Genomic DNA, 253,851 nt, shown 5'->3' with positions numbered 1-253,851 from the left:
GTCACAGGACTTCAGTGTTGAAGTGTTACAGAGATTCTGGGAAAACCTTATTTGTTAGGGGGTAGCTGCGGTGGGCTTAAGGGGGTCTGTGGATCCTCCTACAGTTGCTTTCAAAATGTGTGTGTGTCCAAATGCACATTTTGAGGGCAAGAGTCTATCGCTTTCAGTGGGCTCGTTCATTGGCTCATTCCACAGATACAGATATTCTCCCAGCCGTGGCTGCCTGGTTCTGCTACGTAGATGAGGAAAGGGAAAAAAAACAAAAACAGTAAAAGGCCTTTCTCTTAAGGGAGGGGGAAAGACACATGCTAATACTACTAACAATACATTGACAAACTCAAACTCAAGTTGGGATCTGAAGACCTAAAAAGGATAAAGGACCCTGGGAGGAGCAGCAGCTCAGCTTCCCCAGGGGAGCTTGTAAAATGCAGATTCCGGGGCATGACCCCCCTTCTGATTGGGGGGCCGTGTGCAGGAAGGGTCTCAGGAGTCTAAACTTTTAGCAAGTCCCCCTGGTGGTCCCTGGCCCCTCTATGAGAAACCAGGAGTGAGGGATATTGCCTGCAGCTCTCAGATAGGGAATCCTGTACAGACCTTCCAGCCACACCTAACCCTTCTCTCCTCTTTGAACTTAGCACTGCCCTGGCTTCTCTATCAGATGCCCCTTCTAGATGGGGAGTTCCCCACCAGGCAGCTTAGTGCTTGAGCAATTCCCTCCAACCTGAAGGGACTTCCCTCCCCTAGTCTGAGGTTAGCTCCGGGGGTGGGAGTGGGGTGGGACCTAGAGTCCCACTACAAGCATTGGGCTTCCCTGGTGGTTCAGATGGTAAAGAATCCACCTGCAATGCAGGAGACCTAGAGACTATAAGTCCAGACTACAAGTCCATTGGGAATAGGTGTCAGGGAGGAGCCCAAGGCTTCAGAACACACAGCTTGGTGGTGGTGGTGGTGGGGGTGACTTGGGGTCTAGACTTGGCCTGAAGTCAGGACAAAACTTGCTCAGCCTGGACCCCTTCCTGTGCCCCTAAGTGAGCCAAAGGGCTCAGGAGGGAATACTGTCCAACCCCCTGTTTTATGGCACAACTCTGCATGGAAACTCTTTTCCTTCCTTCTCCGGATTGCCTTTCCCTTGGAGAGTAAATTGGGGTCATTCACGGCAGCACCGTTGCTAGGGAGGAGATCCTGGAAACAGCCTGATGGCCACTGGGATGGGGATCAGGTGGTTAAATAACCCAGAGCGCATCTACTCTGGAAGACCGTGCAGCTGGAAATGAATGAGATGTGGAATTCGTTGTCAGGCGCCAGGAGCAAAGTGTGAGAGAGAAACAGAGAATATATATGCTCATATGTACAGAAAACTTCTGGAAGGATCCACAAGACTCTGTTAGCCATGAGTCCCCTCAGGAGACAAATCTGAATTTTCATTGTACGCTCTTTCATAGTGTTTGGATTTTGTCTTATTTTTTAAAAGTTCCTTTGGATATTGTTTTTATATGTGCTTGGATTAATTTTTCAATGTCTTTTTTCAATTACTTTCTATTTTTTAGCCATGTGGCATGTGGGATCTTAATTTCCCAATCAGGGATTGAATCTGTACCCCTTGCTTTGCAAATGCAGAGGTTTAACCAGTGAACCACCAGGGAAGTCCTTTAGTTACTTTTAAAAGACTCATTTCAAAATGACCCAAGCCTGGCATTCCTACTTCCCAGACCCTTCCCTGCCTCCACTCCCCACTTCATGCCCCTCTGTTAGGGTCCACTACACTCTATGGTGTTAACCTCCTTCCTTGCCAGTCTTCCTTACTGGACTGAAAGATACTGGTTGATAAGGATTATGGAAGATACAACATTTGGGCAAAATAGAACCCATGTTAAGGAAGGAAGCCTCCCTACCTTCAAGTTGCTGATAGTCTAAGGCTGGAGACAAAGAGACAGCAACTACAAAGCCAACTGGGCTGAGTCTAGGGAGATGAACCTTATCAGGGCTCCAAAGATGGGGTGGGGGCAGCAGCCAGGGAGCCCTGGAGTTCTCACTCAGTCCCTTTCAGCTGTTGCAGCTTGTACACAGGTCATTTTGTCCTTCTGAGCCTCAGTTTTCCCCGTCTGTGAAATGGACACAACTATAGTATCCACCTCCTAGGTGAGATCCCATGTGTTAAGCACTTGGCATGCCCCTAGGCCCTGAGTGAGGGTCCCACAAATGAGAGGGGTTGACCTCTGCAGGTGGAAGCTCCATGCTTGTGAGGCTGAGGGTTACAAGCAATTACAGGACAATTCAGAACTCCAGACTTCTCCCAACTTCCAAATCCTCCTTCCCTACACCTAGAAAAGTGAAGTTTGGCTTCTGGGAGGGAACCAGACTAGGGACCTCCAGGTGAGCAGGCTGATAGCTCAGCTGCTGTAACAGCCGTGACACTGATGATGTTATGTGACATTGATGATATTAATGCCATTTCTCCATTATTGAGGACCGACTCTATGCCAGGCAACACAGCATGTAGCCAATATACTTCAGCAGGTTGACACTCCCCAGAGACCCCCACTGACTCCCCGAGGACCCTCCCTCCCAAGAGGAAGCTCTCTTATCTTCCAGGGAAGCTCGCTGAGGCCCCGAGAGGCCCAGTGCCAGCTGGGCTGGTTCCTGGCTTAGCCTGCTCTGGCCCCGTGCTCTCGGACCCCCACCCGTCTCCACCCTCATGGGCTGACTCAGCTGGGCCCGGCCCAAGTGCTTTGGGGAGAATGAGTAGATTTTGGGAGGAACTGAGTTGTCCTTCACCATCCCTCTTCCCTCCAGCCTCTAGAATCTGGGTTTCTGAGCTGGTGCAGCATGTGTGTGTGTGTGTGAGTGTGTGCACATGTGTACACACGTGTGCAAGACGCTCAGTGGGTAGGCCGGATGGGGTGGGAGCTGGGATCTGGTCCCTGTGGATCCTCCTGTGGGCAGATGGGATTTGCTTGGTTTCGAGGAGCCCTCATATGCCAAGTGACTCATCTGCTCTGCCTGTGCCGTGGGGTGGGGGCTCGGGGAGCGTGTTTGCTTTCCCCGGGGGGTTGACTTGACGTTCACCCTGAAGGGATGGTACCTGCCCGGCTGTTCTGTTCCCTGGCAACTAGGCCACCTTTGGCCCCTGAACCCCGTCCCCTGCCTAGAGCTGGGCCAGGCGGCTGTCTCCCAGGAGGCCACCACATCTGAAGGGTCACCCACACCCTCCCTGTTTGCGATCATTGTTTCCCCAGCAGCTGGAGAGGTGCTCGCTCACTCCCTGGCTGGCTCAGGTGTTTCGGTGAACCAGTTTGAAACAAGAAGGGCAGCATTCCCGCAGAGAGAGGGGTGTGCAGGATGGAAGGCCAGTTCCTCACCATGGAGCCTCTCCTCCCAGGGCAGAGGCCCAGCCTTTCTGTGGACAGACAGCTGTTCTCCCATCTCCAGGGGTACAGCCTCACCCCCACCTAGAGGGCATTCAGAAATGCAGATTCCAGGGCCCCCGTCTGAGATTGCAGCTGGTGGGTCTGGCTAGAGCCTCAGCATCTGCATGTTAACAAGCACATACCCCCCCACCCCCCCCCACCCCAGGATGCTAAAGCTTGTGGGTCTCTGGATTGCCCTGAGAGACACAGCTGTGAGCAGAGAGATGCAGCACATGGGCAGGCCTGGTCTACACCCTCTGGGGAAGAACCCGCAGGCTGTAGCTTGAGGCCAATCTCAGTTTGAATCCTGCCCAGAGTGTGACCTTGGGTTGGTGGCTTAACCTCTCTGAACCTGGCGTCCCCATCTGTAAAATGTGGATGAGCCAGTGCTCCGTGATGGCGTGGCGTGGAGGGCCCTCTCCTCCCCGCCCTCCAAGGGGACAGGAGGGGGCTGGCCTGGCTTCACCCCGTGTTTTGTAACATGTATTTACTTTCCTCGCAGAACAATGCAATGGATGGAAAATCATGCTGGCCGTCCAGTCCAGATGGGCTGAGTCACACTCAGCCCTGGGCCGGTGAGCTCCCCACCACGGCCCCCCTGGGACCAGGGAGGAGGCTGGCCGCTGGCAGCAGAGACAAGAGAGGGTCCACGGTGAGTCACCCCTCTGCCTGCCCGAGTCATCCCCCAGGAATGTGCCTCTGGCCTGAACCCGCCTGGGGCCCCTGGCAGGCTGCCCCAACCTGGCCACCTCCCCACTGCCTGCCAGGAAGCCCCACCCTGATGCCCCCCAAGTGGGCATCTGCGGCTCAGATGACCTTCCTGCCAGCCCTCTCTGGAGGGCTGTGTACCTGCATGATGGTGTCTGCTGTCAAAACATCAGAACAGCTCCTGACCAGTGCCTGAATAGTGGCAGCACTGAGCCTCCACTGCCCCTGGCCACCCTGGCCCTTCTGCAGGACCCAGCCATGGAGGGGTTAACCCTCTGCTCAGCAGAGGCCTCTTGGACCTGGCTTCACCCACAGGCTGATGGCCCCTCTGGCCCAGCCATACTGCACCCTAATAGCATCTTGCAGATCTGAGCCTCATCGTGAACCCTGGATGGCTTGCCGGCACAACCTACTCTACATCTCTGGACGCCTCATTTCAAGCCCATCCCTGGGCCTCCCAGATGGAGCAGTGAGGGCCACCCAGTGAGGAGGTCATGCTGTCAGGGCAGAGAGTGGAGCTGGGTGGGGTCCTGGGGCCAGACTGGCTCTGCCAGGCCTGGGATCTCCACCGCAGGACAGGCTGCCCAACCCAACTCCAAAACTCCCCTCCCCACGACCAAGCCTACTTCCTCCCTGCCCTGCCGGGGCCCATGCTGCCCAGACCGGTGGGGCTACATTTCTGGAGCCAATGTGTGACAGTTCCTGGGGATGGCCCAGGTCAGGAGGTCAGGACCCCATTCCCTCCTGCACCTGGGGACCTGAGTGATGGACAGGCCAGGCCACAGGGGACAAAATACAAAATCAAATCAAGCTTTAGCTTGAAACCAAACTGGGTTTGAAATCTGCCTCAGCCATATCACCAGCTGTGTGACCTTAAGCAAGTGGCTTAACCTCTCTGAACCTCAATTTTTCCACCCGTAAAATTGGGAAGAGCCTGTGAGCGAAGATGTCAAATCCTCACTCCTCCATTTCCTAGCTGTGTGGCCCTGGGGAAATGTCTTCGACCTTCTGAACTTTGGTTTCTCCATCTGCAAAACTGTGGACACTCTGGCATTTGCTCCAGTTCAGTTCAGTTCAGTTCAGTCGCTCAGTCGTGTCCGACTCTTCGACCCCATGAATCGCAGCACGCCAGGCCTCCCTGTCCATCACCAACTCCCGGAGTTCACTCAGACTCACGTCCATCGAGTCAGTGATGCCATCCAGCCATCTCATCCTCTGTCATCCCCTTCTCCTCCTGCCCCCAATCCCTCCCAGGATCAGAGTCTTTTCCAATGAGTCAACTCTTCGCATGAGGTGGCCTAAGTACTGGAGTTTCAGCTTTAGCATCATTCCTTCCAGAGAAATCCCAGGGCTGATCTCCTTCAGAATGGACTGGTTGGATCTCCTTGCAGTCCAAGGGACTCTCAAGAGTCTTCTCCAACACCACAGTTCAAAAGCATCAATTCATCGGCGCTCAGCCTTCTTCACAGTCCAACTCTCACATCCATACATGACCACAGGAAAAACCATAGCCTTGACTAGACGGACCTTTGTTGGCAAAGTAATGTCTCTGCTTTTTAATATGCTATCTAGGTTGGTCATAACTTTCCTCCCAAGGAGTAAGAGTCTTTTAATTTCATGGCTGCAGTCACCGTCTGCAGTGATTTTGGAGCCCCCAAATATAAAGTCAGCCACTGTTTCCCCATCTATTTCCCATGAAGTGATGGGACCGGATGCCATGATCTTCATTTTCTGAATGTTGAGCTTTAAGCCAACTTTTTCACTCTCCACTTTCACTTTCATACAGGGCCTTAAAAGGATTAGGTGAAGTAAAACATGTAACAATGACAGAAAATAACGACTTTTGTTGAGCATTTACTGTGTGCCGGGCCTTGCGCTAAGTCCTTAGCTCAGGGAAGCATGCTAGCACTGTGATTTCTAGCTTCATCGAGATGTGATAGACATACAACAGAGTACATATATTTCAAGTGTATCATCTGTTAAGTTCTGACAAAAGCACACAGAAGTGGAACCACAACAAAGAGGGCAATCTGGCCTTTTTCCTCTCCCCACTTTTCAGATGTGGAAACTGAAGCTCCGAGGTATTCAGTGCATTCAACGCCTACTCAAAAAGGTCAGGAAGGGACTCAGGATTTAAACCCTGCAGTCTGAGCCAGCACCCTCGTCCCTACCTCAACCACCATTCAGCAGCAGGTGCCGGGCACAGAGTAGGTGCCCAGTGTCATGTTGAATGAAAGAATGGTGTGATCAAGAGGGTCACTGCACCGTGGTCCCAGGGAAGGTCCCCAGAGGAGGACCAAGCAGAGCTAGTAGGTCCTGAGTCAGAACTGGGGTGGAAGAGAAGGGAGTCATTTGTCCCTTCATTCAATATTTATTGAGTATCTACTATGTGACAAGTCCTGTTCTAGGTGCTCAGGGCGCAAATGGAACACAATGGACATAGGTTCCTCCTCTCTGGGAGCTAGTAGGGCAGGAATGAGGAGACAGTGTAAGCATGACATCCCTAGGGGGAGATCACGGCATCTCTCCAATATCCCCAAGGATGGAGCACTGCAGGCAGACAAAATCATGGACCAGGCCCCAACACACCATGAAGAAAGCAGCCAGACCCCAGGCTGAAGGTGGCTGGAGGCCCTCGCTGGAGGCAGGGACCCCCGGCTCCCTCATCATGGCCCTCCCTGCCAACCATCACTGATATTTCCTTGGGAACCAGGCTTCCCTGTCCTGAGGGGAGGATCTTGCCCCCAGAGTGCCTCCCATTTGTGGAGCACCTACCTAATGCCCCATCCTGGGGATATAGGAGCTAGCAAGATACAGCCTGAACAACCCAGTCTGGGAAGAGAAAGGGATAGAAGAGCAAGCTAATGACCACACATAAAGAAACAAAATGATCTGGGACTTCCCTGGTGATCCAGTGGCTTAAGACTGCGTTTTCAGGGGCTTCTCTGGAGGCTCAGTGGTAAAGAATCCGCCTGCCAGTGCAGGAGACATGGGTGCATCCCTGATCTGGGAAGATCCCACATGCTGCGGAGCGACTAAGTCCATGTGACACAACTGTTGTGCTCTAGGGCCCGGGAGCCACAACTGCTGAGCCCAAGTGCCCTAGAGTCGGTGCTCTGCAACGAGAGAAGCCACAGCGGTGAGAAGCCCAGGAATCGAAACTAGAGAGTGGCCTCCCCTTGCCGCAACTAGAGAAAAGCCTGAGCAGCGATGAAGACCCAGTACAGCCAAAAATAAATACATAAATAAAATTATATATTAAAAAAAGACTTTGTGCTTCCAATACAGGGGGCATGTGTTCCATCCCTGGTCAGGGAAATAAGATCCCAAGTGCCATGCAGCACGGCCAAAAAAAAAAATTTTTTTTTTAAAGAAATGAATGGAGAAGGAAATGGTAACCCACTCCAGCATACTTGCCTGGGAAATCCTATGGACAGAGGAGTCTGGTAGGCTATACAGTCCATGGGGTTGCAAAGAGTCAGACGTGACCTAGCATCTAAGCAACAACAACATGCATTTGTCAGTTTCTGTCATACGAGTACTGTAAGAAACTAAATAATTAAAAGCATGATTTGTGATTTAAAAAAAAAGAACTGAAATGACCTAACTGCTCATCCGTGGGGAGGTGGGCAGAGGAACAATGATACTGCCAGGCTCTGGACAGGCAGATGGGGTCGGAAAGACAGGGGTCCATAGCCTCGCGAGGAGGGAAGTCTAGGTGGTAACAAGTGAAGCAGCAGATGTTTTGACCATTTCTGATTTAAACTAGAGCTGCCCCTAACTCGGCAAGTTGGCCTATCTACCCGGTCTGGACCTGCCCAGGCTCTTTGTCTACTGTCTCTGCTGAGGTCAAACATTCCTGCCCTGGACCCAGGAGGCCCAGCCACAGCAGGCTAACCCCCTCCCCACCCCGGGCCAACCTCTGGTCACCGGCTCAGGCTTAATCCCCCATCCGGGCCTGGGCCTCGGAAGTGATGAGTCAACTCAAGCTGGCTTTGGACAAACACCCCCCTCCTCCCGGCCCTGGGGTCCCTGTTCCACGCCCACCCAGTCCATCCTGTTCCCGAGTCAGGGCCCAGCCTCTGCCGGCCCCTGGGGGGGTGACTTGGAGCAGCCCTTGCCAAAAGAACTTCCTGCAAGTGCTGGAATATTCTGTCCTTTCAGCACGAGCCACACGTAGCTGTTGAGCACTTAGAATGTGGCTCATGCAACTGCGTGTTTAATTTTGCTGTTTATATTTCTTATTTACATAAATATCTGACATGTTCCTATCTGTTTCATGAATTTAAATAGCTGCCTGTGGCTGGCGACTATCACATTGGGTGGCTCCAGGCAGGGGGTGGGGGAGAAGTCAACGTCCTGGAACCATAGCCTCTCCCGAAGGCAGGGGCAGTTAGGGCCTCCGGGATGGAGCTGGGGGTCCCTTGGGGTCTGTTGAAGAGGTCAAGCTTAACTTTCCGTACCTGTGGCTGTTCATTCCTAGCCCCTTAGTCTGACCCAGTGTGGTGGGCAGAATCATGACCTGAGCTGATCTCCTAGCGTTGGAGTGTGGGCTCCAGGATCCAGGGGCCAGCCTCCCTCATCCCTCCTAGACCTCTGACTGCCTGTATCGTAGTCCTGCCCTCCCTCAGCCGGTCCCTACACCCCTCCTCCGATGAGGGGGAAGAAGTCACATCTGATCTGCTGAACATCCTTGCCCAGGTCCCCCGGAAAGCAGAGCTTGGGTTCAGGGACTTCGCTTTTGGAAGGGACCCTGGGATACAGGAGCAGGGAAGTGGGTGGAGAGCATACCAGGGGCAATACATCGACAGGGTGGGGTGGGGGTCCTGCAGTGGGCTGATGGTGGTCCCTCTAGAGGAGACAGTCCGAGTTCTAACCCACTGCAACCTGGGAACGCGAGGTCATTTGAGAAAAGGGTCTTTACAGATGCAATTAAATTTAGGATCTCAAGGTGAGATCATTCTGGATTTAGGGTGGGAAATGGCAACCCACTCCAGTATTCTTGCCTGGAAAATCCCATGGACAGAGGAACCTGGTAGGCTACAGTCAATGGGGTTGCAAAGAGTCAGACACAACTGAGCAACTTCATTTCCACTTTCACTTTCACTGCAAAATCCCATGGACAGAGGAGTGTGGTAGGCTACCGTCCATGGGATCACAAAGAGTCAGAATTGACCAAGCGACTTCACTTTCACTGCATCCAGTGGGGCTTACCAGGTGGCGCTAGTGGTAAAGAACCCGCCTGCCAATGAAGGAGACATAAGAGACTTGGGTACGATCCCTGGGTCGGGAAGACCCCCTGGAGGAGGGAATGGCAACCCACTCCAGTGTTCTTGTCTGGAGAATCCCATGGACAGAGGATCCTGGTCGGGGGCAGGGGAGTAGTGGCTAAAGTCCAAAGGGTCACAAAGAGTCAGACACGACTGAGGCAACAGCCCACATGCACTGCGTCCGATGACAGATGTCTTTATAAGAGACAGGCAGAGGGAGGCTGGAGACAGAGACTCGCCTAAAGAGAAGGCCATGGGATGCCCGACTGAGGCAGAGATGGGAACGACGAGGTTTGAGGAAAGAGGAAGTGGCCCCCAGCCAAGGAACGTGGGCTCCAGAAGCTGGAAAAGACAAGTAAACAGATTCTCCTCTCAGACCATCCAGAAGGCATGAAGGTGGTCAACACCTTGACTGTAGCCCCAGGGTGACTGATTTCAGCTTCCGGCTTCCAGAAAGGTAAGATAATACATTTGTATGTGTTTAATATTTACTGATTTATTTGGCTGTTGTGGGTCTTAGTTGCAGCATGTGAGATCTTGTTCCCTGACCAGGGATGTAACCTGGGGCCCCCTGCATTGGGAGCTCATGGGTTTAGCTGCCCTGACGCATGTGCCATCTGGATTCTTCACCCCTGGGCCACCAAGGCATGTCCCCATTCGTGTGGTTTTTTTAAGCCACTAAGAGTGTGCTGATCCATGACAGTGGCTGTGGGGAATTCACACATGAGGCCCTTCTTCCCTGCCCTGCAGGGGGCTTTGTCTGCCCTACCATCCAGATGACTTTGGGCCAAAGGAAGGTCATGACGGAGGTGGGAGAGAAAGGGGCTGGGGAGTGGGTGTCTCCTTCCCCTTGCATCTCAACGCCACCCTCTCAACAGAGTCTCGAGGGAAATGGACCCTCTCTCCAAGCTGGCACTATTTAGCACTATTTTGTTTTATCGACTTCTCCAATGAGATTTTTTTTTAAATTATTGTGATCAAATACACATAGCATGAAATTTACCATTTTAATCATGTTTTTGTTTTAATGGGGCTTCCCTGATGGCTCAGCGGTTAAAGCGTCTGCCTGGAATGCGGGAGACCCGGGTTCAATCCCTGGGTCGGGAAGATCCCCTGGAGAAGAAAATGGCAACCCACTCCAGTACTCTTGCCTGGAGAATCCCATGGACAGAGGAGCCTGGTAGGCTACATTCCATGGGGTCGCAAAGAGTCAGACACGACTGAGCGACTTCACTTTCACCTTCAATCATGTTTTTAGAGGTTTTTTTGATGTGGACCATTTTTGAAGTCTTTAAAAATTTTTTAAAATTTATTTCTTATTTTTGGCTGCGCTGGGTCTTCGTTGCTGAGTGGGCTTTTCTCTAGTTGCAGTGAGCGGAAGTTACTCCCTAATTGTGGAGTGTGGGCTTCTCATCGTGATGGTTTCTTGTTGCGGAGCACCGGCTCCAGGGCACAAGGGCTTCAGTAGTTGCAACTCTGGGCTCTAGTGTGCAGGCTCAATAGGCGTGGTGCACGGCCTTAGTTGCTCTGAGGCATGTGGGATCTTCATGGATCCGGGACTGAACCCATGTCTCTTGCACTGGCAGGAGGATTCTTTACCACAGAGCCACCAGGGAAGCCCCGTTTTTATTTTGAAAGCCTTTGTTGAATTTGTCACAATACCGCTTCTGTTTTCTGATTTGGCTTTTTGGCCACTAGGCATATGGGATTCTAGCTCCCTGACCGGGGATTGAACCCACATCCCCTGCCCTGAAAGGATAAGTCTTAGATCTCCAAGGAAGTCCCTTAACCATTTTTAAGTACAAGTTCAGTGGCATTAAGTGCACTCAACACTGTTGTGCAACCGTCACCACTATCTACCTCCACAGCTTCCTCAAATTTCTCGTCTTGCAAAACTGAAACTCTGCATCCATTAAACATTAACTCCCCTTCCCCCTGCCCCTGCCTCCCCCCCGACCTCTGGCAGCCACCCCTCTACATTCCGTGCCTGTGAACCTGATGACATGTAAGTGGGATCACGCAATATTTGTCCTTCTCTGTCTGGCTTCTTCCACTGAGCATAATGTCTTCAAGGTTCATGCATGGACCTGTCCTTCCTTTTTGAAGGCTGAAACATTTCCACATTATCCCCACTTTAAAGGAGGGGACACTGCAGCCACATATACTGCAGGAACACTGGAAGGTGGCAGGGCCAGAACCTGCACACAGGCCTGTCTGGACTCCGGCACCCACCACTCACCCCCCTGCTACCCCGCCCCCTCTCAAGGGCGTCTGCTAGGGCATCCTACCTTCCCTTCCACTTCCTCTCCTCCTCGCTGAGAGCTCCTGGGCTCCGACACTTTTGCTCACCTTTGGACCCCGTTCCACATTCAGTGTCTGCTGGAATCCCAGAGCGTTTGTGTGGAAGTGACTGGACTTGGGGGTGGGCTGGGGGTTGAGGTCGGTGGGGTCTGGCTGTGCAGCCCTCTAGGTCAGGTTCCCCTCCCCTCGCTCCCCTCCTCCGACTCCTGCTGACCCCAGACTCAGCCTCTGCTCCATCGAAGCTGCCCAGCGACCAGTACAACCACACAGAGTTGTACAGGCTACAACCTGCACATCCGTACATGACCACCCTTGCCAATGACCCTGATGGCCCTGGAGGTTCCCCAGTCTGGGAGGTCTCTGAGCTCTGGGGAGGAGAAAGAAGGAACAGGATTAGAAGCAGCCCCAGGACAAATGAGATGTGATGCAGAAAGCAGACTGAGGATTGCCAGGACTGGGGAAAGGGGAGTAGGAAGGAGTGAGTGCTTTGATGGGTACCAGTTTTCTTTTGTGGTGATAAAAATGTTCTGAAACTAGATAGCAGTGATGGATGCACAGCCTTGTGAATACACGAAAAGCCACTGAATTGTACACTTGAAAATAACTAAGTCCTCCTGGGTTCCCTTACCCTCCTGCTCTCCATCCGGGTGCCACTTCTCAATAAAGTCTCTGGCTTTGTCAGCAAAAAAAAAAAAAAAAGAGAGAGAGAGAGAAAGAAAGAAAGTGGCTAAAACTTGTAATTTTCATGGTATTATTATAATTATTATTTTGCCATGGCATGTGGGATCACAGTTCTCTGACAAGGGGTCAAACCTTGAGCCCTGCAGTGAAAGCGCAGAGTCTTAACCACTGGATTACCCTGGAAGTCCTGTTTTGTGTACCTTATCTCACACACACACACACACGCACACATATGCACACACACTCACGCACACACACTCAGCTGCAGGGAGATATTCACAGATGGGAGGTAGTTCTTGGAGTCTTCAAAACCCACCACAACAATAGGCAGCTGTGGCTCGATCACTCTCGAGGGCCAGTAGGAAGCAGCAGGTGGAGGCTGAAGGCCCAGCCCCTGGGACTGACTTCATGCCCAGTGTTCCCATAGGATCAGCCCATCCTTTTGGTACCTCCTCAGTCCTGACCAGGATGCCTGGATATCTCCAAAGCTCGGGCTGGGAAAATCACACCTTTTGGGTACTTCCACTGCAGCTCTGGGGGAAGAAGTCCTGGGTTTGACTTCCTTGCTAGCTGTGTGACCTAGGGCAAGTTACTCAACCTTTCTGTGCCTTAGTTTCCTTGTTAAACTAAATGAGGATTTAGTTTAAATGAGGATTAACAGAGTTTTGACCTGAAAAGGCTGTTTGTTTTAATTGAGGTATAGTTGGTTGTTGTTGTTCAGTAGCTCCATGTGACTCCATGGACTGAAGCACTCCAGGCTCCTGTCCTCCACTATCTCCTGGAGTTTGCTCACATTCATGTCCATTGAGTCAGTGATGCTATCTAACCATCTTATCCTCTGCCACCCTCTTCTCCTTTTGCCTTCAGTCTTTCCCAACATCAGGGTCTTTTCCAATGAGTTGAGTCTTCGCATAGGTGGCCAAAGTATTGGAGCTTCAGTTTCAGTCCTTCTAATGAATATTCAGGGTAGGTGTAGTTCTAAAACATAAAATGAACCATTTCAATGTGTACAATTCAGTGGCATTCAGAGCATTCACACTATTGTGCAACCACCACCTCTGTGGAGTGCCAAAACGTTTCATCACTACAGGGGCTATTTTTGAGGATTAAGTGTTTGGATGTTTGTAAAGCCTTAGAACCATGCCTGGTATGTGCCTGCGTGAGTCCTAAGTTGCTTCAGTCTTGTCTGACTCTTTGAGATCCCCATGGACTGTAGCCCGCCAGGCTCCTCTGTCCATGGGATTTTCCAGGCAAGAAAACTGTAGTGGATTGCCATGCCCTCCTCCAGGGGATCTTTTCGACCCAGGGATGGAACCTGCGTCTCCTGCACTGCAGGCAGATTCTTAGCCACTGAGCAACCAGGGAAGCCCCTTGCCTGGTATACAGCACTGTGCCAAGTAAGTGCTCAATAAAAGGTAGGGATGACTGATAGGAAGTGCTGTGATAGAAGCAGGTGGCCGGTGGTGCTGTTACTGATTCTTTTGCCTTGGCTGGAGGAGGGGGGAGTTAGGCTCTCCCTCCCCTCTGGGTCCCATTTTCCACTCTGAGCTCCTGGGTCCACGCAGCTGTAGCACCTCTTTTCCCCCAACCCCCCTCCCCTCAGTGGTGTCCTCACGGGTTGTGGGCAGGGGCGGCGCTAACGGCAGCCAGGAGTCCCGGAGCCTTCCCGCAGTCTCAGGGCCTCTCCTCTGCTCCTTGAGGCTTTTCTTGCTCCCACTCGTTGCATCTCTCACGCCCGCTCCTGCTCCCCCAAGCCGGCACCTTCTGTGGCAAAGGAAACACGCGTGGAGGTGATCCGGCAGATTCGGTCTGGGCAGAACACGGTACTGGGAGCAGTGAGCACGCCCCTCATTTGGGAGGAGCTCTTGAGAGCTGACCTCCCCAACTTATGAGCGCGCCAACCGCTCCCCAGGGCCCGCAATGCCTCTGAGCGTCCCGGAATCCCCCAGAGCTGGGAATGACCTCCAGCACTGCCAGGCGTGTCCACTCTGAAGAACCACCTGGAGAGTTTGTTAAACAAGCAAATTCCTAGGCTCTCCCATTGGTGCCCGGGAATCTGCATTTCAGCCTTCGCCCCCCTGGGGAGTAGGGGGCGGTCTTCGGAGCTGGAGAGTTTGGAATCCATCGCTCAGCTTCCTTCCAGGGGTTAGCATTCCAATCTGGGCTTACTTTGTGCCAGCTAACGGCAATCGTGCTGTAATAACAGCCAACAGAGTGAATGCTCACTACGCGCCCTGCAAGACACCCAGGAGGAGTGTGGGGGTTTCCCTGATGAACCCTGGATACCTCGATGCACCTCCGGGCTCCCATCTCCCCCGACCGTTCCCCTTCGTGGCGACTCCAGGAGCCATGGACTGTGCTGCCATCTTGTGGCAGGCATGGGACCCGGGGCGCTCCTTTTCCATCCTTGATTAGCCGCTCAGTCGCGTCCCACTCTTCGCGACCCCATGGAAGACTCACTAGGATTCCTCGTTCTTCACCATTGACCACAGCTTGCTCAAACTCATGCCCATCGAGTCGGTGATGCCATCCAACCATCTCATCCTCTGTCGTCCCCTTCTCTTCCTCCTTTCAATGCTTCCCAGCATCAGAGTCTTTTCTAATTAGTCGGCTCTTTGCATCAAGTGGTGAATGTATTGGAGCTTCAGCTTCACCTTCCTTGAAAACCCTAATCAAGAAAACGCACTGGGCACCAGTGTGCCAGGTCCCCAGTAAGATCCGGTGGACGCTGGGCACATGAGTAAGATAGATAAGGTCTCTGCCCTTGTGGAGCTCATAATCTCCTGGGTCAGAGCTACAAAGAGATAAAATGAATAAGTAAATAAGATGATTACAGAGTGTGACACAAGCTAGGAAGGAAACTAGGGGCTGATTATCACAAAGGGCAACAATGCATTTGCTAAATAGAGCGCTGTCTCCCAGTACACCCTCTCCTTGCCTAGGACTCTGGGTCACGCAGGAGCAGGGGAGCCTGTCCGATTCCCTCTTGCAAATGGATAAAGTCACACAGTGCTGGCACATAGTAGGTGCCCAGTACATGGCAAATGAATGAATACACGGATGACAAAGCTGTCTAGAGCCAGCCTCTTGGCTCCTCCAAGCCAAACAGAGAGGGAGAGGAAGGGGGGAGCTATGGAAGGGATGCTGGGTCTCCTGGATACTGCAAAGGCCAGAAGGGTTTGTGTGTGAGCCAAAATGAGAATGAATGATGGGCGAAACTTCACTCTACCAGTCCACCGTGTATTAAATTGCACCCTCCCTCTGCTGGCTTCTTGAATCCCTTCCCTAGTTATTTTTTTTCACGTTGGCATTTCCCCGCATCACACACAGTATTGTATTTGTCTTATTTATTTAATGTCTCTCTCCCTCTCAGGTGGCAGTAGCAGTAAAGAACCTGCCTGCCAATGCAGGAGACATAAGAGACGCGGGTTCGACCCCTGGGTCAGAAAGATCCCCTGAAGGAGGAAAAACAGCAACCCACTCCAGTATTCTTGCCTGGAGAATCCCATGGACAGAGGAGCCTGGTGGGCTACAGTGCAGGGAGTGCAGAGTTGGACACGACTGAAGCGACTTAGCACGCACACGCACACACTCCCTCACTGAGAGGTAAATTCCACGAGGGCAAGGACTTTTTACCTGTTTTGTTCACTGAGAACTCTCCAGCGCCTGGCAAGTCCTGACACTCAGCAGGCGCTCTGTAAAGCGGGCAAAGTGAACGAAAGATCCCCGGCGGGGTCAGGAGGGCTCTGGGGTGTGGCCAGTGGAGGGACTGGACTCAGAGCCCAGGAGGAGGGGGTTGCCCATTAGGGAACTGGCCAAACGTGAACTGAACTGGGGCAAGCCGGGCTGGGAGGGGCAAGGGTTAGACTTGGGGCACGAGACTGGGGTTAGAGCCTTGGGGCGGGGTCTCCCTGGGGCCGAGCCACCCCCGAGGCTGGGTGCTTTAGGGGCGGGACCCGGTGGAGGCGGGCCCTGCATGAGGCGTGGCCAGTATGGAGGCAGGGCCGAGGTGGAGGCGCGGTTAAAGAAGGCTGTGTAAAATGAAGGGCGGAGCTAAGATGGGGTGGAGTCAGTTTGGGGCGGGGCCTGTCCGGAGGTAAATCTGGGCGGGGCCGGGGCAGAGTCGGGGGGGTGGGGCGGGGGTGGAGCCAGGCCAGGCAGGGATCTTCGCTGTCCTGGGTCCTGGAGCGCTCCCGCCCAGCAGGCCCCTCCCAGAACAACCCGGAGGGTGCAGGGTGTACAAGACCCGACAGCCCGGGATCAGCGATCGCTGGCTCGGACTTCAGGGTCTGGCGATCGCGGTTTCGCCCCGCCCTAGGGGCTGCGCTCTGGGCCAGGCGGCGGCGGAGGACTCCGGTGGGCTCACCTTGGCTCAGCTCCGGGTCTGCGTCACCGGAGACTCCGAGGGCGAGGGTGAATTGGGCTTTTGGGGGGCTTGGGTGTGCATGCGTGCGTGCGTTTGCGTTTGTGTGTGTGCATGTGTGTGAACGTCTGTGCACATCTAGGGAACTGTGCGTGTGGAGCTGGGTGTGTGTGCAAAGTTGAGTTCGTGTGCAAGGGCTCTCTAGTGTGGGAAGGGAGTCCTGCATGTGTGTGCTTGTGTGGTAGAGACAGTGCGTGCGAAATCTGGTGAAGACTGTGTATGTATGTTAGGGGATTTTGGAGGAAAATGGGAGCGCAAGTGCAATGATTCTTGTGGGGTGCATGGGCGAATGAATCGTGGGCATGTTTCCAGCTGGGTGGCTTTATGGGAGTTTACTGGGGCCCCCAGCATGACGGGACGAGAAGGGAGGAAAGTTTGGGGGATACTGATTGCTCCTGAGGATCGAGTGTGGTCTGGGGCATTGGGTAATGGGCAGGGCAAGTGTTGGGGGTCTGGCTGGAAGTAACTTGGGGCTCACATTGGCCCCCTTGCTTTGAGAGCTGGGGAGATGTGTGTGTGGGGGGGGTCCAGAGGGGTGGTGGGCATGCCCCTGGCCAGGGGGAGCTGAGGCCGGGGCTCCGGCTTCAGCTGGAGGGAGCTGCTCCCTCACCAGTCGCCCTCACCCAGGCTCAGTGCCCACTCCTGCCTGGCCGGCTCCTGCCTGGTCCTTCAAGAACATGGTGCAGAAGTACCAGTCTCCCATCCGAGTCTACAAGCACCCATTTGAGCTGGTCATGGTGGTGAGTGACCCCTGATCCCGGGGCCCCTTGTGTGACAGTTGGAGGGCCCCAAGAGGTCAGCCATGATGGGGAGGAGAAGGAAACCCTCAAACCCCTAGATCAGAAGGAATTAATGAGCTACTCCACTGACCGGATGGGTCCAGTTTCTAACCAGGACCCCTCTGCCATCCTATCTTTTGCCACAACTTCTAGGACCCTTGCGCACTGAGCAAGACATAAGGTCTTTATTTCCCTTGTTGAAGCTCTTCTGTTATCTCAGTCTCCTTTGACACAAAAGAGGGTATCAGGGCAAGCTGCTGCTGTCACTTTGTGTACTGATAATAATAATAATAATGGTACGTATACAATGAAGATGATGACAGCAGCCATTTGTTGAGGGTTTGCTAAGTCTTTACATACGTTGTTTGGTTTCATTCCCAATAGCTCTTATTATTCTCATTTTGCTGCATTAAACTGACGCTCGGACAAGGATGGTCTTAGATTTGGCAGTGGGAAGAGGTGCAGCTGGGCTGGGATCCATATGGGGGGGACTCCAGAGCCTTGAGTTTAACCACAGCACCCTCTGTGTCCCCCCTCTGCTCTCACACCCCCTGCCCTCCCTTTCCAGGAAGCTGAGACCAGGGGGAGAGGGGGCACATGTGGGCAGGAAGGGCCTGGGAGCAGTTGTTTATTGGGATTCAGAAGAGCTATGTGACGTAGACTTGGCTCCCGCGCCCTCGGCCTCCTGGATCAGAGGTCTGAGTCCCCGGGGCAGGTGCTGGGGTCGGGCCGCTGTGGGTTTCCTTCTTGATGTGGTCACTCTGTCTCTTGGAGCTTCCCTACTCCATGGAACAGGGGCGATGCTCTGGGGTTGTGATGAAACAGTGCCTGGTGCCTCTGGCTCAGTGCCTGGCACACAGTAGGTGCTCACTAAATGCAGCCATCCCTGTTATTACACCACATGGTGTTATCAGTGACAGTGTAAGAAACACCAGAATCCACCCCCATCCTCCTCATCCCACTCTTGGTTGCTCAATCCCAGCCTTCAATCCAACGGCTTTCATTGTTGGATAGAAGGCTCTGTGTGTGTCCTTCCCACATCTCTGCTGTGAATCTACCTACATATATGTTTATAGTCACGTAAAAGATTAAGAAGCACCATTGGAGTAATCATGCTGTGCTGTGCTGTGCGGATGATGCCAGGCCAGGGAAGTAGCAGGGGCAAGCCTGGGGTTTCATCGACAAGCTGGGTGACCTTGGGCAAGTTACTCAACCTCTCTGAACCTACGCCTTCCGTGTCTAAATTGAGGACTCCTATTGCTATTGTAGTCACTAAGTTGTGTCCGACTTTCCTGTAATCCTATGGACTAACCTGCCAGGCTCTCTGTCTGTGGGATTTTCCAAGCAAGAACACTGAAGTGGGCTGCCATTGCCTTCTTCAGGGGATTTTCTTGACCCAGGGATGGAATCTGCATCTGCTGCATTGGCAGGCAGATTCCTTATCACTGAGCCACCCTTAGTATGTTTCAGTTCAGTTCAGTTCAGTCACTCAGTCATGTCCAACTCTTTGCAACCCCATGAATTGCAGCACGCCAGGCCTCCCTGTCCATCACCAACTCCTGGAGTTCACTCAAGCTCATGTCCATCAAGTCGGTGATGCCATCCAGCCATCTCATCCTCTGTCATCCCCTTCTTCTCCTGCCCCCAATCCCTCCCAGCATCAGAGTCTTTTCCAATGAGTCAACTCTTTGCGTGAGGTGGCCAAAGTACTGGAGTTTCAGCTTTAGCATCAGTCCTTCCAATGAACACCCAGGACTGATCTCCTTCAGAATGGACTGGTTGGATCTCCTTGCAGTCCAAGGGACTCTCAAGAGTCTTCTCCAACACCACAGTTCAAAAGCATCAATTCTTCGGCGCTTAGCTTTCTTCACAGTCCAACTCTCACATCCATACATGACTACTGGAAAAACCATAGCCTTGACTAGATGGACCTTTGTTGGCAAAGTAATGTCTCTGCTTTTCAATATGGTATCTAGGTTGGTCATAACTTTCCTTCCAAGGAGTAAGCGTCTTTTAATTTAATGGCTGCAGTCATCATCTGCAGTGATTTTGGAGCCCAGAAAAATAAAGTCAGCCACTGTTTCCACTGTTTCCCCATCTATTTGCCATGAAGTGATGGGACAGGATGCCATGATCTTTGTTTTCTGAATGTTGAGCTTTAAGCCAACTTTTTCACTCTCACTTTCATCAAGAGGCTTTTGAGTTCCTCTTCACTTTCTGCCATAAGGGTGGTGTCATCTGCATATCTGAGGTTATTGATATTTCTCCCAGCAATCTTGATTCCAGCTTGTGCTTCTTCCAGCCCAGTGTTTCTCATGATGTACTCTGCATATAAGTTAAATAAGCAGGGTGACAATATACAGCTTTGACGTACTCCTTTTCCTATTTGGAACCAGTCTGTTGTTCCATGTCCAGTTCTAACTATTGCTTCCTGACCTGCATATAGGTTTCTCAAGAGGCCGGTCAGGTGGTCTGGTATTCCCATCTCTTTCAGAATTTTCCACAGTTTATTGTGATCCACACAGTCAAAGGCTTTGGCATAGTCAATAAAGCAGAAATAGATGTTTTTCTGGAACTCTCTTGCCTTTTTGATGATCCAGCGGATGTTAGCAATTTGATCTTTGGTTCCTCTGCCTTTTCTAAAACCAGCTTGAACATCTGGAAGTTCACAGTTCACGTATTGTTGAAGCCTGGCTTGGAGAATTTTGAGCATTATTTTACTAGCGTGTGAGATGAGTGCAATTGTGCGGTAGTTTGAGCATTCTTTGGCATTGCCTTTCTTTGGGATTGGAATGAAAACTGACCTTTTCCAGTCCTGTGGCCACTGCTGAGTTTTCCAAATATTCTCAAAAAAAAAATTGCAATCATTGCATTTTAAAATAAAAATGTCCCCTAAGGTAGCACTTAAGAATGTATTAATAGGATTATTAGAGGACTTCTCTGGTGGTCCAGTGGTTAAGACTCGGTGCTCCTAAGACAGGGGGCCTGGGTTTGATCCCCAGTTGGGGAACTATATCCTGCATGCCACAACTAAGATCCCGGCAACGAAGATCCTACGTGCCACAACTAAAACCCAGTACAGCCAAAAAAAAAAAAAAAAAAAAGACTAGTGGAATACATGAAGCATATTTCATTAGCTTTGAGTTCCACACGTGCAGGCCGAAGGGCTCCGTTTACTCCTATAGCTGTTAATAATCTTTAGGTGCTGATGGATAAATACTTGTGGGTACAACAGGAAATAGACATTTTCAGATATGTATTACCTGTATTGTGCCAGTTTGTCATTTGTATTTTTTCAAATACTGTGTTACCTTATCTCCATACAGTCCTTGTTCGGCAAAATGGCCCCAAACTACCCCAATGTCAGACAAAGCCACTTTGCCAACTGTTTTCAAAACATCATTGTCCCCAAAATAGCTGCATAACTCAACATAACTTGCTTGCTGTGTGGGCACAAAAGGGGTTTTCTGCACTTAATGTCAGTCTTTGTTTCTCAGCTAAACACTTGCCCTCAGTTTGGGTCAGATGCCGAGGAAGTTTCGGATGAACTCGGCTATTTTGACCACATCCGAGTGACCAGACGAGCTGGCCTTTTGGTTTTTCTGTTTAACAAAACTGACTTGAGAATCAAAACGTCCCTTTGCAGAAATTCCACCATACCACTGAAACTGTGTTCGTGGAATTGGTTATAAAATAATACTAAGGTAACCTTTCTAGACCCAGCATTATTTTTTTTCAGTTATTTTTCTCTTCCACTTCAAAACTGTAACTAATTCAATGAATGGGTGTCATTCCTTGACATGAATTCTGTTTCTGAAGCATGGAATTCCAGGGACCTTTGCTGTTTCCTTTCTTGATAGCCTTCTGTATTATTGGGTTCAGAACAATGAGCTTGTATTCTCTCAGTAAGTAGAGGAAAACAGTTAAGACAATGGAGGCAGCTGATATCCAAGGCTGGCAGAATCCCTGGTCCCTTTGAATGTGGGGTCCCTGGAGGTGGGGCAGGGTCTTTGTGGAGACCTTGGTATGGACAGAAAGACTGTGGTTTGGATGGTGGATTCTGGTTACCTGCTCTCTGAAGGTCACTTTCTGGTCAGCCTACAGCCCGTAGTGAATGATTTCCAGCTCCTCTGGGCTCTTCTCCTGAATGGGTGGAGGTTACGAGTCAGATTCTCCAGGCTGGCCCCTGGCTCTGGGTTCTGACCTGTGAAATGGAAGTAATGAAGTCCCCGCTCCTCAGAGGGGCTTCCCGGTGGCACTAGTGGTGAAGAGCCCACCTGCCAGTGCAGGAGACATGAGAGACCCCGGTTCAATCCCTGGGTGGGGAAAACCTCCTGGAGGAGGGCCCGGCAACCCATCCCAGTATTCTTGACCTGGAACATCCCATGGACAGAGGAGCCTGGCGGGCTGCAGTCCACAGGGCTGCCCAGAGTCGGACACAACTGAGGCGACCTAGCACGCATGCGTGCACGACCCCATAGCCTGGGCACACGGTCAGACATTCCAGGTTCTGACTCTGATGTTCAGTAAACATCTGTGCGCCCGTGGCTGAGGTGGCTTCAGAAGTGACCTGCATGCCTCTTGTGTGTCCACTGCCCCGGGGTCCCTGTGGGGTTCAAAGCACTGTGGCTTCAGGTCATCTCAGATTCTGCAAACCTTAAGAAGGAAGATGGCATGGAGTAGAATTTCCTGGACAATCGGCTGGCTGATCCTGAGGAGGAAGGGTTATAGAGGTGAGAGGCAGCAATTGTGTTAAAATATTTAAAGACCTGGACTTTTGTATTGATAAACAGCTTGTAATTTAGCACATGGGTTATTAATAAGGAGTAGCTATTGAAGGTAGATCCTTGCAGCCCAGGTCAACGACAGTTGCAGTTGGAATCATTGTTAGGGATGTAGTTTTAATAAAGCAGCAGGGGCCTTATTTAAATGTGTTTAAATTAGTTCCCTGGAGCCTGTCATCTGATCCCGTTGCTAACAGATTAAGGGAAGCAACATTTTCCACCCTGGATTGCTTCCAGGGCCCTGACCGGCTCCTACTGGGGCTGGGGGACCGGAGCTGATCCATTGCAAAGTCATCTTCTGATTTCAGGGGGTCCTGAGATCAGCTTTTGGCCCCCATTCATTTGTGAATGCATGCGTTAATGCACACATGAATACATTCCACAGATATTTATTGAGTTTGCACAGTATGCCAAGCATCGTACCAGGTGCCAGGGCTATAGAGCAGTGTCATTCTTAGCACTTTTTCTGAAATGCATCGTTATTCTGTTAATTTGCTCACCTTCTTGTTTACACGGAATTTGCTTGTTTGTTTATATGAGTCTTTTTCATTAGGCTTCAGAAAGACAGAGACCTTGTCTGTCTTGTTCTCATTGTCTTGACTTGGTTCTCCTGACATGATCCCTTCCTGCCCTCACAGAGCTTGCAGTGTGTGTGTGTGTGTATGAGAGAGAGTCATTCCAGGCAATACCATGTAGCAAGATTTGTAGCTGGGAAAGAAAGAATAGGGCATTGCAGGAACACACAGGGGCTTTCCTGGTGTAACGAATCCACCTGCAATGCAGGAGACGTGGGTTCTATCCCTGGGTCAGGAAGATCCCCTGGGGGAGGACATGGCAACCCAGTCCAGTATTCTTGCCTGGAGAATTCTGTGGACAGAGGAGCCTGGAGGGCTACGATCCAGAGGGTTGCAAAGAGTGGGACACAACTGACGTGACTAAGCACACATGCATGCGGGAACACAGAGAAGGGCCCATTGGTCAGCAGCCAGAGGCCTTTTAAGTCAGCCACACTTTGCAGTGAGGGGTGGAGAGAGGCAGCCTGCCTGCCTGTCTGTGCCAAGGCCCCTGGGGCAGAACTTGTCTCTCTGAAGAAATGAATGCAGCTTAGTTGGGCCTCTGTGAGCCCACAGGGCTCAGTTTGTTCCTTCAAGGATGTTGGGAGATTTGGGAAGGTGTGGAAAGTGGGTTGGAGGAGGGGTTTTCATCCAGGAGGTGAGAGAGCGGGCTGGGGGGTTGGTAGGGGATGGGGCAGGAAGGAGAAGTGACCAAGGCCAGGTGCGTTCGTGAAACACTTGGAAAATCTAAAACAGTGTTTCCCTCCCATCACCATCCTAAAAGTGAAAGTGAAAGTGAAAGTTAAGTCGCTCAGTTGTGTCCGACTCTTTGCGACCCCATAGACAGTAGCCGACCAGGTTTCTCTGTCCATGGGATTTTCCAGGCAAGAGTACTGGAGTGGGCTGATGTTTCCTTCTCCAGGGGATCTTCCCAATCCAGGGATCGAACCCGGGTTTCCTGCATTGCAGACAGACGCTTTACCATCCTAACCTAGTGCTAAATGTCAAGACCCCCTGGGCTGGCCTCGCTACCACCCTTCTTTCCCGGATCCACCAGGGGCACCAGCTGATCCTGGAAGTCAGTGGGCAGGGAGCATGGGGAGCATGTTCAGAGCAGGAGAGTCCCTGCCCCAATGCGACCTGTGAGTGGGTGAGAAGCTGCAGCAGGCTTGTGAGCAGTGCCCTGGGCAGGGCAGCTGGGCTGTGCGCTCCCCCAGGGCAGGAGAGGCCAGGCAAGAGGAGGCCCCACCCTTAGAGGAAGGGACAGAAGCAGGAAGGAATAGCCACCAGGCCCTGCTAAGGGTGCCTCACGCCGCAGCTTCAGGACTGGGAACCTGGGACAGACGGACCAAACTGCTCCCCCGCACCTTGTTGGGTGCTGATGCACTGGCCAATAGCTGTGGATGCACCGCTGTTGTGAACACAGCGGGGGAGCCACTCAGGCTTCCTCCCCTCCCTCCACCCCTTCCTCCCTCCTTCCTTCCTTCCCTCCTCCAGCAAATATTGGCTGTTTGTCTACAGTGTCCCAGGTGTGGTACGTACGAGGCCACTGGGAAATCCAGTGGGGAGGGAAGCAACCTAGAGACAGAGATGCTGACTACAGACAAATAAACACAGACCTGAAACCCTATTGCAAATCCCAATCTGCTGGGGCTAGAAACCATCCATCAGATGGCTTACTTTTCCTAAAAATTGTGGTAAAATATACATTACACAAAATTGATCATTTTTAGGGGTACAGTTCAGTGGCATTAAGTGCAGTTACATTGTTCTGCACGCATCGCCAACATCCACGGCCACAGCTTTTTCATCCTCCCAAACTGGAACTCTGTTCTCATTAGACGCTATCTCCCCATTTTCCCCTCCCCCAGTCCCTGCAAACACGGTTCTACTTTCTGTCTCCATGAATCTGATGACTCTAGGAATCTCACGTAAGTGCAATCATCTAGCGTGTGTTCTTTTGTGACTGGCGTCTTTCACTGAGCATTGTTTTCAAGCTGCATCCACGTCTTAGCCTGTGTCAGCATGTTGTTCTTTTTAACGGCTGCATAATACTCCCCTACGGGACTGTGGCTGGACCGTGGTTTGTTTCATCATTCATTCCTCAGCAGACATTTGGGTTGTTTCCACTTTCTGGCTTTTGTGAATAATGTTGTTGTGAACAAGGTTGTACAAATATCAAGTCAGGTCTCTGTTGGTTTACTGGTGCTCATTTAAGAAAAATGTGTCTGGCACTCTGCTACATGCCTTACATATCATGGCTCCCTTTAGTCTCCTCAGCAACTCTCACAAAGTTGATATCACTGTCATTATCATCATCATCCTCTTTTTTTTCTGAAGAAACTGATTCTTAGGTTAAGTTGAAGTCACCCTGCTGGCAGGGAGCATGGGCAGCCTCTAAACCCAGGGCTTTGTCCCCACCACTTCACCACATCCCACTCTTGCCCCCTACAGGGTCCTTCTGACCCTTTGTCTCCATCATTTTGTCTCCTGAGCTGACCTCAACCGGAATAGCAGCAGGTTGCTCAGCTACAGGGCCATCTGGACACAGCTGTTTCTATATATTGTATTCAGCAATCATTTCAAAAGACTCTAGGATGATCCCATGCCTGCTTCCCTTCATCAGCTGAGATGACCCTGCTGCCATTGAGTGTCTGATGGCTCCTTCAGCAACTCTGCCAAGAGCTGGGAGTCCCACACAATGGAATATTATGCAGCTGTGAAAAGGAATAAAGCACAGACACAGGCTACAACATGGATGAACCTCGAGAACCTGATGCTCAGTGAAAGAAGCCGGATACAAAATATCATGTATTTTATGATTCTGTTCACGTGAAATGTCCAGAAAACGCAAATCCAAAGAGACAGGAAGTAGATTTAGGGGACTTCCCTGGTGGTCCGGTGGTTAGGACTTTGCCTTCCAGTGCAGGTGGGTGAGGGTCCATCCCAGACGGAGGAGATGAGATCCCACCTGCCTCATGGCCAAAAAACCAAAATGTGAAACAGGAGCAATATTGTGACAAATTCAGAAAATGAAACGGTCTACATAAAAAATTATCTTAAAAAAAGTGGATTAGTGGTTGCCTGGGCAGGGAGTGACTGTGATGGGTGTAGGGTTTCTTGTTTTTAATTAATGAACCTAGTTTTCAGTGGTGCAGGGTCTTTGTTGCTGTGCACAGGCTCTCTCTAGTTGCAGCGAGCGGAGGCTACTCCTGGTGGTGACTTCTCTTGTTACGGAGCACAGGCTATCGGAGCACATGGGCACAGTAGTGTGGTGCACAGGCTTGGTTGCTCCACGGCATGCAAAATCTTCCCTGGCCAGGGATCAAACCCACGTCCCGTGCACTGGCAGGCAGACTTCTATCCACTGGACCACCAGGGTGGTCCAGGTGTGGGGTTTCTTTCACGGGTGATGAAATGTTCTTGTATTAGACAGTGGTGATGTTTGCACAACTTTGTGAATGTTCTAATAAAATCCATTGAACTGTACACTTTAAAGGGAGCATTTTATGGTATGAGCGTCATGGTATGGTATGAGTATTAAATGAGTATGGTGCATTTATGGTATGGTATCACAATTCTTAAAAAGTAGGGGGGCACTGAGAGGATTGATACCTTGGTCCTGGGGTCTCCCAGGCTTGCAGGGGAAGCTGGGGGTGGACGAGGAAGTCCCCTGAGGACTTTGTGCGATGGTCACATGCTCAGTGCGTGGGTCCAGCCTGCACAGGAAAGGAAAGGTGAGGCATGGGGCTAAAATACGTGGCTGCGGTTTGCATCTTCTTCCCCTACTCTGGAAGGTTTGGGGTAAGCAGCGTTCCAGCTTCCTTTGAATTTTCATGAGGAAGAGCAGGAAGGAAGGAGGGATGGGAGGAGGAAGCAGCTTGTCAAGTGATTAGCAGAAATACTTTCTCTGTCTTTTACAGACTCTCACTCTTTTTTAAAATTTAAATTTATTGAACAAATTCTTCTGTAGAATGAACCATGCGCCAGGCCCTGTTCTCAACAGTTTACCAAACCGGTTCCTTTATTCCCCTGTCCACTCAGGGAGCTATAACACTTTTCTCATTCTCCTTGTAACAGATGAAGGGAGGTAGGAACGGAGAGCATGTAGGCTTGTTCAAGGTCACAGAGCTGCTCAGGAGCAGAGTGGAGCTTCGGACCCAAGCCCGGAGTCCATGCCCTTCCTGGCTAAGCGACCCTGTCATTCACTCACTCATTGTGTGAGTCCATGCCCTTCCTGGCTAAGCGACCCTGTCATTCACTCACTCATTGTGTGATGTCTGCTGAGTGTCGACTGCGTGCTAGTCATTGTGATGAGCATTAGGGATTCAGGGCCGATGACTTTTTCCTTCAGCGGCTGTGAGACAGGAAAGAAGGAAAATGGTACAACCAAGCACTCACTGGGCAGTTTCACGACACTCCCCTTAATAGATGAGCCTCAGAAAGAAATGGGACTTTTCTGGTGGCTTAGGTGGTAAACAATCTGTCTGCAATGCAGGAGACCTGGGTTCGATCCCTGGGTAGGGAAGATCCTCTGGAGTAGGAAATGACTACCCACTCCAGTACTCTTGCCTGGAGAATCCCGTGGACAGAGGGACCTGGCGGGCCATAGTCCATGGGATCAGAGAGTCGGGTACTACGGAAGGACTGAGCACACAGGGAGAGACAGGAAATGCCATGCTCAAGGGTTACCCAGCCCTGGGACTTCGCTGGTGGTTCAGTGGTTAAGAATCTGCCTTCCAATGCAGGGGAAGCTGGTTTGATCCATGGTTGGGGAACTAAGATCCCTCATGTCCTGGGGAAATTAAGCCCACCCGCTGAAACTAAGACCTGATGCAGTCATACATATATATACTAAGTTTACCCAGCCCAGAGATGGATGAGTCCAGCTAGGAATCCAAGCTCCCATGTCCACGTGCTTAGTGTGTTGATGTAGATTTCAGCAGGATGGGCAGCCCGTGGGAGAGCTTCATTGGCAGTGTCCATTGGCCTCTGCCTGCCCCAGCTTCTGTCCCTGTCCTGGTGGGTTCTGGACCTTGGACCAGCTTCCTTTCTGAGTGGCCAGGTGTGATGTCCCTCTCCAGCCACTTGGCAGAAGAGCTGAAATCGAATGCTTCTGTTGCCCTGTGTCCCTCTGGCGGCCACCCCATGCATTCATCTGGCAGGGAGAAGCTCAGGCCTCACTGGTGGGGACAGCGGTCAGCGTCTGAGGCTCTCGGCAAGGATAAAACTAGCTGTGTGAACTGGTCTCCACACAGGGATGGTCCTGTAAGACCCTGCGAACTGCCAAAGGCAGAGGTCCAGCAGGACTCAGGATTCCCAAACCACTGATATTTGTGACGTAGCCAACATCCTCTGAGAGGCAGGACCAGGCATTCAGGACTGGGGTCTGGGTCAGTGGGGCCTGCACTCTAGCCCCTCCACTTACCGGTCCTGTGATGTCAGAGTTGGGTCACTCTGCCTTCTCAAGCCTCAACTTGCTCATCTGTAAAATGGGGGGATACTGGTCTCCATCCCAACAGGATCTCGTGAGGACACAGTGGTGCAGTCAGCCCTCCGTAACTGTCACCATAACAGTGGTGTCCAACGCCAGCCTTCACAACCCCAGGGGATCTGCGGCTGACAGCCTCAGACTCTGGGGAACTGGCACTGGGATAGACTCCTTATTTCAGGGTCCCCTGCCTTCCCTAGGTTCTGGGGTCCCCCCAGTGCGTGGGGGTGGCACCATTGTTGAAACAGAAGTGCCTTCCCCCTCACAGTCAAGGGGAGTTGTGGCTAAGGGCATGTCTCCTGCTTGGATCAGCCCCTGTGTTATCTGGGGGCTCCAGACAGGGCTCTTCCAACTAGAGGTCTGTTAAGACAGGAAGTCAGTGACGCTTGGCCGGCCCGTGTGCACTGAGCTCACAGCCTGTCGTTCCTCTCCCTGGTCCCCTTCCTTGGAGCTGTTTGGGCCATCGGCAAGTTTGCAACTCCTGGGCTGTTTCCCAACTGCTAAGCAAGAGGTTCCTGAGGGAGTAGGGGCTGGGCCAGCCGAGGATTCAAATCCAGGTTTACCATTTTGCACTGTGTGACCTTGGGTAAGTTACTTAGCCTCTCTGGGCTCCAGTTTCCTCATTTGTCAAACGAGGATGCCATTTAGAGGATTAAATGGAAGAAAGCACACAGCTGGAGGAGCAGAGCTGAGGCTCACTGTGAGCCTGAGAGGCAATCTAATGACATCCTTACCACCAGCCCATTTTACAGATGAGGAGACAGAGGCTCAGAGAGGGCAAATCACTTGCCCAACATCACCCAATGAGAAGGTAAAGAAGTGAAAGAAAGTGAAGTCGCTCAGTCGTGTCTGACTCTTTGAGATCCCATGGACTGTACCTACCAGGCTTCTCCATCCATGGAATTTTCCAGGCAAGAGTACTGGAGTGGGTTGCCATTCCCTTCTCCAGGGGATCTTCCCGACCCAGGGATCGAACCTGGGTCTTCTGCATTGCAGGCAGATGCTTTACCATCTGAGCCACCAGTGAAGCAGAAACCCAAACTGAGCCCGACCAGTTCTGACACATGCACTCCTTTCCCTCCATATAATTAAAAAAACAAAAGAGTCAGCACCCCTCTGCCCATCACAGAGGTGGGGCTGAGCCCAGTTCTTCTAGCACCCCCTGCTCAGAAGGGCCTGCGGGGGAGTTGTTTTCGGTTCTTGAAAACCTGTGCTATACCATTTGAGTCCTGTTGCCTGGAGAATAAAAATCCTGGGTGCCTACTATGTGCCAGGCTCTGCATGAGATACTCAATCTGGTCTGTGCCCAGTTTCCAGGTGACGAAACTGGCTTAGAGAAAAGACGGACCTGCCTCTCCTCTGGGAGAGGGTGGAGCTGGGCTTCAAACCAGGTGCTGGACCCCATGCCAAGTTCTACTTAAAGCAGCACCCTGCTTAGTGGAGAAATGCCTTCCTTTTTTGTTGCTGGCTAATTTTATTCTTTCTTTATTTTTGGCCGCGCTGGGTCTTTGCTGCTGTGCGTGGGCTTTCTCCAGTTGTGGCAAGTGAGGGATACTCTCCAGTCGTGGCTTCTCTTGTGGAGCACAGGCTTTAGGCGCGGGCTCAGTAGTTGTGGTACATGGGGCTTAGTTCCCCCACTGCCTGTGGGATCGCCCCGGACCAGGGATTGAACCCCCGTTCCCTGTATTGCAAGGCAGATTCTTTACCACTGGACCAGCAGGGAAGTCCAGAATGCCTTCCTCTGAGAGAGAGTTCAAGGTGGCCTGAGATGTGTAGCGGGGAGACCATTCTCAGGGGGCCTCCCTAGCAGCCCTCTGAGTCCAGACTCCCAGGAACCCCACTGTGCATTCTTCCCCGAGGAGAATTAGTCTGACCCTGGTGTGTTTGCACAAAGCAACCGGCCTCTACACATGGAGGCAGCCCTGACCTCCTGACCGTGGTGGAGGATGCGCTAGGCTGGCCTCGTGGGACCTTGAGTGACTCCAAGAGTTACTTCCCTGCCCCTCCCCCGCCTCTGCCCTTCTGAGCGGGGTGGTGCCCCCTCCCCGTAGGGACGGGGAGGAGGTGTGTGTCCTCAGATGCCGGCACTATTTTTGGAGCTCACACCTATTTTTGGAGCTCACTTTGATCCTGATTCCGTGACATGTGACTGTGACAGGCTCTTGGAGCAAACCCTGCTTGAATACTGTCAGCCACCGATGCTGGCATGCCCCCACCCCCCACACCCGCCCCTGATTCCCCCTTTGGCTCTGACCCTGGCATTTCGGGGAACTGGCCTCTCATCCTCCAATGTGGAGACTCTCTATTTCTTTCACTTGCCTAACCGCCCTGGTTAGAACCCCCAGGAGAGGGCTACATGTGGGCATCCAAAGTAGGCATCCCTGCCTAGTTCCTGATCTTAGGGGAAGTTCAGTTCAGTCGCTCAGTTGTGTCCGACTCTTTGTGACCCCATGCACTGCAGCACACCAGGCCTCTCTGTCCATCACCAACTCCTGGAGCTTGCTCAAACTCATGTCCATTGAGTCAGTGATGCCATCCAACCATCTCATCCTCTGTCGTCCCCTTCTCCTCCCACCATCAATCTTTCCCAGCATCAGGGTCTTTTCAAATGAGTCAGTTCTTTGCCTCAGGTGGCCAAAGTATTGGAGTTTCAGCTTCAGCATCAGTCCTTCCAATGAATATTCAGGACTGATTTCCTTTAGGATGGACTGGTTGGATCTCCTTGCTGTCCAAGGGACTCTCAAGAGTCTTCTCCAACAGCACAGTTCAAACTGATCTTCAGGGAAAGTGTCAGTCTTTTCCCACTGAGCGTGCTGTTAGCTGGGGTTCTTGTATGTGCCCTTTATCAGGCTGGGCAAGTTCCCTTCTATTCCTACTTTGTTGAGTCTTGTTTGTTTTTTGAATCGTGAAGGAGTGTTGGTTTTGTCATCTTTTTGTTTCCCCCGCCAAAACATGCCTTCTTTAATGCCCCAAACTAGCCCACTTCGGAGGTCAAAAACGAAAATGTATGTCAACTGGAAAAAAACAATACCTGCAACCTAAAAGCTGAGGGTTAGGTTTTATTCTGTGGGAATGTTAGGACTGGAGTCCCAGGGATAGCATCTCAGGTGACAAGGAGAGAGCTGACTCCCAGGAGGCAGGGGAGGAGCCAGGCTATATAGAAGTCTGCAGCAAGGGGCAGGTAATATGAATATTAAACTATTACTCTTAATTTAAGAAAAGCTAAATCTCTCACATGGAGAAATTTAGCGATATTCTATGTATAGGAAGATAGAAGAGTCCGGGCTTGCTGAAATAATTTCTTTCATATGCATCTAGCTATCTGGGACCAATCCTGCTTTCTTTATTGTTCACATACAAATTCCTTGATCCCTTGTTTACGGTAAGAGATGGCCAGTGTGGAGGAAGGTCTCCTCTCCTCTCCCCAGCTGCTCAATGGGGAGGAAGTACTCAATGTCTTCCAGAGAGCTGGCTTTGTTTCACCTGGGCTCAGATATTTGCATTTGGAAAAGGCTTGTTTCCCCCGTAGAGCTGTAGGGCAGAAAATATTTCATTTCACACATAGAGTCAAAATGTGATTTGCCAAGTCAGCGCTCAGGCACGCTTGTGTCCCTGCTCCAGAACAGAGGTTAAGACCACGGTTGCGGTAATACGGTCAGTGGTCACCGCTCTTTCCCCAGGGGAGACGCCCTTCTCCTCTCTGGATGACGGGTCCTGGAACTGAGACAAGGGCCCAGCCAGGTTTGGGGGGAGGGAGGAGGTGTTCTGGCCGCCCCCGGCCCCCTTGGCACTCACCTGGCCCCCGCCCCTCCGCCCCAGGCCTACGAGAAGCGCTTCCCCACCTGCCCGCAGATCCCAGTCTTCCTGGGCAGCGAGGTCCTGCGCGAGTCCCGCAGCGCCGACGGCGCGGTGCACGTGGTGGAGCGGAGCTGCCGGCTGCGCGTGGAGGCCCCGCGGCTGCTGCGCAAGGTGGGCGCGGAGGGGGCCCTGGAGAACCGGGGACCTCGCGGAGGAGGGGCCCTCACCGGGGTGGGGCGTGGCGGGCGGGGACCGGGGGGCGGGGTTCAGGCGTGGGGACACGCGTGTGTCGGTGCTTGGAGAGGGTTCTGGACTGGGGGCCTCCCGGATCCAGGGGAGAGGAGGGCCGGGGGGCTGGGCTGAGACTGGATATTGTCCAGAGAACTAGGGCCAACAGGGAGTCCCAGGGTCCCGGAGGTGGGGGAAAGGGGTTGGAGTCAGGGCTCCGGGCTCCGGCGGGTGGGCTGGCGTCGGGCAGGGGACCAAAGGTCCACAAGTCCGGGGATCCCCGAATTCAGAGATCCAGGGATCCGGACTGGGCTGGTGGTCAGGGCGGGACCCCGGGGTTTCCCGGGTCTGGGGGTGACAGTCCTCGGGACTCGCGCCCCGAGCCCCCACCTCACGTCTAGCCTGCACACCCCTGCTGTCTCTTTCCTGCAGATCGCAGGCGTGGAGCACGTGGTCTTCGTGCAAAGAAACGTCTTGAACTGGAAGGAGAGGACGCTCTTCATTGAAGCGCACAACGAGACCTTCGCCAGCCGCGTGGTGGTCAAGGAGAACTGCAGCTACAGGGTGAGCCAGGGGCTGGCTGCAGGGATTGGATCCCCCAAGCACCGGGCTGGGCCCTGAGGTCGGTGAAGTCCTGGCGGCTCCGGCCCTCCCAGGGAGATATCAGAGAGGATGCAGGAGCTCCTGACACCTGCAGTTCACAGACACAGCTGAAATAAATACATATATTGTTAATATGTGGGGCTTCCCTGGTGGCTCAGATGGTAAAGAATCCGCCTGCAATGCGGGAGACCCAGGTTCCATCCCTGGGTGGGAAAGATCCCCTGGAGAAGGGAATGGCTTACCCATTCCAGCATTCTTGGAGAATTCCATGGACTAGTCCATGGGGTCACAGAGTCGGCATGTTTGAGTGACTAACACTTTCACAACAAATACATTTTAAAATATAGTATTTATGCATACTTTATGATATATTAAATATTAATTTAAATATATCACATATGTATACTTTGTTAAAAGTTTGTTTTATTTTTGGTCATGCTGGGTCTTTGTCACTGCACGTGAGTTTTCGCTAGTTGCGGCTAGCAGGGGTCGCTCTCTAGTGCCCAGGCTTCTCCCTGCAGTGGCTTCTCTTGTTGCAGGGCATAAGCTCTAGGGTCCGTGGGCTCAGTAGTTGTGGTGCACAGGCTTCATTGCCCAATGGTGAGTAAAATCCTCCTGGACCAGGGATCGAACCCGTGTCCCCTGCATTGGCAGGTGGATTCCCAGCCACTGGACCACCAGGAAGCCCATCATTGTGTATGTATAATTTTTAAGGGACTGGAACTTTGGACTCACTTTCTTGGTCCTTCCTGAAAAGGCCGTCTTCTCTGAGGTTTAGACCTTGCGTTGTTCTCTGGACAGAGCCCCCTGGTACTGCTGTGACATGCTGCCCACTGTGTGCTCTGCCCGGGTCCAGGTCACCAAGAGAGCCCCCCGAGAGGGCATGTCATCCCCCACACTGAGACTGTTGCCGCCCCTGCCTGGCTTTTCAGGTCCACCCTGAGAATGAAGACTGGACGTGCTTTGAGCAGTCTGCCTCACTCGACATCCGGTCCTTCTTTGGCTTTGAAAGTGCCTTGGAGAAGATTGCCATGAGGCAGTACACGGCCAACGTCAAGAGGGTAAAAAGCGGGTTCCTTCGGTCATGGGGAGGAAGGTGCACAGACCTTGAAGCCTGCAGACTCTGATCTGCAACCCCGAGACCCTTAACCTTCCTCAACCTCAGTCTCCTCATCTGTAGAATGGGTATTCTAATCAAGACATATCATGTGAGATGATGCATGGAAAGCATCTGGTCCAGGATGGGGACTTTGTTGCGGTGCTTGGTTTAAAGATCTCAGACCATCACTGAGTAGAGACTTGTTAGAGGTGAAACAGGTGAACTTCATTTTAATTAAGTTATGTTTCTATCCATGTTTTTAATATAAAATTTGTTCAATTGCTAAGTCGTGTCCAACTTATTGTAACCCCATGGACTGCAATACACCAGGCTTCTCTGTCTTCCACTATCTCCTGGAGTTTGCTCATATTCATGAGTCAGTGATGCTATCTAACCATCACATCCTCTGCCACCCCCTTCTCCTCCTGCCCTCAGTCTATCTCAGCATCAAGTCTTTTCCAGTGAGTTGGCTCTTAGCATCAGGTAGCCAAAGAAAAATTTATATTATTTTATAATATTTTATTACAATATTTTATAATATATTTATAAATATATATTATTTAACATATACTTTAAAATATAAAATATACAAATACTTGTGGGCTATTTCACTTTCTTTGTTTGGGTTTAAGTCTTTGAAATCAGTGTGTATTTAGCGCACCCAGCACTTCTCCACTTGGATCTGCTGATTCCAACTGCCCTGTAGCCACGTGTTGGGCTGGGTAGGAGCCAGTGACGGGTGACTCCCGTGATGGCTGACTCCCTGGCCGGCCTCTGCAGTACCGATATGTCTCTGGCTTCCAGGGAAAGGAGGTGATCGAGCATTACCTGAATGAGCTCATCTCCCAGGGCACCTCTCACATTCCCCGGTGGACGCCTGCCCTCGCCCGAGAAGAGGACGCCCCCTCCCAGGCCGGGCAGAGGGAACCTGACTCACTGGAGGTCTGTGGGCCCAGCAGTGCCCAGGACCTGGCTCCCGAGTCAGTCAGTACTGATGGTAGGTCTCAGGCAGTGGCCAGGTCTGCCCTGGGGGGGCACAGTGGGCCTGCTTATTCCTGGGAGGGGCTGGGTGGGGAGGGTGGCCAGGGGTCCTCCTTGGGTCAGGCTAAGCTTCCTCCCTCCCTCAACTGCTGTACCCTCTCTCTGCTCCAGCCCAAGAGCCAGGACTGGCTCGTTCCTCCATCAGGAATGGGCTGATCCTCCCTTTCCTCAAGTTTTATTAGCATTCTAAATTAAATGAGGAATGCATGATTGTGGCAGAGAAGAATTCAAACTGCTCAGATGTGAAGTAGGAAGTAAGACTCCTTTCCTCTCTGTGGAAAGTTTTCCTGAAGCTATCTAGGCACATATGCATACATAATACACACACACACACACACACACACACACACACACACACTTTTTAGACTCATACACACGTGGAACTTACATTGATCAAATGAGAGCATATATACATTCCATTTGATAATTGGCTTTTTTAAAAAATTTACTAATGTTGCTGGAACTTTTTCTATCAGTGCATGTATCTTGGTATTTGCAGTATTTTGTGGCATGGTTGCACCATAATTTGTTAACAAACATTGTTTATTATTTTGATTAGTTTATTTAGCTAGTCTTGTATTGATGGGCATGTAGATTGTTTCCATTCCTTTTTATTTTAAAATTTTGTTTTTATTTGCACACCGCCCCTCCGGCCCCCCCACCCCGACCTCACCCTGGAAACGGGCAGCATGTATTCCCGACCAGGGATTGAACCCATGCATGAAGTCTTTTTATTTGATTTATTTGTTTTGGCTGTGCTGGGTCTTTGTCGCTGCCTGGGCCTTTCTCTAGTTGTAGCAAGTGGGGGCTACTCTCTGGCTGCGGTGCACGGGCTTCTCACTGCAGTGGCTTCTCTTGTTGTGGAGCACAGGCTCCAGAGAGCAGGCTCAGTAGTTGTGGCCTATGGACTCAGTTGCTTCGAGACATGTGGGATCTGTCCAGCCTGGGGATCGAACCTGTATCTTCTGCATCAGCAGGCGACTTTTTTTTTTTTTTTAATTAATTAATTTTAATTGGAGGCTAATTACTTCACAATACTGTAGTGATTTTTGCCATTCATTGACGTGAATCAGCCATGGGTGTACATGTGTTCCCCATCCTGAACCCCTCTCCCACATCCCTCCCCATCCCATCCCTCAGGGTCGTCCCAGCCCTGAGCACCCTGTCTCATGTATCAAACCTGGACTGGAGATCTATTTCCCATCAGTTCAGTTCAGTTCAGTTCAGTCGCTCAGTCATGTCCGACTGCTTGCGACCCCATGAATCGCAGCACGCCAGGCCTCCCTGTCCATCACCAACTCCTGGAGTTCACTCAAGCTCACGTCCATCAAGTTGGTGATGCCATCCAGCCATGTCATCCTCTGTCGTCCTCTTCTCCTCCTGCCCCCAATCCCTCCCAGCATCAGAGTCTTTTCCAATGAGTCAGCTCTTCGCATGAGGTGGCCAAAGGACTGGAGTTTCAGCTTTAGCATCATTCCTTCCAAAGAAATCCCAGGGCCAATCTTCAGAATGGACTGGTTGGATGTCCTTGCAGTCCAAGGGACTCTCAAGAGTCTTCTCCAACACCACAGTTCAAAAGCATCAGTTCTTCGGCGCTCAGCCTTCTTCACAGTCCAACTCTCACATCCATACATGACCACAGGAAAAACCATAGCCTTGACTAGACAAATCTTTGTTGGCAAAGTAATGTCTCTGCTTTTAAATATGCTATCTAGGTTGGTCATAACTTTCCTTCCAAGGAGTAAGTGTCTTTTAATTTAATGGCTGCAATCACCATCTGCAGTGATTTTGGAGCCCCCCAAAATAAAATCTGACACTGTTTCCACTGTTTCCCCATCTATTTCCCATGAAGTGATGGGACCGGATGCCATGATCTTCTCTCAAATCATCCCACCCTCGCCTTCTCCCACAGAGTCCAAAAGTCTGTTCTTTACATCTGTGTCTCTTTTGCTGTCTCACATATAGGGTCATCATTACCATCTTCCTAAATTCCATATATATGCGTTAGTATACTGTATTGGCGGAGAAGGCAATGGCAACCCACTCCAGTACTCTTGCCTGGAAAATCCCATGGATGGAGGAGCCTGGTAGGCTGCAGTTCATGGGGTTGCTAGGAGTTGGACATGACTGAGTGACTTTACTTTCACTTTTCACTTTCATACATTGGAGAAGGAAATGGCAACCCACTCCAGTGTTCTTGCCTGGAGAATCCCAGGGACAGGGGAGCCTGGTGAGCTGCCGTCTATGGGGTTGCACAGAATCGGACATGACTGAAGTGACTTAGCAGCAGCTTAGCAGCATACTGTATTGGTGTTTTTCTTTCTGACTTACTTCACTCTGTATAATAGGCTCCAGTTTCATCCACCTCATTAGAACTGATTCAAATGCATTCTTTTTAATAGCTGAGTAATACTCCATTGTATATATGTACCACAGTTTTCTTATCCATTCATCTGCTGATGGACATCTAGGTTGCTTCCATGTCCTGGCTATTATAAACAGTGCTGTGATGAACATTGGGGTACACTTGTCTCTTTCCATTCTGGTTTCCTTGGTGTGTATGCCCAGAAGTGGGATTGCTGGGTTGTATGGCAGTTCTATTTCCAGTTTTTTAAGGAATCTCCATGCTGTTCTCTATAGTGACTGTACTAGTTTGCATTCCCGCCAACAGTGTAAGAGGGTTCCCTTTTCTCCACACCCTCTCCAGCATTTATTGCTTGTAAACTTTTTGATAGCAGCCATTCTGACTGGCGTGAGATGGTACCTCATTGTGGTTTTGATTTGCATTTCTCTGATAATAAGTGATGTTGAGCATCTTTTCATGTGTTTGTTAGCCATCTGTATGTCTTCTTTGGAGAAATGTCTGTTTAGTTCTTTGGCCCATTTTTTTGATTGGGTCATTTATTTTTCTGAAATTGAGCTGCAGGAGCTGCTTGTATATTTTTGAGATTAATTCTTTGTCAGTTGCTTCGTTTGCTATTATTTTCTCCCATTCTGAAGGCTGTCTTTTCATCTTGCTTATAGTTCCCTTCATTGTGCAAAAGCTCTTAGGTTTAATTAGGTCCCACTTGCTAATTTTCGCTTTTATTTCCATTGATTCTTTGAACCTCTGAGCTACCAGGGAAGCCCCAAGCACAGAGTCGTAACTGAACTGCCAGGGAAGTCCCTCCATTCTCTTTTTAAATACAAATAATGTGGTACCTCTTTGTGCTTAAGGTTTTAAAAAAATTTTTTAAAAATATTTGCATGAAGCATGTATAATTTTAAAAGTTGATTTGCTGAGTCAAATGTTATAGGCAACTAAAATTTTTGTAGATTTACCAATTAGGCCTGTAAGAGGTTGTACTAATCAATGTTTCCACCAAAAATGAGTAGCTGTATCTATTCCTGACTTCACTCCAGCTACCCCAAGACTATTAGTAAATATTTTAAACTTCTGAAAGGCAAAGGCTGACCACTGGTGAATTAGTGACCAGTTCTTTATGAGTGAGGTCAAGTTTTATTTTTTCATGTTTGGTGACTATTTTTTCTTTCCTTTCTTCTTTTATTTTTGTGGGTGAATTCCTTTTTTTTTTTTTGGTCCTATATCCATTTTCCTATTTTCTCATCAATTTCTTATTGCTTTGTGAAAATTCTTTGCATGTTAAGGCAATTAGTCCTTTGTCATATTTCTGACTTTTATTGATCTGGGAAATGTTCACAATAATTTGTTAAAGGAAAATACCTGGGACACAAAATTGCACATGGCCCATGAATCCAGTTTTAACCGTATGCACTAATGCTCACAATGATTCTTTTCTCTTTGGGGCCATTGAAGTGTAAGGGTTTGCCTGATGCAGAGATATACCATGTAACCAAAAATACATCTAGGGGGCTGTGTTTAGGGACAACAAAATTCGTTCATTCAACCAGTATTTATTCTGCACCAGCTGTGTGCCCTAGCTGGCTGCTGCTGTACGTGTGCTTTTAAAATATTAAAAAAAAATTTATACAATACCTGCACTTCTTCTGCCCTTTCCTGTGTATACTCTGCAGGTCATGCCCCGTGTGCTCCCCCTTTTGCACCAGGCCTCCCCTTCCTTCTCTGCCTGTGCTGTCCACCAGCAGAGCTGGTTCTCAGGATGGCTGGTGGGAGGCAGGGTCCTGCCCCTTCCACGCTCTCTACCACTGGGGCTTTGTGCTCGGGAGAAAGGGCCTTACATCTTTCTAGAGGCCGGAAGGAAGCTGCTATCTCCTGCCTCCCTCGTGTTTCCGCCCTCATCCCCCCCTTGCCCTCTCCCCATCAGCAGCATCTCCACTTCTGACCACCCTGAGGGGTTGCAGAGTCTGGGTGGTTCCCCTTGCAGCATCCGTTTACCCAGGTGCCTACTGGCACGGTTGTCATGAGCACCAGCCCTGAGCTCTTTTTGTTCTGGGGGAAATGCTGGGTCCTGTTGCTGGGTGTGCAGTCATTCCGTTTGTTTTCTGATTGCGCCCTCCACACGTGGAGAAAGGGCTGTGCCCATGGAGCCGGCTCTTTGTGGACCATCTCCACCAAGTGCTGAGGGTCTAAGATGCCCATATGCCTCACCATGCCAGCATCTGCCACCCCAGCAGTTAAGAGCAGGTAACAGTGGGACTTCCCTGGTGGTCCAGTGGTTAAGAATCTGCCTTCCTGTGCAGGGGACATGGGTTCCATCCCTGTTCGGGGAACTAAGATCCCACATGAAGGTGAAAGTTGCTCAGTTATGTCTGACTCTTTGCAGCCTCATGGACTGTAGCCCGCCGGGCTCCTCTGTCTGTGGAATTTTCCAGACAAGAATACTGAAGTGGCGTAGCTGTTCCCTTCTCCAGGGGATCTTCCCAACCCTGGGGATGAACCCAGGTCTCCTGCATTGCAGGCAGATTCTTTACCAGCTGAGCTACCAGGGAGGCCCAATAGCCCACATGATATGGCCTAAATAAAATAAATACAAAAATAAATATTATAGTTCACATGTTAACCTCTAATTTCCAGTCCATCCGTCTTCCTCCCTCTCTCCTCCTTGGCAACCATAAGTCTGTTCTCTATGTCTCTGTTTTGTAGATAGGTTAATTTGTACCATATTTTAGATTCCACATATAAGTGATACTGTATTTTATTTGTATTTTTTTTTTTTTTACTAGAGTGGGTTACCATAATCCTCCTCCAGGGGATACCCCTGACACAGGGATCGAATCCTCGTCTCCTGCAGCTCCTGCATTGCAAGTGATTCTTTACCACTGAGCCACTGGGGAAGCCCTTGTCTTTCTCTTTCTGACTTATTTCACTTCGTATGATATTGTGTAGTTGCATCCCTGTTGCTGTAAATGGTATTATTTTGTTCCTTTTTGCGGCTGAGTAATACTCCATTGTATATATGTACCACATCTTCTTTATCCATTCATCTTGTCGATGGACATTTAGGTTTGTTTCCATGTCTTGGCTGTTGTGGATAGTGCTGCAGTGAACGCTGGGGTGCATGTATCTTCTTGCATTAGAGTTCTGTCTGTGTGTATGCCCAGAAACGGTGTTGCTGGATCATATGGTGAGTCTACGTTGAGTCTCCTGAGGAACCTCCACCCTGTTTTCCATAGTGGCAGCACCAACTGACATTCCCAGAGGGAGGAATGATCTTGATTTCCGAGAGTCAAAGGGGCATCTCACTCACCACGGTGAGATCCAGGCATGCCCTGGCCTGAGTTTTCAGATCGCCTTGCAAATGGGTTGCAAACTTTAGAAGATCTGAAGACCAGCCGCTCTTTGGTGAAAGGACTGCCCTACACGTGGAGCTACATTTCAGAATTGAAATCTGCCAGTGAGGCGAGGGCTCCAGAAAGGGTAGACAGTGCAGTGTCTCCTGCTTGTTCTGAACCCCCTCTTCTCCTCCAGGGGACAAGCTGGATGCGGACTACATTGAGAGGTGCCTGGGCCATCTCACGCCCATGCAGGAGAGCTGCCTGGTCCAGCTGAGACGCTGGCTGCAGGAGACCCACAAAGGCAAGGTGGGTGAGGGCCGGGGCTGCAGCCCCTCAGCCTCGGGCATGGGGTGATGGGCCAGGTACGCAAGGCTGGGTGATTAGCAATGCTGGACACTTCTCTCTCATCTTCTTTTTATTACATCCCATCTCGTGTGTTCTGTACATAGCACCGACAGCAGTGTTTCCCAGTCTCGGCACAGCTGACATTTGAGGCTGGGCAGCTCTCTATGGGGGGCTGTCCTGTGTACATAGGGTGTCGAGCAGCATTCCTGGCCCCCACCCACGAGAGGACAGGGGCTCTTCTCCCCAGGTTGTGGAAATGAAAAGTGGCTCCAGACCTTGCCAGTGTCCCCTGGGGAGCCCAGTCACTGCTCTGTAGCCCTACATTTACAAAACATGCATACTGTTCTTTTCTAAGAGATTTATATTTTTTTAATTTACCGTCTTAACTGTTTGTTTTAAAATTTTATTTTTGGCTGTGCTGGATCTTTGTTGCTGCGTGGGCTTTTCTCTAGTTGAGGCGAGCAGGGGCTACTCTCTAGCTGCAATGCGTGGGCCTCTCATTGTGGTGGCTGCTCTTGCTGCGGAGCATGGGCTCTAGGGCACGTGGACTTCAGTAGTTTCGGCTCATGGGCTCAGTAGTTGCGGCTCCTGGGCTCTGGAGCACAGGCTCAGTAGTTGTGGCACACTGGCTCAGTTGCTCCGTGCCACGTGAGATCTCCCCGGGCCTGGGATTGAACCCATGTCTCCTGCACTGGTAGGTGAATTCTTCACCACTGAGCCACCAGGGAAGCCCCCCCCACCAAGAGATTTAGTGACTTGGGAGGGTTGATTTTTGACTGCACGTGAACTTTGCCTTTAGACTCTAAGCCTCCAACATCATGGTCCACCATGTAGATCCTGATGTTCAGCTCTGTTGAATAAGAGCTTCAAGCTTCGTCATGAGTTGCTTGCCCTTCCTTCCCTCCCCCTACTAGGCAGGCCGACAAGTGAATTACTTTAGTGTTGGGTTGGGATATAACCTGTCTGCTGTTTCCTCATCTGTGAAATGGGCACAACATTAGTGCACATGTGCTTGCGTACACACACACACACACACACAACCAAATTACAAGTGACAATCTCAGTTTAGGGAACACCTTGCTAAGGGCTTTCTCCTCCTTCTTCCCTCAGATCCCCAAAGATGAACACATCCTTCGCTTCCTCCGGGCTCGAGACTTCCACCTGGACCGGGCCCGCGAGATGCTGTGTCAGTCCTTGAGCTGGCGGAAGCAGCACCAGGTGGACCTCCTCCTAGAGACCTGGCGACCCCCCGCCCTCCTGGAGGAGTTCTACGCTGGAGGCTGGCACTACCAGGACATAGGTACATGCATGACGGGGAGGGCACACTGGGGTCACCACTGAATGTGCTCTGAATGCCCCTCTTCCTTTAGCAGCTTGTTATTTTTCCTTTTGGTTCTTCTGGGCATCTGGAGATGCCTTTGAGATGACAGCTGATGTGAAGGCGGAGCTGGGGTAGACATATGGGCTTGAGGTGAGACAGATCTCCCAGGGGCAGGGTCAGCCCATCATTGCTTATTGTCTGCAGAATACTGTATTAGTGTCCTGGGGCTGCCATACCAAATGACCTCAAACTGGGTGGCTGAAAGCAACGGAAATCCATCCTCTCATAGTTCTGGGGGCAAGAAGTCTAAAAGCAAGGTGTGTGGTCCCTCTGAAAGCTCTAGGGAAGGATCCTTCCTGCCTCTTCTGGCTTCTGGTGGCTCCAGGTGTTCCTTGGCTTGGGGCCACATTCCCCTCCCCCCAGGTCTCTGCCTCTGTCTTCACCACCCTTCCCCCACTCAGTATCTCTCTGTTCTCTCTCCTGGGCCCAAGCTGATCCAGCATGGCTTCATCTTGAGATCCTTAACTAGTCATGTCAGCAAAGAACCTATTTCCACACAAGGACACATCCCGAAGTTGTGGATGGACATGAATTTGGGGGCAACCCACTACAAATATCATCTCTGGGTTTTTCAAAGTGAAAGTGCCATTGAAGCCAGCACCTGTTACACTTTTCAATGTCCTTGTTCAAAATTAAAATGTTAAAAATTCATATGTATTGATCAAGGCAAGTGCTCGAGTCTCCCGAAAAACCGGTTGGCACATTTGCTTTCAATATATAGTCGATCTTTGTTCTTCATGGATTCTGTATTTGTGAATTTGTCTGCTCATTAAAATTGACTTTTAACCCACAGATCAATGCTCAAGGTGCTTTCACTGTCCTTCATGGACAGAGTGACCAAAAGTGGGCGTCCCTTCCCACCTGAGGCCAAAGAGTGTCCTCCTGTCTCCCTGCCTCAGCCCCTACTATAAATGAGTCTCCTTTCTGCAGTCTATTTAGTGCCATTACTTTTTTGTGTGTTTTTGCATTTTGTGCTTTATGTGTGTGTTGATTTTAAGTCATGGGAAAGTGCTACGCTCCTAAGTGCAAGAAGGCTGTGATGTGCCTTATGGAGAAAATTCATGTTTGATAAGCTCCTTTCAGGCAGAGTTACTAATGAATCAACAACATAAATTAAACAAGATGTCCTCAAATAGAAACACATGCAAAACAAAGTTAATACTGGTCGGCTGACAAAAATGTCATGGTCAGAGGCTGGCAGGAACTTAACCTCCTGTCTCCCCCACCTTAGAAGTGGTTCTGTGTTTCCTGATTCAGTATTCGAGGTGACTTTATAGAAATTAACTACTGCAAATAATAAGAATTGATTGTATGTATATAATATGTATAAAGTATTAAACTTAATATATATATACAATATATATAGTATGTTATATATGGGCTTCCCTGGTGGCACAGAAGGACGGTAAAGAATCTGCCTGCAATGCAGGAGATCTGGGTTCGGTCCCTGGCTTGGGAACATCCCCTGGAGAAGGGAGTGGCTACCCCCTCCATTTTTATGGCCTGGAGAATTCCATGGACAGAGGAGCCTGGGGGCTACAGTCCATGGGGTAGTAAAGAGTCGGACACGACTGAGCGACTTTCATAATATACATCGTGTGTTATGAGCGACTGACCATGCACATAGAGCATAATGTGTCCTAAGCATTATGTAATTCTGTCTCCCTTTGTTCCCCTCCTCCCTCCCCCACCTCAAAGATGGCCGCCCACTGTACATCCTGCGTCTGGGCCACATGGACACCAAGGGCTTGATGAAGGCCGTGGGGGAGGAGGTGCTGCTGCGGCATGTGAGTCGGGGTCCCCGCTCCCAGGAGCCCCCACCCCGGGGTTGCCCGTGGCCGGAGCAGCCAAGAGAACGTTTGCCAGCCCCTTCTCTGCCTTCTAGATTCTTTCCGTCAACGAGGAAGGACAGAAGCGGTGTGAAGGGAACACGAAACAGTTTGGCCGTCCCATCAGGCAAGAACCCGGGCTGGGGGGGGCGGGGGCACTCCCCCCTAAATAGTAAAAACAGCCAAGGTTCACTGGGCATGGATGCCAGGCCGGGCAGCCTGCTAGACGCTTCATAGAGATGCCCTCCTCTAATTCTTACAGCGACCCTAATGAGGCAAGTTGTCCTTGTTCTTTACGGAGGGGGAAACCAAGGCTGAGAGTGGTGACGTCATCCAAGGCTGCTGAGTGGGGGAGGGGCGGAGCTGGGGTTGGAACTTGGTCCCGGCTGGCTCTGGCTCATGGGTTTTCTGCCTGTGCCACGCAGCCTCCTGGACTTGGCTTTTTGAGATGGGCTCTCCCACCCCCAAGATCCACCCTGGCCGTCTCCCAGGCATGTGAACTTCGCAGGTGTCAGGGTTCATCCATTGACCCACTGCCCCCTCTGGCTGCCCCAAACTCTCCTATTCCTGAGTGGAGTTTCCCACACCAGTCCTCACAGGGGTGTTACCGGCAAAGGCACTTAACCTTTCTGAGCTGGGGCTTCCTCTTCTGTAAACACTTCCAAGGGTTTCCTTGCATGCATGCTGAATCGCCTCTGTCAAGTCCAACTCTTCGTGACTCCATGGACTGTAGCCCACCAGGCTCCTCTGTCCGTGGAATTTTCCAGGCAAGAATACTGGAGTGGGTTGCCATGCCCTCCTCCAGGGGATTTTCCCAACCCAGGGATCGAACCCATGTCTGTTGCGTCTCCTGCATTGGTACTTTACTACTAGTGCCACCTGGGAGGCCCTAGGGTTTCCTTATGGCTTATCAAAAAGAATGACTTAAGAGGGGATACATACCAGGGATTCCCTCATAGCTAGTCAGTAAAGAATCTGCCTGCAATGTGGGAGACCCAGGATTGATTCCTGGGTGGGAAAGATCCCCTGGAAAAGGAAACGGCAACCCATTCCAGTATTCTTGCCTGGAGAATCCCATGGACAGAGGAGCCTGGTGGGCTACAGTCCATAGGGCATAAGAGTTGGACACGACTGAGCAACTAAACCAGCACCAGCACCAGAGGTGATACAGCTTCCCTGGTGGCTCAGACGGTGAAGAAACTGCCTGTAATGCGGGAGACCTGGGTTTGATCCCTGGGTTGGGAAGATCCCCTGGAGGAGGGCATGGCAACCCACTCCAGTTTTCTTGTCTGGAGAATCCCATGGACAGAGGAACCTGGTGGGTGACAGTCCATGGGGTCGCAAAGAGTAGGACAGGACTGAAGCGACTTAGCACGCAGGCACCTCTTTTCAACAGTTATTAGTAACACACTGCTGATGTCCTGATGAGGACTCTGCCCCATCACTCAGCTCTCAGGCACTTGAATCTGGGCACTCCGGCCTTGGTGTGTGCGCTGAGAACCCCCATGCCATGTGGCCTCCCCATGGGGGGAGGGTACACGAGAGTGTCCTGCGGTCCCTGCCCCAGAGCTGCCTCGCTGAGACTCTCTGTCTGTCCCTGTCTGTGGGCCCCTGGGTCCCCGTGGATGTTGCTGGGGGCTCTGAGGGGTGGGGGTGGCAGAACGAGGTGGAGTGAGGCGGGCATCTCTGCCGCAGCTCCTGGACCTGCCTGGTGGACCTGGAGGGTCTCAGCCTGCGGCATCTGTGGCGGCCCGGGGTGAAGGCCCTGCTGCGCATGATCGAGGTGGTGGAGGGCAATTACCCCGAGACCCTGGGCCGGCTGCTCATCGTGCGAGCCCCCCGCGTCTTCCCCGTGCTCTGGACGCTGGTGAGAAAGAGCAAGGAGCCTGAGATGGGAGAGGGTCCCTCTGGGATCTGCCTGTCCGATGATCCTGTGTCAGTTCTTCTCAGTAACGGCTTGACTGAGGTTTAATTCATTTCCCATAAAGTTCACCCCTTCTGGGACTGCCCTGGTGGCCAAGTGGTTAGGGTCCTGGGCTTTCATCACTGTGGCCCGGGTTCAATCCCTGGTCGGGGAACTGAGATTCCGCAAACCCCTGGTCAGAATCAGGACTCACCCAGCTGGCTCCGGTGGGGGTGTGACCCACTCTCAGGAGGGTGGGCAGGATGGAGTGGCCCCAGGGGCTGGCCACTGCTGCAGGCCCTGACCACCCCAGGGCTGGACAAACAAGAGGAAGGGATGTCCTTGTTACGAGAGCCCTGTGAGGACTGGCACAGGTGAGGGGGTGCTTCCAAGGGCACTGGAGCAGGGAGGGAGTGGGGAAAGCAGTACCCACCTCCCAGTGCCTACACCACGCCCTCACTGGCCACAGCAGATGACAGCCAGCTTGCTGAGGCCCACAGGGACCACCTCCCGGGGTGGGGTCTGAAGAAGTGTGACCCACCCAAAGTGGAATTTCTTGCCCCCCATTAATCTCCTGCCTGCGACATTGGCCTGTGCTCTGCTCTGCCAATTGCCTGGTTACCCACCTCCCTCCTCCCTCCCTCCCTTCCCCAACTGTTCACTGAGTCAGACACCACCCCAGAACTGGGATGGCATGAAAAACCAGACTGACAGGCAGCTTAGAGTTCAGTATTGAAATACATTCCATCCGGGATAAACAAAACATGTTATCCACACAATGGAATATTATTCTGCCATGAAAAGGGAGTTCTGGTTCACACTACAACATGGATGAGCCTGGAAAACATGAGGCTCAGTGAAAGAAGCCAACCACAGAAGGCCACACGTTGCGGCATTCCCTTTCTGTGAAATGTTCAGAACAGGCAAATCATAGAGATGGGAAGCATATTGGTGGTTTCCAGGGGCTGAAGGGGAAGGAGAGGGGAGTGACTGCTGGCAGATCTGGGATTTCCTTTTGGGGGAGTGAAAATGTCTTGGAATTAGAGGTGATGGCTGCACAGCATAGTGGATGAACTGAATACCAGAGGATTGTTCACTTTAAAATGGTTAATTCTGGGATTTCCCTGATAGTCCAGTGGTTTGGACTTGGAGTCTCCACTGTAGTGGGTACAGGTTCAATCCCTGGTCGGGGAACTAGGATCCTGCAAGCCTTGCAGGGCGGCCAAAAAATAATAATAATAGAATAAAATATTTTATTTTCTGTGTTCTGTAAATTACACCTCAATTAAAAAAAAAAAATCTTTCCATCTTGCCTTATCTCCCCATTTCAGATCAGCCCCTTCATCAATGAGAACACCAGACAGAAGTTCCTCATCTACAGTGGCAGCAATTACCAGGGCCCCGGAGGCCTTGTCGATTATCTGGACAAAGATGTGATTCCTGACTTCCTTGGGGGAGAGTGCCTGGTGAGGCCTCAGCGGACCATCTGCACCCATGGCGGGATGGTCTGTGGCCTCAGGGAGACACGGCCACAGATGGCAGGAGGCTGGGGGAGGGCAGACCCCTGTGCGTGCTCTGAGCTGGGGAGGACCCTGCTGGCTCTTTGGAGGCAGAGCTGGTCTTAGAAGCTGCCCCTACGAGAGGTGACTCCTCTTTGAAGGAGGGACCTTATGCTGGTGCTTTCAAGAGCAAAGCTGAAGTTTCCCAGAAGCTCAGAGACCAGGCCGTCAAGGGCTTACCCTTCTGAATCCCCATCTAGTAGGTTGCCAGGCAGAAGTTAGCATTTAGCTGCTGACTTTGCAGCCTCTACTGCAAGGGGAGGAGACTCAAATGTCCCAGCGGCCGGGACTCAGGAGCTAGTGTACCCAAAGGGATTTATTTATTCCCAACTTACAGCTGCACGGCAAGGGATGATCAGGCAACAGGTTCCAGGGGAGGTGCCCCAGACACCTTTTATCATTTCCCCTGGGGGTGAGGCAGGGGGTGACCCTTATCTCATCTGATGCGGGAGGGCAGGTCCTTTCCCTTCTCCAGCAGAAATCTCAAACGGGACTTCCCTTGTGGTCCACTGGTTAATAATCTGCCTGCTAACGCAGAGGACATGGGTTTGATCCCTGATCTGGGAAGATTCCACAAGCCTCGGAGCAACTAAGCTTGAGCTCCGCAGCAAGAGAAGCCACTGCAGCAAAGAGTAGCCCCTACTCGATGCAACTAGAGAAAGCCCACACACAGCAACAAAGACCCAGTGCAGCCAAAAATAAATAAAATCTCAAAGAGCAATCCTGCATGATTTCAGGGTTAAAAAAAGAGAGAGAGAGAGACATTTCCTAGGAATTTTGCCAAGCTTGCCAGGTCTCTCCGATTGTCAGGCTCTGTATGCATGTTGTAAGTGTGGTTTCAGGGGTCACAGAGCGCCTTCCTCTGGGTCAGCCAGGCCTGGCTGGGCCCTGACTGTCACCCGGTGTCTTTGTCCCCCAGTGTAATGTCCCTGAAGGAGGACTGGTCCCCAAGTCCCTGTATCTGACGGAAGAGGATCAGGAGAATGAAGACCAGCTGTGGCAGTGGAGAGAGACATACCACTCAGCCAGCGTGCTCCGCGGGGCCCCCCACGAGGTGCTGGGGTCCCGGGCTGGGAGGGCCCGCTGGGTTGGGTGTCATCTTAGGATCAGGGACCTTGAAGCAGAGACTGAGATGAGGGTTCTTGTGCCCATGACTTGTAGAGGATCAGCCTCAGGAGAAACCCTTAAGGAGGGCGGTGTGTGTGCTAAGTCTTTTCAGTCATGTCCGACTCTTTGCCACCCTATGGACTGTTGCCTGCCAGGTTCCTCTGTCCATGGGATTCTTCAGGCAAGAATACTGGAGTGGGTTGCCATTTCTTCCTCCAGAGAATCTTCCTGAACTCACATCCCTTACGTCTCCTGCATTGGCAGGCGGGTTCTTTACCACTAGGGACAGAAGCTAAACCACGAGCTGGCTGCAGCCATGGTCTAGCCCAGTCTGATCCGAGGGGAGAGCGGTGCAGGGGGCTGGCCTCACATCAGCTTGTCACTGGCTGTGGTCACCCTGGTGCAGGGAATCGTCCCAGATGATTCAGACAGAGGTGGATCTGTTTGTCCAGAGCAATTTTTGGACTTGGGGTGGGGAATAGAGACCAGGGTGGGCACCCACACACCTGCAGCTGACTTCTGCATCCCAGCCCCCTCCAGACCAGACATTCAGACCTCATCTGTCACCTGTCCCCTTGCAGGTCACCGTGGAGATTCTGGAGAGGGAGTCAGTAATCACCTGGGACTTCGACATCCTCCGCGGGGACGTGGTGTTCAGTCTGTACCATGCCAAGCAGGCGTCCATGCCGGGCCCCCGGGAGCCTGGGGCCAGGGCCAGTGGGCAGCTGATGGACAGAGGCTGGGCTCTGGGTGCAAATTTCAGCTGCGTGGAGGCCCCGCTCATCTGCCGGGAAGGGGAGAGCATCCAGGTCATCTCTTGGGTCATTTATTCATTCATCACGATCATGCAGGACCGAGTGTCTGCCGCGTGCCAGGGTTCCGGGGGAACAGCAGTGCACAGATTGGACCCGGTCCCTGGCCTCAGAGACCCCGCAGGACAGTAAGGGAGAAAGACAGATGTGGGCAGGTCCGAGACCTGGTACCCCAGGGCCCCATCTTCAGCATCCTCCCAAGACTCTTGTCAGAGATGCAGGTTGCTGGCCCCATGCTGCGTGGCGGGCTCAGAAGCCCTGGGTGTGGGGCCTGATGTCTGCCTCCTTCACGTCGGCCTGGTTTCCTGATACACGGTCACGTTTCAGCACCCACGCAGCAGGGAGACTGTAGGTCTGGAAACAGCACTTGGGGACATGCCACCAGAACTTGGGCCACCCTGCTGACCACCTCCCCCCCATACTCCATGGTGCTTGCAGGTCAAACATCACTGGCCCCAAACACACACACACTCACACACACACGCATGCACTGGTGAGCAGTGGAGATCTTGCTGGAGGTGACATAGGTGAATTGGGCAGATGGCTGTCACATCACACACCAGCATCTTCTGCCCCGGGGTCCCACTGAACATCAGCCCTTTTACAAAGTTGCTCTTCTTATAAAGACTGACACCCTCCTATCTGGCTGTCCCTCTGCTCTCGGCAAACTCTAAACACCTTTAAGCTCCCTCTCTGTGTGTGTAGGCTCAGTTGCTAAGTCATGTCTGACTCTTTGCGACCCTATGGACTGCAGCCTGCCAGGCTCCTCTGTTCATGGGATTCTCCAGGCAAGGCTAGAATCTCCAGGGGAATCTTTCCTGACCTGGGGATTGAACCTGCATTTCCTGCATTGGCAGGCAGGTTCTTTACTATCAGAACCAACTGGGAAGCCCATACACCCCTTTCTCCAGGTTTCCTCAATTTGCAAATCCCACTCAGCAGGACGAAAGCCCAAGAAAATCCAGGTTTTTAGCCAAACCACACATCTGTAGTTCCTGCACCCTCTAGGCCCTGACTTCCCCACCAGATTAAAAGGGAGGCTCTCAGTTGCCATGGATATGGGGTAACAGCAGAGGGGAAGCACAGGTGACTTTGGGACACCCCAAAAGGAAGGATTTGCTGGCGAGCTGGTTTAGAAAGGGGCCCCTCTCCCCAGGAGGACTGGGGCCTGAGGCTTGGCTTTTGTGTTTCAGGGCTCCCATGTGACCCGGTGGCCTGGCATCTACCTGCTGCAGTGGCAAATGCACAGCCCCCCTGCCCACGTGGCCTGCAGCCTCCCGGGTGTAGAGGATGTCCTGACGGCCCTGCACAGCCCCGGCCCCAGGTGCAAACTCCTCTACTACTACGAGGTGCTGGCGTCTGAGGACTTCAGGTATGGGGCCTCCCGACTCCCCACCCCTACTGCCGGGCCAGGCCTGCATCACGCCTGAGGTCCCTTCCTTCCAGGCTGGGGGCACTTCACTCACCTCCTCCACTTGCCCTTGAGCTTCTCTAGGGGTGGGGCCCTGACGTGGGCACCGATAAACTTTCCAGTGGCTCAGCCCCTTATCATGAGCGATCGTATCACTCTTCTGCTTCAGCCTCAGCTGCAGAAACTTCCCTTCAAATGAAACCCCAGACAGAGGCCCAACACACCAGACTGATTGGGTGGGTGGGAGAAGAGGGGCCTGAGCCCTCCTATTTGTACCTTTCCTCACTCCTAGAATTCCATCAAACTGGGTTTGGTTTGCTTCTAGAACATTCTAGAATTATGCCTCACAGGACAACTCTCCCCCAGTGTTGCTGACAGAGAGACAGGGAGGTTAAGACCTCCAAGCACTTCCAGCTTGCTCTGTGACATCAGGCAAGTCACTTTACCTCTCTGAGCCCCAGCTGTTAGACGGGGACTGCTGGATCCCCTACATCATGCAGTTGTCCTGAGGATAAGATGGGTGGGGAAAGTCTGTGCATACAGTAAGCACTCAATAGTGGTTTCTTCCAGGCCTTGGGTTTTATCTTTAAAAAAAAAATTTTTAAACTTATTTAATTGGAGAATAGTTACTCTAGAATATTGTGATGGTTTTTGCCAAACATCAACATGAAACGGCCACAGCTCGTGTTCTATCTTTTAAAAACAAATGTGATTTTGCATCCTGCCTCATGACATGGCTGTGTCAGTTTCCTTCTAAAAACAATGCTTCAAATTATTTTGTTGTTGTCCAGTCGCTCAGTCATGTCCGACTCTTTACCGTGGAGTAGATTTGAAGCTCCAAGAGGATGTCAGGTCTGGACCTACATCCCAGGTGGAGCTGTAGGGATTCTAGGGGCATGTGTAGCCGGCACAGGATATGTTGGGCTGGGAATTTCCTGAAGGTCCAATGGTTAGGACTCTGTGCTTTCACCGCCTAGGGCATGGGTTCAATCCTTGGTCAGGGAACCAAGATCCCACAAGCCACGAGGCAAAAGAAAAACAAAAGAAAGGTAATGCTGAACCAGCATCTTTACTCCAAAGGGAGACCCCACAGTGTGTCAAAGGGTGGTGATTCCCTCTTTGGGAGGTGGCCTGTTTTGGCCACTGGGCCTCAGTATGGGGGAGAGAGACTGAGGCCCAGAGGGACTCAGACCCATAGACCCATGTATCAGGGGCTTGCTGCCTCCAGGACAGCAGGCGGAGGCCAAGGGGTGGGCTGGAAGCTGCTTGCCAGCCTGTCTTGTCTGGTCAGTGTAGGGGAACCTGCTGCCCTGACCCTCAATAGCCTTGGGAGAGTTCCAGTTCAAGGCTGCCCTTGGTGGGCAACTGGTGGTCCTAGAGGGACCAGGCAGGCAGGGTCTGCCATCCTGAAGCAGGAGACCACGTAGCCACACACAAGCAGTGATGATGCCATGAAGGTCCTCGCCCCATGGTCATACTCCAGGAGGTGCTGGTGGCCTAACACAGAGTGCTGTCAGCCCAGGACCAGGGTGGGCACAGGGTGGGTGAGAGTGCAGGGGTTTGGGGGAGGCTCTGGGAAGTGACAGTGGAGTTGAGATCTAGGCCGTGTGCACATGATCACATGGCTGTGGGGGAGGGGCTTGTCAAAACGCAGACTCGGATTGCTTAGCTCTTGAGGCATCTCCAACAAGCTCCAGGAGACGCTGCTGCTGGTTCCCAGACCACGCTTTGAGTAGCTAGGCCCTAAGTCTGTACTCTCCAACCCGACAGCTACGAGCCAGAGAGGGCAATTTAAACATAGCGATTAGAACTAAGTAAAATTAAAAATTCAGTTCCTCGGTCACACTAGCCACATCTCGAGTGCCCAGCAGCCCCACATGGCCTGTGACAGCCGTGCTGGAAGGCGCAGTTATGGGACACGTCTGTCATCACAGGAATGTCCCCTGGATGGTGCTGCTCTGTGGTCCGGGTGGCATTTGACTGGATAAAGTAGGTGAGAGAGAAAGGCTTCCAGCAGCAGGCGCAGACACAAGGTCCCGAGACAGGGGAGGCAGGTGTTGGAGGAGCTGAAAGGAGGCGGAGGGGTGAGGCTGGAGATGACGGGGTGCCCTCTGGGCCATGCTGGGCCTCTGGGTCAGCAAAGCCCCTGAGAGGTGGGTGGCCGGCAGGGCTCGGCTGGGAAGGAAGGTCCTGCAAGGCGGTGGGCCAGGCTTCACGTCTCATCACAGTCTCGCCTGCTTTTCCCTCTGCACTTACCCTCTGCACCCAGGGAGGGTTAGCAGCCTTGTGGGAAGAGCCCTGGGGCTTCATTGGCATCATCCCCAGCTTTCCCGCAGCTCCCAGTGGCCCCAGGGCCATGTCACCACCAAAAGGCAACATGTGTGTCCTTCCTCCCCAGGGGCTCCATGTCCAGCCTGGAATCCTGCACCAGCCGCTTCTCCCAGCTCAGCGCCGCCACTTCCTCCTCCTCGGCGCCGTCCCACAGCAGCTCCCTGGTCTCCAGGTAGTAGGGACAGAGCCCCGTGGGGCAGCCTGCTCGCCTCCCACGTCCCCACGTGTCCATGAGGCTGTGTGGGCTGCAGCCCTGGGTCTGGACGCTGCCAAAGTTGGGCTATCTGGAGGCCCCTGTTGGCTCTTGGGGTGTTGAGGACAGAATCACCTCTATGACCGGGCTTTGAGTACAAAAAGCCAAGGGGTGGGCGGACCCCATTCAGGTCTGGGGGCTCAGGGAGGTCGTCGGACTCATTGCCCCCCCCAGCTTCCCTGGGGTGGCCTCCTCCTCAGGCGACCCCGGCACTGTTAGTTTCCCTCTTTCCCTTTCCTGCAGCTCAGCTGCAGAAGAGAATCTGTCTCCTGACCAAGTTCCATCCAGCCTCCCAGAATTGAGTCTTATCAGCCTGCTTGAGTCCCAGGCTAGTCCCTGAGCCAATCACGGTTTCCAGGCGGGAACAGAGAACACTGATTGGCCTGCAGGGTCTGTGTTCAGTCTGGACCAATCACTGTAAGGGGAGGAGGTACAGTGATGGGCCCGCCCAGACCACATGCTTGTTCCCACCACCTGGTCTGAAAAGCACAAGGTGGGTCCTCCCAAGACTCTTAGGGTTCCCCACCCTAAGAAGCAGAAATGACGGGTGTACATCCTAGCATCTAAGCCTACAATGAAGCCCTGGGTCCCAGGATATGCTGGTGAGCAGTTATATAAGTTACAGGCTCCACTTTTTGTGGGGAGCCACCCACCATGGACGTGAAATGCATTTTCACAGCATGTGGCTGGAAGGTCTAATCCTGACCACCCCTGACTTGAAGACAGTGGAAGGCCCAGTGTTTTTTCTGAATTCCAGGCAATGATGAAGCAGTTCTGGCTATCTTTATATTCTCTGAAGGTCCCTTTGTCTCCTGGGAATCTCCTGTTTTATTATGCCTTTTGGGTTGTAAGTCACCTCCCAGCAGCTTAAACAAAAAAGGGTAACCATTCATGGGCACTTGTAACTGACCAGTCTAAAAGGTCTTGCTTCAGCTAAGGCTGGATCCAGGCTCTCAACATGGCATCAGGACTCCCCTGTGGGATAGGGTCTATGACTTTGTCGCAGTTGCACTGGGGGCAAATCTGATCCTCAGTACCAGCTGCAATATTGAAAGACTCTCGTTAAGTTCCTTCATGGGAGGGGCATGGGTCTGAGGACATTTCTCCTTTCATTCCTTGGGCCTGCAAACAGGTAACAGGTCAGAGGTCATCACTGGCATCCCACAATCTGATCTGACCTGCCTTTAGTGTTTTTGGTTTTTGCCTTAACAGGAGCAATAAGGAGTCTTATGCCTCTCTTTTTGAGAGCCTGCTCTCCTCATCTCCCTCAGGAAAGCCCCAACTCAAACAGGCTTAAGCAACAAAGGGAATTCCCTGTCTGCAGTAACTGGGATGCCCAGGCTGGGCCTTGCTTCAGGTATGGCTGCATCCAGGAGCCCTCAGTGTCCTTAGGCTCCTGTGCCCATCCTCAGCCTCACGTAGGCCCCTTGGCTCTGTGTCAGTTTGCGTGCTGACCTTGTCCTCTCCTCCATGGAGGGAAAGGTGACTGCTGGCGGCCCCTAGCCTACAACCACAGGGCTCTCAGTTTCTAAGGCAGAAAGAGACTCTCCATCTCAAATCCCAGGGAAGGCTCTGACTGGCCCTGGGGAAGTCATGTGCTCACTCCTGTGGGCATATTAGCTAAGCAGCTGGGAGCCCTGTGATTGACATTTCTTCCAGAAGCAACAGATGGATGGGGGAGGGGCCAGTCACCCAACGGACAAAGAGAGGTGGGCCACAGGAGCAGCAGATGACCACACTGGCATCTGCTACGGTTTCCCTCCTGTGCTGGAGGTCGCTGGGGCCCACGCTGGAGCATCAGCAACCAACAGCTACTCTTCTTAACCCTTGAGAGGCTTGGGATTAAAAATGCAAGGAAGGAGATGCTGAGCTCCTGGCTTCTCAATTTCCACAAACCTCAGGGCTGGAAGCCCCCTGGGTATGGCTTCTTTCTCCATCTTGTTCATTAGCCTATTGTGGCCAGGACACAAATTACCCTTTAGCAATAGGACCTGCCCAGGCACTGAGTTTAAGAGCCCGAGTCTTAAAACTTCAACAAGGTGGGGTTTGAGCCCCAGCCATCCTTTCACACGAGCTGTGTGACCTTCAGCAGGTGACTTAACCTCTCTGTGCCTCAACATCCTCATCTGTAAAATGGGGATAGAATAGTGCCTACCTCATTCTCTGGGTTGCAGTGGGACAAATGAGAGTGGATGTGAAGTCCTGGGCCTGGCGCCCAGCACACGGAAAGCTCTTAATAAAAGTAGGTGGTTATTCTGATTGTTTAATACCTCTCATCCAAAGATCCCAGACTCCATCCTGTGAGGACACCCATCACTGTCATACTCACCATGCATCTGGGGAGAAGCATGGATGCTGTTTCCTTCTGACTTTCCCTTTGCAGAAACTGCATTCTCTGGGCACGTCCACTCATCTAGAAGGGCCTCATTCCGAGTGGTGTTTCCCTCAACTGGCTATACAGTGGTCTCCCCACAGGTTGAAATAAGGGGAATTTGAGACTCCCCCCAACCCCACCCAAGCCTGTGTCTGGAATTTCTCCCCCTGTAAAATGAATTGATCACACAGTCTGTTTCAGCCAGGAAAACACAGCATTTCTTGTTCACCCAATCGTTTGCTCCGACTGGAAGCATTAAATGCACCTAATTGTTTGCTCCGACCAGAAGCATTAAACGTTTTAGATTTGGATACCCCTCTGTTGTCTGTTGCCTAGGAGGTTTCCCTGGGTTTGTTCAAGAATAACTCAGCTGTTGTTTAAAAGACTCAAGAGCATGTTTAACAGGGACCACGCCACTCTCAAGGGGTTGCAGATTGGTTTTTGGAGAAATTATGGGGAACACAAAAAAATCCCATGTTTAATATCGAAGCACAGACACACTGTGTCAGTTTCCTAGTGCTGCCAAACCAAAATTACCACAAACTTGGTAGCTTAAAACAACAGAAATGGATTCTCTCTCAGTCTGGAGGCCAGAAGTCTGAGATAAATGTGTTGGCTCCCTCCCATGGCTGTAGAGAAGGATCCTTTCAGCTTCTGGGGGTGCCTGGTGTTCCTTGGCTCGTGGCCACATCACTCCTGTACCTGCTTCTGCAGTTTTTTAAAACAGTATTTATTTATTTAGTTTTTTGGCTGCTCCAGGTCTTAGTTTTGGTGTGGGATCTTTAGTTGCAGTGTGCAAACTCAGTTACAGCACGTGGGATCTAGATCCCTGACCAGGGACCAAACCCAGGTCCCCCTACGCTGGAAGCACAGTCTCAGCCAATGGGCCACCAGGGAAGTCCCTTTGCCTCTGTCTTTACGCAGCTTCTCCTCCGTGTATCTCTTTGATGAGGACCCCAGTCATTGGATTTAGGCCTCAGTCTAAATCCAGAATGATTTCCTCTTAAGATCCTGAAGCAAGCACACGGGCACGACTGACCAAGGACCCTGCTGCTGCTGCTGCTGCTGCTAAGTCGCTTCAGTCGTGTCCGTCTCTATGCAACCCCATAGACGGCAGCCCACCAGGCTCCCCCATCCCTGGGATTCTCCAGGCAAGAACACTGGAGTGGGTTGCCATTTCCTTCTCCAATGCGTGAAAGTGAAGTCGCTCAGTCGTGTCCGACTCTTAGCGACCCCATGGACTGCAGCCTACCAGCCTCCTCTGTCCATGGGATTTTCCAGGCAAGAGTACTGGAGTGGGGTGCCATTGCCTTCTCCGACCAAGGACCCTACTTCCACATAAAGTCACATTCTGAGGTCCTGAGTGGACACGGATTCTTGGGTGACACTGTTCAACCCACCGCATATACATACTGTGCAAGAACAGACATGTGCAGTTTATCAGAGTATTAAATCCAGGACTCAGGGCCCCACTTGACCCGGAGTTGTGGGGGTGGGCTGCCGGAGGCTCTTGGCCAGGTGTCCAGGTGAAGGAGAGGGCCCTGCTGTCTACTTTCCTGGGCCGCTCTCCCCTCTCCCTTGGGTTTTGCCCAAGTCCCAGAGATGCACCAGAGTCCTGATGTCAGGAGTGGGTGGGGCCTGTCTGGGGTGCTGCCCATCCTTCCTTCAAGCTCCCCTGGGACCCAGAGGTGGGTCCTGGTGGCCACCAGATGTCACGGGATTCTGGGAAGGGTCCCTTGTTTTAGGAGGAGGAGGCCAAGGAGGCCTGAGGGGTGCAGGGGAGGTGTGCTTCCTGTGGCCCTGACGGACCCCCGCCCACTTTGCCTTCGGTTACCAGCCGGGCCCACCGCACTCACCCCTCCCGCTTCTCCATGCTGTCCTGGTGCTGTGGGTGGGGGCTCTCTGAGGAACAGCCAGCCGCCCATGGGCCTGGTGGGTGATCAGAAAGAGCTCCCTGCGGCCGGCAAGCTGGGGTCAGGTCTGAGCCACAGGCCCTGATGACGTCAGTCTCCTCCCAGGAAGGCCCTTGGGGTTTGGGTCCGAAGACAGCAGAGAGCAACACAACCTGCCTCCCTGTGGCCTGAGGGCTGCCTCTGGGACCAATTCTTCCTCCAAGGCCAGGGGCCTCCACAGAGGAGGCAGGCTTTATGGTGCAAGGGGTTCCTGTGGGAGTTTGGGCAGAGCCTTGAAGGAGCTGGAAAGAGCTGGAAGGAAAGGCACTGGGTGGCTCTCTAACTTCTCCCCAGGCCATTTCCCTCCCCTCCCTTCAGTGCCCACCAAGACACTGCTGAGAAATGTGGCTCCCTGAAAAGCACCATTTGAAACCCCTAAGAATTCTGGAGGCAGGACACAGACCCCTCAAGAATCCGATGATAGCCGCTGCATCAGGGCCACAGAACCCACCCAGTGACTCCAGGATCGGAATCTTTTACTGAGGTCTCTCCAGATGCTCAGATTGTATACGGAGCAGCCCAGCGGCTGAGATACTTGTCACCATGGCAACTGCCCAGCACAGAGCACTCTCCAGGTTCCCAGTCAGACCCCCAGGACTTCTAGTCCACCCTCCACGTTCTGTGTCCAGGGGTCTTCCATCACCCCACTTCCATCACTTTGGCCTGCAGCACCTGCTGTAGGACCCAAGCATCCTGTTCCCTGTAGGGAACATCACAGGCTGTCCACCTGCTGTCTTCAGTGGGGGGACAAAGACACAGAGACCCACAGACACATCCCTGCAGGAACTCAGAGGTTGGGAGCTGGCCTTGACATTCCACCTCTCTGAACCAAATTCTCCCTTTCTGAAGTGAAACTAGGGAATTCCCTGGCAGTCCAATGGTTAAGACTGGGTGCTTTCACCGCTGTGGGCCCAGAGTTCGATCCCTGACTGGTGAACTAAGACCTTGCAAGCTACCCAGCATGGTCCCAAAACAAAACAGAACAACAACAACAACAACAAAATGAAACTAGACCCATATTACAGCAACTCGGCTGCAGCGATGGGCTCAGTTTTCCGCATTCATGTCCCTTTGCAGCTTTTCATCAAGGGGTGAAGCTTCAAGAAGCAGCTTCACATCTCTGCCTGGATCCCTGTCTCCGCCTTGACCCCAAGTCTGAACCTGATCCTGGAGGATGAGGTATCAGAGCTACATCTGCAGCTGTGGTCACTCCAGACCAGGCCCCCACTGGCCCATTATCAGATGGCAGAGACCTGAGTGAGCCCAGCTGGACTCACTGATTCTAGTCCAAGTCAAGAGAATCACCCAGGTGACCCTAGAAGCATGAAAAACTACTATTTTTCCTGAGAAGCAGTGACTGGTGGTTATTTTAAGCCACCAGTTTGGGGCTGGTTTGTTATGCAGCAGTAAATGCCACTACAGTTGATGGGGCTTCCTAGGTGGTAAAGAACCCACCTGCCAATGCAGGAGACATGAGACACAAGTTTGATCCCTGGGAAGATCCCCTGGAGGAGGGCATGGCAACCCACTCCAGTATCCTTGCCTGGAGAATCCCATGGACAGAGGAACATGGAGGGCTACAGTCCATATGGTTGCAAAGAGTTGGACATGACTGAAATGACAGCACATTTGGTGAGGGCCCGCTGCCTGGCTTGTCGATGGCCGCCCTCTACCGTGAGCTCGCGTGGCCTTGTTCTTGTGTGTGTCGCATTGCAGAGGGTGCTCTCATCTCTTCTTATAAGGTCACCACCCTCACGACCTCATCTAAACCTCATTTAATGAAACCAGACGCCCCACCTCCTAACACCATTGCACTGCAGGTCAGGGTCTCAACATACAAACTTCGGGGGATGCAAACATTCAATCCACCATGTGCCTGGATCTGCTTGAGAACCTGCTGGAAGCAGCAGCACCTCCCTCCAGGTACCCTCCGCATAAAGCTGCCAAGCACACAGTGGGGTGTTTTACGAGGCAGGGTGTCGCCAGGCACTTCCTAAAGACCCTTTGAGGCCACAAGTTACAAGCTCTAATCTCACAAGGATACAGGTCACAGTCAAGGGAAGCCAACCGCTGGGGCTGCGATGAGCTGGAGAGGACACAGATGGGGACCGGCCACTCTTGGCTTGGACAACTTATCTCATCACCTCCAAGGGCGTCCTCTGATGCTGGGACGTCAAGCGTTTTAAAAAATATTTACTTACTTGCTTATTTGGCTGCATGTGGTCTTAGTTGCGGCACAGGGGAAACTTCATTCCGTCAGGAGGGATTTTCGTCGTGGTGTGTGGGCTCGGTAGTTGTTCCTTGTGGGCTTAGTTGGTCCTTGACTTGTGGGGTCTTAGTTCCCTGACTGGGGACTGAGCCTGTGTCCCCTGCATTGCAAGGTGGATTCTTAACCACTGCAAGTCCTTCTCTCACTCCTTTCAAAGAAAAACCAGAAATCTGGAGTTGTTATCTCTTGACTTGTAACTGTTGGTAACTCAATTTTACTAAAACAGTGCAAACTCAGAGTGCTGTCCAGATGCTCACAGCCATCACCTGGGAGCTTGGGGAGACCTGTAGTCTGGAGTCCGCTCCAGGCCAGAGTCTACATGTTTAACAAGCTCTCCAGGTGATTCAGTGAAAGTCGCTCAGTCATGTCTGACTCTTTGCAACTCCTTTGGAACTCTCCAGGCCAGAATAGTGGAGTGGGTAGCTGTTTCCTTCTCCAGGGCATCTTCCCAACCCAGGGATGGAACCCAGGTCTCCCGCACTGCAGGCAGGTTCTGTACCAGCTGAGCCACCTGGTGATTCAAGTACACTTGAAAGTGAGAACCCCTGTGTGTGCGTGCTAAGTTGCGTCAGTCGTGTCTGATTCTACAGCCCTATGGACTGTAGCCCACCAGGCTCCTCCGTCCATGGGATTCTCCAGGCAAGAATACTGGAGTGGGTCGCCATGCCCTCCTCCAGGGGATCTTCCTGACCCAGGGACAGAACCCGCATCTGTCTCCTGCATTGACAGGTGGGTTCTTTACCACTAGCACCACCTGGGAAACCTCTGGATTAAACAAAGTCAATCAGGGAGCTGGACGTGCCACGGGCACATCCCGACTCTGACTCTGGTTAAGCAGTCCCCTACGTGTTAAGGCCTAGGGGCCCCTCAAGTCCATGACTGCTAATTCAGACAAGGTTCTTTTATTATATCAATTTATTTTATCAATTTATTCAAGTGGTAGAAAAACCCTCTCAGTGGCAGGGCAAAAGAGAGAGCCTGTAAACATGATTTCATCCTTCCTCCCTTCTAAGGAGCTTCCTGCGACAGGAAACACCATTCCAGTGGGCAAGTTTGATGATGAGGTCTGTTAAAAAAGGGTCCCATGATGTGGCTGTCGTCTCTTGAGTCCACCCCCGTCCGAGGGGAACAGCTGGACCCTCCCACTTGGCTGCGGCATGGTCATCACGAGTTCCGTTCACAGCGGCTCCGGCCCCGGGAGGCGGAGGCTCTTTGGCAGCAGCGGGCAGGCCCTGGGGGGGCAGGCCCTGCGAGCAGCAGACACAGGCAGGCGGGGACGGAGGCAGGCCCTCCGGGAGCGCTGGATTGCATGTGCCACGGCAGGCGGCCAGGCGCGGGGCTGAGGCACGTTGCTGTCGGAAACCTGGCTTGGCACCCAGGTCGCGACTACCCAGATGGGTCGGTGGCCTTGGGACTTCCTCTTGCAGAAGCCAGAGCTCCTGGAAATGAGCCTCGGGAATAGGACACAACCGGCAGCAGGAGACTTAGTCCTTGAAGGGGTTACAGGAGTCACCCAGCTGCTCCTTCTCGGCGGCCGGGTGCTCCCCGTTCACCTCCTGCAGCGGGTGGTAGACGTAGGCCCCGTCCAGGTGCCGCCTCCGTGCGGCCCTCGACCCCAGGAACAAGGACACATTTGCCGCTGTGCTGATCAGCAGGAGGAACGCCAGGGCCAAGGTGATGGCCAGCCAGGTGGTCCTGCGGGTGGGAGAGAACCCGGAACAGGGGTGCTGGATGCGGTTCGGGCTGGGGCAGCGCTGGAGGGGCTCCCCCTCCCACTTTACTCTTCCTCCCAGAACAGGAGCACAGATCAGGTGCCTCCAGGGACCACACAGGGGGAAGCAAATGGGCCTGCGGGGGTGAGGAGTGTACACACACATTCGGAAGCAGCGCGGAGTTATTATGTGGGACAAACCTTGCCTGATATCAGGCTCCCAGCTTGCCTGGTGTTTCAAGAGAAATAGGGAAAAACAAAGATTTTGATGTGCACCTCCCTGAGTTTCAGATGCTACTAACAAATGTTACATTATACAGGGCACAGAACACACAGCTGGGGACCTAATCCGCCCCAAGACGCAGCGGTTCGCATCTTGGGTTCCCGAGAATGTTGGCAACAGAAGCTGGGCTCTCTCCAGAATCCTCAAAGCAGACAGAGCAGCGGGGACCCGCACCCCTTCTTCCCAGGCAGGGAGCTGGTGGGGGGCGGGGCAAAGGGAAGCAGGGGGCGGTCCTTCAGTGATCCTTCTTCCTTCTTGTGACTCTTGGTCTGAAATCCTCACGCAGCAGCAGATGTAAGCTGACTGCCCGGGGCGGGGCCTGCAGCCTGTCTCTTAGCCACCCACAGCTCCCCACCCTTTGCTGTGGGACCCCGTGGTCTCATGCCTGAGACCCGAGCCTGGGGTGCAGGGCTCCTGGGCGCCCCCGTCCTTGCCAGTGCGTTTCCCAGCACACCTCCAGGGTTTTCCTCCCAGCCCTCACCCAAGCACCAGGTCAGGATCCCCAGGAAGGACCTGGGATCTGCGTTTTGTGATGAGCTCCCAGGCGCTGCCTCCAGGCCAAGGCCAAGGCCAAGGGGTTTTTCATTCACACCTGGCTTCCACCTCGAGGGGGCGGGCCAGGCACTGCCCTGGGCTATGGGAGGGACAACCATGAACAGAGGTTCTCCAAAGGGGGCTCCCAGACCCACAGCATCGGTTCTTGAGCCCAGCTCTGTCTTCTAATACACACCCCCTACCTGGACGTCAAGTTAGAGACCTGTGCTAGAAAATAAAGACCCCACATGAGGTGTGAACATCCCCAGGTGCGACAGAAATGACGTGAAATGCTCACAGCTTCTGAACTGAAAGCTGAGAAAACAAGCCCACACCCAGCCCCCTAGACTCCACTGTGGGGGTGGCCAGGGTCCTGCTCAGCGTCTCCCCGGAGGGCTCAGGTGGCTGCATCAGCTGGGACTCTCCCTGAGCTTACGCCGAAGAACCGTCACCTGGGTGCCTAGCAGCCACCTCCTAGCCCTGCCTGGGCCCTGAGCAGAGGCCACACCTCAAAGGTGGAGAGGTGGGGGGACTTCTTCTCGCCCCTGCCCCAGGTCCCACCGAAGCACCTACCTGGTGAGAAGGGAGAGTTCTTCTGCCTGCACAGTGACCTCGGGAGGTGGGAAACACTCCTTCACTGCAAGAGGTCAGGGAGAGGCTGAAGGCTGGGAGAAGAGGGGTCTGCCCGCTCCTGCTCCCAGGGGGGGCCCTGGGAGGGGCCGTACCTCGGGAGAAGAGGCTGCTCAGGGTGGGTGACCAGTTGACACTGCAGTTGCCGGTCTGGGGGTCGCAAGGACATTGGTGCTCACACTTGCAAGGGCTCTGGCAGCCTGGCCCGTACCAACCGAGCGGACACTCTGCGGGGAGGAGCCAGGAGGACAGCGGTGGGGCCCGGTGGCCAGGCCTCTCTCTGCACTGCCAGGATGCACCCGGGTGTGGGCAGAGCCGGGCTGACGCAGGAGCACCCCTTGGGTGGGGTTCCCTCCTGGCTGACTCAGGGGACATTCCCGCTTACCCTGCACACAGGTGTCTCCAGTGAAGCCAGGGGGACAGGCGCAGGTCCCCTGCACGGGGTCACAGGTGGCTCCATTATGACACTGACACTTCTGGGCGCAGTCTTCCCCGAAGAAGCCACTGGTGCAAGCTGCGGTGGGGGAAGGGAGGGGTCTCTGCCAAACCTGGCCCTGCCCTCCCATCCCAGGGCCCAGGGGATTGCAAACGCATCTTCATCACCCCAAGGGGCCCTGTTGCTTCACGTGTTCTCCCAAAAGGCAGTTCTGGAGAACATGCCATGTGGCAGGCCTGAGGCCACGCCCTCGTGGAGCCCTGCTCTGTTTGGGCAACAGCTTCTGGTCTAGGCAGCCAGTGAGCCAGAAGGCATGCATCCCAGGACGAGTGGGGACACGTGCACTGGAGGGAGGGGGCTGAGTGAGGCAGTAGCGGAGCACTGAGGCGGCGGGCTGGAGGGGCCGCAGAGGGCCTGATCTGGGGCAGGGAGGGGGATGTGGCCAGAGCACCCGGGGCCTGGCAGGCCATGCTGTGGAGTGCAGACTCTCCACTCAGTGCCAAAGAAAGCTGCTAAGGATTTAAGCCACGGGTGACAGCAGTCCTGTAGGTCACAGCTGAACTGTGTCCTCCCAGAGACAGCTTCAAATTCCAGAACCTGTGAGTGTGAGTTTATTTGGAAATACTGTCTCTGCACATGCAATTAAGGATCTCAAAATGGGGAGCCTCCTGCATTTAACACGGACTCAAATCCCAGGGGCCTGGGGTCCATGTAAGATAACGGAGAGGGAGACTGGACCTGGACAAGGGAGGAGGCTGTGCCTGTGAAGTCAGGGGCAGAGACTGGGCTGAGGCAGCCACAAGCCAAGGAACGCTGGGGCCACCAGGAGCTGGAAGAGGCAGGAAGGACCCTCCCCTAGACCTTTCAGAGCCAGCGCGGCCCTGCTGAGCCCTTGATTATGGAGTGCTGGCCTCCAGAACTGTGGGAGAATAAAGGACTGTGTCCATCCCGTTAGTGGACTCTTGCTGCAGCAGCCGCAGGACACTGACATGGTGATTTACACATGGGGCAAAAGGTGAGACAAGAGCGAAGAGACTAGCGGACCAGGAGGCGGGGATAAAGGCAGCTGAGGCTTGCGGGTCCCAGCATCACCCCTGCCCGAGAGCCCCAAGGGGTGCCAGGGGGGAGGCTGGCCTGGGGGCGCTTACCTTCACTGCAGTTGGACCCTGTCCATCCAGCTTCGCAGCGGCAGCCAGCTGCCAAGACAAGACCGAGAAAGCCAGGTGAGGGCCGGGCCGGGCTGGGGCCGTGAGAGCGGGGCACCCGGGCTGGAGCTGCTTCCCGCAGAGCCACCACTCACTCTCCGTGCAGAGCCCGTGCTGGCTACAGTTGGCGGGGCCACAGTCCAGCTCATCACAGGCAGCACCCTGCCAGAAGCGCCCCGTGCACTGGCAGCGCCCCTCCATACAGGTCCCGTGGCCGCTGCAGTCTGGTGGCTGGCAGCGGGGCTCATGCACACACACCACGGTGGACACGCGGCGGGGACAGCGCCACATGTTGTCCTGGCTGCAGGAGGACAGGGGTGTGAAGAGAGGCTGAGGTGCTGGCCACACCTCAGATCACCCACTGGGGGACAGGAGTGTGAAGAGAGGCTGAGGTGCTGGCCACGCCTCAGATCACCCACTGGGGGACAGGAGTGTGACGAGAGGCTGAGGTGCTGGCCACGCCTCAGATCACCCACTGGGGGACAGGAGTGTGAAGAGAGGCTGAGGTGCTGGCCATGCCTCAGATCACCCACTGGGGGACAGGAGTGTGAAGAGAGGCTGAGGTGCTGGCCACGCCTCTGATCACCCACTGCAGAGCCTGAGGGCTTCCCCGCTTCATCTCTTCTCCAGCCTTTTATAGGTGCTTCCCACCCCAGGGCCTTTGTACACGCTGTTCTGGGCCCAGTCACCTCTGCACCCTCCAGCTCTCAGCTCATGCTTCTCTATCCTCAGGTCTTTCCTGATCATCACCCGCCCCTTCCATTGGCCCTGGGCAGTGCTGGTACATTATGTATGCCACTCTGTGTAAGCAGCGGGAAGCTGGCATCTCGGCCTCTCTTGCTTCTCTACTGAACCCCCAGAGCCTGGCAAATGACAGGCGCTCAGTATCTGTTAAATGAGACAGCCGGGGACAGGCCTGGCCTTGGACCTCAGCAAGGGGGCTCTGGTGGGCTTACCAGTGATCAGAAGGGTAACTGGCCAAGGTGCCATTGAGCACGAAGGTGGCGGAGCCTCCTCCATCCAGGTTGATGGCGTTGACCACGTCCTGTTTCAGCAGGAACTCCGCCATCTCCCACAGGTTAATGCTGTGGCACAAGATGAGCGCTGCTGACCTTGCGGCATCTGCTTCCGGGTTAGTGCATTACTTTCCACAGTGGACAGTATCGCACACCCGCTACGGCAGGCAAATTTCTCAGTGCTCCCCCCGCTCAAAGTGTCCTGTCCAAATCCCTGGAAGCTACGACTGTAACCAGGCATCACCCTCATGATCGTGTTAGGATACACAGCACAACCGTCCACACATGGGGACCCTGTCCTGGATGATCTGGGGTGGTCCCAACGGAATCACAGGAGCTTTCTCAGGCTAAGGCAAAAGACGAAGTGAGGGAGACTGGAAATACGAGGGGGTTAGATGGATTTGACACAGCTCTGGACCCTGAAGATATACAACAGGAGGGTATACACATGACAAGGAACATGGGCGGCCTCATGAATGCAAAGGCCCCCAGACAGCAATGACGCAGAGACCTCAGTCCTACAACTCCAAGGACTGCATTCTGCCAACAACCTGAGTGAGCTGCCAAGACAATTCTTTCCCAGAAGCTCCAGATAAGCCCCCTATCTGGCCAAGAACTGGATGCTGTCTGTGGGACACCCTGAACAAGAGAACCTAGCTGAGCACCGCTACTCTCCGCTGACTCCCGACCTACAGAACCCCAAACTAACAAATCAGTGCTGCCTGTGCTAATCTGTTACACGGCAACAGCAGAGCACACTCACTTTACACAGGGGGAAATGAGCTCAGAGGGGCCAAGTAACTTGTCCACGGCCACAGAGCCAGCGCGTGGCAGAGCTAGAATGGGAACTGAGGTCTACTCCTGGATTTGTGAATAGACACTTTGTGATAATTTCCTTTCACCCCAACCAGAGCTCAGGAGAGACGAGGCTCTAAGTCAAGGAGACTGAGAGCAAATGTGTGGAAGGTGATGAGTTCGTGGAAGTGGGACAGACCTAGGGACCCTCTGCCGGTGGGAAGACGGGACGGGTGAGTGTGAAGATCCCCAGGGATCACCTGAGGGTCAGAAAGGCAGCTGATGGTGGGCTGAAGCTCCTCAGAGCAGGACTCACCCCCGCTGCTCCGTCTGCCCATCCACATGCAAGAGCACCAGCTGCCCCTTCCGGTCGTGGCCCACGGCTGTCCTGGCTGAGATCACGTTCACAAACCTGTTGAAGGAACCTGAAGGAGAGGCAGCCTGGCTGATCGCCTGGCCCTTCGGGAGGCCTTCTGGGCTCTGCCTGCCACTTCCTGCCAGTCTGACACCACTCTGCACCTCTAGGTCTGTGCACCCAGCTATCTGCCTGCCCCCGAGCCCTGCCCCAGTCTATCTCCACAGAGCAGGCAAAGGGCTGTTGTTCAGTGTAAATCAAGCAAGATCAACCTCCAGGTGAAAACACTCCAATGGCCTCCACTGTCCCAAGTCCAAACTCCAAATGCCTTACGGGTGCCTGGCATGACTTCCCTGCACTGCTTACTCTACCCCATCTCCTGGCAGTCTCCCCACAATTCCACGCAGACACCTTCTGTTTCTTCTGGCCGGACTGGGCTTCTCCCCAGCTCTTCCCATGGCTTACTCCTTCTGAGCTACATCTCCTCCTCCATGAGGTCTTCCCTGACCGTACAATCTAAAACAGCCCGTTTAAACACCTAGGCCACGGCAGACCTTCTTTGCCCCAGTATTTCACATCTCAGTGGTTCTCAAAATCCAATGTCAACCAGAATCACCCAGGGAGCTCCTTAGAACACACACTCTTGGGCCTCACCCCAGGGATTCTGATTCTGTAGCTTCAAGGCAGAGGGGGAGGGACTGAAGTTCGGTGTTTATACCAAGATCCTGGGTGACGCTGATGCTGCTGGTCCACAGACATTTTAGGAACACTCCTCTACTGCCTGGTTCATAGCTCCGTTCCTCCAACTTCTTCTGTCTTAACACTAACCACTTCTTTTTAGTATATTACATATCTATTTCCTTTCTATACATTTCATGAAGCAGGGATTCCCCACTGATTCCCAATACCTAGAATGGTACTTGTGGAAAGACTTCCCCTACCACCCTGGTTTTCAAAAGACTTATTGCCAACACCCCCACTCATCACCCACATCTTATGATACTCAGTGTCCCCTTCCCACCTGTCTCCTGGGTCTCCTCACACTCAGCCGCCTGACTCTCATTGATGTAGATGCTGCCATTGCGAATCAGCCACACGACCCCACTCAGCAGCTGCACAAACGGATTCTCAGTGTCCAGCACCTCCTCTTCAGACAGGTATCTGGCCACACGGAAGCAGTGAGATTCAGTCAACAGCAGCGGCAAACTGTGTGTAGTGGGGCTCCCCATCCCCACCCGCTGCCTGGCTACTGGATTCCTCCTGATGCCCAGGAACCTGCCTGGTCCTAGAAGCAAACAGTCCACATATCCCAGTCTACACTTCACTTAACAGAAACAACCAACCCCAATAGATCTCAAGTCCACCTATAGCTCTCAATCTCTCAGGCTGTCACCCCAGCCAAATTACCATCTGATGCCTGCAACAGCCTGTTAACTGGCCTCCTTGCTTCCACTATGGCTCAACCTGTTTAGTGTCCAGCAGGGTCAGAGCAAGCTCTTAAGTGACCTCCTCTGATACTTTCCTCCTTCCTTCCGTCCCTCACACACCAAGCCCCTCTTCACCTCTGAGCCTTAGCACCTGCTGTCCCTTCTGACAGCAATGCTCTTCCTCCAGTTTTGACCCTGGTTGACCTGTGATTAAATTTCACATTAATTTTCTCATGTGTTTAAGGTCACCTTCTCACACCAGTCTTTCCTGATTACCTTCCCTAAACTCAACTCTCTATTTACAGTCAGTTCATCCTGTTCATTGCTTCACTGCTTATATACAATTTAAATTAACTTAATTATTTCTCTGGATTTTGTTTAATTTTTCACTAGTAATGGGTGCTATGTGTGTCCTTTTTTGAAGGCAAAGACTGTTTGCTTGTTCACAGCCATACCCCCGGTGCACAGCACACAGACCGACACAAAGCAAGCAGCATACCAAACTGGAAGACGAATAAACTCTACATGGAAGGTACTACCTTCCCCTTCCTGGAGATGCGGAAACGGAGGCTCAGCGTGGTTAGGCGACTTGAACACAGCGGCACGGCTACATCTCGACTCTCAGGCCCTCTGCCCTAAACAGTTACCGGACACCCTGCCTCCTCACCCGGTGACCAGAGTCCCGTCGCGGCGGATCCCGAACTGCGCGTTCTGCAGCCCCCCGGCGCTGCTCACCCGCCGCCCGCCGCTCACCACGTTGCCCAGGCACTCGCCCGTCTCCATGCGGAAAAAGCCGCCGTTCTGGGCGACGGTGCAGCCGGACGGCCGCGCCGTCTCCTCCACAGTGGCGCGGCGCTTCGACGCGCAGCCGCCGGGTCCGCCGGGTTCCAAGACAGAGAAGGTGCGCAGGGGCTCGGGCGCTCGCGTCAGGTGACCGGGCACCGCGCGGTCTGCGAAGTACGAGACGAAGGTGCGCACGGAGGGGCGGTGGGCGCCGGCGGTCTGGGCTGCCGGCGGCCAGCTCTCGTGCTCCAGGCGGCCGGCGTGCACTCTTGTGCAGTCCCGGGCGAGGCGCGCGCGCGCGCGGGAGTAGGGCAGGAGCACGTCGTCGTCGCGGGAGGCCCTGCGGGGATTGGGGGGGGCAGACAAGAGTTCGGAGTGCTGTGCCCCGGGGTGCGGGACCGCCCCCGCCAACAACCGGACTTGCCCCCGCGAGAGCTGTACTCACCCCGAGCCGAAATCGCCGGATGCCTCCAGTAGGAAGCCGCGCAGCGCAATGAAGAAGAGAAGGAAGCGACCCATGGAGGACGCCATGTTGGATTCGGACCTCCGGTCACGTGAGCCTACCCCACGTGACCCAGGACCACGCACGGGTGGCAGCTCTTAGCTCTGAAGCATTTGTACTTCTTCGGATATCGCGAGATATCGTCCTGATAACTTGCTGTGTTAATTTTCTTTAGAGGGGGCGGGGTTCTGGAATGGCGGGAACGCTTTAAGTTGTTGAAGGAAAGTTATGTCCAACCTAGATAGCATATTCAAAAGCAGAGACATTACTTTGCCAACAAAGTCTAGTCAAGTAAAGTCTAGTCAAGGCTATGGTTTTTCCTGTGGTCATGTATGGATGTGAGAGTTGGACTGTGAAGAAGGCTGAGCGCCGATGAATTGATGCTTTTGAACTGTGGTGTTGGAGAAGACTCTTGAGAGTCCCTTGGACTGCAAGGAGATCCAACCTGTCCATTCTGAAGGAGATCAGCCCTGGGATTTCTTTGGAAGGAATGATGCTAAAGCTGAAACTCCAGTACTTAGGCCACCTCATTCGAAGAGTTGACTCATTGGAAAAGACTCTGATGCTGGGAGGGATTGGGGGCAGGAGGAGAAGGGGATGACAGAGGATGAGATGGCTGGATGGCATCACTGACTCGATGGACGTGAGTCTGGGTGAACTCCGGGAGTTGGTGATGGGCAGGGAGGCCTGACGTGCTGCGATTCATGGGGTCGCAAAGAGTCGGAGACAACTGAGCGACTGAACTGAACTGAATATTGAAGTCTACGGGAAAGTTGAGAAAATAGTATAAAGAACCTCTTTTGCCTGGAAAAATCCCATGGACCGAGGAGCCTGGTGGGCTGCAGCCCCTGGGGTCACTAAGAGTCCGGCACAACTGAGCGACTTCACTCTCACTTTTCACTTTCATACATTGGAGAAAGAAATGGCAACCCACTCCAGTGTTCTTGCCTGGAGAATCCCAGGGACGGGGGAGCCTGGTGGGCTGTCGTCTATGGGGTCTCACAGAGTTGGACACGACTGAAGCAACTTAGCAGCAGCAGCAGCATAAAGAACCTCTGTGTACTTTTTACTTGTCTTTACCAATTGTTAATGTTTGCGCTTCATTCATAATACACATTTTTGGAACCATTTCAGCCAAGCTGTGGACATCATGAAGCATCACCTAGACACTTTTATGTACCGCATCTTAACACTTTATGTAGCCTCTGTGAGGATTTTCTTACATAAGCACGGGTCAAGTAATATTAGGATGGTTCACACCGATAGAATTCTATTAACTAATCCACAGGTCACATAATGTCCTATATAGCTAGCCAAAGGCAGCGTCCTGGGTTAAGGTGGCCTTTTGGTGCCTCTGTAATGCACAAGCCACACAGGAGCCAGCACAAGTGTTCAGGTGCCAAAAACTCATCAGCAAACAAGTTGGTCTGCTGTCAACTTCCCGGAAATCCTCTGTTCTCAATCAACCAGGAGTTGCAGGTGGCAGGCAGTCTTTGGCAAGTTTCTGACTTTTACTTTTCTCCCCACTTAGGTGTTTGTCATTCCATTGCCAAGTTGTTATAAGTGTAATGCGCGTGTGTGCTAGTCACTTCAGTTGTGTCCGAATTGGAGCCCTAGAAGTCTGAAAGGCTGAGAACCAAGACCCAACACCCCACTCAGCTGCACTCTACGTTTATTCATCTGCTCCCACACCTGGGTCCATCCCGGCCCCACCTCCCTGGCCCAGATCCCCGGGGGTGAGGGGGACAGTGATGACCCTGGGTTCTTTGCTTCAGCTGCTTCCACCTCAGGATGCGACCTGCACCCCAGGACTTAAGAATATGATGGACTAAAGGTCTGGGCTTCATCTTCCTGGTGGTGGCAGGCGTGGAACTGTGTCAGTGGCCGTTGGGTGGTGTCATTGTGGGTGGCCGCAGCTTTCCCTCTGCTGGGGGGTATTCCGCCAGGATGTAGAGGAAGCCACCCAGGGCTGCAACAGCCATGGCTGTGTTGTGGGAGGAGCAGCCGTCTGGGGAGACAGACAGAGGTCCTGTTGTGAGTCCTGGGAGGGGGACGCAGCAGGCAGCCACTGCTCCACTGTGAGAACTTCTCAGATATTCTGCTGGCCAGCCTGGTGTCCCCAGATCCCCCTTGCAGGGCTGGGCACCCACCTGCCAATCTCCATAAATGTTGGCTGCTAAAGTCTCCCCTCTGGGAAGAAATGTCTTCAGCCAGTTGGAACCTCATCTGGGAGGTTATGTCTTATCTGAAAGACTTCCTTACATGGACAGGGGTGACTCTATGTTGTGATTCACGCTCCAGAGCCCCTTCCTGGAGGCCACATCCTGGTCCAGTTCTTTCCACCTTCCCCTATGCTCAGGACCTGCATGAGACCTTCTAGAACAGCACCCTATGGCTCCATTTCACAGATGCGGAAACAGAGAGTCTGGGAGCAGAGCTGAAATCTCAACCCTGGAGACTATAGCTCATTTCTTCTACTTGACAGCCTCCCTCAGTCCTGCCTGGGGCCTACCCATTCCCATGTTTGTCCAAACAGCAACCTGGGCCAGGAGCTCCTTTGACATTATTTATAATGGCCTCTTATTATGAGTCCTCTGAGCTCAAAATGAGCTGTCCACCTTTAGTCTCTGAGCAGGTTGAAGGCAGCCATGACTTTACTTTCCTCTGGAGAAGGGAAGGCCCCTCTGAGGGAGAGAGGATGCAGACTTCAGGGAGCCTAATTACTAAGCCTGGCAATCCATGCTTACTGACGACCTTCATAGGACAAATGTCGTGGGAAGCACGTTGCATGATGATCTGAAATTGACCCCCCAAGTCCCCTATGAATGAGGCACTGCTTGGTTCCCATTTTACAGATGAGGAAACTGAGGCTCAGAGAGATTGAGCAACTCCTACAGCAAAGAAAGGCAGAAGCTGATTTGAACCCACAGTCTGACTTCAAATCTGGTGCCCTTAGTCAACAGGTGTGCATGTCATAAATGAAAGAAGGAACACGCCTCTCCCAGCTTCCTGGGCTGCTGGTCAACCTTCAGGGGCCCCAGGAAGGACCTCAGGCTGTAGGATTTCTGCAGCTCCCTCTCCAGCCCTCAGGGCGGTCCTAGTGTCTAGCTGTCAGTCTCGAGGGAGCAACCAGCTCTCCAGAAGTGCACAGTGGGTCTTCTACCGCTGGCTACAGGCAGCCCCAGCCCCTGGGTCAGGCAGACCTTGCCAAGGCAGGGGGCCCTGGAGGTCTCCTGAGAACTCTTCCCCCTCCCCCTTCTCCCTGCCCAGCCTTTGGTGGCAGCTACAAAACAAACCCGTCGTCACTCTCCTCTCTTGTCACTTGCAGGTAGATGATGAAGCCGTGGTGGGGTTCCTGGTGAGACGTTTAGTTGTTGGAATCATTCCCCAGTGTGTGCTGGACATCTCTGTGCTGGCCAGCTCACCTCCCTTCCTGCTCTTGCCTTGTAATTATTTTAATTTTTATTAATAATTATAAAAGAAATCTTTTTTTGTGCTAAGTGGCTTCAGTCATGTCCGACTCTTGCAAGCCTATGGGCTGTAGTCCACAAGGCTCCTCTGTCCATGGGATTCTCCAGGCAAGCACACTAGAGTGGCTTGTCATGCCCTCATTCAGGGATCTTCCCAACCCAGGGATCGAACGTGCATCTCTTCTGTCTCCTGAATTGGCAGGCAGGTTCTTTACCACTAGCACCACCTGGAATGCATTAATAGTCATAGCGTGTTCTCTCTTTCTCTACATTGATGGACTGACTACATAGCGAACTCATCTCAACTAGGACACATTTGGCAGGGAAGGGGGCACTGTTCATAATGGCTCCAGGGAAATTCTCTGGAGGTCCAGTGGTTAGGACTCTAGGCTTTCAATGATAGGAACCCTGGTTAGATCCCTGGTCAGGAAACTAAGATCCCATAAGCCATGTGGCACAGCCAAAAAATAAATAAAAGGGCTCCAGGATGGCAGGTGTAAACTGGGAACACCAGGACACGTGGCCACCAGAACTGTGCTTGTCACCTGTCCACTGGGTCAAAGATCCCCCTTACGCCCTTCTTTGCTCCAAATCCCAGTGCACCAACCCCTCCAAACTATTCAATACGTTTACCAGACTGCCTTGCCCACCACAGGCAGGCACAGGTGGGATGAGGGGAGAAGCCAGGTGTCTCTCCCCCTGCCCCCCGCCCCATCTCCTCTGCATCCAGCCTCCACAGGCTTTGCTCCTCCCACGGTCCCTCCAGCTCTGCATCCAGGGAGGACGGGGGCGTCCTGCAGTGGCTAACCTCTGTGTTCTCTTACTTTTTCTGTTTTCAGCTCTTGCAGCACCTCTGAGATGAGTTTCCTGTATTCAATTCCCTCTGCTGAAGTTCCCAATTCAGGTTCTGTTTTCCTGATTAGACTTTGACCAAGAGGGGTTACCTCTGTGATGTTCAGTGTAAAATACACTTAAACATCTCTTTTACATTCCCATCACTGGAGACAGCATCTCTGGACTCCCCACTTTCAAAGAGGAGGGCATCATTGATTCCTACCCTTCCCTTCAGCTCCTAAACACAAAGACCCTCCAGTCCGGCCCCTCGGTGGTGCTGGGGGCCTGTTTTCCTGGAGTGTGAGCTGTGTGTATCTTTCCTAGGGCCTCTTGACAAGAAGGTCCCTTGGGTGTTTTCATTACCTGCAAACTGTTTCTCTCGCCTCTTCACTCTTCTCAAAAAATGCTGTTGGTACTGAATGGCTTTAGGTAATTCTTCATCTTCAGCAGCTGGGAGAAGAGTAGAAGGTGAATTTCTCAAGATGGATTTTTTTTTTTGTATTTCTGTTTTTCTTTTTTTCAATTGGGGTATAATTGCTTTCCAATGTTGTGTTAGTTTCTGGTGTACAACGAGTCAATGGATTTTTAAACGTTGCTGGCTAGGACTTTCCTGGTGGTCCAGTGGCTAAGACTCCGAGCTCCCAATGCAGGGGGCCTGGGTTCCATCCCTGGTCAGGGGACTAGGTCCCATCTGCCACAACTTAAAAAAAAGATCCTGGGTACTGCAACTTAAGATCCCATGTGTGGCAAATAAGACCAGGTGCAGCTAAATAAATAAACACTGAAATAACTACTGGCTAAGCCCCCTCCTCTTCACAACACCTCAAGCAACACAGGTCTCCTGAATCTGGAGGCACTACCGGAAGTTTCCGCAAGCACTGATCTGCTGCCACATCCCCAACACCTGTGTGTATCTGTGTGCACGTGTGTGTGTGGACACGCATGGTGCACGTCTCTCTCCACATCCCTAACACCACTGCATCCTTTCCCCACCTGGCCTAGAAGCCCAGCACCCCCCCGCCCCACCCCTGCTCCCAGACAGGGAGGAAGTGCAGCTCACCTGGCTCCCCAAAGCATCCTTCCTGCGGCTTCTGCCAGCTGAGAATGGCCTGCAGCCACCGGAGCTTGTAGAAGTCGGAGAAGCCACTCATCCCACAGAACACGACTGGAAGCAAAGACAGGGGACCCTCTGCAGGCCTGCCCCCCAGGCCCACCTATTCCCCCTCCCCAAGGCCACCATGGTACCATCTGCTAGAGAGAAGCAGCACCAGGAGGTGGGCAGTCAACACCGTGGCTGGGACTTCCCTGGTGGTGCAGTGGATTGGAGTCCGCCTGCCAATGCAGGGGACACCAGTTCGATCCCTGGTCCAGGAAGATTCCACGTGCCTCAGAGCAACCAAGCCCATGTGCCACAACTGCTGAGCCTGAGCTTGAGGGCCTGCAAGCTGCAACTACTGAAGCTCATCCCTAGAGCTTGTGCTCTGCAACAAGAGAAGCCACTGCAATAAGAAGCCTGCAAACTGCAATGAAGAGTATTCCTGCTGCTGCTGCTGCTGCTGCTAAGTCACTTCAGTCGTGTCCGACTCTGTGCGACCCCATAGACGGCAGGCAGCCCACCAGGCTCTGCCATCCCTGGGATTCTCCAGGCAAGAACACTGGAGTGGGTTGCCATTTCCTTCTCCATTGTGTGAAAGTGAAAAGTGAAAGTGAAGTCGCTCAGTCGTGTCCGACTCATAGCGACCCCATGGACTGCAGCCCACCAGGCTCCTCCATCCATGGGATTTTCTAGGCAAGAGTACTGGAGTGGCTTGCCATTGCCTTCTCCGGAAGAGTATCCCTAGCTGACTGCAATTAGAGAAAGCCCTTGCCAAAAAAAAAAAAAAAAAAAAAATCAATGAAGACCCAGTGCAGCCATAAAACAAAAACAAACAAACCCCACAGTGGCTGGAAGGAGGCAGCCCTGAGGGCCTGCCTTAGTGAGCAGGGGCCCCTAGACCCAAGTCCTGCTTCCACTTAGGGCCTCGGTCAGGGCTGCTCAAGAGTCAGGGTCAGTACGGGGGCCTGGACACCCAAGCAAAGGAGCAGCCACCAGGTATTCCTCTTTCAGTCTCCTCTCTCAGGCTTTAAGGGTCTGTTTGCCAGTCACCTAGTTGGTCAGTCTGTCCAGAGCTCCACCACTGGGTCAGCTTTTGGGGGCAGGAAGCAGTCAAAACAGTGGCAGAAAAAATACAGAATGTGCACTTAAATTTGAGTTTCAAAAAAATGATGAATTAAAAAAAAAGTTAAGGATAGCCCATGCAATGTTGGGGATATACTAAGAATACATTCATTGTTTATCTGAAGTTCAGATTTGCCCGCGTATCCTGTATTTTCATTTGCTAAGCCTGGCAGCCCTACTCTGTGTTGTGTGTGTGTGTGTTTGCCTGAAATCAGGGACACCCTGCAGCTCTGTTCCTAGAGTAGAATGTGGGGCCCACTGTTTTCCATGAAGATATCCCGGGTCGGGTAGGCATATCCGATGGCATCGGCTCTCCGGTTCAGGTCCATCATGTTGGCGCAGAAGACGTTCATGTAGCGCTGGCTCTGGCGGAACAGCCCTTTGGTGCACCCCCTCTGGGGGAACAAACAGAGAGACAAGTCAGAGAGTGGGCGGCAGATGCACTCTCTGTTACAGGGAAACACCTGCTATTCTGAAATGGTTTTGCAAGTGGCTGCCTTGACAGCTGGAGAAGGCAATGGCACCCCACTCCAGTACTCTTGCCTGGAAAATCCTCATGGATGGAGGAGCCTGGTGGGCTGCAGTCCATGGGGTCACTAAGAGTTGGATACGACTGAGTGACTTTACTTTCACTTTTCACTTTCATGCATTGGAGAAGGAAATGGAAACCCACTCCAGTGTTCTTGCCTGGAGAATCCCAGAGATGAGGGAGCCTGGTGAGCTGCCGTCTATGGGGTTGCACAGAGTCAGACACGACTGAAGCGACTTAGCAGCAGCCGCAGCAGCCTTTGACAGCAGATCTTTCTCCTTTTTCCCCAAATTTCTTCCCCATCCGTGCTCCCAGCCATGGGAGGCTTAGTCACTGGGGGACGGAGAGAGCTGGGTTCAAGTCCTGGCTCAGCCACTTAGGAACTGTGCGACCTCTACCACCTAAGTTAACCTATCATGAGCCTCAAGGGTCTTCATGGGGAGAAGAAAGTGATGCCTCTGGGTGCTGCACCAGAGGGGCGCCGGCGTGGGTGGGAGTGCCGGACACCAGGGGGCTCTCTAAAGCTGTTAGCCGCTGTCACTGCAAGCTGATTCCAGCCTAACCACGCTGTAGCAGGCAGCTACAGTGCTTCACAAAGGAAAAAACTACCATATGGCCCAGCAATCCCGCTACTTGGTCATACACCCTGAGAAACCCACAATCCAAAAAACGCACATGTGTCCCAGCATTCACTGTAGCACTATTTACAATAGCCAGGATATGGAAGCAACCTAGGCGTCCATTGACAGATGAATGGGTGAAGAAGGTGTGGTAAAAATATACAATGGAATATTACTCAGCCATAAAAAGGGAATGAACGTGAGTCAGTTGTAGTGAGGTGGATGAACCTAGAGCCTGTTATACAGAGTGAAGTAAGTCAGAGAAAAACAAATGTCATATATTAATGTATACATATGGAATCTAGAAAAATAACACTGATCAACCTGTTCGCAGGGCAGGAATAGAGATGCAGACATAGAGAACGGACTTGTGTACTCAGCTGGGGAAGGAGAGGGTGGGACAAACTGAGAAAGGAGCATTTACATATATATGCTATCGTGTGTAAAATAAATAGCTAGTAGGAAGCTGATATATGCCACAGGGAGCCCAGTCTGGTACTTTGTGATGACCGAGAGGGGTGGGATGGGGGAGGGGAGGAAGGCTCAAGAGGGAGGGGACATATATATATATATTTATGTTATTGTACAGCAGAAACCAACACAACATTGTAAAGCAATTATCCTCCAATTAAAAAAAAAAAAGAGCCTGGACTGCAGATTGGTCTCACCACATGGAGAAAAGGACAGGTGATGAGAACAGGCTTTAAAAACTGCTATAGCAATATGTCCGACTAATTTTCTATCTGCTGAATCTAATAATCACAACACTTTTCCTTGTAATTTGGCTTTTATTGTATTTACAAAAACACTGGGCTGTGACAATTTGCAAATAAATAATAATTAAAAAATCTATTAAAATCAACAAGTCCTTTCTTGATTAAGAATTTCTGGGCATTGAGTAACATTTTTGAATAGAGATAGCAAGCTCTGCTTTGTATATAAATAAATATATGTTTAAAATGAGTATTTAGCAAGAGTTTCCTGGCAGTCTAGTGGTTAGGATTCTGTGATTTCACTGCTGTGACCTTGGCTCAGTCCCTGGTCAGGGAACTGAGATCCTGCAAGTCATGTGATGAGGCCAAAATAAAATAAAATGAGTATTTAGAAAAAATCTGAGTGCTTGGGGTTGAAAGAGTGTTAGGCACAGGGAGGTGATGGTGGGTCTCTTTTGGTCTTGGCCTGGTTTTCTGGAAGCAGCTAGTGACTGACTTTGTTCTAAGACCTTTTCCATCTGTTGTTTACTGAGTTACTTCTGCCGCTCCTCTCCCAGCCCTTCTCTGGTTCGTTGATGCCCTGTGATCCAGTTCAGCAAGCAAAGCTCTTTGTCCAACAGAACCTCAACACTACCACCCCCAACCTCGCCACCAGTTTGGTTGGATTTCACGGCCGATGAGTGGCATGCAATTTCCCACTCCTGAGGTCTGAAGCACAGGTTTAAAACCCACTTATTTTCTTGGCGTGAATGTGCAAAACCACACTGTCGAGAGCGCCTTCTGGTCATTTTCTCCCCTTCTCCAGCTATGGCTGGGCCTACGCCGGGCACTTACCATTCTGGCTGAGAGGAAGAAGAGTAGCTGGTGGGACAGGCAGTAGCCAGAGCAGCCGGGCCTGGTCATGAGACTCCTGCAGAAATTGGAGAGCCGGCAGGGCTGGCTGCTGTTTGTCCTGCGGGAGAAGTGGTTCCAGGCTGTTAAGAGCGTCCTGAATCAAGCCTGGGGGTCTGGAGCCTTCCCAGGTCCTGATTCCCCCTCTAGTTACTACAGCCCCCAGCAGGGTCCAGGCTCGCAGCTGAGCCAGATAAAAACACGTGTCCTTTTCTGGACCAGCTGAATCAGTCTCTCTGGCACAGGGAGGTGACGCTGGAGCTGTTCTGGGTTGAGGGGAGCCACCAGGGGCTGTGACATCCCATTTCTCCGTGGGACTCCCCAGTACCATCTTTCCCAGAATTGCCCTAAACAGCAGATCTCTGGGACCGGCCTGTCCCCCACATCCCCTGTGCCAGGCCTGCGCCATAGAAGGGAAGGGGCAGGTCCCTCATTGTAGCAGAGCCACTCTGCAAGCCCAACCGTGTCCTGGCCCAAACACCTTTCTGAAGGATGCTGAGACAGCAGGGGCCCAGGCACCTGCTGCCTCTTCTGCTCATGGGTTCCATGGGTCCCTGCACCTAGGGCTAGCCCTGGAGGGTTTCCTCCAAGCCTTCTGCACAGCAGGACAAAATGGTGAGCTCAACAAGGCTGGGTCCTTCTTTCTGGGACTTACAGCCCTGTCCTGCTTTTTGGAACCTGTTCTGTTAGCCGGATGCAGTTCACATTTGTTCTGCAGAACCATAAAACAAGCGTAAACTGCACCTGGCTAGGAGAACTGGTCTGCCGTGGGAGGTCAGCTTCCTGCTATGGGGTCAGGGAAGATTCTGGAAGCAGGATGCTGGAGCTGGCCTAACGTGTGAGCAGTTACTTAAGCACAGGGGCTGGGGTGAGGCAGTGAGGAGGGGAAGAGATCCCACAGAGGCGACTTCTGGGCATGGGCAAAGGCCTGCAGTGGGAGGGAACAGGTGCATCTGAGGGTCTGAAAAGAGGCCCCAGGGGCTTGACCAGAGGACCCTGGGGACCTGGGAGGGCAGAGGAAGTGCTAGTTGCTCAGTCGTGTCCAATTCTCTGTGACCCCCATGGACTGTAGCCCACCAGGCTCCTCTGTCCGTGGGATTCTCCAGGCAAGAATACTGGAGTGGGTTGCCATTTCCTCCTCCAGGGGATCTTCCCAGCCTAGGGAGTGAACCTGGGTCTCCTGCATTGCAGGCAGATTCTTTACCATCTGAGCCACCAGGGGAGGGCAGAGGAGTTGAGGCTTTACCTGAGACCAAGGAAGCTTCACACTGGGGTGGGGTGATCAGATGTGCTTTTTGGAAAGATCCCTCTGGTATGGGGAGACTAGTCAGTTGGGAGGTGCAGGGCATGGAGATGGGTGTCTGGAAGCCTTGGATGGAGGTGGGGGCTGACTCAGAGATGAGGGTGGGACAAGGAACAGCTCTCAGGGGAGCTGGCACCTAGTTTTGCCCCAAACCCCTGGGGTTTTGGGGGCTTCCCAGGTGGCACTAATGGTAAAGAACCCGCCTGTTAATGCAAAAACATGAGATGCAAGTTTGATCCCTGGGTCAGGAAAATCCCCTGGAGCAGGGCATGGCAATCCACTCCAGTGTTCTTGCCTGGAGAATCCCATGGACAGAGGAGCCTGGTGGGCTATGGTCCATAGGGTCACAAAGAGTTGGACATGACTGAAGTGACTTGGCACAGCACAGCACTGGGACTTTGGGAAGCAAGTGGGACCAGAGGACTGGCGGAAGGCAGGCACTTTGGGGTCCTCAGGAAGTGAGGCAGGTCCAGGGGACCCACCCGGTTCCCAGCAGCTGCACCAGGCACAAGTCACTGAGCTCCTCTGAGAAGGAGTCCTCCTGCTCAAAAGTGGGGTAGACCATGGAGGACTCGGTGCGGGTCCAGGCATGTGGAAGCTTCCAAAACCCAGGTTCGATGGTCAGCTGGAACTCTGTAGAGAGGCGGGAGTGGGGGAAGACACAGGAGCAGTGAGCCATTCCATGATTAACCACCCCCCAGGCTCCTGTGGTTCTGAGCCCAGGAACTGGCTGTCCCTCTCCTGGCAGCCCTGACTGCACTTGGGTGCCTTCAGGGCTCTGAGCATTACCTGAGGGTTGAGCACTGCATTTGAAATATTCCAAAATCTTTTTATCTGAATTTTTTTTTTAATCACTAGGAACCATGTTGGGACAGGCTCTGAGTAAATCTACTGCACCCCATGGAAGCTTGAGATATCTAGGTAGGGTTAGTTGCCTCCTTTGGTTCTATTAGAACATGGAGCTCTTACAGAACCAACCTCAGGATGAGCCAGACTGGGATGGTCTTAGGGACCAGGCCTGGGAGAGGGTGTATGCTCAGTTGCTAAGTTGTGTCCGACTCTTTGAGACCCTATGGACTGTAGCCCGCCAGGCTCCTCATCCATGGGATCTCTCGGGCAAGAATACTGGGATGTGTTGCCATTTCCTCCTCCAGGGGAGAGGGTGGAGCACCCCACATACAGAGAAGCAGGCCGATGCTTGGGAGGGCCAGTTATCTCCCCACCTACCCTCCTGGACCTGGGAGAGGGAGCCTGGGAGGCAGGGCTGGACCACACAAGGAGCTGGCTTATACCCCCCACCGCCCCCGCCCAGGAACAACTCAGGCCAGGGCTTATAGGGAGGGGTCCCTTGGTAGGATGACTCCAGGCTGACAAGGAGACAGAGGCTCTGCATTCTAGGCCGAGAAGAAAGATACTGGCAAGATGTTAATGTTTGCCGTGCAAAGGGTCAGATTACCTCTTAGATCTCAACCCTCCCTCTCCTCTGTTCTGGGATGATCCTTTGCCCCCAAGCCTGGACATGAGCTGAAAAAATGAGGGAGAGTCGCTCCCTACCTTCCACCTGCCCTCTCAAGCTGAAGTCAAGGATGACGGAACACCCCCCAGGGCAGATGGTTACAGGTCCTCCCAGAGCCTCCCTGACACTGACTGAAGCTGCACCAGGCGTCTTCAGTGGATGCCCCCAGGAGCTGTGTGTGCTCCTGAAGAAATGGGACCCCACCCATGCTCTTACGTCTCAGGTACTCGGGGTCACTCAGGTTGAGGTAGAAGATGGAATCGTGGAGGAGAGGAGCCAACTTCTCCACCAGCTTGCCCACACGCAGGCTGAGCGGCTGCAGCTGGGAGTCCAGAGCCCACTTCTCCTGAACGCCTCTGAGCTGCACTGCAAGGGGGAAGCAGAGTTCATTTGTCCCAACATTGGACAAACCACATGGACAGGAAAATAAACTCCCGGTTATAATACATGCTGAGCCTCTCGGCTTCTTCCAGCTCTTGAGGGGACAATATTTGCTGAGTTTATTGGAAATTAGGCCTCTGTGGAGCTCAGCTGGGTACTGGCGGGGCGGGGAGTGGTGGTCAGAGTGAGGGAAGGTGGTGGCTAAGAGCTTGATTTCTGGAGAGGGGGGCCAGGGTTCAGATCCTGTCTCTAATGCTTTCTCATTGGGTGACCTGAGGAAGTCATTTGATTTCTCTCTGCTTCACTTTCTCCATCTGTAAAATGGGAGTAATGATATTCCTTACTTCTTGGAGATGGGGTTATAAAGATTAAATGAGCAAATGCACGGCATTAGTGCTAAAGAACCTGCCTGCCACTGCAGGACACGTTAAGAGATGCAGGTTCAATCCCTGAGTTGGGAAGATCTCCTGTAGAAGGGAATGGCAACACACTCTGGCACTCTTGCCTGGAAAATCCCATGGACAGAGGAGCTTGGTGGGCTGAGGTCCATGGGGTTAGACAAAGGGTTGGAAATGACTGAAGTAACTTAGCACTAATGCGTATAGAGGACTTAGCATTGTCCAGAGTGCAAAAAAAAAAAGCACTTAATAACGTTTAGCTATTACTATTTGTTAGAGACTTAGGCTTTGTGGTCCAGGAGGGAAAAAATGAGGGAGAGACTCAGATTGCAGAGTGGAGGGCCGCTGTGTACAGTTGAGCAGGTTGTACACTGCACAAGTGCAACACACATTCCTATCGTGGGTTTGTACATGTTTTAAGACAATTTTCCAGCAGATGTCTGTCAAGTGACTCGAGAAAGGTGGTATCCTTTTCTAATTCTCACAGAGGTGCCCTGTGGACTAGCAGTGGCCCAGAAGGGGTGGGAGAGGATGGGGTGGCTGGAAGAGAAGGTCATGGGGTAGCCAGAAAGAGAGGAGATGTGAGGGGGAGCTTCAGGGCAGAGCTGAGCAGTGAGATGAGGTAGGGCAGCTGCCGTCAGGTTGGGCACTGCATGGGGCAGAGTGGACAAGGTTTAAGGAGGGTGCTGAGCAAGTCTGGTGGGATGATGGGCTCTGTAACACCCCTCCCCCAATTCTGCTCCCTCTCTGAACTTGAACCAGGCAGTCTAGTTCTGAAGCCTTGTTCTAGACCGTTTGGCTGAACCTGTAGATGGAGAGTCCCAGGAGGGTTGCTGATCATCAGAGAGACCAGGTGAGCCCAACCTGACCTCATGGTGATCCTAGGTCCTTCGGCTTGTTCCTGTTTCTCCCTGCGTGTGTGGCAGCTGATGCCGCATTCTGGAACCCCCTTGAGGCAGCTGGAAGCAGCTGGAGGGACCCTTTGCTCTCCTAGGTCAGTGTCTGCCTGTCCAGCCCCAAGCAGAAAGGACCCAGGAGATCGATGGGCAATCTCTTATCACTGGACCCCTCCCAGAATGTGAACCCCCCTCTCTCTCCCAGGAAGGTTGAGAATGCAGGCAGGATCCTTAGAAGGTGGGCTGTGGTAGCCAGCTCATTTTCCCATCCTTTCGGCCCCCTCCTCCTTGGAATGGGGCCAGTCAGTGAAACCAACATGAAACTGGGGGAATGGCGACATGCGACTTCCAAGTGTGTGCTCAGTCACTCAGTCATCTTCGACTCTTCGCCAGGTTCCTCTGTCATGGGAATCTTCAGGCAAGAATACTGGAGTGGGTTGCCATGCCCTCCTCCAGGGGATCTTCCTGACCCAGGGATCAAACCTGCATCTCTGGCGTCTCCTGCATTGGCAGGTGGATTCTTTACCACTGAGCCACCTGGGAAGCCCCTGTGACTTCCAGCATTAGGTTGTAAGAGACACTGAGGCTTCCTCCCAGCTCTCTCTTGGGTCACTTGCTCTGGGTGAAGCAGCTGTTGAGCTATGAGGATGCTCAAGCAGTCCCTGGAGGAGCCCACGTGGTGGGGAACAGGGGCCTCTGGCCGCCAGCCAGCACCAACCCACCAGGCCTGTGTGTGAATGGGGCAGCTCTGCCAGCACTTGGGAAGCCTTCAGATGATCACAGTGCTGGCCACCATCTGGATGGGAACCTCACACGAGACCCCGAGCCAGAACCTCACAGCCAAGCTGCTCCTGGATTCCCGACGAACAAAAGCCAGGAGATAATTGTTGTTTCAAGCAGCTAAATCCTGGGGCAGTTTGTGCAGCAATAGGGCTTCCCAGGTGGTGCTAGTGGTAAAGAATCCACCTGCCAATGCAGGAGATGCAGGTTTGATCCCTGGGTTGGGAACATCCCCTGTAGTAGGAAATGGCAACCCATTTCAGTATTCCTGCCTGGAGAATCCCATGGACAGAGGAGCCTGGTGGGCTACAGTCCATAGGGTTGCAAAGAATTGGACACTGCAGGAGACACCAGAGATTCAGGTTTGATCCCTTGGTGGGGAAGATCCCCTGGAGAAGGAAATGGCAACCCACTCCAGTACTTTTACTTGGGAAACTCCATGGAGAGAGGAGACTGGTGGGCTGCAGTTCATAGGGTCACAAAGAGTCGGACAGGACTTAGTGACTAAACAACAACAGAGGCGTTATAAGACGGGACCAGGGTTACATGAAGGAGACCCACCCTGATCTGGAGGGGAGGGGACCAGGGTCTTGAGGGTCTCCAGGACGCAGCCTGGGGATGGAGGTCAGCGGCGTGGGGAGGCCGCAAGGACACAGTGCAGAAGGTCCCAGAGCCCCACCTCCTGCTGGGATCTAGAGTCTTGGTGTGTGGAAAGTTGCCGTGGCAACACAGATGGGGTGACACAGGAGTGGGGCCAGCCTGATCCCGGGATTTGTCGCTGGGGTCAGGGAGGGGCTCCCTGAAACCCTCGGTGAGTGTCGGGGGTGGCTACCTGTTTGCCTTGGCCTGTCTCCAGCCCCCTCCTCGGGGATCTTATATCCCTCAAAGCTGAACAAACAACTTGGCTCGTTTCTTGGAGCCTTCAGGCAGCTCTGGCTGGATGTAGGGGGAGCCAGGGCGGGCACACTCCCTCTGCTAGCCTTGGTCCTGGCATGTCTGGAGGGGGTGTGCTTAATAGCCCAGTTGTGACTCCAAATACTGTAGCCTACCAGAGTCCTATGTCTAGGGTATTTTCCAGACAAGAATACTGGAGTGGGTTGCCACTTCCTACCCTAGGGGATCTTCCCAACCCGGGGATTAAACCTGCATCTCCTGTGTCCCATGCATTGGCAGGTGGATTCTTTACCTGCTGAGCTATCGGGAAGCCCTGGCATGTCAGGAGGGAGGGATTGTCAAATGAATCATTTCCTCCCTGGAAAATAATAATTTCCAAATCTTTTCTTGAGAGGCCTCTGAATCCTTCCTGCTTCTGAAAAAAAAAATTAATTGATCACAGAGGGTCTCTAGACACCCTAAAAGGGGCCAGCCACCCTCTGCCCCTCTTTCCTTATAGTCAGAGCATTGTATTCGGGGACCAGAAGGTGGGCTGGTCCCGGGATGCAGAGCAGGCAGGTGACAGGCTGAGAACTGCTTTCTTGGTGGCCAGTCCAGGGCAACCACAGTGCACCCACCTTCCAGCATCCGGAACCCCACCACGCCATCCAGGTTGATTTCAGGCAGCCTCTTCTTCAGGAAGGACGTGGCTCTGTTCAGCGCAGAGAGGATGAAGCCCGTGATGGTGGCCTTGCCCTCCGGGGTGTCTGGCAGTGGCAGCCAGGAGGGCTGCAGTGGTGGGGCCGCCAGCAGCAAGAGCAGGAGCCGGAGCCCTGGGCTGGACATGGCTGGTCTTCTGAGAGAGGCTGCTGTAGCGCTTCAGCCCCGGGCCGGCCCGCCCCACACGCCAGCCTCCCGCCTCCTCCCCCTCCACCCGCGGAGAAGTAGAGGAGTGGCCAGGCGGGGCTGATCCTGTAGCCTGGAATGGCCTGGGCAGAGGGTTCGGAAAAGGGCAGCTGCCAGGGACTGATTGTGGGGATGGGGGTGGGGTGAGGTATGGTGGGGGAGGCAAGGGTTAGAGCCCCACAGTCAGGCCAGCCCTGCACATGGAGCCAGCTGGCTGCAGGCTTGGGAGAGGAACCATCCTTTCCTCTCACCCCTGACTCTCCAGGCCCACAGGCTACATCTCTGATTAAGCAACTGCAAAGTTGGTTTGGCTTTATTTTGCTTTGTTTGAAATAAGTTTGAAATGAAAAGAGGTTTGCTCTTTGGAAGGAAAGCCAATTCTTTGCAACCCCATGAACTGTAGCCCGCCAGGCTACCTGGGATTTTTCAGGGAAGAATACTGGGGTGTGTTACTGTTTTCTTCTGCAGGGAATCTTCCCCACCCAGGGATGGAACCCGGGTCTCTTATATCTTCTGCTTTGGCAGCCAGATTCTTTAACACTAGTGCCACCTGGGAATCCCTGACAAACCTAGACAGTGTATTAAAAAGCAGAGACGTCACTTTGCTGACAAAGTGACGGGTTCATATAGTCAAAACTATGGTTTTCCTGGTAGTCATGTATGGATGTGAGAGTTGGACCATAAAGAAAGCTGAGTGCCGAAGAATTGATGCTTTCCAATTATAGTGTTGAAGAAGACTCTTGAGAGTTCTTTGGACTGCAAGGAGATCAAACCAGTCAACCCTAAAGGAAATCAACCCTGAATATTTATGAGAAGCACTGATGCAGAAGCTGAAGCTCCAATACTTTGGCCACCTGAAGAGCCGACTCACTGGAGAGCCGACTTTCCCTGATGCTGGGAAAGACTGAAGGCAGGAGGAGAAGAGGGTGACAGAGGATGAGGTGGTTAGATGGCATCATCGACTCAAAGGACATGAGTTTGCACAAACTCTGGGAGATAATGAAGGACAGGGAGGCCTGAAGTGCTGCAGTCCATGGGGTTGCAAAGAGTCAGACACGACAGAGCCACTGAGCACGCGCACATCACATATTTATTGACTTCTTTGGCTGTTCCAGGTCTTAGTTGTGGCACGTGGGATCTTTAGTTGCTGCATGTGAACTCTCAGCTGCGGCATGGGGGGCTCTAGTTCTCTGACCAGGTATTGAACTTGGGCCCCCTGCATTGGGAACACAGAGTCTTAGCCACTGGACCATCAGGGAGGTCCCTGTACCTGTGCTTCATGCAAAAAAAAGCTTAAAAAAAAAAAGCATAAAGTCTTTTTTATTTCTCAAGAACCAGTATTTGCTCCCTTGGGTGTGCCACTGAGCACAACTGTTCCAGGAGAAGCTTGTCACCATCATCCCCTCTGTTAATCCTTGCAACAAACTCCTGACGTGGGTACTATACTTGTCCTCTTTTATACTGTAAAGTCTGAGGCTCTGGGGGGTAAATGACTTATTACAACCCACTGTCTCACAGCTAGGGTGGTACAGGGATTCACGCCGCAGTCCACGTAACCATTGGGAAATCCCGCCAGGGTCCAGCCTTGTATCTGGAAGGGAAACAATACCCTCTTGACCTACGGAAGGATTGAATTCCACGTGTGATGTCGGCCAAGTGGGCGAGCAGGACAAGCAGGTCTGGTAGGTGCGGCACCTTGTTCCTCTCTCCCTAGAGAAACGATCCCAACGCCTTCCCCAATCAGGGTTTCATCTTCCAGGACGAGGTGTTTGCTCCTGGTTTGTCACAGCTGGGGCCCCTGGTCCTTAACCTCTTAGATCATAAGAACAAGAGGGGGCCTCTCAGGTGTAAAGTGCCCCTCCCTTAGTTTACAGGTCAGGAAAGCCAGCTGACAGAGAGGGATGTGCTCAACATTAAGCCCCTGAGGCCGGGGTCTCTGGATCCCAGCCCGGTCCCACCAGAGAGGGGGCCTGGAGGGGCGGAGTCCGTGTTCCGGTCTCATGACCCCAGCAAGACAACTGAAGGCAGGGCCTCCCTGGAAACTGGGGCGTTGAGGCTGCCCACAGGTGACTGTCTGTCCACCCTTCCATCTATACATATTTACTCCTCCTCCCTCACCCTCTTCTGCTCGGGTTTTAAGCCTTGCCTCTGCCACACACTCACTAAGGATGTGACTTTCAGGAGTCACAGGGCTATTGTGAGAAGCAAATGACCTACATGCCACATCCTGAGCTGGGCTCTAGGGCCCCTGGTGCTGCTCTGTCTGGGTTCTCATTAATGGAGGAGGTGCTGTGTTGATTTTTTGTCCAACATGTGAGTGGGTGGGTGGGGGGAACCCTCTAGAGCAGGTGGTCGCTGTGCAGATTCTGGGGCAGCTCCCAAGGTGAGGGCAGTGGGGTGACTTCAAGGGGACCCCTTTTAAAGTAAAAACGCTGTCACAGAAACCCACACAAAATTCTTTAGTGTGGTTACCTTGGGAGGTGAGACAGGAGGGTTAGTGAAACTTTCCCTTACTACAGTGGATACTTAAAATCATTATGGTTTTTACTTCCTTCCTTGTCCTTTTTTCTCTATATATATATTTATTTTTCTTATTTTTTTTTTCTTTTTTGACTATGTTATGTTGCTTTTGGAATCTTAGTTCCCCCACTCAGCTCTCAGCAGTGAAAGGGCAAAGTCCCAACCATTGGACCTCCAGGGAATTCCCTTTTTCTATTTTAAACATTTTATTCAAGTACAACATGTGCTGAGCTGCCATTTCAGTCCTGTCTAACTCTTTGCGACCCTATGGACTGTGGCCCACCAGGCTCCTCTCTGTCCATGGGACTCTCCAGGCAAGCATCCTGGAGTGGGTTGCCTTGCCCTCGTCCATGGGATCTTCCTGACCCAGGGATAGAATCTGCATCTCTAAAGTCCCCTGCATTGGCAGGCAGGCTCTTTACCACTAGCGCTACCTCAAGTACAACATACATCCTGAAAAATGAGTAAGTTCGCTGCTTGATGAATTTTCCCAAACGGACCACACCCACCTTACGAGCACTCAGATCGAGAAACAGCCCACCACCCGCCTCCCCACCAGCTCACAACTGCCCCCACCCCAACTCACTCCCTAATCCTCCAAAGCAGATCACCCCTGACTTCGTACAATAGTCATTTTGATTTTTATATGCTAGAACCAGCAGGTATGCATTTTGGCATCTCGCCCCTTTTTTCAACATTATACAAGGTTCAAACGAACTGTTATTTCACTATATTGTGAATTATCTTAGAAATATGAAGGGAAAAAAATGTTCCTAGCTCCCTACATAATAACAACTTGACCCTAATACCACCAAAGCTCGGCTCCCAGGGGCTCCTCGGAGGTTCCGTGGACCCCAGCTTAGGGAACCAGGTTCCCGCCCCTCTTGTCTCCGCCCACCTCGGAGGCCCGGTCTGCGGCTGCGCACTGCGCGCCCGGCCGGCGGGAGCGCTGTCACGTGACGGACGCCGACCCGCCAAGATGGCGGCCTCTATCGTGGCCCTGCTGGCGCTGTCCCTCTTCCTGCCGCCGCTGCTGCTGGTGGCGTGGAAGCACTGGCGGTGGGGGCGCGCGGCCCGCCACGTTATTGTCGTGGTGCTGGGCGACGTGGGCCGCAGCCCCCGCATGCAGTACCACGCGTTGTCACTGGCCAAGAGCGGCTTCTCCGTGACCCTCCTGGGGTTCTGCAGTAAGTGTCCGGGGCTCCGGGAGGGAGGCTGCTCTGTCAGCCTTTGACCCTCGGCTTTGACCACCCCGGGGTCGGAGAGGGTGGCCGCACCGAGGGCGCCCGCTTTCTCTCTCTCCTCCCTCAGGCAGCCCTCTGAGACTGTTCTGGCCTGGACAGATGTTGCCAGGTTTCTGCACCCCCGCCCCCGCCCCAGCCTGGATGTTCTAGAGACCTAGGAACACATCAGCATTAACCGAGCGCCTGCCATATGCCAGGACTGTGCTAAGCTAAATGAACTCAGTGCATAGTCTTATTCTTCCTAGTAAGTGGAAAGATGGGACTGGAACCCAGATGGGTGTGACCCCAGGGCCAGTGCTGGTAAGCACATTTCTGAGGCTGTGTCTGAGCCGACGGGCAACTTGTCTCCATTCCTCACCCTCAGTGCAGAGTTCTGCAGGCAGGAGATGTTTCATTTTCTCAGCATGCCCTGCTTTTTCCCTTAGTGTTAGGGGGCAGCGGTGTTTGCTCCTCCATCTTACCCCACGTTGACATTTTCAGGAGGTAGCTCTAAACATACCCCATATCAGGGGAAAGCCAGAATAGCACTGGTTGCCTCAGGTCCTTGTTTAGAGTCTGCTACCCCAGGGTCAGGGGTGGGAGTGGGACTTCCTAGAGGTCTCCCTGGGATGTGATAATTCCATCATCCAGGAAACCTAGGTCAGCTTTAGTGCCTGCTGTGTACCTGGCATTGTGTTAAGTGAAAGTGGATAAGATTCTGGCCCTCCTTCTGTGGTTGGTCTAGAGAAGTCTGGACAAGAACTGGCCTCATTCTCTGTTTTGGCTACTGAGGAACAGAGAGGTTTGGGAAAGTCTTACTTTCCAAAATGGCTCTTCCTTATTCAGTCTGGGGAGGGGGTGAGGGGTGGGGCAGGGATCATCAGACTTTAAATTAGATTGTCTTGTCCAGCACATTAAAGAGGACATTCTTTTCAGACTCCAAACCCCACGATGAGCTCTTGCAGAGCGACAAAATTCAGATTGTGGGTCTGACAGACCTTCAGAGACTTGCAGGTAGGAAGCACTCAACTCTAGATTCTGTGTGTGTGTGTGTGTGTGTGTGTGTGTGTGTGTGTGTGTGTTTGGGGGGCATCTGCAAATTACCAAGAATTCCTTTACTAGCGGGGCTTCCCAGGTGGCTCACTGGTAGAGAATCTGCCAAGGCAGGAGACGCCTGTTCAGTCCCTGGTTGGGGAGGATCCCACAGAGAAGGAAATGGCAACCCACCCCAGTATTCTTGCCTGGGAAATCCCATGGGCAGAGGAGCCTGGTGGGCCACAGTCCATGGGATCACAAAGAGTCAGACACAACTTAGTGACTAAACACCAACAGCCTTCACTAGTGACAGCTGTTTTCTGTCTTGCAGTTGGGCCCCATGTCCTCCAGTACGGGGTCAAAGTTGTATTCCAGGCAGTACACTTGCTGTGGAAGTTGATGTGCACGGAGCCAGCAGCCTACATCTTTCTCCAGGTATGTGTCAGCCCCGCCTCCCACTGTGAGAACCACTGTAAATAATTTTCTTTACATTCTAGTCTTAAAAATGTACAAACTGGTAAATGAATTGCATATTCATGTGTGTGTATATAAACTTCTAAACACTTGACTAGGAGCCTGTGGTCTGTGTCCATCCTCTTTATGATACCCATCCTTTCTGTTTTTCAATGTCATTGCAGATAGTTTCTTACCACATATCTGAATGTTTTACATGCATTATCTCATTTAATTCCTCACAACAATCCTAAGAAATAGGTTCTTGTGTTATGTACACTTAGAGATGAGAAAACCTGAACCTAGGGAGGTTCTGTTGTCACACAGCTGGGAAGTGCTGGAGTCAGGATTTGAACTAGGTCTTCATTCTAGTTCTGAAGTTATGGTTTTAGCTTCTTATTGTCACTGCTTTTTAACAGAAAAGTTCCTTCTTTTAATTGACTGTATCGTATCCCAGTATGATATATACCCTGATGTATTTATTTAGTATCATCTTAATAAACACTCAGATTGTTCCTGTTTTTTTTTTTTTTTAAACATATCTGGCAAAGTGGCAAAGAGCATCAGTGAACATATGTCTTTTGCATGGGTCCACTTTCTCTTTTCGGAGAAGGCGATGGCACCCACTCCAGTACTCTTGCCTGGCAAATCCCATGGACGGAGGAGCCTGGTGGGCTGCAGTCCATGGGGTCGCTAAGAGTCGGAGACGACTGAGCGACTTCACTTTCCCTTTTCACTTTCATGCATTGGAGAAGGAAATGGCAACCCACTCCAGTGTTCCTGCCTGGAAAATCCCATGGAGGGAGGAACCTGGTAGGCTGCAGTCTGTGGGGTCGCGAAGAGTCAGACACGACTGAGCGAATTCACTTTCACTTTTCACTTTCATGCATTGCAGAGGGAAATGGCAACCCACTCCAGTGTTCTTGCCTGGAGAATCCCAGGGACGGGGGAGCCTGGTGGGCTGCCGTCTATGAGGTCGCACAGAGTCAGACACGACTGAAGTGACTTAGCAGCAGCAGCAGTTTCTCTTTTAGGATAAATTCCCAGTAAGGGAAGTGTTTGGTCAGAGTCCATATACTGTAAAATGTGGTTACTGGATAGTACTAGAGAAGGTTGGGTCATTTTATCCCCCTACCCAACAGAGAGGCCTTTCCCCCCTCATCCTCACCACCAGGGATCATAAGTGTTTTGAGTTTCCATTCTGACAGGTGAAAAATGGTACCTCCTTGTTCCATTTTTTGTCTCCTTGGGTATCAGTGCTCTTGGACTTTTTATGTTGATCACTTTTCTTTCTTTCTTTTTAATTATTTATTTGGCTGTGCTGAGCCTTATTTGTGGCGTGTAGGATCTAGTTCCATGACCAGGGATCAAACCAAGGCTGCCTGCATTGGAATGTAGAGTCTTGGCCACTGGACCGTCATGGACATCTGATCAGCTTTCTTTTTTATGACTTTTTATACTTTTTGGTGAAGAAGAGGGATCTTCTGCTTATCTGTTTTCAAGAGCTCTGTAAACAGAATTGACTCTTTGCCATGTACATTATTCTCGCTTGGTTTATTCTCAACCATGGTCTGGTTTCCTCCTCTTCATTCAAGTCTCTCTTTCCTAGAACCCTCCAGGCCTGCCCGCCATTGTGGTCTGCTGGTTCGCGGGCTGCCTCCGTGGGAGCAAGCTTGTCGTCGACTGGCACAACTACGGCTACTCCATTATGGGTCTGGTGCATGGCCCCAGCCACCCCCTTGTTCTGCTGGCCAAGTGGTGAGGGTCTGGAAGGAGGGTGCAGACACTGACTCCAAACTGCAGTGGGAAGAAGGGCCAGTGCAGAGACCTGGGGAAGCTGGTCCCCTGTGTGCCCTGTAGGGGCGAGGGCAAGGCTGGGTGTTGGCATGATGCTCGTGACCAGTGATAAAAACAGGCCTGAGCAAAGAAGGGCATTTGTTGGCCCATGAAACTGAGAAATCTTGAGTAAGGGCCAACTTTGAGCTCAGAAAGGGTGTCATCAGGACCTTTCTCTTCCCACACTTCCCTCTGGAGGTGTTTCTCAGGTCCTGGGAGCCCCTTGCTCTCATCTGCATCCCATCCGGCTCTGTGGAGAGAGCAAGCCTGCCTCCTGCTCACCTGGTGTCCTCTGACCCCCACTGAGCCTGGGGTGCTTCAATACCCTGTTGTCTCAGGCTTGGGACGAGTGCTCAGCTAGAGAGCTGGGGTCCCTGGTGCACACAGACCAGATCCCCAGATGCAAAGTGGGGGCCGCTGTTGGCAGCTGGGGGTGTGGGCCACAGTCTGTGAGCTGTGAGCTGGGGGGAGGGAAGAAGGGCCTCGGGAGCAGGCTCTGCTTGCAGGAGGAAGCAATGCCATGTTCCTTTCTTTAACAAATCCACACTTTTATTTATTTACTTTTCAATAAGTTTAAATCCTCCAAGGGTACAGTGTCACATGGATTCTGTGTCCAGTATTCTTAGCAGGAAGGTTGCTTCAGAATTTGGCAGAAACCATGCCACTCATGTTTCTATGAGCGTGAGTTGTCTTTCCCCAGATTACTCTGGTTTGTGAGGTGACGCCAGGCGTCACTTGTTCTTTGCTTTGTACACACAAGTACATCTCTTACCTGGATAGAGTTCAGCTTCATCTCGAGGACATACACCCTCAGTTTTCGGGAGAGCTGTGTGCTCCCTCTGGATCTGTAGACCCCACTTACGGCCAGCACAAATGGCCTTGGACCACCACCGCCTGCCAGACATATTGGTCGTGTTAGAAGTCCTGTTCCCAGCAGGCTTGCACAGGGTCCAGGGTGTCTGAAAGAGCCAGTGCCGGGTTCTGAGCCCGAGTTATACCGCCTGCCTCGGTGTGGACTTGTAGCCTCGAGCCATCGGCCGGCTGCGGCCTTTCCCCTGATGGGTCATTCGTGGGTAGTAGTCACGGCGGCTGTCAGCGTGCACTGGCTGCACGGCCTCAGCCCAAGCCTTTCTCCCATCCAGACTCCACTGCCACCCAGTGAGGGCGTCCCGTGATTGCTCTCCTTTTACAAACCAGGAAACTGGGGCTGGGGGCCCATATGTCACATGCCACACAGCTGATAAGTGTGAGCGCCAACCTTCCATGCCCGGGATGGACTTTCTCTGGAGCTTTCTCTGCATCTTGAGTGAGGGCCAGGCCTTGGTTCACACACACATTCAATAACCCTGTTCATTTCCAGTTCTTTTTCAGTTCTTCCGGTCGCCAGGGCTCATGTCTCAGTGTGGAACTAATCTCTTGATAATACCTTTCTAACATTTGATAGGGCTTCCCAGGTGGCGCTAGTGGTAAAGAACCCGCCTGCCAACGCAGGAGACGTAAGAGACGTGGGTTTGATCCCTGGGTCAGGAATATCCCCTGGAGGAGGGCATGGCAACCCACCCCAGTATTCTTGGCTGGAGAATCTCCATGGACAGAGGAGCCTGGCAGGCTACAGTCCATAGCATTGTGAAGAGTCAGACACAACTGAAGCGACTTAGCACCCCGCACGCACAACATTTGCCCAGCTCCCTTTGTAACACAGTGGGAGTGAGCCTCAGCCCCACAGCCTTTGCAGGGAACAGGGCAATGTGGCTGAGACTTGATGATGAGGACTTTATTGTGTTTCTCCTTCATTTTATGGCAGGAGAGACTGGATTTTCCCTTCCCTAGTGATAATATGATTTCTCCCGAAAGTAATTGTGTTTAAGCTGAAAAGCAATCTGATTTACAGAAAGGTGTGAAGGAAATATAGGTGGTGGAACTCAGTGCAAACACTGGGAAGGCACCTTGCCAGTGACCTGGTTTGAGAGACCCCAGCTCTGCAGCCTCTTCGATACCAGAAGGTGTCGAGTCCCATGCCGGTTGGTGGCGGGTGGTGGTGCTCGGCCCAGGGCTCCAGGTTGAACACTGATACTTCTCTTCAGGTATGAGAAGCTCTGTGGACGCCTGTCCCACCTGAACCTGTGTGTGACCAACGCGATGCGGGACGACCTGGCTGAGAACTGGGGCATCAAGTAGGGGTCCCTCCCAGCTGCTGTGTCGTGCTGGCAAGGCACTGGGAGTTCCTGGGGCTCCGGGGAGTGGTTGCTGGTTTGGGGGAGTGGAGCGGGCAGGAGGCTGGAGTTTTTTTTGCCAGCCAGCCAGGCGGTCCAGGCAGTTTTGGTGTTGAACCTTCTCTCTGTGCTTCTCCCAAGTAATTCTTTTTTTAATTGGACTCTTTTAAACTGTGTATCTGGGTTTTTTGTTTTGTCTGGTCACGCCATCTGGCAGGTGGGATGTTAGTTCCCCAACCAGGGATTGAACTCAGGACCCTTGTGTTGGAGGTGCAGAGCCCTCACCACTGGACTGCCAGGGAAGTCCCTCTCCAAGTCATTCTGAAGTTTACTGTTGAGACTTGGATCTCCAAGCACCCTTCTTCTGGATCCTCCTGGGTTTTTTCTTCTTTAGGCCTTTCTTTGCCCCTCCCTAGAGCCACCCCAACGATCTCATTGCAGAGCTGTGACTGTGTACGACAAGCCAGCATCATTCTTTAAAGAGACGCCCTTGGACCTGCAACATCAGCTCTTTGTGAAGCTGAGCCACACCTACCCTGTGTTCAGGGCCCGGTAAGTCTGCCGTCTTCAGCTTGCTTTCAGGTGCCTTGTTTCATGCTCGCTGCTGACTTGGGGATCCATCAGACCAGGGGTTGGCAACCTATGACTGCAGGCCTGCTCTCTTTATTTTTATATGTAAAGTTTTATTGGAATGCAGTGTGTGCGTTCATTTACATATCGTGCGTGGCTGGTTCCGCGCTACAAGAGCAGAGCTGAGCTCGGCAACAGAGACCATGTGGCCCCCAAAGCCTACAGGGCTTACTCCTTGGCCCTTTAGGGAGGTGTTTGCCCCGCACTAGGCTGTGGGTGTCCTTACCCTCCTGCCAGGGTTCCTGACCCTGTGGCAGGGTCTGTGCACCTGTTTGTTCTCTGGGCACCTCCTGGGGGGTGAGGAGAGCCTCTGTGAGCGGCTCTCCGCACACCTGGTCTTTGTTCAGTAATCTGGGGGCTGTTAGAGATGGTCACAGCATCCTCGTCTTAAGCCGACGGGGTGATTACAACAGTAAGCCCCCTGAAGGCACGGCTGAGTCAGTCTTGTCTGCTGTTGTGGGTTCGGTGCCTGGCGACACATCAGTAATAGGGATGATGAGAGAAAGCGGGGGCAGGCCAGCGCCCAGGCCCCGGGTGCTCGGGCCACCTGGTGGCTCGGCTGTGGCTGCACCCCGGCCACTGCCTGCAGCCTCGCCGGCAGGAGACGGCTGTTTCGGGGCCCCACAGCCTGCTCTGTGGCAGCTCACGGGCTCTCTCCGCTCCTTCAGCTCAGAATCCTCAGACCCGGGCACGGAGAGGTCAGCCTTCACGGAGCGGGATGCCTTGAGTGGAGCGGTGACCCATCTTTGCGGGCGACCGGCCCTGTTGGTCAGCAGCACGAGCTGGACAGGTCTCAGGACCCTCCCGGGCACTTGGGGCTCCTACGAGTGTCAGTCCTGTGCCCCCACGTACTTGGGGCCCCGATGAGAAAGGGGAGCGCACGAGCTGGTGGGGGAAGCACGGGAAACCGACCGATGACACTCAGTTCTCTTTTCTTGTAGAGGACGAAGACTTCTCCATCTTGCTGGCAGCATTAGAAAGTAGGTGTGTGGCTGTGATCAGGAGCTGGGCTTGCCGGGGTGTCCTTAGCTGCGGGATGCTCACCCGGCCTCACGTGATGTCCTCGGCAGAGTGTTCCAGGGCCACTGGGTGGGCCAGCCTGAGGACACAGGGTGGCAGTGGCGGGCCTGGGTCCCCATTTGGGTCAGTGAGTGACCCCCTGGCTTTGAAGCGTCCCCTCCAGGATTGTGTGGCTAGGAGCAGCACCCTGCCCTCCACCCCTCCCATTAGCCCCTTACTCACCCGACTCCCTGATCTTGGTTATCACGTATTTATTTTTTTTTAACGCAGAATTTGAACACTTGATCGACAGTGGAGAAAGCCTCCCTTCTCTGGTCTGTGTCATAACAGGTACCCACCCGGGAGCGTCCCTGTTCTGTATTAGATGGGTCACTAGAGGGGACAGAAGGCCCTCCCCACGTCAGGCCTGTGATGTTTGCTGTCTCGTTGATTGTCAGCCTAACTCTTTGATGCATGGTTCTCTCTGCCAGCTTAATAGAGGGGCAGGCTGAAGTTGACAGGGACTTCACGGCAGGGCACGGAGTCTAGATTTGAATCTCAGATAGGGCAACCTCAGAGATATAGTGGTTTTCAAGCCTCTTTTCTTAAAAAATGGTTTTACTTATTTCTTCCTGGCTGCAGTGGGTCTGCATTGCTGTGCAGGCTTTTCCCTGGTTGCGGGGGGTGAGGGCCGCGCTCCAGTTACAGCGGGTGGGCTTCCCATTGTGGCAGCTTCTCTCATTGCAGAGCACGGGCTCTGGGGCCTGGGGGCTTCGGTAGCTGCAGCGTGCGGGCTGAGTAGTTCTGGCCCCCTGGGCCCTAGGGCACAAGCTCAGTAGCCGTGGCACACCGGCTTAGTAGCTGTGCAGCACGTGGGAGCTTCCTGGACCAGGGATCTAACCTACGTCTCCTGTGTTGGCAGGCAGATTCTTGAGAGCCACCAGGAAAACCCTCTTTCTTTTTAAATGAGAGTCCACTGTCCAGTGTAAAACTGTTTCCTAGTGGAGAGAGAGAAGCAGAGGAGGTTTGGTTGGAGGAGGAGGGCCCTGGGCCAGCAGCCCTGCTTTGGACACCGCTCTCCTCCTGGCCCCCAGATCCCCAGGGGTGGCAGGGGCCCACCACTCAGGCTGTGCTGCCTGGGGGTCCTGGGCAGGGCGCCAGGGAAGCCTGTGTGAGAAGCTGTCTCGGAGGGCACGCTGGTGACTGGCCAGAGTTTATCCTAGACACGTTCCCAGCCTGAGGTTCCCTGGGCACAGGTTGCTGGGGGAAGGGCTGTGGTGTTTGCCGTCAGGGTGCACACCCCCCTGGGCGGGTGTTTCTGGAGGGCGCCTGGCTGGGGCCTGATGGGAGCTGCTGAGTGTGGGCCTGCTGCTCACGCCCTCACAGGGGCTTCCCAGGCTAGGGGGCGTGGGCCGGGGCGGAGGGGTGCCCAGTGGGTGACTGAGTTTCCCCTGCCAGGCAAAGGACCTCTGAAGGACTATTACAGCCGCCTCATCTGTCAGAAGGGCTTCCGGCACATCCAGGTCTGCACCCCGTGGCTGGAGGCTGAGGACTATCCCTTGCTTCTGGGTGAGAGTGTCTGGTGGGAGGCCTGCGGGAGGAGGGAGGGCTTTACAGGGGAATACCCAAGGGCAGCGGGCCTCCCAGGGGCTCCTTGGTAAAGAACCCGCCTGCCAGTGCAGGAGACAGAGGTTCGATCCCTGATCCGGGAAGATCCCCTAGAGAAGGAAACGGCAACCCACATCAATATTCCTGCCTGGGAAATGCCATGGGCATTTCCAGAGGAGCCTGGCGGGCTGCAGTCCGTGGGGTCACAGAAGAGATCCAACTTAGCAACTAAATAGCAACAGATAATCCAGGGCAGGGGACGGTTTTTCTGAAAAGGGCCAGATGGTAAACGTTTTACCAGCTTCTTTTGCATATTGCCTGTTGTTATAACTCTTTAAAGATTTAAAGCCATTCTCTGCTTAGGCACACCCCCCCCCCGCCACAGGCCTCAGGCTGGGATGGGTCCTGGCTGGACTCCTGGAGACAAGGCAGTTTCCCGGTGTGCCTGCTCCTCCCTGTCTGTTTGCCAAGGTCAAGTCTGAGTGCTCTGGGGCTCCACGCCCTCCAGCTCAGTCCTGCTGTTCCCATGGGCAGAAGGGCTGGGCGGGGCTGGGTAGGGCCAAGTCAGGGCGGTGCAGAGACCAAGAGTTCAACAGTGCAGTCTGTTAGCCAGTGAGGACAGCCGCCTGGCTCTTGCCGTCTTGATCCCTCGGGGAGAGCTTGTTGGCTCAGTGCTGATCGATCTCAGCATCTAAATAATCCGTCTCAGGCGGGAAGTTCCTTTCTAGATAGGAGTTCCCAGGGCGCTGAGTGATATGAGGGTGCTTCCTTGGCTCTATGTTCACAGTGACAGCTGGTTTTCTGTTGGGTCTGCTTTGGGTTCTTCCTGTAATTATTGTGATAAAATACAAACAAAAATATGCAATATGTGTTTTGTGGTCACCGCCACTGTGTCTTGCCAAAACATTTTCATTACCCTGAGCAGAAGATCTGAACTCAGGAAGCAGTAATTGCTGCAGCTTCTTCTAAACTAAATTGTGGTGAAGGAGAAAAAGAGGGTCCGTTTATATAAAAACGTTGGTGATGGGCCGGGAGTTCTCAGAAAGGGCGGAGCAGCCAGGAGCAGCATGTGGGAAGCGCCCCTGTGTCCCTGCCTCAGGCCAGGGCACTCGGCCAGCTCCAGGCATCTGTACGTGGGGTTGGGGGTGTGATTAGCCCCTTTCCTCTCCTCCCCGCCTGCCTCTGTCCACGGTCCTGCGGGATGCGTGGTCACTGGGCGCACGGCCGGCGCTGACGGCCCCGTCACTCTCGTCCTCGCCCCGCAGGGTCTGCAGACCTGGGCGTCTGCCTGCACCGGTCCTCCAGCGGCCTGGACCTGCCCATGAAGGTGGTGGACATGTTCGGATGCTGCCTGCCAGTGTGTGCCGTGAAATTTCAGTGGTAGGAGTGAAAAATAATCCCACTGGGTTATATTCTCAAATCAGCAGCTGGGTGGCGGGGGGTGTGGGGAGCCAGCATGGTTAGCGTTGCCTGGGAAACCTCCTGGGAGGGTGCCGCTTCTTATCTGTGCATCTCGGCCACCCCTAGGGAACAGGAGCCCCTGTAGTCCCCGTGGGTGGGCTGTGGCCCTACCAAACGGGGTGGCTTCCACTTTGATGTTGAGGCAGGCGGGGAGGAGAGTAAAAATGATGAATCAGATACTCTTCTTGGGGGCGTGTGCTCACGGCGTGGCATGGTGGCCAGGATTGCCCACCCGACTCAGGGATTTCTCTCTCTGTCCCTTTTGTCTCAGCTCATGTAGTTGGGTTCGAGTCAGTTGGATGTGTCTATTTCTGTCTCCGCTGTTCTTGGAAAAGATGGGCAGGAGAGGTCAGTGTTAGAAGAGGTTTAGGTGCAGTGGCCCCACCATGAGCGGAGGGGCCAGCTTCTAAATGGGAAAGCCAGCATGTTAGACTCCAGGTTCACATCCTTTTGGGATCAGCTCCTGATCAGTTTTGAGCCTGCCTCCAGCGTCCTGATTTCTCTGCTGTAGAATTAAGAAAAAAAACCCCAGAACTCACCAAGAAGAGCGCACACAGCACAAAAAGTCCGAATGCCCCTTCACTGCCTCTCCTTCCCCAAATCAGTTTGAATTCCTAACACGTGTCCTTCCAGGTCGTTTTTCAGTTCAGATGCTGAGTCTAAGGACAGGCTCCCTGAAGGGAAGGACAGACTGACTGTTCCTGACTCCCACCTTAGCCCGCGGGTGGGGTGGGTTCTGTTCTCTTCCCGAGAGCTCTCATACCCTCCGCCATTCTCTCTACAGCTTACACGAGCTTGTGAAACACGAGGAGAACGGGCTGGTCTTCGAGGACTCGGAGGAGCTGGCAGTTCAGCTACAGGTGGCGTTGTCTGTCTGCCCCCCACCAGGGCTCGTGGGGTTTCGGCTATTTGTTGTTCCTGCAGCTGGGCGGGTGGGCCTGGGCTGGGTCTGCTGAAGGAGTAGCAGTCTCAGAGGCTGGGCCCCAGAGGGCCTGGGGAAGCAGGGCTTGCCCCGCCTGCCATCTGGGTTTATGGAGCTCATACCACACAGGTGATGTTAGAGCTGAGTGGACCGTGTGCCATTTAAGGGGTACTGGATCGGAGGAGGAAGAGGGAGGCATGAGGGGCGCTTCCTGGACCAGCCTTGCAGGATGGGTGGGCGTCTTCAAAGGGTACTTCTTTCTTACTACAAATTACAAAAAGTAATACGTCGTCATTCTTGACAATTGAGCCCAGAGGCAAGAAACTTTGGAAAGGCCCAGAAAGAATTTTAGACTTTGCCATAGTCTCTTGTCAAAATATCTCAACTCTGTTGTAATGTGAAAGCATCTAGTCTGTGAATGAAGGCATATGGCCACGTTCCAGTAAAACTTTATTTACAAAGACAAGTGGAGGGCCACAGGTGTCCCACAGGCTGGCATTTGCAGACACCTTAGTTTAGCCAGGTTGGTGAGAACACAGGCATCGCCTGGATCTCAGCAGATGGACAGGAGGGTGCTGGGGAGATGGCAAGAGGGTGGTACTCCTGGCGGGAGCAGAGCCTGGCAGGAGCAGGGGTGGGGGCTGCCACAGGTCACGGTATGTGGATGGTGTGGATGTGAACACTGCTGCTTGGCTGTGCTGTCAGGTCGGAACCCCAGGGGGTGGAGTGGGCTGGGGCCAGAGGGCTCCCCTACGTCCGATGAAGTGGGGACTTGCTGGGTCGGCAGTGGGGGTCAGAGATGATGAGAAGGGTTATCAGCCAGGCCTGGTGGGGAAGCTGGGCCAGAGTGGGAGTTTCGCTGGAGACCCTAGGACGTGGGTGGTTCTGCAGGTGTTGGGGAGGAGGGAGGGTTTCAGTGGGATAACGGGGTTGGAGGGGGGTGATGTCTGGCACCTGGGTTTGGGGTGTGGCTGGGAAGGGGGAGGCGGGCAGCTCAGGGGGTGGGGGGGACCTGGGGTGGGAAATGGGAAGCGGTGACGAGGTAAGTTCTCATCTCTTCTAGAGTCTTTTCTCAAAGTTTCCTGATCCTGCTGGCAAACTGTACCAGTTCCGCGAGAGCCTCCGGGAGTCAGAGCAGCTCCGCTGGGATGAGAGCTGGGAGCGGACGGTGCTCCCTTTGATCTCGGACACGTGACCCCTCGGGCCAGTGAGGTGTCCCGTGCGGGACGCCTTGGATGCCCACCCCCTCGCCTTTCCCCTTCCTCCCCAGGAGCCCCCCCTTCCCGTCCTCGCAGCTGGCGCTGCTGGCGGGATGCTGTGGGGCGGTGCCGCCTGGTGGACGGCCACTGGAAAGACAGCAGTGGGCGCCGCCTGGAGAATGAGGCTACTGTTGGTAATCGGGTTGGTGGCCCAGGAAGCTGGCTCAGCCTCCTACCTTCTTTGGAGGCTCTGAATTCCTTCTTCTTTTCAGTCTTCTGTGTTTCCCCTCTCAGTTTGTGAGGAGGGAAGTAACTTTCCCGTTACTTGCTTGCGGCATCTTCAAGATCCTGTTTTGTCTCCCGCTGCATTTGCCCAGGCGTGTCCCTAATATTTTGATTCCTGCCTTGAAAACAGGCACCGCAGGTCCCCCCCACCCCGTCCCCCCCATCCCCCAACAGGGGACCCTAGGATGCATCCCACTGCAGCATGGCTCTGAGGGACGTGGGTCCAGGTTGGGGAAAACACACTTGGTATATGTTTTTATCTGCACAAATGAAATCCTTCTGTCTGAGCCAAAAATTTCACTTCTGACTTAACGGTGGTTTGCTTAAGAAATAAGCCAGCTGGCAGAGAGAGGGTACCCACACACTCGAGCAGTTTATATTTTGTTAGAACACTTCACGGTTCCAGATTCAGAATTTAACATCCTTTGAACATTCAAGTCCAGTGGAAGTTTTATCAGACTCTTTCCAGGACAGTGATTTGATTTTCAGGTTGTCCTTCAGAACCATCTGTAAAAACTACAGCGTTAGTTTCAGAATCGCCATCTCCGAGTGCTCTTCATAGGGAAACAGTTTCTGGTCATGACGAGGCACCTCTTCCCACGGGATCCCAGCCTGGCCTGGAAACAGAACAGACGCATCTCAGGGTGCTGGGGTTTGGGGGCGGGACGCCACCCTATCAGGGCGGGGCTTTGGGACAGACACCCAGAACCAGCCTCCAGGGTGGGACCAGGAATCCCCTTGGTAAGCAGCTCACAGCAGCCAGCTTTCCTGCATCTGCACACTGGGCTGTGTGTGTCCCTCAGAGGTCACAGCCCTGTCGGTTCCCCATCGCTCTGCCTCTGGGCTCCACCCTCTCACCGGGCACAGCTCAGTAGGAGCCGAGGTCTGAAACCACGTCTGCCTGACTGCTCAGCCTGGTGCCTTCAGAGGCTGGGCCTGTGTCAGAGGGGATTACGTCCTCTCTGTAAGCACAGATGTCTGACAAGTCCCTGGCAAGGGTGGTTTTGTCATCAGTTTTTTATGAATGAAAAATCAGTATTTATAAAAATGAAATAGTAGACGTACTGTGTAAGTTTCATGATCCTGCTGTCCAAGTATAACATGTTAATAATGTTAATTAGCTTGTATGAAATTTCCCCGTGTGTATTACTGTGATTATTTTTAAAAATAAAAATGGGCTGTATATGCTGCATGTGTGAGTGTGAGTTACTCAGTTGTGTCCGACTCTCTGTGACCCCATGGACTGCAGCCCACCAGGCTCTTCTGTCCATGGAATTCTCCAAGCAATAACACCGGACTGGGCTGCCATTTCCTTCTCCCATATGCTGCATATGTATATACACACACACAGCACATACAGTATATGTATATGCTGTTTAGTACTCAGATTTCTTCACTTAAAACAGCCTGGAGGGGACTTCGCTGGTGGTCCAGTGGCTAAGACTCTGCGCTCCCAATGTAGGGGCCCCAGGTTCCACCCCTGGTCAGGGAACTGGGTCCCACACGCCACAACTAGAGATCCCGTGTGCTGCAATTAAGACCTGGAGTAGCCAAATACATATAAAAAAATTGTATTAAAAAATACAGCATGGATATCTTTCCTTGTAAGCATCTGAAAAAAGGACTTCATTATTCTTTGAGGCCAAACACCAGTCAGTGGGACTCGGTATATGTGGGTGGGCACTGGTCATCTCTCTTGGCAGAGGCAGCCGTGGGAAGGCTCTGCATGGCTGTCTGGTCTGTGTGGGAAGCCCTGATGACGCCTGGCATGTGGTTGGGGATCGCAGGGCGGGGGTCATGGGGTAGCGGGTGGAGACTGCGAGCTGGGTGCCTGGGTCTAGTCCCTGGGCACCCCGGTGTTTTTCTGGGTGAGACAGGATGACAGCACCCCCACGCTCCCACCAGGTGCTACAGGGGCTGACACAGATCAGGTCTAAGGACAGTGTCGCCCCCGCCCCCCACTTCCCCACAGCCGAGTCAGGCAGACCCCCTTCCTCTAAGGCACCCCTGACTCTTACTGTGTGTTTGACCCAGTGACGGTGGCCGCTGTTTCCCTGAAGGCCCCTGCCTGCCAGCCCTGTCCCACCTCCGAGGGGGATGTTTCTGCTGTACAGTGAGGACCTGGAGACAGTGGCCCAGCTCCCGTCTACCCTGATACTGGCTGGCGCCCACCGCCCTGTCCCTTCCATAGACAAAGACTGAAGGCTCTTAGAACCCCCAAACACACAGTAGGACTGCTGCTCTCAGACTTGTGAGGTCACCGCATAAGCTGCCCCCCTCATCCCCTGCTGACCTGGGCAGAGGGTGCAGGTGTCGCTCCAGCACACCGTGGTCTGGGTCTTCCTGGTTTGTCTCCAGGTCACCCCCCACCTTCTTTTACTTTCCTGGTTTCTGTGCTCCCTGGAGTCCTGTGTGGGGCCAGTGCAGTGACCCTGCAGGCCTCTCAGAGACAGCAGCCTGGCCTGGGGCCCGGGGCTCACCCAGCTCCGTGGTGAACAGCTGGCACGTCTCCGGGTTGCGGATGGTGAAGGCAACGTAGGCATCAGGAGCCCGCTGGTCCTTCCGGCAGGTGGAGAGTTTCCGCAGGACCCCAACCAGGGAGAGGACCGTTTCAGGACAATACAGCACGTCTGTGATGGAAACCCAGGTTACTGGAAGGGCTCCCCCAGGATGAGGGCTTCCATGCTGACACTTGGAGGTGAAGGCCCAGAAAGCAGTGGTTTAATTAGGTTTGTGCTCTTGGATGGTAAGAAGACTACATTGGGTAAAAACAGAAAACGTTAGCAGGACAAAAAGGCTGCTGAAAGACACTACAACACGTGAAATATATCCAGGACTCACTGGCATTCCTTCACAAGAAATCCAGTCTTTGCCCGTGGCCTGTTTAGAAGATGCTTCATGAGGCAAACCTGACTCTGCCCCAGACTTCTGGTTTCCTTCCTGTGGGGACAGGGCCCTCCCGCCCGCCAGCTGGGCCCGCGGGGGTATACCGCTTAGACTGCGTGCTCTGCTGCCCCCAGCCTGAGTCTCAGGGCCATGGCCGGGCCAGAGGGCAGCACCAATGGCCAGACGGGCTGGGTGAGCTCTGCGGAGCAGGATGGGCCTGTTGGTGGCCAGGCCACACGCCACTTCTCTCATGCACCAGAAGTGGGTGGGCCCTGCTTGCGGGGCTCATTTCGTGGACTAGGACAGAGGCATACAGGCAGAGCCCTAGGCCTCAGAGACGCACAGATGGGGGGCCCCCAGAACCCCTTCCGTGACCCGCGGCCCGGCCCAGGGCACACAGAGGAGTTGGGATCAGGTCGTTGTCCGTGGTCCTGGAAAGGCGAGGCTGCCGCGGCCACTTCCATCCCATCTGAAGACAGGTGTAGGTGGGCCCTGGGGCTACTCTGGCTTTCTCTTTTTTGTTCTGGAAGAGACTGAGAGGCCTCCCTCAGGCTGCTGGAGAGGGATGTGAAGTCTGGCTGCTGGGCTGTGGCCTGGCTAAGACTGGTCCCGCTGGTCTGGTGCCCTGGGGCCTGTTCTGCTCATCGCACGCCTTGCTGGGCAGAGCTGGTTCCTCCATAGGAGGGACCATTTGCGTGGGAGGACATGTGGCCTCTGTCTCAGACGGGGCGGCTGCGGCCTCAGGGCCCCCAGGAGGCATGCCCCGTGCTGTGCCGTCACCCTGGAGGCCCACGCAACCCAGGTCCCGCCATTCCTCCCGCCAGGCAGTGTCCACTGCTGTGTCCCTGCTGAAAGCCAGGCGGTACCTGCGGCAAGGACGATGTCCGGCTGGAAGGCCGCGAGCTGCGGCGCCGTCACTGTGTCCCAGTCCAGCCGGGCCACCGTCACCCAGGGGCGCTCTGCCTCGGGGGTATGCGGTCCCGGGTGCTGCGCCCAGGCGTCGATGCTTGGCTCCAACAAGAAGCCGTTGAGAAGGACGTTCCCTCGCAGCTGCTCCAGGACGTGGCTGTGACAGTCGCTGAAGACGTACGCTCTGGGCCGGCATGTCTTACAAATGGCCAGGCCTGTGAGGCCGGCTCCGCTGCCAAGCTCTAAGACCATTCTGGAAGGTGAGGAGAAGGCGTTGTGTCCACAAGTGCCCGGCAGCAGACCCTCCTGGGGGCCTGGCCCTGCGCCCCCAGCTCACCTGTGAGCGAAGACCGCTGGGTTCTCCACGGCCCACTCGGCCAGGTAGAGCGCGGCGTTCCACGTGACCAGGCCTGTGGTCCCATGAGACACGATGGCCGTGCTCTCGCAGAGGGTGACCGAGTCACCTGAAGGCTGGGCGGAAACCAGGAGAGACAATTACTAATCCAGCAGCCAGGGCGGGCCTCGGGGGGCCTCAGGGGCCATGTAAGGAAGTAGGATTGGAGTCTAAATGTGATGGGAGCCACTGGCGGGTTCTGAGCAGGTGGGTGATACAACCCTTGTGTGCTCAGCGTGTCGGTGGACAGAAGAGGAAGTAGTGGGGCTTGAGGAGGACCCAAGCCAACAGGCATTTGCTGGAAAAGCCCAGGTACCCACCTAGGAGGGAATCGGCCTGCTCTGGCAGTGGGGGCAGTGAGACTTCCGGGGCGAGGCCTGTAAGGCCACTAGAAACACTCAGGAATGTGTGATAAATGACAGAAAACAGCATTTCAGAAATAAAGGCTGCTCAAAGGAACGTAAGGATAAAAATAAAACATAAAATCAGATAAACCCTTAAGTTGAATCGTTTAGTCATGTCTGACTCTTTGTGACCCCATGGATAGTAGCCCGCCAGGCTCCTCTGTCCATGGGATTCTCCAGGCAAGGGTACTGGAGTGGGCTGCTGTTCCTTTCTCCAGGAGATCCTTCCAACCCAGGGATCAAACCTGGGTCTCCCGTATTGTGGGCAGATTCTTTACTGTCTGAACCACCAGGGAAACCCTTAAGAGAGAACATGTAAAGGAGTGAAATTTTAAAAATTGAAAAGAAATTAAGAGATTGTCACGGGTTCAATCATTTCCTCCGCAAATTTGTATGGTGAAGTCCTAACCCCTGGCACCTCAGAATATGACCTTTTTTTAGAGATGGGGCCTTTTTTTTTGGGCCACGCTGTGTGACTTGTGGGATCTTAAGTTCCTTGACTGGGGACTGAACTCTGGGCCCTTGGCAGTGAAAGCACAGAATCTTAACCACTCTTTATGGAGGGAATCAAGTTAAAATGAGGGCATAAGGGGACCATACTCCAATCTGACTGGGTCCTTGTAAGAAGAGGACATCAGGACACACACACAGGGAGAAGATGGTCATCTGAGGCCAAGGAGACAGGCCTGGAGCACATCCCTCTCTTGCAGTCTCAGAATCAGCCCTGCCGACACCCCTGATTTTGGACTTACAGCTTTCAGATCAACATTCAAAAAACTAAGATCATGGCATCTGGTCCCATCACTTCATGGCAAATAGAAGGGGAAAAAGTGGAAGCAGTGACAGATTTTTCCTTGGGCCCAAAATCACTGAGAACAGTGACTGCAGCCATGAAATTAAAAGATGCTTGATCCCTGGAAGGAAAGCTATGACAAACCTAGACAGCATATTAAAAAGCAGAAACATCACTTTGCCAACAGAGGTCCCTATAGTCAAAGCTATGGTTTCTCCAATAGCTTTGAGTATACAGACCTTTGACTATATGGACATGAGGTCATGTACAGGTGTGAGAGTTGGACCATAAAGAAGGCTGAGCACTGAAGAATTGATGCTTCTGGATTGTGGTGCTGGAGAAGACTCTTGAGAGTCCCTTGGACTGCAAGATCAAACCAGTCAGTCCTAAAGGAAATCAACCCTGAATATTCATTGGAAGGACTGATGCTGAAGCTCCAATCCTTTGGCCACCTGATGGGAAGAGCTGACTCACGAGAAAAGACCCTGATGCTGGGAAAGACTGAAGGCAGGAGAAGGGGGTGACAGAGGAGATGGTTGGATGGCATCACTGACTCAGTGGACATGAGTTTGAGCAAACTGGGAGATAGTGCAGGACAGGGAAGCCTGGCGTGCTGCAGTTCCTGGGGTTGCAAAGAGTCAGACACGACTGAGCAACTGGACAACAACAAAGTGATGTGACCTGCAACGGACTGAAGCCCTAATGGAATGACAGGAGACCAGTTCACTCTCTTTAAAGGGGAAGGGTCAAGTCTGTATCCGGCCTTTCCTCCGCAACCAAGTAAAGCCAATAGGAGGCATTTCCTTACAAAATCTCTCCAGCCAATGAAAACAAAATGATTCAGAAAGTCACTTTTACATCCTCCAATGAATTAATGGGTCTAAGCTTTAGGCATCGTAAGTGCTCCCACGAAGCGGATAAAAACAGATGATGAGCCTTCCGGGACCTATGCAGTGTTCTTGCTAAGGGATCAAACAGACAAGCGTCCCAGTGGGCCTCGGAATCCAGCCTCCAGTTTGTGGGGAACAGAGGACAAAGGAACAGGGTGAACAGCATCACGTGTGTGCAATGAAAGTCAGCCTGCACAGAGCTGTCCAGCCCAAACCGCCAGGAAGAGAAGGAGCTGGGGGAACCGTGGATGAAGGGAGGTTTTGAGCCAAACCTTGTTAATGGACAAGACTAAGTGCAGGCATTTAGAGTTGAGTGCATGTGGCAGTGAAAAGACCTCCGAGTGATGACTCTGAAAGGGAGGGAGGGCAGGCTGGGATGCAGGTGGGTCAGATGGGGGCCTTGTGGGCTGGCTGCCAAAGTCCTCGGCTAGACTGGCAGTTACAGCAATTTGATAATCTAATTCTTTGCGTGGTTTTTTGTATCTGTGTTTTATAATAAAAGGTTAAAGAACAAACAAAACAAAAACTGTTGTGTGCAAAATGGACGTTTGTGGGGCAGGAAGCCAGACGACCAGTCACGAGGCCACAGCATTTATCAGGCTGGTGATGGTGGCAGTGGACAGCAGGGAGAGACTGCCGTCCTGCAACAGCAGTAGGAACGCATGCATGCTATGATGCTTCAGTCTGATTCTTTGTGACCCTAGGCACTGCAGCCCACCAGGCTCCTCTGTCCATGGGATTCTCCAGGCAAGAATACTGGAGTGGGTTGCCATGCCCTCCTCCAGGGGATCTTCCTGACCCAGGAATCGAATCTGTGTCTCTTATGTCCCCTGCACTGGCAGGCGCGTTCTTTACCACTAAGCCACCTGGGAAGCCCACATATATCCGTCAAATGTTTATTGAGGTCTGAGCACCAGGTCACTGCTGTGCAATTCAGTGTGTTACCTAATTTAACCCTAGCCGCCCCGAAGAGAGGTGTTATCTGCAGAAGGGCTTGGTTTACAGGTGGGGAAACCGAGGCCCAGGAAGGTTAACTGACCTCATCTAAGACCACAGAGCAGAAGAGTCAGGGACTGAACCCCCATGAGGCTGACGGGACCCTGAATTAACTGTGTGTGTGGAGGGCGCGCGTCTCCTACCAGCAGATAGCTCCGGTGGCAGTGGGTGGGGTCCTCGGCCGTCAGGACCTCGGCCAGTGCCTGGTACAGCTCGTCCAACGGCTCCGTGTGGACAGCCTCGTGCTGGGGGTGGGCAGGGAGACAGCATTCACAGGAGGCTTAAGTCGACCCTTGTGATTCAAACCAAGGTTCCACCTCTTTGCTTTTACTCTGACTTGTAAAAATGGCTGGAGGATTTTCACCACATTTGGAGGTGAGATTTGGGATGTGATTGACTTAATATAGGTCACTTGGTGGGGGGAGCTGGGGGCCCTCCGAGATGGGTAGAGAGGGTGCAGGTAAGGTGCAGTGTAGGGCAGCAGGGAGCAGGTGGGGTTTCCCACACTCAGGGGCTGCCTGGTAGGACTGGGAAGGTTCTGTGGGGCGAGGGGAAGCAGGACCACAGAGGAGATGCTGCCATTGCTGGAGACCCCTGGAAGCAGACAGGAAGGACTCTGGCCTTTCCTTTCCTCCCGCCCCACCCACAGTGTCTCACTGATGGGGAGGCCCCTGCTCTACAGGGGTCTGCAGAGCAGGAAAAGAGAACAGGATGGATCTGAGCTCCAACAGGCAAAGTCCACCTCTGAAGAGCCGGCTGGGTCCCAGACGCTTCCTGGTTACTGGGTGGACAGTGCCCATCACTGACCTTTCTGATGAGCTCGGAGAGAAAGCTCCGGGAATACTTCATTGATGGTGGGTGCTTCACGCACAGAGGGTGCTTCACGGTCTGTGAGAAGGAACACAGTGTGGGTTGCGGGTGAGACTTCGTCTTAAGTCTCCCATGGGTTTCAAGTGAATACAGGGAAAACCCCAGTTACCCAATCCCTGGATTTCTGGCCCTGGGTGATCCTCATGCATCAGAAAGAGTTTTAGATATCAGCCCTTTCCTAAAAATATTTCTCCACTATAGTGGCACAAGATCAAACCAGTCAATCCTAAAGGAAATCAACCCCAAATATTCACTGAAAGGATTGACGTTGAAGCTGAAGCTCCAATACTTTGGCCACCTGATGCAAAGAGCCGGCTCATCAGAAAAGACCCTGATGTTGGGAAAGACTGAAGGCAGGAGGAGAAGGGGACAACGGAGGATGAGATGGTTGGATGGCATCACTGACTAAATGAACATGAATTTAAGCAAACTCCGGGAGATACTGGAGGACAGAGAAGTCTGGCATGCTGCAGTCCATGCAGTAGCAAAGAGTTGGACATGACTTAGTGACTGAACAACATTGGCACAGTCCACGGCAGTGTTTCTAATGCCCTTTCTGGGTAGGAACATGGAGCATATGGATTCACGCTAACACTCTGCTATAGGCCGAATATCTGTGTCCACCCCAAATCAACATGTTGACTCCAACACCCAAGGCTATCAGGAGGGGCCTTTGGGGTGTGATTATAAGGGTAAAGCCTCCATAAGTGGAATTAGTGCCCTTATAAAAGAGACCTCAAGAGAGTTCCCTCTGCCTCGAGCCATGTGAGGACATGGCAAGAAGACAGCCCTCCATGAATGAGGATGTGGGCCCTCACAAGACAGTGAATCTGCTGGCATCTTGATCTTGGACCTCCCAGCCTCCAGAACTGTGAGAGAGAAATTCCTGTTGTTTATAAGCCAAACAGTGTGTCGTGTTCTGTTATACTAAGACTAAGATATACCCTTTGGTATGTTCAAACCCCACCTCCAAAAAAGCAGGGCCCCACCCACAACTAGAAAAAGACCCAGTGGGCAAGACATGCCTGCTTATTTTCCCTTTAAACGTAAAGAAGAAAGTCTCTGAGAAGCGAGTAAAGGCTAGCTGTACCTACAGCTGTCATCCCCATTTCCTCTGTGGACGGTTTTAAAAACATCGCCCAGATTCCCTCCTCTCACGCAGCGTATTGTGTATTCTGATGTCTTTATCTAAGAAAACAAAAGAGCCCGAGTTGTCTGAGCTGGTCACGCCAGATGCAAAGTCTTTCTTTTTAAAGGACACATGCTCACCCAGGGTGCTTCTGTTACCTCTTCACCGGGAAATCAGGCCAGCGATGCATTCCAGGGATTCTGTGATTCTTACCTTCTGCAAAATATCCAGCAACAGCTCAGAGCCTGACGAGTCCCTTAGTTTCTCTTCTAGGCTCTATCCAAAGAGAGAGGCGGTAAGAGAAAGAAATTTCAAGGGAGTTATTACAGCAACATTAAACATGCAAAAGGAATTGTTGGCAAAGTGCTAAGTGATCTCTCCCCAGGAACCTGGGGCCAAATGATGCAGAAGCCACAGACAGCTGAAAGCCTGACCTTGAGAAGTCCCGAGTTACACCTGGATGAGTCACAGAAAATGTCAGAAGACAGGCTGCTGGTTTGCATTAGCCATGGCAGCTTAGTCTCGCCTGGGTCTCACAGACCAGCTCTGTGACTGAACTGGTTGGCCAGGAATTATGGGAGGAGCCATGGCCTTAACACCTGATGGACTCCCTGAGACCTCCCCGTGGCAGGCAGGCTGCTTTACTGTGCAGGTCCTAGCTCCTGTGTCATGTCCTTGGACAAAGTCACTTGCCCAGGGTCACACAGCTTGTGGGGGTCGGCCCAGGATTCAAAGCTGGCAGGCTATCTCTCAGATCTGAGCTCTGACTTCTTTTCTAGTCAAACCAATGACAGCAATAGTCCTCACCGCATGGGTGCTGTGGGTGAGCCTACGCCAGCACTTACCATGGGCCTGGTGAAGAGTAAGCACTGTAAACAATTACAGGCGATACGCGTGGGGCCTCACAGATGCTATTACGAAGGTTTAAATTTTGGGTTAAAAAATGTACATATTCCTTTCTGACGGGAAATGATCTCCTAGGATGCCAAATGATTTATGTCAGTGAAAGAACAGATGACTGACCTCCCCTCTTAAGAAGGGGCAGACCTGGGGAGGACTCTGTGTCCAAACTGAGTCATCCCAGTGAGCTCACCGCACATGAATTATGAAGGACGCAGTGTCATTAGAGCCCCTGCCTTGGCAGAATAAAGTTGCTACCCCGGCCCTGAGCCTGTGTGCAAATGGCAGGTCCCTAGGGCAGGGATGTGAGCTCTTCTGTCTTTTAGGGACTGTTTTGTACCTCCCTGCCTCTTCCATCAGCTGCCTCTGAGAGGACTTGTCCAAAGCTGCTGATACACATGAAAAGCTGGAGGCCCGAGAGGGTCTGTGACCTGGTCACTGAACTCAACACAGCGTGATTTCCCGCTGTCCTGAGCATGCTGGCTGTTTAAACGAGCAGCAGCAGCTGTTACCCAATGGTCAGGATAACAGGCTAAAAAACCTTTTTTTTTTTAAACCAACTGTCCATGACCCTAAAAAACCCAAAGAAAAGGGGAGTTGGGAGGAAATCTCACATTCCTCCAATTCTGTCTGCAAAGGCGGTGAAGGGCGGCGAGGGTCCAGGGGAAGAGGCTGTTGAGGGCTGAGCGCAGGGTGGGCCCAAGGGCGCGCAGGGAGGGCCCAGGGGCGCACCGGTGGAGCGCCTGCCCCCTCGCCGCCAGCCCGCGCGGCCCCGGCGATCCCGGGGGACCGGACGTGCCGCTCGGACCAGCGAGGTAGCAGAGGCCATCACGTGGCAGGGAGGGCGGGTGTGTGACTCCGGAGCCCCGCTCACCGCGAACTCTCGGTGCTCCCCAACCCACCTTCCGCGCCCCTTGCCGCCCACCTGCCAGGGAAAGGAGCGCAGGGCGCGCGCCGCCAAGAAGCGGCGCTCGAAACCCCGCAGCAGGCGCGCGGCATCCGCTCTCCTCCTGCGCCATGGTAGGGCGGGGCCGCGGCGTTGCCCAGTAGACTGGGCGGGAGCAGGGCTGTGATTCGAGGCGGCCAGAGACGGGCGCACGGGGCCGGGGTGGGGCTCGGGGCGTGGTCAAGCGCCGCCGGGGCCCTGGGAGGCGGGGCGCAGAGCTCAGGAGGTGGGGCTTAAGGAAGGAATCTGTTCAGGAGGCGGTGCAGTTCAGCAGGTGGTTAGTGCCGTGGTGGGCGGGGCGTCGAGGGGAAGTTGGAGGCGGGCTCTGGGCCTTGGAGGTGGGGCCACGGCAGAAGGGGCGGGGCCATGGCTTCGGTGGGGCGGAGTCAGAATTTAGCGCCAAGTTTCGCTGGGCGGGGCAGCGAGGGCTCCGCGGGAGAGTGTTCAGTCAGGCCGAGGGCCAGGTAATGCTTCTCGTTGTTCCAGCACTTTTTCGACAGTCTTTTTGGCAAGGCCCCTACGTGCAGAAGCGTCGTCCCTTGAGCCCTATCCTAGCCCTCCCCCGACTCCTCTGGGACTTCGGCCTCAAGCCCAGTCTCGGGTGCGAGGGTCGCCTCAGGGCCTGTGGTCTTAGGCCGGCGCTGCCCTTCCTCTCCTTGGCCAAGGGCGCTGAGGTAAAGTTGTTGGTTTGCACCTTTACCTCAGCCCTGCCCCGTACACGGAGGGCGAGGAGAGACCGAAGAGAACAGCAGGCCCCTCCAGGTTGGTGGGTGGCAGTTTTAATACGTGAGGGAGCTTGCTTAAGAGGCTTGTGTTGGGCACCCAAGGCCAATAGACCCCCACAGCCTCCTGACAGAACGCTAACAGTGCATGTGGAGGCCTTCACGGGTCCAGTCAGCCCGTGGTCCAGTGTCTCCTCAGCGCCTCGCTCTCTCAAGGCTGCATTCCTCAAACAGCTTCTACCGTGGGAACCATGGGCAGGCCGTACTTCTGAGAGCGGGAGAGGGATGAGGAGGCCCTGGTTGCCTGGGTGCGGCTAGGAGGCTCACCTCATTACCCAACCAGATTCGTTTGCCAGACGCTGAGATTTGAGGCAGAGAAGGGATTTATTCATGAGGCAGCCACTCGATACGAGGAAACAAACCTCAAATCTGCCTCCCTGTGGACGGGCAGGCGAGGGGCTGTGGGGTATTTATGGGCTAAAGAAGCAGGGTGGTTTCGCACCAAGGTGGGTGTGGAGTGAGATGATTGGAAATAAGTAAAAGGTGAGGTCATAGTTGTTTCATGCAAGGGCAACTAAACTATAGGCTTCTTCATGAGACCATCGGTCAGAAAACAGCAGGTTCTGATGGTGGAGTTTTTGACCCTCTGACGTCAAAGATCACCAAGCTCCCGCATGCCCAGTTGGAGGGTTGGTGGTCCTAATCAGTCTTAACTGGCCTGAACTAGACACAGCTGACTCCAACTTCCTGGAAAACAACTTGGGTGAACATCTTATTGTTTAGGCTTGGGGGGACGTGAAATCATTTGTAGCAACAAATAAAGTGAACTTGAACAGTGAAGGCAGGCTATAGGTGTGATGGGTTTAACCGTGATTACTCTGATTTCATTGATTTCTCCCAACACAGATAGGAACCCTTGCTCCCCCAGACCCCAATTAGGGTCTGTCTCTAACCCACAGAATCTTTAATTCACCAAATACTTTTTAAGCATAAACTATGTTCCTGGTAGGGTTTCCCTGGTGGTTCAGTAGTAAAGAATCTGCCTACAATGCAGGAGACCTGGGTTCGATTCCTGGGTTGGGAAGATCCCCTGGAGAAGGGGATGGCAGCCCACTCCATTATTCTTGCCTGGAGAATTCCATGAACAGAAGAGCCTGGCAGGCTATAGTCCATGGTGTCGCATAGAGTCAGACATGACTGAGCAACTAATACCTCACCTCATGTGCCTGGTACTATCAGGTGCTGAGGATGCAACAGTGAGAAGAACCAGGAGTGGTTCCCTGCCCTCCAGGGGCTCAGGGTTTCTATGGGGGAAATAGGTATTGAACTAATTATCACACAAATAAATGTAGAAGCACCATGGCAATATATACAGTGCCAGTGAACACATGGAACTATGAGGGCTTACAGTGGGAGCTTTGACTTTGCAGGGAAAAGAATCCAGAAAGGAGTTAGAATGGTACACAGGTGGGGATGGGGAAGAAAAGAAAAAAAGTTACTTCCATTTGACCTTATTATGTCTTGAGTAAAAAGCAGGACAGTGAAAGGCGCTGGTGCTGCCCCTGGAGTTTGAACTGTGTTCAGAGTCTAATAAGTTTACCTTCATAAATCTCTTGAAATAACTATTTGGAAGCATCTTGGGAGCTAATTTGTTAAATATACTTGCACAATGCAGTTGATGGGGACAGATGAGTCTTATTACCCCTTTCAGATGAGAAACACTTGAGCCCTGCTCAGCTATGAGAACAAGAGAGGAAAATTAATTCTAATTGAATGCGTTTGTTCTCTTATATCTGTTCTTCTACAAGAACCATGTGAGCACAGGATCTGACAAAAATTGTCCTTTATTCCATCAACAGTTGATTGAAGTAAAGAGTGTGAACTGTGGTTATTGCTGTGTTTTTACAAGGAATTAAAGGTTTCTGGGTCTGAAATGTTGCATAAATCCTCTGAGTCACAGCATCCTGGGGTAGAAACATCTGATGTAAGATGATTGGATCTTGGTCCTGAAGGAACGATGTTAGAGCTCGGTCATGCGTACTGGCTCACTTGTGCTGTTTTGGTCAGCTCTCTGCCTGCAGTGGTGAGTGGAAACCATTGGGAATGGGTCAAACTCATGAATACCAAGCTTTCTATTAACACACATAATAGCTATTAATTACCTTTCCTCTGAGGAACCAAAGGGCATACAGGGTCAAACCAGAGTAAGTGATGCTGCATGATGTTATACTAAGATATTAATAAATCTAGGCTTGTCTAGCCTCCCTGACGCCATAGATGGGAGGCAGATTGCGGAAGACCCCTAAGTGGGCCACACCATTGACCTACACACAGACAATACCTTTATCTTTGTCTGTGGGCTCTTGGGAGGGACAAAGGTCATAGGTAACATTTCTCACACCTGAGCTTGGAAGGATCAAGGCACTGAAGGGATTTGTAATGGTCCATGGACCTCACAGATGTGGTGTGTTCAGGTGTTAGTGAAGATTAGGACTGCTATTTAACATAGAAAGTGAAAATTCCAGTGGTATTGATGTGGAGAGAAGCTTTAGGGTATATCTAAACAGTCCTTTCAGTGGCAGAAGACATGCATATATGCACACACTATAGTAAAGATTCAACTTCTGGATTTGAGACTTGCTTTAATAATGATGATGATGGTGATGGTGGATGATGAAAAACTAATACATTTTAACTATATGAAATGGTTACCTTTTAGAAATTATGCTGTGGGAATGGCCATTCAATCAGTACCTTGAGGTTTTTCCTTTCTTTCTTCTATGGCTAATGGTTTCTGCAGAAAAGGACCAATTGATTTCTTTCTAAAATGTTGCTTCAGGGTATAGAGACTTTTATAGGTCATGTTTCAACTTATAGGAAAATTTTATAGTTCAAATATAAATTACATTAAATGTGGGCTTTGTAATGGAGTTAAGGTTAAGTAAAGTTCTGACTTTCCTTAGGCTATTTATGGTGTTCAGGAGGCCTCCATGCTGTTGAGACAGGAGCTCTTTGAAAGCAGAGGCATGGTCAGGATTGAGTGTCACATGGGATGTGAGAGGCTCAGTCTCCTGATGTAACTATGGAGATGTAGAAAGCAGTGTACCAGGGCCGTTGAGTGCTTTTGTTGATGGCAGGACCAGTTCAACCAGGGTTGAACTGTGTTCCCCTGAAAGGATGTGTTGGAAGTCATGACCCCTGGTACTTAGGAATGTGACCTCATTTGGAAATAGGGTCTCTGCATGTGTAATTAAGTTAGGAGGAGATCATACTGGAATACAGGTGACTGTGAATTCCATGATTGGTGTCCTTTTAAGAGGAGAGAATTCCATGTGAAGACAGAGATTCAGAGAGAAGTTGGCTATGTGATGGTGGGCACAGAGATTGTGTCTACAAGCCAAGGAATGCCAAGGATTGCTGGCAACCAAGAGGAGCTAGTAGAAGCCAGGAAGACTTCTCCCCTACACATTTCAGAGGGATCAAGTGAATACCTCGATCTCGGACTTCTAACCTCTAGTTCCACAAGACAACAAGTTTCTATTGTTGTAATCCACCCCAGTATGTGGTGCTTTGTTATGGCAATCCTGGGAAATGAATGAAACTGGAACATAGTTTTTGGTGCCAAGTGCAAAATGAAAATGGGGTCTTTGTTAAAAATCAGGATTTTTGAGATCAAACCAAGCTGGGGGCTCTTCTGAGTCTTGGTCCCTGTACTACTGCCCAGACTGCAAGTTCACAAAGATATCCCTGGTTGCTGGGTCCTCAAAGTGCTGGACCCTGACACACTCAGAAAGTGGTTGAAATGGGTTATTACAGTGTGCACTGATCAACCACAGAAAACTCTCAGACTACTCACGTCTTTTTCCGACAAAAGACTGTGAATGTCACGCCAGCGACAAACAGAACCACAAGGACTCCTGTGACAACTGTGAGACTGATTGCTGTGTTTTGGAGAGCAGATGCCCTCTTCATCTCTGCTCCTGTTAATAAAAAATCAGATGGTTTTAAATGATCTGATTAAGAGGCTGCTCCTGGGTCTCTGGGAAGTTTCCTATCCAGGCACTGGTGAATATTAATTATGGAAACGAAATGTACATTTAACCCAAGAAAGTGCTCACTGTAGAGAAATCTCATAGGACAAGTCATTGAAAGCCAATTTACTAAATGACCTATTCGCCAAATGACCCATTTGCCTAATGACCACTTTGCCAAATGACCAATTTGCTAAAACCCAATTCACTGAAAATCAGTTGGTAGGATGTCCTGCTTATCAATAACGGATGATCAAACACACCTCACCCCAGGCTCCCAGGATTACATATGGGGCAGGTGTAGGGGCCAAAGAGTTGTAACAAAACTCTAAAACTTAAAAAGAAATTCTCAATAACTTAGAGAATTGCCATTCATTTAGTTTTCTGCAAACATCCTGTTTCTAGTAAATTCACATGAAGATTGTGGGTCTAGTTTCTAATTGCTCAGTTGTGTTCCCAACTCTATGACCCCCATGGATTGTAGTCTGTGAGGCTTCTCTGTCCATGGTATTCTCCAGGCAAGAATACTGGAGTGGGTAACTATTTCTTTCTCCAGGGGATCTTCCCAACCCAGGGACCAAACCCAGGTCTCCCGCATTGTGGGCAGATTCTTTACCGTCTGAGCCACCAGAGAAGATTGTGGGTAGTGGCTTGGCAGAAGGGAAGAGTGCAGGGAGCTGTTCCTTGTACTCCATTTCGAATGAGTGTGGTTGCTCTAAGCATCTGATAAATCACTGGGCACTAAGTCTCCCCACAGAAGAAATGCTGGCGAGTGTTTGTAAACAGCCAAATTCCCAGAGATGCTTCCTTTCTTTATATCACCGAGATTTAGTTTTTTGAAGTCTTAAGGATTCTCAGCCTCATTTACAGGAACCCCTGCCCCCATGTCTAGCCATGAGAAGAGCACTAAAGCTTTTTTCCTCTCCTGTGAGCAGCTTTTCTCTGGGTACCAGCATGCAGAGTTGCTGAAGGAAGGCCGCTTTTCAGAATCTACAAGGGGCATCTGGGGGGCAGACTCTACATGTTTTCTGAGGCTCAGAAGGATTATTGCCTGATACCCTCTATGGAGAGCCTTCCTTTTTGCCCTGTAGGCACTGTATAAAATGTCACCAACACAGCAAGGGACTTCCTCCTTCATCTGCTACCTGTTCACAGCTGCTGCTGATAATCTTGTGCTGGGGGCACTGAAGCTGCCAGGAAACAGGATTGTTCTGCTTGATGTTTCCCCGATTCAGAAAACCCCTTTTTGAATCTTCTCTATCTCAGGACAGAACAAACCACACTACCAATCTCTTGGTGGTGGCTTTTGTGTCTCACCTGTGTGCTGGTCGTAAGTGTCTACCAGCATTTCCTGGGTGACTGCCAGGGAGCCATTGTGGGGCTCAGGGGTAACTCCCAGGAGCTTACACATGAGGGGGTAGATGTGGATGCTGTCAAAGGGCTCAGCCAGGTGATTCTTCTTGAAATCAGGCCCGAAAGCTCTGAATATGGTCTTCATATCCATGCAGACATTATCAAAACCATGATCTCCTTTGTTGAAATATAGTATAATTCGCTGAAAAATAATAACAACGAAACAGTCATTTAAGATTCCAGTCCTCTGAAAGAAAATTGCCCCTTAGTTAATTCCATAGTTGTTAGATCCAGGAAATCTTTGAGCACTTAAATGACAAGGAAGGACACTGCTCTCTGCAGTGGCAGAAAGGAGCAGGCATGGAAGATCTTTAAAGAAGAGAATAAAGCTCACAACTTCCCTGGTGGCTCAGATGGTAAAGAAGCTGCCCACAATTTGGGATTCCTGGGTTCAGTCCCTGGGTCAGGGAGATACCCTGGAGTGGGAAATGGCAACCCACTCCAGTATTCTTGCCTGGAGAATTCTGTGGACAGAGGAGCCTGGTGTGTGGGGTCACAAGGAGTCAGACACTCCTGAGTGACTAACACTTTCTTTTTCAAAGAAAAGCACACCTGTTGGAAGCAGTAATAAGATAGTAATACTGACGGTCCTAATAGGCGCAAACATAGAGGGCTCACTGTGCACCAAGAAGTGTTCTGAATGTTTTATAAAGTGAAGGCTCTATCCTCATCACTGCCATTTTACAGATGAATAAACTACCCTGAGTCATGTAGTAGCCAATGTTGGAGCAGGTGTTTGAACCCAGACTGGCTCTAGAGCTAGGAGCATTTATTTTCTTTTTCAAAAATATTTATTTATTTATTTGACTTCGCCACATCTTAGCTGTGGCACACTCCTAGTTGGGGCTTGTGGGGTTGAGGATTGAGTTTGGGCCCCTGCATCGGGAGCTCAGAGTCTTAGCCACTGAACCAACAGGAAAGTCCCCAGGTATGTTGTTTCTTATGGCACAAAGTTGCATATTTTTTTGGGGGGGCGGGGGAGAGGAGGATTAAAGAGGAGGGTATCAGGATTGTAGGTAATTGTTTAATGAGTACTAGATAGATTTTTGTCTGACCCCTTTTCAAGGGACAAAGTAACATCAGTCACACCACAGCACTGTTTATATTTTCTTATTTTCTTAGGACCAACAGATACTCTGGCATGTCAGACATGTGATCTCTGTGTATTGAAAAGTTGGTCTCATAGTTGTCTTGATGCCTGTCTGCTCAGCTCAGGCTCCCTCACCTGGCTAAAGAAACCAGTCCAAAGGCATTTGAGGCCATGCTATGCTCTTGTGCTCAGTCACTCAGTTATGTCCAACTCTGCAACCCCATGGACTGTAGCCCTCCAGGCTCCTCTGTCCATGGGATTTCCCAGGCAAGAATACTGGAGCAGGGTTGCCATTTCCTACTCCAGGGGATCTTCCCCGCCCAGGGATCAAATCCATGTCTTGTGTCTCCTGCATTGGCAGGTGGAATCTTTACCACTGCGCCACCTGGGAAGAACTTGATGCCATGGGGCAGCCTGTTAAGAACAGTTAAGTGATCCCAGTAATGGCCTCATGTTCTTTGCAAGCTCCTAAGAGCGCCGAAGAATTGATGCTTTTGAACTGTGATGTTGGAGAAGACTCTAGAGAATCCCTTGGACTGCAAGGAGATCCAACCAGTCCATTCTAAACGAGATCAGCCCTGGGTGTTCTTTGGAAGGAATGATGCTAAAGCTGAAACTCCAGTACTTTGGCCACCTCATGCGAAGAGTTGACTCACTGGAAAAGACTCTGATGCTGGGAAGGATTGGGAGCAGGAGGAAAAGGGGATGACAGAGGATGAGGTGGCTGGATGGCATCACCGACTCGATGGACATGAGTTTGAATGAACTCCGGGAGTTGGTGATGGACAGGGAGGCCTGGCTTGCTGCTATTCATGGGGTTGCAAAGAGTCGGACACGACTGAGTGACTGAACTGAACTGAACTGAATCCTAAGAGAGAAGAGTCACACCCACTCTGCTCTGCACATCAAGGCAGGCAGGTGGGTGGGAATATGAGCAGTGGACTCAATTAGAGCATTGAGACACAAAAGATTTTCTGTCTAACAGATAGTTTGCCAGAAGATTAAACTGATCACTGCATCCCATCCCTCAAACTATCTGGTTGGTCATGCTGGGAATAGGACTGTCCAATTAAATGTCTTATCATCCCTCTCAAACTGTGACATCATTAACCAGGTTTACAAAGGGGTCAGTACTATGGAAACTTCTTGGCAGGGCCTTTGCTCCAGGCCACGTGGGGGCTTACAAAATACCAATTAAGTTTTGCATTTTACTGTAAATGTTTCCACCAATATTAAACAATAACCTTATGAGCTTTCCCAGACCTGTTATACTCTGGACTTTCAGCAACTGAAGAGTATACAGATTGCAAATGTAATTATGACATTTGGCTTCTGTTCATAGCCTTAGACAAGGATCCTTCAGGTTGTACCTGAGACAGTCTTCTGTCATGTGATATTGAAGCATCACTTAAACTTTGTTCTGTCATGAATTATTGGTTGGTAGTTTTAAAAAAAATGGGATGCAGTGATCAATTTAATCTTCTGCCTGCCTTGATGCGCATGTCTTATGTATGTCTCACAATTAGCATTGATTTTGGTATTTTCTTCTTTAGGCTTCTTATTTTTTTCGTAACAGCTGTGTTGAGATATAATTCATATACAATGCAATGTATCCATTTAAAGTATACGATTCAATGGTATCTAATGTATTCACAGAGTTGTGAAACTATCATCACAGTCAATTTTAGAACGCTTCCATCACCCCAAAAAGAAAGCCTATACCCCTCAGCAGTTACTCCCCAATCTCCCTACAACTTCCCCTGGTCCTAGACAATCACCAATCTATGCTCCGTATCTATAAAATTGTGTATTCTAGACATTTCATTTAAATGGAATCATACAATATGTGGTCTCTGCTATCTGACTTCTTTCACTGAGCCTTATGCTCTCAAGGTTCATTCACATGATAACACGTTTCAGTACTTCATTTCCTTTTAATGGCTACATAGTATTCCACTGTATGGCTAGACCCTCTTTTGTTTATCCATTCATCAGCTGACGGGCATTTTGGTTGTTTTCACCTTTTGTTTATTAGGAATAATACTGCCATGGGCATCTGTGTATAAATTTTTATGTGATCAGGATTGCCTTTTTTCTTTTGACTGTATGCAAATGGGAATGAGAAGGTGTTTTTTTGGGGGAGGGAGGGGTGTTAATCTCTTGTTGATCCAACACATAGGCTTGGGTTTGTACATCAGCCTTACATTTCTAATACCAAATCACTCCTCTCCAGCTTTGGTTTCTTCCTTATTACAAAGGGAAGATAAGAGAATCAACCTTTAGGGTTGTTAGGAAAACAAAAATAAAGTGTGTGTGTGTGCGCTCAGTTGCTCAGTTGTTTCTGACTCTTTATGACCTGATGGACTATAGCCTGCCAGGCTCCTCTGTCCATGGGATTCTCCAGGCAAGAATACTGAAGTAGGTTGCCCTTTCTTCCTCCAGGGGATCTTCCCGACTCAGGGATCAAACCCACATCTCCTATAATTCCTGCATTGAGGTAGATCATTGAGCAACCAGGGAAGCCCAAACATGAAATAACTCATGTTAAATTTTTAACACAGCCCTAGACACAACCTTGGTCAGAGATATATGTCATTATTGTTGCATAATGGTAAGATGGAGCAGGGTAGGTAGGGTGGGATGCGGGGAGGTGGGGAACACTCAGAAAATAGTGGGCTACTACTAACTCATCATGCATGCACTTATGTTTTAATTTTTTTCAGAACAGTCCTTCCCTACTGGCTGCCTTCCAGATCCAAGATGGACTCTATTTTAGAATCCACTCACCCCGCTGATGCTATAACCAGGGTCGGCGTACATCACGATTGGCAGGACCCGCTCGTGTTTGGCAAAATGGAAGCGTTCTGGAAATTCCTCCTTCTTATAGACATTGAGGTGAGGATGAGCGTTCTTCAGCGCTTGGTAAACAGCTTCCTCTTGCCCTGGTTTGGGCAGAAGCATCCCAAAGCCGCCGTAGTCCACAATGTCAAACTGGACCAAGTCCTTGAAGCTGATGTAGTTTCTCAGGAGGATCTCGGTGATGTTGGGTTTCTTTTTCATGGTGGTCATGCCGTGGTCTGACGTGATGATGACATTGAGGTGCTCAGTCAAGCTGTGCCTCCCAATGGCTTCCAGCAGGTACCCGATGGTTCTGTCGATTTGCTGAATCATTGCCCTCCTATTCTCTGTGTCAGGTCCGTAGAGGTGTCCCACGCTATCTGGCTCTCCATAGTACAGGGTCACGAAGTCAAAATCTTCCTTGGTGAACCAGTTCATGACGATGTCGATGTTCTGTCTCCACTCTGTCTCGTTGCCATTTGGGTGGGTGTGCGACTCCACCAGGGACCGCTGGACAGCCTCTCCTTGGTACTTGGCGCCTCCCCCGGGATAGTGGAATGACGCTGTTTTCCTCCCCTGCGAGTGCAAGAATAAAAGCCTGTTAGAGCTGTTTCTTCTGTCTTTCTCATCATATGCAAAGCCCAACATGTTGGCAGCCCTGCCCCAGTCCAGAAACATGCATAGAAAACATGTGGGCTTTGGAGGCAGATGGGATTGGGCTTCATTCCTGACATCACCAGGATCTCCTGGAATCTAAAACACCGATAATTGGAAGACGTGCCTTTATTGGAGAAGGCAATGGCACCTCACTCCAGTACTCTTACCTGGAAAATCCCATGGACGGAGGAGCCTGGTGGGCTGCAGTCCATGGGGTCGCTAAGAGTCGGACACGACTGAGCGAGTTCACTTTCACTTTTCACTTTCATGCATTGGAGAAGGAAATGGCAACCATCTCCAGTGTTCTTGCCTGGAGAATCCCAGGGACGGGGAGCCTGGTGGGCTGCCGTCTATGGGGTCGCATAGAGTTGGACACTACTGAAGCCACTTAGCAGCAGCAGTGAAGAAAAATGCTGCCAGTGAAACCGCTGACACTTCAGTGACTGGAAGATGTGTTCCAATTTGGGATGGCAAAATAAAAAATAAAAACGTTCCTTGGATTGGAGGAGAAATGGTACTTTCTAAACTGGCGGTGGTGAGTGAGTTCTTTAGTCTCGTAGTGCTTCAGTGTTTCTGCCTGTAAAATGCCAAGAAGCTGATGGGACTTTTTTGAGGATTAATCCAGATAGCTTTAAGATCAAGTGTTGGCATTGTGTTTTGGCCCTTGGCAGGCACTCTTTTCATTGCCTCTAGACCTAACAAGCCACCACAAGCCTTCCCCAGTGTGTCCAGTGTGTGCAGTGGGCAGTTAATATATTTGCCTGCCCAGCGCCCACTCCACCATCTGCAGGTTTGGAGCATCTGACATCCCCTGGAGGCTCTCCTCCTTGCTCTTGCTCCATGCCTGGTTTGGGGTGTGTTGGTCCCACATCAGGCTCCAGAGGTGGGGTGTGGCTCTGGGCTGGCCAGTCAGGGGACACTGTGTCCCCTGGCCACAGCAGTTGGTTGAGCCTTGGGCCCATGTCCCAGCCAGAGCCAACGAGATGAGATCTGCGGACTCCCTCTGGGGCTGTTAGAGATGAAAGAATTTGCCTAGCTGTTCCCATCTCTAATGTTTATAGACTCTGGGGTATTTGCAAAAGCGAAGGCTGTCATCTTATTCCCTGTGCAGATGTCTGCTTGATGCCGGACCCAGAGGCAGACAACAGAGCAGTTAAAGGTGTGCTTATTGCTGGGTTGCCTGGGTTTATCTTTTCTCTTTCATTTGGATGTGTGTTGCCAAAACGCTCTCCACCTCTGTCTCCTCATCTGTAAAGTGGGGATGTTAATGCCACCTCGTGGGGTGGTTGCAGGGACTAAATGCACGTGGAGCACATTGGTAAGCGTTCAGTGAGCTCAGCTTTTGTCTTTCCTGGAGAGGAACAAAGAGCATTGGGCCCAATCGCACGATCAGGTAGAGGGGTAATGATTATTTCCTCCAGTTTCTGTCTCATGAGGGGCATTGAAGGTGGAACTGAAATGTGCCTGTAGACCCCCGGGTTGGAGTCTGCAGAAGGAAGCTGAGATTGGAGGCTCTGGTCATGGAAGGAATGGCTGCAACAGGGAGCATGGGATTCCTCACGTCCGAGGAAGGTGGTGGGTCATCCATGAAATTCTGCTGAATCTTGCAAGGCCTGACCAGAGCCTGGGGTTGCTGCTTGACCTGAAACTGTTGTCAGTGGCCCAGCCACCTTCAACCTCTCTGTCACACTGCGGGAAACCAGGCAAGGCACTAGATTACAGCCGACAGAAGAGCCCTGGCCTCCTTAAAAGCCTCCTTAAAAGCCGTCATGGGAGGAGCTGCTTGTCTCTTCCCTCTCCTTGTCTCCAGTGGGTAAACTGGGGAAAGAGGGGTGGGGTGGGGGCTCGAGAGAGTGGACCATGGGTCACGCTCCTTCTTTTCCAGGCATCTGGGGCCACCAGAGAGTCTGTGGTGGGGTAGGGAGCGTGCTGGGGATCAGAGCTTTGACTCAGATCTGAGATGAAGGTTTTACCATGAGCAGAACTGAGTCTTCAGACTGAAAATGAGGCTGTGTTAGCAACACAAGTAATTTCAAAGTCATGAAAATATTAAGCGATAATACTCCTCGGCAGAAAGGTGTTTTTTTTTTGGATAAAGCCTGGTAAAATTGTTAGGAAAATAAAATAATTTTATGTACACTCACCAACGAGTTAACAGTAAGATGGACCCATATCACTAAATATGTTGTTGTAAAGCAGCTCCTTGACCAGGACTGGGCACATACTAGGCACTTGATAAATTTCTGGTTCCATAAATGACTGACCTGCTTATTTGGGGAGCAACTACTTTTCTTCATCCTGGCTGTTAACTTGAGGGCTGTTCTGTGACTCTTCTTGTATTACCCAAGATTTGGATATTCTGAAAAACTCTCTACAGTTCAATGGCTTTAGTAGAGCCAAGAGAGGGTACTGGTGTAATGGTGTCAATTTGGTATAGGGAATAAATTATGGGATGAACTGTGGGGTATTAGCACCTGGGTCATGGCTATGTGGCATACGACTGGGTATAAAAGTATAATCAAGTGTAATGCCAAACTTACCATGTACCATTTGAGAGAAAGAGGCAGGTAAGCTATTTGGAAGTTGTAGGGGATGCTGTTGGGGCCCCATCCAGATCCCCTTATTGGGCTTGTGCACCCACATCCATTTCTGTGGGGGTGCTGCTAATGTCTCACTGTTCCTCCATGTTTTGGAAAAATCCCGTTGCCAAGTGGCCAGACCTGCCTCACCTGAGTAGGTAGCCTATACTGGTCTTTTATCCTCAGCAGCCCACGGCTAGTGACCAGCAGCAGGACATAAAGCCAGCTCCCTGGCTTCAGGGTGGGATAACATGGGGTGCAATTCATGTTCCTGTGCTCCTGGGGGATCAGGCTGAAGCTGGTGTCCAGCAGAGGGCACATCTCACTTAGCTCATTCTCCTGCCACGTCAGTTTTCCTTACTCCCGTCTCCTGAGAGCTCTCTCTCCATATGTTACATGCACTGCGTCCCTGCCTCAGGCTCTGGTTTTAGGAAGCTTGACCCAAGACAGAAGTCCTAACACTAAACGCTTTGCACAGTTCCAGAAGTTCTTCTGTCCATAGCTGTAGGTGAATATTGTCCCTTCTGCCCTCCAGCGTTCATTTCCTATTTTGGGATCCGGTTTTATGTTCTCTAAAGCACTTTCCCCAACCTGAAATTACCTTAATTTGCTTGCTTTGAAAACTATCTAATTCCCTCCTCTAGAAAGTGTGGCTGTTTTTGTTGAATGCATTTTTCTTGGGACCTAGGACAGGCCTAGCTCAGACTTAAGTGCTGACTGCTGATTAAGTGCATGCTGCATGAATGCATGAATCACATCTCCTTTTAGGGGCAGAAAACCTACCTTCTTCTCTCTTGATTAACTTATGGAAATAGTTTCATAAATGCTTTCTCTTTTGGGTTCTAGTGTCTTATTTGTAACCTCTACAGGTAACACATTTTCCTTTCTGATAATAGAATTTCTATGGTTGCTTTAACTTGCAAATCCTCTAATATTTATTTATTGCATTTCTGATTGGCATTAGACATAATTCTTAGTTTTTAGCGATGGTAGTTTGTTTAACTCTAAGTGTAAATTGACTTTGCTCTCAAGTATGGATTGATTGGAAGGATGAAACTTCCAACATTTTGTAGAACACAGTTTGGCTATTTTATTATTTAGAATAAGCTGACATTGACATTGTGAGGGACTTAGGCAGCACTGCATATTAGTTAAGTTCCTAGGTATTTGCCTGTTAAATCTCAGATGTTCCCGACTTAAAATTGTTTTCTCGTGCTATATTCTTAACACATATTCTTTCTTTAAAGGTATCCAAGCTGTGGTCTTAGGAAGCTATGGTTTTTCTCGCTTGGTCCCATAGAAATTTTAGGATTTATGATGCTTTGTGAAATGAGCTCCAGAGAGAAATATATATGTGAGCATGTGTATACACACACATACATACACACACACTTGACTCTGTTTATTTGGGATCTACGATAATCAAAAGTGCTATTTTCAACAAATACTTCTGAGAAACAATCTGAGCACTTAATTGGATGCAAAAGAGTGGGTATTTACTATTCTACCCTTTAATTAGCATAATCAGTGTTTCCAGAAGCAATAGCAATTGGAAAATCACTAGTTTTATTAGGTGCATTATTCTTCCTTAGTGTACTATTGCATCAGTGTGGCTATTACTCTTAAGCTGCTGCTTTAAAACAAGAGTTGATACTTCTTAGGGCAAAGCCTGAGTGTTGGCTTTTGTATAGAATCTACAGAACTCTTTGGGGCTTCCCTGGTGGCTCAGACAGTAAAGAATCTGCCTGCAATGCGGGAGACCTGGGTTCGATCCCTGGGTCGGGAAGATCCCCTGGAAAAGGAAATGGCTACCCACTCCAGTATTCTTGTCTAGAGAATTCTATGAACAGAGGAACCTGGCAGACTATAGGCCATAGGGTCACAAAGAGTTGGACGAGACTGAGCAACAAACACTTAACAGAACTCTTCAGAACCAATCATTAGTGAAAGAGTTTCAGTTTGGTTTTGTGTTTTGTCTTGTCTCTTCTTTTAGTGGACGGAATTAATGTCACCAAGATGTATAGGTTTTATAAAGGGCCCTGAAGTGTTCATCCCATTGTACTTTGGTGGATAGTATGTTTAGTGGTTTAGGGAAAGGAGTTAGTTACACATTCTTGGGAATGACTGAGTGGAAAGAGATGGACTCCATGTATTGGGCTGGCCAGAAAATTTGGGTTTTTCTGTAATAGCTTATGGAAAAACCCAAACAAAGTTTTTGACCAATCCAATATTTGAAACCATAAGTTGGTTCTGAGTGTTTTCATCGTTCTTCTGTGTTCTGGAGGCGTCACTGAACAGAAGGAATAGAGAGGGCCAAGAGTCTGTGTTTTAACCCTCCCACGCCCTTTTGGAGGTCGGAGTATTATTCTTAGAACCTTTATGATGTGTGATGGAGACACAATTTGTACCAGTACTGGGATGCATTATGTTGCTATTAATGCTCTTCTAAGCAAAAACTGCTGGCACCCTCTTTCTCACAGCTTTTCCAAGTTTGGAAGCTTTTGTCTAGGAGATCTGGCTGACACTGAGAACCTTAGCTGCCCTCCCCACCGTCTCTCCAAATCCCCTCCTGGTGGCAGCCTACCGCGGTCCTGTTACAGACTCTTGGCAGACATGAGTATCTCACCCACACCATTTCACATCTTAATACTCTTTCTGTCTCTTCCATAAGAGGAGAAACATGCCCCTAGGTTTTCATGGCTTCCCAGGTGGTACAGTGGTAAAGAACCCACCTGCAATGCAGGAGACCCGGGTTCCATCCCTGGGTCAGGAAGATCCCCTGGAGAAGGGAAGGGCAACCCACTCCAGTATTCTTGCCTGGAGAATCCCATGGACAGAGGAGCCTGGTGGACTACAGCCATGGGGTTGCAAAGAGTCGGACACAGCTGAGTAACTAACACTTTCACCTTCCTGGGTCTCACAGCCATAGCTGCCTGCCTTTCTCTGAGAATTAGGACTTCTGAACTTGGTGAAATACCTTAGTCATTGATCAGGTTCAGTTATCCCAGGAGCTTGTTTAAAATCCCAGCCTGCTCTCTGGAACTTCCCCGGTGGTCCAGTGGTTAACACTTTGTGTTCCCAGTGCTGGAGGAGCTGGGTTCGATCTCTGGTCAGGGAGCTAGATCCAGCATGCTGCAACTAAAGATCGCGCATACTTCAACGCAGATCCTGCACATGGCAGTGAAGATCACGCATGCTGCAACTAAGACCCTGCTGCTGCTGCTAAGTCGCTTCAGTCGTGTCTGACTCTGTGCGACACCATAGATGGCAGCCCACCAGGCTCCTCCATCCCTGGGATTCTCCAGGCAAGAACACTGGAGTGGGTTGCCATCTCCTTCTCCAATGCATGAAAGTGAAAAGGGAAAGTGAAGTTGCTCAGTCGTGTCCAACTCTTAGCGACCCCATGGACTGCAGCCCACCAGACTCCTCCGTCCATGGGATTTTCCAGGCAAGAGTACTGGAGTGGGGTGCCATTGCCTTCTCTGCAACTAAGACCCAGTGCAGGCCAAAAAAAAGTCCCAACTTGCTTTCAGTGGAGCCTCTCCATTCATAGCCTGACCGTTAGGGAAGTCCCGATGGTGTGAGGATACCCTCGTGGACTGTGGAGATTGGATGCAAAGGTGGTTGAGAATCCCATCTCATAGGCATCATCTGCCAAGAGACACTGATTCTCATGAATCTTGATGGACTCTGGCAGCATTAGCGTCACTGAAGAAAAACATTTTAGTCCTATTAAAGGTGAATGCATCAGTATCCACAGAGCCTACCTGGAAGAGACTCAGAAGAAGGATGGATTTTCCCAGTGATGGATACAGGGTGGGCCGCCTTCCTGCAACCCCACCTGGCAATGCAAATGTGCCCACCCCATGGCATTTGGCATTTGTCACCCTGTTTTGGCAGGGGCGGTTGCTGACCTGGGACCACAGGTTTGCTCTGATTACAGGAGATTTTTGAGCCAGCTCCTCAGGGAATTGGCTGAATGGCCCTTCCTGGGCAGGATGAGATACACCAACTTGACATTTGCTTGCCAAATGAGTGGTGTGTTGTCAGCTGCCTGGCCCTGCACCAGATCCTCATTTTGCACAACCACTTATGAATTCAGCAAAGAGGAAAAGCACTCTGATTATGAATTGAGCAGGAGGAAAAAAGTCCTGCAAATAAATGACAAGGAGACAAGAACCATGCATAAGAAAGTGCCAGGAAGGGAGAATGCCACCAGAAGCCTCATGCCAGTGAACAAATTCTGTAGTGAGCGAGGCTCTGGGTTTTGAGTAGTGAATTAATCAGGGCTTTACAGACATTCTTAGCAGCCTGGCAGATATAAGAATCACTCTGAAGTCCATGACTAAATGCTTTGGCCACAGAATAAAAATTATGTCATGGTTAGCGTTAAAGAGTTGCTGAACCCAGAGTGAGTTCTAATCCCAGCCCTGCCTCTCACTAGTTTTGTGACTTTGAGAAGTTATGGTGTCACTTGGTGCCTCAGTTTACTCATCTGTTAAAGGGGCATAACCTTAGCACCACCTCAGGGTTGTGATAAATTAATATTCGTAAAGCACTTAAATCAGTCGCTGGCACATAGTGAGTGTTATGGATGTTATTTTTATTATAAGGACAGAGTTTATTTGCATGGTCTATTCCTCAAAATTTAAAAATGTGATAGATTGGGGAAGGAAGCTGCTGCTGCTGCTGCTTCTGTTAAGTCGCTTCAGTCGTGTCTGACTCTGTGCAACCCCACAGACGGCAGCCCACCAGGCTCCTGCATCCCTGGGATTCTCCAGGCAAGAACACTGGAGTGGGTTGCCATTTCCTTCTCCAATGCATGAAAGTGAAAAGTGAAAGTGAAGTCGCTCAGTCGTTTCCGACTCTTCGAGACCCCATGGACTGCAGCCCACCAGGCTCCTCTGTCCATGGGATTTTCCAGGCAAGAGTACTGGAGTGGGATGCCATTGCCTTCTCTGGGGAAGGAAACTAGGGCACAACAAATAGGAGAAAATGAACCTGAGGTAGAGAAGGGTCATGGCCAGCCTCCTGTGATTCTTCTAGAGCTGTGTTGTCCCGTATGGGAGTCCCACTTGTGTAGTATCTAGATTTAAATTGAAACTAATGAAAATGAAACACAACTAAATATTCAGTCCCTCAGTCTCACTCGCCACATTTCAAGGGCTCAATTACCACCCGTGGCTTCCACATTGGACCATGCAGAATAGAACATGTCCATCATCACAGAATGTTCTGTTGGATAGTCTTGACCTAAAGCTCTAGTGACCAGCTGAAGTCCTGCTAAAGTGCCTCAGCTTCCATTTATAACAGTGACTGATCATTTCGGGCAGTGAGCACTAAGCAACTCACGTGTGTTATCACAGTTAATCCTCCCAATGAGCCTGTGAAGCACGAACTCTGACAACCCTCATTTTAAGGGTGGGAGCAAATGAAGCAGAGAGCAGAGGTCATTGCCTGAGGTGAGGCTGCGGGAGAAGGGTGGGGCTGGCTGGATCCTGCTCTGGGAGTCAGAGTCCGAAGCCTGTGTTCTGAGCTGCTGCAGTCACACCCCTTTGCCAAGTAGCATGCACAGCGTAGGCTGGGAGCACAGAGAGGAAGGGTCAGGACTCAGGGAAGCTTGGAGCCAAGGCTGGTATCTTGGGGGAAGAGAAGAAGGATCTGTTCTGAAGTGATGACTTTGGAAGCTGACAGAGAAAACACAAAACTGGCAATAGGCTTGGGGCTTGGAGTTCAAAGTACAACTGATTTTTGCCTTTTCGAAGCAATAGTGAATGGGTGCTGGGATATTACTACTTTCAAGTGAATGTTCTCATTAGAGCTTTTCATGCATTGAGTGGTCAGCTTCACTCCTAACGGCTTTCATGCCTAAGCCAGAGGCAAGAGAAGAGATACTTATTAAAGAGTGGCTGGGTCCAGACCCTATGAGCCCTGAAGGTACAGTTGAGATCAAGCTGACTCTGCCCTCATGGGGACTTATCCATCCATAACAGCTAAAGCTTGCTGAGATGTGCATAAAGTACACATTATATTTAATCCTTACACCAACTCCATTAAATGAGCACATTATCATGATGCCTGTGCCACATTTAGGGAAACAGGTGCTTAGAGATAAGACCCTTGCTCAAGACCACACAGTTTCTAAGCCCCTCACCCCACAACATGCCTAGGAATGAGAGGTGATGTCCCAGGAAGTCAGCCCAGGGTTTCTGGCAATACCTGTCTCTGGGCTGTGATCCAGAGGGGGAGAACGCCATTGTCCCACCACTCAGTCTTGTTCTGTGTGGTCTTGAAGGAGTACTTCCACTGTGTCTCTGTGTTGAACATCATGTTGTGAATGACTCCGTGATCTTCGATCCAGCGACCTTGGAGGTGAATAAAGGAGGGAAGTTATCGGTAAGTTCTATGAATGTTGCTGCCATGGGTGTCCACGTGTTCTTAAGATGGCCCCTCCCAACATCCTTCCAGTTGGCCTACTTAATCCGAGGGCTGACCCTCTGGGCTTCAGACTTGTTTTTCTGGGGTGCAAACATTGGCAGCCACAAAGGAAGGGTCATTATATCTCAGACCTGCCAGATTGGATCTGCTTCCTGGAACAGACCTCACAGTCCTGGGGGAAGTTGGTGTTGGCTGTGGAAGCTGATGAGGGCGGTGGGAAGCCGGGCACAGGAAGGCCAAGTTCCTCAGATTATTCTGTGTCCAGAAGCTAAGAGTCTGGGATTGGGACACTTCCTGTGGGATGGCTTTCCTCATTGGCTTGTGATGACCTGGAATATCCAGTGGACTTGAGTCTATGCAAACATCCCAGGGTTTCTCCCAGGATTCCCACAGGCTTGGCTGTTTGAGGGAACCAAGGGAATCAGGAAGGATTTAATTTTTTTGGTTTGTTTAAAAAAAAATTTTTTTTTTTTTTGGGCCACATGGCATGTGGGATCTTAGTTTCCTGACCAGAAATTGGACCCATGCCCCCTGCATTGGAAGCACGGAGTCTTAACCACTGAACCACCAGGGAAGTCCCAGGAAGGGTTTCTAGACATGTCAGTAGATGAAGGCAGACTTATTTCTCTCTGTTTAAGGGAGGAAGGCTGGAGAAGGAAATGGCAACCCACTCCAGTATTCTTGCCTGGAGAATCCCACGGACAAAGGAGCCTGGTGGGCTACAGTCCACGGGGTCGCAAAGAGTCGGACAAGACTGAGCGACTAACACACACACACAAGGGAGGAAGGCAGGTACTGGGGAATGTGAGTAAGCTAGGTTGTTGTTGAACACATAGGAACTGAACCAGATGTGGGGAAAAAACCCTGTGATGTTACATTGTACTGGGGAAAAAGGGACTGCACGTGAGGGTCAGTCTAAAGGGGGGCTGAAAGGTTCAAGGGGAGAGCTGAGGGTCCACGCCCCTCTCCTCCTGGGACGATGAAGCCTCTGGGTAACCCTGCTGATCATAAAACAGTGACAATTCCTCCACGTCCACAGTAAGAAGGACCGTCTGTGACTGGGACTTGTGGTCATGGGCACAGAGAAGGGAAATGCTTTCTGCTGGGTTAGAGTCATTGCCAGACTACTGCTGCTGCTGCTACTGCTAAGTCGCTTCAGTCGTGTCCGACTGTGTGACCCTGTAGATGGCAGCCCACCAGGCTCCTCCGTCCCTGGGATTCTCCAGGCAAGAATACTGGAGTGGGTTGCCATTTCCTTCTCCCACTGCCAGACTGCTGATGGGTAAAGTCCCCCTAGGGTGGCCAAGGCCAAGGCTTTCAATGGGGAAGAAGCAAAACTAGTTGTGGCTTTATCGTTTCTGCCTTGCAGGCAGGCCTGAGAGCCAGCCAGGCGTGGGGTCACCAGAAGTAAGTTGTGCTGCTGCCAGGGACTGGGGCCTGGAGGTGTCAAGATTCCTGGTCAGGGATCAGGTCAGACAATTGACAGGTGAAGAGCATGGACTTCGAATCCATGAGAGCTCGGTTCCCCTCCTGACTTGGCTTCTGAACTTGCTGTGTGCACGTGAACAAGCCTTGATTTGCATGTGTAACAGGGGTAGGGTCTGTGTGAGGGAATCATGGCTCACATTCACCATCACGCCAAAGAGCAATGCACTTTGGGAACATTAGCTCATGTGAAGCTCCCAATAGCCCTGCAAGGTGGGAACTGTTATATCCCTGATTAAAGCTTTCACTCTTTGCTGGAAATGGAGCACAGAGTTTGTTCAAGGTCATGTGGCAGAGCTGGGGGTGGAACCTGCGAGGTTTAATTACAACTCCCTGCTCCCCCGACCCCCAGGTAAAATTCACATAAAGTGCTAGCGGTAAAGAAGCTGCCTGCCAGTGCAGGAGACATAAGAGACATGAAGTTGATCCCGGGGTCGAATTCTTCCCGGATCGGGAAGATCTCCTGGAGGAGGACATGGCAACCCATTCCAGTATTCTTGCCTGGAGAATCCCATGGACAGAGGAGCCTGGTGGGTTACAGTCCATGGGGTTGCAAAGAATCTGACACAACTGAAATGACTTAGCATCGGCAGCAGTGACATAAAACTAACCATTAACATTTTAAAGTGACCAATTCTGCAGCATTTCGTGCATTCACGATGTTGTGCAACCAGGACCTCTTTCTAGTTCTAGTACATTTCATCACCCCAGAAAGGGACTCTGCCTATTAGCAGTCACTCTGCAGTGCTCCACTCCACACCTCCTGGTGGCCACTAATCTGCTTTCTATCTCTGTGGATTTACTTATTCTGGACATGTCATAGACATGGACTCATTCAGTATGTGGTGTTTTGTGTCTGGCTTCTTTCACTGAGCTTCATGTTTCCTGGCTTCATCTCCTTGGTAGCATGGATGTATACTCCGTTCCTTTTTATGGCTGCATAATATTCCATTGTCTCGATAGACCAGACATCCATCCATCAGTTGGTAGACATTTGGGTTGTTTCCACTTTCTGGCTGCTGTGAATAATGCTGCTGTGAACATTCATGTACAAGTATCTGTTTGAGTCCCTGCTCTCAATTCTCTTGGGTAAATACCTAGGAGTACAATTGCTGGGTCATATGGTAACTCTATGTTTAACTTTTTGAGGAACTACTAAGCTATTTTCCACAGTGGCTGTATCATTTTACTTTCCCGTTAGCAATGTTCACCCCTTTTCCTCTTTTTGATTATGTCCAGCCTAGCAGGTGTGAGTAGCTCACTGTGGTTCTGAAATGCATTTCCGAATGCCTGATGATGTTGAGCTTTGCAGCCTGTGAATCCCGTGAGTGAGAGTACTCTGTTAGGAGCAGGTAGAGGTCACATGGGCAAGAACCTTTGGAGCCTCACAAATAAATAATGGAAGCCTTCTGAAATCTACCAGGAGCCCTCTTGTTACAGCTTCCTGACGACTGAGCCATGTCATCGCAGCAGAGGACATGGAAGCACAGACATAGATACCCAGGGAGCTCTCCTTTGCCTTTATTTTTTTAAAAAACCTATAATATCCTGAATCCTGTTCTATGTGACTCTCTTCACCCAGGAAAGAGCAAATCATGTGGAATTACGAATGCCCACCATTTCACCCATTCTAGTGTTTCTCCCTGGTATTGACTACCATCAACATTCGAATCAATTGAGTTGCTTGTTAAAAACACAGATTCCTGGGTCCCCACTCTGATCCTTGCTGAATACAGAGTTGTGGGTAGGGGCCAGGAGTCTGCATTTTAACAACCTTTCTGGGTGGTTTCAGTGCACATTGACATGTTGGAACCACTGGTTCAGGGACTGTTAGTCCTTCACACAGGCATGTGGATTAGTTCCAGCAGACTGCCCCTTGTTCCAAAATCTGGGCTGACTGTAACCCCACACCCTCTTCCCTAAGGGACCAGGGAGCCCTTGGACCCTGGATCATTCTGGTATCTGGAGAAATGTGGGGATGGAGGTGTCCAGAGCCACTGGGAGGACATGGGAGGAGGGATTGGAGGAAGCCAGTGCAGGAGATGCAAGAGACGTGGGTTGATCCCTGGGTCAGGAAGACTTCCCTGGAGGAGAGCACAGCAATCCACTTCAGTATTCTTCCCTGGAAAATCCCATGGACAGAGGAAGCTGGCGGGCTAGAGTCCATAGAGTTGGACATGACTGAAGCAACTCAGCATGCACACACACTGTAGGCACAGAAACTTCTCCTGCACCCTACAAATTCTGGCTTCCATGCCCTGGAGCATCAGTTAAGTAGGCTAACCAATCATAGCATCCATTTCTCCCTCAAAATAATATTACCTGAGTTTCAAACAACTAACCTAAAATGATCTCGGGGAGGATGATGCTTCCATTCTGTGGCATGGCTCATTCCAAGTAATTGTACAAAGGGAATCTGCTCTGTAGTGGTTGGGTTATTCCCACCCTGACACTTAAAGGCAATCCAACCAGTGGCCGGGAACCACTCATCACCCAGGAGAGGTTTCCATTGCCCTGTAGGTTCCTCCTCCTTGCTGCTCAAGCCTTTTTACCCTGGTCAAAGGCCAATTCTGGAACGTGAGCAAAAGAAGACAGAGGAGAGGGGAAACTAGAAAACACGTGGCTGCCGGGAGCAGCCACCCTGGATTTACTTGAATTGCATTTTCTCTGCATTATACTCTGGGGCTTCCCAGTTGTCGCAGTTGTAAAGAATCCGCCTGCCAATGCAGGAGACACAAGAGACGCAGGTTCAATCCCTGGATTGGGAAGATCTCCTGGAGTAGGAAATGGCAACCTGCTCCAGTATTCTTGCCTGGAGACTCCTATGGGCAGAGGAGTCTGGCGGGCTACAGTCCATGGTGTCACAGAGTTGGACATGACTGAGCACACACACTCTCTGGAGACAATCGGGAGGACCTGGCTGGGAATACTGTGTGAAGGCAACAAACGCCGTTGTCTGTGCCTAGACTTCCAGAGCCTGCTGGTTTCACATGATGCTGCACAAGCGGAGTGTGTGGGGTGGTGGGGAGGATGGATGGCTGGGCTTGTGAGCCCTTGATCTCTCTCCGGACCTCAGTTTTCCTGTCTAAAGAACGAGCGGGGTTAATGGTTTCCAAGGGCCTTCCAGGCTCCATCATTCTGAGAGTCTGTCATCGCTGTCATTTCAGTGTCTGGCAAGGAAGGTAATTATGCAAGTGAAACAGGAAGTAGGATGAGCTCTTCTAGTGAATGGGATTCCTGCTGCTTGCTAATTACACTTTAATTAGGGTACAATGCAGACTCCCACACTGTATCAGTTACGGCAAGGTGTAGGTAAGTCACCCAGCTGAGTGTTTCAGGTCTGGGAGTGAACCCAGCTAGATTCAACTCCTTCACCTGGTTCTCAGGGACTGATGTGTATTTATTTCTCAAATATGGTTTAGGAAACCAGAGTTGAATTCTATCCCTTCTTTTCTCCTCTTCTCAGATATTTTCAACCAAGCACTGTGGTAGACTGTCTCATGGTATTTATACTCTAGGGGGCGGGAGAGAGTTAAAAATAGAATGTGTTCTGGGTGCTTCTAATACAGCTATTTTTTTTTTTTTCTTGAAATTCCTCTACTAATAGGCCCTGCTAACAGACATGTCTAGGTATACCGTGTTTGCCCCAAGTCTCCTCCCTTTGTTCAGCTGGTTGGCCAGAAACCCAATTCTCTCTTTCTTAAAATCTGAACCAAAAGACACAGTAACTAATCAGCTGGTGGTAGGCTCTGCTTTCTCCCACAATGAACCAGGAGTGAAAAGAGAAAGGTGGTCACGAGTGAGGGAAGCAGAGACAAGAAAGCCCACGGCGCAGATAAGAGAGCCCACAGGGCTTCTGAGAGCCAGAGGAGGAAGTTTGGTTTCTATAACTGCAGTTTCTATTCCCCAGTTGCCTCTAATTTGGTTCCCACGATCATGAGTTTGCCCATGAAGAGCCTTGCCTTGCCGTCCTTTTCCTTGTGCTAGCGTGAATGGATTTCTGTTTCTTACAGCTGTTACTTCCTGATGTGGTTGAGAGTAGGGCTGTGCCTCATTCATTTTGGTGTCTCCCTGGCACAAAGCGTAGACCTTTGCCCATAGTAGGCATTCAACAAATGTTTGTTGGATTTAATTGAACAAATTCCCTCCCCCCTCTGCCCCAACAGTAGATGGCCAGTACTAACTGAACAAGTAGGAAGCAGACCTTGATTTAGTCCAAACTCAATTTGGGAAAAAAATTACTATAGTGGGATGAAAATAAGCCTATAAAGAATAGTTAAAATCATTAAATAAACCTATAAAATAAACCTTTAGTGGAATTAAAATAAAATGCATAACTTAATATATTCAATAAGAGCATCCCCCTGCCCCCAAGGGGCTTCCCAGTGGCACTAGCAGTGAAGAACCCTCCTGCCAATGCAGGAGACATAAGAGACGTGAGCTCAATCCCTGGGTCAGGAAGATCCCCTGGAGGAGGGCATGGCAACCCCCTCCAGTATTCTTGCCTGGAGAATCCCCTGGACAGAGGGGACTGGCAGGCTACAGTTGCAAAGAGTCGGACACAACTGTAGGGATTCATCATACATTCATGCCCCCAAACATTTGCTCAATTCCTACCACAAATTTTCAGGTGCAACGGTAACTGTCTGCCAATAGATTATATGGGCACAGACACACTTTGTCATGCATTCATTTATTTAACGATATTTTAAGGACCTACTGGGCTTCCCTGGATAGCTCAGTTGGTAAAGAATCTGCCTTCAATGCAGGAGACCCCGGTTTGATTCCTGGGTAGGGGAGATCCCCTGGAGAAGAGATAGGCTACCCACTCCAGTATTTTTGGGCTTCCCTTGTGGCTCAGCTGGTAAAGAATCCGCCTGCAGTGTGGGAGACCTGGGTTGGGAAGATCCCTTGGGGAAGGGAAAGGCTACCCACTCCAGTGTTCTGGCCTGGAGAATTCCTTGGACTGTATAGTCCATGGGGTTGTATAGAGTCGGACACGACTGAGCAACTTTAATTTTAAGGACCTACTGTGTGTCAGTCGGTAATTCCTTTGAACCAACCTACCATATTAAGCTATAAACATATCTTCATTTTCCTCCCGATCTGTGGGGTCCAGTGCTTCATTAAGTTCACATTCCCCAAACCAAAGAAGAAAGGTCTTGTTAACCAGCTGATATGGAATCAGTGAGGAAGAACAGCCTTTAAATGAAGTCAATCAACCACCTTAAATCAACCCAATGCTCCAGTCTGGAGCAGAGAAGCTCAGTCAGACCTACAGCCAAGACACTGGTGGATAAATAGCCCCTAGTGGGGCTCAAAACCACACTCAACCGAAGTCTACACACTCAGAGTGCCACATGGATGATCCATTGGACCTGTAATAAAATTGCTGGGGATGAGAACAGGTGGCTCAGTGTACCATTCAAAATTTAAAACCTCATCAACTCCTGCTACAGTCATGAGGCTTGACCCCAGCAGGGCACCTCACAGTGGGAGCCCTTTTCTGGATGGGGAAGTAAGACCTTAGCGTCCATTTTAGTAAACTTCTCTTTCTCATGTGTAAGTGCAGATGAAAAGTGCTGACTGCTTCTTTTTTGGCATTGCTTTTTAATTATGACCATCAATAAATCATTCTATCCCTGAACAGGACTTGAGAATGGCCCGAAGGCAGAGACACGATTCCTCAGGAACTAGGCCAGCAGAGAACAGCTTTCTCACTCCCCACCTCTTCCTTTAATCCTCTGTCAGAAACAGAAACATTCTCTCTTCAAGAAGCTGGCAGCGGACAGCCACACTTGCGTTCTGTCTGGGAACCCTGTTAGCACCCAGTTCTACCCTTGGCCTGCCTTACTGGCCACTGTCACAGAAATGGGATCTGTCCTCTGTTCTGCATTTTTTCCCAATTCATTTTCCCTTCTTACCGGTGCAATGGCCTGAACGGTCCCCCCACCCCTCCTCAAGGATACATCCATATTCTTAGTCTCAGAACCTATGAGTACTGCCTTATTTGGGAACAGGGTTTTTGCAGATGTAATTCAGTTCAGGATTTTGAGATGAGGAGATTCAAAAAACAGATCATGGCATCTGGTCCCATCACTTCATGGCAAATAGATACGTAAAAAGTGGAAAGAGTGGCAGATTTTTTTTTTCTTGGGCTCCAAAGTCACTGTGGATAGTGAACTGCAGCCACAAAATTAAAAAGATGGGTGCTCCTTGAAAGGGAAGCTATGACAAACCTAGAAAGCATATTAAAAAACAGAGATATTACTTTGTCAATAAAGGTCTGTATAGTCAAATCTATGGTTTTTCCAGTAGTCATGTACAGATGGGAGAGTTGGACCATAAAGAAGGCTGAGCACCAAATAGTTGATGCTTTCAAATTGTGGTGCTGGAGAAGACTCTTGAGAGTCCCTTGGACAGCAAAGAGCTCAAGTCAATCCTAAAGGAAATCAACCCTGAATATTCATTGGAAGGACTGATGCTGAAGCTATAATACTTTGGCCACCTAATGGGAAGAGCTGACTCATTGGAAAAGACCCTGGTGCTGGGAAAGATTGAGGGCAGGAGGAGAAGGGGATGACAGAGGATGAGATGGTTGGAGGGCATCACTGATTCAATGGACTTGAGTTTGAGCAAACTCTGGGAGATAGCGAAGGACAGGGAAGACTGCATGGTACAGTCCATGGTGTTGAAAAGAGTTGGGCTTAGTGACTGAACAACAAAAACAACCTGCATAGGCTCTAAATGCAAAAGCAAGTGTCCTTATGAGAGGCAGAAGAGAAGAAGGCACAGATAGAAAAGGAGGAAGCAATGTGACCACAGAGGCAGAGACTGGAGTGATGTGGCCACACACCCAGGAATGCAGGCAGCCATTAGAAGTGGAAGAGGCGAGGAAGCCTTCTCCCTCAGAGCCTCTGGAGAGGGCCTGGCCCATTGGAACCCTGATTTTGGACTTCTGGCCTCCAGACTTTCTGTTGCTTTAAGCAACCCAGTTTACAGTACATTGTTAACAGCAGCTGCAAGAAACCAATACACCTGAGTCCTCAGTCTCAAGTGGTCCCAGCTTCCTCTCTCACTCAAGGCCTTGTGATCCTGAGCAGTCATTTTCTGCTTCACTGCTCTGGTGTTTTGGGCTAACCCTTCCTCTGTGTGATGCATGGATCTGTGGCACTGGCAGCACTGGGAGCTTGTTGTTGTGTAGTTGCTAAGTCATGTCTGACTCTTTGCGACCCCAGGGGCTGTAGCCTGCCAGGCTCCTCTGTCCATGGGATTTCCCAGGCAAGAATACTGGAGTGGGTTGCCATTTCCTTCTCCAGGGAGTCTTCTTGACCCAGGGATCGAAACTGTGTCTCCTGAATTGGCAGGCGTGTTCTTTACCCCCGAGCCACCTGGGGGGCAGATGATTCATACACACGTTCAAATTTGAGAAGCTCTAGTAGGATAAACTGTTTGGTGACAATCAGATCTTTTCTCTACCTGCAAGGATTCTGGTTTATTCACGTCAAATCTGTTAAATATGAAGTGGAAGTTTTGTAGATACAAACCAAACGCTTGGGATAGAATGGCACGCCAATGTGTTATGCATGCAGTGACATGATGTCTGAAACTTGCTTTAAAAGATTCAAGGAAGGAAAGAAGGAAAGAGGAAATAAAGGGCCTTGGGTGGGGACAGTGACGGACAGGTGAGGCGAAATGTGGACACATTTTTGCAGCTCGGTGCTGGGTACACAGAGCTTCCTTGTGAAATGCTCTCTACTTTTTCTGCAAGTTGGAAATTGCCACAATGAAAAGTTAGGAAATGCCTTGTTTTCCCAGCCATCCTTTATCTTTAGTTTTTTTTCCCCATGAATCCCATTTTTATCCTCTTGTGGAAATGGCTGGTGTTGGAGGGACACCTTTTCTATCGCAGTCTGTGGTTTTCTTTGCTTTGCTTCTTCATGTTTGTGGGTTTTGTTGGCTTTCAGGACATTTTTGTCAGAGTGTTGTTTCCGGGGGAGCAGGATGGGAGCTGGTGAAGGTTTATGGCATCATCTGACTGAGTTTCCAACAACATCCGCTGGGCTTGTGTTGTTACCGGCAGCAGGAATTTGATTTCCTTTCTCTTTCCCTACCTCTCCCACCTCTTTCATTCAGTCTTTTTTGTCCACTGGCTACAGTGTCATGTACATGACCTTTGGGTCTCTGATTTACATGTGATTTGCATATTACACTTCTAGTTCAGGGGTTCTTAATGAGGGGGTGGTTTTACCTCCTAAGGAACATCAGGCACTAGGAGAGGGATGCTGCTGGTCTAGTGAGTAGAAGCCAGGGATGCTGCTATACCCTCTACAGTGCACAGGACAGGCCACGCCCCAAGACAAACAATGACCTAGCCTCACATATCAATAGCAGGACAATGAGAAACCCTGATCAAGTCTTAAAGATCATCCAAGCGGGGGCTTTCCTGGTGATCCAATGGTTAAGATTCTGTACTACCAATGCAGGGGGCCTGGGTTCGATCCCTGTGCAGAGAACTACATGCCTCAGCAAAGATTTGGCACACCAAAAAAAAAAAAAAGAAATCATCCAGGTGCCTTTGGCCACAATTTTTTGCTTTGTCTCATGAAGGAGAGATGGACTCATGATTGACTGCAGTATCAATGAGGAATATTTACTCATAGGTTGATTTTGGGATAGACTGTGATTGCTCATTTGTGCAAGTGGTGCCCTGCACACCTCCAGGGGGCACCATCCATATGATATTAATGAAAACAACCCCCTCAAAATTGTGCAGCACAGAATTGACAAAGCTGTAAGTGGTTGCTCCAGTTTTGGGGTTGCCCTGGTGGTTCTGGAACTGAGATAGACTTTTTATTCTGGCCGCCAGAGGCCCTGAGAATGCTGTCAAGTGTCCTTTCAAGAAAAGAGGAAATGTGGGACTGTGAAGACCTCACTTGCTTTATTTTAGACCTTCATTCCCTGGTGGTTCAGACGGTAAAGAATCTGCCTGCAATGCAGGTGACCTGGGTGCAGTCCTTGGGTCAGGAAGACCCCCTGGAGGAGGGAATAGAGTCTGGCAGGCTAATGTCTATGGGGTCGCAAGAGTTGTACATGACTGAGAGACTAACACTTTCACTTTTTCACTTTCATCTCGTTATAGAGCATCTTCTTTCGCCCCCGGGCCGTATCCATTTGACTAGATCTAAAATTGTCAGATTACAGTATTGTGGCTTTCATCTGAAATGTGGTGGTGTTAGCTTCTTATTTTCAGTCAGTTCCTTGGGGGAGGAAGTACATGCTGCCATAAGACTTCCTATCCACCCACTATTTGCTTGGCGGGATTTCCTTAGTTTCAGCAGCATAACTTAATCTTGCTGGTCCTCAATCACTTTGCAATAAAAACTGAGATTGCAGAAAATGTTCATTGTCATTACCAGTGATGGAGCAGTAAGTACAGGCTTCTGGAGGAGAGAGAGGGAATTGTGTGATTTAAACTAGCGGAATGAGCTGCTCGCCCCCAGAGAATGGCTTTTCGTTTCAGCAAGGTCTGAGGGAAACTATGACAGAGTTCAGGGACACAGAGGGACAGCTGGGAGGTGTGGTCACTGAATCCACTGGGCACTCCTGCCCTGTGGACAGACCCATGGACGGAGTTGGGATTTCTTGGGACTCGGTCTTGGGTCACTGAGTGCACCCCCACATCCCCATACCATGGGGCCCAGGCTGGGTGGTAGATCCCTGAGGTTCATGCTAGTCCTTCTTCTGTTGCTTCTCCCTCTGGTGACAGTCCATGACTTTCCACCTGGGACCCATTAGTCCCCCATGGGTGACATGGTTTGTGTCAGGCTTGCCATTCCCCACCCTGACCTGGGTGTGGGCACGTGATTAGCATCATTCCATTCCCCTGGCCACAGAGATTGGTTCTGAGAAGCAAACTGGTGCAAGGGGAGTCAGTCTTGGGAATATGGGTTTGAACTGTGCTCCCCAAAAAAGATATTTTGGGGTCCTAAACCCCAGAGCTTCAGCATATGACCTTATTTGGAAACGGTCATTGCAGAGGTGAGGTTATTAGAGAGGAGGGTGTGCCCCTAATCCAAGTGACTGATGTCCTAATAAGACAGCCACGTGAAGACAGAGACATAGGAAGAACTCCACGGGCTGGACAGAGGACTGGAGGGGTGTACCTACAAGTCAAGGAATGCCAAAGATCATGGGCAAACCACGAGAAGCTTGGAGGAGACAAAGGATTCCTACAGCTTTCAGAGAGTATCGCTCTTGTTCATTGTTTGGCTGCTAAGTTGTGTCTGACTCTTTGCAACCCTATGGGCTACAGCATGCCTGTCCTTCACTATCACCCAGTTTGCTCAAATTCATGTTCATTGAGTTGGTGATGCTATATCTAACCACCTCATCCTCTACCGTCCCCCTTCTGTTTTTGCCTTCAACCTTTCCCAGCATCAGGGTCATTCCCAGTGAGTTGGCTCTTTGCATCAGGTGGCCAAAATATTAGAGCTTCAGCTCAGCATCAGTCCTTCCAATCAATATCCAGGGTTGATTTCCTTTAGGATGGACTGGTTTGATCTCCTAGCAGACCAAGGGACTCTCAAGAGTCTTCTCCAGCACCATAGTTTGAAAGCATCAATTCTTTGGCTCTCAGTCTTCTTTATGGTCCAACTCTCATATATGTACAAGACTACTGGAAAAAAAACCATAGCTTTATTGTTCTACTGACTCCTTGATTTCAAACTTCTGGCTTCTAGAGCCATGAAACAATGAATTTCTGTTGTTTTAAGCCCCATGGTTTGGTGGTGCTTTGTTATGATGGCCCTAGGAGATTAGTATATGTACTTTCAAATTAGCAGTCTTTCTCCTTCTCCTTCTTCAGAATCATCATTGTTATCATCACCTTTGTTTAAGCAACAGAGGGGGTCTCCTATGGATGTGGAGACTGTGATGGGGGTAGTCCAGCCTCCATGGTCAGTCAGTGTGCCCTTTGGCATTAGGGATTAGACCGTAATTCTGGGGCTTTCTGGGGCTCCATGCTGGGGCACCATCCCCTATTACCTGTCACCTTTCCACAAAGACCGATGCTCCCCCCTGGTTGTCTGAGCCCCAACCATGACCTACTCATGATAGGCAGAATTAAGATGGCCTCAGGATTGATGCTCCGGATATACATGTTTGTAGAATTTCCTTCCCTTGCTCATGGGTGGGACCTGTGCCTGGCTTCTAACCAGTGGACATGGAAAAGTTGAAGAGATTTTGCAGAGATAACTAAGGGCCCTAACCAGTTGACTCTGAGTTAATCCAGAGGTGATTATCCTTGCTGGGCCTGACCTCAGCAGGTGCGCTTTTAGCAGAGAGTCTGGAGGAGATCCTCTCCTACTGGCCTTGAAGGAGCAAGCTGCCTGGGTTCTGCAGCTGCGGGGAAAGGAAGTCTTCTAACAATTACATAACCTTGGGAGAGGACCCAGAGCCTCAGATGAGACCACCCCAGCCGGCACCTTGACTGCAGCCTCGTGAGATTCTGAGCAGAGGACTAAAGTCAGCCATGCTCAGAGTCCTGATCATGGGGCCTGAGAGAGAATAAATGGGTGTTGTCCTAAGCTGCTAAGTTTGTGTGGCTGTTATGCAGCCATAGAAAACGAATGTGCCATTCCATTTAAAGGAACAGTCAGGTGCTGTGGCCAAGACCCCTGGGTGTGTGTGTGTGTGTGTGTGTGTGTATGTGTTCAAGGAGGTGGGGGATGATGAAAGGAGCAGGGTGGAACCAGGTGGGAAGAACAAAACTACCTTGGAGGAAGTAACAGCCCTTCCGATGAGAGAGGGAAGCAGCTTGATCAACATGCAGCCCTGCCCAGTGCCCGGCCCTGCGGGGCTGGAGGGAGAACATTACCCAGGTCCTAGGAGCCTCCATCCTGCCCAGAAGTCCCACTTGCAGGCAGTGCTGGCGGCAAATACTTGGAGGAAAAACACATGCTTTGTAAGGATGCAAAGATCTTCTGACATGGAATGATGATGAAGTGGGATATTTTAAATTAATAGCCAGCTTTGTTTTTAAAATCCTCTCTCCTGGGGCTTGCCTGGTGGTCCAGTGGCTAAGGCTCCATGCTCCCAGCTCAGGGGGCCTGAGTTCAATCCCTGGTTAGGAAACTAGGTCCCACATGCCGCATCCAAGAGTTTGCATGCTGCCACAAAAGATCCTGCATGCCGCAGTGTCAAAGATCCCACATGCTGCAACTGCGACCCGACGCAGTCAAATAAATATTAAAAAAAAAACAAAAAACTTCTCTCCTTTAGTCTTTCCATCATTCAAGCAGTCAGGATTTCTGTTTTCATTTCCCGAGGAAAGGATCCCATGGGGGAAAGTGGAGAAATCAGAGACTCCTTTTGGCTTTGGGGTTTACATACTAAGCCTCTTTTGGGAGCCATGGAGGAGTTGGGGTGTAGAAAAAGGCTTCAGGGGGACACACGGGAGTAAGAACAAATCTCTCCTGTTTGATTCCCTGAGAAAGGAAGCCCAGAGGCAGAAGGATCGCCAAGGAAGGGGCTCCTTGTCCTTGACTCTGGTGGAGTTCCAGCGAGAAGGAAGCGAAACCTCCCAAAAGATGTGTGGAGTTTGGGAGCAGAGTGGGCAGGAGCCTGGGACTGTGGGTCAAGCCCTGCAAAGAGGGCCAGACTCTGGAGACACGTTAGTGGGAAGCTGGCCATCTTCTGCCCTGCCCGGCTCCACAGGGATGCTCCAACAGTATTCGTTAGTTGATAGGATGAATACAGTCCTAACAAACTCTCCAGGAAGACTTTCTTCACCAGCATCAGGACAACTGATGAGGGATCCTAGGTCTGGGATGAGGGCGCAGATACCACACACCTGACAGCCCCCAGGCACAAGAAGGCCCTGCTGCTCAGAGTTCTGACCTCATCAGGCAAGTCAGCTACGTCTCAGGCCTGGGCCACGGCCTTTCCCTGCTGCGCGCTCCTTGCCTGGGACCGCCTGGTCCCTAATCTCCTGGCCTCTGTCTGGGAAGCTTGAAGGAGTGGTTGCTTGCCTTTTTGGGCTCCGTGAGCTCCTGTGGGAGCAGCTGCCGGTGCAGCTGAGCTGAGCAGCAGGACAGCAGCGTTGTCTCCTCACCCTTCTCCTGACTTAACTGGCCCTGAGGTGTTCGTAAGAACATCATACTTTGTGTCAGGCCTACCCCCTGGAATCTGAAGAGGTCTTTGGGTGCTGGCAACACCAATTTTTATCCATTATTTTTTTCTATTACGGATGATCCTTTTCCACGTAGGAGTCAGACAGAGGTCGGCTTGAGCCCAGCTCACGAAGACAGATGCTGGTGCTTTTGCTGGGTCCAGGGTGGCCTCTGTGTCGTTAACACAACATATTCAGGATGTCTCCCTGCTGCCTGGGAGCTCTGAGGATGTGCAACATTCAAAGGTGTTTGGGATGACTACTTAATTAGAAGGAAGAACACCAAATGGCTGTAGGCATGCTAAAGGTAGGGAGACCGTGCTAAAGTGTCTGGGACCATCCAGGGCTGAGTTCAAGTCCTGCTTTGCCCCTCAGCAGAAGGTCTGCTGTGGGACCTCAGGAAAGATTTGTATGTTCATGGGCCTCGGATATCTCACCTGTTCTGACTTTTTATCACTGCTATGAGAATTGAAGGATATGGTGACTGTGGTACTTCCTGAGCATTTTTGTAAGCCAGGTTGTGGTTCAGTCACTTAAAACAGGGGTTTCAGCTGAGGGCCAGTTTGTCCCCCGGGGTTGCTGGGCAATGTCTGAGACATTCTTGGTTGTCACAATGTGAGGAAGAGACACTCCTGGCACCTAGATGATGGAGACCAGGGATCTGCCCGACATCCCACACTGCACAGGACAGTCCCCACCACAGAGGACTGTCTGGTCCCAAACGCCAACAGTGCTGAGGCTGCAAAACCTGTTTTAAAGCAGTGACTTGTTCACCACCTCAATAAATGGCAGGTTGGTTATAAATAAGAAGGATAGAAGAACATGCTTTTTTCTATAAAGTGGTGAATTTATGTATATAGGCACTTTATAGACCTATAGTACTTTATAGGCAATACATACACATGGTCCAAGATCTAAAAGGTACACAGAATGTACAATCCAAAGTCTCCCTTCCACTCTGTCCCCTTCCTGGAGGAATCAGTGATACCAGTTCCTTGTTTATTTCTTTAGAGGTTCTCTGTGCATCTATAAGCAACTATATGCACATATACACACACGTATGTGCACAAATACGTGTACTACGCATATTCTTTGCATCTTGCTTTTGTCACTTAATCCTTCTTGGAGATAACTTCCTACCAGACACAAAAAGCTTCCTCAGTTCTTCTTCGTTAAAAAAAAAATTAAAAGAAAAGTATTTTTGGCTGTGCTGCACAGCCTGTGGGATACTTAGTTCCCCGACCAGGGATTGAACCTGTGCCCCTTGCAGTGGAAGTACAGAGTCCCAACCACTGGACTGCTGGGGAAACCCCTCTCAGTTTTTCTTTTAAAGGTGACAGAGTATGCCATTCTATGCATGTCCAGTATTTTATTTAGCTACTCCCCTCTGATGGATAGGTTGTTTCTATTTTCTTTCACTGTTGCAAACTAATGTAATAAATAACTTTGTATGTGTATCATTTTCCACCAAGCAAATTATAATGGTAGGATAGAGTCCTAGAAGTGGAACTGCCAAATAAGAAAGTGTGTGTGTTTGTAATGTATGAGATGCTGCTGAATTACCCTCCATTGAAGCTGTAAGGCTTCCATTTCCTGCTGGCAGTAGTGTTGGGATGATTTTGTAATTTAAAAAAATTTGCTCTCACCTTGTGTATCATCTCATCAAAAGCCTTCTTGGGATCAGTAAAAGGTGAGCATGCCTTACAATATTTTGTGCCCCTTGTATTCTCAGCGCTCAAGGACCCAGAATCTGCCCACGGGAGATCTTTAAGTGTTATGAAGTTAATGCCGCTGGGGAGTAGAGAAAAGTGCTCTTTTGTTCCTGCTTCCTGGTGCTAATGGTTCCCAAATGACTTGTGTTTGGAAGAGTTTACATGTAGTAAAATCCGTCTCAGCAAATCTCCCTCTGAGTGGTTGCTCAGCTTTATTTTTCGAGTTTCTGATTCAAGGGTCCCTTTGAGAGTTGGATGGAAGTCCCAGCCAAAAGGCACCAGCAGTTTGCCCATCATGTTAGAGGTTCCCAGAGCTGCGCTTGGACCCCAGCAAGTGGTTCTCTGGGTGTGTGTGTGTTGAGGTCACATTACTAGCACCCCTCCCTGCCCGGCGAGAGGGGTCTGCCGATTCCCAGTTCAGAACGAGCAGAACCAGTTCTGTGTGTCCAGGGCCACCCTGGTTCCTAGTCTGGCTTCTCCCTTCCCACTTTCTGGCCAAGTGGCTGGTCAGTTTTACTCAGCCTTGTGGAGTTGTTGTTTTCTCACCTGTGGATCGGGGACAACACTTGCTTGCAGTGTTGTCCTGGAGATACCCAAGGCAAAGCCTGTGGCACAGAGCCTGACATCAGGCTCAATTTGAAACGGAAGCCACTGTTAGTCTAATTACAGGGGAGCCCTTCGCATCCGGACTGCCTCCTCCTCTGCCTCTCGTTTAGACTGGAATCTCTTTGCTTAGTGGCAACTGGCATTCTGGATCCATCACGTTCCTTCTTGTCACAGAGACCTCATACATGCTGTTCCCTCTGCCTGGAACACTTTTCCTTCCTCTGGACTCCCGAGGTCTCTTTCTTTTTATTTACTTATGTTTGGCTGTGGTGAGTCTTCATTGCTACGCAGCCTTCTCATAGTGGTGGCTTTCCTTGCTGTGGCGCACGGGCTCTAGAGCACACGGGCTTCGGTAGTTGCAGCACGTGGGCTCAGGAGCTGCGGCCCCGACTCTAGAGCACAGGCTCAGTAGTTGTGGTGTACGGGCTTAGTTGCTCTGCGGCCTAGGGGAATCTTCCTGGACCCGGGATTGAACCCGTGTCTCCTGCATTGGCCAGCAAACTTTTTACCACTGAGCCACCAGGGAAGCACTCGGGATCTTTGATCTTCCTTGCAGCATGCGGGATCTTTAACTGCGGCATACAAACTCTTGGTCGCAGCACGTGGGATCTAGTTCCCTGACGAGGGATCGAAGCCAGGCCTTTTGCATTGGGAGCATTGAGTCTTAACCACTGGACGACCAGAAAAGTCCAACCTCTCCTTCACTGGCAGCTCAACTGCCGTCTTCCTCCAGGAGCCCTTCCCTGTCTCTCTGATTTCCAGTCCATTTGCCCTTGCTGTCTTCTCCCAGAGAGGCTGTCCTCTTCCGTCTTGGTGCTTCTCTGGCTTGCAGTGACATCTATTCATGTGCTTACTTCTCTGATATCTGTCTCTCCCAGTGACCCGCATGCTCCAGGTGAGCTGGAGCGGCCAGCTTGGGCAAGACCCCAAGGCAAGTGGGGGCTGGTTGGAGGCATGTGCAGGGGGCTTTTGTGATCTGGAGGGAAGCTTGTGAGAGGAAGAGAGATGAGAGAGGCTCAGAGTGAGTGGGTCAGGGGCCAGGCTGTGGGGACCTTCTGGGTCATTGAAAGACAAGATTTAACTTCTCTTCAAAGATCGTACATGTCCCTCCAGTGCACCAGCATTAAGCAGGGGAGCTACCTGATCTAACTGATTACTTTAGGCTTTAATATTTTATTATTCTCAATAAAAACCTTTTAATGATTTACTGTATACAAGATCACCGGCCATGATATGAAAGGCAGGGTGGAGGGCAGGGTGGGCCTAGGGCATCGGAGAGATGCCTTTGGAGGCTGCCGCTGTGGCCCCCATCCTGTCTGCAGGCCATGGGTTCTAGAGACAACCCTGTGCATGCCCGAGCATGCTTAAGCTAGCACTTCTTCCAGGGAAGTGATCCCAGGTCGTGTGGGCTGCCTCAGTCTCCCCAGAGGTGCCAGAGAAGCAGCTCTCTGTTTCAGGGAACGGTGGACGCCAGGCTTCTGCTGGCACAGTGGCCTGGCTGTGGGGCAGAGCTTACCCGAGATGGTGGTGAAGTGGGATGGGGAGGTCATGGTCACGAAGGGTGGCGTGAGGTACTTGGCCTTGACGCCCTCCTGGGCCAGGCGGTCCATGTTGGGGGTGTCCACGTCCTGGTCATAGTCCCAGCGGAAGCCGTCGAAGGAGATGAGCAGCAGCTTGCGGAAGCTCTTCGTCCCGGGGACGGGGTGGCCACCGGCCCAGCCCAGTAGGACGGGCAGCAGCAGCAGCGCGAGGGCCCGGGGCCCTGTCATGTCTCAGCGCCTCCCACGCTCTCACCGCTGGGGTCACAGCCTGCTCCCGTTTTCTCCCTTGTTTTATCTGCGGTTGAGCAAAGTCCACGTTGATAATTCTGCCTCAGCTCTATTGTGGACCAGAACACCTGGAGCCTAATGAGATGGCACACGTCTGACATGATGGGAGAGCTCTGGAGGCGGGTGGTGGTGGTGGTGGTGCAACACTGATGCGCTTAATGCTGCGGCCCCATGCACTCTAAAATGGTGAAAAACATGCTCAGGATTATGTGCATCTTACTATGATATAAAAAGGCAAACCACGTGAAATGTTTTGGACTTGTACAAATTCCACTGTTGTGAACATTTGGAGAACAAATTAGGTTGGTGCTTTCCTTTACTCGATATAGCCTGTTTTTATAGGGAGAACAAATTACTGTTCGTTATGAAAACAGCCACTGTGGATTGCATGCTCATGAGGTCTGGGAACTGTACATACATCATCTATTCTATCCCATTTAATTTTTTTTGAAATTCTAGAAAGGTTATTAAGTTGAACATTCCCCATAAGAATTAAAAAAAAAATCACTGTGGTCCAATACACATAAGATAAAATTTACCATTTTAATCACTTGAAGGCGGACAGTCTCAGCGACATTTAGTACATTCGCAGGGCTGACGTTTAGTACATTCACATTCACCGCTCTCTGGCTTCAGGCTGTTTTCACCCACGCACGTTCGCAGTCTCTTCTCATTCCTCCCTTCCCCTAGTCCCCAGCAATCACTAATCTGCTTTCTGTCTGTTTGGATTTTTTTTTTTTTATTCATTTATTTGGCTGCACCAGGTCTTAGTTGCAGCATGTGGGATCTAGTTCCCTGACCAGGGATCGAACCTGGGCCCCCTGCATTGGGAGCTGAGAGTCTTAACCACTGGGCCAGCAGGGAAGTCCTGTCTGTTTGGATTGACTTATTCTGGGCATTTCATATAAGTGGAGTCGTATAGCATCTGAGCTTCTGTGTCTGGCTTCTTTTGCCGAGCACCATGTTTTCAAGGTTCTTTAGTGGTGCCGTGGCATGTGTCAGTACTTCACTCCATTTTATGGCCAAATAATATTCCACTGTATGGATGTTCCACAGCCATTCACCAGCTGATGGGCATTTGGCTTGCTTCCATGCTTTGGCTGTCGTGAATAGTGTTGCTGTGAACATTTGCATATGAGCTTTTGTTTGAATACTCCCCACTTTCAATTTAATTTTTACAACATATCTAAGAGGCAGTTTTTACTTTGTAGCTGAATAAGCAGCTCAGAGAGGCTGTAGAACCTCTCCAAGGCCACCCAGCAGAAGTGAGGCTGTGGCTGTCGTTTTAATACTTGGCTACATGTTTGGTGCACACAGGAATATAAAATTCCCCAAGGGAACAAATGGCTGTGAACAGGCTTAAGCATCTATCCCTCCACCCCACATTTACTGAGCACATTCTTTGTGCTATGGGCTTCTCCAGTGACTCAGTGATAGGGAATCTGCCTGCCAATGCAGGAGGTACAGAAGACGTGGGCTCAATCCCTGGGTCAGGAAGATCCCCTGGAGCAGGAAATGGCAACCCACTCCAGTATTCTTGTCTGGAAAATCCCATGGACAGAGAAGCCTGGCAGGCTACAGTCCATAGGGTTGCAAAGAGTCGGACACAACTTAGTGACTGAGAACGCACGTGATATATGCTAGGTGCCTGATACACACAAGCTTAGATGCAGAGTTTGCCTGTGTGGCTCAGAGTCCAGGGAACAGGCAGACAAATAAAGGGGAATCCTGCCACAGGTGCACATTGGAGGTGATGTGGGAGCACAGGGAGAGGGTCCTCGCCTGGGGAAGCCAGACAGAGAAGGGTTCCCGGGAGGAAGTGGTGCTAGACTTGGGTTTCGCAGGCTGGGAGGAATTAGCCTGTTGGTAACATCTAACTTGGGGTGCTCATCTGGATGTGACAACCATCTCCTAACAGACCTGCCTGTGGCCGCTTTCTACAAGTACACGGATGACATTTACCTTTTCTGCTTTGAAGGATCTGTGAGTTGTATAAAGCTGTCATCAGTGGACTTTCCAGTGACAGGAGGTGACAGTCTGCCCAGGTTTTTGGGTGAAGTTTTCAGGTTTTTGTCTTGATGTGGGTGGACTGCAGGCAGAATATCAGACCCAGATGAGGTGACCCGTTTCCCTCTTCCTGAAATTGCCTGAGAATTTTGATCCAGGTATTTGCTTAGGTTGAGTTTTTGGGGTGAGGAGGTGGAGCATCAGGAGAGCTCCACTCTGTATTTGCATAACTTGGCCTCTCTTATTAATTACCATGGTGTTTTGCTCTAGGATGGAATTTTGTAGAATTTTGTGATGAGTGTGCAGCGAAGCAGTTGAGGGTGTTTTGCAGCCTGCAGGCTGGGCTCACAGCTCTGCTCTGGGCTTACATTTTACACTTGGGGAAAATCTTATAACCTCTCTGTGCCTCTCTTCCCTTCTCCGTACAAAAGGAATAATGATATATTTCCTGAAGTCATGAGGCGCCGATGAAATGATGTATGTTGACATGAATGCTTACTGCTCATGGAATATCCACCTGCCCCCACCCCCACCCCTGCCACTCCCCATCCCCCTTGTAATCATGGCCCTTGTGTTTTGAGTGGAAGCCACATGTATGACTTCCAGCCTGAAGCTTTCAAGGATTGGTGTATGAGTGCCTCACCCTGTCAACTGCTGCCACAGGAACTGTGGAAGCCTTGTGTTGAGACAGTAGAATTTCCATCATGCTGGGTTTCTGAGTGGTCAAATAGATCATAGTTCCCAGCTAACCCATGGTGGATGTGCAGTGTGAGAGGTCAGCCTCTGTTGCCAAGCCACTGAGATTTTGGGATAATTTGTTACTGTGGTATAACTTAGTTTATCTTGTTAATGCAGCAGGTAAAGCACTTACATTGGTCCTTAGCACTGGTTAAGTGTTCAGCAAATGTTGTTTACTTTTTATACAATAATAAATTGCCACTGATAGCTTCCATATCTGATCTAATGATGCCAATGATGCTATTTTGTGCTTGGACAAATTGGACTTGGCACTCCTTCCAGCACATGGAAAGGACAGATGACTGAGGGCCAATAAAGCATCATTATCTTTAGTTTGTGTCCCTGGATATCCTTGGTGGCAAAGAACAATGTATGCTGCTCTGGGAAAGCCAGGCCTGGAAGAGAGCTGCTGTTGACGCTGGGATCAGGACTGTCCCAGGCCAGATGTTCTTTGGTTCAAAGAGAACCTTGAGTCTTTGGTGTGTAGATTCTTGGAAGGAATGTGAATATTTGTATTAAGTAGTTTGGCCCTTTGAGAATTGTTTGTTAATCATTTAGGCCTTTTTAGGAATAATCCACATACATCTTAACATTCTGGAAATACAGAAAACAGATACAAAACAGCCAGCAGTCATGCAACAACACACCATGTCTCCTGAATCTTCCCCAAAGTGCAACCTTTGGTGCAATCAGCAGAGACTGGGGGAGGTGGCTGGCTAGAGAGAATTCTAAGGGTGGCCACAGTGATGCTTATTGTCATAGCACTGATATCTTGCTTTCTCTTTGTTGAGTTCTAGTTTGGAAGGTATAAATCCACCATCTGTTTTAGCAAATATTTACTTAGCAGTTTGGATGTGGTGGAGAATGAAATATGGAGGAGAGGGCAAATCTCATCCTGGCCACTACGTTTTCAAGCTGTTCTAGCACTCAGCTGTGGCTCATGCAGGCTTGAGGGCCCTCCAGTTCTGGAAACATCTCCCACCCATGCCATCTTGGACTAGATTCTTCTTTGCCAGCCCAGTAGAGCTATCTTTGACTCTTACTTTCTTTTGCATGACATTTATATCAGTCACTGGGAATCTGTACAGAAGTACAGTGCATTTTGTGAAACTTTGGTTGAAATCCCATTAGACTTTGTTTAAAAAAAAAAACATATTTATGACATAGTCACTGGAATGTAGATGAGGAAATTTCCAAACACATTTTAGGAATCATCCCAGCAGAAGGTAATGGTCAGAACTCTTGGTTGCAGATGACAAAAACCTATCTCTTACTAGGGTAGGTAAGAAAAGGGACCATGCTTTAGTCTTGTTTTCCCTCAAAGCAGATCCTGAAACAAGGATGGGAGTGCAAGTGGCTTATTTGGGCGCATCCCCAGGGAGCACCCATGGGCGAGTGGGGAAGTGACTCAAGGCAGGGAAGAAGGTCATTGTGGGGAGTTTCAGCCTGGGGTGTGTGTAGGTCTAGAGCAGTTACTGCCAATGGGCTGCAGACATGGCATCTGCATGTGGCCTTTTTGGGTGTAATTTCCCAGGTGGTGGAAGTCACTCTATAGAAAGGCAGGGTCGCAGCTTGGCTCCAGGGACTCACACCCCAGATCTCTCTCCCCATCTCTGTGTCTGACTTTGCATATCACCTCAGTTTCCTCTTGCTTGGGACTGGCTTTCTCCAAAAGTGAGGAGTGTGGCCACAGAAGTTCCTCTTTGTCTCACTCCATAGTTCCTGTCATCACAGAGGATGACTGCATTTTCCCAGTTCCAGCTAGGAAAAACAAACCTGAGGGAAGAACTTTGAATGGCCTGTTTGGGTCAGATTGCCATCCCTGGACCAATCAACTGCATGGGGGCTGGGAAGTGAGGGGGTGGGGGAGGGGGGAGTCAAGTAAGAACGTGGAACATGTGTGCTAAGTTGCTTTAGTCGTGTCCAGCTCTTTGCGAACCCCACCAGAGCCATGTGACTATGGTAGGAAGAGATGCAAATCTCAACAGAAGGGAGGGTGGTAGGCTGAAAAAAAAAAAAAAAAGATATCTCTGATGAAAGGAAAGGATTAGGAGATGTATCCTGTTAAACCTGTTGATGATTGGGGCTTTGAACATTTCTTTGAATATAAAACCTCACTGTGATTCTCTCAGCTTGATTTAGCAGCAGGGAAAAACTTAGCATGGGTTGAACTGTTTACTATGGGCAGGCTGTTGCTGCAGATTCAAATACTTACCGATTGATCCAAAGATCAAGTACAGTGCTTCTCAAGGGATGTAAACTCTGATGGGGTCTGCTTATGATGGGGCTGAAGTCAAGCAAGAGGAGAGCTGGCATGCAGGACACTCTCATCTCTTTCTTCCCTTGAGTACTGTTCAGTTCAGGGTCTGGCTGGCAACAGATGTACCTGGAGGGATGGTTGCACGTAAAGGAGTGTGTGGGTGTGTTAGGTATTTTCCAAAGATGAGTGCAACACCCCAGAAATGCCTTTTTGCACTCTGATTGCAAATTCTTCCTTAAGAGATGAAGTTTATTTCCCTCTCCTTGAACCTGCACTGGCCTACGACTTGCTTTGATCAACAGAACACAGCTGAACTGATGGTGTCTGACGTTTGGTCCTGCGTCTTGAGCACCCTTCAAGCTTAGCTTATTTTGGCTCTCGCGGCAGGCAGCACCAAGTAAGCCCTGACTCTCCTGCTCAGGGTGCCGTGTGGAGATGGGCTCTGGAGGACAAGAGGGCCCATGAAGAAAAACCAAGTTCCCAGCCACTAGCAGCACCATCTGCCAATCGCATCCGTGAGGCCATTATTGACCTTCCAGCCCAGCTGGACCTCCAGCTACAAGTGAACTCCGGTGAAACCAGCAGAGGAAATGCCCAGCCAACTCACAGAATCACAAGAGATAATAAATGGTTGTGGTTCAAAGTTACTAAGTTTTGGGTGCTATAGAAATAGCCCATGAGGGTGTGAGCTTGTGGGGTACACAGATCCCTTCTGATGAAGATCTATGAGTTCCTAGGATCCAACTCAGAGCCAACTTATGTCCTCAATGTCCTTTTTGTTTGAAACTTTTATGAAAATTTTCTTTGAAGACAACATTTTTAGAGCAGTTTTAGACTCCCAGCAAAATCAGGAGGAAGGGACAGAGATTTCCCATAAGCTCTCTGCTCCACGAATGCACCGCCTCCCCCACGCCCAACATCCCCACCGAGCGGTGCATTTGTTATACTTGATGGACCTGCATTGGCACATCATAGTCCCCCAGAGTCTACAGTTTTACAGTTCACTCTTAGTGTTGTCCATTGTATGGGTTTGGGGTGAATTCCTGTGAAATTTTCACAGGTTTGGACTATCTTCAGGGAAATTCCAAAGCTCAGAAATTATTTTGCTTTCTGGAATCTTTCACATGTTGTTGAGCCCTGGAAATTCCAAAGAAGGATCTGAAATGAAGGAAATTTTTCAAAAAAGGTATTCCTGTGGCTTCACTTTGGCAAGATTCACGTTGGTTGTTCTTGAAGTGCCGAAGATCATGGCATCCGGTCCCATCACTTCATGGGAAATAGATGGGGAAACAGTGGAAACAGTGTCAGACTTTATTTTGGGGGGCTCCAAAATCACTGCAGATGGTGACTGCAGCCACAAAATTAAAAGATGCTTACTCCCTGGAAGGACAGTTATGACCAACCTAGATAGCATATTCAAAAGCAGAGACATTACTTTGCCAACAAAGGTCTGTCTAGTCAAGGCTATGGTTTTTCCAGTGGTCATGTGTGGATGTGAGAGTTGGACTGTGAAGAAGGCTGAGCGCCGAAGAATTGATGCTTTTAAACTGTGGTGTTGGAGAAGACTCTTGAGAGTCCCTTGGACTGCAAGGACATCCAACCAGTCCATTCTGAAGGAGATCAGCCCTGGGATTTCTTTGAAAGGAATGATGCTAAAGCTGAAACTCCAGTACTTTGGCCACCTCATGAGAAGAGTTGACTCATTGGAAAAGACTCTGATGCTGGGAGGGATTGGGAGCAGGAGGAGAAGGGGATGACAGAGGATGAGATGGCTGGATGGCATCACTGACTCAATGGACGTGAGTCTGAGTGAACTCTGGGAGTTGGTGATGGACAGGGAGGCCTGGCGTGCTGCGATTCACGGGGTTGCAAAGAGTTGGACACGACTGAGTGACTGAACTGAACTGAACTGAACTGAACTGAATGTTAAGCCAGATCATGTTTTCAAAGACTCCTTCAGCCTCAGGGTTGGCAGGATTCGAATGGCCTCCCTGCATTTGTGACTTACCTGCAAGGGTTGGTTCAGCTGGAAGGGACCCAGGTCTCTTTGGGTTAATATGCTCTTTCCTTAAGACAAATGCCACATTTCGTCCATTCCTTGAAATCTTCACAAATACAACCCCAAAAGCATTGAAAAAATATTAATATTCCTTTAACTGAAGATTTTGGGAGAACATAGAAAAGATTGTCATTAAAAAAAATCAGTTAATTAATTTGGCTGTGCCAGGCCTTAGTTGCAGCATCTTTCCTGCATCATGCGGGATCTTTTATTGTACCATGTGGGCGCCATAGTTGTGCCTTGTGGACTCTAGAGCATGCAGGTTTAAGGCCTGTGAGATCTTAGTTCCTGGACCAGGGATCAAACCCTCATCCCCTGCATTGCAAGGCAGATTCTTAACCACTGGGCCACCAGGGAAGTCCCAAAGAGATTATGTCTTACATTGCATGGTTAAGCCTCCACTTTTCGTAAAGTTCCTCACTCTATGGCCACCTCACTCTCCCTCCTCCCCATAATTTCTCCCTTCTGCTCTCTGTAGCCACAGCCCTTTCTCCAACCTCACCTTGCCTTTCCAAACCTCTTCAGCTTGCGTGCTTCCTTTAGCAAAATCTCTAGCTAAACCTGCATGCCTCTGCGGGACCTTAGTCCACTTGACACACCCAGTGACATCATCTTCACTGCTCCAGGCAGCCCTTTGGGTGTGGAGTCCTGCCAGCTGGAGAGCTAATCCTTATGAGCAAGGACAAGCTGAACTCTTGTCCTGTAGCTTCGAATCTGTTGTTCCTTGTTTGAAATCTTTGTTGTTGTTCTTGTTTTTCAGTCACTAAGTCACCCCAACTTTTTGCAGCCCCGTGGATTATAGCACACCAGGCTTCTCTGTCCTTCACTCTCTCCTGGAGTTTGCTCAGACTCATGTCCGTTGAGTCGGTAATGCTCTCTCATCGTCTCATCCACTGCTGCTCCTCTCCTTTTGTCCTCAGTCTTTCCCAGCATCAGGGTCTTTCCCAATGAGTCAGTTCTTCGCATCAGGTGGCCAAAGTATTGGAGCTTCAGCTTTAGCATCAGTCCTTCCAGTGAAGATTCAGGGTTGATTTCCTTTAAGATTGACTGGTCTGATCTCCTTGCAGTCCGAGGGACTCTCAAGTGTCCTGTCCAGCACCACAATTCGAAAGCATCAATTCTTTGGCATTCAGCTTTCTTTATAATATCTTGGGCCATGCTAAAGAAATCAAATTCCTCTTTCTTACAGTAGATGTTTGGAATACAGCCATATTCTGTCTCTTCTCTCTTGCCTCCCTCCCTCCCTCCTTCCTTCTCTCATTCCTTTTTCTTTCCAGAGCAGGGGTCGGCAAACCTTTTCTATGATGACCCAGATAGACCTTGTAGGCCTGACAATCTCTGTCACAACTACTCAGTTCTGCCACTGCAGCATGATAAGCAGCCATAGGCAATATGTAACCAAATGGATATGGCTATTAAGTTCCAATAAAATTTTATTTGTAAAAAAAAATGGTAGCTCGCAATTTTCCTGACCCCCGCACCAGCATATTCTCTCTAGACTTAATATCTCTAACTCTTTCAACCATTGCTTCTTTGGTGTATCTTTGATTTTCTTCTCCATCATGGCAATCATATTCTGAATGCCTGTTAGTTTGTCCACCTCTCCTAAAATGTGGCCCTGAGAACAAGGTACATGCTCTACAGATGTGATGATGTAACACTCTCTCCTGCTGTGTTTTGAGCGGGAGAGAAAGAGAGCAGGGGCGACTGTCACCCTTGTAAGCTCCAACCTCGTGAAAATTTGGTGAGACATCTCTGAGAAGGATGTAAACCTATTCACCCATGGGCTGGTAGGAAAGAAACCAGAGGCATGGCCTGTCGAGCATGAACTTAATGTCTGATGTACAGAGATCTTTGACTTGTCTGATTGAGATTGGAAGGGGGGAGGACTTGTCCTCAGAAAACAGTTGCTATCCCCAGGTGAGGAACCAGCAGATAACTGTGTAAGCAGAACTTTCTGAGAACAAAGACGAAGGAAGGGGTGGTGCGAGAAGAGTGAAAAGGTCAATAATTAAGGAGATGACTGTGCTGGGAGAGTCTAACAAAGAAAATTAGACTGCCAGGCGTGAATAACGAGAAATCTGATGGAATTAGTGGTGCAGAACAGATGCTGAAGGCTTCTTTATTCCTCTCATACTCAAGTTTTTGCTTAGGCTGGATGGAGGAGGAGAAGGCAGGTATGTTGAGAATCCTGTTTCACTAAGTATGGAAGGGAGGTTTTGGAAAAGGTCTCAGAAGAAAGAGAGATACCTGGGGGATCGCTGGAAGTCTGCAGAGGCTGAGCCGCATCTTGGCACATTGCAGGGTTGGGAGGGAGGGGTATGGCACCGGATCACGTCTTTGCTTGTGCAACATAATCACCTCTTAGCTGTTGGCTGTTCCCACAGCCTAGTCCAGACGCCCCCTCCTTCTCCCTCTGGACTTGCTCCTAGGTGGGTCCATGCACTTCCATTGCTTTACCTGCCACTCCTTGGCCGACGACTCCTAAAGGTGCATCTCCAGCTCACACTTCTCCTTCAATCACCAGCTTATGCATCCAATGTTTTTCTTGCCTTTTCCCCCCTTGTCAATAGTCGACATCTCACGCTTAACACATCCAAAGTCACCGAAGCCAGACCCTTGCTTTTCCTCCCCCCTGCCCTGTGCCCCAGCCGTGTCTCCCATTCCTTCAATAGCACATAGGCTGTTCCAGGCAGTAACCTAGGCACTGTCCTCTTTCCCCCTCTCCCCACCATCAGCAAGTCCCGTGATTCTGAACTTGACCTCAACTTTTCCATTCTCTCCATCTTTGCTGCCACTGTCTTAGCCCAGGACATCATATCTCAGCTGGGCCATGGCAGCAGCATTGGAACCGGTCTTCCTGCCCCTGCTCTCAACCCTCAGCAATCCATTTTCCACCTGGAAGCTAACGGGATCTTAGGGTTCCTGCTTTGGCTTCCCACTGTGTGGACAATAAAATCCAGACCTTGGGTTTCCTGCGGGCTCCTGCCCAGCTCCCCACTTCCTCCTGCCTCTTCCCCTTTGCCTACTCTCCTCAGTCACACTGACCACCTTTTGGTTCTTTGGACCCAACAAACTTTTTCCCACCCCAGGACCTGTTGTTTAAGCCTGGAATGATTTTCCTCTTCTCCTCCCTAAACTAGCCTCTGATCATCCGTTAAGTGTTAGCTTAAATATCTGCTCCAGGGGCTTCTTTGGCGATCTAGTGGTTAAGACTCCATGCTTCTAATGTAGGATGCCCAGGTTTGATTCCTGGTCAGGGAACTAAATCCTGCATGTCACAACTAAAGATCCCACACGTGGCAACGAAGATCCCATGTACTGCAACTAAAATCTAGCACAGCCAAATAAGTAAATGCATGTTTAAAAAAATGTCCACTCCATAGAGAGGTCTTTCCTGACCCCCTTTATAAAGCAGACTCCTTATGATTCTCCACCTCAGCCTCTTGCTACTCTTCATGGACTTTCTTATTTTTCATTTGTCTCCCCTAGTAGCCCATAAGCTTCTCAAGGGTGGGGGCACAGCTACCCTGTTCATCATTTTATCATCAGCACCCAGCACAGTGCCTGACACATGATAGTTGCTCGATAAAGAAATCTAGAGTGAAGGGGTAAAAAAAAACAAAACAAAACAAAAACAAACGGAGAGCTATTTCTCTGAACTATAGATAATGAGATTAAACACTTTGTGTTTTCCTTAGTCAGACATTATGTGCAATGGGGGATACAATAAATGATGATGATGACAACATCTGTGTCTTGCCTGATGTTCTTCGCCAATCGCTTAATTAGTCAGTTGTGCCTCTTTTGACAGTTCTGTTTCCAATCTAATGATTTGTTGCTTTTATGGCTGTTGGCTTCTTTGGGGTTCATTAGTCTGACAAAGTAGCAGATTTTATTGGTATTTGCTCTGTTATTCACAATGTCATCAACTTAATAACTGTCTTAGTCTTTGGTAAGAAGCCCGAGTTAGGGCAGTGTATTAGTCAGGATGGTTTGGCTTACGCTGTTGTAACGACAATCCCCAAATCACAGCGGCTCAGTGTACCAAGTTTTATTCTCGGTCATGTTACGTGTCTGGTGTATATCTAGGCATTTTAGGGGGTGATCTGTCCATTCGTAGACACTCAGGGTTGCAGGCTGATGGAAGGTCCATCTGTATGTGTCTCCTTGATCACTAGTGCAGGGGAATCACACAGTCTTCCACTTGGAAACAACACACGTTACGTCTGCTCTTGTTTTATTGGACAAAAAAGTCACATGGTCATGCCCAACTTCCACGTGCCTGGAAGGAGAGCCAAAATATTTGTGAACAGCCTCATTGCTCTTCAGTTACACAGAAGAACTCACTTACATATGGTTACTTATTTGTGATTCCCCTCAAGTTTTTCTCTTTAGCTTTTTATTTTATATTGGAGTATAGCTGGTTAACAATGCTGTGATAGTTCCAGCTGCACAGCAGGGCGACTCAGTCATACGTATACCTGTATCCATTCTCCCATCCAGGCTGTCATGTTAACACTGAGCAGAGTTACAAGTTTGAAGCAAATTGTAATCCACTAGCCTTCAGAAGATATGTGTATTTCCAAGCTATGATCAGGCACCCACTTGTTTCAGAATGTCAGACTTAGGTTTGTGGGAGGACAGTTTGGTGTGATGGTTAAAGTGGCTTGGGTTCAAGTGCTATTTCTACTGCTTGTTGGTTGTGTGATCTTTGGCAAGTTCCTTTACCTTTTTATGCATCATCAATAAAGTAGAGGTAACAACAACAGTAGTAATATCATCTATTCCTAAGGGGAGAGCCCAGTGATGGAGACACATGGGCTCAAAATACTATTTATTATTATTGTTGTTGATCTGGGGGGGTTAGTTACTCAACTTTGTCAGAATGAAGAGTATGATACCTTGAAACTCTTGGTTGGGATTTCTCACTGAAGGAACAGGTTTCTGAAGAGCAAGGCTGAGGGGGAGGGGCAAAACTTAGTGGATGTCTTAAAGATTGTGGACTTTATTTGTTGGGCTTGGGGCCGAGTTCTAGCTCAAGTGCCAGACAGCATGGCGGCCTTCAGTAAATTCCTTCGCTTTCCTGGGCTTCAGACTTACCTGCAACAAACGGAGTTAACAGCATCCATTTTTCAGAGCTGAGATAAAGATGATTAAGAGGGAGTGGAAGTAACTTCCACCAATGGTCAAAAGGGTTAGCTTACTTCTGTATTAAATTTCTATTACTGGGCAACACATTAACATAAACTCGGCAGCTTAAAATAGCACCTAGTTTTTTTTTACCTTACTGTTTCCATGGGTCAAGAGCCTGGGCAGGACCTAACTGGGTCCCACAGGCTACAGTCAGTGTGTCAGCTGAGGCAGGGTCTCAGCTGAGGCCTGGGCTATTCCTCTAAGTGTTTTCAGTTTGTGGGCCAGATTCAGTTTCTTATGGTTGTGGGTCTGAGACGCTCAGCTCCTAGAGGCTGCCCCTCTCTCCACAGGCAGCTCGCAGCATCACTCCCTGCTTCTCCTTGAAGGCCAAGGGGTTGGATCTCTCTGAAACTTCACCTGCTCTAAAGGGCTTCCCTGATTAGGTCAGGCCCACCCATTCATGGTCTCTCTTTTAGCTCCAGGTCAACTGATTAGCGTCCTTAATTGCATCAGAAAATCCCTTCCCCTTTGCCGTGTAACCTAATCACAGAGTCTGACCCTACTCAAGGAGAGATTATACAGGTCATGGACACCAGAGTGTGGGAATCTTGGGGCCCGTCTTAAAATTCTGCCTACCACAGCTTCCTTCCTCCCACATGAGCAGATGTGGGTGGGGAAGGAGGGATTAAAACAGATAAGTGCCTCCCAGAGTTCGAGGGAGCCTGGTGTCGGGCTAGGATGGAGGAGGCTGAGAGGCAAGTGTGAGAAACTTTGTCTGAAGTGTGAGAACTTTGTCCAGCTTTGTTGGGGCTACAGTCTCCCATCTAGCCACATCCAAGGTAAGACCTGGTTGTTTAGAATCTTTTTCTCTCTTCCTCCTGAGGCAGTGTCTGTCGCCCCCCAGCCCTGCCCCTCCCTACCTAAGACCTAGCAGCCATGAGCTGGAATCACGAGGTGCTGTGATCAGAGATGCAGCTGAGGAACAGCTGGGACCCCAGGAACAGAGCAGCACCCCTGTGCTTCTTCCCAATGGCTCCGCAGAGCGCGGGCTGAGGGAAATAAGTCTTGGATGGGATAAAACCCAGAGAGAAGACAAATTTTAAGTGGTGATTTTTTTTTTTTTTTTGGAATCTACCAGATGTCAGAGGCTCTCTGAAACAACACAAATGCTGTCTCAGTTCTGCAGGAGGAGGCTCAGAGAAGCTGGTGTGAGGTGCCAAGAACCAAATTACCAACCACCTGTGCAGAAAAACAGTCTCTTTGTGCTCACAGGGCCATGGGGTACACTCGATAACAAGTCATATAGAAGTCAAGGTCGGCTAGACACAAAAAGCCACTCACCCTGAGGTTTCTAGATCCTTCTCAGTGAAAGCTTGAGTGTAATGAGGTTGTTGCCAGGGAGCAAGCCAAGATGGTCACTCTGAGACCCCTTTGGGCCTGTGGCAGATGCTCACAGTTCCACTAATGGGACTGTAGGGGAGGAAACCCCTGGGGATGTCTTGATTGTCTCCAGAGCCCCCCTCCCTCCCCTCTGCAAATGCAGCTCCTTCTGCTCTTTGAAATGTACTCAGTACCTGCCAACGTCTGTCCCACAGAAGGGACAGGAATTGTTCTCTTGTACATCACTGCCAGGCAGGATGGAGGGGGACCCTCCCTCTCTCAACAAAAAAAGTGGCATGACAGAGTAAGATGGAGTGTCAGTTTGGATTATGAAGGATTCTTCAGATCGATATAATTCCAAAGGAGGAGGGAGGGCCAGCTTGGGGTGGGAATGACAGTGATAAATCCCATGTCGCTCATGGGATACAGATTAGAAGAAGCGTTTGTCCTCGCCTGATGCTAAATGGGCTGTCTGCAAAATGAACTAAAATTCAGAGCCGGGAAACAATTGCAAAAGCCCATGTTATCATCGAGCTTGTTGATAAATGTTAATGAGACAGGATCAAGCACTGAGATGGGGCAGTATTGATCAAGAGAGGAAATAAAAAGTGCCGAGCAGCTCCTGACAATCTAGGCATCTTGTTTAAAGATTCTCTTGCCACAGCATCCATCCTTGTAAATCTGAGCTGTGATATGTGTTATTGTCAGTCCCTCTTCTTCCTCACGCTCTCCCTTCCATTCATTCTGTTTTTTATTCGTTCATTTAACAAACATCTGAGTAACTACTACACATTCACAGGGTGAATACTAGAGTGAAATGCATACTAGAGTGAAAATAGTGGACAAACTCCCTCTGGGAGTTTACAGACTGTGGTAGGAGAGATACTCTAAAACGCAACTTTAAGACATGGTGTGTGACTTGGGAAAAGACAAGGGCCCCTTAAAGGGGGCCTGGGGGTGAGAAGGCTTCCCAGGAGAAGTGATGGCTGGGCTGAGACTGAGATGGGGGCCAGGAGGAGGAATGCTGAAAAGCATCTCCAAGAAGGTTCAGGGGACAGAGCAGAACTTCTGAGGGTTGTGGTGGGCAACTGGGATGGGCAGGGGGAAGGGTAGGCACTGAGGTGGAGGGGAGTGTGATTAGTGGCGAGCACTAACCTGAAAAGATGTGTCTGAGTCCTAACACCTGGCACTCATGAATGTGCCCTTATTTGGAAATAGGGTCTTTGCAGATACAGTCAACCTTGAATATTCATTGGAAGAACTGATGCTGAAGCCAAAAGCTCCAATACTTTGGCCATGTGATGCGAAGAGTTGACTCATCAGAAAAGACACTGATGCTGGGAAAGATTGAAGGCAAAAGGAGAAGGGGACAACAGAGGACGAGATGGTTAGATAGCATCACTGACACAGTGGACATAGATTTGAGCAAACTCTGGGAGATAGTGAAGGACAGGGGAGCCTGGTGTGCTGCAGTCCATGGGTTGCAAAGAATCGGACACGACTTAGTGACCGAACAATCAGGTTAAGGTGAGATCCCACTGGATTGGGAGCAGGGAGTTCTAATCTAGTGACTTGTGTCCTCGAAGGCAAAGGAGAGGGAGGTTTAGGTCTGGAGACACAGAGACACAGGGAGAAGGGAATGTGCAATGGAGGCAGAGACTGGAGCCATGCAGCTACAGGCGGAGGACACCAGGGCTCGCCGGAGCCACCAGCGGCTGGAAGAGGTGAGGAAGAAATCTTTCCTAGAGTCTTCAGAGCGGGGCACAGCCCTCCTGACACCTGGATTTCGGACTCCTGCCTCCAGAAATGTGATAGAAAAAATTTCTGTTGTCTTAAGCCAGCTTGTTTTTTATAGCAGCCATGGAAAACTGACACAGATGGGTGGAATGTGTAAGGGGGTAGACCTGTTCCTCCAGTTTCCCCGAGGAGGAGAGCCATATGAACATCAGAAATGTAATATAGGGAGTTGATGACACCATCGCCCTCGGGGGTTTGGTGGAGCTGGGGGCAAACAGAGGCCCAACCTAGAGCGACGGCCACCCCTCAGCTTCATTTGACTGTGCCACGTAGTCTGGTTTTCCAGTAAAAGTTATAAATCAGATTTTTAAAAGCACGTGGAAATCCTCACTTAAAAGTATTGGCAGCTAGTTAACAGAAATGTAAGAACACTGTGCAGGTGAAACTGAACTGGTGTGCAGCCCTGATTTGGACTGTGGTCTGACTATCTGAGACCTCATGACAGAAGTTTAAGTGATATCAGGACTTCCCTGGTGGTCCAGTGGTTAAGAATCCACCTTGCAATGCCAGGGGATGCGCATTCAACCCCTGGTCAGGGAACTAAGATTCCCACATGCCTAGGAGCAAGTCAGGCCACAAGCGGCAACTAAAGAGTCTGTGAGCAGCGATGAAAGATCCTGCAGGATGCAACGAAGATCCTGCGTGCTGCAACTAAGACCCGACGCAGCCAAATAAATAAATAAATACAATTAAATTAAAAGGAGCTTAAAAAAAAGTAAGTGAAATCATCTATGTAAATTGCCAAACACAGCTCTGTTTGTTTGGGGAGTATATAAAAATGACCGATTTCCCGTTAATATGGAAAAAAACATATGCTGGAGAAGACCTGGGTGCGGTCTCCAGGGAGATCTAGAATGACTCTCATGGAGACAGTTAGGTCCTTACCCCCCCCCGACCCCTAAGCTTCCTGAGGCAGGGGTCACTGAACGTGGAGAGGACTCCAGGCCTTATTCTGAGGACAGTGAGGACCTCAGACTTTGATGTGTGCCTACAAGTCACGTGAGGATCTTGCTAAAATGCAGATTCTAATTCAGTGCCTCTGTGGCGTGGGGGTCGGCGGGTGGGGGCTGAGGTTCTGCATTTCTGGCGAAATCCTGAGTAGGTGCTGTTGATGCTGCAAAGTTTTCAAGGCTGTGTGCACATCAGAGGGGAAATTCCTCAGCTCTGACATGCACTGAACGTAGCCTGTCTGCCCACTGTCTGGAGATGGATGGGGGGATAAGCAGGCAAGGTGGGAACTACTTTCACTCTCAGAAGCAGGGGCTAGGGAGTGTCATCGCTCAAGGTGGCAGAAAGGTTTGGAGAGGTTCCTCTTGCTGCCTTTGGCTCAGGAGATGGAGTGGGAAAAGAGTGAATTGGAAATAGCAAACAAAGGCATCTGGAGAGCCGGCTACCTTCCCCAGACCAGATTCCAAGTTCGTCCTGGTGGAATGCGGCTGTTTCTCTTTCTCACCCAGGCCTGTGGCATCTGACTGTTCTTCTCATGAAAACATTTCTCTTTGCATTCCTGGAAATATTGGATCCACCTTTAGGCAGTATAACTTGCATGGCCAGCACTTACTCAGCAGATAACCACCAGCCTCATTAACCTTGGTTCATTCTCAAGGCTTTTTTTTGGGGAGGGTAGAATTGGTGGTGGTTGTGGTGGTGGTGGAACATGAATTATTCTTTGATAATTTCTGAGTATGTCAGGAACACAGTCATTTATTTTGTTGAGTCAACACAACTGGTGTTCCAAGTCCTGTTTGTTGGTGGTGTTGATGTGTGCATGTAATCATGTGAGTTCACTCGTATATATTGTTGTTGTTCAGTCACTCAGCTGTGTCCAACTCTTTGTGACCCTGTGGACTGCAGCACATCAGACTTCCCTGTCTTTCACCATTTCCCGGAGTTTGCTCAAATTCATCTTCACTGAGTTGGTGATGCTCTCTAACCATCTCATCCTCTGCTGTCCTCTTCTCCTCCTGCCCTCAATCTTTCCCAGTATCAGAGTTGGCTTTTCACATCAGGTGGCCAAAGTATTGGAGCTTCAGCTTCAGCATCAGTCCTTCCAATGAATATTTAGGGTTGATTTCCTTTAGGATGGACTGGTCACGTGTACGTGCTCATTTTAAAAGCTGAGTAGTGATCTCTTCTTGGAAGCATCTCTTACCCACGTAGTGTTGCCAGGAGATCTGAAAACTTTTGTTCTGTTAGCACCTTACTTCTCAAAATGGGGTCCTGTGTTCCACCTGTATTGAATCACCAGGAGAACTTCCTAAAAATACAGATTCCTGGGCCCCAGCAGGGAATGGCTATATTAGAATCTCTGGTGCCAGAGCCCAGGAACCTGCATTTTATCAGCCCTCCCTAGTGACCCTGGTGCACAGAACCTAGAGAATCAGTGCTGTAGGTGACTCGCAGCATCCTTTCTGCATGTCTGTGGGGTTGTTGTCTTGCTTAGGCTTGTATTTTACATTACCAAGCATTCATGTTTCTCAAGGACCGCTGGGTTGACGTTTTTACATGAACACTGTGGCCCAGTGGAGTGACTTTTGCTGCTCACCTTCATGTCCTCCTGTTCCGTCATCAGCCCTGGTTACCAGCTGGGGTCTCTTGTCTCCCTTACTCCCTTGAGGCCCACAGTTTGTAGGTGGTAGGGTCAGGAATCCACCACAGGCAGCCCAGCTTTGAAGTTTGCTCTCTTGTCCACTATAGCATGTGGCTGTTACAGACACTCCTGTGAGCACAGAGCTTCTTCCTGCTCCCGTGACCACCTGCTTGCTCAGCCATTCAGGGGGTAGACCAGATGCACCAGACAGTTATCACGCCGGGAACATCCTAAAGCCAAACACAGGCAGTTTCTTTCCACAACCCAGCTTCCTTCCCCTTCAGCAGACAAGGGGCCGAGACTCACTTGAGGTCGTCTGCCTCAGTTTCCCACTGTGCCTGAGTTCTTGTTGCCCACGACAGGGACCAGCTCATGACACCTCCTGTATTTGCTTCCCCACTGTCTCATATCCCCACTCCCCATTCAGTGCTTTTGAAGATCGTCTCCCCGATTAGCTACTTATGTTGTTGTTTCATCGCCAAGTCGCGTCTGACTCTTCACGACCCCATGGGCTGCAGCACGTCAGCTTTCTCTGTCCCTCACCATCTCCCAGAGTTTGCCCAAGTTCATGTCCAGTGAATTGGTGATGCCATCCAACTATCTCATCCTCTGCCACCCTCTTCTCCTTCTGCCCTCAATCTTTCCCATCATCAGGGTCTTTTCCAATGAGTCAGCTGTTCACCTCAGGTGGCCAAAGTATTGGACCTTCAGCTTCAGCATCAGTCCTTCCAAATAGTATTCAGGGTTTATCTCATGTAGGATTGACTGGTTTGACCTCCTTGCAGTCCAAGGGACTCTTAAGGGTCTTCTCTAGCACCACAGTTCAAAAGCATCAATTCTTTGGTGCTCTGCCAACCCCTTATCTCAAGGGGTTTGCTTCTGGGACATCATCTCATTTAATCTTCACATCAGCCCAGTAGGAATCATCATGCCCCACTTTATAGATGAAGTGGAGGCTTAGAGAATGAAAGCTACTTGAGCCAAGCCAGGACTGGGACCCAGGTCTGTTGGCTCCAATGCCCAAGCTCTCAGCCTGTACTTTGTGCAGTGGAGTTATTGGGTAAGTAGTGGTTGGTGCATGGTGTGTATTAGGTTGGGCGAGTTCTGGTCTTCTCTTGCCACTCCCCACTCCGCCCTCTCCCCCACTCCAGCTGAGAGGGTGTACATGTTTAAACTTACAATACAGGTAGAGAAGGGAAGAACCCTGACATCAGGCACCACACCCTGTGTTGAGCCAGTGTGCCAACCTGGAGCCTGGCTCACTTGTGTCCAAGCCTTTTGATAATGACTTGGGCTGAATGAAGAGCAACCTCCTGGCAAAACAGACCCTTTGTGGTGGAGCCCCCGCCGCCCCCCGCCCAACTGCTCTTGACCTAAGTACTGCCTTCCTTCCTCCTCTCCTCTGCCACCCCTGTGAGCTGACCTCTGGGTACCAGCAAAATGCTTCTGTCAAAACCTACTTTTCCTGGTGGGAAGGCTTGCAGGGGTTTTGTGTTGATCGATTTTGAGTCTGTGATCTTGTTTGCGGCTGTCTGGGTGGTTCCCAAGGTCTGCCTTCATGTTATAATTTTGCACTTGAGCCCACAGGCTATTCTGCCAAGAGCAGAATTTCTATTTTTTTTAAAAAAGTAAATAATCAACCTCTCCAGAATGGTAATAAACTTTCAGAGTCTCCTGGGGTCCAGTCTCTCACTTACTCATTTGGTGAATTCAGCAAGTTCTCGGGCTCCACAGGTATGAGGCAGTGGGGCCACATACTCACCTGGCAAATATCTATGGAGTTTTAATATGCACAGGCCTTGTGTCATCACAGAGTTGAGATGTGCTGTTGTGGAAGAAAAACGGTGATTTGAGAGAGAATAACAGCGGGCCAAATTTTATCACTGTTACTGGGTTTGTCATATAGATTATTACAGAATTTATAAATTTCATAATTAAATCATTATACATCTTGTAATTATTACCTGTAATAATGATTACAGATGATTCTCCACACTTAGTCATTAAAGCACTCACACACAAATAAATGGGGTTGTACTGCATATATTATTCTTTAATTTGCTGCTTCTTTTAATTAAGAATATATCATCAACCTCTTTCTAAGACAATGCAGAAAGCCTGCCTCATTAAAAAAAAAATCCTTATGACAGAGCCTTTCAAACATATGCAAAAGTATTTCTACTTTTGTCCCAAGTATTTCTACTAGGGACACAGAACAGGTTGGAATGTTGTAGCTTCCTGGGGCTGCTGCCTCAAATCTCCACAGTTGAGGGGCTTAAGACAACAGAAATATATTCTCATGGTTCTGAAGTCCAGATGTATGGAATCAGGGTGTTGGCAGGGTCCTGCCCCCTCGGAAGGCTTTAGGGAGAATTCTTTCTTGCCTCTTCTAGGTTCCGATGGCTCCTGGCATTCCCAGGCTTGTGGCTGCATCACCCCAATCCCTGCCTCCCTCTTCATATGACCTTCTTCCCTGAATACCTGTATGTCATTTTCTTATAGGGACACTGTCATTGGATTTACGGCCCCCCCAAAATCTTATCTCAATTCTTACCTTAATTATATATGCAAAGACTTATATTTCCATATAAGGTCATATTCTGAGGTTTGGGGTAAATTTGATTACATTGTAGGGGTGGGGGTGGGGGGGATACTCTTCAGCAGCCTACTACAGGGATTGTCCTGGTATTTCCAAGTGCCCAGGCAAAAGGCTAGGACTTTTCTGAGGCTGAATGGGTGCTTCTGTGGCAGCCAGGCCACATAGCGGTTAGGACACATTCACCCCGAAGCAACCAAGAGACTAGCACGTGATGGGGAAGATCCACAGGAAGCCTGGAGGTTGGTGTTTCTAGGGATGGTTCAGAAGTTACATGATGTCTGGGCTTTGGGTTGGGGGTTCTGCAATTCTCTTGGCCTTTTCCTTATGGTTATAAGATGGCTGCTGTGGCTCAAGCAGAAAACCTTTTATAGAGTTCCATTCAAAGGTCTGGGAAGAGAGAGCAGAGAAGAAGGAGGAAGAGGAGGAGATGGAGGCGGAGGAGGAAAAGGGCTGGAGAGGGAGAAGGAAGAAGGCGAAGGAGATAAAGGAAGAGGAAGGAGAGGAGGAGGAGGAAGGAGAAGATGAAATGAGATCAGTTTTCTTATGAAGGGGGAGACAGCTTTCACAGGAGACTTCCCTTTTTATCTCATTGGTCAAGACTGGGTCATGTGGCAGCCCCTGGGTCACGTGGCCGCTCCCTATAACGGAGGCTGGGAAAGCAAACATCTCTCTTGCTCAACCTCTGTCGATGAAGCTAAGAGGGAAAGAGTGGAGGAGGGGCCTCTACTCATGGACCAACAACCCCATACCACAACTCTTCCAAGTAAATTTCCAGCTGACCCCTTCTGCTCTTCTGTTTCACTATATTCAGTTTCCCCGGAGCAGGAAAGCACTATCATCTTGTTATTTCTAAGGACCTATGGGCATCTGCTCACATCAGGGGTTGTTTCATTACAAGGCAGCCTCTGTTTGGAGGGCTCCTGTCCCAAGAGGGGATCTTTCTGGAGAAACCCTATTAAATCAGTAACTTTAGTTACTTTTTCCCTCCACAATTAGGACAGTGCTGAAATGCATATCCTTGTCCATAAATATCTGTACACCAGCAATTGTATTTTGGTGGGTTGCATTTTCGGATGTGGGATTGCTGTGTTGAATACCCTGTACTGTCTTGATGGGAGCTTTCTCTAGGGCTAGATGCAGATCCCACTTGCTCATCTGACGGTAGCCCACAGATTTCAGGGAAAACCGAACAGGAATATGCATATCTCTCACTTCCCTCTCAAATCCATTATCTCGGCCCCGGCGTGCCTTCCCTGTTTTGGCAGCAAGGTTCTCTGATGACTCTGAAGCTGTTGTGTACATTATTCATCCATCTTTTTATATCACCTACTGTGGCACCAGCTGGGGACAGCAAATACTACAGACATGGCACCAATAAAAAAGAATGTGTAATTAGTCTTTAAAAATTCCTTCTTGTCTGCCAAGAGCAGCACGTGAGGGTGGAAAGTGAGCAGCTGGCTGGTCCTGCTAGTTTTGAGGCGACTTTACTCCAAAATGAATGAGACCATCATATCCAAGCCATTTGCTGGGTGTGGGGTCCAGGACTCATCTGGCAGGGTTTGGACTCATCCAGGAAGATCTTGGCTTTGTCATTGTCAGGGCCAAGGTTGAAGTGAAGAAAGTGAAAGTGTTAGTCTCTCAGTCGTGTCTGACTCCTTGTGACCCCATGGACTATAGTCTGCCTGCTTTCTCTGACCATGGAATTCTCCACGTAGGAATACTGGAATGGGTTGCCATTCCATTCTCCAGAGGAATCTTCCTGACCCAGGGATCAAGCCCTTGTCTCCTGCATTGCAGGCAGATTATTTACCATCTGAGCCACCAGGGAAGTCCAGGCCAAGGCTGACCTCAGGTTATTTCAAGGGTCTAGTTTAATTCTGTCCAAACCTTTGTCCATCCACATGGGATATGTTCATGTCATACCTAGGAAACCCCAAATTACTAGATTTATTTGCTTTAGAAGGGAAACATACATGGGTCCAGGAGATGATGGGGTGAGTGGATGAATCACTGGATGGAGGCCAAGCGGTACCAAGCATCAGCGGTGCCTCAGTTTCCCCATTTGGCAGAGTGGTTAGTAATAACAATATCTGTCTCATAGGGTTGCCTAGAGGAATAAATGAGTTAACACAAGTAATATATTTTGAAGTGTGTCCGGCTGGTAGCAAGTGCTGAGTCAATGTTCTCCTGTCTATTTCTGAACTCCAGTCTGGACCCGGCTCATAGTCTTTGAGCTTGGGCGTGCCTGCAGCTGCCTCCGCCCAGTTGTCCAGGAGGTCAGGCTGATGCCGTGGTCCAGGTGCAAAGGTGAGGGGAGAGAAAACCCCCAGGGACTGATAACACTAGGCCAACCTTTGTTCTCTAGTCAGCTCTCCACCACCCTGATTTTGAGCATGATAAAAGTAAGGCTCAAAGAGATCTGAGGGTATGGGGGTCACATAATAATTGTAGTGTATTTTAATATTAATATTCAAATTAGAATTCGAGTGAACTTGGATAATCAAAAACTTTTGAGTCCAACTCGACTCCTCTTTCTCTGCTAGGCCTTTACAAGGCTGAATAGCTTTGAAATGACCATACATTTGCATAATAACTTCCATAAAGCTGATCATTTTAGGCCTGGAAGCATTTTTGCCTGGGACTCTTACAGTCTTCCACCGGTCCCCTGTGTGTGTGTGCACACTCAGTCACTCACTCAGTCATGTCCCTTTGTGACCCCATGGACTTTAACCTGCCAGGCTTCTCTGTCCATGGAATTTTCCAGGCAGGAGTACTGGAGTGGGTTGCCATTTCCTACTCCAAGGGATCTTCCTTGACTCAGGGATAGAAATTTTGTCTCTTGCGTCTCCTGCATTGGCTGGCATATTCTTTACCGCTGCGCCGCCTGGGAAGCCTCCTAGCTGATGTATAAAATCAGGGCAATTGAGGACTTTTTCAGGTTGAACAAGGGGTGTTGCAGAGTCTAGCTATGGCCCACATGGAGGAACAGACTCCAGGAAAAGCGTCTTTGGCCTTGTTCCTTCTGCCATTTTGGGATGTGCTGGGGGAGGGAGAAGAGCCCTGAGGAGACTGGAGAAGGTCTGTAGTGCAGGCTTATTTATTATTTGGGAGAAATATCCCAAGTCAGTCCTGAAGGGGGCCACTGAGCAACTCCCTTTGTGAGCTGGTGAATGCCGTGTAGTCAGTGAAATCTGGTCAGATTTTCCTCCTAGTTTTGTCTGTTTCTCAGTCAGGAGCCCTGCCCACTGAGTAGTGATCCCTCGTTTCCATGCTTCTTGAGCTTATTATACACCTAAAAACAATCCAAACCTTGAAAATCTGCATGTCACGGTAATAGAGGGAGGCTTTTAAATTTTTTTTCTTCTTTTAAAATTTATGGGATTGAAACATGTATAATATCATATAAGAAACAAATCACCAGTCCAGGTTTGATGCATGATACAGGATGCTCAGGGCTGGTGCACTGGGATGACCCAGAGCGATGGTACAGGGAGGGAGGTGGGAGGGGGGTTCAGGATGGGGAACACGTGTACACCCACGGCAGATTCATGTTGATGTATGGCAAAACCAATACAATATTGTAAAGTAGTTAGCCTCCAATTGAAATAAATAAATTTAAATTAAAGAAAAATTTATTTCTTTGTTTGGCTGCACCAGGTCTTAGCTGTGGCCCGTGGGATCTAATTTCCTGACTAGGGATTGAACCGGGGTCCCCTGCGCAGAGAGTGTGGAGTCTTAGCCACTGGATCACCAGGGAACTCCCTAGGGAAGTTTATTTTAATGGAAATTTTATTGTTTTCCCTAGCCAAAACATTCAAGTGGTACAAAACTCAAAAAGGTGTTAATACAAAGGGCTGAATGTGTGTGTCCCATCCCGCACCACCACCTCTCAGATTCATATGTTGAAACCCTACCCAGTCATGTGATGGTATTAGGAGGTGGGGCCTTTGAGAGGTGATTAGGTCATAAGGGTGGACCTCTCATGAGTGGAACTAGTGCTCTTACGAAGCAGACCCCAGAGAGCCCCTCCCGCTTTCTGCCATGTGAGGATACGGCCAGAAGACGCCTGTCTCTGAGCCAGTAGACACCAAATCTGCTGGCCCCTTGCCCATGGACTTCCTAGCCTCCAGAACTGCGAGAAAGAAATTTCTATTGTTTGTAAGGCATCCAGCCTATGGGTCCTGTTATGGCATTCTGAACGGACTTAGGGGGACACATGGAAAAGGCCCACTTCCATCCCTTTTATTCTGCCTCCAGTTCTCCCCACAGGCAATCAGTTTCTTGTCTCCTTCCAGAAAGTATATTTATAACTATATCTATACCTCTACATACCATCTCCTATAAATGAAGCTATAAACCTGTTTTGCATCTATTTTTTCCATGATGTGTTGGTTTCCTCCTGCTGCTATAACAAATCACCACAAACTTAGTACTTAAAACAGCACCAATTATTTTTTGTATACTCTGGAGGCCCCAAATCCCCTTGGGTCTCCCTGGGTTAAAACCAAGTTGCTGCCTTGCCTTGTGCATCTTCTAGAGGTTCCTGTGTTCCTTGTCTTGGGGCCCCTTCAAACTCAGCAGTGTAACATCCTCAGATCCCTCTCTGGCTCTGACCCTTCTTTTTCCCTATTATAAGATCTCTTGTGATGCACTGGACTCACCTGGATAATCCAAAATAATCTCCTGATCACAAAATCCTTAACTTAATCCTATGTGTAAAATCCCTTTTACCATGTGAAGGGACATATTTTCAGGTTCCAGGAATAAAACTTAGACATTTTTTGGGGGGCGCATTATCCTGCCCATCACATTTTATCTTGGAGTTTGTCTCATGTTAGGACCTAGAAAGTTCGTTACCTTTTATCTGCTGCACAGATCTATTCCATTGTTTGATGGGCTATACTGTAACTAACCCCTCTCATTTTTTTTTTTTTTGAATATTTATTTATTTGGTTGCTGCAGGTCTTAGTTGTGGTATGAGAGATCTTTTAGTTTTGGCGTTCGAATTCTTAGTTGCAGCATTCAGAACCTAGTCCCCTGACCAGGGATCGAACCTGGGCCCTCTGCATTGAGAGCATGGAGTTTAGCCACTGGACTACCAGGGAAGTCCCTAACCAGTCCTCTCCTGAAGAACACTTGTTTCCAGCATCTTGCTCTTAGAACCAGTGCTACAAGGAATAACACTTTATTTGGCATTTTTGCTAGTATATCTGGTGAATTTCAAGAGGCGGAAGTGCTGTGTCAAAGGGAATGTAATTTTATTAGATATTGCCAAATTGCTCTAAAGTGGTTAAAAATTTATTCCAGAAAATTTCAAATATATAAAAAGTAGAGTAGTTTAATGCCTGCTGTGTAACCATGAAGCCATTCAACAATTCCTAGTTTGTGGCCAACCTTGTTTTATCTACATCCTCCCACTCCTGCCCCCATAGCCTCTGTAATATAGAAGTAAAACCCAGACATCATATATGTCAAAGGAGAGATTTTAAAGTTTTAAACATGGTAGCATTTTTTCTTTTTTCTTAATTTACTTTTTAATTGAAGGATAATTATAATATTGTATTGGTTTCTGCCATACATCAATATAAATAAGCCATAGGTGTACATATGTCCCAGAGAAAATGGCAACCCACTCCAGTACTCTTGCCTGGAAAATCCCATGGACGGAGGAGCCTGGAAGGCTGCAGTCCATGGGGTCGCTGAGAATCGGACACGACTGAGTGACTTCACTTTCACTTTTCACTTTCATGCATTGGAGAAGGAAATGGCAACCCACTCCGGTGTTCTTGCCTGGAGAATCCCAGGGACGGGGGAGCCTGGTGGGCTGCCGTCTGTGCGGTCGCACAGAGTTGGACACGACTGAAGTGACTTAGCAGCAGTAGCAGTACATATGTCCCCTCCCTCTGGAACCTCCCTCCCACCTCCCACCCCATCACACCCCTCTAGGTTTTCACATAGCCCCGGTTTGAGTTCCTTGGTTCACACAGCAAATTCCCACTGGCTCTTTCTTTTACATATGTTAATGTATGTATTTCCATGCTACTCTCTGTTAGTCCCATCTTCTCCTTGGTACACACCTCCCCCGCTCCCAACCCCATGACAATAAGTCTGTTCTATGTCTGCACTTCCATTGCTGCCCTGCAAATAGGTTCATCAGTATCATATTCCTAGATTCCACATATATGCATTAATTTATGGTATTTGTTTTTCTCTTCCTGACTTACCTCACTCTGTATAGTAAAACATGGGAACATCTGTTAATGAGATTCCCGTGTGGGACGCAACAGAGAGGGGAATCCTTCTTAGATGTTACATTTGGAACACCTGTGATCCTAGGACAGTTCCCCACCCTCCGCCCCACCCGGGAAAGCCTGGGCTTCTACTGTTGTTGCTGCTTGTTGTGGAGATGGTGGCCCATCCCATCCCACCCCTAGAGGTGGTTCCTTTTCACCCAGAGGGTGAGCTAAGAAGTCAGCGTTGCACTGCAGATTTCCAGAGACGATGTTCTGGAAGGTTGAGTGGCTGAAACGAGCTGACTCAGCCCCCTGCTGTAGAACTCTGACACTGAGCGGCTCCAGAACAATAAAAAAGTACTTTTGACCTGCTGTGTCCACATGTTATCAGCAAGAGAGCGCCCTCCCTGTCACACACCAGAACTTTGGTATCTCACCTTATCAAATTTTCGCACCATTTTTTCTGAGAGTAATAAGCCCATGCAGGAAAAAACCCCAGACAATAAGGAAATAATACCCCCATTAATAACATAACTTTGCAATATTTGGTTCAGACCTTTTCTGGTTTCTTAAGAAACAACATCACAGATACAGTCAAGCCATCTCACCTGATCCCATATCCCTCCTTCCCGGAGGGCAGCACCTTCTGAAGCTCCTTCCTGCACATGATTCCACGAGCACGTGCTTGCCCCACAGGCTAACCTGTGTGGTGGCTTCTAGCAAGGACACTACCCCAGGAACAAGTTTGTATGTGGCCCCTTGGTATATGACAGGACAACTGACCTGAGAGCTAAAGAGAAAGAAATATACAATTGGTTTCATCATTTTCTTTTACACATGTGTGTACATTATTTTGGGCTTCCCAGATGGCTCAGTGGGTAAAGAATGATGCAGGAGACGCTGATCCCATTCCTGGGTTGGGAGAATCCCCTGGAGGAGGGCATGGCAACCCATTCCAGTAGAATTGCCCGGAGAATCCCATGGACAGAGGAACCTGGAGCGCTACAGTCCGTAGGGTCGCAAAGAGTTGGATGTGACCCAAGCGACTGAGCACGCATGAACGCACGTACATTATTTTAACTCTTGTCTCTTTTCTATCTCTCAGTTGCAACTTGCTGCCAAAAGTTAAAATGAGTGTTGAGATAACTCAGTGACTGACTTTTAGTTTCTGTCTGGATGCTCAGCATAGCAAAAGAGCTGCCAAGGGGATTATTTGTGTCTGTCACTGCACAAGTTTGCAAGTATGTGCATGCTTACCGTCCCCCGCCCCTGCTGTCCTGCCCACCAGCGACACAGAGTTGTTCCTTCCATGGTTGTATTGCTGCACAATTCAGCTCAGTGTTTAGTTCTCTGGAAGAAATAAGAATGTTCTTATCAATTCCCAGTTGCTGTAAAAGTAGGTAGGGTTGAAATAAAACAACCACTGCCTCCTAGAATGACATGATGAAAGTGAAAGCCAAGTAGCTGAATGAGTCCATGTGAAAAAAGACATAAATATATAGTTTTGTTGTCTTTCAGTTATAAATATTTAGTAATTTCTATTGTGATTTCTTCTTTAACTCACAGGTTATTCAGAAGGGTATTTTTAATTTTCCAAATGTATGCTTGTGTTTTAACTGTCTTTTTACTGTCAGTTTCTAATTTTGCTGCATTATAGTCAGAAAATGTCATCTGTATAATGCCAATTATGGGGGTTTGGTTGTGGTTTCTCTTATGGCTTTATATGTGCTTAATATTTTGCATATGTGCCATGCATGCTTAAAAGGAATATGGATGATCTGTTTTATAGGATGATCTGTTTAATTTTTAAAGATGTAGTCAAGATTAGCAGTGTAATTGAAGTCTGACTTCTTTCTCTGTTGTTAGATCTCTCAGAACCTTGTATGTTAGTCAAGATAACACTAGACAGTGCTGTTGTGACAAAGAAATCCTGGAAAGTCAGAGGTTTCCCACAGTAACCATTTAATATCACCCATATAACAGTCCAGTGCAAGGCAGGGGCTCTTTTGGTAGGCCTTCTCCAACAGCATTTCAGAGATCTTGGAGGTTTCCAGCCTGTAAATCTGCCATCTCTTGTAGCCATGTGGATGGGAAACAGAGGCAGCATGGAGAACCCACAGTTCAGTTCAGTTCAGTTGCTCAGTCGTGTCCGACTCTTTGCGACCCCATGGATCGCAGCACGCCAGGCCTCCCTGTCCATCACCAACTCCCAGAGTTCACTCAGACTCACGTGCATTGAGTCAGTGATGCCATCCAGCCATCTCATCCTCTGTCGTCCCCTTCTCCTCCTGCCCCCAATCCCTCCCAGCATCAGAGTCTTTTCCAATGAGTCAACTCTTCGCATGAGGTGGCCAAAGTACTGGAGTTTCAGCTTTAGCATCATTCCTTCCAAAGAAATCCCAGGGCTGATCTCCTTCAGAATGGACTGGTTGGATGTCCTTGCAGTCCAAGGGACTCTCAAGAGTCTTCTCCAACACCACGGTTCAAAAGCATCGATTCTTCGGGGCTCAGCTTTCTTCACAGTCCAACTCTCACTTCCATACACTTGCTTTTAATTACCTTGACTCAAAAGCAGCATATGTTTTCTTACATTCCTGTTGGTGGAAATGCAGTCACGTGGTAATCACAAGGGAGGCTGGGAAATGTAGTCTTCCTGCATGTTCAGGATGTGATCATGGAATGGTAGTTCTTTGAGGGAGGCTTGAAGACCCTCCTACTCCTCCATTTCACAGACAAGAACAACTGAGTTCTAGAAGGGAAGTTATTGGTTCCACTGTTTAGTGTCAGGATTGAGATCAAGACTGCAATCATTTCACCTTTCTGCCATCATGTTCTTCCCCATCTCCACTCTACTGATTTCTTAAATTTCTCTCTGCAGGCCTCCGAGTGCTGAGTAGTAAAAGACAGTGATTAATCTGCACTTTTCAAGAAAGTCCGTTCCTAGTTGGCATCAGGAACAAGAAATCTCAGTGGATAAAAAATACCAAGTAGTAGCACTTATGTGAATGGCTCCCAAATTAGTCCCTTTACTGTTTTTTTTCCTCCCATGAAGTGCAGTTGCAAGAAACACACTTAACCTGAGATGAAGTACATATTAGAGCAAGGTTCTCTCCATAGCATTATCTATTACTCTAATGAGCATGAAAAAGGAGAGAGAGGATGCTCTCTCTTGAGCTATTATTACCTCCACTATAGAGTTGACATACACAAGCTCATTATTGCGTTATGTTTTATTCAACAAAATAACTTTAATGTTGTAGCTTAAATTGAATTCGCTAAAACATCTTCATCTCCAGCATAATGTGCCTCAAGTGTCTTCTTGGTGCCTGCATTTTCTCTAGAATTATAGTGCTGAAGCTATGGAGATGGTGAAATTGTATGCAATCTGCAAAACAATGTGGCTATAACATGGTAATTGGCCTTCCACATAATTAAAGGAACATTTCCTCATCAGAGCTGTACCATCAGAGACCCAAAGGCTATCGTTGTACAAATCATCCACTTAGGAAAACCTTTATTCCCAGTAGCCTATAAAAATCTGGTTATGCAAACAGATTTGCTTATTCACTAACATTAATGGCTCCTCACAGTTAAAAAATAATCAAGGTTATTGACCTATACTCTGCCTCCCCAGTGACCAAGCGTCATTTTTATTTTGACGTTTGGGAGCTTTTTGACTGTGAAAATTATACACAGCTTGCATCAAGACAGAGGGAAAGAATCTCAAAAAACCAACACGTGTATTCCCAGCCTGTTAATCAATGGAAAATCACTTCAACTGGATTAGGGTCTTGTACCTGGCAGAAAGGCTCTTACAGACAATGGGATTGGATTCTTACACTTGATGTGACACCCTCTTGAGTCAGATCGGATTTTTGTTTGATAGATACTTGCCAGAAAATTGCTTCAGGGTCTGTGCAATAAGTTGAACTCCTGTTTTTTAGATTTAATTTAAAAAAAGGCAGGATTAAATGTTTTGAGTTATTTTGAATATGATATTTAAATATGGTCCTGAATAACTCATACTGAGGAAACCAACAATCAGTGGGTCTTTTGGGGAAGGTATCTGAAGGTTGGTTGGTTTTAATCACAGGTCCCTTCACCTGTCCCCTGGGTTCTATTCTTATTCCTCTGAACCTTATTGTGGGGGATCATCTACTCCCAGGGTCCTTCTGTTGCAGGAAGAGGGACCCCTTCCAGGGCTAGAGAGTGGACACTTGTCTAACACTTGGTAATGAATTGTCTGAGGATAAATATACATTGACAAAAAAAACGACCTTATTGGGAAGGGGTGCCTGGGGGAGGGCAGCAGGGTAAGGGAAACCAGGAGAACTGCTCTGCCACGTGGCTCACAGCCTCAGGTTGTTTTGTTTGTTTTATTGTAATGGGGCTAGTTTCTGGTTTGTCTATGGCCAGTTATCTTGCTAGTCACACCTTTGGTCTGACTCAGGGTCCTTTCTGGTGGTGAGAGCATCTCTCAGCCAAGACGGATTCCAGGGAGAAGGATTCTGGGAAGTTGGTAGAACACGTGGCCTGGTGTTTCCCCCCACTCCTGAATTCGCCACGGTAGTTTTCGCAGCAGCACGGTGTTCCCTATCAGGACCTCTCGTGAGACAGCTCACATAAGTGGTCATCATCGTGCCTGGCCAAGGTGGGTGGTTTCAGTCAACAGTTCCCTAACACTTCAGTCTTTATTTACCTTCTGGAACTTTCTGCATGACCCCACTGTGTATCAAATAGCACTTGAGTCACCTCCACTTGAATGTCCCTCTTGCACTGACCTCAGCTTACCCTTCCTTTCCTGACCTCCTTTTTATGCTTGGGTTCATCAGGGCCAACTCACCCCACCAACCATCGCGCTTCCAAAAAGCTTAGACACCATCCTGCATTCTTCCTTCAACCCCACCTCTGTCAAGTTAATCCACCTTCTCCCCTCCATCCACCTTGCTACAACCTTGGTTTGGCCAACTATCTCATCTCACTTGGATTATTGCAGCCTCCCCCCTGATAACCTGCCTTCCTTCCCACCCTCTAGCCAGATTTCTCTTCTTAAAAACTGTTAATTATGTGTTTATTTTTATTTTTGGCTGTGCTGGGTCTTCAGTGCTGTGCACAGGCTTTTTCTAGTTGTGACGAGCAGGTCTGCTCTCTAGCTGCGGTGTATGGGCTTTTCACTGTGGTGGCTTCTCTTGTTGAAGAGCATGGGCGCTGTGGTTCATGGGCTTCAGTAGTTGCTGGGTGAGGGCTTGGTTGCCCCATAGCCTGTGGAATCTTCCCAGACCCGGGAAGACTGTCTACACTGGCAGGCAGACTCTCAACCACTGGACTACCAGGGGAGTCTTAGATTTCTCCTCTTAGATTTTTGCTTTTCTTTCTTTTGGCCGCACCCCAGCATGTGGGATCTTACTTGCCTGACCAGGGATTGAATCTGGGCCCCCTGCAGTGGAAGCACAGAGTCTTAACCACTGGACTGCCAGGGGCACCCCCAGATTCCTCTTTTTATAGTACAAAGAGGATTTTACTCCTCTGCTTAAGGGCACTTTCTGGCTCCCTTTTTCCCACACGATGAACATGGCTGATAAGAACCTTTTTGGTTTGGGTCCAGCTTACTTCTACATTCCTCACCCCTTATTCCAACAATTATATGAACTTCTTTCAGCTCCTCAAACAATTTTTCACCTCTCAGTCTTTGGATATGCTGGTTCTCCGCTTGGAAGAATCTTCCACCATTTGCCTCATCACCTAGATAACTCGTATATCACATTCTAGTCTTTAACTTAAGGGTTGTCTGATGGGGGAAGTATTTCAGAAAACCACCTGATACTCAGTTAGGGGCCCCTTTCCACTGCCTGTGCAGATCCTTACCCTAGCACTTTCCAACACCAAAGCAGATTACAAACAAGTAATCTTTGTAAGTAATTTTTCCCAACCTCTGGTTTGGCCCAGAGCTTGGGAAAAAAAAAATTTCAAAGCATACTGAGATTCCAAGATGCCTAATGGAATTCCCCTGAAACCTCCTGCTTTCTCACCTGAGTTCAGCATCACCTGGGGGCTGGCAGGGCAGGGCTGGTGACCATTTAGGGAGCAGCGATGCTTTGAAAAGTCAGCTGGAGAACAGACAGATGGTACCTCAGAGTGCAAATTAACTCTTGAGAGAGAAATGCACCCCCTGGAGAAAATGTGTCCAGCCTCATGGCTATAGCAGAATAAAAATATTTTCTTGTGGTCTCTTGTTGGTGTGAACACCTGGAGAGTTTTCCTTTCTGAGCAGAGAGGAAGCATGCTCTTGGCAGCATATGCCAATCTGTGGCAAAAGTCCATTCCTGTTGCATTGATTCAAAGTGCTTACAGGAGAGGTTTGGGGGGAGTGGTGACAGCGTGAGTCGTGGCTCCACCAGCTGCCAGTGGAGCTGGCCATCAGCGCAGCTGTGCGAGGGTGTTTTGGAAAGTGACTTGACTTACCAGGAGCGACGGATCTTGCAGCCTGATTGGGGCTATGTTTTGTTGTTCAGCTGCTCAGTTGCACCAAGCTTCTCTGTTTTTCACTGTCTACCAGAGTTTGCTCAAACTCATGTCCATTGAGTTGTTGATGCCATCCAGCCGTATCATCCCATTCTCCTCCTGTCTTCAGTCTTTCTCAGCATTAGGGTCTTTTCCAATAAGCCGGCTCTTCGTATCAGGTGGCAACAGTATTAGAGCTTCAGCTTCAGTCCTTCCAGTGAATGTTCAGGGTTGATTTCCTTTAGGACTGACTGGTTTGGTCTCCTTGCTGTCCAAGGGACTCTCAAGAGTCTTCTCCAGCATCACAGTTCGAAAGCATCAGTTGTAGAGCTTGTTCCGATGCATAACCAAACTTACCTCCCTACACCCTCTGCTGAGCTCCACTTGCTCCTTTACCCAGGTCTCTATCTGTAAGGGCTTTTAGCAACAGTTACCCTTCTCCAGTCTCCCCTTGTGGCTACCTCTCAGCAGGGGGCAGGAGGAAATCCTTGATGAATCACAGTTACAGGAAGGTTTGGAGGACTCAGGCTAGACCCTGAGGTGTTTGCATTTTTTAATTGGTTACTAGTTATCTCAAATGAGTTTCTAATGAGTAGAGCTTCAGGCATTGTAGGGAAATGAAGTGAAAATATGTAAATATCTTGGGGAAGTTTTCCTTCTCTAAGCCTGCTTCATGAGTGACTTTTACTGTCTCTGGTTTCCTTTCTTTGAGTCCAGTGGTTTTCTAAAACTCTTAGTTGGGGAGTTTGTGGATGGTTGGTTGAAGCAGTTATTTTAAGTCCGGTTTGTAAGTTACTGGCTTGCCTGGCGGTCAGCAGTCTGTGGGGTCTCAAAGAATCAGGTACAACTGAATGACTAACACTTTCACTTTGTAAGTTAGGACAGCCTGGTGAAGTCATGAAATACCCTGTTGGCTGTGGCGGATTGTAATATCAATGCTATCTCCCATCATAAGGATTCTTCTAGAAACCTGTTATACCCCCATGGGGAGGTGGAGTACCTTTGAATCTGTTTCCACAAATAGGACACAGCGGCAGTAGCTCTCTGTGACTTTGGAGCCCAAGTTCTCTGCAAATTCACGATTGGAACCCAGCCACTAAGCAGCCCACGGTAAGGCCCACGTGGAAGAGCTGAGGCCTCTGGCTCACAGCCCCATCTGGGCTCTCAGCTGACACTGGCATCAACTCTCCAGCCACAGAATGAGCCGTCTTGAGAATGGCCCCTCCACTCCCACTGAAGTCATCCCAGCTGACACTGTGAAGAGTAGAAATAAGCCTTTTTTGTGGAGCTCTGAACAAATTATGTAGTTTTTTAAGCCTGAGCCCTGAAGAATTGATGCTTTCAAATTGTGGTGCTGGAGAAGACTCTTGAGAGTCCCTTGGACTGCAAGGAGATCCAACTAGTCCATCCTAAAGGAAATCAGTCCTGAATATTCATTGGAAGGACTGATGCTGAAGCTAAAACACCAATACTTTGGCCACCTGATGCAAAGAGCCGACTCATTGGAAAAGACCCTGATGCTGGGGAAGATTGAAACCGAAAGGAGAAGAGGGTGGCAGAGGATGAGATGGTTGGATGGGATCACCAACTCGTGATGATGCCATGAGTTTGAGCAAACTCTAGGATATAGTGAAGGACAGGGAAGCCTGGTGTGCTGCAATCCATAGGGTCACAGAGTCAGTCATGACTTAACGACTGAATGACAACAACAAGGCTGTACACAATGACAGACAGGATGCGTGGGGATGTTGGCCGCAGACTGACAAATGTCCATGCTCACATCTTTCTTGGAGTGCTTTTCATGAAGGAGAGGGTGGCTGTGTTCCTTGGTCACCCTGGCTTCCCTGAGAGAAGTAGTGACTCCAGAATTCATTTGGGATGCATTTCTGCCTTTCTCCCACCTTCTCCTGATGAGTGGCACCGTCAGGTCTGAGAACCTGTCTGACCAGGAAGTGAGCACCAGCCTTGTTGCAAGGCAGCAGTGTTCTCACATGACATCACTGCTTTGGACTCCTTCCTAATTCACTTGTGGCTTTTATAGCCTTGGCTTCCTGACATGAGTGTACAGCATTTGTCATTTTACGGGACTCAGTGCAGTGTCAGGCCTGGTCTCCCTCATTTCTTCTCTGCTCTTTACTTTCATTTCGTTGGAAATAATCCAAAGCGTTCTCTCCTTTGTGCCCAGTGCACAGACCTTGGCTCTGAACTTAAGGTGGAAAATTGTGACCCTTTGTCAATACATAGGTGGATTTGACCGTGAGGTGTTCTGGGCCTCCGTGGGGTGGGTTGATGGGGAAGGGCAGGGAGATTGAGCAGAGTGGGGTTAGGGGAACTGAGTTAACTTTAACGAGTGGGCTGTGAACCCCACCATTCTTGTCATTATGTAAAGAGAGGGTGGGGAATGTAGGCAGGCTTTGGTGGGGGTTGATGCGATCCAAAGTGGTCCAGCCATGGTCATAGAGCCAGCAACTGCAGTTGTGAATCAGTGCCGATCCTTGATCCAATTTTGGTGGCCTGAGAATTGGAGCAAAGGTGCTGTCCAGGGCCTGAAGGTGTGGGTGTCAGTGATAGAGTCCAGTGTCTTGGAGGAGAACTGGGAGGGTTGGGCAGAAGGGTACCCTGGCATCTTAGCTTTGGAGTCAGAAAGAATTCATTTGGAATCCTGACTGTGCCATTGACTTGGTGAAATGGACTTAATTTCTTTGAATTGTAAGACTATGAATTCTCCTCACCTGTAAAATGGAGATAAAAGTGGAATCTTTACCTCATAGGCTTATTGCAAGAAATAACTGATATGATGCCTGCTAAACTCTTACCGTGGTTCCTGGTGCCTAGAAAGTGCTCAAAACATGTTAATTATTGTTAGTAAAGACTGAGAAGGCTGTCACCTGCTGGGCATGGAGGTGGATGCTCTTGGCTTATCTCAGGACCACTTCAGTTAACTCTCCATCTGCAAGGTGGCTTCCAGGAACCACTGCTGATGATCTGAGCTCATTTGTCCAAACTGCATTGACATCTTTAGTGCCCATTCTGAGGCTGCAGCCTTCCTATAAAATGGCTACAACCACTATCTCATCTCCATGGACAGTCCCCCCAAAGCCCCCCCATTTCTCTTTGATACTCCACCCCCTGGGATCCTCAGATCCCTTCCTTCTTTTTTTTTATAGTTTTATTTTATTTTTTATTTTTTTAAATTTTATTTTATTTTTAAACTTTACATAATTGTATTAGTTTTGCCAAATATCAAAATGAATCTGCCTAGACTCTTTGGAGACCCAATTTGTTTCCCTGCCTCCCACAGTTCTGCTTCTCTTTAGGTAGCCCATTGGCTAAGGGTGCCCACAAAGTGCCAAGTTCCTGTTCTTGAAAGTCTAACCCCAGGCAATCCAAGAGGAGTGGTCAGGTCCCCCTCACTGTTGGTTTATAGAAACTAGTGAAATCTTTTCCAGTTCCTGCAACTAGGAGGATGGAGGAGCAGGAACCAACAGCTTTTGCTCTTTTTAAAAAATATTTTTAATGCATTTATTTGTGCATCTTAGTTGTGGCACACGGGATCTTCGATGTTCACGTCGGTATGTGGGCTCTTTAGTTGCAGCATGTGGGATCCGGTTTCCTGAGCAGGGATTGGACCTGGGCCCCCTGCACTGGGAGCGTGGATTCTCAGCCGCTGGACCACCAGGGAGGTCCCAGCCTTTGCTCTTGGCTGCTGAGGTTCTGGTCTTTTGGATTCTGTCACCTAAGTTGGGGATTGAGGTTAAAGTATATAAACATCGATTGCAGTGAAGGCCAGAGGGGTGGGTGTCTTGTCTTTATCTCCTCATGGGGTATTTTTTCCAGGCTTAAGCATTTGACTCACTGAAGCAGAAAAGGGAACATGTTGGCTGAAATAACCAGACCATGGAGCAGCTCTCTCTTGTCCATTTTCTTTCCATCTCTCACTTCTGTGTCTTAGTTTCTTTCCTCCTACCATAGATGGAGTTTTTGTGTATGATGGGGATCTTGGCAGATGTGTCTTGGCAATTCGTTCTGATGGCTTTGTCACCAAGAAGAAAATTGGCTTCTTCTTTCCAGCTCCAGTATGAAAACTCCCAGCAAAGGGTTGTGATGGACTCTCCTGGGCTGCTTGTCCACCTGTAGACCAGGGGTTTGAGATGCTATGGTTGGCCCAACTTGAGTCCAGGGGCAGGGGTGGATGCACCTGGTACCAGAAGGCTGATGGTGGTTGTGGGGGAGCACAGGCAAGACCACCAGAGGAAATCACTTGTGAAATCAGTGTGTGACTTGACTCTACTTCAATGCGTGGTTCTGGCAAAGCTATTTCCACTGCACTGTTTGCAATTCCCCTTTGGAATAAGGTAGGGCACCCATACACTTATCAAAAAATATATATATATAGATGATTTAGTTATAGCAGAAAAGAGTGTGAAGTAAAAATCAAAGAAACCCAACAAAGAGTTACCAGTAACCAGGAAATGACAAATAAATCAGGTCTGCCTTATTGTTCTTGATTATTTTTAGCTTAGAAGGCGTGGGTGAGTATGAGGTGTGGGTGAGTTCTTAGGCTCTCAGCCCGGAGACAGTTTGAAAAATGGAAACCCAGTACTTTAAATCGCCATGGGAGCATCTTTACAAACCTTGACTATGCAGAGAATATGGGCTTCATGTCCATATGAAGGTGATTCCAAGGCTTGGGCAGCTCTGCAGAACACCCGAGGCAGCTTCTATGGGAAGCCTAGAGTTACGAATACAGCTTGAAAATGACATCTGAAGTCCCTGAGTAGAAATATTTTGGAAATATGTTTATTTTATTGTATGTACAATTCTACATTGCCCTAGAGGGTGGCCCATGTGGCTTTTAGCTGCATAATATACAAGGTGGGTAGTGTTTGCAGAGGGATGAGGTAACTGAACTACGGAGGCAGTGCCACATTTTTAATTAACTATTGATTTGTAGGATTTGTGTATTGAGGTTAATCAGGTACAACAAGAACAGATAACTTTACTTGGCTTCCTTTAAGTTCAAGTATATAAATCTGATGTGGATTGACTGTATTTTAGAAATGGAACTCTTTTTTTTTTTTTCATCTAGAAGTAATCAATGCTGCTTCGAAGCTGAGAATAACAAACACAATTCAACCCTCTCCTATTTGTGAGAATCTGTGTTTTATTTTCTTCTTGGGTTATGGAGCAAATGGGACATATTTCTTTCTTGGGTTTGGAAAAGCCTCACTCCATATGGTGAGCAACAGCCCTTCCTATGGAAGGGACAGATGCAGTATTTTCCCAACGAGGAGTCACCTTGCGTTCCCGGAGATCACTGGAGCTGGAGCTCAAAGATCTGTCAGGAAAGAAATACTGCTGGGCTTCCTACTAACTCAGGAGTATCTTCGGGTTAACTGAAGTTCTAGTGATAAGGCTGAGAAAAAATACACCAAGTGAGATTTCAAACTTGCTGAAAGATTACTGTCTCTTGATGCCAGACGTATAGAACCATGATTGCATTTGTCGTGAGTGTGAGCTCCAAGAGGGAGTTTTAAAAACCACATGGTTCTTTATCTGGCAGCCTCCCAAGAGATCCTGGAGCTCACATCTTTCTTTACTGAATCAAAACCGATGAGCAAACAAGTGGCTCACCCAGCTGTCTGTCCTTTTGGACTTTGGGAACAGCTATGGTTTTAGGGTCCTGGAGCATAACTTGATGCTTATCTTAGAGCCCTTCATGGTCTCCTGGCTTCTTCAGATCATGCTTTTTGGCCTCTGGGTATGAAAGACAGGTCAGCACCTCTACCCTGGCTGGAATTCCTCTGGTCCAAAGTAGTCATGTGACTCAAGCTCGTACAACTAGAAGGCTTGATCCTGACGGCTATTGACGGGTTCAGGAATGGCATGTTATAAGAATGGGGCCCATCATGGTTTCCCACACATCCTTTCTTACAGGTTTGGGGAAAGACACTTCTTCATAAATTGGCATTGGGAGCTGTATCTGGGATGTAGGCTAGAGGCTGTGAACTGCCATCTTGTGTCCACCTGGATCAAGTTTGTCTGATAGTAAAGCAGAGCTGAGATGAGGGATAAGAAGAGAGAGATACAGAGAGCACCGATGACACTGTTTGGACCTGGATCCAGCTGAGCATGAAGCTAGGATCATTCCCTCAAGCTTCCTGCGTACATAAGTCAACAGCATTTTGGTTATTTTTTTATGGACCAGGAAGGGAACCAGCCTCAGGAGGAAGTGCAGATTGAGGTTGGTAGAGGCCAAAGGAGAAGAGGGCAGCAGAGGATGAGATGGTTAGATAGCATCACCGACTCAGAGATGTGAGCAAACTCAGGGAGATGGTGAAGGTCAGGGAAGCCTGGTGTGCTGCAGCCCACGGGGTGGCAAAGAGTCAGACACAACTTAGTGAGTAAGCAACAGCAAACAACAGCAGAAGAGAGCAACGGAAAGAGCCGAGATATTGCTGGAATTATCCAGATGCATAAAGCACCTGGGCCCTGCTGTCCCTCTGGCCCGCCACTTGTATGAGAAAATACATTTCTTTGCTGGGCGAACCAGCTCAAGTCCAGATTTTCTTGTTACTTAGCTCCAAAAGCAACCTAACTAACACAAGCTTCAAGGAGACTGGATGAGTCTACCTTACCAGTCACTGAGTGAACCCAAGTGGGTTAGGGGACAAGGCCTAAAACGTTTGAGGGTGACGTCATGAGGGGAAGCTACACATCCTTCAAGCTACCCCAAACCAGGCCCCATAGCTGGGTGTAAATTCCTGTCATGTGGAAGATATGCTCGGAGCAGCAGAGTGTCAACGTGGGACCCGTGAGTGTTGTCATGGAGCCACCATCTCCACCATCTGATCTATTGACTAAATTGGAAAGTAACTTATAACTGTCATGGATCTACTGATTTTAGGATGAGATGTTTTCTTGAAGAAAATCAGAACCAAAGGTTTCAAACAACTGCTTTAGGTTGAAGGCGGTGGGTAGGGTAGAAATACCTGGGGTGAGGGGTGAGCCGGTGGTTCACACAGCTGAGGTCCGTCTCCAACCCTGGTCCTACTCATCTCCCTCGGGTTTTTTCCCCACATGGATTTTCTATGTGGTTTAAGAGAATAGCATAATCACATTTTTTTTTTCTGGGTGGTAAAATAGATGTAACATAAAATTTACCATTTTAATCATTTTTAAGTGTACAGTTGAGTGGCATTAATTACATTCACATTGTTAAGCCACCACCACCATCCATCTCCAGAACTTTTTCATCTTCACAAATTCCTTATCCATTAAATACTCATTCCCACTCTCCCCTTCCTCCATCACAATTCTACTTTCTAACTCTAGGAATTCGACTGCTCTTAGAACCTCGTATAAGTGTGTTCATGCAACATTCGTCCCCTTGTGTCTGGCTTATGTCCCTGCATAATGTCCTCAAGCTTCATCCATGTTGTAGCATGTGTTAATTCTATTTTATTTTTAAGACTGAATAATATTTCATATGTTCATATACTACATTTTGCTTGTTTTTTATTTTTACCTTTTTATTTTATTGACTTCTGTATTGGAGAATGGTAGTTTTTAGAAAGTGTTACCCCAAATGCTGAGGTCAGAAAGAGAGAGAAATAGCAAGACATTGGAACTAGCAGAGAAAAAAAAAGAGCCAGTTCATACCCCCAGACTCTGCTCGACAGGCTTCCCAGGTGGTGCTGTGCTGAGCTGTACTTAGTCGTTCAGTCATGTCTGATTCTTGGCGAACCCCATGGAATGTAGCCCAGCAGGCTCCTCTGTCCATGGAATTCTCCAAGCAAGAGTACTGGAGGGGGTTGCCATGCCCTCCTCCAGGGGATCTTCCCAACCCAAGGATCGAACCCAGGTCTCCCACATTGCATTCTTTACCATTTGAGCCACCGGGGAAGCCCTCTGCTAGTGGTACAGAACTCGCCTGCCAATGCAGGAGATGTACAGAGACCTGGGTTTGATCCTTGGGTTGGGAAGATCCCCTGGAGGAGGGCATAGCAACCTTGTCCAGTATTCTCACCTGGAGAATTCCATGGACAGAGGAACCAGGAGGGCTATAGTCCATGGGGTTGCAAAGAGTCAGACACGACTGAAGTGACAGCACACACACACTGCTCAATGTCAGCACTTCTGGCTGTTTCAGCTTCTTTTTATCTGTTACCAGGATGGCTCCTTGCAGCTGTGCTCTGATCTGTGCTGAGATTCTGTCACTAGGCAGAGAGGGGAAGAGTGTAGGTTGTCATCTCCCAGCTGTGGAATCTTAGGGTTCTGAGACTCAGTTACTTCATCATTTAAAAAAAAATTTATTTGACTGTGCCAGGTCTTAGCTGCCACACGTGGGATCTTTATTCTTTACTGCATCATTCAGGATCTTTTAGTTGCAGCACTTGGAATCTTTTTTAGTTGTGACATGCAGGATCTAGGGGTGTCCCTGGTGGCTCAGTCAGTAAAGAATCCACCTGCGAGGCAGGAGACTGGCTCAGGAACATCCTCTGGAGAAGGAAATGGCAACCCATTCCAGTATTCTTGCCTGGGAGATCCCATGGACAGAGGAGCCTAGTGGGCTCCAGCGCAAGGCGTTGAAAGCGTTGGACACAACTGAGCAACTAAACTATCATCACCATACGGGGTCTAGTTCCCCGACCAGGGATTGAACTCGGGCTCCCTGCATTAGAAGCGAGGGCTCTTCACCACTGAACCACCGGGGAAGTCCCTCAGTTTCTTCATCTTTAAAATGTGCATAATGACTGGTGTGTGTGTGTGTGTGTGTGTGTGTGTCTGTGTGTACGCACATCTGTTTGTGCACATGTCTGTGTGTCTGTGTATGTGTGTGTACTTAGAGACACAAATGAAGTCAAGTGCTCTCCAACATTCTGCAACGTTTTTTTTCCCCATAAACAATATATCTTGGAGATCTTTCCATGTCAATGCATAGAACTTTGCTCCACTTTTTAGTAGCAGCATACATCCTGCTTTAGGCTAGACCATAAATTCATTTAGCCAATCTTCCGTGCATGGACATGTAGACCGTTTCTGGCTGTTTGCTTTCTCAGATGCTGCAATGAATTTCCTTGTACGCCACCTTGGCTCACTCATGTGAACGTATCTCCAAGACCAGTCCCTGGAAGTGAGATTTTTGGGGCAGAGGGTATGAGCATTTAACATTTCGAAAGATATTACCAAATTAGACAGTTTAATTTGCAAGTGTGTCTTATTAGGAGAAAATCTGTTAGATTAAGTCCACCCTGTAAATGTTATATTTGAGTAGTTCATTTATTAAATTGATTTGTGTTCTGCTTCTTCCCCAAAAGGGCTCAAGAAAGCTTATTGCAAGAGGCAAATCAAATAAAGTCTGAAAATAATAAACATACAGAGAAAAGCCTGTATGGTAATAAAAGCTAATACTTGTTTTGTGTGCTTGCTGTGTGCCAGACACTTCCAAGTGCTTTATACGTATGAATTCATCTAAATCTCACAGTCTCACTAGGAAGTCACAATTAATACCCTCGATTCATAGATGGGGACACAGAGGCACAGAGGGGCTAGGTTACTTGCTCAGGGTCACACGGTTAGAAAATGGTAGAGCTAGGATTTGAACCCCCGCAGGGTCACAGGACGCCCTCTTAGCTATTATGAGACTCAGCCTCTCCAGGTCAGGAGATGGAAGAGAGAGGAAGGTGGACAAACAAAGGCTTTTAATGTTGTTGTCATTCATTCATTTATTCAAGCATCAGCTTATTCACTCACTTATTCAACTAGTAATTACCAAGGGAAGTCCTTTGCCGAGAGCGCGTGGGCTAGGTAGCAGTGAACAAAAGTATACGTGGTCCCCACGTCTGCTTGATGTTTGAAGGTCAGTCTGCTTTGTGAGTGTGCTTCCCTGTTCCACGTGTTCATTTGACCATGAGAATCCTCTGAGCCCTAAGTCCTCAGCCCCCACACCAAGGCCTCTGCCACCCTCTTGTACCATCAGCCAGAGCCCTGGGCCTGATCCTTGCAGCTTTTCAAGATGCCCTGGGAAGGGCGGGGGCGCAAGTCTGCCTCAGCCCTGTAAGCCTATTCAGTGGGCCTGGAACTGACCTATGACTTCCTTATTGCCGAGGTGTGGTGGCCTCAGTTGCCAGATGGAGAGAGGCAATCCCGGGTTTCTGCTTCCTGACCTCTGGTGGGAAAAGTGCTGGCCACATGGGCTCTTGCTTTGCTTGGACACCCGACTGTCCAGGCTTAGATAAATCGAGGTTTTCAGTGTTCATTTTCCATCTGTAAAATGGTAAAAAAAAAAATCAGTGCCATTTCTGCTTGTTGCTTTAAAGTCTGGCTGAAGTAAACATAAAACAAACAAAATTTCTGTTCATTTCACAAATGTTTTTTCAGTACCCGGATGTTCCAGGCACTGAACTCGGCCCTGAGGCTCTAATCAGAAACAGGATGACCAAGCTCGGTGCTCTTGGAGCACACAGGCAGGTGCACGGGGTGGGTGGGTGAGACACGCATCAAACAGTTGCAACACAGTTCAGTTCAGTCACTCAGTTGTGTCCGACTCTGCGACCCCATGAACTGCAGCACGCCAGGCCTCCCTGTCCATCACCAACTCCCGGAGTCCACCCAAACCCATGTCCATTGTGTCGGTGATGCCATCCAACCATCTCATCCTCTGTCGTCCCCTCCTCCTTCTGCCCTCAATCTTTCCCTGCATCAGGGTCTTTTCAAATGAGTCAGCTCTCTGCATCAGGTGGCCAAAGTACTGGAGTTTCAGCTTCAACATCAGTCCTTCCAATGAACACCTAGGACTGATCTCCCTTAGGATGGACCAGTTGGATCTCCTTGCAGTCCAAGGCACTCTCAAGAGTCTTCTCCAACACCACAGTTCAAAAGCGTCAATTCTTCGGCACTCAGCTTTCTTTATAGTCCAACTCTCACATCCATACATGACTACTGGAAAAACCATAGCCTTGGCTAGATGGACCTTTGTTGGCAAAGTAATGTCTCTGCTTTTTAAGATGCTGTCTAGGTTGGTCATAACGTTCCTTCCAAGGAGCAACCGTCTTTTAATTTCATGGCTGCAATTACCATCTGCAGTGATTTTGGAGCCCAGAAAAATAAAGTCAGCCACTGTTTCCACTGTTTCCCCATCTATTTGCCATGAAGTGATGGAACCAGATGCCATGATCTTCGTTTTCTGAATGTTGAGCTTTAAGCCAACTTTTTCATGTTCCTCTTTCACTTTCATCAAGAGGCTCTTTAGTTCTTCTTCACTTTCTGCCATAAGGGTGGTGTCATCTGCATATCTGAGGTTATTGATATTTCTCCTGGCAATCTTGATTCCAGCTTGTGCTTCTTCCAGCCCAGCATTTCTCATGATGTACTCTGCATATAAGTTAAATAAGCAGGGTGGCAATACACAGCTTTGATGTACTCCTTTTCCAATTTGGAACCAGTCTGTTGTTCCATGTCCAGTTCTAACTGTTGCTTCCTGACCTGTATACAGGTTTTTCAAGAGGCAGGTCAGGTGGTCTGGTATTCCCATCTCTTTCAGAATTTTCACAAGTAACAGCAAACATTCATGGAATGCTACCTCCTGCCAGGCACATTTCTAAAGGTAGGTGCTTTCATAACTCCCATTTTACAGGTGAGGAAAATGAGGCTCAGAGTAATAAAATACCTTTCTCCAAGTTAACATCTAATAAGAGGAGAAGAGGTGGTTCATTCTCAGGTCCCTGGCTCCCAAACTTTCATCCTTAAACAAAGCAGTGTCTTGCTTCTGTGCTATAAAGTGACATGGAGAAAAAGAACAGGATGGTGCATGAGAGAGCAACATTTATTCCAGTGTGTTGGGGTAAGGCTCCTACGATGAGGTGGCCTTGGGGAAGAGAGCTTAAGGAACATGAAGAAGGAGCCAGGCTTGCAGAGTGTGGGAACTTCAGACAGCACATGCAAAGGTCCTGAGGAGCACAAGACTTTGGGTGCATTTGCAGAATAGAAAGAGAGCCCTTATCCCTGGGATCCCGGAACCGGAGGTGCCTTTGAGACTTGATGCAGCTCCTGGCACATTGGCAGCACTCAGTGGAGGTTAGCTTTTCTGTGTCCTTTCTGAGAGAGGACGGAAGAACCAGGAAAACAGGAGCTTTCAGGGAAGCCTCGCTTCCTCAAGCCTCTGGCTGAGCACAACAGGTGTCAAGGTGTTAGCATCAGGAGCAGATAAACCCCAGCTGGTCTTCTCTGGCTTCCTTTTCCAGGTATGAATCCTGCAGGGGACCCCCTTGCCTAGGAATCCTGGGAGGGTCTTGGGTCCTCACCTTTTGAGGACTCCTCCTTTGTTAAATTTAATGTGCATGCTTCCTTTTCTTCCATCAGCCCAGGAATGGGAAGAAGAAAGCTCCAACCTGCTTTTAAAGCTGAGCAAATAAAGCTTTTTTTTTTTTTTTTTTACAATTGGTTCCATTGTAGAGAGAGCATTAGACTGATTTATTCAAATCAATTCTGGGTAAAAGCCATAAAAGAGAGCTTAAGAATGAGTTCTGTTTCCCCAGGAAACCCGGCTGATAGATTAGCACCTGAAGTGGGGTGGGTGTGTGGCTGGCTTTGGAGGGGACTGGGGGGCGGTTGGCACTTCAGACAGGCTCAGCAAGCATTTTCCTGGGGGACTCGTCAGATGTGGTCCCCGTTGGTGTCTGGGGATGCCCTGATCCTTAGTCTCCTGGGCAGGGAAAGAGGGACCAGTGCTGCTGTTGGATTTTTTAATTTTTTTTTTCTTTTGAAAGGAAGGAGGCCTTGTCCTGGGGCACCTTTTGGGAACGTGAGCTCAGCAGCTAGAAGGATAGCCTGGTTGGAGCCCCTCCTTTTTGGCAGCTAGAGGGTGGGTGGAGTGGACACTAAGACCCAGAGGCCCCAGCAAGTTACCAGCAGAGCCAGGTTCAAATTCAAGTCTCCCAGTTCCCTTGCCCGCTGCTGTTTGCATCACTGTGTTAATGTCCTGGCTTAAAAAAATACACCCTGACAGTAAGGTCTATTGTTTCTCCAACTACAAACAGCCATGCTTTGATTTGTCACTTTCCTTTTCTCTGGTATTCCAAACACATGGAGAGCTCATCAGCATTGTCTTTATAAAAATTCTTTCTTGAACTCATCAGCATTGTCTTTATAAAAATTCTTTCTTGAGATTGGAAGACAGGGGAAAAGATAATCTCCAAGCTCGCCAAACCCAAATTAATTGAATTTCTCTATGTAGGACTAGTTTCTTCCCTTTACAGCAAATTTCTCTTGCCTTTTTGACGCTCATGCTTCCATCCGTCTGTCACTTAACTAGCTGTATGACTCTGACCAAGTTACTCAACCTCTCTGAGCCTTTGAGTTCTCGTCTGTATAACGGGAATAGTGCCTACCTCACAGAGTTGTCCTCATTGGATGGCATGATGCATATAAAGCAGTTAGCAGTGCCTAGCTATGTCAATTGCTCAAAAATGTCAGCTCTTTTAGGATTATTTTCACAGGGTAATGAACCTCTCCCCAGGTGGTTAACATCTGCTGTTTTCTCTGCTCTCAGATCTGGCCTACCTCCCATCCTATTTGCTAGAGTTGTTCACGGACACCTCCCTCTCTCCCTGATCCTTTCTGCCTCCCGCACAGCACACATGTACACCGAGCCTGTTACACACACACCTGGGCTTGCACAACACACACTCTCCTTTCTTAGTTGCAAGTAGGAGAGGGTAGTGAGGAAGAACCCGAGTGTCCACTTCTTTTTACAGTTTTACTTATTCATTTTGGCCACACTGTGTGGCATGTGGGATCTTCATCCCCCAACCAGAGATTGAACCTGCGTCCCCTGTATTAAAAGCACGGAGTCTTAACCACTGGACCTCTAGGGAACTCCCCTGAGTGCTCACTTCTTAGCCCGTTTATTCTTCACGTTTTCCCTGCTCTGGGATGGAAATGTCGTGTTTGGAGTGAGTGTGTCCCGAGGCTGGTGAGAGCGGTGCGGTCCTCAATGTTTGCCCCTTCTACAGGGACTTGGTGCCCAAATCAGTCAGATGACAGAGTCAAGATGTGGTGTATCCCCAGGTGGTGCTTGTGTCTGGGACCCGCACAAGCTGTGTTTTCTTGGCCAGCCGGTCTGTGTCCCTGTATCTGTCATAGCAACTTGTCTCCTTGGGCAAAACTTTGACATCACCGCAGGTGTGCGCAAACAGCATTAGGTACAGGGGAAGAGAAGGAGAGGGTAGGAGAGAGGAAGTGAAGGGGAGGGAGGGAGTAGAGAGAGGGAGAGCAGGAGGGAGTGAGAGGGACTGATGGGGCCAGAGGTCAAATCAGAGGTCCCTCATCCACGCCCTGAGGGGAAGGGGAGCTTCGCTCTGGCCATGGTGCTGAAGTTGAGGTCCAGCTTCGAGGGAAAGCCGGGAGACACCAGCGAGAAAAGGGGTATGTGGCTCAGGTTATTAGAGTTTATGTATTGATAAAAATAGGAGGAAGCCTAGCAGGAAGTGAGGTAAGAGTTAGGAGAGAGACAAGGGGAGAGGGATGGTGGGGGGGGGGTGGTGCGGAGGGAGACAGAGGGAGGGAGACAGAGGGAGAGAGTCAGAGGGAGAGGGGGAGAGAGGGAGAGGGAGAAAGAGAGATGGATTGTACCTAGGTGTAGATGAGGGGTCAGATGCCACAGCTCCATGACAGGGAGATAATATGTACCTTTTTTTGCAAGCATTCACTCCCTCAAGATTCTTAAATTTTGTCTCTGTGTGTGTGTGAGTGTGTGTGTGCTTCTGTGTAAGAACAGTGGCACTTATTACTGGTATGAATTCTACTCAGCATTGGAAGCACTGCTTGGAAATTGATTTCACTCATGCTCATAGACTAGGTCTAGCAGCATGGCTGGATGCAGACACAGGTGGTCTTACCCACTGGACCTCTTGCTGAATGTTGGCAGCAGTGTGGGAGGGGAGATGAAAGCTACTTCCCTTCTGTCTTAGGAGATGCACTCCAAGAGATGGGGCATTTCCTCCTCTGTCTGGTTAATCTAGGGTGTCTTCTAACCCACGTGGTTGCTCCTTGGTTTTCTCTGGTATAATGTTCTGGAGGTGACCAGGGGCTTGCTGTGTACCTCCTGTGCCTCACTTGGACCTCCCAGGGACCTCGCTGACTTCTCTTAAGCCAGAGCTTTTCATTACAGGAGGGTGAAATGTTGGGCAGGTGGCTAAGAGCACAGGCTCACAAGACAGACATACCTGGGTTAAAACCTAATTTCCATCACTCACTGTGGTCTTGGGTGAGCTTTCTTTTCCTCTTGTCTTGTTACTAACATGAATGTGTATGCTTCTGGGTGGGGAGTGGTGTTTGAACACAGAACTAAGGACCATGCTTTTGCTAATGTTAAACCTGGAATGATCACAGAACACGCTGTGGTCTTTGCTGGTTCTAAACAGTCAAGTCAGCTTGATTTTACAATTACAGTGATCACCGGGAGGTTCTGGGAGGTGGTGTCACTGAATGGTTAAGAGCATGGGCTCAAGGCAGATAACTGAGATGCAAGTTCCCGCTCTATCCTTCAGCTTCCTCATCTGTAAAATGGTGATAGTAATAATAAAAATAATAAGCATTTTAGTGGGCTGATGATTTATTTAGTTAACATACACAAAGTGTTTAGAACAGTTTAGAATATAAGCTCTCAGGAACGTCAGCTATTAATATTATCTGACTAATATTATTACCATAAACTCTTACCATTGGATGGCATGTGGAGGTAACTTTTACTCTCTGTCTCCAGTCGCTGAGCAGTTCACATCAGTGCCCCAAACAATGACATTTCTCCTTTTTCTCCTTTCCCTGTCACAGTCAAGATCAAGGTATATTAAATATTGAAATGAAGGCACACTTTGGTGGTTCTTGCCTTGTCTTGGGAAGGGGGGCGGTGATCATGAAACCCTTTGTTAAGTTGAATTCAGAGTATTCCTCAGAGAAACAGAAACACATGCATATAATCTCAGTTGGTTCAATACTTCCTGAGCCATTATGGGTTTTTAACCCGTGGCCCATAGAAACTCACTTTGATCTCCCCTCTGCACAACGAACTTGGAGTAGGAAATGGCAACCCATTCCGGTGTTCTTGCCTGGAGAATTCCACAGGCAGAAGAGCCTGGAGGGCTACAGTCCATGGGGTCGCAAAGAGACAGATACAACTGAGCACACGCACGGCCACACAATGAATTACACAAAGTTTTCTGGAAAAAAAAGCAAGTGACACACGAAAATGAGCCCTTCAGCATTGAGATGACGATGGATGTGAGGTTGTTGAGAGTCCCAGGGGCCCAGAGGGTTTGAGGGTGTGTCTGTGCAGAAGCTCTGAGGTCAGGGCCTCTGCCAGCCCCAGGACTCATTGTGCTCACTCCTGTTTCTGCCCTGTGGCCCTGTCTGAGGGTTCAAGATGACGGTGCTGGGGAGGGGGCTGCCCCCCTCCTCTCAGGGCTGTCTCCCTCCCTCCCTCTCTCTCTTTCTCTCTCTCACACACACACAGGCTGTGTGGGCGCTGCCTCTGAAGCTCTCTTCTCTAAACTCTGCAATTTATGGCGCAGTTGTGCCAGAGAGAAGGCAGGGATTCGTCTTTGTTCTGAGTGTTGTGTGTGTATTAAAAGGCTCTTGCAGCAATCAGCACCTCATGGCAGCAAACAATGGGACACAGCACGTACCCGTTTAGTAAGAACAAGAGGAGAGGCGATTTGGATCATTAAGACAAATACGCATGTGCCTGTAGGAAGGGCTGGCAGGAATGGTTTAGATAAATGCTGACGTCCGTCTGGTCCGGTGTTTGCATTCTCTCCTGGCAGGTTCCTGCTCACCAATTTGGTTCAGAGCTGAGGAGGGAAGAATTTGGGTGCTGGGGGCTTAGGAGAGGCCCTCTGAAATCTTGTGTGTGAACTGTTTAAGCAGCTGAAGGGTTGGGTTCTGATGTTCCTTGGGAGGAGAAGAAAAACACATCCAGTCATGTCCCAGAATTAAAGGTGAGCTGTGACAGAGGTGAAGAGTGACGTTCTTGAACCTGGAACCTGGTGACTTGTTGGACTGTCATTTGCATCTTGGTGATATTTAACAAAAACGTTAAAGTTAAGAATAAACCACCAGCACGATTATGTCCTTACAGTTGGGCTGGTGGAAAGCTCATTGATGGCCCTGGTAGGACCTATGAGTACCTGTGTAATTATAGGTGCAGGACGCATGGATACATGTGCATTTGAAATGAAGTAGAAGCCGAGGGTCTGTGAGCAAAAACGCATGGTGACTTGGGGTACAGTAAGGAGGAGACAGACACCTGTCCCCAGTGACCGCTGATGGGGACTAAGATGGGATTCTCAGCAGTGGTGCAGAACAGCACAAATCCTGACTTTTCGGTTCAGTACCTTGGGTGTCCTGGTTGATGTTGGTGGTCATGGCTAGCATTGGGTGGGCCTTGGGGGTTCATACAGCCGATGAAGATACTGTGGATGGTGTGTAGGTGGCACCAGGAGATATATGGATCAGTTGCCTGAAGAAGTTCTGGGTTCGGAGGGGTCAGTACCCCCAACTGAGATTTCTTGTTGGAGAGGAGGCAGCAGTGCCTTGGATAGGGGGTCCGTCCTTATGGCAGGATCAGTGCCCTGGAAGCTTGGGTGGATGGGAGCTTGAGGAGAGTGTCTCACCTTGATGGAGCCCTGGCCCTCAGCTAACAACCCAAGGCTGATGCCAGTGGGGAGAGGGTGGTCCCAACCGCTGGATTCCTCCTTCCACCTCTCAGATGGCTAGGTGCTGACAACGGGGATCTGAGCAGGGAAGCTGTGGGGGGAATGTTTCCCACGTGCTGATTTATCACCAGCTGAAGAGGTCAGACTCGCACTTTTTTGTGGCTGACCTGGCTGCAGTGCGGGATGTCGCAAAACCCCGGCCCTTGCCTCTGGCTTCCTGACGTTGGCTGTCACGCTCATCATTATTCAGCCTCCCTCCTTCTCTCCACCTTTGCATCTGGAGGCCTCAGGGCCTGTCAGCTTCAGGGCCAGCCTTGTCTTCCCTGTAAGAAAAGCACATGAGTTGATGACATTAATAAATGTGCTTAATTTTTCTCCTTTCTTTCTTTCCCTTTCCTTTGTTCTTTCTTTCTTCCTTCCTCCCTTCCTTTCTTTTCCCTTCCTTTTCCTTCTTTTTTTTGGGCTGTGCCATGCAGCTTGTAGGATCTTAATTCCTCCATCAAGGATTGAACTCAGGCCTGGGCAGTGAAAGTATTGAGTCTTAACCCACTGAACCACCAGGGAAGTCCCAATAAACACACTTTCTACTTGAGCCCTTATTATATGTTAGCCTAAGAGCTTTATGTGCACAATTTGTTCAGTTACCACAATAACCCATAAAGTACTATTACACCCATTTTGCAGGTGAGAAAACTGAAGCTCCCAGAGGTCCGTTTTCCTGCCTAAGGTTGTGTGATTAAGAGTGAAGCCAGAACCCCAGTCAAGCTCTGCCCCCAGAGTCCCAGCTTAGCTAATCTGCTCCCTAAGCCCCACGGTGGAAGAGTGGGAATCCGGGTCTGGCTGGAACCTGCCAAAGGAGAGAGGCGGGCTTTGCAGGGTCGTTGCTGGAGCCCTTGCCCACATGCCTTGCCCTCAGCTCTGCTGCACCTGCTGACTTGCCTTTGCCTGAGGCGCTCTGTGGCCATCACCGCCAGAAGTACATGGGAGTCAGGAACCTCCAGGGGGTAGCTGTCAGTCAAGCCTGAGTGGGTCCCCAGCTCCCGCACCCCTCTTTGGGATAACTCTCAGGTGCACTATCTATACTTTCTCCCAGTTGGATTAGCGCTAGGTCCACAGTGGCAACCTGTCTGCCTTATAAACTGCCTTCCCTGCTCCATCCCACATCCTCAACCAGTTTCCTGGTCTAAGTACTTGCATTTGAATCTTTGTGTTGGAATCTGCCTTTCCAGGCTCTCTTTGGAGTCAGATGCACCTTTTCTGTGGGTGTGTAGATTCGGATGGCCTTCCAAAGACCCCGGCAATGCAGAAGGTGTATCTTCCTTCAAATGGTCCATAACTTCTTGTAGTTTCCATCACCATTGTTGTTCAGTTGCTCAGTTGGGTCCAGCTCTTTGTGACCCCATGGGCTGCAGCCCTCCAGGTTTCCCTGTCCTTCACCATCTTCTGGAGCTTGCCTAAGCTCATGTCCATTGAGTCGGTGGTGCCATCCAACCATCTCATCCTCAGATGTCCCCTTCTCCCCCTGCCTTCAATCTTTCCCAGCATCAAGGTCTTTTCTAATGAGTTGGTTCTTCACATCCAGTGGCCAAAGTATTGGAGCTTCAGCTTCAGCATCACTCCTTCCAGTGAATATTCAGGATTGATTTCCTTTGGGATTGACTGGTTTTACCTTTTTGCAGTCCAAGTCACTGTAGCTTGTTTTAGTGCTGGTTTAGTCTATATCTGAAAGGCCTCCCAAAGAATTTACAGACCTTTTCTCAGGTGAGATGGTGAAAGGGCTTGCTTACTTTTGTTCTGGGCTTTCTCCCACTTTGACCATCAGATCTAGTCAAACTGCCAGGGAGGTGAGTAGTGGTCCCTCGGGGATCCAGCCCTGCTGGCTTAGTAAACTCATGCCCTTTCTTTTGATGTCAGGTCCTGTGACCTTTTGATTGTCCCCAATTTTCCTGCTTAGTTTCGAATACTGCATAAAATAGGGTTGACACGATGACCTTGGGCTGGGCGTGGGGCCTGGGACTGAAATCCTGAATTATAGTCAATACTTTCTTCCTAGAGATGTCACACTGTTTTGTGGTTAAGAGCACAGCCTCTAAGCTGGACACCCTGGGTTTGAGTCCCAGCTCTGCCACTGTATTAGTAACCACAGGATGGGTTTGGCGACCCCCTGTGAGCACCGTGAGATGGTGGAGCTAAAATTGTGCTGATCATCTGACCTACATAAGCCTTGCTCTTACTTGTGAACTCCAATCCAATGATGTGGTCTCCTGGAATTGGCGTCAGATCAGTGATCCTGGAAATGTCTGTTTTTGTTTCCCCACGTAGTCACTCTGATAAAAGGCACAGGTCCCTTTGGGAGAAGGGTTAAGAGTATATATTTTTGGCAGTATATCCAGGTCCTTTCTCAAGGGGACCCAGCCTCCTGGAGTCTGTAAACTGGCTCAAGTCTGGGAATTGATTGAGGGGTCATGGCCATCTGTTTTTATGATTCAAGTTAGGCTTTCGTTCCCTTGACCTAGAGCTCCTCTGCTTGTACAGATCAACTAAGAATTCAGTAGACCGCAATCTGTATCACATGTGGGATCACTGTGCTCGACTGGCCACTGCTGCAGGTCTGTGTGAGTCGGACTGTTCTGACTTACGCTTTGACTCAGCCCACGACCATTTGCCGTGACGGCTGAGGGCTGCCACTTGGTCTTTGCCGTTCTGGGATGCAGGGACCCCTTCGCTGCATCTAGGCTTCCCAATTCAGTGGCAGCCGTTCCCACTATAGGGTGCCTTCTTCATGCCACAGTCTCCTCCTTTGTACTGGGGATAACAACAGGGCTTTACTTGTGCTAGGGCAGAGGGAAGAGGTGGAAGAGAGGGGAAGGAGCTGAAGCAAGAGGGGGAACACGCAGGATGCAGGGAACACTGGGTGGGAGCAGATCCATTTACTTATCTTACGGATGTTTCTTGAGTACCTACTGTGTGCTACCCACTGTGAGGGCTTTTTAAGGATAAAATTGTGAACAAGGCAGAGGCAGCAACTGCCTGCAGGAGCTTAGTGGCAGAAAAAATTTAACAAGCAAGTGCAACATGGTCTCAGCTCTTGGTTGGGGAAGCTCAGGACACGTTGGAGCCTGGCGCTCATTCAGCCTGTCCTGGACTCTGGGTATGACACTTAAATGTCTGGAACGTACCTCCTGGCTCAACTCGTCACGCAGCTGAGGAGGGAGCCCCACACTGGTGCTAAGGGAACATTGGGGGCCCACGCAGATTTACCAGCCCATCACTCCAAAATGTCTCTTAATGTCTCCTCCCTTTGTCCGTCTGCACTGCTGCTGTGCTGAGCCCCCAGTGGTCCCCAGAAACCTCTCCACCCCCACTCCGTGCTCCCCTCACCCACCCTGCTGCGGCCCCACAGGCTTCTTGCTGCCTCCCTCCCAGCCTCTGGGCTTTCACATGTGCTGTTCCCTCTGCCTGAACACCCTTCACCTGGCTGAGTACTACTCATCTTGGTCACCTCCATTCAGGGTTCACTTCCTCTGCCCCTTACCCAGCCCTAGACCTTCTGAGGTGCTGCTGTTTTAGGCTCCTCTCTCCCCAGCATCCTGCGATGCAGGAGACATGGGTTTGATCCCTGGGTCGGGAAGATCCCCTGGAGAAGGGAATGGCTACCCACTCTGATATTCTCGCCTGGAGAATCCCATGAACAGAGGAACCTGGGGGGCGGGCTACAGTCCATGGGGTTGCAAAGAGTTGGAGACGACTGAGCGACTAACATCCTCCTCAGCATGTTTCCTTTGCAGTCCTTTGGCAATGTCAGTCAGTCACCACCTCCCCCCACCCGCCTTGCACTGGGCTCCACCAGGGCAGAGACAGTAATGGTCACTGTTGTAAACCATCCCTTACCCCACCCCCTCCACCCCTCCATCGCCATGCCTGGTTCATAGTGATGCTCAATAATCACCCTTGATAGTTAAGCACAGCTTTGAAATATGGTCATCATTCTCCAGGCTGAATTCTCCTGGCATTTTGAGCAGCCTCAGTTTTCCAGTCACCTCCAAACCGTTCAAGATGCAGAACAGTACCAAGGACCAGGGTGTCCATTGTCGCAGGGCGCTGGACAAGTAGACGTCTGTCTGTCCCTTCTCCCTTCCCTTCCTTGGGCAGGGAGACCGTCCGTGTGGGCGAACTGGCGGGTGGGGGGGCGGCCAGGATTTTCTGAGCGGGCCTGGCTGGCCCCAGGGCAGGTGAGACCCGCGCAGGCCTCGTCCACGAGTGCCCGCTGTGCCCGCGAGCAGCCAGCAGGGGGCGGCAGAGAGACAGGAGTGGTCCGCGGAGGAGCCCAGCTCCGAGCCCAGCCGCGCGAACCCACCGAGCTCGCGCTCAGAAGCCCGGTCTCCCACCGACAGGCCGCTCGGCTCGGAAGGCTGCTGGGTCCTTCCTCTCCCTCAAGTGCAGGCAGAGCCCCCTGAGCCATGGCCAGCCCTTCCAGCAGCCCCGAGGACACGGGCAAGCTCCGAGGCAGGGATGGCCGGCAGAGGTGGGAGGCGGAGGACGCCCCTCCGGAGGAGAAGAGGCTGAGGCTGGGGCTGGAAGGAGGAAGCGCGGCGAGGGAGGAAGGGGAAGACGCGCCGCATCTGGGCAGGGAAGAGACCGGTACCCAGACAGGTGTCGAGGACCGAGGCGTAAGTGAGCGGGGGCGCAGGAGGGACGGGGTGGGGGTTGGGGGGGCAGGGCTGCACCCCGTCGGCGGTCAGCTCCAAGTTGGTAATTGGGCAGCAACTCCTGCGTGCGGGCGCGGTGTGGTAGCTTGTGGGGACCTCCCGAGAAACTAGATGCCCTGTTGTTGGTGGCAACTCCCTTCTTGTTTATGTAGGATCGACTTGCTGATTCTGCCACGTCGTCGTTGTTGCTGGCTGGGAGACCCGTGGACTCTGGGGTTGTTCGAAAAGGGAGAGGGCTCTCTGTGTCCTGGGGGCACCCAGAAGGGAAAGGAGAGGGGGGTAGAGGGTGGGGGTTTTACTCTGAGGAGCCCTCACCCTGCAGAGCCTCATCCTGGGCAGAGCGGTTTGAGGCGTCTCTCTGGGACTTTTTGCTGGTCGCCTTGCACCTGGTAAGGGGCTTGGGTGGGAAGTATGGGGCACAGGCTCTGAAAACCGTGCCCGGTCCGCGCGTGCACTGGTGGCAGCTCACCAAGCCCCCCTGCCTCTCCCCGCCGCTCCCCCCCGCCCCCCCCCCCTCCCCGCTCCTCCCCTACCCCCGCCCCATCTTCCTGTCACCGCTCTCCAGGCTGGCAGGGCAGGGAGAGTTGAGAGAGGAGGCAGGTGAGGGCTTCCCAGTCTGGAGTCACTCTTCTCTGCCCATCTCTCCAGAGAAGGACAGTGAAGCAAAGTTCTGTGCATTCCCTTGGGGTGCTCTGGCTCTGGTACCCGCTGGCCGAGGGTACATTTGGGGTGGTTTGCTGCATACCTACGGGGGTATGTGACTCACTAGGTGTGTGTGGGGCAGAGCTTCTTGGCCAGCTTGACCCCCTCCCTGGCCTCTGCTTTTTGCTTCCTCTTCTGAATCTTCCAGTCGTGACCCTGCGGACCTCACATTTGGGGGTCACAGATGTCTGAGGACAAATGAGGGCTGGCTGGACGGCTGTCCTTTTGGCGAGGGCTGCCACCTTGAGAGTTTAAATTGATAATGGGTTTGACCTTTTTGTTTCTTCCAACCGTTTGCTCAGCTGAGCTCACCTTAAAAATTTGATTGGTGACTAGTGAGCCCCACAAGGAAGAGGTCCCCTTGTTTCTCCCAAATCCTCGCCGGTGTCAGCTGCCTGCTTCCCCTTCACTGGGCCGCATCAAAGGCCGGCTGACTCGGGGAGGGGGCTGCTCTCAGGTGCTGCTCCCAAACCCTCGCCTCCTGTGGCTGTGGTTGAGTTCAGATCGTGGGCCACCTAGACACCGGAACCAGGTGAATTTCTCTCTGCGATGCCAGAAGGATGATATTTGGGGAAGGTTTTCCGGGACACGTCATGGAAAGGGATGCGTTGCAGTGTGATGAGAGGAGAGGTCCCGGGTCTGAGACGTGATGATGGGGCCGTGCAGTGCCATGAAACTTCTGCTGTCAGAAGCCCTTCCCTGCCCCTGTCACCTCCCTCTTTCACATGGAACTTTGCCCAAAACCAGGACACCAGAATGGAATGGAGTGACCAGGTGCAGTGGGCTGCTTAGGAATGTGGGTTTGGATCCATACTACTCGGGTTTGGATCCTGGTTATGGGTCTCCTTAGCTGAGTGACGGGGGGCAAGTTGCCTAACCTCTCTGAGCCTTAATGGCCTCTGTGGTGCAAAGCATATGTCACCAGGCCCTGTTCCATGGGATACCCAGATCTTCTGGGGACAGTGGCCCCTCATGAAGATGGTGTCTTGGTTTTTAAGTCCAAAGGTTGGCCAAAGTCCAGGCTGCCCAGAATGCCCACCAGACAGATTTCTCCTTTTCCATGTCTATAAGAATATTCTCTTTAAAGAACCTGGAAGCAGTTTCAGGCTGGTGCCAGGAGCAGCAGCTATTTCTTTAAGGAAGAGAACCGTTTCTTCACTCACAGACCATGTCCAAATGGATCAAGAAAAACAGAATGCTTTTTCATGAGATTTTGTCTGTGTAGACCATTAGCTTGGCCAAAATGTCAAAAACATCCTTTTTCTTTGATAGCAGATTATTTTTGGATGCAGATCATTTTGGGCTTTTCTCTGCAGAAGCTGCACGGTCAACACCTCCCTGTCCGTGTTGCATGTAGATGTTTTTAAGGATAAAATACCCCTTCCCATCACTGTATCTGATGTCCTGGATGGCTGAGGTTTATGTGTGACTGGCTATTGCTCAGAGTGGCTCCTGGACTCAGCCCCTGTCTTTAAGGAGGGGGTTTCATCCTCTGCTGGTTTGCTAGGGGATGCTTTAAGGAGCTAAACTGGAGCCCCAGGAGGCCTCTCAGCACCCAGGTCCTGCTGGACGTGTGGTGGAAGGAAGGTATATGACTCGTGAGGGCTGACCCCCCCACCAGGATCAGAAGTTTTACAGACTCCTTTTTCCCCCTCCAGGACCAGTGATGCTGAGGAGATATTGAAGAACTGGTCCCCCTAGAGCATTTATTGATTCCTTCTCTCTCTCTCTCTCTTTTTATTACTTATAGAATTTTATAGAAAGAACATATCCAAGTATCATTCTATTAGTGATGACAATTGAACTATTGATTCCTTTAGAGTGACCCCAGGGTGAGTCTGACCTATAGCTCTTCCTGGAAGGAGAGAAAAGTCTTTCCAATGTAATTGGTTATCAACCCCAGGTGTTTGTTCAGATTTTCCCATGATCAGGCAGCTTGGCATAGATTTCTGGGTTGTTGCTGGGCAGAGTTGAGCTTTCAAGAGTAATAACTCATCGGATTGCCTGAAGTTCCCTGATGGACTCTTTGCTCCAGAGTCCCTGGGGTTGGGACTTCCCTGCTGGTGCAGTGGTCGGGAGTTCATTTTTCTAGTGCGGAGGGTTTGAGTTTGATCCCTGGTAGGGGAGCTGGGATCCCACATGCTGCATGTCATGACTAAAAAAAGTGTCTCTGGGGTTGAGACTGGAGCAGAAGGTTGTTGTCAGTGTGAAGCTCCCTGTAGGGGTGAATCCAGACTGTAGATCTTTCCCCTTCTTTCTGGTGAGGGTCTGCACCTGGGTATCTCAACTTTGGCACTGTGCTGTTGACATTTGGAGTCAGATTATTCTGTTATGGGGGGCAGCGCTGTGCATTATTGGGCTGCTTGGCAGCATCCCTGGCCTCTACCCACAGAGGCCAGTAGCACTGATACCCTATCCCCAAATGTGACAATCCAGGAAGAGGTGGGCAAAATCACCTTGGCTTAGAGGCACAAGTCTACACTTGCAAAAAATATTTCAGAGTGTGGTAGTTGGGTTTGGGTCCCTGCTGTACCACTTATGAGCTCTGTGGCCTTGATAAATTTATACAATCTCCAGGGGCCTCAGTTTTCTTATCTATAAAATGGGGATAACCTCAGTGGTGGGTTGTATATGCTTTTGATGAAACAACAAGTTAGTAAATAGAAAATGCTTGGCATAGCATTTAGACATGGAAAAAGCACAAAACAAATGGTCATCGCCATTCTAAATTATTTGAGTGAATCAGACTCCATCCCCATCCCCTTAGCCACTGGTGATGTATAAAGCAGGATGTGTGTGTCTGCATTAAGTTGCTTCAGTCATGTCTGACTCTTTTGTGACCCCATGGACTGTAGCCCGCCAGGTTCCTCTGTCCATGGGATTCTCCAGGCAAAAATACTGGAGTGGGTTGCCATGCCCTTCTCCAAGGGATCTTCTCGACTCAGGGATTGAACCCATGTCTCTTATGTCTCCCTCATTGGCAGATGGGTGCTTTACTACTAGCACCACTTGGAAAGCCCTGTAATTGTGGGGGTGGGGTATACCATTCACCTGAACCTTATATTGGGTTCAGGTAGCATCTCACTGGGTTGCCCTGATTTCCTTCTTGGTTCTTGGGGTCCAGGATCCCAGGGAGGCAGGGCTGTGGGCAGGCAGGGCAGGTGGCACTAAGGGTTCGTGCCCACAGTGGAGAGTTCCAAAGCCAGCTGCCGAGGCAGGGCATTTGGACCAACATCTGGGTTTCAGGATTCCCGTTTGAGCACAGCTGGACTCTGCAGGGTGGAAGCTCTCTCTGCCGAGATATAGATATTTCCTTGGCAACGATCTCTCAAGCTGACATGAAGACATGGCCGCCCACTGGAGCGCGGTGTGTCTGCCTCGGCTCTTCTGTAATCTGTGAGGCACTCATCTGCGGAATGCTGTGCTGGAGTGGGAAATGGCAGGAGGTCTCCTCATCCTCCAGGGACCAAGAGTGGGGTGCAAGATGGTGGAGGGTCCTGGGGGAGGCAGAAGCTTGGAGGACTTTCCTTTCAGCCGGAGCAGAGAGGCACATACTAGATGGTTCCGATGGCTCACAGCCTGGGGAGGCAGATGACTCTGTGCCTAGAGTAGTTTGAGGGTGAGCTGTGTTGCCCTTGGTCTTAATCATTTCAGAAAGATTTAACCCCAGTGCTCACAAACTGGAACTCGATTTGGGATTCTCAGGGGAAATTCAGACTGCAGGCCAGGGTCCTCCTAATTTAAAAAATTTAATCAAGATGGCCATCGTTCCGTTGTGTCCTCTGGAACATGACTTGGAGCTCAGGGAATAGGAGGGAGACCAGTTTGGGCACTGGGACAGGAGTCTCTGCTTTACTGGTGGCCTGGACAATGGTGGAGTTGTGTGCCTGAATTGAGGACCTTGAGTTGCATACCTTAGGAGATATGTTTCAGAGGACTTAAGGATCTTTTGGGTAATGGGAGTGAGCAAGATGCAGTGTCAAGTCAACTTCCAGAAAAGCAGGGAAGACCATGGATCTGACTCTAGCTCTGGCTGATGTTCTGAGACCCACCCAGGTGGCAGCATCTAATGGACAGAGGGGTCAGGGATGGAGATTCAGACTTGAAGGTCATCAGGGTCGATGGTAGTTGAGGCGAAGAGGACACACGAGATTGCCTGGGAAGAGAGAGGAGTGGCAAGAGAAGAGGCTTTGGCGGAAGCTCGGGGAATCTGAACGACGAGAGGAGAAGGGTCAGAGGACCAGCAGGCAGAGCACAGGTGGCTCCACAGACAGACGAGGTAGAAGAACAAGGGTCATTTGTGTTGAAAAGCGCCCACTGGACTTAATATGCTTGTTGGCTTTTGCTGGAATTTTAATGGAGGCCAACTAGGGTGGGGGTACAAAGACTCACCCTGAGTCGAGACACTTCGGCACCCAGTCAGGGTGTGTGCAGTGAAACACAGGACATGCCACGGCCTTGACACTCTTGGAAAACATTAGTTTGTGTGTGTGTGTGTATGACTCCAAAGCCTTGGTGCTCTTAGAACACTGAGCTGTCACTTTTCGATGCTCCGTTGGAAAAGGACCCAGCCTTGGTGGAGAGGCTTGCCCTGGTGTGTTCCCCGGCACAAGAGGGTACCATTGGGAGCCCTCACTTTTCTGCATTGAGGGCCACTTGCTTTCTCATCCCTTCTTCAAGTATTTGAGCAACTTCTATGTACCAGGTGTCAGGCTGGGTGCTGGTCTACAGGACGGATCAGTCTTTGTTCTTCTGGAGACCTTACTCTAGCGGAGGAGACAGACCCTGGTCCATGGGCCTAAGCTGCCCTCCCCACCTGTAATTGTCAATAAAGGTTTATTGACACACAGCCACACCCATTCACAAGTATATTTATTGTCTGTGGCTCCTTTCTTCCTAGAATGGGAGAGTTGAATAGTTGGGGCAGAGACTGTATGGCCCACAAAGCTGAAAATATTTACACTGAGAATCTTAGGTGAAGGGTTTTGCACCCCGATGGTGTCCTATGGAGGCCATGAGTACAGCTGCTCTTGAAATACATGCAGTTCTGGGCTGGGTTTGTGATGAGGGTTCACCTTGTGGGAATCCAGAGGGAGAGGGACTCAGCTCCCCTACTCTCACCTTTCTGGGTCTCTGGTGTCAGGGTAAAGACTGAGGCTTTGAGTGGGCTTTCCTCATCCCTGTGGCCAGATACCCACCTATTGCTGTCTGACTTTTGGATGGGGGTGAGAAAGGAGGGAGGGAATGGAGACTTGGCAGCAACCCTCTAAGATGGGTCCCCAGCGAGTGTTTGGGGTCCCACTTTGCACAGCTGCCAAAGTCCACTGAGATAGTCTTATTGGTGCTGTGGGATACAGAGCCTCTAAATCACTGAGAGAAAAGAAAGTGTTTTTTGTTTTTTGTTTTTTTTTTTTTGCAAGCATAAGAATTTGGGTTATTGAAATTAACATTTACCCCCAAGTTTTTTAATGTCTGGGCATGCATATTTAAGCATCTGCCTCAAAATCTCTCGCTAATAAGCAGATGGTACATTTAATTCCATTTTTTTTTTCTTTGAGAACACATGGCTTCCTGCACTGCTTTCCTTGCAGGCAACTGCATGTGGAGATGACAGTACTTCTGACCAGCAGCACAGATCCCCCAAGAGGCCAACGAGAGCACTGCCCAGAAGAGGAGCTGGCCTTTTCCCTTATCAGCTCCAGCGGGAAAGTTGTCAGGTTACTCACAAGTCCACAAGGCTCCTGTCTTTCCTTCTCCGCAGAGTGTCTGCCACAGCTGACCCCTAGACCTCACTGCCTTGGAGCCAGTGTCCCAGTCAGGGTGTGGTCAGAGGGGGAGGGTGTGTACACGCGTGCTAAGTCTCTTTAGTCGTGTCTGACTCTTTGTGACCCCATGGATTGTAGGGGCTCCTCTGTCCATGCATTCTCCAGGCAAGAATACTGGAGTGGATTGCCATGCCCGCCTCCAGGGGATCTTCTTGACTCAGGGATCGAACCTGCGTCTCTTGGGTTTTTTGCATTGCTGGGCGGGTTCTTTACCACTAGTGCCAGCAGAGGGGGAGGGGGCCCGGGCAGACCTGCGGGGGAGGAACTCCAAACAGAGGGTAGAGGCAGACAGACAGAGAGGAGAGCTCACGTGCACAACAAGGGCCTTGAAGTCACGAGGGAGAAAGCGTGGATTTCCGAAAGCAGAGAGAAGAGCAGACACCATCAGTGTGCTCCACGTGTGTCTGGATTTTGTGAATCTTGCATGTTTCCTTCTCCCTGCCTCCTCTCTCTGTGTTCCAGGATGTCATAGAAACAGGCTTTCAGGGGTTCCATGCAGCTCTGGGTTCTGAAGACCTTTGTGGGGTGAAGGGGCTGCCCACTGGGTTTCCTTGGCTCTGTGGGCCCCTCCTGCTGGGTCCTTCCACCCCTGACCACATGTGGACATGCCTTGCCTTGCCTGTCAGACCTCCTTCCAGGAGAAACTCAGGCAGGGCTTGTGTCTGCTCCGGGGCTTGTGTCCTGTGTCTCTTGATAAGGAAAACTCTGTGACTTGGTAATGTGTTGGCTTAAATTGGAAGGTGTGTGATGCCTGGGAGGGAAAATCTATTGCCCTTTTCATTTTTCTTTTTGATTCCGTGTTTTGTGTTGTTCTGGTGGAGTTGTAAGCCCTGGCCTCTAGGAATCGGGCTGGATGAAAGCACCTACATGGTATGAGTATAATTCCTTGGTCTTTGTTCTGCTTATTAGCAATACACATTATTATTTGCTCATTGTAAAGAATTTTGGCTACACAAGTATATATAAAACAAGGAGCAAGCAACTCTTTTGTCTGCCTCTCTTCAGGCTTGCCTCTCACAGGTGACACCAGGAGTAGGGGGTTGACATATACCCTTCCACACCTTTCTCTGTGTATTCAGGCATGGATAGTTGCACATATATAGTTTAATTTTAATCTTTTAAAAATACAAATAGGATCAGTTCAGTTCAGTCTCTCAGTTGTGTCTGACTCTTTGCGACCCCATGAACTGCAGCACGCCAGGCCTCCCTGTCCATCATCAATTCCCAGAGTCCACCCAAACCCATGTCCATTGAGTCTGTGATGCCATCCAACCATCTCATCCTCTTTCTTCCCCTTCTCCTCCTGCCTTCAACCTTTCCCAGCATCAGGGTCTTTTCCAATGAGTCAGCTCTTCGCATCAGGTGGCCAAAGTATTGGAGTTTCAGCTTTAGCATCAGTCCTTCCAATGAACACCCAGGACTGATCTCCTTTAGGATGGACCAGTTGGATCTCCTTGCAGTCCAAGGCACTCTCAAGAGTCTTCTCCAACACCACAGTTCAAAAGCATCAATTCTTCGGTGCTCAGCTTTCTTTATAGTCCAACTCTTGCATCCATACGTGACCACAGGAAAAACCATAGCCTTGACTAGATGCACCTTTGTTGACAAAGTAATGTCTCTGCTTTTTAATATACTATCTAGGTTGGTCATAACTTTCCTTCCAAGGAGTAAGCATCTTTTAATTTTATGGCTGCAATCACCATCTGCAGTGATTTTGGAGCCCAGAAAAATAAAGTCTGACACTGTTTCCACTGTTTCCCCATCTATTTGCCATGATAACGCTCCATTTAATGTCTAGAAAAGCTTCCTTTTCACTCAGTGATGTGTCTTTGGCATCATCTCATGGGGGAACCTGGGCTCCACCTTACTCATACGGCAGTTATTCTGCTGTGTGGATGCTCCTGGCTGACCCTAGACTGATGGGTCTTTGACTGTTCCTTCTTCCTCCCTGTTGCTCATGGCACTGTGATGAGTATCCTGGTGCACACTGCTTGGTGTTCTGTGCCTGTGCTTCTCCAAGATGTTCCCAGGGGCAGGATAACCAGGGTAGAGGGGCATCGGTGCTACTGTGCATCCCGGGTCTTTGCATCCTGTGTAAATATCTTCTTGCCCTCTCGGCACCCTAAGGCTCACAGGTGCCATCCTCAGTGGGGGTCATCCTCTGAAGCCTGAGGGGGCACTGGTGAGATGGCATTGCCCGCCTCACTTCTGTTAGGGTCGGTCTACACCCTGCCACCCCTGGGGGCCCAGCTGTCCCTCCAGCTCCCGCCGGCAGGACCCTGGCTTCTGATTGGCAGGTGGGAAGTTTCACTTTCCTGAACATTCTTGGTTATGTTACTGCAAGTTCCAAGGTTGGCTTTCACCTCCTCCAGGTCTTGCTGCTTCCCCCCATGTGTCCTTGAGCAAGCTGTTTCAGCTCTCTTGGTCTCAGGTCCCTCAGAGGTAAAATGGGGATCATAGAACAATGGCAGCTGCCTCCTTGGCTGCTGGGAGGATTCAAGGGAATGACCACCACTTCTGAATGCTTGGCTTGCTGTGCATGTTCAGCCAGTGCCAGGCAGGTCATCGCTGAGTTTTCAGCACGCTGGGCTGTGAATTCACAGTGGGTAGGTATGTCTTTGGTGTCGAGTCCAATGCCAGGCCCTTAGTAGCCCTTAGTAAAGTCTCAGTGCCTGGTTGGTGGGGGAAGAGATTGGGGTGCAGGCAGCAGGTACAGACAAAAAATGGGCTCATCAGTGGATCCCCAGCTTGTAGGCTCCATGATGAACCTACAGTCTCAGCCCCTTGCTGTGCTTGCCGAGGCCCACAGGGCTCTGCAGTGTCTTCTACACTGTAGTCCAGGCGGGGGCAGGTCAGTGAGTGTCCTGCTGCCTCAGGGCATCTCCCGCAGTAGCTTGGTCCTGGGTTCCAGGTGACCCTGAGGTGGCTGGGACTCTGGTGCCTCTGAGCCCAGACACAGAAGACAGGGAAGTGTAGGGGGTAAGTACCCACAATTTGGCCTTTGAATTCCCTTTTGCCTTGGACCCTGTGAGGCACATGGGCTTGTATGTGTGCATGTACATGTGTGTGCCTGTATGTTGGTGTTCCTGTGTGTGTGTGACCTTCTCTGTGAGTACCCAAGTCTTGGGTTGTTTATTCAGGACTACGGTTGCCAGATTAAATGCAGGAGGTCTAGTTAAGCTTGACTTTCAAATTAACAAGTTTTGTTTTTTTTTTTTTAAAGAATAAGTATGTCCCAAAGCAATATTTGAGACATACTTATGCTAAAATATGATTTGTTGTTATCTGAAATTCAGGTGTGAGTGGTGTCCTGTCCTTCCACTTGCTCTGTCTGGCAGTGCTCTGAGGGGTGTGGGTATGTGTGGGTATGTGTCCACAGGAGGGCCTGTGTGCAGGCACGAGGTTGGGGAGGAATTGGGAAGATTCTCCAGGGCTGCTTAGTGGCCCAGAGTCTGTGGGGTTGGATGCTCTGGTCCCCGGGCCTGGGCGGTGCTCCCCAGCACCTGTCCCCCCTACTCCCCACCTCTGTTGGTTCCCTTCCATTCCTCTCCAAACACAGGGCAAGAACTACCCCATCCACCCTTGTTTGGAGCACAGCCGCCCAGCCAGACGAGATGCAAATAGTGTGCCAGATGGCTGCAAAGCCTTCCCCAGCTCCCTCTGCAAGGGGCCTGCAGATGAAACGGAAGCCTCGTCTGCCCCGCTCCCGCCTTCCAGAAAACCTGCGCCGACAGACACTCCTCCTGGAGATTAAACCACCCCGTGTTTTGCCAAACAAATAAAGCCCTTCTTTGCCACCATAAACTTGTTCACAGGCACGGGCTGATTGATCCACTAGTGTGCCTGATTCATCAGCTCTCTCACCAGGAGGGCTGCGAGGCTCTCCTCTCAGGCCCCAGCAACGAGCTGCCTAATTTCCATCTGAAAGACTGTAGAAACCGACCACAGCTTTGGAAGAAAGCTGCCTCTTCCCCCTAGGCAGGTTCCGCCATGGTTCCTGATATTTGATTGTGATCAGAGGGTGAATTTGCATCCAACTGGCTGGGGGGCTGTCAAGGAGGACCTTCGTTAGAGGGGCCTCTGCGTCTGCTGCATCTCTTCATGAGAAAATCCGGGAAGGAACCTTGTTCTGTGTTACTGCTTAATCTTTTTACTGAACTTGTTATGGACAAGGCCTCTGTCTCCTTGCAGCTCCTCTGTGGGGCAGGTGCTGTGATCATCTGCGTGCCCACTTGCTCTCTCTAGTCTCTTTAAAGCTCCTGTACCCCTGCTGTGCCCTTTTCTGCCACAGGGCCTTTGCATATCCTGGGAATATGCTGCCTCTGCCTGGGAAAGCTCTTTCAGCCTCCCGCTTCAGCAGGTAAACAGGTAAACGTCTCATTAGTTGGCTGAGTCACCATTGCCTCAGGGAAGCCTGGCCCCCTGTTACCTCTCATAGCACCAGCTGTCTCTCTATTTAGGCCTGGGCCCAACTAGATATACGTCTTTCTTTTGGCATGATTCTGTGATGCATATCTGCCCTCTTCTACACTAAGATCACCATGAGGGCAGGGGCCATGCTGTCTTGATTCCCACTGTATCTCTGGTATTTAGCATATGCTCACCTGATTGGGGGCACACTATTCACCGCCTAACTATGACAGCTCTCCAACAGCAGAAATGGGAGAGAATGTGTAGGACTTGTGTTAGCAGGACCCCTGGAAGATGATGTTGGAACATATTTGCTAATGGACCTCCTTATTGTGTGGCATAGAATGCCCCATCTTTCTGACTTATCCTTAGCAAAGGCCTTCATTATATTTGAAGCATAGTTGTTGCTGTGGGAGGATGGAATCTACATCATATTTAGATCTTGTGGTCTGCCATAGCCCCCTGATCATCTTTAGCTTCAGTTACGCAAAATCCATGCTGTCTCCCTTGGTAGATGTTCAGTTTGTTTTTCCCTCTTCAAGTTTGCTTAGAACTTGATCCTGTAAGTGAGGCCTGCTCCCTTATTCCCATCCCTTACCCAGGATGACTTGGTTTTGTCAACAACTACTCCAGCTTTTGGTGAAGGCCAGATTGGAAAAGACTCTGATGTTGGGAGGGATTGGGGGCAACAGAGGATGAGATGGCTGGATGGCATCACTGACTCGATGGACGTGAGTCTGAGTGAACTCCGGGAGTTGGTGATGGACAGGGAGGCCTGGCGTGCTGCGATTCATGGGGTCACAAAGAGTCGGACACGACTGAGCGGCTGAACTGAACTGAGATTGAAGGAAAGCCTTAAAATAGAAGATATGTAAATAAGGTGAAGCTACGTGTTGGGTGGGCAGTCACTAGGGTTAATCCAAAGGCTGGAAGAAGGACTGACTTGGAGGACTGAGTGAGTCTCAGGGCTGAGGGTCAGGTCCAAGTGGACAAATGGGTCTGAGTTTGCCCAGGTGAACTTTAAGTATTTAATACACCTTCCTTCTCCTCACGATTGGGGAATAATTGATGAGACTGTTGCAGAGAAGAAGCCACTTCTGACTCCATGTTGGAACTGTTTTTGACTTGTTTTTGTTAGTATAATCATACCGAATGGCTTGCCTCAGAGAATCCTGCCCCTCTGCCTGACTGTTAAACTGAAGTGCCGTTGTTCAGAACCCTGTCCACCTGTAGACAGCAGAAAGGAAGAAATTAACACATCCCCTGCCTGAGGCTTGCCCTTCTAGGAGATGTTTGCAAGATTAATGGCCTTTTTACTTTACTTCCTCACCTCCTCTCCTCTCTAATCTATAAAAGAACTTGGCATCTAGAGACCCTGATGAGATGTTTATTTTGAGGCACTAGCCTGCCATCTTCTTGGTCAGCTGGCTCTCCAAATAGTCATTTTCCTTGCCTCAACACCTCATCTCTTGGATTCGTTGGCCTGTCGTGTGGTGAGCTGGGTGAGCTTGGACTGGGTAACAAGGCTGCTAAATTTGATGAGGATCCTTTGGTGGAATTTACCTGGAATGTCAGCAGCGAGACTCCACCAAGGCATTGATTATTGATTCTCCAACTGTTACCAGTTCATCAGGCTTCAGTTATAACCATAATTTGTATTAATTATCAGTGCAAGATTTTACTTTCCTAGTCAATAAAAGGGGTGTTCAGAGAGCAGAGTTGAGTGACCCAGCCCTTTTGTCTCCTCTGCCAAAAGTCCACCAGATCGAGGAGTCACTCGGTGGTGAGGGGGCTGGCAGTGATGGTGGGCTTCATCTGTCATCACACCCCATATCTGGAATCAGGAAAGCCCATGCCTCAGTCTCCCGTCTGGGAAGTGAGGTTAGGAATATCAAGCCTGCTTCCCTTTCAGGACTGTTAAGAGGATAAGATGAGATGGTAAGTGAGGGCTCTTTGAAAACGAAAACATTCTATTTGAATGCAAAGTGTTCTGTGACTGATATTTTCTGTCCTGTGGAATCATCGTTAACCCTGAGGCTGTCTATTCAAAAACCAAGTGGAGTTAACCCTTCCTCCCTGTATCCTCTGGCAGAGGGAATCTGTCAAAAGATTGTGGTTGCTGGGAAAAACTAAGGAAGGTGCAGAAAAGGGACCAGGACCCTGGACTCCTGAGTCTGTCTGTGTAAGAGCTTAAGCGAGGGAACTGCTTCATATTCTCAATACAGGGTTACTCTGTAAGAAATAGCCCTCATCTAATATTAAAAGTGGGACCTGAGACCGTTTCTAAAAAGAAAAGTGACATTGGGTGTGTTCAGTCAGTCGGTAACTGGGACAACTCTGGGGATGAAGCAAGTGGAAACAGCTTTGGAGTCAGATGGATTTGGGTTTGAACCCCAGGTTTGGACATCTACAAGCTGGGAGAACTCAGGAAGATTGTTTAATAACATCTTGGGCCCCAGTGACTTTGGAAAATAGGTTGCATTGTATTAAAACCTCCAGGGAGACTCCCACTGGGCCCCTGTAGGCGAGGGCTGACCAGCAGGGCAGGGTTTGAGTCTTGTGGGCACTTGCTCTGACCCATAACACCGAGTCATTCCCGCAGATGCTTCCCTTACATGGTTTTCTGAGTATCAGGGATCATGCACTCGGGCTGTTAACACTGTGTTCTGCACAGAAATCAACATTTGTGGGTTTGTATTAGTGCCTTCTTTGGTGTTCTCCATAGTTCCACATTTCTCAGCCCTGAGGAACATCAAAATCATGCGGGGGAGGATGTTTATTACATATACCAATTCCTGGAGCTCATGCCCAGAGTTTCTGAAGCTTAGACGCTCAGCCAGGATCTCTGGTTACAAAAGCTCCCAGGTGTCTCCTGGGCAGGCCTGGCTCTGCCTCAGGGACCCAGTTTGGGAACTGTCCATGGTGCTGCTTTGTTTAAATATCCACTCCATCTTGTCTTATCCTCACTTGCGTTCAAGCTTGTTTCTTCCCCCGGACTGTGAGCTCTTTGATGTCAGGGTTCTCTCTCACATTTGCATCAGTGAACCAAGGTTTCTATAGGTGTTCAGAGGAGCAGGATTGCTTGCTGAATGGGGTCAGGCTCTAGGGAGGCTTGTGTGTGTGTCTGTGTGTGATGTGAACCTTTGTTAAAAGCACCTTTCTGTCTCGCATCTGCATTTTCTGTGAGTCAGTGTGATTTACTCTAATGCAAGCCAGTGCAGCTTAAGCAAGGCTTTGCCCTGAAATGGAGTGAGGTTGTGGATGGGCAGAGCTGCTGAAAGCACCTCTTGGGAAATGTTTCAGTGTCATCCTCACTAACTGAACTCAAAATTTCACTTCCATTTCACCCCACCATGGGAGCTGTGTTGATTTCTCCTTCAGGGTGTGTACTATCAGATCTCCTGTACAAATGTATGTGAGTAACTGGGATTGGGTTTGGGGATGGATGCACTTCATTTATGATAAAAAACATGAAATACAAAGCTGGAGAAAGCTTTAGTTACCATCTTTAGTTACCACTGTGTGTGAGGTGGACTTGGCATCCAAAAGAGGAACCTTTTTCTACAATCATCAACCTTGATCAAACCATTTCTGAATTCCTCACACACACAATCAGTACCATAATTGGTATGGATTACATAATATTTCAGTTGCTTCCTATGCTGGACAAGAGGGCTTCCCTAGTGGTTCAGATGATAAAGAATCCACCTGCAATGTGGAAGACCTGGGTTCCATCCCTGGATCAGAAAGATCCCCTGGAGAAGGGAATGGCAACCCACTCCTGTGTTTTTTTTTTTTTAGAACTTTAAAAATATGTTTATTATCCATATTTTTTTTTGCTTTTTAAAAAACTTTGAAGGATAATTGCTTTACAGAGTTTTGTTGGAGAGTTCCATGGACAGAGGAGCCTTATGGGCTACAGTCCGTGGGGTTGCAGAGTCGGACTCGACTAAGTGACCAACACACACACAAGCAGGGCAGGAAAATGAACTGTAGGAAGAACTTCCGGAGGGTTCTTCCTTTTCTATCAGTGCTTCTCAGAATGGTGCCCTTAGAACACCTGTGAGGGACTCATTTGAGGTGGTTTCTAGGCCTACAGTTTACAAGGTCCCACCTTTTTGAATCAGAATCTCTGATGCTGGGACCACAGCATCAGTAGATAGCTCAGGAAGTTTATAATCAAGTAAGGAGATTAGATGAGTATATGAATAAGTGCAACACAGAGTAGATTTAAAAAAATACTTTGATTGTTTAATATTTAAGTTTTTATTCATTAAACAAAAATTTTGGCCATGCTACACAGCATGGGGAGGATATTAGTTCCCCAACCAAGAATTGAACCCGTGCTCCCTGCAGTGGAAGCATGGAGTTATCACCACTGGGCCACAAGGGAAGTCCTTTCCTTGATTATTTCTAATGAAATAGGTGCTTTAAAAATTCAAGGAATACAGAAAACTACAGGAAAGAAAGATCATCTCAGATGTTACCATGCCAGGAAATAAACCTCCTTCCTATAAAGTGAACAAAGTCCCAGACTCACCCTGCGTTCAGATGGAAAGATGGGTGGAGAGATGGACAGACACTTCTAATCAGACACAATGGGATTTTTTTTTTTTAAAGAAAAAGTACTACATTTAATGGTGCCTGAATATAATTGAAGACAAATAAACTGAAGTGAAACTCAGGAAACTGGAGATGAGTGTAGTAGGGTCCAGGCTGATGAGGAAGGCAAAGCAAGAAGGGGTGGTGAGGGAGAGAAGGTGTGGGAGTGGGGAGGCAGACAGGAGAAGGTAGTTACAGTGGGAATTTTAGATCTTGAGACCAAACGGCTTTGCAGTGATGATGAGGATCAAAACGAGGGCCTTACAATGAAGGCATATAGCCCCTTTTGAGGCTGGATGTGTAGATGCTCCTGGTGAGTGTCTGCTCATTGATGGTGAGAAATGTGAGCAGTCTGGCTCTGTCAGATCTTTCCTAGGGACTCCATGCTCTATTTTTGGGGCCCTTTTATCACCTGGCTCAGAGCAGTGGCCCCCAAATGGTGTTCCTTGTACCGTGCGTGCGTGCTTAGTCTCTCAGTTGTGTCCGACTCTTTGCGACCCCATGGCCTATCACCTGCCAGCCTCCTCTGTCCTTAAGATTCTCCAGGCAAGAATACTGGAGTGGGTAGCCAGTCCCTTCTCCAGGGGATCTTCCTCACCCAAGGATTGAACCTGGGTCTCCTGCATTGCTGGCGGATTCTTTACCATCTGAGCCACCAGGGAAGCCCTCTTAACCCTCTACCCCTCTAAAAAAAGGCAACTTTATCTTAGTTTCCAAATTAAAAAAAAATATTTTATTGGCTTATGAAATAGAGCAACCTGGGAGTCAGCAGCTTAGAGAACCAGTGTGGAGTATCTACAAGCCCAGGTTATTTCTCTTTATAGAATCTTAGCCAAGACTTGGAGTATTTCTGTCTTTCCTGTGCCACAACCTGGGACTCTTGAAGAGATGTTGGTAAAATGTTAATGCTTAAATGTCTCTAGGGGCCTCGGACCACCCTGACTCAGTTCTATGGGTAGAATCTTTTCCAGCTTCAGAGGGAGCTTTGCGTCCTTGTGATAGGTCAGCCCTTAAGCGAGATTCTGTGCTAATTATGTTAAAACATGGCCATGGCTTCCACTTCGTTGTCCTCCAAATTAAACACCTCAATCACACAAACACACCCCGTCGGATTTGGTGCAACTGATTCCCAACTGTCACGAAGGACATAATTAGATTATATTTTTTCCAGTTCAACTGAAAGAAAACTCACAATAAAATGCTGATCAATATGTGCAGCTTAGGAAGTACAGCCTGCTTTGAGACGCAGAAGTGTTTATTTTAAAAATCTATATTCTTGATTGAAGGGAAAAAAAAATCCATCTCTCCTTCCTAGGCGGGGAAGACTGAGAACTGGGCTTAGGAACAGCTTGACCATCGGGGTCTGAGTTAGACCAAAAATAGACGTCCCCCTGGAAAGAAGGGTGAGCTTCTGCTCTTCTGTGGGACTGTGCTTTTTTGGTGAAGTTTGCTCTCTGTCTTCGGTGGTGTGTGTGTCTTTGAGTGTGTGTGTCTGTGGGTGGATGTCTGCATGCAAATGACAGTGTGTACCTGCGTGGGTGTGTGCAAATTTCCCATGTGAACCTCATCTTTGCGGGAATCTTAGGGCCTTGAGCCCAATGGATGCCATTTTAAGAAAAATCAGTCAAAAAACTAGACGAAAAGAACTGAAATCAAATCCAAGCTCTACAAACACCAGATTTGTGGGCAACTCTGGGTTTTCTTTGTTTGGGATTCTACCCGCCTCCGTATGATGTTTTTGTTTCTTTTTTAAGTGATCATAATCAAAGGGTTAAAATTGATCGTGAGCACAAACATGTAGATAGCATGTGATTCTATTTACATAAGGGTTTCTCAACCTAAAGACTATTGACATTTTAGGTCAGATTATTTCCCTGCTGAGGGGGCCTGTCCTGGGCAGGAGTTCTGTAACAAAGGCCATGCATAGGGTTCAGGTTGAGACGGAAAATCATGGTGAGACTGAGGGATTCAGCCAGAGTGTCTTGGAGACACCCACAGTTTCTGGAGTCCTGACTGCACGTCCAGAATTCCCAGTTGTCATTTGTCTATGGTTTATTCAGCAAACATACACAGAACCACTGTGTGCCTAGAACTTTTGAGGAAAAAGGATAAAAAAATGATTGGGACATAGACCCATCAGAGGTGACTCTACCGTAACACAAATCAGATGAGAACCCAGGGTCTTTGAGACCTCATCCTGCAGCCTATTTGAGAATGAAGGACTTAAAAACAATTACACATGAAAATATATTGCACTTCATATATACCAGTGCAATTTGTGTTAACTCTGCAGTATAATTATGCCTATATTCTTAGCTTTTTTTTTTTTGAGAGAGATTTGTTTCTTAGCATATCATCTCTCGACTATGCGGAACTGGAAATTTATTTTGAAGCAATAAAAAGCACAGGCATGCCAGACCTCATGCAGGAGATTCTCAAGTCAGTGGGCAAAGCAAAAAATTCAATACGGTTCATGTTACTCTTGAAAATCATCTCCATCTTTCATAGAGTATAGAGGTCAGACTGAGCACAGCTCAGCAGCTCCCACCTAGCACGTCTTCCTCCTGGGTTGGAATAGACAGTGGTTTCTTTGGTGAGCAGCTGATGAAGTCATCCTGGGGCTATCTTTTATGAATATTTGTGTCTTCAACCCCAAAATCATTCATCAAAGTGAGACGTTCTCATCAAGGAAAGCAAGCACAAGCTCCTGCATGAAGGCTGTGCTCGCAACTCCTTCTTCTCTCTCTTTTCCCCTTTGTTCTTGCCAAGTACTGATGGTTCATTTCCCACAGAGTAAAAGAGCCCAAGTGGATCTATACCTAGGAATGGAATCTTGGGTCATATATAACTCTGTATTTAATTGTTTGAAGGATGGTCAGGCTGTTTTCCAGAGTGGGTGCACCATTTTCCACTCCTACCAGCAGTGTGTGAGGGTTCCAATTTCTCCACATCCTCACCAACCCTTGTTGTTGGCAGTCTTTCTTTTTCTGGCCATGCCTCATGACTTGTGGGACTTTAGTTCCCTGACTGGGACTTGAACCTGGGATCTCAGCAGTGAGAGCTCAAAACCCTAACCCCTAGAACGTCAGGGAATTCCATGCTGGCAGGCTTTGTGATTCTAGCCATCCTATGGATGTGAAGTGGGATCTCATTGCGGTTTTGGCTTGCGTGTCTCCAGTGGCTAAGGGTGTTGAGTGTATTTTCATATACATATTGGACATTTGTATATCTTAACTTGGAGGTAGGTCTATTTAGAAATGAAAACATAGGTCCACACAAAAACTTACATATGAATGTTTAGAGTAGCATCATTCATAATAGCTGAAAGGTGGAAATAGCCCCAATGCCCTTCAACAGATGCAAAGATAAGCAAAACCTGGTAGAGCTACACAATGGAATATTATTTGGCCACAAAAGGAGTGAACTTCCGATACGTGCTATAATATTGATGAACCATGAAAGCGTTACGCTGAGTGAAAGAAGCTAGACACAAAACGTCACGTATTATACGATTCCATTAATATGAGAGTCCAGAGTAGGGAAATGTATAGAGAAGGAAAGTAGATTCAGTTCAGTTCAGTTCAGTTCAGTCGCTCAGTCGTGTCTGAGTCTTTGTGACCCCATGAATTGCAGCACGCCAGGCCTCCCTGTCCATCACCAACTTCCGGAGTTCACTCAAACTCACGTCCATCGAGTCGGTGATGCCATCCAGCCATCTCATCCACTGTCATCCCCTTCTTGTCCTGCCCCCAATCCCTCCCAGAATCAGAGTCTTTTCCAATGAGTCAACTCTTCACAGGAGGTGGCCAAAGTACTGGAGTTTCAGCTTTAGCATCATTCCTTCCAAAGAAATCCCAGGGCTGATCTCCTTCAGAATGGACTGGTTGGATCTCCTTGCAGTCCAAGGGACTCTCAAGAGTCTTCTCCAACACCACAGTTCAAAAGCATCAATTCTTTGGCACTCAGCTTTCTTCACAGTCCAACTCTCACATCCATACATGACCACTGGAAAAGCCATAGCCTTGACTAGACGGACCTTTGTTGGCAAAGTAATGTCTCTGCTTTTCAATATGGTATCTAGGTTGGTCATAACTTTCCTTCCAAGGAGTAAGCGTCTTTTAATTTCATGGCTGCAGTCACCATCTGCAGTAATTTTGGAGCCCCAAAAAATAAAGTCTGGCACTGTTTCCACTGTTTCCCCATCTATTTCCCATGAAGTAATGGGACCAGATGCCATGATCTTCGTTTTCTGAATGTTGAGCTTTAAGCCAACTTTTTCACTCTCCTCTTTCATTTTCATCAAGAAGCTTTTTAGTTCCTCTTTACTTTCTGCCATAAGGGTGGTGTCATCTGCATATCTGAGGTTATTGATATTTGTCCCGGCAATCTTGATTCCAGCTTGTGTTTCTTCCAGCCCAGCGTTAAGCTGGGGGTGTGGGACTAAGGGTGGAGGGTGAGCTAAAGGATATGGGGCTTCCTTTTGATGTGATGAGATGTTGTCAAATTGACTGTGGTAATTATTGTGTGTATCTCTGTGTATATATTTAAAATGATTGAAAGGAGAAAAGTGTAAAATGTGAAAAACCAAAAGAAGGCAAGTTGCAATTCTATTGATCACTGGATGGGCTTAAAAATACAGATTCCCAGGAATTCCCTGGCAGGCCAGTGGTTGAGACTCTGTGCTTCTGCTGCAGGGGGCATGGGTTCAATCCCATATACTGCCTGGCCAAAAATAGATAAATAGTGAAGATTATGTTAAAACATACAGATTTCTGGGCCCTACCTCCAGTGATTCTGCCTCAGTTGGTCTTGGTTAGGGCTCACGTATCCCCAAGGGATTCCACCATTCAGCCTGATCTGTGGCGAACCCTCTGTCCTCTGAGATCTAGTGGTCAGGTGATGGAGACTCATATTATGGAGAGCTCGCCCTGTTCTAGGCTCTGTGCTGGAACAGTCTCACTTCCTCTTAACCACACAATAACTTCCTTACAGGGTAGATAATGCAGGCTTCCCTGGTGGCTCAGTGGTAAAGAACCCTCCTGCCAGTGCGGGAGACTTGGGTTCGTCCCTGTGTCGGGAAGATCCCCCGGAGAAGGAAATGGCAACCCACTCCAGCATTCTTGCCTGCGAAATCCCGTGGACTGGAGTGGGCTACAGTCCTTGGGGTCGCAAGAGTCAGACACAGTGACTAAACAGCAAGGTAGAGGATATGTCCTTTGCTTTAGAGATAAGAAATTGAGGTTTTATAAACCCTTGAGTAACTTGTTTACACACCCACTAGGAAGTGGTTGAGCTGGAAAATGTACTAGGAGCATCTACTCAGGAGCCAGTGCTCTCAAGGCCACGAATGCCGTGATCTGCAGATGCCTGAAGCCCTGCCTGAGATTTCTGCTGAGACTGGGGTGGGGGCTCTGCACCTCACAGCCTCCCTGAAGTCCTGGGCATCTGAGTCCATGTCTGCTGCCTCTGCCCACCACACCAACCCTCACCCCCCGGCCCCAGCTGCTTTCATCTCCAGACCATAAACCATTGGCCCCAAGTGTGACTGTATTTTGTTGACTTGCTGAGGTTTGGGGCCAAGGACAGAGTCATAGTGCTCCCCGCTTGGTCTTGGCCTGACTCACTGACTCTCTTGCTTTCTTTCACTCTGCATTTCCCACACCCTCCTGCCCTCCTGGCTTGCTCTGGGAACTCTGAGTTCTTGTTCCTTTATTTCACTGAGCACCTTCACTACTCCCTGCAAAAATCCCCAAAGTGTGTAGTTGCGCCAAGTCAGTGCTCGACCTGTGGAGGATTCCACAGACAGGATCTCTGTGCTCTGGAAAGTGCTGGTACTTACAGATTGATGAGACATAATTTTGTGTTTCTCTCTAAAATATACTGCTTAGCTATCAAACCTTTGAGGCCTGGCTGCTGTCCTTGGCTGGAGGCGAGTGGGGGTGGACACTGCTCCTTTGCCACCCAAGGAGGAATGCCGCCACTTAAAGGAGGAGAAACTGGCTCTCTTTAAGAGGCCGAAAGAGGCTTCTGGAGCTGATGCCAGTTTGTTTGGAGGCAAAATGGTGGTTGTATTAAAATTGCCCAAACTTGGGCTGGTGCCCAATGTGTTCAGAGCTCAAAGTCATGATTACTTGTATATATTTTTTAATAGTTGGTTTTCCATTTTGTTACTTGGTTGGTTTCTGCTGATAGCTTTAACCTCAAGAGTTCAGTTCAACAGACTCTAACAGTACCTACTAAGTGCTGTCTTTTTAGCCCCTACTGTGTGCCAGACCCTGGGGATCTACTGGTGATACACAGCGCTTGAACAAGCGATTGTAGTTTCCACTGTCACCCCTCCCCACCCCTGGCCTGTGCCCTCTACCAAAGAGAGAGGCCACCGTTGTACTTCTGAAGATCTCAGATACCATTGCATTGTCTCCCCAAAGAGAGAAGGTGAAGAGCTTTGGTGTCTGAGGCCCTGGAGGGGGATTTAGCCGACTTACCATCAAGGTTTGGGGTGATTAGGAGGAGCGTTTGTGTTTTCAGGTGAAAAAGTGAGGAAGCTGAGATTAACAGGAGGCTTTTTGGAATTTCCATGTGCAGTGGAGACCTGCTACAGGGAGGGTCTCTTGTGACTGAGTCTGTGGTCAGTTACAATGACCATACGACAATCTGCTTGTGGCAGACAGCCTCCGAAAGTTATGGGTCAGTTGTGGCTGCAACAGTGGTGACCTCCAGGGGCCTAGGTCCTGCCTGACTTTCCAACAGCGTGCAAGCCCAGAGTTCTTATGTAAACTCACAGAGGAAAAGAAGCCCCGATAATGACGAGACCAAAGTCCCCACCTGTCAGGCATGCAGGGACTCAGAGCAGATTTAACTGGAGTTACAGAAATAGGAATGTGACATTTCTTACACCTTTGCATGGTGGAGCAAAATGTATTCCCTCTGTCTTGGAGGAAAGGAGAATGCCGCAGACGTGACTCCAGGTTTCCTTTCTTAAAGCCCATGTCTAGAAACACACTTCCTCCTGGGTCCACAGACCAGAGCCCCATAAACACGGCGACCGCTGCTGTTCTCTCCTGCCCAGCACTCTCCCTGGTTTCCCTTTTTTGCCCATAGATCGGGGAGGTTCTAGCATCACTTTTATCCTCTTGGGGATGAACTGGGAGAGGGGCTTCCACGTCTCTCTCTCTGCCTCTTTTGTGAGAGGACACGTTGATCTGGTTGGAGTGACAGGAAATGCTGACTCCATCCGACCCTGTTCACATATTGGTGGGTGGGTTCTGTTGCCTAAACTGTGGCAGCAGGGTTCACCTCCTTGTTCCCTTGTACAGATTCCAGGCTTTTGGGGGTGAGTAAGACAAGACCTTCCTGGCAGAACAAAGCAGCAAGTGACGGTCCACCTATCTTTTTTTTTTTTTTTTTTCGGTCCACCCATCTTGAACACCAGAGGTTTATTGAGAGTCCTTTGGACTGCAAGGAGATCACACCAGTCAATCCTAAAGGAAACCAACCCTGAGTATTCACTGATAGGAATGATGCTGAAGCTGAAGCTCCAATACTTTGGCCACCTGATGCAAAGAGCTGACTCACTGGAAAAGATCATGATGTTGGGAAAGATTGAGGACAAGAGGAGAAGTGGGCAACAGAGGATGAGATGGTTGGATGGCGTTGCTGACTCAGTGGACATGAGTTTGAGCAAACTCTGGAAGATAGTGAAGGACAAGGAAGCCTGGTGTGCTGTAATCCATGGGGTTGCAAAGAGTGACTGAACAACAATTGTCTCAAACACTAAGATCAGAGGTAGATGACTCCAAGGGTTTGCAGAATGAATAGCTCAAGACAGCAGGGTCCTTGTTTGCTTTTTCTGTGATGCTCTCATCCTTCTTCCACAGTCACAGAGTCTGCCACAACCCAAACATGAAGTCCTCACGTGACAGCAGACAAAGGCAAGAAGAACGGTATACAGCATATCCCTGAATGTTTCGGTATTAAAGCGTCTCCCAGAAAACCCCAGCAGACTTCCTGTATCTTAGCCACATCAGCCCTCAGTAGATGAATGGAATCTTGGGTCCAGTCCTAAACCAATCGTTGGCTAAGGGGAGTTTGAATAACATTAGGGTGTAAGCCTCAGACTAGGGAAAAACAAACTTTCTCTGTTGAAAAGTGGTCATAATGTCAGCTTTCTGGATCAGACAACCTCTGCTGCAACCACCCACCTCAGCCTTTGTAGTGTGAAAACAGCCGCAGACAATTCATAAATGAATGGGCATGGCTTTGCCCCAATAAAACTTTATTTACAAAAGCAGTGGGCTGGATCTGGCCCTCAGGCTGTACTTTGTCAAACCCTGCTTAAACCAATCACGATTCATTCTCTGAGGCCAACACTTCTAAGAAACAAGGCAATCCCATACCTGAGTGAAACAGGAGCTCTGTGAATGAGGAAGAAGAAAGGAATGAGCAGTTTCTGGGTAGGTAACTGGTAGTGTCAGAGCCAAAGCAGTGCTCTAGTCCATTCTGTGAAGGCAGTTGGAGGATTCACACAGAACTGTCCGTATCAGTTAGCTTGGGCCACAAAAGTGCTGAAAGCCCAAAGTTGGTGGCTTAACACAACATATATATTTTTGTGGATCTGCAGGTCAGCTGAGGGGTGGTTGATCTAGGTTGGGTGTATCTGGGAAGCTCTGCTCTGCTTCTGATGTCTCTTATTTTCTCCTGGGACCAGCAAGCTTGCCCGGGTGTGTTCTCATGGTGATAGAAAGGAACAAGAGAGCAATAAGGATGGAGCACCCACTTCGCAAGCTTTTGGTCACATATCACAGACTGACATTCCATTGACCAAGGCGAGACACATGACTAAACCCAGCATCAAGTGCTGGGGAAAGAACACAGTGACTCTTTAGTGAGAAGAACTGTGAAATCATATGGCAAAGAGCCTGGATTTAGGGCATTGTGAAGAATTGGGTCCATTAATGCACTGTAATCGACTACAACCCTCTAACCACCAATAAAATCCAATAAATACGTGTTTAATGCACCTGTGCCTGAATGCTTCTGGCTGCGGCCCAGGCATCGGGGCCCTGGCTGGGGAGGGACCACGCAGGGCATGGCTGTCCTGTGGGTCTGGGTGTAATTGCACATGGCCAGCTCCGCACCGTCCATGGCTGACTTGCTTTGTCCTCAGTCCCCGAAGGGCAATGCTTGGCCTCATTCCATTCCTGAGTAATTTTGACAAAGCTGGTTTCAGGAGCCTGGAAAGAAAATCAATTGTAGATTTGAATTTTGCAGGAAGTGAGAATGGTTGAATATATATACACTTTTACATGCTGGTAATTATTTCTACGCCACAAAGAAGGCTGGGTATTAATTAGGAAGCTGCTTTTGCATTCATTTGCCCCACGGACTCATGAGTCACGTGTGTGTGCGTGTGTGTGCGCACATACCTACTTGTTGGAGCTACTTTCTTTTGTAATAACATTAGCCAACATTTTAAACTAAAGGGAAGAAATTAAATAGGCTTCCCCAGACAGCCACTCTGCCCTTTCAAAATGGTTCACACATCGTAAAATGAAACAAAATAAAACACAGTCATGTTAAAAAACAAAAACAAAAACAAAAACAAACTCTTTATTAAATTGGTTTTGGTTTCAACAAAACCTCTGTTTTCCTGAAGAGTGGAAGGTCCTTGTGACCCAAGTACTACTCCCACATCTCATTGTCACTTTAAAATTTTTAAATTTTTTAAATTATGAAAGTATGGTAACACTTTTATAGGAGACTTGGAAAATACAGAACAAAGTTACATATAGTTCTACTATCAGATCAGATCAGATCAGTCACTCAGTTGTGTCCGACTCTTTGCAACCCCATGAATTGCAGCACGCCAGGCCTCCCTGTCTGCTATATATTAAAATAATTTTTTAAAGTAGATTAGATAAGATTTTTAGTTGGAATTTCAATGTCAAGCTCTCAAAAATTAATAGAATGAATATATAGAAAAGTAGAAGGAACATTGCCTTTTCGTAACATATTCAAGTTGCTGGAAAAGACCATATGGATCTATGTGAACTTTTGAGATTTTTTTGGAAGAGTGGAGGTTGGGTTGGATTCATTTATTCAGTACTCAGCATATATTTGTGGGATGCCTCTGACACCATACATCCTAGACACTGTAATGAGTTCTGAGGAAATGATAACTAGAAAAAGCAGACAGGGTTCCTGTCTTCAGGGAGTGAGAAGTTTAGGCTTGCACCTCCCAGTAAGGTAGCCACTAGCCGTGTTGGGGTTGAAATAGGCACCGAGCAGTTGAAATGGGGTGAGTATGAACTGTGATGTGTGGAAGTGAAAATACACCCGAGATTTTGAAGACAGTATAAAAAATAATGAGACATGTTTCATTACTATTCCACTTTAAAAAATTTTTCTGTTTATTTGTTTGGCTGTGACGGGTCTTCGTTGTGGTACTCGGGATCTTCAGTCTTCGCTGTGGCATGCGGGATCTTTAGCTGCCGCAGACAAACTCTTAGTTGTGACATATGGGGTCTAGTTCCCTGACCAGGGATTGAACAGGCGCCCCCGGCATTGGAAGCACAGTCTTGGCCACCTGGAAAGCCCTTCATTACCATTTTAAAAAATGTTTACTAGATGCTGAAATGTTATTTTGTGTATAACTGGTCAAATAAGTAATACTTTCACCCATTTCATTTTATTAGTGTTATTTTTTTATGTGACTTAGTGAAAGGAAGCAAGTGGTTACATTGTTTTTATATTGGGCTGATCAGTTCAGTTCAGTTCAGTCGCTCAGTAGTGTCCGACCCTTTGCGACCCCATGAATCGCAGCATGCCAGGCCTCCCTGTCCATCACCGACTCCCAGAGTTCACTCAGACTCACGTCCATCGAGTCAGTGATGCCATCCAGCCATCTCATCCTCTGTCGTCCCCTTCTCCTCCTGCCCCCAATCCCTCCCAGCATCAGAGTCTTTTCCAGTGAGTCAACTCTCCGCATGAGGTGGCCAAAATACTGGAGTTTCAGCTTTAGCATCATTCCTTCCAAAGAAATCCCAGAGCTGATCTCCTTCAGAATGGACTGGTTGGATCTCCTTAGTCCGGAGGAAGTACAGGCATTAAGAGAGTTAGCCAGATCCCTGATGTGTTTGTCACAACTGCTCCGAGAGACAAGTAAAAGCTGTGAAGAGAATACACAAATAAGGAGAGGGACCCTCAGTCTCGGAGGGTCAGGAAAGCCTTCCTTAGACTGTCCGGAATTTCCTCAAAAGGTTATGCATAGAGTTTGCTTATGACCCAGAAATCCCACTCCTAAGTATAGATATAAGAGGCTTGAAAACATGCCCACACAAGTGTGAACAGACACATCAGAACAGCACTATTCATGGTGGTTAAAGGATGGAAGGGATCCAAACGTCTATCAACTGATGACTGTATAAATGGAGTGTGGCCCCTGCATTCAATGGAATATTATTTGGCCATAAAAATGAATGAAGCACTGATGCATGCTAGAATATAAATGAACCTTGAAAACATGAGGCTCAGTGAAAGAAACTGGACACAAAAGGCTGCAGACGGTTTGGTTCCATTTATATGTAATGTCTGTAGTGGGCAAATCCATACGGACAGAAAGTAGGTTAGTCATTGCCAAGGGCTGGGGGTAGGGGCGCGTGAGGGAAGTGGGAGGTGCCTGCTCATGGATACAGGGTTTCTTTTGGGAGTGATGAGTATGTTCTAAAATTGTGGTGGTGCTTACCCAGCTCAGTGAATATACTAAAACCCATTAACTTGTGTACTTTAAGTGGGTGAATTGTATGGTATATGAATTATATTTCAGTAAAGCTGTTATATTAAAACACAGGTCTTCCTTGATGAGATGACATTTAGAGGGAGGCCTGGAGGGTGAAAGTGTCAACCAGGTAAGAAAGGTTGGAACAGCACTTCAGGGTGAGGGACACTGCACGTGGAGGCCCTGGGGTCGAAGGGAGTGGCGCAAACTTGAGGGATGTTGAAGGGGTTCATGTGGTTGGAGCCTGGAAGGCAGGGGTGGGTAAGAGGAAGAGGACCTGGGGGAGGCAGAGGCTGGCCTTTGCAGATCTCCTGTGGGGGCCCTGGGACCACACACTAACCCTATCACTGCGGGCATCCTGCCCAACTGCCCATTGGTGGAATACAGTGCTGTTGTAAGCACGGAGTGAGACGACCCTGCTCAGCAAAGAGGAGCTTGCATGATTGTTGACCCACAAAGATTAAGTGGGGAGCCATCAGAAGGGAGTGATCTGTTTGGGTGTGCATTCTCAAGGTACTCCTTTGGCCTCTGGGTGAGGACAGATTGCAACAGGAGAAGGAGAGATGGAGAGACCTGTTTCAATGTGTTTATGATCAAACAGGGCTTCCCAGGTGGTGCTAGTGGTAAAGAACCCACCTGCCACTGCAGGAGATATAAGAGACACAGGTTTGATCCCTGGGTCAGGAAGATCCCCTGGAAGAGAGCATGGCAACCCAGTCTAGTATTTTTGCCTGGAGAATCCTATGGCCAGAGGGGGCTGGCAGGCTACAGTCCATGGGGTTGCAAAGAGTTAAATATTACTGAAGTGACTTAGCATGCATGCATGCACGCATGATCAAACAGGTGGAGACTGTGGACTTGACTTATGATGATGTCAGAGCGTGGCTGGGCAGTGAATGGATTCCAGACAGATTCAGGAGGTAAAACCAGCAGCACTTGGCCATTGAAGGTGGGTTGAGTGGGCAGGAGGTCTGGAGAGCAAGGATGTGAACAAAAGCTTTCCTAATTGGATCCTCCAGTCTAAGAAGCCTCCAGAGAAGGCAATGGCAACCCACTCCAGTACTCTTGCCTGGAGAATCCCATGGACGGAGGAACCTGGTAGGCTGTAGTCCATGGGGTCACGAAGAGTTGGACACTTACTGAGCGACTTCACTTTCACTTTCGTGTATTGGAGAAGGAAATGGCAACCCACTCCAGTGTTCTTGCCTGGAGAATCCCAGGGACTGCGGAGCCTGGTGGGCTGCCATCTATGGGGTCGCACAGAGTCGGACGACTGAAGTGACTTAGCAGCAGCAGCAGCAGCAGTCTAAGAAGCCTCAGAGCCTCTGCAAACAGGAGTGCTGGTCTTTATAATGAAGAAGTCTAGACTTGGAAATGCCATTTGCAGTATGTTCTCATACTGCCAGCAACTCCCACCCCCTGCCCTGTGTCCTGAACTTATTAATTCTTTGTTTTAATTCATCACAGAGGGGGATGTTCGTTTGCTTTCGCAAGAAATTACGAATGCCACTGAGAGAACATGTTAAAATAATCTGGATTGCTGTGGGGGAGTGGACTGTATTCAGATTTGCGCCACCATTATTATTTTGGCCTAAATCCACTTCTGTTCAGCTGTAGGAGGACGGTCCATCCACACCCAGCTTGCTTCGATTTGAAAGACCCCAGCAATGAACACATTTGGTGTTGCCAACCGAACCCTTTCATGCAGAGAAGGCAATGTTAAGGGGCGCCTTTTCTGTCTTTTCTCCCAAATCATTTGGCAGATATGCTGCCGGGAGCTTGTTGCTGGTTCTCTCAGGTTTGATATTGCTGTGGAAAGCCTGCACTGACGCTCAGCCGTGTTATTAAGTCGCAGCTCCAGCATGGGCTGTGATTTGTTTTTCCTGTGACTGACACGACCATATTTTCTATAAAAACCCAATGCAAATAGACTCTGGAGCACCAGCACCATCACTTCCCCTGATTGGGAAGGGAAGGCAGCTGAGGGTGATTCTGGTTGGGTACCTGCACCAGGGTTGTTTTTGGAAGCTAATTCCCCTTAAGTGAACTCTGGGGTGTCCCACTTTGACTTTGGGGCAGAATTCTGGGTTTTCCAGAAGTGGCAAGTCACATTTCAGAAGGCATTTGGGAGCTTTGGTTGAGCCTATGGTTGGGATCAAGGCTGGTGTCTGTATGTGCTTTGCTGTGTTTAGTCACTCAGTCGTGTCCGACTCTTTGCGACCCCGTGGACTGTAGCCCGCCAGGCTCCTCTGTCCATAGGATTCTCTAGGCAAGAATACTGGAGTGGGTTGCCATGCTGTCCTCCAGGGGGTCTTCCCAACCCAGGGATCGAACCCAGGTCTCCCGCACTGCAGGCGGATTCTTTACTCTACCTCAAGGTAAAATAGCATGAATTTTCTTTCCAAACGTCCTCTCCCTGGGTTCCTTGGCATCCCGTGTTCTAGGGCTGGAAAACCCACAAAGGTATCAACTCGCTGAGGACCTGAAGGAGCTGAAGTGTGTCCCCGTGTGCTGTCGTCGTCACACCTCACCCCCACCCCTGCCTTGGCCGGGTATCCACACATGGTCATCCTCAATGAAATGTCCCTCCATCTCCCGACTGCCTTATTTAACTCAGCCTGGCTTAGGCCAGTGGGTCTTGACCTTGGCTGAACCTTGGAATCCCCTGGGAGATTAAAACAAATACTGATGTCTCATTCACTCAGTGTAGTGTTTTCGAGGTTCATCCAGGCTGTGGCATATATTAGAATTCATTCATTTTTTATGGCTGAATTCTGCTCCACCTCAGGGATGGACATTTTGTTTGTCATCATTTGTTGATGGACCTCTGGGCTGTTTCCGCTTTTTGGCTCTTGTATACATTGTGTGTGCTCGGTTGCGTCTGACTCTTTGTGGGCCCATGGACTGTAGTCCACCAGGCTCCTCTGCCCATGGAATTTTCCAGGCAAGAATACTGGAGTGGAGTGGTATTTCCTACTCCAGGGGGTCTTCCTGACCTAGGGGTCAAACCCGTGTCTCTTGCATCTCCTGCATTGGCAGGCAGATTCTTTACCACTGTGCCACCTGGGAAACCACACGGGGTATATTATTGTATATATACACTGTATAATATTGCAGTTATATGAGATATCCAGCATATGCAAACCTGTGAGACACAGAGCAGTTTGGGGGCTGGAGGGAAGGTGGAGGGACTGCTAACGGGTGTGAGGTTTCCTTTTGAGAATATCTTGGAACTGGATAGACGTGGTGGTTGCATAACACCATGAATATAGCAGATGATACTGAGTTGTCTGCACACTTTAACAGGATGACTTTTATGTTATATGCATTTTACCTCAAAAAAGAAAAAAATCCCGCACTCTTGTTCTATCTCCAGAAGTTCTAATGTGTTGGTAACTGGGGAGTGGAGCCTGGATTTGGATTTTAAAAGCCCCCAGGTGCTTCTGATGTGCAGCCTGGGCTGAGAACTCCTGCTTAAGACTTGCCTCCTCGAACTGACCTTTCATGTTATACTTGTATTCATTTCTAGCCTCTGGCACAGCTCTGCCTTTCCATCTTCCTTCACGTTTTTGGAGTAATTTTTATACTCTGGCCTAAAGATCAGCCGTACCAAATGCCCCGGGATCCTTTCTAACTGTGTAGCTTCTCTGAACCCAGCTCTGCCCTGTCAAGTCAGAATCTTATACATGGGGCCCAGGATGGTACACATTTCACAAGCATCTCAGGCAACCATTGTGTGCAGAGTGATCTGAGAACTACTGCTGTAAACTCTTAGGTTTCCCCACTGTTCACCGCTCCATGTATCAGGCACTAAGCTGTTGCCCTGTGGACGTGGCCTGAACACGACAGAGGTGGCCCCTGTCTCACGGAGCTCTCAGTGAAGCAGGAGAGCGTGTGATGTTTTCTTACTCGTCAAAAACACATCTCGTGCAGGCAGCAGGGCTCTCATGTTTGACATACTCATGGAAGACTCCTGGGCAGAAAGAGGAGAGTGATCATAGCCCTGCGTCACTTTCTCCCCAGGTTGGGTCTCCCTGGGGAGGTTGAGAGCCAAGTCTGAAATCAGGTTCAAATCTTAAGTTCTGCGTCTTCCTTGAAAAGTAAAAGCATTAGTCGCTCAATTGTGTCTGACTCTTTGCAACCCCTCGCACTGTAGCCCGCCAGGCTCCACTGGCCGTGGAATTCTCCAGGCAAGAATACTGGAGCGGGTTACCATTCCATCTTCCTTAGTTCTGTCAATTATTAAGCCTGTTTTTATGTTCGTTGCACCTACCCACTTGGTGGCTTAAAATAGCACACACTTATTAGGGCACAGATTCTGTGGGTCAGGCATCTAGGCAGGGGGCGTGGATGGGTCCCTTGCTCAGGGTCTCACAAGCTGCAATGTGAGGTGTTGGCTGGGCTGTGTCCTCATCTGGAGGCTCCAATGGTGATGGGTCTGCTTTCAAGTTCTTGTGATTGTCGGTGGCGTTCAGTTCCTTGCAGGCTGCTGGACCCAGGGCGTTCGTTTCTTATTGATTGGATTTTAGTGAAGATTAAGTGAGAGGATTATTTATTGTTTATTATCATCACTATTACCAATTAAAAATATTTATATTTATTTATTTGGCTGCTCCAGGTCTTAGTTGCACACAGGATTTTTTTTTTTAAGTTGCGGCATATAGCATCTAGTTTATTGACCCAGGATCAAACCCGGACCCCCTGCACTGGGAGTGTGGAGTCTTAGCCACTGGACCACCAAGGGAGTCCTGTGCTACGTCCAATGTTAATATTACCAGGACATCACTTTGCTGACAAAGACCTGTATAGTCAAAACTCTGGTTTTTCCTGTGGTCATGTATGAATGTGCAAGTTGGACCATAAAATAGGCTGAGTGTCAAAGAACTGATGCTTTTGAATTGTGGTGCTGGAGAAGACTCTTGAGAGTCCCTTGGTCTGCAAGGAGATCAGACAAGTCAAGCCTAAAGGAAATCAAACCTGAATGTTCATTGGAAGGACTGATGCTGAAGCTGAAGTTCCAATACTGTGGCCATCTGATGCAAAGAGTCAACTCTTTGAAAAAGACCCTGATACTGGGAAAGACTGAAGGCAAAAGGGGAAGGGGGAGGCAGAGGATGAGATGGTTAGATAGCATCACTGGTTCAATGGGCATGAATTTGAGCAAACTCTGGGAGACTGAAGGACAGGGAAGCCCAGTATGTTGCAGTCCATCGGGACACAAAGAGTCAGACACGGCTTAGTGACTGAACACACACACACACACACACACACACACACACACACATTATTGGTCTTTGGTCTCCTGGATATGAAAGGAACCTCCCTCTAATGGCCCCAGAGTTCCTGCTGAGATCTTCCTATGCCGTCATCACAGAATCTCTTTTATCCCTCCTTGGAGAGCTAACCCGGAACCCTGTAATCCTTTCCCCAGTTTGACTTGTCTGGAACATGGACTAAATTAACTGGGCGTTAAAGTTGGGTGTGACGTTTTATAAAAAGCAGCATCTTTACCTAAGTTCAGATATATCTGAGGGACTCTGTCCTTGATGGTATCTGTAATTCTGGTCTCTTTCCGACTTTGGGTTCTTCACTAGAAGAGCAGGAGGGAGCTCCCTTCCTGTTTTGAAAGTCTGCCTCTCCACTGCATGCTAGTTTCCTACTTGAGAGATGTTTATATACTCAGTGCTCATTGAGTGCATTTAGTGAAAAAAATATGTTAATGTTTTTCGGGGCCAGATATTGTGCTTGGTTCCAGGGATGTAAAAATCAGTAAGATGTATCCCTATTCCTTGAGGAGCTCAGAGTTTGGTGGAAGAATTTAGACTTGTGGTCATGTTTCTCATTTCAGGACTGATGTTAGTATTAGCATACAAAGAGATTTTTAGCTGAGTGAAGGTGCTGCACAGACTTGGTATTAAACAATGGTTCAGTCACAATGTGATAAAGTTTTGTACTTCTTAATTCTCATCTTTATGACTGTGTCAAGAACAAACTGTCTAGGTGCTAAAATGTCTTAAATGCTTTATACTCTCCCTTTTAAACATAAAGAGCAGGGTATAGCTCAGCCTCTTCTGTAGCCAGCAGTATCCAGCTGCTGCTGCTGCTGCTGCTGCTATGTCGCTTCAGTCGTGTCCGACCCTGTGCGACCCCATAGACGGCAGCCCACCAGGCTCCCCCGTCCCTGGGATTCTCCAGGCAAGAACACTGGAGTGGGTTGCCATTTCCTTCTCCAACACATGAAAGTGAAAAGTGAAAGTGAAGTTGCTCAGTCATGTCCGACTCCTCACGACCCCACGGACTGCAGCCCATCAGGCTCCTTCATCCATGGGATTTTCCAGGCAAGAGTACTGGAGTGGGGTGCCATCGCTTTCTCCAAGTATCCAACTAGAACTGAATAATAATATTATGTTGCCATTGACTTTATTTTTTTCAGGCATAGCAGTAAATGAGTCCTTTAAAAAGAAATGTATTTAAGTGAAAAAGTGATCAATCGTCCTTTGAAAAGAGGCCTGCCGTATTTTAGCACCAGTTTATTGCTGAATTTGCTGATGGTTTTAAAAGATCTGGAAGTCTGGATTTTGTGTGAAAGTGTCTAATTATTACATGTTGGCTCAAATAAAAAAAATGCTGTGTGGGTTAAACAAAATATACTGTCGGCGGCTGATTTGTAACCTTGGTAGTTAAAGGTGTAACACAGTTCAGTTCAATTCAGTTCAGTCGCTCAGTCATGTCTGACTCTTTGTGACCCCATGAATCGCAGCATGCCAGGCCTCCCTGTCCATCACCAAGTCCCAGAGTTTACCCAAACTCATGTCCATCGAGTCGGTGATGCCATCCAGCCATCTCATCCTCTGTCGTCCCCTTCTCCTCCTGCCTCCAATCCCTCCCAGCATCAGAGTCTTTTCCAATGAGTCAACTCTTCGCATGAGGTGGCCAAAGTACTGGAGTTTCAGCTTTAGCATCATTCTTTCCAATGAACACCCAGGACTGATCTCCTTTAGGATGGACTGGTTGGACCTCCTTGCAGTCCAAGGCACTCTCAAGAGTCTTCTCCAACACCACAGTTCAAAAGCATCAATTCTTCAGCGCTCAGCTTTCTTCATAGTCCAACTTTCACATCCATACATGACCACTGGAAAAACCATAGCCTTGACTAGATGGACCTTTGTTGGCAAAGTAATATCTCTGCTTTTTAATATGCTGTCTAGGTTGGTCATAACTTTCCTTCCAAGGAGCAAGCGTCTTTTAATTTCATGGCTGCAGTCACCATCTGTAGTGATTTTGGAGCCTCAAAAAATAAAGTCTGGTACTGTTTCCACTGTTTCCCCATCTATTTCCCATGAAGTGATGGGACCAGATGCCATGATCTTCGTTTTCTGAATGTTGAGCTTTAAGCCCACTTTTTCACTCCCCTCTTTCACTTTCATCAAGAGGCTCTTTAGTTCTTCTTATCTTTCTGCCATAAGGGTGGTGTCAATTGCATATCTGAGGTTATAGATATTTCTCCCGGCAATCTTGATTCCAGCTTGTGCTTCTTCCAGCCCAGCATTTCTCATGATGTACTCTGCATATAAGTTAAATAAGCAGGGTGAAAATATACAGCCTTGATGTACTCCTTTTCCTATTTGGATCCAGTCTGTTGTTCCATGTCCAATTCTGACTGTTGCTTCCTGACCTGCATACAGGTTTCTCAAGAGGCAGGTCAGGTGGTCTGGTATTCCCATCTTTTTCAGAATTTTCCACAGTTTATTGTGATCCACACAGTCAAAGGCTTTGGCATAGTCAATAAAGCAGAAATAGATGTTTTTCTGGAACTCTCTTGCTTTTTCCATGATCCAGCAGATGTTGGCAATTTGATCTCTGGTTCCTTTGCCTTTTCTAAAACCAGCTTGAACATCAGGAAGTTCACGGTTCACATATTGCTGAAGCCTGGCTTGGAGAATTTTGCGCATTACTTTACTAGCGTGTGAGATGAGTGCAATTGTGTGGTAGTTTGAGCATTCTTTGGCATTGCCTTTCTTTGGGATTGGAATGAAAACTGACCTTTTCCAGTCCTGTGGCCACTGCTGAATTTTCCAAATCGCTGGCATATTTAGTGCAGGACTTTCACAGCATCATCTTTCAGGATTTGAAATAGCTCAACTAGAATTCCATCACCTCCACTAGCTTTGTTCATAGTGATGCTTTCTAAGGCCCACTTGACTTCACATTCCAGGATGTCTGGCTCTAGGTGAGTGATCACACCCTCTTGATTATCTGGGTCATGAAGCTCTTTTTTGTATAGTTCTTTCGTGTATTCTTGCCACCTCTTCTTAATATATTCTGCTTCTGTTAGGTCCATACCATTTCTGTCCTTTATCAAGCCCATCTTTGCATGAAATGTTCCCTTGGTATCTCTAATTTTCTTGAAGAGATCTCTAGTCTTTCCCATTCTGTTGTTTTCCTCTATTTCTTTGCATTGATCGCTGAGGAAGGCTTTCTTATCTCTCCTTGCTATTCTTTGGAACTCTGCATTCAAATGCTTATATATTTCCTTTTCTCCTTTGCTTTTCGCTTCTCTTCTTTTCACAGCTATTTGTAAGGGTTAGGCAGTGTATTTAATTTTGAAGTAATAGTAAGATCAAATCTTAAGGGAGTGTTAACAGTAAATAAGTCTCAAAATCATGGAGTTGGATTTCTAGATTTCCCCAAAGCAAAGACTTCTGCTACTGATATGTGAGAGCCCAGTTCTGTATAGCATGGCTAGAAACATTCATGAAGACTGAATAGTATGCCAGGGCTTGTCTTGTTGGAAGAAACTCAGAAATCAAAAGGCAAAAAAGAAATGAAAATGACACTGGGAGTGTTGAAAAAATTCAATATACTGCGGAATGCACTGTTAGCGAAATCTGAATTTGTGTGTTCTACTTGATTTTCAAAAAACATACATCAAATGCAGATCTTAAGCTTGATGAATTTTGACAGTTGTGTACCTCCATGTAACCATCATGCCAAACAAGATGTAGAATGTTTTCAGAGCCCTAGAAAGGCCCTGATGACCCTGCTAATACCATCCTATCACCTCTTAGGAGAAACCACTGCTCTGATCTCCATCACCATAGATTAAGTTTGTGAGTTCTTGGGCTTCATATAAGTGGAATTGTTAATGTTCTCCTTTTTGGCTGGCCTTTTTTCCCCCACAAAAAAATGTTTTAGAGATTGATTCATGTTGTATGTATCAGTCTCTTTTTATCTTTTATTGGTGAGCAGTAGTCCATTCTATGAATAGTCCCTAATTTGTTTATTCATCTGCCAGTAGGTGGGTATTTGTTTCTAGTGTTTTGCTATTCTGAATAAAGCTCCTATAAAGAATTATTCCCAAGTCTTTGCATTCAGTAAATATAAAGTGGAATTGCTTTGTGTTTGAGTGGAATTGCTGGGTCATAGGGTACGTGTGTACTTAGCTTTGTAAGAAATTGCCAAAGCATTTTCAAAAGTCATTGTACCATTTTACATTCTCATAAACAAAGAAGGAGAGTTTCAGTTATTTCATAGCCTCACCAATATCTACTATTGTCATTTTTTTTGGTTACAGCCATCTCATCCAATGTGAAGTGATATTTCATCATGGTTTCAATTTGCATTTCCCAAATAAGGTTGATTAAATAAGGTTGAACAGATTTTCCTGTGCTTGTTGGCTGTTTCCTTATCTTCTTTTGGCAAGTTTGTGTTCAAGTCTGTTCATTTCCCAGTGGGGTTGTTCACCTCTTCCCATTGATTCACACGGTCCTTTGGACATTCAGGGTAACAGTCCATCGTCACATGCATGTGTTGCAAACATTTTCTTTCGGTCCATGGCTTACCTCGTCATTTTCTCAGTGATGTTCTTTGATGCGACACCCCTTAAGATTTTGACGAATTCCAATTTGTCATTTTTTCTTTTTTAGTTAGTGCGTTCTGTGTTTGTCTAAGAAACTTTGCTAACCCTTGGGATTACAAAGGATATTCTCCTTTTTTTTTTTCCCCCCATAGGAGTTTTATCATTTCAGCTTTGTGTTTAAGTCTCTGATCTATCTCAAATTAAGTTTTGTGTTTGGTATGAAGTAAAGGTCAGTTTCTTTTATTCTCATGTGGATGTCTAGTTTTGCCACTAGTTGTTAAGAAAGCACTCCTCTCCTCATTGAATTGACTTGGTATCTTTATAAAAGGCCTATTAATCTTATATGTGTGGGTCTAGTTTTGAATTCTCAAATTTGTTCCACTGATCTATTATCCATCCTTATGCCAGTACCACACTATCTTGGTTAATATGACTTTATATTAAGTCTTGAAAGCAGGATGTGTAAACCTTTCAGTCTTGTTTTTCATGATTATTTTGGGTATTTTAGGTTGCTTGCATTTCCATATGTATTTTAGAGTTAGATTGTTGAGTTTCACAAGAAATTCTTGAGATCATGTTTGGGATTGCATTGAATATATATTTCATTTTGGGGACGACTGATGCTTTAATAAGATCAAAACTTTCAATCCATGAGCATGTTATTTCTGTTTTATTTTGGTTGTCTTTAAGTAATCTTCAGTGTAGAGGTCTTGTAAATCTTTCAGATTTATTCCTGGTTATTTGGTGTCTTTTGATACTGTTTTAAATGGTATTGTTTTAAAATGTTATTTTCAAATTGTTCCTAGTATACAAAAGTTTAATTGACTTATATATATTGACTGTATGTCTAGAAATATTGCTGAACTCCTTAATTATGGTGACGTTTTTATAGATTTACAGGTTTTTCTACATACACAGTCATGTCATTTGAAAATAAAGACAGTATCTTTCTCTTGTAATCTTTATGCTTTTTATTTTTCTTGCCTTATTGCACTAGTAGGAATTCCGGAAAAATGCTGAGTAAAAGAAGTAATAATGGACATCTTTGCTTTTTTCCTTATCTTAAGTGAAAAGCATTTATTGTTTTCCAGTAAGTATGAAGTTAGCATAAGTTTTAAAATGATGCTCATTGTCATATTGAAGAAGTTTCCTTCTAGTCCTAGTTTGCTGTGAGTTTTTTTTTTTTTTTTTAAATCATGAATGGGTGTTAAATTTTGTCAGGTGTTTTTCTTAAATCCTGTTGAGAAAAATCATGATTTTCCTTTTTTCCTTGATGTGATGAATTACACTAATTGCATTTTGAATGTTGAACCAACTTTGCATTCCTGAGATAAACCTCATTTGTTCCTGTCACATTATCCCTTTTATGTATTTCTGGATTTAATTTGCAAATATTTTATGAAGGATGTTTATATCAATGTTTATGAAGAATATTGGTATGTGGTTTTGTTTTTGCTGTTTTGTATGTGGCTGGCTTTGTAGAGTTAATTGGAAATGTTCTCTCATTTTCTGAGTGTGGGTATATTTGTATTATTTGTTTCGTAGGTGTTTGATAGAATTTACCAGTGAAGACATCTGGGACTGGGTCTATTCTTTGTTGGGAAATATTAAATTATGGGTTCAATTTGTTTCCTAGCTATGTGTGTGTGTGTGTGCTCAGTCGTGTCCGATACTTTGCGACCCCACATTCTGTAGTCTGCCAGGCTCCTTGTCCATGGAATTTTCCAGGCAAGAATACTGAAATCAGTTGTCATTTCTTACTCCAGAGGCTCTTCCTAACCCAGAGATCAAAGCCATGTCTCCTGCATCTCCTGCCTCGGCAAACGGATTCTTCAGAACTAGAGCCACCTGGGAAGCCATATAGGGCTACTTATATTTTAAATGTCTTCTTTTTCTCTGTTTTGGTACTGTTGTCTTTCAAGAAGTTTGTCCATTTCATCTAGGTTGACATGATGTTCTTCATTTTATCTCCTTATTATCCTTTGAGTATCTATACGATCTGTACTGATACTACCTCTTTAACTCCTGATACTGGTATTTTGTGTTTTCTCTTTTTTTCCCCCTTGATCACCCTCACTAGCTTTGTTTGACAGCCTCTGAAATGGTTCCCAGTTGTATCTGCCTCTTGGTATTCACATCCTTGTGTAATCCCCATCACTTGAGTCTGGGCTGAATCTTGTGAATCACTTTCAGTGAATAGAATATGGAAAATGTGATGGGATGTTACCTTGGAGATTGGTTTACAAAGTGACTCGCTTCCATTTTGCACATCCTTTCTTGCTCTTTTGCTTGTGTTTCTCATAAATAGCAATATAATCAATGTTGCTTTCTAGTTCAGTCTATGAATCTGTGCCTTTTTACAAGGAGTGTTTGGGTCATTTACATTTAATGCAGCTACTGATATAATTAGATTTAAGTCTACTTTCTTGGGTTTTATTTTTTTATTTATATTTTCTGTCCCTTGTTCCTCTATTTCTCCTTTTCTACCTTCTTTTAGCTTAACCAAATATATCTTATAGTCTCTGTGTGGTTTGAAGTATTCTTTTGGTTAATAAGAAAACTTCAAGTTAGAAAATAATCTTTATTATTTTTGATCAGGAAAAGTCCTGCCCTAAGCTTATGCTCAGAGAGGCTGTTGGTCTAGACTAGAGAGGTAATTCAGTAGTTTCGTTAATGTGATCGTCGTGGTGTTGATGGATCCACACAGCACAGGGCACACTGGATATGACTCTTGTTCTCTCTGGGATTTTCTGTCAGGCTCTAGCCCATGAATCACACTGGCAGTGGATTCTATGTGGACGGTCCACACAGGGCTCAGTCTGCAGTTAATGCTTTCTTTGGGAGTGTGCATTTCAGTCCCATGTCAAGCTGGGTCTCTTTCCAGGGGATTCCAGACTTCTGCTTGCTGTCACCATCCCTTTCCATCACAGCTGCTTCCCTCAGTTTGAAAAGTGTCAGGGAATATTCTGAAACTTTAGTGAAAAGCTGTTTGTGGGAGTCACAGATGCCAGTGTTTTACATAAACTTCAGATATGAAGTTTATATAAAACCCCTCTGACTTTAAGGGGTTCGAATGCAAACAGTGCTTTGGTCCCCTCCTCTATCCCACACCATGGTGCTTATTTTAGGAAAAAAGAACCATGACTTATTAGGTGTTATCATTCACTCTATTCCTTTCCATTTCTGCTTTGTTTATGACTTAGATTAATTCTGAACCTCTTGTACCTGGACTCCTATGAAAATTCCAATAAAGCAAAAATGATTAAAATTGGATTGCCTGTAGAAACTGAGATGCTGTTTCCCCCCGCAGCAGGTTCAGCATCTAAATAAAGGGGGAGGCCCAGACTCTGCACATCAGCCTTTTAAGCAGGGCACAGTGGGAATACCTCTGTTTGGATCCATAAATACAAACCAGGAAATCTTTAACGGGACTTTTCTCTACAGCTTTTAAAAAATCCAATATGAGATTATAGCTTTGATCATAACTTAATTTTTCATTTCCATTTGAACTTTAATTTTACTTAAATTTTCTTCTGACAAATCTCCAAAGGAATATTTAAGTGACACAGCATAATGCTGGCAGATTATTCATACACCAGCCCTTAGGCTACCAAGAAAGCCTTCATCATCTCAGAGTGAGTTTTATTGGAATCTGTAGCTCACAAAATATTACTTTATGACAGCCCCTGTGCAGTGGAATTTAAAGGCTTAAGTTTTGGGAGAATTTACATTTTGGTAGCATCCTTTGCTACACCTTTTAGGAACATTAAATCAGCAAACTCCCCCAGTGATACTCCTGTGGAAACGTGTTAGGTAATCCTCTTGCGTTTATCTCCAGATAGGTGTGTGGGGCTTGGAACAGCCTTTTGGCCTCTTTCTCTTTGGGGCAGCAGGAGTAGAAGGAAACAGCTGTGCCCTTCAGTTCAATGTACTTTCCAAGGGAAGGCTGGTCTGTCTTGGCGATGTGAACACGGATGCAAAATCCTGTCCCAGAGCTGCTGCAAAGAGCTGGTTGTACTTCATTCATCGAACGAATGTTTATTAAGCACCAGCTTTTGCCAGGCCTCTTCTAAGTCTTGAGGACATGTCAGTGGGTAGGTCAGACATTGTTGCTGGCTTTGTGGAGCTTGTGGGCTGGTAGAGAGGACAGAAATTAAACTAAAACACACAACATATGCCCATCATAACTGGGGATGAGAGCTCTGAAGAAAAGAACATCCTCATGGAAGCGGAGTTTCAGCTGGGACCTGGAGGATGGGTGGAGGTTAGCCAGATGAAAGGATTTTTCTCCGACAATATAGAGAGATGCCTTCATTCACATTTCTCTTGCTCCCCATGAATTTGAACCTCTTTGTGTAGTTATTGGCAACTTGGATCTAGTTTTGTGAAATTTGCTTCTTCACGTCCTTTCTCTTTTTTTTCGAGTGAGTCGTCTTTTGCTTGTTGATTTGGAAGAGTTTTGCTTTTCACAGGGAGGTTTTGACCCACCTGTACTGTGTGGTATTCTCCAGGTGGGTTTGCATGTGGATGGAGACTGGGTGGTTACTGCACTGCATGGAGCAGTCTGAATTGGTGGCCTTGAAGAATGCTAGTTTACTTGAATCAGTCTGGGACCAAGTGGGTGCAATGTGTCTCAGAGTCTGCGTGGGGCTCGTTTTATCTGCAGCACTGGATTACAGAAGCCAGGGCTTGTCTTGAAGAGAAATCAGTGTTCCTTATACTGAGCCCCGCACTGCATGGGCTTCTATTATGAAGCAGTAATCCTGGCAGGAATTTGTCCCATGGAGCCTATAAAGTGAAAGTGAAGTTGCTCAGTCGTGTCCGACTCTTTGCGACCCCATGGACTGTAGCCTATCAGGCTCCTCCGTCCATGGGATTTCCCAGGCAAGAGTGCTGGAGTGGATTGCCATTTCCTTCTCCAGGGGATCTTACCGACCCAGGAATCGAACCCGGGTCTCCCGCATTGCAGACAGATGCTTTATGGTCTGAGCCACCAGGGAAGCCCAAAGTGAAAGTGGAAGTCTCTTAGTTGTGTCTGACTCTTTGCGACCCTATGGACTATAGAGTCCATGGGATTCTCTAGGCCAGAATACTGGAGTGGGTAAAGCCATTTCCTTCTCCAGGGGATCTTCCCAATCTAGGGATCGAACCCAGGTCTCCCATGTTGCAGGCGGATTCTTTACCAGCTGAGCTACCAGGGAAGTCAAAGAATACTGGAGTGGGTAGCCTATCCCTTGATCTTCCTGCATTGCAGCTTCCTTACCAGCTGAGCTTCCAGGGAAGTCCACGGAGCCTCTAAACACCTGCTTATCTTTCATGGTGCGAGCAGGGGCACTTTTACTTGTACAAAAGGTAACTGATTGCGGTAGTAAACATTAGGGTGCTATTTTTCTCCTCAATGCTGTATCTGTAGATGTTTCCCCTGACTTCTTTAAAGACCATATTTTACTCTATTGATCAGCAAAACAAAACAGCACTTAGAGCCTGGTGTTAGGACCTATGAGATTTTATTGAATGTTTCTTCTCCATATTTCTTGCCCTTGCAAGAAATTTCTTGTGAAATGCCTCTCTTGTGAAAATAAAGGCCGAAGACAAGGAGAAGGGAAAGCCCACATCTTGGTCCTTCTGGATCTGTCAGTAAAGCCCGTGCACTCGGAAGGCAGACTCCCGTGATGCTGTCCCCTCAGGCTGTGCACTGTGCAGACATCGCTAAGGAATCCCAGCGCCCGTCCCGGTCAGATCTTCAGGATCGTCCTCCATGCAGTGCTCTAGGAAACCAAGGATTTGCAGCTGGCATGTGAAAGGAACCATCTTTGCCTTCCTCAACAGAAATCTTTCCCTTTCACTTTCCTACTCCAGTTAGGGCCCTCTATATTTCTTTAGCCTACAATTTTCCAAGAAGCACTAATCTGATAAAAGAGTTTTGAAGTTAAAAAAAAAATAGGAAATACCACACACTCAGATCATTAAAGGATCCTTACTACTGGAGTGGAAAAATGTGCATAATTTATTTAACTTAAAAAAATAGTTCCTGAGTCCCTTTGCTATTCACCTGAAACTATCACAACATTGTTTGTTAATCAGCTATACCCCAATACAGAATAAAAAAGTTAAAAAAATAGCACTTATCAGCATCCTAAAAAGCATGGAATTTGTTGTCAGAAATGGTGTTTAACTTATTCACCAATTGAAGACATATTTATTGATATTACAGTAGCTACTCTGTGTTAGGTACTATTCTGGGTGATAGGTGCTCTAGAGAGAAATAAAACAGAGAAGGTGGATAGAACATTGCAGGGTTGAGGGGTTTCAGTGTTGGCAGGATGGTCAAGGATGAAATGATGGTACCTGAACATGGAGGAGATGAGGGGGTGAGATGTGTTGATAACCAGGAAACGACATTCCAGGCAGAGACAGCAGCAGGCACAAAGGGCCTGAGGTAGGGATGTGTCTCTTGTGTTCAAGAAGAGCTACAAGGACCCTGCAATCCCAGTCCTGGGCATACATCTGGAGAAACACATGATCTGAAAAGATACATGCACCCAAGTGTTCATTGCAGCACTGTTTACAATAGCCAAGACAAGGAAGCGACCTAGATGTCTGTAGGCAGAGGAGTGGACAAAGAAGATGCGGCACGAATACACAGTGGAATATTACTCGGCCACAGAAAAGAATGAAACGATGCCATTTGCAGCAACGTGGACGGACCTAGAAAGTGTCATATTGAGCGAAGTGAGTCAGACAGAGAAGGAAAGAGATCGCAAGGCATCCCTTATATGTGGAATCTGAAAAGACATGATACAAAGGAACTTACTCAGACAGAGAAGGAGAGAGATCGCAAGGCATCCCTTATATGTGGAATCTGAAAAGACATGATACAAATGAACTTACTCAGACAGAGGAGAGAGATCGCAAGGCATCCCTTATATGTGGAATCTGAAAAGACATGATACAAATGAACTTACTCAGACAGAGAAGGAGAGAGATCGCAAGGCATCCCTTATATGTGGAATCTGAAAAGACATGATACAAATGAACTTACTCAGACAGAGAAGGAGAGAGATCGCAAGGCATCCCTTATATGTGGAATCTGAAAAGACATGATACAAATGAACTTACTCAGAGAAGGAGAGAGATCGTAAGGCATCCCTTATATGTGGAATCTGAAAAGACATGATACAAATGAACTTACTTTCAAAACAGGAACCGACTCACAGACTTCGAGAATGAACTTACAGTTGCTAGCAAGAAGGGAGGAAGGGATAGTTAGGGAGTTTGGGATGGACATGAACACACTGCTATATATATGTGTATATATATGCACACACATATATGTTTAAATTTATTTATTTCAATTGGAGGATAATTACTTCACAATATTGTGATGACTTTTGCCATACCTCAACATGAATCAGCCATTTAAAATGGATAACCAACAAGAACCTGCTGTTTAACACAGGGCACTCTACTCAGTGTTATGTGGTGGTCTGGATGGGAGGAGAGTTTGGAGGAGAATGGGTACATGTATATTTATGGCTAAGTCCCTTCACTGTCCACCTGAAACTATCACAACATTGCTTTCAATTAAGGTTAAAAAAAAACAAGATGAGCAACAGGGCCAGTGTGGCTGCAGTGGAAAAAATAAAGGGTGAGAATGAGATGAGGAGGACTGAAGGGCTTCAGGGGACCTTGTGATTGCTTGGACTTCCGCTTTGGGAGTCAGAATGGTGTAAACTGAAATCCATGAGGAGGCTATCAGTGGCATGATTCAGAGAGATTACAGTGGCTTAGGCCCCTGGAGGTGATAAGAAGTGGTAAAACTCAATGTATTCTGAAGGTAGATTTTGAAGGTGGGCTTTCCTAATAGGTTGGTTGTGGAGCATGTGAAAATAACAGAGGAGTCAAGGATGCCTTCAGGGATTTGCGTCTGAGCAATTAAGGATGGAGTTGTCTGACTTCCCTGGTGGTCCAGTGGTTGGGTGTCTACCTGCCAAGGCAGGGGACATGGGTTTGACCCTTGCTCTAGGAAGATCCCGCATACTGTGGGTGACTAAGCCTGTGTACCACAACTACTGAGCCTCGTGCTCTAGGGCCTGTGCTCGGCGACAAGAGAAGCCACTGCAACGAGAAGCCTGCGCGCCGCAACTAGAGAATAGTCCGGGCTCGCCACACTAATGAAGACCCAGCACAGCCAAAAAGAAAGTAAACTAGTAAAAAGCATGGACTTGTCATCACCGGAGGTAGGAAGATTTAGAAAGAAACAAGATTTTTAGGGGGAGAGGGAAGGGAGAAGATGAGGCTTCCCTGGTGGCTCAGTGGTATAGAATCCGCCTGCCAAGGTGGGAGACATGGGTTCAGTCCCTGGGTTGGGAAGATCCCCTGGAGAAGGAAATGGCATTTACTCCAGTATTCTTGCCTGGGGAATCCCATGGGGTTAGTGTCAGACACAATAGAGCAACTTGAACAGCAGCGACAACAAAGGAGAAG

At 49.5% G+C, this 253,851-nt stretch overlaps 6 protein-coding genes, 1 non-coding gene and 1 pseudogene across 12 annotated transcripts; 3 read left to right on the top strand and 5 right to left on the bottom strand.

Annotated features, from left to right (window-relative positions):
• The first annotated feature begins 10,420 nt into the window (after nt 1–10,420).
• TRNAS-GGA (transfer RNA serine (anticodon GGA)) lies at nt 10,421–10,493 on the top strand. Its single transcript has one exon. It is a non-coding gene; the product is annotated as a tRNA-Ser (tRNA).
• A 5,294-nt stretch (nt 10,494–15,787) lies between these two features.
• Nucleotides 15,788–56,424, top strand: SEC14L5 (SEC14 like lipid binding 5). Its single transcript, XM_070362194.1, has 16 exons — nt 15,788–15,973; nt 17,418–17,530; nt 32,218–32,367; nt 32,857–32,988; nt 33,960–34,088; nt 34,931–35,123; nt 41,058–41,170; nt 42,320–42,509; nt 44,289–44,377; nt 44,476–44,546; nt 46,115–46,286; nt 47,654–47,788; nt 48,801–48,935; nt 49,570–49,797; nt 50,994–51,172; nt 53,610–56,424. The coding sequence occupies exons 2-16, from the start codon at nt 17,468–17,470 to the stop codon at nt 53,716–53,718; spliced, it is 2,088 nt and encodes a 695-aa protein (XP_070218295.1). The 5' UTR covers nt 15,788–15,973; nt 17,418–17,467; the 3' UTR covers nt 53,719–56,424.
• Nucleotides 56,425–61,297: 4,873 nt separating this feature from the next.
• On the bottom strand, nt 61,298–70,204 carry NAGPA (N-acetylglucosamine-1-phosphodiester alpha-N-acetylglucosaminidase). 2 transcript variants are annotated; one of them, XM_070362466.1, is made up of 11 exons: nt 70,011–70,188; nt 69,450–69,905; nt 68,377–68,516; nt 67,317–67,425; nt 66,146–66,274; nt 65,285–65,490; nt 65,133–65,180; nt 63,934–64,062; nt 63,644–63,775; nt 63,492–63,555; nt 61,299–62,085 (listed from the first exon to the last, which is right to left on the bottom strand). In XM_070362466.1, the coding sequence occupies exons 1-11, from the start codon at nt 70,094–70,096 to the stop codon at nt 61,875–61,877; spliced, it is 1,710 nt and encodes a 569-aa protein (XP_070218567.1). In that variant the 5' UTR covers nt 70,097–70,188; the 3' UTR covers nt 61,299–61,874. The 2 variants fall into 2 exon arrangements, with proteins under 2 accessions (XP_070218569.1, XP_070218567.1); XM_070362468.1 differs by lacking the exons at nt 67,317–67,425; nt 68,377–68,516 and having other exon boundaries at nt 61,298–62,085; nt 70,011–70,204.
• A 1,505-nt stretch (nt 70,205–71,709) lies between these two features.
• On the bottom strand, nt 71,710–86,381 carry C25H16orf89 (chromosome 25 C16orf89 homolog). The gene is made up of 8 exons (XM_005887829.3): nt 86,128–86,381; nt 82,378–82,527; nt 81,128–81,278; nt 79,286–79,403; nt 76,849–76,984; nt 75,432–75,536; nt 74,735–74,821; nt 71,710–72,075 (listed from the first exon to the last, which is right to left on the bottom strand). Exons 1-8 carry the CDS (start codon nt 86,333–86,335, stop codon nt 71,945–71,947), a joined length of 1,086 nt encoding a protein of 361 aa, XP_005887891.1. The 5' UTR covers nt 86,336–86,381; the 3' UTR covers nt 71,710–71,944.
• A 3,498-nt stretch (nt 86,382–89,879) lies between these two features.
• Nucleotides 89,880–103,971, top strand: ALG1 (ALG1 chitobiosyldiphosphodolichol beta-mannosyltransferase). Its single transcript, XM_005887809.3, has 13 exons — nt 89,880–90,102; nt 91,075–91,152; nt 91,505–91,608; nt 93,236–93,384; nt 95,547–95,636; nt 96,117–96,227; nt 96,974–97,095; nt 97,247–97,285; nt 97,596–97,655; nt 98,763–98,873; nt 100,178–100,292; nt 101,158–101,233; nt 102,359–103,971. The coding sequence occupies exons 1-13, from the start codon at nt 89,895–89,897 to the stop codon at nt 102,488–102,490; spliced, it is 1,395 nt and encodes a 464-aa protein (XP_005887871.2). The 5' UTR covers nt 89,880–89,894; the 3' UTR covers nt 102,491–103,971.
• On the bottom strand, nt 93,632–94,367 carry LOC102269691 (large ribosomal subunit protein eL33 pseudogene; annotated as a pseudogene).
• Nucleotides 103,237–114,028, bottom strand: EEF2KMT (eukaryotic elongation factor 2 lysine methyltransferase). 5 transcript variants are annotated; one of them, XM_070362144.1, is made up of 8 exons: nt 113,853–114,028; nt 112,264–112,326; nt 110,859–110,939; nt 110,195–110,296; nt 106,912–107,045; nt 106,532–106,827; nt 105,260–105,409; nt 103,237–103,396 (listed from the first exon to the last, which is right to left on the bottom strand). In XM_070362144.1, the coding sequence occupies exons 1-8, from the start codon at nt 113,967–113,969 to the stop codon at nt 103,296–103,298; spliced, it is 1,044 nt and encodes a 347-aa protein (XP_070218245.1). In that variant the 5' UTR covers nt 113,970–114,028; the 3' UTR covers nt 103,237–103,295. The 5 variants fall into 5 exon arrangements, with proteins under 5 accessions (XP_070218245.1, XP_070218246.1, XP_070218248.1 ...); XM_070362145.1 differs by lacking the exon at nt 103,237–103,396 and adding an exon at nt 112,012–112,109 and having other exon boundaries at nt 105,269–106,188; nt 113,876–113,951; XM_070362147.1 differs by lacking the exons at nt 103,237–103,396; nt 113,853–114,028 and adding an exon at nt 112,012–112,109 and having other exon boundaries at nt 105,269–106,188; nt 112,209–112,306.
• Nucleotides 114,029–114,282: 254 nt separating this feature from the next.
• On the bottom strand, nt 114,283–152,407 carry LOC102274618 (ectonucleotide pyrophosphatase/phosphodiesterase family member 7). The gene is made up of 5 exons (XM_005887827.2): nt 152,155–152,407; nt 133,446–133,591; nt 123,940–124,566; nt 119,967–120,204; nt 114,283–114,413 (listed from the first exon to the last, which is right to left on the bottom strand). Exons 1-5 carry the CDS (start codon nt 152,405–152,407, stop codon nt 114,283–114,285), a joined length of 1,395 nt encoding a protein of 464 aa, XP_005887889.1.
• Between the last annotated feature and the right edge of the window lie 101,444 nt (nt 152,408–253,851).

The sequence above is a fragment of the Bos mutus genome, chromosome 25, assembly GCF_027580195.1.
Source record: "Bos mutus isolate GX-2022 chromosome 25, NWIPB_WYAK_1.1, whole genome shotgun sequence".
In the NCBI taxonomy this organism is placed as follows: Eukaryota; Metazoa; Chordata; class Mammalia; order Artiodactyla; family Bovidae; genus Bos; species Bos mutus.
Note: the sequence above shows the minus strand (reverse complement) of the source record. Positions and strands in the feature narration are given on the sequence as shown.

Coding starts and splice junctions, on each gene's coding strand:
- SEC14L5 (XM_070362194.1), top strand. CDS start 17,468: ATGGTGCAGAAGTACCAGTCTCCCATCCGAGTCTACAAGCACCCATTT. Junction 44,547..46,114: donor CAGTTTGGCCGTCCCATCAG/GCAAGAACCCGG, acceptor TCTCTGCCGCAG/CTCCTGGACCTGCCTGGTGG. Junction 51,173..53,609: donor CTGGCGTCTGAGGACTTCAG/GTATGGGGCCTC, acceptor CTTCCTCCCCAG/GGGCTCCATGTCCAGCCTGG.
- NAGPA (XM_070362466.1), bottom strand. CDS start 70,096: ATGGCGTCCTCCATGGGTCGCTTCCTTCTCTTCTTCATTGCGCTGCGC. Junction 68,517..69,449: donor GACGGGACTCTGGTCACCGG/GTGAGGAGGCAG, acceptor CCGTGTGGCCAG/ATACCTGTCTGAAGAGGAGG. Junction 65,181..65,284: donor GCACGGGCTCTGCACGGAGA/GTGAGTGGTGGC, acceptor TTGTCTTGGCAG/CTGGCTGCCGCTGCGAAGCT.
- C25H16orf89 (XM_005887829.3), bottom strand. CDS start 86,335: ATGTCCAGCCCAGGGCTCCGGCTCCTGCTCTTGCTGCTGGCGGCCCCA. Junction 76,985..79,285: donor TCTTCCTCTCAGCCAGAATG/GTAAGTGCCCGG, acceptor TTGTTCCCCCAG/AGGGGGTGCACCAAAGGGCT. Junction 75,537..76,848: donor GGATATCTTCATGGAAAACA/GTGGGCCCCACA, acceptor CTTTGCTTCCAG/TCGTGTTCTGTGGGATGAGT.
- ALG1 (XM_005887809.3), top strand. CDS start 89,895: ATGGCGGCCTCTATCGTGGCCCTGCTGGCGCTGTCCCTCTTCCTGCCG. Junction 91,609..93,235: donor CAGCCTACATCTTTCTCCAG/GTATGTGTCAGC, acceptor TCTCTTTCCTAG/AACCCTCCAGGCCTGCCCGC. Junction 95,637..96,116: donor GCTGAGAACTGGGGCATCAA/GTAGGGGTCCCT, acceptor ATCTCATTGCAG/AGCTGTGACTGTGTACGACA.
- EEF2KMT (XM_070362144.1), bottom strand. CDS start 113,969: ATGGCGCAGGAGGAGAGCGGATGCCGCGCGCCTGCTGCGGGGTTTCGA. Junction 112,327..113,852: donor GGCGGCAAGGGGCGCGGAAG/GTGGGTTGGGGA, acceptor CTCTTTGGATAG/AGCCTAGAAGAGAAACTAAG. Junction 107,046..110,194: donor GCCACCGGAGCTATCTGCTG/GTAGGAGACGCG, acceptor GTTTCCGCCCAG/CCTTCAGGTGACTCGGTCAC.
- LOC102274618 (XM_005887827.2), bottom strand. CDS start 152,407: ATGACAGGGCCCCGGGCCCTCGCGCTGCTGCTGCTGCCCGTCCTACTG. Junction 124,567..133,445: donor GGATCACAGCCCAGAGACAG/GTATTGCCAGAA, acceptor TTGCACTCGCAG/GGGAGGAAAACAGCGTCATT. Junction 114,414..119,966: donor CACTTACGACCAGCACACAG/GTGAGACACAAA, acceptor TTCTGCACGTAG/GGGCCTTGCCAAAAAGACTG.